Here is a 255,241-nt window from a genome sequence, read left to right as displayed (position 1 = left end):
GCTAGTCTGCCAATTTTGAACTGTCTGGCCAGAAAAGTTGATTCCCAAGGGGGTTTGGGAAGGGCAGAAAGGCACTAGAAGAACAGTAAAAGCTTAACCTGTAACAAAGGGGTAGCTTCACAGTGTTCCTTTTTCCAGAAAGCAACCCAGCCCACCCCCATGCCCCCTCTATGACACTTACCCTCACCCCTAGTTCTCCCTTGATTTCTACCTGTGAAACTTGGCTTGCACACTGCCTGTCAGAACAGCTTCCAGCACAGCAGCACCCCAACTCTGTCAGGGGCGGTTGCCCCAAGTAACCTGCCAGGCCTGTCTTCATTAGAGACTCAGCCTTCTTACTGAAGTAAGTTCCACGTAAGACCCTTTTAGCTGCCAGCTTACGAGAAGCCTTCTTAGAGTGTTGATTATGGTTCTAAAAATTCTAAGCCGCACTGCAGCAATGTAGACCCTGTAGGTTTGAGTCTCACATTTTGTTCTTTTAAAAAGTACTAGCTAAATCATGAAGGGGATATTTAATAATGTGAAACTGTAATTTTAATAGATTTGACTTTTAAGTACCTTCTAAAAATCCACTTATGCCTTGTAGTATGTACATACTGTTGTTTGTTGTTTAGTCGCTAAATCATGTCTGACTCCTTTGCAACCCCATGGACTGTAGCCCACCAGGCACCTCTGTCCATGGGATTTCCCAGGCAAGAATACTGGAGTGGATTTCCATTTCCTTCTCCAAGGGATCTTTCTGGCCAGGGATTGAACCCACGTCTCCTGCATTGGCAGGTGGATTCTTTACCTACTGAGCCACCAGGAAAGCATGTACATGTTCCATACACCACATATATGTATACATGTATGTCTAAAGTTTCCAAAGAAGCATCATATGTTTTATTTAAACATATTGGGTCAAATTACCTTTATTCTTTTTATATTATCCCCAAAAGATTGTACTGCAAAATTTTTCTATGTCTTTAGCATGTGTTTATGCCGTGAGTCAAGCTGTCGTGATAAAGAGAAGCCTATGGAGTTACGTAATTAAGAACTTCCCCCAAGGGGACCACTTCCTCCATATAAAATAGAAAAGTCACATTGAAATCTTAGTAGGGCCCTTTCCTGGTCAAACATTTAGAAAGCGTTGCCCAACAATATGTTTCAAGGAAGAAAACATCAACAAAGGTAGCCTCAGCTGATTTATTCATTTGTTGAAAGAAACATTTTCAGTTGGTTATGATCGTACCAAGCCCTTTGCCAGGCATTGCAGGTGCCAAGAAAAGAAGAAGAAGAAAGCTTGGTCTGTGCCCTGTACGAGATCACAGTTCAGTGAGGGCAACAGCCACAGAGCCAGTGAGCACAGTGGGCAAGGTGTGGACCGAGGGGTTGGGCCCTGAAGAATGACCAAGAAGTGTATCCAAATGGATATGTGCACTGAGCAGTTGAAAATAGGATTGTGAAGTCTTCAATTCTGTATAGGGTGTCCGTGAGGCTGGGGGACGGCCTTGCCCAGAGAGCCCATGCAGCAGAGACGTGTCCAGGCAGAAGGCAGTGCCCCAGAAAGGAGACTGGCTCATTCTGTTTCTATTTTCCTCCTTTCTTTTCATCCCACTTTGGAAATGCACCCTGATTTTGCATATTTAATAACTCCATGAGGGGACTTCCCTGGTGATCCCAGAGCTAAGCTTCTGTGCTTCCAATGCAGGAGGCCCGGGTTCAATCCTGGTAGTGGAACTAGAATCCCACAGGCCGCAACTAAGAGTTCTCATGCCACAACTAAAAAAAAAAAAAGGATCCCTTGTGCCACAGCTAAGACCTGGTGCAACCAAGTAAATAAAAAATTAAAAGCTCCCATGAAGACCTGCTGTAGCCCCAAGAGCAAAAATAAAGGTACTTTCTATTTTTGAGCCTGGCCAAAGTCAAAGTAGGATGAGAAACTGATGGTGAGGGATACTACCTCCCCAACTTGATAATTCATGGATGGAAGGCAGAAAGGATTAGGTATTTATGCCTTAAGCAAAAACAATACGGCCACTCACCATATACTCATATCTAGGCTTCTACAGGAGACCAAAAAATTAGTTTCCATTAAAATACTGAGTCTTTTTGAGTTTACAGCATTCATTCATCCAGCTGACATGTATTCGGCCTCTTGTTTTCAAGGAACTCCAGCATCAGCACCTCTGGGAAATGCTTTCTGAGCCCCCATCACCCTTCTCTTGGTCCTGTAACTGCTTCTCCTTACAGTGTTGTGGTCATCAACTGTTCCTAACTCCCTGGTTAGACTCTGGGCCTTCCAAGTACAAGGACTATGCCTTGTTCAAGGAGCCAGGGTTGTTGAGTAGCACCTAAAGCTTTATGTTATCAGGGAACTATGCAAATAGGATGGGAAGAAAGACCTCATGCACAAGTGCCACCCCCATGCACAAATCCCTGCCAAAATGGAGATGTCCTGTGTATTTGTATAAAGACCTGTTGAAAGCGAATCCAGACTTTGAAATTTCACACACTAGTAAAATTTTGAAGATGTGTTTTGTTAATTTATGCACTTAGAAAACAAACAATTGCAGGAACAGTCTTTTTATAATAGGGCATTTCAACCCTCAACAGAATAGGGAAAGAGGGACTCATAAGATGAAAAATACAGTTTTTTAAAAGGACTTGATTGTGCTTTATGGAAAGTCACTGTGTTGTCTTTATTTCACTCGTGCTAGCGCTGATTCAGTCTGCCTGACCCGGGCTGTAAGGAGAGGAGTCAAGGGAGAGACAGACCACGGACCTGGATGGGAAGAACGGGTATTAGAGTGCCAGATGTTCCCTTGGGCTTCCCTTGTAGCTCAGTCAGTAAAGAATCTGCCTGCAGTGCAGGAGAACTGGGTTCGATTCCTGGGTTGGGAAGATCCCCTGGAGAAGGAAATGGCAACCCACTCCAGTACTCTTGCCTGGAGAATCCCACGGACAGAGGAGCCTGGCAGGCTACAGTCCATGGCGTCGCAAGAGTCGGACACAACTTAGTGACTATACCGTCATCAGTTGTTCCCAAGCTAATTACTGATCCCACGCAATTCCAATCAAGATCCCTACAAGAAGAAAGTGTGGACCCAAACAAAATGATCCTAGGGTTTACTTTATAAAATAGACAAGAAAGCACAGCTAAGAAATAAAAGCATGCATAGAAACTTTCCTTACTAGATAATAAAATATTTTGAAATATTTAAAACTGTGATGATGGTAATTAAACTAGGTAAATAGAATGGAACAGACAGATCCAGATTATGTTATGGTGTTAAAAAAAAAAACAAAAAACCAGTAACCCCCAAATTTCATTGACTCAAGCTTCCTCACCTCTCTGCATGTCCACCACTGGTCAGCAGGGGGACTCTGCTCACCGCAGTTTCTCGAGCCCCAGAGACTGATCAGCCACCGTAGCAAATAAATGACGGGGGAAGGAGGGCTCAGACAAGCACCGCCCAGTGCCCCTGGAGTGATGGAGATGTTCCATATCCACACCACAGCTGCAGGGGTTGTCAGACCCTTGAAATGCAAACACTGAGACTGAGGAACTGGCTTTTAAATTGTAATTTAAATAGATCTGGCGACTAGTGGCTACCGGATTGGACAGCCTAGCATCTGGAGCATCTCACATCAGCAATTAAAGACCTGAGGCCAGACATGCAGTCACTTCTGCTCACAGTCACTGCCGGAACTTATCACACAGCTCCACAAATCTCAAAGGTCAGGAAGAACTGTCCTCTTCCATCCAGGAGGAGGAGAGCTGGAAATGTTGACAAGAACACTGACTCCCACAATACATGTGCATGCTAAGTCTCTTCAGCCCTGTCTGACTCCTTGCGACCCTGTGGACGGTAGCCCACCAGGCTCCTCTGATCATGGGATTCTCCAGGCAAGGGTACTGGAGTGGGTTGCTGTGCCCTTCTCCAGGGAATCTTCCTGACCCAGGGATCAAACCCACATCTCTTAAGTAGCCTGCATTGGCAGGCGGGTTCTTTACCACTAGCGCCACCTGGGAAACCTGTTTCCCACAAAAGGCGAGGATTTTGTACACCTAGAAGCAATGGAAAAAATCCTTAAGATTACGCTGTTACTACCTAACCCATGAAATATCCTCTTGTCTCCCTTCTCAAAAAAAAAAAAACCCCAAATTTAAAGGCCAAGAAAACAGGGGAATTATTTTCATTATAAAGAGTTCAGGGACTTCCCTGGTGGTTCAGTGGTTAAGACTTCCATTGCACGGGGTGCAGGTTCGATTCCTGGGTGCATTAAGATCCCACATGCCTCAGTGATCAAAAAACCGAAGCATAAAACAAGGAGTATTGTAACAAAACTCAGTAAAAACACTAAAATGGTCCACATCAAAATGGTCTTTAAAAAGCATTCCTAAAAACCAATTTTAAGAAAAGACCCCAGCTGGAGGGTAGTGCAGGGGGGCGACACGGAATGGGCAAAGGACAAAATGACGTGAACAGCCAGCCCACAGAAATGAAATGCTGTACCAATAGCTAACTGCTGTATGACGGGAAAGGTCATCACGCTCAGAAGTAAACAAAAACTGCAAACTTGAAACGGGGAAATACCATCTTCATCTATCAAATTAGCAAAGGTGTATTTAGTACATCTTTAGTACAGTGCTGGTTAGAGTGTGGTGTGATGGACTCACTCCTGCACTTGATCTCATCTTTCTGTGTCATTAGCTTTAAACATGTCCACACCATTTGCCCCAGTAATATTATATGTAGGGGTTTAGTCTAGGTAATACGTGATCGGAGAACTAAGACTTTCATCAAGGTGCTGTTTATAATACCAAAACACCTGGAGGCAACACATGGATGAGTTTTTGGCTAAATCATCTACATTCATCCAGCACTTCCTGGAAACTTACAGGGCATCCTTATGCACCGTTTAAAAATGGATTTAAAGAATAATATTTAAATTTGGGAGGAAACTTTCAATAGAATCAAGAGTTTAAAGGCTGTATATGAGGGTAAATCCCCAATCATGTAAAATATCAATGTATTTTACACATAGGAAACTACTGTTATAAATAAGAAAAAGATGAAATAACTATGGTTAGTTTTTATTTCTCTGTATTTTACTGCCTTTTACATTGAGTATTATTACTTTAAAAAGTCAAGTTGTTTTTAAGAGGTGTAGATAATGCTGACTTTCAGTTCTACTGAAAAGGTATTTGTAATAGTGTAATTTATTTAGGTATTAAATTAACAACTGCCATCCTTTCAATGCTTTTTACCTTAGTGTTTTTCCTTGTATCAAAAAGGTAGCTTTTTACCTAATTTAGATTCCAGGGAGCTGTGTTTGTTTTTTCCTCCAAGGGGCATATTTGCCTACCTGAATCAGAGCAGTTCAGGGATGTACCTGCCGACTTCATGGACTCCAAGAGAGCACGCCAGCCCCCACCACCCCTTCACTGTGACTTTATTATTTCTGCTCACAGCTTACAATCTTTCAAAGTTAACAAGGCTGATTAGAAACGGTCCTGGACCTTGGGCTATTAAGGAGCCTATAACTGCATAGCTGTGTGCATCACGTCGTGAGGGTTGTGCACTGACCACAGTGCTGTTACCTCCCTCAGGTGCTTGCTCCCCATCCCTGTTCTCCCCCCGACCCCCACTGCTCTGACAGCACTGGCCCATGGTACCACCACCCCCAACAATGCACCTGAATTAGAAACCTGGGAATTATCCTCAGTTCCTCCCCACTCACCACCCACCCCCACCACCACCACCACATTGGATAGTCATCACACTGTACTGATTGTGCGTTCTGAAATCCCTTCACCATCCTCATCACCTCCCTGACTGTTCAGGGGCCCAGCTTGTTGGCCTGTTTACAAGAGTCCCCTAGCCTGACCCAGTGGCCCCAGTGTATCACACTCTACCCCATCACAGGTGCAGCCAGGCCATACTTAAAGTCCTCCTCCTCACCACCAACACACAAAGTCCTAGGTCCTCGCCAGGATTCATATGGCCTATTTGACCCCTACCTGTCTTTTCAGGCCCATCTCCTGTGCCAGCCCAGTCTAGCTCCAGCCGTTCCCAGCTCCTCAGCTGGGAGAACAAGCACTGAGATGATGGACTGTTAGACGTGTAACCTAGATATTGCCAGGCCCCTCCTTCTGCTCTTGTTTTCAACCCGAACCCACTCTGACACATAGCCTGGCACCATCTACCCACTGAAGCATCCATTTGCTCTAAACTTTACTGAGGGCTTTACAAGGAGGTACAGAGGAGATTTTCAACCCACAGCAAGAACCTCACAACCCTTCTAGAGATGTATTGTGTGTGTGTGTGTGTGTGTGTGTGTGTGTGCGCGCACACGCGATCAGTTGTGTCTATTCTTTGTGACCTCATGGACTGTAGCCCCTCAAGCTCCTCTGTCCATGGAATTTTCTGGGCAAGAAGACTGGAGTGGGTTGCCATTTCCTTCACCCAGGGATCAAACATGTGCCTCCTACATCGGCAGGCAGATTCTTTACCACCGAGACACCTGGGAAGCCCAGGGCACCTTGAAGGCCCATCACTGTCTCGTGGGAGGGACTTAGTTATTGGCCTCTGCGCATGCATTCCCAGTCACAGTGGCTTCTCTCATGATAATTCAGATTTGTTCAGCTTTTCCTCAACACAAATCCTGAGAATGAGATGTTTTGTCCCCCTGAATCTCACAATACTCTTGGGGCAGGGGGTGCCATGCAGACACCAGTTCCTCCCAGGGAAGCCTAACTCGTCTTCCAAGAGAACCTACCCCCACTCAAAAGGCATCTCCAGCAAGACTTTGCTGGGCCATTATCCCTGCTCCCTCAGGAACTTACATCTGTCCTGGGGGGCAGTGCACTGAGGGTTGTTGGCTGCTCATTATTAATCTCACCCCCATCCCCCTGGGGGGCCAGGAATCTGTGTGACAATTATGTCCCTGGTGCCTCGCCCCTCTGTCTCTTATGGAGTCTTCATATCCAGGTGGCATTAGTTAATAACTCCTGTCTAGACATTATGTGCCAGAAAAATTTTTTTCACTACCATTTACATCCAGGATAGCCCTTAGAAGAGGCCTAGTATTTCCTAGGAATTCCCCAGAACTCACAAGGAAATGAGCTCTGTGAAGTCCGAGAAGTTTTCCATTTTGTTCACTGATGTATCCCCAGAGCCTAGAACAGAGCTTGACATACAGTAGATGCTCAATACCTATTTGTCAAGAGAAGGCGTCTAGGAAAGAAATGCTGCTTCTAAGGAGTATTCTTAAATTTTAAAACCTCTCTGGAACAGCAGGGGGCGCCAGAGAACTGGGTCTGTCCTGGGGGAGGCGGCTAGGCAGAGTCCCGGAGCCCTCTCTTTCTGTGACTTTGCTTCCTTAGGCTGGGGCCCTGCCGGGGTCCCTTCTAAACACTGCACCTCAGCTTGTTCCAAGAAGCCTGGGAGGGCTTCACCCCTAAGGTGACCAAGCCATACACCTAGTGCATCATCTTTGTTGGAGGGAGTCCCAGGAAGAAGACCTTGGCTTCTGCACTCCAACTCTTTGCCACCCCACGGACTGTAGCCGGCCGGGCTCCTCTGTCCATTGGATTATCCCAGCAAGAATACTGGAGTGGGTTGCCATTTCCTCCTCTAAGACATCTTTCTGACCCAGGGATCAAACCTGTCCTCTTGTGTCCTCTACAATGGCAGGCGGACTCTTTACCACTGAGCCACCTGGGAAGCCCTCTGCATGGCTAAATCTCAATGACCCTGGCTTGTCCAGCCCCCACCCCAGCCCCCAGCCCCTATTCCCTCCCAGCTGTGAATTCAGCGGGACTAGATGCCAGGATTTTTGTTTTCTTTTGTTTTTAAGCTTTTTAGGTGGAGATGGCAGAATTGGTAGTTGCAGCTCTAGCCCAGAGATTCTACTCCAGGACCTTCTGCCCCAAAGCTTCTGTGCAGAAAGAAACATGATGGGAATTAGGAGGCTTCTTAGGCCGCGGTCCTAATTCTGCCACCAAAAGGCTTTGTGACCTTGGAGGAGCGGGGGTTGGGAGAAAGGTGTCTCCCATCTTGACAGTCTTCTGCTTTCTGAATGTCAGGCCTTCTGTGGAAACCAGGATCCCTCCTCCTATATCAGTCAGGGTGGGGCCACTACCTTTCAGTAACAAATGGCCGATACCCCACCTAATCTCCCCAATCTCCCCTCCATTCCATACAGACTGTAACTGAGGACTCTGGCATTTCTTTTCAGCAGAAGGGCCCATGGAGAAGGCTGGGCAGGTACTGATCTGAGGGCACTTCCAGCAGGTGAGATTAAAGGACTTCTGGTAGGTGAGACCAAGACAGGAGGCCACTTCCTAAGCCATGAGCCACTTCCAGGATCCGTTTCTGAGGCAGATGTGGAGCCTAGTTGGGTAGAATAAGTACAGTTTCGTTATTCTTCTTAGAATCCTGGAAGGAATGTTAGCAACCGAATGGACCCACTCGCTTCTGAGTGTCAGAGAAGCTTGTGGGTAGGCACCCCGAGTGAGTGACACCCCAGCCGGGACACCCCTCCAGACAAGGAAGGACAGACGGGTCTTGAGATGCCCTGCTCACCCCAGACTCACCGAAGTCCTGCCAGGATCCTCAGCACCAACCACCACCACCACCCCACCCCCGCAGGGCTACTGCTTCTGGTTCTGGGGACCCAGGCATTAGAAGAAGGTATTAGACGCAGGTATTAGAAGACAAGTGAAGAAGGCCCATGTGTTCACACCCCTTGTTCCCCTCCAGAGCGATAATTATTCATGGTTTAAAAAAAAAAAAAACCCGCAGGTTGTGAGCAGGAAGAAACTGTGAATCCTGCCCCATTTCCACATAACATGAACAATGAATTCAAGGCCTAGAGATGAAAATCAGAAATGCTTTCCCGTTCATATTAGTTCCCAACCTCTCCATGCCAACACGTATCATAATCATATGGGCCAGGTACATGCCAGGCACTGTGCCAGCCACGTTACATTCATTTTCTCACGTGAGGCCCTCTGTATGTAGGAACTGCTATCCCCACTTTACAGATATGCACACCGAGGCTCAGAGAAGTTAACTCGTCTAGACTCAAAGGGCTAAATGAGCAGCAGAAATTGGTGCCTGGCACCACTGTTTTGGATTCCAAAGCCTGGCTCTTATCCATCTATAATAACCTCCCCATGATATTTATAACATACATACTAGTTTCCTGTGGCTGCTATAACTACCACCAACTTGGAAACTTACAACAACAGAAATTCATTCCCGCATAGTTCTGGAGGCCAGAAGCCCAAGATCAAAGAGGCTCCAGGAGAGGTTCACATCCTTACCTCTTCCAGATTCCAGTGGCTGCTGGCATTCTTGGCTTGTGGCCGCATCCCTCCGATTTCTTCCTCCTGTGGCCACATCACCTTCTCTTCTGTTTGTGTTAAGTCTGCTTCTGCCTCCCTCTTAAAAGGATACTGTGATTGCACTTAGAACCCATCCAGCTAACCCAGGAGACTCTCCACATCTCCAGAGCTTTAACTTCATGACACCTGCAAGAATCTTTCCCAATAAGGTCATTTACAGGTCTCAGTGATTAGCACATGGGTATCTTTTGAGAAACTGTGTTTCTGTTTACCACACCATATGTGCCCATTCTTTCCCTAATTTATTCCTTCACAGACCTTAATTGTCTGTATTGGACATTGTGCTAGGAGCCAGGAGCTAGAAAATCAAGAGAGAAATGACCTAGTCCCTGCCTTCATGGACCTTGTGGCCACTGTGTCAACTTTCATACCTACTTGCCAGATGTTCTTGTGATAAATAACAGGAGTAAGAGATCAGGACAAGTCACAATACCTGGCACTACGGCACTACTACCTGCACCATTCTTCTGATATTTCCGTGTATTAGATCACTTGACCCTCACAGTCTTATCCCTACCTCCCTGCACAGAATGCTATAGCAGCCCAGGGGAAAGTGAGCCAAGGTAGCGGTGGGGGTGTGATCAGGGAAGGCTTCCTGCAAGAGGTGCCATTTCCATGGAATCTGGAAGTATGAGAGTTGGCCAGAGGAAGTGGGATGGGGAGAGGATAGGATTGAGGTGTCCCAGAAAGAGGGAGGCAGAGGGAGCTTAGATGCTCTTGGCTATGGGAAGGAGAAATAGGAGTCAGGGAGGGCTCCCCTGAGGAAGGGACTTTTGAATTTTGTGTGACCTTGTTTTTGGGGAGAAGAGCCATAAATCTGGTGTGGGCTTTGAGCTTGGGTCACCTGGGATTTGTTCATGCTCAGGTCTGAGGCCCCTCCTATGCCAGCTGAGATCTTTCAGCTTCCCTGTTCTCCTCTTTTGGGGAATTTGATGCAGGGAGAGCTCTGAGAGCCATTTCTACAGCTTCCAAAACGGGGTAACCCAGCCCTGCCCACTTCCCTTCTGTCCTGAACCTCTTGGGAGGGAGAATCAGAGAAGCCATATGGCAGCCCCTGAGCAGGGTATATTCACATTTGAGCAGGAAGACCACAGAGGGGGAAAGTGAGGTCCAGGAAGAGAAGTCACACAGCTCATGCGCAGAACTGGGCCTCACTCTAGCCTCCCTGACTAGGTTCCTACACTGCTCTTGGCTCCTGCAGATGATAGGGTAGGTCCCCATCTCCTCTGGGCAGGGGCTTCCTCCTTGCCTGGAGATGAGGAACAAGAAGTGACTAAGATACATCCTGCCCTGGAGAATTTCCCAGCATGCCTATGGGGGAGATGGTCAGCCCACCAGAGAATTACAGAACTAAGTCAGCATCTGGAGGAAGGGACCAGAGATCAGAGTAACAGGCAAAATGGAGTGCTACCAGGGAAGGCTTCCTAAAGGAGGAAACCTCTGAACTGAGCTGGAAAACAAGTTGGGGTGGGTTCAGCCAAGACCTGCATTTGGGCTGGGTGCAACTAGTGCTACAAGGGCCCGGCATGCTGAGCAACAAGGAGGAGGAGAGGAGAGCCAGGCCAGGTTCTGCAGAGCCGGGGGCAAGACTGGGAGCCCGAGGAGCAGGGGCTGGGAGCTAAGCAGGACTGGGAGGAGGCTAAGGTACAGCCCTGGAGGCTGCCATCAGCCCCAGGGCCAAGACTGTCCCGGGTTCTCAGCTTGAGGGTCCAGGGTGCAATAAAGGGGTGAGCATGGGAGCCTAAGGGAAGGGAGGGAACCTCCCCAAGATGCTGGGCGGCCACGGGCAGGCCTGGTGGGCAGTCCTTGCTCTTCCTTCCTCCTGACTGCTCTGTCTTCCCTTATCCGCTCCTGTCCCAGGGTCCCCGCTCCCGCTCTCCCGGCCCTTGCCCAGACCGGAGCTGGCCCTGAGTTCTGCTGGGGAGGCCCGTGCGGACCTAAGCCTGGAAACTGTTCTTTAAGGGGCAGCACAGAGGAGGGGAAGAGTAGAAGGTCTAGCTCCATTCCGCTCCAGACTGGCTAGGAATCCTGACCTGGCCCCCTGCAGGCTTGAGTGGCCTAGGCCAAGTAGTTCAACCTCTCTGAGTCTCAGCTTCCTCTGCGGTGAGTGGAACAAGTCCAGCGCGCTAATATAGGGACCCCCAGGACATACTGAGCGCTCGGCCCCGCCCGCGCCCACGAAGGGCGCGGTGAGCGGGGCGGGGTTGGCTTCTGCTGGGGGGCGGAGGTGGGGGAGAGGCGGCTGGACCCCAGCGCGGGTGGTCCGGGGGCGGCTCGAGCTTCCTCGCAGACTCCTCCAAGCAGAGGCGGGGCCTTGGGGCCGCCCTGGGTTTCCGGGCGCGGGTCGCACACCCACCCTCCCGCTCTCTAGGGGACGGGACGAGCTCGGAGCCGCCCAGAGACCCCGAGCCTGTGGGGGGCGGCGGCGGGGCCGCGCGGGCGGCCGCCCTCTGAGGCGCGCGGCTCCTTTTGTCTGCAGCCTCCCGCTCCCCCGCCCGCCCCGAGCCGCGGGGCTGCGGCGCCGCTGCTGACACGGCTCGGCCGCCGCCGCCACCGGGCGGAGGCTGCGCGTCGCAGCGCCGGGCGGAGGGCGCGCGGCGATGGCGGCGGCGGCGGCGGCGGCCGCGGCGCGGGGCGGGCGGGCGCGGGGCTCGGGCTAGCTGCAGGGCCGGCCCGGATGGCGGGCGGCGCGGGCTGGGCGGGCGCCCCCGCGGCTCTGCTGCGCTCGGTGCGCCGCCTGCGCGAGGTGTTCGAGGTGTGCGGCCGCGACCCCGACGGCTTCCTGCGCGTGGAGCGCGTCGCGGCGCTCGGACTGCGCTTTGGCCAAGGCGAGGAGGTAAGGGCCCCGCGGTGGGGGCGCCCGCGCCCCAGCACCCCCATCCCAGGCTTCCTCGCCCTTTCACCTGCCCGCTCCCAGTCCCCGGCGGCGGCGGCGGCTGCAGCCCGGAGGGATCCCGCCGGACCTGAGGACTTCGAGCCCCGGGGCTTCCCCGCCCTGTCGGACCCTCGCTTTCCACCATTCGCGCCGGTGCTGCGAGTGTCACGCATCACGCCCCGGGGGAGGGGGGGCTTCTCTGCCCACCTTGCTTACCCCGGGCCCTGAGGGTCCCTCTAACCATTCTGCAGCCTACTCGGTGTATGGGGCGAGGGGAACCGTCAGATCCTAGCTCCGGGACCCCCTCCCCTGCCTACCCTGCGGAGACCGAGATGCAGAGGTCCGTGTGCAGGAATCCCAGGACGGGGGCCGGGGGTGGGGGCGGGATGGGGTAGGGGGGAGGCAAGCGCCCCACTGGGCCTGGCCGAGGGGAGCAGAGGACAACTAGGGGCGCTCTACCGCCTCGCCTCCTTGACTGCACCCAGCCGGCCTGGAACCTAGCGGGAGGGGTCTGCCTTCGGCCTTCCTGGATTCTCAGCCTAGCGCCTGGTGACCACCCCCGCTCCCCGCACCCTGCGGGCTCCGAGGGGCAGGCCTGGCTGGCAGCTGGCTGTGGCGGCTGCGACAAGCCTGCCACAGCCAAGCTGGGGGACAGCAGCTGAGCAGTGTCTGCAACGGCGGCGGGGCGGGGGGGGGGCGCGCGGATTTGGGGGAAAGGAGGAACAGTGTTAGCAGGGCTGCAATCCGAGGGTGGGTGCTGCCATTTGGGTGGGCAGAGACCAGTGTCCTCTCATGCCATGGAGGAGAGGTGGCCATGTGTGTGTGGCGGGGGGGTGTGCAAGGCACCCGCCTGGCAGGAGAGCATCCCACACACCTGCTACTGCCCACTCTGAAATGGTCAGGGCATGAAGCCTTCAGTAGTGACTTTCCGAGGCCACCTGAGGCCTCCCGCTCTACATCGGCACTCCCTGGCCTTCTGTTCCGGGAACAGCTGGGGCCTAGCATTCCAGAACATGGGAGGAACCGGGCCTGGCTGGGTTGGATCCATGCCTCCCTGTCACCTGGCAAAGGGAAAGATGATAGATAATCGTCTCTTTGTGGCCGCTGGGCTGGGCCGGGGCCTGGAGTCCCTGGGAGCAGTAGGTGGAAGAGGATGAGGCAGGTGTCAAGTCTGAGAACTCAGGTACCGCGTGTGGGAGAGGCCCCCTGCTGTCCGCCCTTGGGAGCCCAGGCTCTCCCTCTGCCAGAATCTGCTCAGGGCGCTTCCCTGCGTACCCCTGGATCCTTCTTCCCAAAGGCTGGTGTGACCCCCCATCCTCTGAGGCAGGCTGAGCAGACCCCAAGCGTGGGGGGAAGAAGCTGCTGGCCCTGGCTGCAACTGGAGTCCCAGAGCTGTGGTCTCAGTGGTGGGAAGAGCTTCCCAGCAGGCTCTGGCAGGAGGCCACGTGGGTTCTGGGTGAGCCCCTCACCAGCCCCCCTTCTCCTGGAGCTGAACAGCGCCTCTTCTTTGCGCTTCTGCCTCTTAACACTCAGGAGCCACACCTGCTTGTCACTTTGTCATCGTGGTTCTGCACAGGGACTCGTGGATCTCGCTTCTATGTGGCCGTCTTTAAATATTTGAAAGCAGCACTCCTGTCCCCTTCCCCCTCTCCCCCAGGCCAAGTACCCCCTATTCTTGAAGCCCCAGGCCATTTCCATAGGACCTGGCAGGGGCCAAACCTCTGGCTTCCAGCCCTGAAGCCACCGTCAACAGTGACACTTTTCCTAGTAATAACATGGAGGGGCTGGACCAGGAGACCCCCGGGACTGTTCCAGCCCCAACGCATCACACGTAGCAGGTGGCTTGGGGCAAGGCTGTCTTTTGAGTGGTGCCCTCAAGTTAAGTTTCTGGCCACTGAAATCCCTTCTTTCTTAGCAACCCGTGCCAAGCCAGGATGCCCCTTCATCCTGGAGGAGGATCAGTGATTTTCTTTTAAATGTATTTGTTTATTTAGGGTCTTGGTTGTGCTGGGTCTTAGTTGTGGCATGCAGGATCTTTGATTTTCCTTGTGGCACGGAAGTTCTTTATTTGTGGCATGTGGGATCTGGTTCCCTGAGCAGGGATCGAACCTGTATCTCCTGCATTGGGAACGCGGAGCCCTGATTTTTCTTTTAAAAACATAATTTTCTATCATTACAGAATCAGTTTATATGCACTGTGGGAATAGAAATATGGACAAGCAAAAACCAAAGTGCCATGTCCCCATCCCCCAGGTAGCCCCACTCTGACACCTCGCTCACATCCTTCCAGAGCTGTTTCTATGCTTATATGTAAATTTTCTCCATAAAATGAGGTCATGCTGTGCATACTGTCTTGTAACCTGATTTTTTCCCAGTAAATGATCAGCACTTTTCTGCTCCAATAAATTCTCATCTTAATTATTATGCGTACCTTATTCAAATTTCCCTATTTGGCCCCAAAAGGCCAATCTGTGCTGTTTTGTTCAAACCACTTTCCTCACCAGACCCATGCACTGCATCCAGTTGTTCTGACCTCTTGGTCTTTCTTACTTTAATGCAGTTCTTTTTTTTTTTTTTAATTTGAATAATCCTGACTTGTTGAAGAGATCAGGCCTGTTGTCTGTGTCAGTAATTTCTTGGATCTAAACCTGTAACTTGGACCTTGTTCCTGTTGAATTTCATCTTGTTCATTTCATCCTGTTGTAACAGACAATAGAGAGAATTTATTGAGTAGGCCAAAAAGTTCATTCGGCTTTTTCCACGCGATGTTACAGAAGAACCCGAATGAACTTTTTGCCTACCCAATACAATCCTACATTTGTCACTCAGATGCTGTGCTTCCTGCTGGTTGGAGAAGTGGGTGCTTTATGTCTCAATCTCCCAGGCTGGTTGTAAACCCAGGCAGGACCACGGACAGAGCCTTGTAGGGGTGGTTCTGCTCACGTGGTGTTAAGAACTGAGATCCACAGAATTACATTTTTCAGCCCTGCTCTCTGCACACCAAATTCACACGTGCACACCTGTTTTGCACTACAAAAATAGGAATGTCATTTCCCCTTCAAAATGCTATGTTTTCTGACAGTTTCTATCTCATTTGTTTAAAAATCACATAGAAACCTTGATTTCCCAAATCCCCAGGGCCGAAGAGTGGATTACTGTTGTTCATTAGAGATGGAGTTCAGTAAATTTATCAGAGCTGATTATCCATATTTTATCAGCTACACCCAGAAATACCAGGGACACCAGAATCAAATGCTTTGCAAAAGTATGCTAAGTTGCAGGGTATAAAGTAGGTAGCCATGAGGTCATATTGGTATCAATAAGTGATTTAATAAATGAATAAATAAATACTAGGAGAGTCTCCTGTGCAGAAATTAAAATAATGTATGTAGATAATTCTCCATCAATGAGGTGGAGCATAATCCCCCACCCTTGTAAGTGTCACATATGCATAATGACACCCTCTAAAGAGCACAGTGTGGAAAGAGGGGAAAAGGCCAACTCTTCAGTGGAGAATCCCGACACACACTGCCTCAGCTGGGTCACCAAGGTCAACATCAGCCATGATAAGTCATGTAGATATTAGTAGTATGTATACTTCATACAATGTGATGGGAGAGGAAATTCGCCCCTGCAATCTCCCTCCCAAACCCCTCACCCTGGTCTAGTCATGAGAAAACATCACACAAACCTCAATGGAGAGACATTATTCTACATAGCACCTGCTTAGTCCTGCTCACATTTGTCTAGTTCATCAAAACCAAAGGAAGTCTGAGAAACTGTCCTAGCCAAGCAGAGTCTAAGGAGACATGACAACTGAATATAATGTGGTGTCCTGGATGGGGCCCTGGAACAAGAAGTTTGAGTAAAAACTTTAGTTAATAATGATGTTATATATAATATCAGGTTGGCCTCTGATATTCCCCTAATGTATTGTCTTGGGACTCATAGTAGAAAAGAGAAGAAATTTTGATGAAAACATGAGTCATATGTGAGATATATAACTTGACATTTCTCAGAATGTAAGGATGGGGGCGGGGGAGGGGGCACCCAACACTGTCCCAGCCCAGGAAGTCTGTACTAAGTAGGAGTGGGACCTCTATGATGAGGATGAGAAATGATGGCCCAGTGCCCTGAACTCCTGTTGATTTCTCATATCTTGCTTTTGTTTCTAACCTCCCTAGGCCTTTGTTTTCTCATCCATAAAATGGGAGTGATAACAGGCCCCACTCCATAGCATTATCATGGGGCTTGAACACGTTAATACACGTAAAGCGTTCAGTGTCTGCATGGAATAGGCCCGCTGTCAGAATTGCTGCTATTCTTATTTTTTTGTAGACACTTGCTGGCATCTTTGAGAGGCTGTTCTAGGCTGAAAGGCTCTTGGGGGATTGAGGTCCAGATCTATGAACAGTCCAGATCCTTGTCCAGCTCTGAGCTTCCGGCTCTGAGCTGCACCTGTAAACGGAGGTATCTCAGGTCACGTCCAGGTGCCCCCCCATATAACTTGGTGCAGGCAGGAACACCCATGTTCATGGGTCCACTGGTGTGGGGTTGGGAGGGGGCTTCTACCCAGCTCTGGTGGGAGTATGCATGTGTTGGGGGCTGGGGAGTGTTGAGGGCAGGTGCTCCTTTGCCTCCTGCTGCAGCGGCCCCCAGTGGTCATCCCCACCCCAGGGCCCGGAGCAGTCCCACCAGGTTGAGCACAGAAGGGGAGGCTGACAGCTGGCTGGGGTTGATAGTTAGAGGTGGATGAACCCGATCTGGAGTGGAATGGAAGGCAAAATGCCCGTTGGCCTGGAAACAGTGAATGTCATGCCTGGGGGAACCGCTGTCCTCAACATGATTGGGTGAATGCTCTGAAATTTTTGTAGGGTAGTCTTAATGGAAATACCTTTCACATTTGCTGGTTGTCAATACATGTGTCCAGGATTTAAAAAAATTTTTTCTTTTCATTAATATCTTGCATACCTATTATATGCCAGAACTCCTCCAGGCACCAGGACTCAGGAGTGACCTGGAACTTACATGGGGGAGGGGCTGGAAAGGAAACTGGCAAAGGAATGGCAATTACTGTCTGGTGGAGTCGGGTACTAGGAAGAGTCAGAAAGTACTGAGACAAGAAGATTTTTGCCCTTAGAATAACCGTGGACAGCCTCTTCTCTCATAGACGGACATTTAGATGGAGCCTGGAATGAAGTGGGGGTTGTGCCTTGCAGAGATCTGGAGAAGGCTGATCCAGGCAGAGGCAGGAGGGGTCCCGGGGGTTAGAGGCACAGCAAGAGGAGTGAAGGGAGGCGGCAGGGCTGGGCAGGGTGACCTGTGGGGAGGCTGTCCCTCCATCCACGTGAGACTTGCTGGAGGCGTGGAACTAGGGCGAAGCAGCAGAGATGCACTTGCAATTGAATAATAGAGCCCATTGGAAGTGGGTGTGAGAGTAGAGAATTTGGAGAATTCGGAGGTGGCCATTTCATGGATGAGAAAGACTGAGGCAGGAGGCAGGTTGGGCAAGGAGTCAGGAGTTCCAAGCTGGCCTGTGAAACCCGCGATGCACCTGGCATCCCAGTGGGGCTGTGGAGCCGGCCAGGGACAGATCCGAAGAATGCACTTCAGCCCTGCAATGCATTCACGGGGCCACCTATCTACCTGCCCACCTACCCATCAACCCATCCATCTCCTTATCCATTCCTTACCCATCCATCCATTTGTCCCTCTGTCTGTTCACCCACCCACCCACCAGCCTCCCCATCTCTCCGTCCACCACCCAACATTTCCTGAATATCTATGTGCACAAAGCCTAAACCTAGATCCAGGGGTGGCGACTGGCATTTGCCGGGAGTGACAGGCGGCTCCACACAGGGAAGGGCAGCGGGGTGAGAGCACAGGCCGGCTGGTGACCTGGGGGACCTGAGGGAGGGCTCAGGGGCTGGGACTGTGCGACCAGCTCAGATCTGAGTTTGGATGGTGGCAGCAGCCCAGCGCCTGCCCACCACCCCCCACAGCTGGACTTAGCTGTTTTTACAATTTGATTTCTCACTTTCCACAGAGGCCGTTGGGTCTGGCAAGGTCTTTCTGAAAGAAGTGAAAGCCCAGGTTATTTAAAAGGTGCTTATTATGATGGAGAGATCTCAGTTTCCATCTCTGTAAAATGGGAGTCAGAAGTCCTCTTTTGGGCCTGTTTTGAGGAAAGGAGATAATATATAAAGGCCAAACATGGCAACTATTGGCACGGGCTCTTTCACCCACCTGCTCCGTGAGCCGTGTTGGTGCCCCTGCTGCTCTCAGCCACTGGAGGGCATCTCTGGCCCCTTTCTAATGTCTGGTACTTTTCTGGGTTTGGCCTCCTTTGTGCAAGGGCCAGAGTTGCTCCTGCAGCCACTGGTGACCCTGTGGACAGAGTGGGGTGAGGGAAGGATGGGTGCTGATGGCCTCCATATTTCTTATTCCCTTTCATCCCCGCCATAGCCCTGAGGATCTGAGAGGTGGAATAAGTTGTCCAGGGTCCCACAGTTGTTGGTGGAGCTGGGATATGAACCCAGGTCTGTCTGATTCTAAAACTGCCTCCTTAGCTGCCTGCCATGGGGAGTTCCAGGTTCAAGTGCCAGGGGATGGGAAAATGATCAGATCTGAGTTTCACAAATTTGACATCGAATCTTCCAATCCGAGAGCTCCTCAGGCTTTCTAAATCTGGGATGGTCTGGGTTCCAGACGCAGAGCAGTGCCAGGCAGGGTCTATAAGTAGGTTTGTAATCCACAGGGCGGGCGAGCACTGCATGTAGGTGGGACTGCGGGCAATGTGCCACCCAGAAGATGCTAGGGAAGGCGGCAGGGGCCAGCAGGAGCTGAGGTTTCAGAGCAGAGCAGACTGCCTACAGCCTCACCCTGAATTATGCATCACCACCACTTCCTGTGCAAACGGTGATTAAAGAGCCCCGGGAGGCCAGTATTTCTCTGGCTGCTCTGCTTTCCTGCCTGGCGCCCTTCCGAGATCCTCTGCAGTCCCGGGCGGGGGTGTGGCAAGGGCAGGGCCCGGACATCAATCTGGACACCCCACTAGCACCCAGTCCATGTTCCCCAGGCCTGCGCGGGGGCCCTTCCCAGCCATGGAAGGCCTGTGACTCCTCTTGCTCTCCAGCCACTCCACCTCTTCCTGGCGTCTCAGTTCAGAACAGGCTGGCTTTTAGCGTTCTCCCCGTGCCACAGAGAAGTGTTTGGGAGCCCGGCCCTGGCATCAGGCGCACCTGGTTTGAGACCCAGCTTTGCTACTTTCTAGCTGCATCACCCTGAGAGGTTACTTAACCTCTGTGCCTCAGTCTGCTTATCTGTAAAGTGGGATAACGTTACTGTTGTTCAGTTGCTAAGTTGTCTGACTCTTTCCAACCCCATGGATTGTAGCCCACCAGGCTCCTCTGTCCTTGGGATTTCCCCAGGCAGGAATGCTGGAGTAGGCTGCCATTTCCTCCTCCAGGAGATCTTCCCGACCCAGGGATCAAACCCATGTCACTTAGTTCTCCTGTTAATGTGGCTGTTACTGCCGCTAACTCTAGATTTTCTGGATGGGTTGTTTCCATTCTTTTAGAGATCTTTTTGAGAACCTGGTCTGTGTCAAGTTTGATGTTGTCAAACTGAACTTGGGTCCACTTGCCCCCTTGCAGTAAATCTCCTGACACCCAGGCTATGGTGAAAGAAAATGCAACGTTTGTTGAAGGCACCAAGCAAGAAATCAAGGCAGCTACTGCTCAAAAGGCCTCAACTCCCCACTGGCTTTCAGGGGAAGGTTTTTAAAGACCGGGTGAGTGAGGGCGTTGCACGCATGGTGCGTGATCAGCTCATGAACACTCTTCTGATTGGTTGGTGGTGAGGTAATCAGCAGTCAACATCATCGATTTTCTGGTTCCACCTGGTCTGGGGTCTACATGCTTGTGGTCAGCAGGTATTTATCATCTTCCGCTTGGTGGGGGTTTCAGTATCTGCAGAACAGTTCAAGGATATGGCTCAGAATGTTATCTGAAGCCTTTGAGGAGGAACTAAAGGTCCTTGATTTTGCTTAACGGCTAAACTGTTATTGTCTTGTTTGACTTGTTTTCCTTTGTTTCTGCCTTTTCTCACTTCTCTGGTAGATATGATCTTTGGAACTCAAGGAAAACCTCAGAGTCTAAAAGTTTTCTACAGACAAGAGGCAGGTGAGGACATGGGGGATGATTGGTCCTGGGAAGGCCCCATAGGGTCCTGCTCAGTTATGATGCAGAAGGACACACAGGTGGCGAGGTTAGGACTCCTGCCCTGAGGAAGGGAGCTTCTGCGGGGGAGGGAGGCTCTAAGAGAGAAATCTCGGTTACCAGCTGCGAGAAGGGCAGGGCTGGTGGCCTCTTCAGGTGTAGCTGGGGCGTGAAGACAGTAGACACGCTCTGCCTGGAGATGGGAAAGGCTTCCCGGAGGTGATGCTGGGCCTGAGTCTTTTATTTCCTTTCAAAGATTTCTTTATTTATTTATGGCTATTCTGGGTCTTCTCTAGCTGTGACAAGCGGGAGCTGCTCTTCATTGCGGTGTGCGGGCTTCCCATCGCGGCGGCTTCTCTTGTTGCAGACACAGGCTCTAGGTGTGCGGGCTTTAGTAGTTGCAGTTCACAGGCTCTGGAGCGTTGCCTCAGTAACTGTGACGCAAGGGCTCAGTGGTCCCTTGGCGTGTGGGATCTTCCTGGATCTGGGATTGAACCTGTGTCCCCTGCATTGACAGGAGGATTCTTTACTACTGAGCCAGCAGGGAAGCCCCTGGACTTGAGTCTTGAACAGGGTCCCCCAGAGTGGAAGGGAAGGATGGCTGAAGGATAACTTGGCAGGAGAGAGGGTGAGTGAGAGAGGGGAGGGGCTGGCCAGGCAGGTGAGGACCAGGTGGATTTTATCCCGAAGGAGGAAGCAGAGAGTGAGGCGGCTCTGTTGTGTTTCAGACAAGCCCATCTGGAAGTCAGGTGAAAGTCACTCAGTCATGTCTGACTCTTTGCGATGCCATGGACTATACAGTCCATGGAATTGTCCAGGCCAGAATACTGGAGTGGGTAGCCTTTCCATTCTCCAGGGGATCTTCCCAACCCAAGGATCGAACCCAGGTCTCCCGTGTTGCAGGCGGATTCTTTACCAGCTGAGCTGCCAGGGAAGCCTGGAAGTCAGGTGGGGCGGGGGAAAAGAGACCGAGTTGGGAGACCTCTGTCCCCGTTCAGGGACAAGGAGAGGGGCATTTGGGCTGATGGAGCGAAGGGGAAGGTCAGAGGGCAGCTGCTGGGCCGTTTGTAGGCCCTCACAGCACAGAGCTGGGACGAACGGGACAGCGCACCCTTTCATGAGTAAGAGTCCTGTGTGACCGCACCTAGGTGAGTGGGTGAGGGGGTCTGAGCTCAAGTGCAGGTACTACCGGTTGGAGGATGCTCACACACATGAGCAGCTCCTGGGGCTCATAGCCCTGCCTTTACTCTCAAGAATTCCCACAAGGGCAGCTGCTGTTTATTTTAAAGACAGAAAAGTTCCAAATATTGTTGTCGATTTATAAACAACTCTAGAGGACAAGGAAGTTAGCGCTAAACTGTGTTTCTAGATCTCAGGATCCACATCCTGTCCTTAGCGGTCACCCACGTGCATTTGTGACCCACGTGTGTGAGCCGTTCTGGCTCATACAATATCCACCTGATGATATTTGCTGTGTCTGAGTCCCAGACAGAGCCACGTCACCTCTCTGCTTAAACCTGGGCCAGGATTGAGCATCCCTGGTCACTACTAATATCCCCACTGTGTTCCCCCCGGGGGGAACCTGGCTGGCTGGTCAACCCCTCAACCCCTGACACTCCAGCAGCTTTTGCCGGGCCCGGCCCCTGAGCTGATGTGAGCAGGGTGGAGGCCAAAAGGTGCAGTGATCCCAGGGAGTGGAGGTGGAGGTGAAGAGGGAGGGGTCCTGGGCACCCCCGAGCATGCAGGGCGTGCTGGGATGGACCTCCCTCAGTACCACTGTCCCAGCCTGGGTGGGCCCTTCCCAGCAGTTGGCAGCAGTTGGCTGCCAGCCAGAGGATTGGCCTGTGGTATAGACTTCTAAAACCCCAACTCTGAGTGGGCATGACCAAGGGACGCCTGCTCCCTTGTGGATGGAATCGAAAGCCTGTTTCAATTCCAGGCACTTAGTGGATGGAATCGAAAGCCTGTTTGCCCACTCAACTGGCCACAGCCATTTGGACTTCTGGACCTACTTCCTGGGGCCATGGATGGTCTTTATTTCTCTCCGTGTCTGTCCCCTCCCCTTTCCCTTCCCTACCTCCTGATTGGCTGAATATCAGACCCTCTCTGAGGCATGAGGGCCCCAATCAACACTGAGTATTAGTTCAGTTTTGTTTTCCAGCTTAATGAGTGTATAATAGGATTTCAAACTTGTTTAAATTTTCATTTTTTAGTTGCTAATGCGACCTTGCATTTTTTTCCATGTTACTGTTTATTCTTGGTATTTCCTTCTGCATAAACTGTTATGTCCATCTCTTTTGAGCACTTATCAAGAGGAATTTTTGTTTTGATCTTTATATTTTTAAATCAGTTCTTTGTATTTTTAATATCATTTATCTTTTTTCCTTATTCTGTTGTTTTTTCATGTTCATTTCATTCTATTTCCTGTATTTGAATATTTCTGTTTTCAGTTATATCATATCTTCCTTATTTCTAATTATATTTATCACTTTTTAGTTGTTAGGCACTTATTTTCCATCTCTAGCAAGAATACATAAGCTATCTTGTTTATAACCCCCAATTTATGAAAATATTTGACTTTTACTCATTTGGAATTTATCATGAGGCTCATCTAACATTTGGTTCTATTAATAGTTTGAATTTATTTCTAAACTAGAACTGAATTGCATTGTTTCTTTTTTCTATTTCTTTTCCTCTTGCTTTGTTTTGAAAATGTTCAAACACGGTTGAAGGAAGGGTCTGATAAACACTCAGATACTCTTCATCTAGATTCACTTACTTTCTGTCACATTTGCTTTTTCTTTATTTATTTTGTCACTGATAATCTGTCATCTATCTCCTTTCATGTTGCTTTGCAGAAGCATTTTAAATAAGTAAAGACGTCTTGACATTTTCCCCATAAACACTTCGGAATGTAGGGACAAGGACAGTCTCCTGTCTAAACAAGAGCCACCATCACACCTAGGGCTTAATGTTATATCAGATTTCCCCAGTTGTCCTCAAAATGTCGTGCCTAGCTCCCTTTTGTTTTGATTTAGGATCCAGTCAAGGATCGCATACAGCATCTGGTTTGTCCTTTGCCCATTTCATCTCCCTGAAATCAGTACTATCTCTGATTTTCTTTGCTCCTATAACCAGCATTGATGTTTTCTGCCAAATCCAAGGCCAGTTGACCTATAGGCTCTGCCATAGCCTGGATATATCTGATTGTTTCCTTGCACTTCTGGCAAGAAGAGTTGATGGCGTGTGCTCCTCAGAGCAGCACATGAGGGGTCACATGATGTCAGTTTGTCCCATTAACTGGTGATGCTGAGTTTGACCAGTTGGGTAAGGCTGCATCTGCTTGATCTCTTCAGTATAATGGTGCTTTTCTCCTTTATAATTAATAAGTAATTTGTGGGATGATACCTTAGACAGTGTAAATATTTGGTTCTCTCATAACTTTTCACACAGTGGTTTTAGCATTCTTTTTTTAGAGCTTATTTATTTTTTATTTTTGGTTGCACTGGGTCTCTGTTGCTGTCTGGGCTTTCTCTAGTTGCGGACAGCGGGGGGCTCCTCTCTGGGTGACGTCCCAGGGCTTCCCAGTGCTGTGGCTTCTCGTTGCAGAGCACAGGCTCTGGGGCACAGTCATGGCGCTCAGGCTTAGTTGCTCTGTGGCAGGTGGAATCTTTCTGGACCAGGGATTGGACCAGTGTCCCTTGCATTGGCAGGCGGATTCTTGTCCACTGTATCACCAAGGAAGTCTGATTTTAACATTCCTGGATGCTCCTGGCCCACATAAATTACACTGGTAGCTGCAAAATGGTGGTTTTTCTGTCATTCCTTCTAGATATAGAGGTTATTCTATAAAAAAGATCTTTCCTTCACTCCCTTTCCTGGTGTAGCTATGGACTGATGGACGCTTTTCTTTCCCATGTATTATAATCTGTTACCATTGTTATTCTTTTTGATGCTCAAAGATTTTTTTTGTCTTATTTTTAATGCAGCATTGTAAAATTTTGATCATTATTACTTGGTATATTTTTAAATTGAGAAAAGTCAACCATCGTTACCTTTAAAAAAAAAAAAAAGAGCTCTCTGATTCTTCTCCCTTTATGGATTTTTTAAGTATATAAACACATTTTCAAGTTCTTTAATTGGTATTGCATTAAGCTTATTAATTTAGAGAATATCACCATCTTTATTATATGCTTAGTCCTCCCAGTAGTGGCAAAATATTAACATTGAAAATAAATGTCTTAGAATTAGGCTAAATGAGTGTTTAATATTTAATGTGCTTGGTTACTACTGAGAATGAGATAATTTTTTCCAGTGATTTTTTTTTTTTTCACTAGCTGCATGTCACTAGTATATAGGAATGCAGTTGATTTTTGTCAATTTGTCACATATCTCCCCACTGGCCTGAACTCAGTTATTATTTATAGTACTTTTTCTGGTTGATTTCTTGGGATTTTTCTAGGTAAGCAATCATGTCATCTTCCAAAAGTAATGATTTCATTATGTCTTCTTTTCTTGTTTTTATGAGTGTAATGACTTTTCCTTCTGAGATGGGACCCACACCCTTTTCTAAAACTATTTGGTTTTATTATTATCACAGTTATTATTCTTGGTCTTAACTTGCAGCATGTGGGATCTTAGTTCTCAAGCCAGGAATCGAACCCAAGCCCCCTGCAGTGGAAGCGTGGAGTCTTAACCACTGGACCACCAGGGAAGTCCCTAAAACTAGCTGACTGTATATCAACTATATTAACTATATTTCAATAAATTTTTTAAAAGAGGACAATTGTATAATGTAAAAAAAACAAAACTAGTTGGAACCTGCCTGGGCCCTGGAGACATGCCCCGAGGAGGGCTCGGGAGAGGCTGAGTTGTAAGTTAAGAACCCTGGGTGGTCTCACGACAGTGGCCCAGAGGCAGTGCTGTTGCTCCAGGAGCGTGTCTAATGCAGAGGCAAGGGGCTGGCAAGAGGTGGTCAGGTGTCTAGGCTGGGGACCAGCAGAGGACGCCACCCTCCAAAGGCAGGGAAACGCGACAGAAGCAGCGCACCAGTGGGATGGACAGATTGAAACTTGCTGGGCACAGATGACCACAGAGCTGGTGCTGGGAGCCAGACATGGCTGGTGGGCTGAGGAAGGTGTCCCTTGTCCTCTGCTCTGATCTTGAACTAGTTGGTGGAGCCACTCGGTATAAGGGTTGGTGGGGGTGGCAGAGGCAGAAACCCAGCATCCTTTTCTTGTTATCCTTTTCAAATGGAGTGACTATTACTCATTACCGTTGAGTATAACATTGGTACCTGGGTTTAGGTTTATCATCTTTAGCACGTTACTGAAGACCAAAGACCACCTTCTCCCTGTCCCATTTTTTTTTTTCCCTTTGGCTGTGGCCACACAGCATGTGGGATCATAGTTCTCTGACCAGGAATTAAAACCTGGACCACGGCAGTGAAAGCACTGAGTCCTAACCACTGAGATGCCAGGGAGCTTTCCATTCTTCTTCCATTAGAATATAATTCAAGACCAGATGGTAAATTGTACCATGTGTCTTCCCAACATCTTTTCAGTGTTTTAGTGATGTTTGCTATTTTCCCAATCAGGGCAAAGAATTACGCCTGGAAGCGGGGGAATCTGTGATGGGCCAGGAATGGGGAGGGGTAGTTCCCCAAAGGCAAGTAAGGCGCACCTGCCAGGTGAGGGTCAACCTGGCATTGGGCCGAGAGAAACCGCAGGTGTGTGGGTCCACCCACCGTGCAGCCTGCCTGGGAGGGTCAGGAGGCTGTGTGGGAGGTGGTGTTGCTTTCTGTGGTTCTCTTGGGAGACAGAATGTGAGAGCTCCTTCAAAATTCCCAGGAGAAGTGACGGTTGTGGCAGAGAGGATGTGGGAGTAGGAACGTCCTAGACGCGGCAGCCCCTTCTGCCCATTTCTGGCCCCTGGGGGTCAGGACTCCAGGAGGGTCAGCCAGCTTCCTTTCCGGAAGATGCTTAGTTCTGGAAGGTCCCTGGGAGATCCCACTGGACATCTCCTCTTCGCAGAGGTGCAGTCACTACTGGGCACTGCACCCCAGGAGCTGCCTGGCAGTGGGGGCTGGACGAGTGGACCAGGGTACCTTCTGTCTCTAGGTACCGCTGTGCATCACCCACCTCCATCACCCATCATTTTGCAGTGGAAATAGCCCATTTAACGTCCTGCACCGAGAGAAACTCTGATGGTGGTGGCGCCCACAGCAGGGGGTTTGAAGAGCCCTGAGTTTGAAGAGCCCTGAGTTTGAAGAATCTTGGTCTTGTAAAGAGAGGGCATCCTGTCAAGCAAGTTTGGAAAATCACCTACTTACCCCTCACAGCAGTTCAGTTAAAAATTCTGACTTGCGCCCAGGATGTCTCCAAGTTGTTAATCTCAGAATCTTTTTTCATGGTACTCCTTGACATACCCTAAGAAATGCCCTCCTGCTGACCTTGGGCACGGATTCAGTCTCTCTGGGTTCTGTTTGCTTCCTTAGCGAAACTGGAACCCTCGCCCCCATCCTGTGCACCTCACGGGGACAGTGATGGGAAGGGGCTGGGCCATGTTAGTCCCTGCTGTCCCCATTGGCCCGAGAGGCAGCTGGACACAGTGACCAGACCATGGCCAAGCCTCTTGGTGTCTCTAGCCCCTACCTGGACCTGGTCGTCAGAAGTGTGGGGTAAACACCCACGAATCCCATGGAAATAGACAGGATCCTGGAAATGGCGCCCTCAGGCTCCAGGCACACGTGCATTTCAGGTCCTGCCAGGGCCGCAGGCTGTGCAGCTCTGCTGAGGTCCTTTGGGTTTTCCTCAAGGGAGAGACCCATGGTAGGCAAGACATCGCCCTTGCCCTGTGGCTACCAGAGGTATCTGCCTGACCCCCACCAGGCAACAGGGAGGGGACTTGATTCACGTGGGGCACTTGAGGCTGATGGGGCATCAGCAGCATACACCTACATGGTATTTTTTTTTTTAATTCATGTATTTTTAATTGAAGGATAAGGGCTTTACCTTATTGTGTTGGTTTCTGCCATACATCACCATGAATCAGCCATAGATGTACATATGCATAGTGTTTATTTTTTGCCAAGTTCTCCAATCCGTAATCTCCATGGGTCCCCACAGGAACAGAATGAGGTGGGGTCTGCCAGCTCCATCTCACAGGCCAGAACCCCAAGGCTTAGCGAGGTCAGGGTTCGTCCAGGGTGAGTGAGCGACACGGCTGCGTTTCTCCTCGCCCTGATTCAGAAATTCCACAGTGAGGCTCTCGGGACTCACGGTCTTTCTCATTTGCCACCTTCTGTTGTGCTGACAGCAACAACACGGAAATTTCTGGCTGAAGCCCCCTGTTTTGTTATTTCAAGTAACTAAACCTGAATTCACTAGAAGATAATGAATGAGGTGTTTCCTGTTAGCCCCATTTTCTGGGTAACAGAGGGCTGACAGGAAGGCATTTCTTTTTGACTTGAATTGTCTGTGCGGGGTTGAGGGGTACAGCCTGGGGCTAAGGTGGGGTGATTGGACCCAGGAGCTGGGCCAGTACTGGAGGGTGGGGGTAGGATGGATGGGAAAGGTATGTGGTGGGGCGGTCGGGGAACCACAGCCTGGGGGGAACACTGGAGTGGCACAGGGTTCTCAGCTCCCCTGGGCCAGCACGCCCCTTTGATGAGCGACCATTTCCATTAAATAAATGGAGTGGACCTAAAACCAACCAAAGCCATAGTGAGGTGCGCCTTTCAGACTATTCTGAGGATCAAAGATACCAACCGAGGGCCTAACGCCAAGGTCAGAGCCAGTGGACGCAACCTACACCCTCCCGGGGCTCTTTGAGCCGATGCCCAACCCTCCCCAAACAGTGTCCCAAACAGTGTCCCGGGACAAGTTCCTCTCCACTTACCCCTTAAAGGGCGAGTTCCCTCCTGCCCCACCGGCCAGGAAACCTTCCCCGGGGCGGGATAGCCTTGGCCTCACCACCCACCTGTGTGAGGATTAGCCCACCTGTTCTCAGGCCCACCCCTGGTCTTCCTCCCAGCTGGCACCCCAGAGTCCCAAGTGGCACACAGACTGGCCTCGCTCTTGGACCCCTCCCTCCCAATCCTGGAAGGATCCTGAGAAGTCACCTAAAACCTCACTTCCTTAGAGGTCACCTGGAACCTCACCAGTCCGAGTGTCCATGGTATCAGCATCTCCCAGGAGCTGGTCAGAGATGTGGACTCGTAAGACTGGCCCCAAGCCTCCCTGATCACAACCTGCATTTAAACAAGACGCAGGTGGGTCATAGGCACCCTGAAGTCCCAGGCCCGGAGAGGGTACTTCCTGCATCTTTTCCATCCCACAAGAGGGCAGGTCTGTGTTTCCATCTCTTCTCCACACACGGCTGGTGCTGGCCCTGCCCATGGCGGGCACAGGCCGACTGAGGGAGGGCACCCATGGGGGGCCTCTGCCCAGACCTGCGAGCCTCTCTGAGTCCTGGTTTCTGAAGCCCTCAAGGCACAGCCTTCCCCTTTGTGCGAGTGGCCACCCCCGTCCCTCATCCCAGACACATTCCCTACATCTGCCACCATGGAGAGGAGTCAGGGCTGCCCTGCCACCCTTGGAGACAGGTCAGTGTCACTAGTTAGAAGTGGAGGGGACTCTCTTCTTGGCGCCCATTGGGCTTGGCAGGGAGACCTGTGGCTGAGTGCCCCAGGATCTGGATTTGTGGTCAGGAAAAGACCCTGGAGAGTCATCCCCAGCCGCTGAAGTCTTCCCAGTGTGCCTCAGGCTCCTCACCCCAAACTCCTCCTTCTTCTCGGGATCCTCCCAGGGACTGTCCCCATCATCCACCCAGAGCCCTGAGACGGGGCCTGCGAGTCTGTGCACCTCCTCCCTGCCCAAATCCAGCAAGTCCGGCCTCTGGCCTTTAAGCTCTTCCCTCTAGACCTCTCTCCCCTTCCCCCACACGGCCCTGGTCTGCAGGTCTCCCATCTCCCTCCAGGCTGCCCTGTGAACTCTGGGCTCCTTCCCAAACCACAAAAATGCTTCGTTGGCCCTCTCCTAAAGGGGAGTCTGATGGGTCCCAGCCCTGTTCCCCTCCCCCACTCATTGTCCGCCTGCCCTCCAGCCACACAGGGCAGCTGATGGTTCCCCAAGTCCTTCAGGCCCATCCTTGGCCCTGGCTGCCTTCTTCCTCCTCCCTGCCTTTGCTCACGCAGTTCCCCCTTCACCATCCCCCATCCAGCTGTGTGTTCAACTCTGCCATCTTTTAGGGTCCAGCATAACCACCACCTCCTCCACGCCCTCTGTTTCCTCTTGGCTCCCACTGCTGAAGATCTAGGTAGTATTATAGCATTATAGGCTTCCCTGTTGGCTCAAATGGTAAAGAATCCACAGGCAGGAGACCTGGGTTCGATCCCTGGGTCAGGAAGATCCCCTGGAGGAGGGCATGGTAACACACTGCAGTATTCTTGCCTGGAGAATCCCATGGACAGAGGAACCTGGCGGGCTACAGTCCATGGAGTCGCAGAGTTGAACACGACTGAGTGACTGAGCACATATGAGCATTATGCTGGATTCACAAGTAGCTCAATGGTTAAGAATCCGCTTGCCAATGCAGAAGATCCAGGTTTGATCCTTGGATCGGGAAGATCCCCTGATGAAGGGCATGGCAACTGACTCCAATATTCTTGCCGGGAGAATCCCATGGACAGAGGAGCCTGATGGGCTACAGTTCATGGGGTCACAAAGAGTCGGACACGACTGAGCATGCATGCACGGTGAATTCTGTTCTTTTCTAACTCCACAATACCGTGAGTAATTTTTTAAAAGAATAAAACAAGCTTTTTGTCCCCCCCTCCAAGTTTAAAAAAAAAAAATCCAATCCATTTTAAAAATTCAACCAAGTAAAGAATGTAGAAAGAAGAGGTGAAAGAACTGCTATCCCAGCAGACAGAGACAACTTGTGTTCACAGCTTCATGACCAGCCTTCGGGCACTGTGTGCCTGGAACATGCTCATTTATCTAGAGTTTGCTCTTTGCCAGGTCCCTTTAAATCCTAACACCTCATGAGGCAGACATTATTGCTCAGAGAGGTTGATTCGGTCACTCTTGGTCACTCAGCTGGTGAATGGAGGAGGTGACCTTCTACTGCCCCTGGGCATATGGCAGTGTTAACAGTCATCTATACACTTGGTTGCTGTTCTCTAGGCTATTTTTATTTTATTTCACTGAGAAATAGAGCAGGACAGCTGTCCTTTTCCTGGGAGCTTCCTGGGAGCTAGTCTGTCTCCGCCCTGGGCAGTCAGGCTGAGGAGCTGAGGAGATGTTTGCTGAGGGACTGGACAGGGGGACAGATGGATACATAGGCCAGTTCACCTCAGAGACCACCCAGCTTCTGTCCCTTTCATTCCTATTCAGACACCAAACAAAGCCCTCTTGGGTGGCCTGAGGGATTCTGATCAGGAGTAGCCAGACTGTGAATGAGGGGCCATGTGGTGCCACTGGGACACGCTGGAGGTCTCATAATGGAAGGCATCTCTAGCCCTGGAGGCGGTGGCCTGGGTACCATGTGACTGGCCCTCCAGGCCACCTGGCCTGAGGTACCCCAACCCCATGGCCTTTCTCTGTTGTGCACAGAGCACCTTTACTCACACACACACCCTCCCACCCCTCCCTTTAACTCCTGCAGCTCCTAGAGGAGAGCGTCCTTCATCTGTCAGCCCCCTACACACACACACACACACACACACACACACACATCCAGCTGTAAGAACCAGAAACCAATGCAAAGTGGCTTAAATGCTGAGAAAATGTATTTTTCATCCTTACACGTGGGCCCGAGGTAGGGCAGCTCCAGGGCTGGCACCTTCCGGGGCTCAGAGGCATCGTCCAGGACCTAACCCCATTCCGTCAGCTCCCCCAGTTAGGCCCAGGGTGGTGTCCCCTCTCAAGGAGGTTAAGAAGTGGGGGGAGCACTTCCTGTGGGTTGTCTTTTCTTCTTCCCCACCATCAAGGAAAACCTCTCCCAGAAGCCTCCTACAGGGGTTTCCTCGTGTCTCATTGGTCAGAAGTGCACAACATGCTTTTGCTTAAACCAATCACTGTCAAGGGGGCTGAGCCCGCCTGACTGGCTTGGTCCAATCAGGACTCACGCCCTGGAGTTGAGGCGCCCCAAGACACCTGGTTCAGAGAGGTGGGCAGCCATCTCAGCCACATCAGGGCTGCCCAAAGGGGCGGGGGTAGAGGAGGGGCACCGTGCAGGTGACCAGCGAGATCTGCTTCAGTCCTTGTCCGCATTTCTTGACTTTATAGAAGACAGGAAGTGAAAGAGTCAGGTTGAATAAGCCCCCGGGGTCACACTCCAGGGTCCCCATGCCATTTATTCACTGGGTCCCTAGTGAAGCTGTGTTAGATGAAGACTTTTGCTACCAGCCCTTTACTCCATCTGTTTCTCTCTCTGATTTTCTTCTCTTTATCTGCCTAACTCCTTACCCCTCCAACCACGGACTTCCTGGGAAAAGCATTACAATCCTACGGACATCAGAGCAGAAGAGCCCCTCAATATTAATGGCATCCGTGGCTTCAATCCATTTTCCAAATGGGGAAACTGAGGCCCAGAGGGGGAGGGGTCTCCCCAAGACCACTCTGTGAGGTCACTAATGGCAGAGTTAGCACGGGACTGAGGGCCAAGAAAGCACAGCAAATCTGAGACTCACAAAAAAGGCCTGGAGCCCACCCTACTGGCTCGTGACCCGTGCAGTCACATGGGGTTTAATGCTCTGCGGTCACTATCTTGAAATTCCAAATAAAAGTTTAAACGAAGGGTCTTACGTTTCCACTTGCACTGGCCCCACAAATTACAAAGCTACGCTGAGCCCCCAGCTCCTGACTCCTCGGGGCACTTCCTACAAGGCGCACTTCCCCACCCACCTGTGGTCCAGTCAGCAAATCTGACTGACTCCGTGGGACAGCCCTTCCCAGGGAGGAGAGCAGGCTCCCAGAGGCTGGGGGTGGTCCCCAGCGGAGCCAGGGGTACAGGACCTGAGAGGACCCCTTGGGAATCCCTCCCTCATCTCCAGCTGGCTTGGCCTGACTTCCCTCCTCTCCGCTCCCTGCAGAGAGTGAACAGAGAGGGCTGGTGGCTGCCCCCACCCCAGCCTCTGTGCCCTTTGTCCTTTGGGGGTGGGGCTGGGGGCTCCAGAATACAGGGCCCCATTGTGTGCCCTGGTGGCGGGCAGCTGGGCTGCCTGGGAAAGTGGATAAACAAGCAGTCCTGAGGGTGTGCCCCTGAGGCCCGCGGGAAGGACAGGATCCCCTGGGGTGGTGGGAATAAGATGGGAGTGACCCAGCCCTGTCTCTCGGGAGGACTGGAAGCAGTGAGATGTGCGAAATGCTCAAAATAACACTCGACACCTAGGCAGTGCTCTTCAGCTGGGGGCTTTGGGACTTGTGACTGTCACTGCCAGGTCTGTGACACTGGGGATAAAGTACCGCCTCCTGGGCGTGGCTTCCAAACCCTTCTCCTTCAGACCCTGTTCCCTCTCTTCCTGGCCTCATCTGTGATGACCCTCGGCTTCCCATATGCCCTCATGGCCTCCCTCAGCCCAGAACTCTCGCCTTGGCTGGTATCCCCTCTCTCCGCTGCTCCCCTGGCTGCCTGCCACACCCTTCCCCACCAGCCCCTCCCAGCAAAATACTGTCCAGCTAGTCCTGGATTCAGGATGCCCTGGGCCATGTTCCTTATCCCAGGTGTCCCTGTCTCTGGAGCTCTCTGCTCCAGCAGCTGCCTCACCGCCTCCGGGGGTCTTCTCCCCAGAAGTACTCAGAAGGCAGACTAGGCTGGCAGTGGGGAGCACGATTCCCAGCAGTGGTCCCCCATCAGAGCTGACAGCACATCCTGGTCCGGCCCAGGGTCCTCCAGGGGCCTGAGCCTCCCCGCTTGACTGCCCACCTGACTTTGCAGCTGCTCTTTTTATGCTCGGGAGTTTCAACTCCACCCGATCTCAAGCCCAGCCCTGGAACTCCCTTCGATGGTGCAGAAAACTTCAGGGGCCAAGCCAAGTGTCCAGCTAGGGTAGCAGGACCTGCCACTGAGATGCCCCCGGTTTCAGGAAGGGAAGCAGCCTGGGAGGATGGAGAACTTGGGGTTTAGGGGTTACCATGGCAAACTGGGGAGGAGAGCAGAGGCCTGTCTAAAAGAGTATGCTCTAGGACTTCGCTGGGGTCCAGTGGCTAAGACTCCTAAAGCAAGGGGTCGGGTTCGATCCCTGGTCAGGGAACTAGATCCCACATGCCACAATTAAAGACTGGCATGCCTCAACAAAGATCAAAGTCTTAGGTGCATGCCATACCTAAAACTCAGCACAGCCAAATAAATAAAAATAAATATTAAAGAGAGAGAGCGGGTATGCTGTAACTCAATGGTGGCCCACTATTGCTGTGGGGAAATGTAAGCCCAGTGTTCCCAAATCTTTAAGAAAAGCCAGATATCCCACTCTGTGTGTGCAGTTTCCTTGATTTAAAAAGACATTTTTAGAGAGACTTCCCTGATGGTCCAGTGGTTAAGATTCTGCACTTCCGGTGCAAGGGGCGCAGGTTCCATCCCTGGTCGCAGAATTAAGATTCTGCATGCTGCAGCAGCTTGGCCACACACACACACACACACAAGTTAGCTTTACAAATAATAAATTTCACTTTTTGTGGGGGAGGAGACATATGATTCCATGAGTTTTCACATTTGCATAGACTCCTATACCCACCACCACAGTCAGGGTACAAAACAGTTCACCCCCCCCAACATTCCCTGGTGCCATCCCTTTGTGTTCAAACTGTCTGCTCCTTCATCCCCTTGACAACCACCGACCTGTTCTCTGTCTTGATAGTTTTGCTTTTTCCACTGCACTGGAATCGCCATTTGTAACCTTTTGAGACTGGTATCTTTTGCACAGTAAATGCGTTTGAGAGTCATCCATCTGTTATTAATTGTTCCTTTTTATTACAGAACAATTTGCTTATCTGTTCACAGAGGATATTTGACATGTTTCCAGGTTTTGGTGATGTGTGCAATGCTGTTAGACACATTCATATAGTTTTTTGTGTGTGAACACAAGTTTTTATTTCTCTAGAATAAGGGTGTTCCGTTCTATTCTGAGTTGGCTGAGAGTTCTTATCGTGAATGGATTTTGAATTTGTCAGTTGCTTTGTCTATATCCATTAAGATGATTGTGTGATTTTTCTTCTTTGATCATCTTTAGATTTCATCAATTGATGTTCAAATATTGAACTAGTCTTGGTGGATAAACTCTACTTGGTTGTGGCCATGTAAACAAATTAATTAACATATAAAAATAAATAAGTATAGATTGCATATTTTGTGGGCTTCACAAATGTATCATGACATATTCCGTCATTAAACAGTGGTCTCTCAGTATCTGGGGATTGGTTCTAGGACCCACATGGATACCACAAAACTTGGATGCTCAAGTCCCTAAGTTGTCCCTCTGTTATCCAAGGTTCCTCAGTATTTGTGTTTCTGCATCCATAGATTCAACTAACCACAGATCATACAGTGTTATATGTACACCAACTGTTTTTTCTGTCATCTCCATGCTGCTTCCAATCCCATCCAATGAATTTTTAATATTTCAGTTACTTTATTTTTCCATCCCAAAATTTCCATTCAGTTCTTTTTCATAGTTTCTATTTTTCTTCTGAGAATTTCTTTATTTTCATTTGTTTCGAGAATGCTCACCCTTCCTTCATGGAATACAGTTATGATAATTGCTTTAAAGACTCTGTCTACTAATGATAACATCTGGGTTACCTTGGAGTTGGTGTTTATTATCTTTTCTCTTGTGCATTGCTGAGCTTTTCCTGTGTCTCTGCATTTCGAGTAATTTTGGACTGTGTCCCGGACATTCTGAATATTATGAGACTCTGGGTCCTGTTAATAATACTCCTGCTGCATGCTTAGTAGCTCAGTTCTGTCCAACTCTTTTGCTCAGTCCTGTCCAACTCTTTCTAGACTGTAGCCTGCCAGGTTCCTCTGCCCATGGGATTGCCCAGGCAAGAATACTGAAGTAGGTTGCCATTTCCTTCTCCAGGGGATATTCCCGATCCAGGGATCAAACCCTCATCTCCTGTGTCTCCTGCATGAGCAGGAGGATTCTTTACCACTGAGCCACCTGGCAAGCCCTAAAAAATACTCTGAAGAGTACTGATTTTTGTTTGTTTGTTTAATCAGAAAATCAACCCAGTTAGGTTGAAGCCTCAGATCCCAACCTGCCCTCTGAGCAGTCAATTCAGTTCTCAAAGACTTTGAAGTGCTGTTTGGCTCCACCTCAAATGTACACTCTCCTGGGGCCAGACTGTTCACTGCAGTTCTGTTCTCAAAGCTTTTGGCATACTCTTTTGGGTTAGTTCCACATATCTGCAGCTCAGGAATGGGCCACCAGGACTTCAAGCACATCTTATTGGATCGTAATCTCAAACTCTGTCTTCTCTGTGATCACTGCCTCCCCAAACCCCAAGCTCCCAGGAGCCCCTTTTCCCTGGTCCTTTGACTGGAAATCTGAGGTCTTGGCCACCCTGTGCTGTTTGACATCTCCCAGGACTGGTCCACCTGCCGGGTGCAGTGGTGAGAGAAAAAAAGAGGACCAAGCAACAGGAATCCCCCCTCCCCATTTTGACCACAGGGACCCTTTTTCCAAGTGTCTCATTCCACAGAGAAAGATTTTCCTCCTCTCTGGGTTTTAGGTGCCTGCCTGGCTGCTCCCACCCACCTCTGAGACTGGGCCTTGCCTCGGGGTAGGGCTGGGGGGAGGGATTAGAAAAAGAAACAAACATGTGGTCTTCCGTGATGGTCCAGTGGTTAAGATTTAGCCTTCCAATGCAGAGGGTGTGAGTTTGATCCCTGGTTGAGGAGCTAAGATCCTACAGGCCTTGCAGCCAAAAAAACCAAAACATAAAACATAAACAATATTGTAAAAAATTCAATAGACTTTAAAAATGATCCACATTAAAAAAAAAAACCGGCATTTGTCCCCCTTTCTCTATTCCAAAAGGGTCCCCTTTCCTGACCTCTCATCAAAAAGAGTTTCTTTGTAAATTAAGAAAAAGAAAAGAAAGAAAACATTTTCTTAAAAAAAAAAACAACATATATATATATAAAAGAGAGTTTCTTTTAGAGGTTTTTCTGTTCACACCTGCTGTGCAGTTCTAGGGTTTGAGCTACCTGAGCCTAGGCTAGAAAATATGTGAGAAAAGATAAATCAGGGGACTCACCACCGTATTCATCTTACTTTGAGTCGTTTGGCTTGTTTTTGGTTTTTATTTTGTTGTTTATGTCTAGTTCTAATTTTTCTCCCAAGTTGTCTGCTGTGATTTACTTTTCAGAGTCCTTGTATAGTTGCTTTATGTATTCTGTCCAGAGTTTTCAGTTATAACCAGTGCAAGAGACAGTGTAGAGCTACTGACTCCATCTTAACCTGAACTAGAAGCCTTTTGGATTTTGGCATTTCATTTTAAATATTTAAATTTGTCTACAAGCTGCATTTAGGATGTTAGTTGGAGACTTGTGCTTTAGCAAGTCAACATTCGAAATACTATTATCTAGTATTTCACATCCTTTATTTAAACATTAAAAAAAAATTTTTTTGACCATGTCACAGGCCTGTGGGATCTCAGTTCCCTAACCAAAGACTGAACCCAGGCCCACAGCGGTGAAAGTGTGGAGTCCTAACCTCTGGACCGCCAGGGAATTCCCTAAATATTCAAATTCTTTTTTTTTTTTTTTATTAGGTTTTTTTTTTCCCATTTATTTTTATTAGTTGGAGGCTAATTACTTTACAATATTGTAGTGGTTTTTGTCATACATTGACATGAATCAGCCATGGATTTACATGTATTCCCCATCCTGATCCCCCCTCCCACCTCCCTCTCCACCCAATCCCTCTGGGTCTTCCCAGTGCACCAGCCCCGAGCACTTGTCTCATGCATCCAACCTGGGCTGGTGATCTGTTTCACCCTAGATAATATACATATTTCGATGCTGTTCTCTCTAAACATCCCACCCTCGCCTTCTCCCACAGAGTCCAGAAGTCTGTTCTGTACATCTGTGTCTCTTTTTCTGTTTTGCATATAGGATTATCGTTACCATCTTTCTAAATTCCATATATATGCGTTAGTATACTGTATTGGTCTTTATCTTTCTGGCTTACTTCACTCTGTATAATGGGCTCCAGTTTCATCCATCTCATTAGAACTGATTCAAATGAATTCTTTTTAATGGCTGAGTAATATTCCATGGTGTATATGTACCACAGCTTCCTTATCCATTCATCTGCTGATGGGCATCTAGGTTGCTTCCATGTCCTGGCTATTATAAACAGTGCTGCGATGAACATTGGGGTGCACGTGTCTCTTTCAGATCTGGTTTCCTCAGTGTGTATGCCCAGAAGTGGGATTGCTGGGTCATATGGCAGTTCTATTTCCAGTTTTTTAAGGAATCTCCACACTGTTCTCCATAGCGGCTGTACTAGTTTGCATTCCCACCAACAGTGTAAGAGGGTTCCCTTTTCTCCACTAAATATTCAAATTCTTAAACAAAGGTTCTCTGGACCCAGTTTTTCTAGGTGAAAAGAGAGTAGAATTGGGAATTCTCTGGTTAAGTCTCGGCACTTTCACTGTCATGGGCTGTGGGTTTGATCCCTGGTCAGGGAACTAAGGCCCCACAAGCTGCATGGCATGGCCAAAACCAGAGACAGGAGAATACAGATTTATCCTTTCTCTGGTCAGAGCAAGCCCCACACTTGTGATAATAATAGTGAGTATCATTATATTAGTAGAAACAATAGTCATTATTGGTCAAGAGCATGAACTCTGGGGCCAGGCAGCCTGTGTTCAAATCCCAACCCTACCTCTTACTATCTGTGTGACCTTGACCCAGAATGAGCTTTCCTGAGCCTCAGTGTCCTCACCTGAACAATGGGAATAATAATAGTATCTTCTTCTGAAGTGGTTGTAAGGCTTCCATGAGTTCATATGTATACAGTGCTCAGAGCTGGCCTGGCATCAGAGAGGAGTTACTAAGCATTTGTTTGATTAATAATTTAATCGCTAACATTTATTAGAACTGCAGACTGAGCCAGCTTATCTCCCTTGTTCAGATAATAGCTTGCCTGAGTCCGTCTGGCTTGCAGATGTCCAAATTGGGGAGGCGTGGGTGGCTGGGCTCGGGCTCAGGGCGATCTGGCTGATGATCAATCAGAGGGCAGCGGCAGTGATGCTCCAAACATCATCTGGCCTGAGATAGAAGAGCTGTGACCCGGGGAGGAATGAGTGGGGGAGAAAATCAGCCTGAAGAGAAAGGCAACAGAAATAGAAGGGGAAGCCTGGTAATTGAGTGGCCCGAAAAAGGAGGATCAATATTTTACTGCCAGGGAAACTGATTGCTCCCCCGGCAGCCAGCCCCGCGGCCCAGCTGTGAGCGCGCCAGCAACAACAGCTGCTCCTGAAGCCCCTGCCAGGCCCCGTGCGGCCACCCCTCCCACCCGGGAGCCTGCCGGGCAGTGCAGCCCAGCCCTGCATACTGTGCGCCCCACACAGGTTGGGAACGGGGGTCCCGGTTCACCACGAAGACCACGTGTGCGTGCTAAGTTGCTTCAGTCTGACTCTGCAACCCCATGGACTGTACCTCAGTGGGTTGCTCTGTCCATGGGATTCTCCTGGCAAGAATACTGGAGTGGGTTGCCATGCCCTCCTCCAGGGATCTTCCCAACCCAGGGATCGAACCCGCATCTCTTAGTCTCCTGCATTGGCAGGTGGGTTCTTTACCCGTAGCGCCACCTGGGAAGCCCAAAGACCGCATGTGAGTGTTTATATACCATACTCACCATGTGACCTTGAGCAAGCCCGTCTCCATCCCTGGACCTTAGCTTCTTCATCTGTAAAATCAAGGGCTGGGTCAGCTGAATCCCCCACCACACACACCCAGGGGTACTGGCAACAGCCTATCTAGTATCCAGTAAAGCTGACACTCTCGGTGATCAAGGTGAGGGGAGTCCAGCCATAGAGGCTAAAGCTCCTTCCATACATAAGCGGCCAGGAGAGCGAAAGAACATTTTGGTGCAGACAGCCTGGCAAGAGCCGCCTCTGGGAAGTACAGGGTCAGTGGGACCTGGGGTCAAGGAGGAGTTACCACTACAGGGACTGTCTAAATTCTTAACCTCTCTAAATGTCAGAGTCTCAGTTTCCTCAACAATAACGGGAGACTATAACAGTAGCTACTGTTAAGGTTGTTGTAAGGATCAGATGAGACTACTGGTGAGCCCTTGGTGAGCTCTGTCTGTTTTTTCAAGGGCTGTACAATTAAAATAAGCCATTTTTTACCGGGCTCCTCAGACAGTAAGAATTTGCCCGCGATGCGGGAGACCCGGGTTCGATCCCTGGGTCAAAAAGATCCCCTGGAGAAGGGACTGATTAAATTTAAAGACAACTTACATTAAAAAAAGAAAATTTAAAAAACCAAACGACTGTACAGCAGGTGGTGTGCCACCTGATTCACACCCGCTGTGTTCTGGGACCTTCCCTCTTTGAAGACCCTGGGGGAGTCCTGGGCCCACAGCTCAGGGGCGTTCCAGGGACTTTGCAGGGACCCTCATCTATCTGCCTGTCATCAAGGATCCTGGCACCTCTGCTCCAGGCTGGCTTTCCCCAGAGGCAGGGAGATGGACAGCCTGCCCCCCTCCCCCAGTGTCCCCCAGCCCCGGGGAGTCAGGGACTCCACCCACCGATTACGGAATCCACAGCCTGCCTCCCCTTACGTGGATCTGAGGTTGAGATCAACCTCCGCATCAGCCACTCAGCACTCGGGGGTGACTCTGACCTTGACCCTCATCAGAGATAATTAAAGCATAGCTCCCGACCATGGAGAGGATTGTAGGGGTGAACACCGGGAGCCCCAGCCCATCCCTGCACGCATAGCCCCCCTACATTGCCACTGATGAGAGGGCAGGAGGGAAGGAGGCGGGTGGGCTCCCCGCCGCCCTGCAGGTGGCACCTGGGCATCGCTATTCTCAGGAGCCACGTCACTGCCTGGCAGTGTCAGAGGCTGCCTGAGTGATGGGGCGGGGCGGGGGGCAGCTGCAGTGCTGAGGTGCCACCGGCCAGGATGGGAGCTGGTGGGAAACCACCTTCCTCCTTCCCTGGGATTCTTCTGGCCTTTCCTGAGGGCCCGCTGGGTGCCAGGTTCAGTGGCGGGGAGGTTACAGAAACAGGACGTAACCTCTGCCCACCCTTCACCCCCAGACTCACACTGGGTGGAGAAGCCTGGTCAGCAAGCTTGGAGATGGAGGAGGGGTGCTTTCCCGTGTAGGGTCTGCCCTTGCCACTCATCTTCCACAGCCCACTGGCACGTCCCCGTAATCGCAGGGGGCTCTGGAGCATTCGTTTTCCAGTCTTTGCAGAAACAGCCTGGAGACGGAAGCTCCACCCAAAGAAACCCGGGTTCTGAGCACTGCGGGAAGGGATTTGCTTTTCCTCACTCATAAGAATAACCACCTCAGAATAAAGTGGTCCCCCCATAGTCTGAGGCGGGCACTGATCCCACTGAGGGGGCAAGGGCTTAGAGAGGACCTCTGGTGTCCCCTTGGCTCAGGTGACAAGCCCTCTCCCCTGGCCAGCCTCACCCCAGCTCTGGGGTGTCCTGGGGGCCTCACGCCTGTCCCTCCTTCCTTCCCACAGGTGGAAAAACTCGTGAAGTATTTGGATCCCAACGACCTGGGGAGAATCAACTTCAAGGACTTTTGCCGAGGGGTGTTCGCCATGAAAGGTGAGATCTTCTGGGGGAGGGGGTCCCAGGGGCTCCCAGGATCCTGTCTGTCTGGGAGGCTGGTGTGGCTTGGGTTTCAGCTCAGATTCCCCCTCGTGGGGGTCCCGGGAGCCCAGACTGTGTTCTGGAAGTGTTGAGTCCCCAGGGGGGGCTGAAGAGACCGGTCCTTGGGCCCCCACAGCTGCACCTGCCAGGGAAGGGCGATGCATGGCTCTGAATCTCTGCCCTGGAGTCCCATGCCTGGAGCCAGGCGACTGGACTGGCCGGACAGTCATCTCTGGCCTTCCTGGTGCCTGTTCCTTGCCCTGGAACGGCTCCCTCTTTGCTGTCCTTTCCTCTCTCTCCCTCCATCTCCTGAGGATGCTCATCTCCCTCAAGGACGATCAGACCCCTGAGGAGTTTCCCAGGACATGAGACTTCCAGTTCTAAAACCAGGACAGTTCTGGGCAAACTGGGATGGAGCTGGTCCCCTCATCTCCTGCCCTCCCTTCTGAGTTCCCTTCATTTGTTCCGTCCCCCCATCCCTTCTCCTAACTCCTCTGAATTCCGTCCTTTCTTCCCTTTGAAACCATTAGTCACTAAGTTGTGTCCCATTCTTTTGCGACCCCATGGACTGTAGCCCACCAGCCTCCTCTGTCCATGGGGTCTCCCATGCAAGAATACTGGAGTGGGTTGCCATTTCCTTCTCCAGGGACTCTTCCCAACCCAGGGATCGAACCCTTGTCTCTTGCACGGCAGGCAGATTCTTTACCACTCAGCCACCAGGGAAACCCTTAATTTACCAGAGCAGCTCACAAAACTCAGAAAAACATTTTACTTACTAGATTACCAATTTATTGCAAAAGAATACAACTCAGGAATAGTCAGATGGGAGGTGGAGCCGGGACTGGGGAAAGGTGTCGGGCAAGCATGCCTTCTGGAGGGCACCACTCTCCCCAAATCTCCACGTGTGCACCAACCTGGAAGCTCTATCACCTGGTCCTTTTGGAGTTTTGTGGAGGCTTCATTATAGTTATGACCAATTAAATCTTTGGACACTGATGATGAATCCAACCTCCAGGCCTTCTCCCCTCCCTGGACTGAAAGTTCAGTCCTCTAATCACCTGGCTGGTTCTCCTGGCGACCAGCCCCCATCCTTGGGTGGATTCACAAGTCACCTCTTTAACATAAAATGATTCCTTTTTCACTCCAACATGTAGGAAATTCCGAGGGTTTTGGGAGCTGTGAGTCAGGAACTGTTTGGTTGAAGTCCAAAATGAAGACCAAATATGTATTTCTTACAAGTCACAGTATTGCACACCTTTTTTTACATATGATTTGGGGGCATTTGCTCGGGGGAGGGAGGCCGCTGTGTGCTGAGTCAGCAGGAGGTAGCGCCTTCCTGAAGGTGGTCCTATCCTCGATGTTCTGGGGTTCGCAGGGCCGTGAAGGGTCCTGCAAACTCCGTGTGTGTTTGGAGTCCCTGGAGCCAGGCAGGCAATATGGCCTTACATCCTCTCCTCCAGGAAGGCCTCCTGGATTCTCTTTGCCCGTGGCTTGCCCTCCACATTTGGGAGTCTGTCTTCTGTGTGTTCCCTATTGAGGTTAGTCCTAATGGAAGAACATCTGGAGGGCAAGAGACTGTCTGGGCTCCCTGCACCCAGGCCTGGCCTGGCTTCTCTCCAAACTGGGTGCCCCATCTCTCTGCCTTTGAATGATCAGTTGGTCTCTTGGAGACTTGGGTTATCTGCCTCCCAGCAGCCCTACCCACCCAAGGCTCATTCATCAGGAGCAAAACTGCTGGGCTGGGCTCAAGCCCTGACCCTCCTCTGTCTGTCTGTCCATCCACAGGGTGTGAGGAGCTGCTGAAGGACGTGCTGTCCGTGGAGAGCGCCGGGACGCTGCCCTGCGCACCCGAGATCCCGGACTGTGTGGAGCAGGTCAGAGGGTGTCTGCGGCGAGGGGAGGGGAAGCCTCCAGCCGCCCACTGGCCCCGCTTGGTCTTCTTGCCTTTGCTTCACGTTTTTGGTGTCAGGGAGACACCAGAGCCCCCTCTGAGGGCCCTTTGGCTTCAAAATCAAGAAACAGATTTTGAAATTGGAGCAACGCGAGCCCCTGCAGAGGGCGGGGGAGCTGGAGCCCCTCACTGGGCACCTTCTCCCCGCTCTGCGCCCCAAGGAGAAGCCGAGTCCCAGGGGGCAAGTGTCAGCTGCTGGTCAGCAGCAGGCGGGGTGACAGTGTCTCTCTTTTCTCTGACACCAGCTGGGTGTCCATATTTTTTTCAGTTGACAGGGCCATAATACCCAGAAGCTGCCCAACAAATGGTGTTAGAGAAGGCCAAGGCTCAAAGGTGGCGGAGACCAGGTGTAGGCCAGGGCCTCCAAGGTAGGGCTTAGGGGGTTGGACCCCACGGTGGTGTGCCTGAAACAGGGGCCCGAAGGGATGAGTGAAGGGAGTGGACTCCAGGAGCCACAGAGGCCAACAGTGCGGGCTCCAGGCCTGCCTTGGGAGGGCCAGTGGATGCGGAGTGAAGATACATTTGAGCAGAGGACCCTAAAAGCAGGACAAACTTGTAGTGTCCTGGAGCTCTGGGGAGTGAGCCCCTCGTCGATTGAACAGGAAGCAAGGCAAGGAAGTGGGCCGTGAAGCCCTTCAAAACTGGGTCCGCGCTCCATTTCGGCCACTGACTAGCCTGCAAACCCAGGCATGTTACCGGCAACCCCTCTGAGCCTCAGTTCCCGCAGTTGTGAAGCAAGGCTCACCATACCTGTCTGGTGATTTCAGTGAGGAAAGTGGCTGCTAATACAAGAGAATCCCCTTCCTCCACGTGCAGTGTCTTGGAGATTCGTTTGAGAAGCAGGCTGAAATCCGCATCTTTCTTTCACCCTTGGATAGTGTTTCAAAATCATGTCAAAATAAGGACCTGCTTGTGAGGAGCTGGAGGTCAGAGGGGAACCCTGGCTGGGCTGCCAGCCGCCCAGGGGCCGGTCCTGTTCCTGCAGCCATGGACTGCTTCCACGGTCTCCACACGAGGCTGTCCACACTGGCAGGTGGAGAAGAGGGGAGAGGTGGGCCTGGAGGAGTTGGCCTCCGAGAGGGTGCTCCTCTTTTTCAAGCAGCATTGTTATTTTGTAGAATCTGGGGGTTACAGAAAAGCTGAGACCAGGTCAATGGAATCTCAGCAACCCTAACACTCCCCACAACACCTCTCTCGAGACTTTAGGTGTAAGCCTGTCCCAGTGAACTCTTTTCTGCCCCTCATGTAGGTCTGACCCGTGCAGGGGGCTCTGGTGGCTGGAGCCCAGCAAGGTGACCGCTGATCACTACATGCGCTGGGCAGCCTGGGGGGCAGCGTCTGTGACTGAGGCTCTGCTCCTCACCACGGGGTCCTGGGTGCTGGGAGGGGAGGGGGACAGTGCAAAGCCAGCCTGCTGGGCCGGTGGGCTCCCACGGGAGGGGCTGAGAAGGCCTGGGGAACGCCATGGACAGAGGAGCCTGGCTACACTCCTGGAGGCCCCGTGATGTGAATGAAGCCCTTCCTGCAGGAGCTTGGGCTCCTGCACCGTCTGGGCAGCTGTGGGGTCCATTCGGCTAAAGGCCAGGAGGGGCGAGGCCACGGCTCCTCAGGTTGGGGGAGCTGAGGCGGCCGACACGGGGCCGCGCCTCATCTTGCAGTCCTGCTCCCTCAGCGCCCTGCTGTGTCCCTCGTGTCCCCTAGGGGTCAGCTCGAGACCGACCAAGCCAGAGCGCGCCTGGATGGTTACTTGGGCTTCCCAGGTGCCACTCGGGGAGGTGGGGTTTGGGACCAAGTGTGGATGATGATGATGACACAGGGCGGTGGGACCACAGAAGCCTGTCCTCCTAGCCTTTACCCGTCCCCCCACTCTCAGGGTGGGGCAGGGACCTCATAAAATAGTGAAATGCTTTATGTTGCTGGTTGGTAAACTGATGCAAACCCTGCATCCTTAGGGCACCCCGCCCCACTCACCCCTCTTCCAGGTCCCTCAAATACCCCCCACCATTGACTGTCACCGCAGAGGCTCTGGGCCTGCTGTCCAGACAGTGTGAGTCCATCTGGGTAGGGGGCTTTTGCATCCCACCAGCCCTTTTTTCTCTCTGCTGGTGGAAAACACTCTCGCGTCCATCTGTGTCGCTGTTTATGGTGAAGGATAATATCTGGCATTTTCCTAATGTTGCCGGTCGTTCACACTGCTACTGTGGAATAGTCCCTCTTTCTCCACTTATTTGAAGCTTCACACCTTTATTGTGAGCTAAATTTCTATATAACGTGGGTCTCTTTCTGAATTCTGGTCTATTTGTATTGGTCTATTTGTCTCCCTATTTGTAAGCCAAAACCACAGTTTCAGTTACTCTTGTTTTATAGCATGATATCTGATAGAGAAAGCCTCCCTCATCATTTAAAAAAAATATTTATTTATTTATTTGGCTGCGCCAGGTCTTAGTTGGAGGATTTGGGACCTTCAATCTCTGTAGTGGCATGTGTGATTTAGTTCCCTGACCCGGGAGTGAACCTGGGTCCCCTACATTGGGAGTGTGGAGTCTTAGCCACTGGACCACCAGGGAAGTCCCGATCACTTTAAAACAAATATTTCTCTATTTTTGGCTGTGCTGAGTCTTCGTTGCCGTGTGCCACTTTTTCTAGTTTCGGCAAGTGTAGGTCTGCTCTCTAGCTGCAGTGCGAGGGCTTCTCATTGTGGCAGCTTCGCTTGTTGCAGAGCATGGGCTCTGGGCACACGGGCTTCTGTCGTTGTGGCGTGTGGGCGCAGCACTTGCGGTTCTCAGACTCCAGAACGCAGGCTAATTAGTTGTGGCTCACGGGCTCAGTGGCCCCTCGGCATGTGGACCTTCCCGGACCAGGGACTGAACCCATGTCTCCTGCATTGCAAGGCGGATTCTTAACCACTGACCACAACGGAAGCCCTCTGTCATTCTCTGTTTAAAATGTTTTTTGGAAAAAAATAAAATAAAATGTGTTTTGTTATTCTTGTATATTTTCTCTTCCAGAATACTTTTTTTTTTCCCAAAATTCATTTTAAATCCCATTAGAGATTTTGTTTGAAATTTGTACATCAGTGGAAGGGAACTGTTATTTTTGGGTTTTTTTCCAATTTTGAATTCTCTCATCCAACAACATAGTATATCTCTTCATTTTTATGTCATTCAGGAAAATGCTACAATTTTCTCAAATAGGCATTGCTCCGTTTCTTCCAAGGGTGACTCTATTTTGGAGTTTCTATTTCTGTTACATGTAGAATCTTTTTGCCATGATATTTTCTAATTGGTTATGGCTAAATGTCTAGCAGACCTCTTGGTTTTGGATGTTAAACTTGTCATAACAACCTTACTAAACTTTTTTACTAGTTCTAATGGTTCATTTACAAACCATTTTCTAGTCTGCCTAATCTATATAACAATGCAGTCATATTCTTTTTTTCTACATAAATTTAAATGGTTACATATTTCATTGCAAGAAGACAATCAAATTTATTTACCAGTTCCTTATTATTGGTTTTATATATATATACTTTTATATATGTATGTATATGAAAGTGTTAGTCTTTCAGTTGTGTCGGATTCTTTGCAATCCCATAAACTGTAGCCCTCCTGGCTTCTCTGTCCATGGAGTTCTCCAGGCAAGAATACTAGTGTGGACTGTCATTCCCTTCTCCAGGGCATCTTCTCTGACCCAGGGATCAAACCCCGGTCTCCTGCGTTGCAGGCAGATTCTTTACCAGCTGAACTACCAGGGAAGCCCTGGGCTTCCTGTTATAATCATTATATAATCTTTCCTGTAGCTAAACTGTTCCCCGTTGTTTTAGAGTAGGACAAAGGTTGCCAAACTACAGTTCCCATGGGCCAAGTCTAGCAGCCTGCTTTTGTAAATAAAGTTTTATTGGAACACGGCCACACCCATCATCTGCTCACTTGTTTGGCTGCTTTCCCACCACAGTGTGGAGCTGAGTGGCTGCTACACGGCCTAAAATATTTACTATCTGCCCTTTACAGAAAAGGTTTACTGAACTTTTTTATATTATTTATTTGTTTATCTTTGGTGGTGCTGGGTCTTCGTTGCTACACAGGCTTTTCTCGAGTTGTGGTGAGCGGGAGCTGCGCTCTAGTTGTGGTTTAAGGGCTTCTCATTGTGGTGGCTTCTCTTGTTGCAGAGCACGGGCTCTAGGACATGTGGGCTTCAGTAGTTGCGGTTCCTGGGCTCTAGAACACAGGCTCAGTAGTGGTGGCACACAGGATTAGTTGCTCTGCGGCATGTGGGATCTTCCCGGACCGGGGATCAAACCTGTGTGTCCTGCAGCAGCAGGCGGAGTCTTTACGACTGAACCATCAGAGGGACCCATTTACCAGTCTTTAAAATAAATTCTGATAGGTGGAAACTCTTTCATCCAAAACATGCAAATCTTAGAATTTCTCATACATCTGTCAAATTCCTTTCCAGAAAAGTTATGTCAATTAATCTTTCTTCAGGATTCTGTCAGATTCCTCCTACTCTTGGATACTGGCTGTTCTGCTTTCTCAGATCTTTCTCATTTGAGAGGCTAAAATTAGGACTGCTCTTTTGAATCATAATATGGTTTAACTTCTTATATTGCCTTTATCGGTCACCAGGAGTTCTTTTGTTCATTAACTGGCAGCCCACATTCTTCACCCTCGCTTCTGTGGATGTATTCATTTCCATTGCTTTAAAAGAACTAGAAATATTAACTTTTGGACATACACCACAAATATTTTTTCAGCTTGTCATTTATTTTTAACTTTGTTTATGACAGCAAGTTTAGAAGATTTTTATAGCCAACTCATTAATCTTTTCCGTTGTGGCTTCCGCCTTTGATGTAATACTTAGAGAGCTTTCCTACCCAAGGTTGTGACACTTTTCCGTTTTATTTTTATTTTATGTGTTTGGTTTTTATATTTAAAGCTTTGATTCACAGAGTGAATGTTGATGTCTATGGTAAGATCGGGATCCAATTTTCCTTTTTAATCTCAGCCCCTCTCCTGCCCACTTCACCTCACAGGTGAGAAGTTCTTTACAGAGTTATACTTAAGGGGTCCCTGGAGGGCAAAACAGACTGGGGTTTGCTGGGAATCAGGTCTTCCGCCTGAGCCCAAACTGGCTCATAATCAGAAGGAGCTTTGGCAAACTCGTCTTTTTTCTTTTTTTAATATTTATTTATTTGACTGTGCCAGGTCTTAGCAGCACGGGGGATCTTTGATCTTAGTTGCCACATGCAGGATCTAGTTCCCCGACCAGGGATCAAACCAAGGCCCCTGGCACTAGGAGCGTGGCGTCTGAGCCACTGAACCATCACGGGAGTCCCCGAGCTTCAGTCTTGCCCGCACAGGTTTTAAATATCTGTCCTGAACTTCTCTGCCAAACTGGGGGTGTGTCCAACCTGAAGGTCCAAGTCCACCATTGCTTAATTTCATCCAGTCTAAAGCAAGCATTTCTAAAACCACTGGCAACAACCATACTTTTCACTTCTAAAAATACTTTTCCTGACAAACAGCGCTCTGATTCAGCGATGCTGATGAAGGTGTGGGTGGTGGCCGTGCTCACACTGGTGAGGGAGAGGGAGGAGGCTGCTTCCGAGCTCACGGAGGGGCCTGGTCTGATCCTCTCCGCTTATACATGGCCCCGGTGTGTGTGTGTTTTCTGTTTCAACACCTTCCTCCTTCCAAAGGAAAGAATAATTTACTTATCACAAGCCCGAGAATTTCTGTAAGAATAAAAAGATCCTTGAGTCATATCTTTGAGAAGAAACTAAATTCTGATTAACCCAAAGGCGGCTGGGACCAAAGAAGAAGCGATGTTGATGACCTTTACTGTTTGTTCCCTGGCCTGTCCTGGACCATCTGTCCCCCGTCTTCTGCCCCGACCATCCCTGCCTTAGAAAGGCTGGGCTAGGCCAGTCTTGTAAGTCCAACTTCCAGGACATCTTGAACTCCATCTTCTGCCTTCACGAATGCATGCTTAGTCACTCAGTCGAATCCGACCCTTTGTGACCCAGTGGACTGTAGCCCTCCAGACTCCTCTGTCCATGGAATTCTCCAGGCAAGAATACTGGAGTGGGTAGCCATTCCCTTCTCCAGGGGATCTTCCCGACCCAAGGATCAAACCTGGGTCTTCTGCATTGCAGGCAGATTCTTTACCATCTGAGCCACCAGGGAAGCCTCCACCTCCTGCCTACTCCAGTCTTAATGCTCAAGTTCACACCTGCTTTTAGAACTTAGATTCACTGAGTTAGAGTTTGAGCAAACTTGAGGGAGTGACTACTTATATCTTGTCTTTTTAAATCTGAGCAGAAGGGGAAAGGTTTGGTTTTACTATCCTGTAGGGTATTAGCCAGGTTCATAACTAAATTGGCCATCTCTCAGCATCCTTTCTTTAAAAAATATGTATATGTATTATATGTATTAAATATACATATATTAAACATTAAAATATTTATGTTTGTATTACATATAAAATATATTTGTTATATATTATAATATATTATATATATATACATTTAATTTCTTTGTTTGGCTGCCTTAGGTCTTAGTTGTGGCACAGGGGATCTTTGATCTTCATTGTGGCATGTGGGATCTTTAGTTGTGGCATGCAAACACTTACTTGCGGCATGTGGGATCTAGTTCCCTGACCAGGGATTGAACCCATGACCCCTGCATTGGGAGCGCAGGCTCTTAGCCACTAGACCATTAGGAAGTCCCCTCAGCATCGTTTCTTTCATTGACTATACATACTTTGATCTCTCCTGTTCTCCTCTGAAGCAGCTATCTCAGCCTGCTGGTTCCCTCACTGATGAGTTAAGTAAATTTTTGACACAGGTAACTGGGAAAACACACATATACACAATGACTTAAGGACAGACGTTAGTTCACGCATACAGTCACATCAGGATGGGCACTAGTTCTCAGAAACAGCACCGTCTAAACAAACAGTTCTTAAGCCAGGCTTCAAGCTGGAGTCATGCATTGCATGCCTGCCCAGTCGTGTCAGACTCTTTGCAACCCCGTGGACTGTAGCCTGCCAGGCTTCTCTGTCCATGGGATTCTCCAGGCAAGAATACTGGAGTGGGTTGCCATTTCTTCTTCCAGGGGATCTCCCCCACCCAGGGATCAGAGTCTCCTGCATTGGCAGGAGGATTCTTTACCACCAGCAACACCTGGGGTCATGCAGAATGCTTTCAAAACATACTAATACCTTGGTCCCTCCTCCCAGAGATTCTAATTCATTTAGTCTGGGGACGGGTCCACTCATCTGTTTTTAAAAGCTCCCCAAGTAATTAGAATGCACACCTGATATTGAAAACCAAGGATCTACAGCAGGAAGTCTCGATGCCGCAGTATATTAGAATTCCCTGGAAGCTTTTATGATTCCAGATGCCCAGCTGTCCCTCAGATCAATGGGCCCAGAACCTCTCAGGGTGGGACCCAGGCGTCAGCACTTTCTAAAGCTCCTCAGGGGATTCCATGAAGCGGTGACCCGTACAGCATCCTGGATTCTCGTCAGCTCACATCAATACTTTCCCTGAGGATGGAATGCAGGGGCTAGGGTGGGGGGGGGGGGCGGGTGTGGGGGGTGGGGAGAAGAGTTTTATACCTTGAAAATGGCCAGTGCCTGGCACAGCGCCTGTGTTCAGATGCCGGCTGCCCTTCTCACGTGCTCCTCCCAGAAGTAACCTCTTGGGAGAGTGGTTTGGGACCGCAGGGCCCTGGTGGGAGGTGTCCGTCCCCTACAGAGCCAGGCTGCCTGGGTGCTCAGGCCCCAGGGAAGGGAACATTCTTGGTGGCCAGTGAGCCATGACGGCTTTCCCTCAGAGAGGCCTGCGAGGACCCACGGGGAGCAGGGCGGGGCTCCACGGGTCAGAGCCGAAACAGGAATCTCATGTAGAGAGAGGGTTTCTCATTGCAAGAGTTCTTCATCTGCGACCCAGTTTTGAAAACCTCTGAGAGCTCAGGGCGCCCCGCAGAAGGTGCGAGAACAGAGGGCAGATCACACTGACAGAGACCCCGCAAACGTGCTTGTCCTCCCACTTTCAGCAAAGCTGTGAGCGAGCAGCACAGTGAGAACCCACAGATCCGGCGCCCTGCATTCACCACTGGTGAGCGTGTTGGCAGTTTTCCTTCTGTGCATCTGTGTGTGTCTCTGGGCACACACTTGGGGTGCCCGGGGGGGCTCGTCTGTTTGAGAGCTAGTCGCTGACATTATGACCACTTCATCCTTAAACGCTTGACCCTCCCTCAGACTCTCCTCCATAACCACAACGCAGTCATCAGCCTTGGGTGATATAGCAATATATTATCTAACGTAAACTCCATGTTTATTTTTTTGCTTGTGATGAAGGCTGCTGCTTCTGTTTTAATTTGTTTGGCTGTGCCGGGTCTTCGTTGCAGCACCCAGGATCTTCAATCTCCATTGCAGCATGTGGGATCTAGTTCCCTGACCAGGGGTCAAACCCAGGCCCCCTGCATTGGGAACGTGGAGTCTAAGCTACTGCACCACCAGGAAAGTTTCTTCCCAATGTATTTATAGCTTTTCTTTTTGAACTCAGATCCAAGTGTTACATTTAGTTGTCGTGTCTGTTTAGACTTGGTTAATCCAGAATAATTTACCAGACTTTTGCTCTCTATGCACCATCACCTCCGAGCCCCCAAAAGCACGTCTCCCCACTGATTTTGCCTTTGGCTCCAGACTCTCGTATGGAAATGCTGGGCACCCTGTGCTAATGTCTAGTGGGTGTTTCACACATGTCTGGCACTAAGCCCTTTGATCCAGATCCATCCTCTCAGCCCTCTAAAACCTTCCCCATCTCAGGACCTGGCACCGCCACCCACCTGATTGCTCAGACCAAGGACTGAGTCGTGGCCACTGTCTCTCCTTCCTTCCATAGCCAAACTGTCCACAGGCCTGCTGGGTTTTACTTCCAGGATATGTCCCGAGGTGACGGCTTCTTTCCGCCTCCATATTACACCCTATCAGAGCATCACACCACCCCCCACCTCGTCCCTGCACTGTCACTCACTTGCCTTTCTCCACGCAGCAGCCAGAGTGTCCTCTCAAACTCTTAAATCAGGTCCTACAACTCCCTCACTGAAGAGGTTCCGATCACTTGTTATCTGAGGGTCAGATTCTAAACCCTGACTTCCCACTGTGACCTAGCAGCTTTCACTTTTGCCTGAACCTCTGACCTGCTCCCCTCCCACCCTCCCCGTGATCCTCACTGTTGCAGCCACACTGGCCTGTTTTCTGTTCCTCAAACCCCGGAAGCCAGTTCCTTTCCTCTGCCTTGCAATTATTTCTACCTCCAACCCTCATCCTCAAGTCTTTGCACAACCATGCTGTGTCCTTCAAGGGTCAGCACAAGTGTCAGCTCTTCAGAGAAGCCTTCCTTGCACACTCATCTCAAGGAACGCGCTCTACACCCCGTCCACTGTCACTGACATAACACCCTGCTTGTCTGCACTGTTTGCCGCGATCTTAACCGTCTGGGTCTTGTCTGTCTCCGCCACGTGGGCGGGGCGCTGTGCCTTCCACGTGGAGCACGGTGCTGTCACGGAGCAGCTGGCAGTACCTGTTGTGCAGATGCATCTCAGCAATGCCAGGTCAGCTCTGCCAGGGAGGGGCGGGCGGGTTTCCTCCCACCTGGGAGCAGTTGAGAGGCGCCCTCTCCAGGCCAAAGGGTGTAAAAACCACACTTCGGTGCGGCGAGGGGAGGTAGAGGGGTCAGGAACGGAAAAGGGGCTGTTTGTTCTGCCCCCGCACCTAGACTCTGAAACGCTAATGTGTACAGGGCTTCCCTGGTGGCTCAGACAGTAAAGAATCTGCCTGCAATGCAGGAGACCCAGGTTCCATCCCTGCGTTGGGAAGATCCCCTGGAGAAGGAAGTGGCAACCCACTCTTTCCCGGAGAATTCCACGAACAGAGGAGCCTGGTGGGCTCCATGGACTTGCAAAGAGTTGGACATGACTGAATGGCCAATACTTTCACTTTCTTTCATTTTCTCTGCCTCTGCACCGGGGCTCTGAACCTCTAATATGCATATGAATCACTCGAGGGGCTTGACAGTGCAGATTCTGATCCACACAGCTCTGGGGTCACCCAACTGTGCGTCTCCTACAAGCTCCACCATGGTGGTGACCTGGTGGGGGACCACACCAACCGTGCTTTTGGTACCTTTTGGGTCCGAACCCCTCCTTCCCCCCGCCTCCCCGTCCCTTCAGGGCCTTGGGAAGATGTGGAAAGAAAGAGCCTGGAGGTGCCCCCATTGCTTCTCTCCCTCCCACCCTCTGCCAGGAAGTGTTGTTTCTAGCAGTCGCCATCACCTCCGCCCGTGCTGAGGCGCGTGGTGTCTGTCTCCACATGTCTGCTACCGTTACAGACAGGACACGCTCTCCCGGGAGCAGCTTAGCCGCCTGCTCCATCACTGCTCTCTTTTCTCTCTGAGCTCCTTTCCTTAAGCAGACTCCTGGGGTCTCTGTGTCTGGGGGAAGTCACTGCCCTGGTGCAGGATGGCACAGCTGAGCAGGCTGAGAATCGGGCGATGGAGGGATTCCCAAGCTTCGGCTCCAACTGGCTTCCCAGGTGGCACAGTGATAAAGAATCTGCCTGCCAATCCAGAAAACGCAGATTCCATCCCTGGGTGGGGAAGATCCCCTGGAAGAGGAAATGGCAACCTGCTCCAGTACTCTTGCCTAGAGAATCCCATGGACAGAGGAGCCTGGTGGACTACAGTCCATGGGGTCGCAAAGGGCCAGACACTGCTGAGCACTCATGCATTTGCACTTGTAGGCACCCTAGGGGCAGGCTTGATCAGCCCCGAAGGCAAAGGGCTAAGTTAACCTTGGGAAGAGCGTGGGCTTTGGGGTCTGAGGGGCCTGGATTTGAATCCTGACCCTGTTACTTACTAGTGGACCACCCTGAGCAAACTACTTAACGTCTCTGAGCCTCAGTTTCCTTTGTTTATGGCTGCACTGGAGGGGTTACTCACTCATTGCAGAGCATGGGCTCTAGGGCCACAGTCTCAATAGCTGTAGCTGGCTGGCTCCAGGCTTGAGTGGGCTTCAGTAGTTGTGGCGCATGGATGTAGTTGCCTAGGGCATGTGGGATCTTCCCAGAGCAGGGATCAAATCCAGGTCCCCTGCACTGACAGATTCTTAACCACTTGACTACCAGAGAAGTCCCACGTCTCACCTTCTTCCTTTGCTAAATTGGTGTCTTCTGCACAGGGTTACTGTAAAAACAAAAAATGAGAATGCATGCAAAGCACTCAGTACAGTGCCTAGAAAATGCTGGAATCTCTGAGCTCACAGTGCCTAGACTGGGAGACTTGAATGCCTTTTGCCCCAGGGTTGCTGTTTGGTGATGCTTGGGTCCCAGACTTCCTTCCACACTAGCATCCCAGAAATTCAGCCCCTGGGGCTTGGGCCCAGCCCAGTGTCAGACCCTTCTCCCAGGGTAGGGAGGGCTCCAGGGCCTGAAAACCACACCTGCTGAGTCCGAGGGAAAAAAACAAACATTTTGTAAGGGATATCAGCTGTTCCCTTTCCTGACCAGGGCAGTAAAAATGACTGAACATAATACAAGACACTGCAGGAAGTCTGACTCTCGAGGGAACTTTCTGTGGGCTCTGTGGGGGTCCCCTGTTGGCTGATGACTCTCCCCCAGGCTTCCCTGATTGTCAGCACGGGACAGAAGGGTAGGAGGGAGACTGCGCAAGTCCCTGCCTCAGAGCCTCGCCCAGCCCCTGCTTCGTTGCTCTTGTTCAGTCTCTAAGTCTTTGCCACCCCGTGAACGACAGCACGACAGGCTTCCCTGTCCTTCGCCATCTCCCAGAACTTGCTCAGACTCATGTCCATTGAGTTGATGATGCCGTCTGACCATCTCACTCTCTGTCGTCCCCTTCTCCTCCTGCCCTCAATCTTTCCCAGCATCAGGATCTTTTCTAATGAGTCGGCTCTTCGCATCAGGTGGCCAAAGTATTGGAGCTTCAGCATCAGTCTTTCCAGATCAGATCTGCTGTGTACATACTCGCTGCATCTGGTTGGATAGAGGGGGCTGCTGTGACCACAGGGCTGGGCAGCTGAGCATCTTCTCAACACTGACACTGTGGCTCCATTCAGAACCCGTTTAGAACGGCTGCCTTTACCACTCCCGGCCTGGGCTTTTTCTGGTGCTGTAACTTGGAATTTTCTTGCTTTCCTCAAGGAAATTTTTATTATTTTATTTTTTATTTATTTATTTATTTTTTACTTTTATTTGCATTTATTTTCTGCGGCATTTATTCCCCGGGCCATAAGTTTTTGTTTCTTCAGTTTCTTCTGGGATATCTTTTTCTCCTGTGCAACCTTCTCTTCTGGTTTAGGAACAATCTGTTCTTTTTCAGTAAGGATCATCTCAATGTGGCAGGGAGAGCTCATGTAGGGGTTGATCCGACCTGCGCCGCATCTTGGGGGCTTTGTTCACTTGGATGTGCTCAATGACCAGAGAATCTACATCTAAGCCCTTAAGTTCAGCATTACTCTCTGCATTTTTGAGCATGTGTAGTAAAAATTCAGCACTCTTTTTGGGCCACCGACCCTGCATCCAGCCCCACTGTTTGGCCTGTGCACACCTACCAACTCCACCATTGTAACGACGGAATGGCACACATTGCTTCTTTAAAGTGACATCCTTCAGATACTTGGTGGCTTTTCGGATATGCATACCCTTTATGGCCTGGGCAGTCTCACGAGTGTTCTTAAAGTGAACACGAAGATTTGAACCTCTTGATTTGCATGATTTTGTGGGGTTTTCTGGGTCGAGTGAATAGCGCACCATTTTTAAGGGTCAGCTCAGGCCGCTTACAGGAAAAGCCTCAAGGAAATTTTTAATCTGGGCTGAACAGACCCCTGAGATGAGTGAGGGGTTTGGCACCCAGGCAGAGGCTTGTCAGGACCTTTATCTGCTGCAGTGAACATCAGCTGTGGCCTGGAAGGAATCATACTTCCCTCCACCGAGAGTTCAGTCCTGAATTTATAGGCAGAAGCTCAGCCCAGAAGAGTGATATGAGAGAACATTTTCCTGAGGACACACTAACCCTCATTCCTTTAGACTTTCCGCTCCTGGTATCCAGTTCCACGTCAGAAAGCGCTGTTTCATCTTACCTTCTTGCAGAAACCTCTTCACAGACGTGCATTTTTGTTTTTATTCCCTTGGCTCAGTGGAAGGCAATGCTGAGCAGCTTATTTCTTCAACCTCCTTAAAATTGCTGCTGGAAACTTTATCCAGTTTGCCATTTTGCACGATTTGATCTTGTGTGTGTGTGTGTGTGTGTGTGTATGTATTTTAGGATTTTTGCACCAGAGAAAAAGTCTCTCCTGATGAACTGATTTCCTTCTTACATCAGATTATGAGAATCATGCTGTAACTACAGACTTGCTTTCCCTTTTTTTTGTCTTGGTCATTAGAAAACTTACAGCCAATGGTGAATCAGCTTTTCATTTACTTATTTACCTGCTTTTTCTGTAGGGCTTATTTTTATCTTTTTAAAGCCCAACTGTGAGTGTCTTTTATTGTAAATAATTTCACAGATGTCGACCACAACAAAAAAATAAGAAGTACCCCCCCCCAAAAAAAAAATGAGTTCGGATTCAGTAAGAAGAGACTAATTGAAAGGATTATTTCAAGGGAGGGGGAAAAGAAACTCTCAATGTTGAGGAAGCTCTGCAAGCGTCTCAGGAAAGAGTTAGGCAAGAGGAGATTTCTTTACAGGAGGAATAAACAGAGGAAGAACCTCTGCGGGGTAGGGGCCACAGGGCAGCTTGGCCCTCAGGGTGGATCTGAAGCCAGCCTCTGCTTGGAGAACTGTTGAGAAGGGCCTGCCTGCTGACTCAGCAAGGGTGGCCGGAGTTCACAGTTCACAGCTCCCCTTTGATGTTGAAGGGATGCTTCATCAGAGTCTGGCTAACAAGCATTTTGTTCTGTTGGTCGTGTGGACCAGCAGTTCAAGAATGGAGATTTGGAGGGTGGGCCCCATTGGTTCCTGCTTCCCTCCGTCTAGACTGTGCGCTCCCGGGGCGGGAGTCCAGCCTCCCTGATCGCCCTGCGCTGCCCAGTCCTGGGCCTGAGCGAGTTCCTCGGTTAGTGTTCACTGACTGGCTGAATGAGGGCCTTCCTGGAGTCGGGAGCTCACCTCTCTGGAAGGTGCAGGAACAAGCAGACTGCACCCACCCGCTCCCTGAGGGACCCCAGCCCTGGGCCGTGGCCCCTGCCCCCTTTCCTGAGGGGTCCCTAGCTCCCCCACCCCCTCCCCCTTCTCTAGAAGGTGCCTGACTCCAGGCCAGCACTGCCGATTCCCACCCACCCCCTCTCCTGGGGGCAAGGAGGAGGAGAGGGTGGGGAGGTGGGGGAAGGACACAGACCCAGAGGGAGCAGCAAGGCTGCAGCCTAGGAGTGGGAGCCGGGCCGGGCAGGGCCCCCTTCTGCCTGCTGGCGGGCCGGACCTCCCCCCGCCCCGCTGCCAGGATGCCTCCTCTCTCAACTTGTCCTGTCTGTGCCGGGATGCCCTGTCTTTTCTCTCTCCCCTCCTTCTCTCTCTGGTCTCTCTCCAGCCCATCTCTCTCTGGCCCTCTGATCTCTCCTATCACTTGGAGTTGGCCCCAGATCTTGGCAGGAACCAGATACAAGGGCAGGGCTGGGGCAGGAGGGATGGAATGTCAAACCTGCAAAGGCTGTTTTCTTATCTAATCTCTCATCACTACCCCCTCCTGTCTACTCAGACCAACCCTGCCAAGGAGGTACCATTACACCCATTTTACTGGTGAGGAAGCTGAGGCACAGATGACAATTAAGTAGCTTGCCCACGGTCTCAGGACTGCAGTGTGCAGAGCCAGGACTTGAATCTGCACCTGTTTGGCCCCCGGTCCCGCAGATAGCCAGCTCTGCGTCCACTTTTCCTGAGGCTTCTCGAGTTTCCCAGGCCTCTCCTCACTTCCCTGACCCTGGTCTGGGAGAAAGGACCAGAGAGGTTTTCTTAGGACCAAAGGTAACTTGTTTGAAATATCTCCATTGCTGAAGGACAATCTTTACTCAAAAAAAAAAAAGAGAAAGAAATGAAGTTTGGGGGATGAGGGTTAGGCTGGGCTGGGGAGAGGAGGCAGAAGAATTCCCCCAGCCACTCCTACTTCGTTGGGCGCTCTGAAGTGACCTCTGACCTGCACATCAGTAATATCAGTAGCGTTGGTGCTCAGTCGTGTCTGACTCTTTTGCAACCCATGGACTGTAGCCTGCCAGTCTCCTCTGTCCATGGAATTTTCCAAGTAAGAATACTGGAGTGCATTGCCATGACCTCCTCCAAGGGATCCTCCCGACCTAGGGATCAAATCTGCATCTTTTGTGTCTCCTGCTTTGGCAGGCGGGTTCTTTACCACTAGTACCACCCACACATAGAGGATCCTAGAGCCTTTTGGTTGGTGAAGGCAGCAGGTCATGCCGAACCTACCCGTGCGAGGCTGTGCTGAGACTGTTAAAAGGTGCTTCTCAGAAAGGAGCTCCTCGGGACTTCCCTGGTGGTCCAGTGGTTAAGAATCCACCTTCCAATGCAGGGGACATGGGTTCGATTCCTGGTGAGAGAACCAAGATCCCGTATGCTGCAGGGCCACAACTACTGAACCTGCACCCTCTGGAGCCCAAGAGCCACAACAAGAGAAGCCTGCGTGCTGCCACAAAGACCCAGCGTGGCTGTCCCCCACTCCAAAAAAAAAGAAAGAAAAGAGCTCCTCTGCGTGGGGGTCTGGGAAACACGTCAAGAAAAAATGAGCTGCCTTCTCGGCTGCAGGGAGCCTTCAGAATGCTCCCGTGCACCTCTAGGGCCAGAGGTGGAGGCCGATGCCAGTCTTCTTTGCTCTGGGAACCCTTTGTGCATCAGCATCTTTGTTACAGAAATGTGGAACTGACGGGCCCTGTGGGTACCCCGGAGTGTGGTTTGAGATGTGTTTGGGGCGTGGCTGCCACTGCTTCCCCAGAGGAAGCAGAATGTGGCCTTATGATAACAGTGTGGGGTTTGGTCAGCAACTGTTTACTCGGGGACCACAAGGCTGGTGGCAGCATACACCATCATGTGTGAGTCTGGACCCTCTGTCTACTAGGAGGGTCACTGTGCTACATAACTTCGAAGGGGACTGAATGGCGCCTCTGGGAGTTGTGCAGTGCACAACCTGTGCAACTGAACATGGTAGTCCTGGTCCTGGGCCTCATCATGGTTGTCTGACTGTTGCAACAACCTGTCTGTTGACTTCCTGGCTGCAGCTGGCCTCCTCTGGTGTCTCCTGCCCCCTGTCCCTTGTGTCACCTCTTGAGTCCTATCCTTCTTCAAGTCTCTTCTCCCCTCAGCCAGCTGCCAGAATCTACACGTGCCCTCCAGCTGTGCAGGGCCCCACGAGAGGAGTCCTGCTTCTGAGATCGATGGGCTGTATCATCTTGGGCAAATCACTTAATGGCTCTGGGACCAGCATCTCCATTTGTAAATCAAGGATAAGATGTTTGGGTTATAGTTTTCTTTATCACTAGATTCTGAGCTTCGGGATGCCAAAGGCTATCTGTCACTCATCTCTGTTCTAGTGTCTGGCACCTCCTAGGTCCTGGTAAATGTGTGGTCATTCCAATCAAAACCTTTTTGCAGCCTCCCTGCTTGTGTTTGATTGACTGACCCTGGATTTCTTGAACACTGTCTGCCCTCCTGACTCCCAGGCTTTGCCGCTGCTGTTCTCTCCCCTAGGATTCCCTTCTGCTCTGTCAGCTGCCCTAAGCATTTAGGGGATAGCTCAGCTGCCACCCCAGAACCTTTCCCAGGCCTCTCTCCCCACCCCCACTGGAAGCAGCCTCTCCCTCTCCCACACCAACCCCTCCCCCATGGCCCTGACACCTCTGTCTGACTGTGGGGTCCTTCTGTCCCACCAGGCTCCTCTGTTGTTCTAGGCAGAGGAGGGGTTGGCACTTCACTGCACCCTCTGGAGGTTCCCAGAGCCTGCTTGGTGCCAGGCACAGGGTGGGGCTCAGGATGGAAGGACCCAGAGTGGCCCAGAAGCTGGTGATGGCCACAGTGCTCTTGCCATCTTTCCAGTCTCTCCCAGGCCTCTCAGGTGCCCCTGATGGAGGGAGGAAATTCTGGGCAAGATGGGTGGCCCAGCTGCCTCCCAGCACAGGCTCAGGTTGAGCTGGGCCGGATCAGTGTGCTGATATCGACGTGGGGTGTGGCGTGGGGCACTTCAAGTTCGGGTTTGGAGTCTGCTGAGAAAGTGATCTTTGGGTCTAGTGCAGAAGTAAGCACGTTGGAGACTCATATTTGGTGTCTTGGCTCACCAAGCCTGTGTTGTTGTCGTTGCTTAAAAAGAAAAAACACAACATTTAAAATGCTTACCACAAGGACCCGGCCTTGTGGTAAGTAAGCAGTGTCTGCTGTCTGTGGAAGGAGGCGCACAGCTTTGCCTTGAGAGCATGGACTTTGGGGTCAGAAAGACCTGGGTCTGAATCCCAGCTTGTCCCATTCCTAGTGAGACTTTGGGTACATCCTGTCATGTCTCCGAACCTCAGTTTCCTTGTCTGTGAAATGGGCACAGCCTGGTACACTCTTCCTCAGACTTGTGAAGATTCAGGGAGATGGAGTCGGAGCCGGAGGCGTTGGTTAGGATGTCGTGGAGCCTGACAGCGAGCGGAGCCCTGGAAACACGGGTAGCTATAAATATTACGACTTCACTTCTGTTGTCTGGCAAAGAACCAGGAAGTTCTTGGACCGCTTTATTTTTTTCTCGCTTTCCATGACTAGCAGGTGGCTTTCTCTCCAGGACTATTTTTTCATGGAAACAAAATTGTGTATTTTTTCGTCTCACTTCACAGGAGCGATCACACATGACTAGTAGAGAACAACTCTCCGCTGTAAACGCTGGGTGGCGTGCTGAGCCCTCACGGTCCACAGCCCCCCCGCCCGCCACCAAGAGCCCCGCACCCATGGTCCCCTACCCACACCCCCCCACAGACCCTCACTGCCCACAGACCTCCACCCACTGCAGCCAGGGTGACGCGGCCCCCTCACCCACCTCACACCCCCACCATCCCCAGCCTCCCGACTCCCCACCCCCAGCTCCCCATCCCCACCTGTCTGATAAGTACCTTAAGGCCATTTGCCACAGAGGAGCAGGTGTGCGGGTGAAGCAGAAAGCCCCCTCCCCACACACAAGCCTTGACTCAGATCAAATGCCATCCACACCTCCATCCTCCCCAAAGACCGCTCAGCCGACCCCTAAGATGCACAGATAAGAACCATCACTAGGAAACCTGGCAACGCCACGAGCCTAACAGCCAATCAGAAATCAATGGGGGACCTCACTGGTGACCCAGTGGTTAAGACTCTGCACTTCAAATGCAGGGGATGCAGGTTCGATTCCTGGTCAGGGAACCGAGATCCCACATGCAGCAAGAAAAGAAAGAAATGGGTGTTGGACTCCTCAGTTTGACATGGTGCTTTCCTTCAGGACCGTCAAAGAGGGTGACAAGGCTTGTCTGGGGAACCCTGTCCTCCCCTCAGGAGCACGCTGTGGGGACCGCTGTCGCCCAGACTCCAGGTCCTTCCTGTTCAGAGCGTGGTCCGGGGAGGGCGCACAGGAGCCTGACTGAGGACTCTGCAGGCTCTGAGGCTGAACCCGGACCGCTGGGTCAGAATCTGCGTTTTAGCAAGACTCCAGGTGGCTCATTCACATGCTCCCCAAAGCCTGAGATGTGCGCCTGGAGGTCCCTGCAACTGAGCTTGGAATCACCCGGGGAATTTAAGCTGTGCTGATGCCTGGGTCCCACTCCCAGGTCTGGATTTCACTGGCTTGATGTTTGGCCTGTTGCAGAGAGTTGTTTTTTTTTTTTAATTTAACTTATCTCTGTATTTATTTATTTTCGGCTACACTGGGTCTTCATTGCTTTGCACAGGCTTCCTTTAGCTGTGGCAAGCAGTGGCTGCTCTTGGTTGCGGTGCGCAGGCTCCTCATCGCGGTTGTTTCTCTTGCTGCAGATCACAGGCTCTAGGCGCGCGGGCTTCATTCATTGTAGCACGTGGGCTCAGAAGTTGCAGCAGGCAGACTTGGGCTTCGTTGCTCCACGGCATGTGGGATGTGGGGTCTTCCCAGATCAGAGATTGAACCCATGTCCCCTGCATTGGCAGGGGGATTCTTATCCACTGTACCACCTGGGAAGTCCTGGATGTGAAGAGTTTGTAATGCTCTTCATTACAAAGATTTAATGTGCAGAGAAGTTTGGGAAATCATGGTTCTCAGTCTTATCGATGGATCCCTAAGCTGTGTTATTGCTTGTGTTTGTCAGTAGGACTTGGTGAGGAAGGGCGTAAGCCCGGGTGGCCCTGGCCGGTGCGTGGGTGGGTGCACAGCAGACAGGGTCTGGGGTATCAGCTTGGAAATATGCAGGGAAGCAGTGAAGGCCTTGGACCCGCCCCAAGGAGGCCCAGGGGAGCAGGGCACCGTCCTAGGGTCCCAGAGCTGACTGGTTGCAAAGCCTGACCCAACACTTCCTTCCCTGGCATTTAGAGGTGCTACCTCCACCCCTCGGTCCTCTAAACAAAGCCTCGGCTGGGTACTGATCAGTAAGCCCACCCCTGCTCTGATCTTGCTTTGTTGGCTGTTGGCTCAGGACTCCAGCCAATCAACCCTGAATCCAAGAAAGTTAAATCCACCAAAGCTAGACATGTTAACCTAGGGTTCCCCAGTCTGCGGGATCTAGTAATGCCTGATGGTCTGAGGTGGAGCCGATGTGATAATAATAGAAGCAAAGAGCACAATAAATATAATGCGCTTGAATCATCCTGAAACCATCCTTCCTCCACCGCCCCCGTCCGTGGAAAAATTGTCTTCCACGAAACCAGTCGCTGGTGCCAGAGAGGTTGGGGCCCGCTGGGTTAACACACTGGGACCTCGTCCTCTTGTGTGATGAACACACGCTGGGAGGCCGCTCAGCTTCATGGAGAGCAGCGGACTCCAGGCGGGCAGGGTCTGAGCCCCAGCCCTGCCACCCATCAGCTGTGCTGCTCACACTCACCCGGCAGCGTCTCGGGCCTCAGTTTCCTCATCTGTAACCTGGGCACAATTACCTGCTGGCTCCAGGAGTGCTCGGGTTGAGTGGGATGAAGGGGAGAGAGCCGCAGGCCGGGCCTAGCAGTGTGGGCACCAGAGAGCGTTGGGGTGGCTGAGGGCTCAGCGTCACTTGGCGTGGCCCCGGGGGTTTCGGGAACACCAGTCTCTGTCCCCAGCAGCACACCCTGAACCTCTGGGGCCCAGGCCCGAAGGCACATACCTTTCTTCTCCTCTGCCAGACACACGGGCTCAATTGCCGTCCCCTACATGTGTGTGTGGTGGCTCTGGGGAGACCTGTGCTCCCCGCGTGGGGGACTCCCCAGCCTTGCGGGGCTCATCAAGCAGAAGTTGGCCACGCTTGGTGCCACGCTTCCCACTGCATGGGCCCACTCACGACCGAGCAGCTGTCACTGTCACGGTTATTTTTATCCCTCCCTCTGGGAGCCCAGAATCAAAAGGAAACGTTAGCTCTGCAGCCTTGTTACCAAGAGCAGAGGAGCGGGGTGGGGTGGGCGGGTTTAGATCTTCTCAGCCAGGGCCACACAGGCTCAGAGTCACAGCATCTCAGAGGGCAGGGCTCCCGGAGGCTGTCTTGTACGATGCTGTGTCTTAGAGATGGGGAGACAGACCATCTGCAGCCCTGGACTTCCCCAGCTGCGAGTGGGGCTGGGCTGGATCCTAGTTCTCCTGGCTCTGGGTCGGGAGGTCATTCCCCTGCCTCCTATGATGGCTGCAGCCACAGAGGAATCAGGGTAGTGCTCTGGAGACCTCACCCCCTAGCCGGTGTTTCGGTGGGAAATGCAGAGTCTTGGGCCCCAGTGCCTGACTCAGGAGCTGGGGCGGACCTAGGGATCTGCATCCTTAGCAAGCTCGTCTGATCAAGGTTTGGAATCACTGGGTCCCCCTTGGTCCCAAAGCCCCAGACCTGAGCTCTGGGCCTCCCCGCTCCTCTCGGGCATCAAAATCCAAACCCCGAATCACAGAAGGCACCACCTCCGTGGTACAGCTGCCAAGAGTGTGTCCCAGGGGAAGGGGACAGAGGCAGGGTCCTGTCACGGATAAATACATGCACCCTGGATCCAGGCAGCCTGGGAGCGAATCCCACATCTGCCACTTCTAGTTGTGGGTCCTTTTATTCATTTATTGTTTTAGGTCTTTATTGAATTTGTTACAGTATTGCTTCTGTTGTTAATATTCTGGTTTTGTGGCAGAGAAACATATGGGAATCTTAGCTCCCTGACCAGGGGCTGAACCTGCACCCCCTGCATTGGAAGGTGAAGTCTTAACCACTAGACCACCAGGGAAGCCCCGGGTTGTGGGTCCTCAACACGTCTCTTCATCCACTGGTGCCTCTGTTTCCTCACCTGTAGGTTGAGGAAATGAAGCTTCCCTCCTGAGGTGTTGTGAGGATTCGATGAGTTAGTACAAATAAAGTGCTTAGGCTGGTATCTAGCACATAGTAAAGTCCATAGAAACGTCACTGTTTATGCCTGTTTTACAGGCTCGGTAAATTATGCTGAGAGAGGTTAAGAGACTGTCCTAAGGTCACATAGCCATTATGCAGCAGAGTTGGTTGGGGCTTCAATGCTTGTCCTACACAATAGCTGCCTGGGTGTCCACAGCCTCCCCAGCCCTGCCAGCCACCTGCAGTTCTGGTGGTGGGTTACAGATTGGCCAAGGAAAACACCCCCATCCCTGCCCTTCCAACCCCTCATCGCACACCTCGGGTTAGGCTTGGTTATCAGTTCTTTTAGCCCCAGACGGAGCCACCTTTGCCCGTGAATTCCCTCACTGGGACAGAAGCTGCTGCCACCCTCGATCTTGAAACCTCAATTTTTGTTATGGCAATACTCACTTATACTCAATTGAAAGCTTACTTTCAATTTCTGATACAAACTGCACTTCAAACCTCTGCATTTTGGTCTAAGAGCATGCTTTCAAGCATCAGCTCTTCTGGTCCTGGTGCCACTTTCTTGTCTGGGAAGGAAAGCAGAGTTAAGAACTTCCCTGGTGGTCCAGTGGTTAAGACTCCACGCTTCCAATGCAGGGGGCGTGGGTTTGATCCCTGGTCAGGGAACTAAGATCCCACATGCCACATAGTGCAGCCAAACGGAAAGTAAAGTCCAGATGTCCTTAAACCGAATCTCTGCCTCGAGCCTTCTGGCGTTTGGAAAGGACTTCACAGCGCCCCTCTAGCCCACCGCCCACCACCCTGTAGTCTTTCTCTGCCTTCATTCTCATTTGAGTGGTTCCGCTGGAATTGGGAAGTTTGGTCTAGCATCTGGCTGGTGCCCACCTTCAGAAATGGCCCCAAAGTACCTCTCTGGTTGTCCCGAGACCTCAGGAACAGAGAGGGGCCATTCAAGCCTGCCGAGGGCCTGGCAGGCGCCTTGCCCGCTCTTTCCGCCGCCCACCCCTCTCCCTCTTGGTGGCTCCATTACGGCTTATTTGCTCTTCTTTCATCTCCGCTGGGATAGAATCTGCCCTGAGCGGTCAGGGCCCGGCCAGCTCTCAGGGCCCATTCTAATGAAGGTAACTGAATGCCTGGGCGGCTGAAACCGGCCCTTTGCAAAGCAGCCAGGGGAGGGCTGCCCTCAAGGGCAGAGTGTGCCAGCTCTTGTTTGCCTCAGCCTGGCATTCGAGACGGGCTGGGCCCTGCCGCGCGGGTGGAGGGGCCCAGGAAGGGGAAGGGGCTGGAGAGCAGGTTTATTTGGGGTGAACTGCGCTGGCTCATGGCAGTTTGCTGTCAGTGCTTCCAGAAGTTGGAAAGGCAACCAGTGGATTTGGGTCACAAGGGGGTGGATGAAGGAGACAGTTGGATTAACCAGGATTCTGCTGCCAAATGCAGGGGCCCAGGGCTCTGAACTTGGGACCCTTCTGATCAGAGCTTCTCCTTCCCTCCTTTCCTTCCTCCTTCCCTTCCTCCCTCTGCTCAGATCCCATAGGTGCCAAGGTGCCCTTGGGCAGACACGTGTCACTACTGTCCAGGGCTTCGTTTCTTAGATTCAAGAGGTCTGCAGAAGAGTGGAAGGGCTTGGGAGGCAGGCCTGCATCCAGATCCTGGCTCTGAATGCCCTTGGGCAGGTTACATAATGGTTTTGAGCCTCAGTTTTCTCATCTCTGAAATGGGAAAAGTAGTGACTCTGCTCTGAAGCATCCAGATTTTGTGGGACCTGAAGCTCTTAGAATGTATGGAGTCATCCTTCAGGATCTTGATATAGCTTCCTTGTGCAAATTTTACAGAGCACGTGACCGCCTGAACACACTGGCAGGGCCCCTCCCGAGCACATGAGGATCTTAGACATTTAACTTTATTAGCTTCGTGGGTACACATCTACCTGGCAGGGCTGTGAAGGGTCAAGTGAGCTAATGTGTATAGAGCTCCTACAGTGCCTGGCACAGGGTGAGGCCCTCTTACCGGCTCTCAGGGTTGTCGTGAGCATTAGGTGTGTGCAGTGTTAATGCCTGCAGCCCCACCCTTGGTGCTGAAGATGTGCTCATTAGTTCATCTAATAGTGCTCTCGATGGGCTGGGCGCTGTGTTGAGGTCTGGAGTCAAAACACTCTCAGTCTGGGATGGGCAACCAAGACATCAGTTAATCCTGTGCATGAGTGTGTGTTCAGTCTCTTCAGTCGTGTTCGACTCTTTACGACCCCGTGGACTATAGCCCGCCAGGCTCCTCTGTCCGTGGGATTCTCCAGACAAGAATACTGGAGTGGGTTGCCATGCCCTCCTCCGGGGGATCTTCCCGACCCAGGGATGGAACCTGTGTCTCTTATGCCTCCTACATCAGCAGGCAGGTTCTTTACCCACTACTGCTGCCTGGGAAGCCCCAGTTAATCACACAAATAGGCGATTCCGAATGGGATGGTGATGATATGAGAAGTGGAAGGTGTGTCAGGTGATCTCTGAGTGAGTGAAAGTCGCTCAGTCGTGTCCGACTCTTTGCAACCTCATGGACTATACAGTTCATGGAATTCTCTAGGCCAGAATACTGGAGTGGGTAGCCTTTCCCTTCTTCAGGGCATCTTCCCAACCCAGGGATCGAACCCAGGTCTCCCACATTGCAAGTGGATTCTTTACCAGCTGAGCCACAAGGATGATCTCTAGGGGAGAGAAAAATGAAATCATGTGACTTGGAATGTAAAGAAAGTTCTCTCGTGAGATATGAAAAGAAGAAAAGAATTCTTATTACTCCAATTTATGCACGTCCATCTGGAAGGCAGGCTGACACAGTGACCAAGGTCCAACTAGAAGGTAAACAAAGGTTATCTTGTTCCATCTCCTCATCAACTCTGAGGCCAGAGAATGGAGCTCAAGTAGGAGAAGTCTTCCTTAGCTGATACATATGTACTCAGTGGCAGAGCTGGGATTCAAACCTCTACCATCCCAGCTCTTTCAGCTACACCACGTGGTTGACATAGATGCACAGATGCCCTTGTAGGCTCATGTGACCTCATGACCTTCTCAGAGGTCAGACTACTGCTACCACCAAAGCAGCTGTGACCTCCCTGGGATATCAGACTCCAAGAGCATTCAGTCTCCCAGACTGGGAAAGCCTTCCTGACATTCTCATGCATCTGCATCATTAGTACAACTCTCCAGACCCAGTTCCCATGGCCAGCCCTGTCCTGGCTTTCTGGTCTACCCACTTGGTGCATCTGTTCCTGCAGGGGTCATTGATGCTCTGTTACTTGTTACCTTGGAGGCCTGGAGGTGCTCACAGTGTGAGGCACAAGATGCACTCAAACCGTTAAGACAAAGCTCACAGTTCAAAAAACAAGTAGGGGAGGAGGAGCCCAAGTATTGGGTTCAGAAAACCATAGTAGAGGAATAAGCTTCTCCCTAGGATTGACAGGCATAGCAGAAGCGGGGAATGGATGAAACATAGCTCTCAGGACCCACTGGAAGGAAGTAGGTAGTCCGGAGTGGGGTAGGATGGGGACTAGCACTCCTTAAGCACCTACAGTGAGCCACCCACTCTGTTTAGCTGCTCAACACCTTTTTGTTGACTTATTTGGCTGTGCCGGGTCTTAGTTGAGGCATGCGAGATCTTCCGTCTTGCATCTTCGTTGCAGTATGCAGGATCTTTAGTTGAGGCATGTGAACTCTTTAGTTGCAGCATGTGGGATCTGGTTCCCTGACCAAGGATTGGACCTGGGCCCCCTACACTGGGAGCATGGAGTCTTAACCACTGGATCACCAGGGAAGTCCCTTCCTGGCCTCTTCTGGAGACAACACTGAAGGACCGTCCAGCTCCAGAGCACCTGCAGGGTCAGGTGAGGCCTCGTTACAACTGCCTTATACTCCCCTCTCCCTCTGCTCCATCCTGCTTCCCTCGTGCCCTCTCCGGGTCGACCCCTAACTCGCCCCTCAGTAAACTTCCTCCACGGACAGTCGGGACCTCGGGGGAGAGGTCCAAGCTGGACGTAAACCTCTGGGAGCCCCAGGAAAAGGAGAAGTCAGTCCTGGAGAGGAAACCAGGAAGGCAGGCATACAAGAAGCCAGGCTGAGAAGGTGAAGGAGTGTGTCCCACGGGGTCAAATGCTGCGGTGAGGTGAGGACCCACGTGTCTCTGGTTTATTCATTTCTGCCCTGCGGAGCTTCGGGAGGGATTTTCAAAGCCAGGGCATAATCTCGTATGGAGAGAAAGACATTTCGAAGGGGACACTGATGACACAAGGAGTGTCTGGGGCTGCGGGTGGTTGCAGGGACAAAGAACCTTCAAGGGAGGGGGTCCGGGATCCAAGGAGAAGGGTCCCTCTGTGAACCAGGCATTGCAGCAGATCGAAGGCAAGCGGGACCTGCACAGGTGGGTGTGCAGACTCGCGGAGGGATCAGGAGTAGGGTCTCTTCTGGTTGCTTCTATGAGGCGATCATCAGCTGCAGGTGAGCAAGGGGGAGGCAGTGCTGCATGGTAAGGAGGAGACCCGACTTGGCCTCAGGGCTCCCAGCTGCCAGTGGCGAAGATGTGATCCAAACCCAGCCCCAAACTAACTTGAAACCCTGGCCTCTGGGCTTCCTGAGCTGGAGAAAGTGCAAGGAATGACATTCCAAGCAGAGGGAGCCACAGAGGTATCGATCACCTGTTCAACAGGTGATAGAGGTGGTAACCCTACAGACAGGTGTGGCACTATCACTGTGCTAAGTACCCTGAGTGGTCGGATGCGTTCGCCACCGTGCCGCTGGTCCACACCTCCAAGTGTTCTTCGCGAGTTATTTCACTTAACACCCACCTCCCTCCCCGTCCCTCGGTCACCCTATAGCACAGACACAGTCGATCCTCATATCTTAGATTCCATGGTTGCAGATTTGCTTACTTGCTAAAATTTATTTGTAATCCCCAAAATCCCCGCAGCATTTTCGTGCTCATCGGCAGACATGCTCGGAGATGACAATTTGAGTTGCCCAACTGAGGTCTTCACTTTCATCTCATTCTGCAAACAAGTGTCCCTTCAACAGTGTTTTTCATGCCATATTGTTGCGTTTTTGTTCTTTTTTTTTTTTTTTTTTTTGCGGAGGGGGGCAGCTTTTGCTGTTTAAAAATGACCCTCACATGTAGGACTGAAGTGCTCCTCATGTTCCTGAGTGTGGGAAGGCTGTGATATGCCTCATGGAGAAAATGCGTGGTGCGTAAGCTTTGTTCAAGCATGAATTATAGATGGTACTAGTGGAAATAGCTCGCCTGCCAGTGCAGGAGACTTAAGAGATGAGGGTTCGATCCCTGGGTCGGGAAGATCCCCTGGAGGAGGGCACGGCAACTCACCCTGATATTCTTGTCTGGAGAATCCTTATGGAGAGAGGAGCCTGGCGGGCTACAGTCCATGGGTCACAAAGAGTCGGACACGACTGAAGTGAACTTAGCACTCTGAGTCAACACCATCCATCAAATAAGGTGTCTTTAAACACGTGGAAAACCAGGTCAGGGATTGATTGGTTATCGAAAATGTGATCAGAGGCTGGCAGGAATCGACTTGAACACCAGCTATCGGCTTGAAGCCGAGCTGGGGCTTGAACCTGGCTGGCCAGCCAGAATGTGGCCCTGTGGTCGAGTGAGAGGGCAGGGGGCCGGGCCTCGAAGAAAGGTTTCTTTTTCTGGGCGCCCGGGAGCATTCCCTCTCTCCCTCCCCTGCGAAGGCCTCCTCTGGGCCGCCCCTCCCGCGTCTGTACCTGGACACGGCAGCCCCTTCGGCCCGCCCTCCCAGGCTGCGGTTTTCCCCTAAGTGGGAGGAACACTGGCTCAGTGTCCCGGGGCCAGGGCCTTTGGTTTCCCGTTGCTGAGCCCAGCCCTGGAAGAGAAGCCACAAACGAGGTGTGTGTGTCTGAGAGGGAGGCCGGCTTCCAGCTCCAGATGAGCCTGTTTGTTCAGGGACAGCCGGGCCCAGCCTGGGTGGATCCAAGTGCGCCTTTGGCCCTGGCCTTGCCCCACCCTGCCAAACCTTCCTGCCCGCCGCCCGCCGTCTCCTAGCCCCGCACCCAGCCTCTCATCCTGCAGAACCCGCAGCCCTACTTTTGGCATTCACGGGCCGGCTTGTTTGTTGTGGGTTTGGGGTGTTTTCTCATCTCCAGATAATCGAGGAGACAATTGTGGGGGACTGTGTTCTCCAAGTGGAATTACAAGCCCTTGAGGATATGTCCTTCTGCCCTGAAAAAAAAGATGTAAGGTGACATTCGTCCACTCCCAGGCTTGTCTCAAAGGCCCGTTCCTCTCAGGAGCGGCTGAATTCCTGAGATGAATGGCCCCAGAGCATCCCTGGGGCATGTCTGAATTGCTGCTGAGAGCAGGGGTGCAAGGAGGACTCACAGAGCTGTGAGGAGGGAGTCAGGCCCGTGGTGAGGGCGTGCTCAGAGGGCCTGGGGCCCCACCTTGTTGGAGAGCAGCTGTTCTGGGCAGGCTGCCTCCGGAATGACTCTGGGGAGGGTTGGGGTGGATGACCCAGGAGAGAGGGCTTCTCGGATGCTAAGCTGTGGGGCTCAGAAAGGAGCCCAGGCTTGGGGTGAAAAGAGCCGGCACGGGACCCCATCGTATACAGAAACTGCAGCTCAAGGACACAGCAGTCCAGGCAGTGTTTGGACCCCAGCATCTCAAGTGGAGGACCTCTCTGGGGATTCACACACCCAGCTCACACGAGTGTGCACACGTGCTAATGCCTGAGTGCTAACCCCCTGCCTTGGCGCACAGCCCTGGGTGTCCAGCTCTGGCACCAGTGAGCCCTGGACTCTGCATCCTGTTCTTATATTTCCCAGTGGCTGGCCTGTGGTCTCTGCTCAGTGAATGTTTGAATAACTAGTGACTGGATGAATAAATTATCTTGGTTCCACTATGATTGCTTTGAGGAGGTGATGTTACAAATCTGAGCCTCCTTTTGTTTTGGTGCACAGTCTCTGGGGTCAGCTCCCTGGGTTTGAATTCTGACTCTCCATTTATAGGCTTTATGTCTTTGAGTAACCTCGTTAAGCCTCAGTTTCCCCATCTGTAGAATGGGGATAATACCTACCCCACCGGATTGTTGTGAAAGTTAAATGAGTGAATATCAGGTGAAGCACTTAGAACAGAGCCTGGTGCATAGGAAATACTTTGTAGCTGTTTGCTATTCTTATCTTTAAAATGAAGACACTAACATCATGTTATTGTGTGTGTTTGTGTGTCTGAGTGTGAGCGTGCCAGGAGCCTGCTGCATTGTTTTCCCAAGTATGTTCCTTACAACACCGAGTCCTTTTGTTGTTAGTTCAGTGAGAAGGGGTTCTGTCCAAAGCTGGACAGCCTTAAGAAACCCCCAGGCTCTCTCCCCTGACATGCTCTGTGACATCTCCAAGGAGGAGCCAAGAGTTTTGCCTGCTGAGTGAACCACAAAGCCCTTTTTATGCTTTCAGAGTGCGATGGGGACTCTGCAAAATACATTTTTGAAAGCAACAAATATTTCCTCCCTCTCTCTCTCCCTGGAGCCCTGGCCGCATCCTTCTCTCATCCAGTAGCACCCAGGGAAAAATCAGGGCTCGTCTCCTTGGGCTTGTCTCTGGGGCAGGAGGCAGCAGCCGAGTTCCCACCAGAAGGGTGGCCAGCTTTCCACTCTCATGTGGTCAGCCAGGCAGGGAGGATAATATCCCACCTTCAAGGGCAAGACGCTCCCCAGGACGTATCACGAGGTGCATGGGGACACATCACAGAGGCCAGGTAAGAGCTGCAACTGATTAAAGTAATGCTGAGTTGGACAGTGGATGCCGCCCCAAGAATGATGGAGAAGGGCAGGAGACCTGACTTGCTCAGTCTTTTATCATCTTTATTAACTAGTTTCTGCTGATTTCAGGCCATTCAGTTGCTGCCAATAAACTGCTTTTGCAGTAAGAGAGGCAGCTGGGAGTCCTGGGCTGAGTGTGCATCTTGGTTCTGTCACCCTGGCTATAGCACTAACCCTTTTAAGCCTCAGCTTCCTCATCTGTAATCTAGGTGCAGTACATCATTCACACAAGATGATTGGAGTAAAATGAATGAGAAGAAATGAGTGGCATACAGTGGATCTCCAATAGTTAGCTATTGTTGTTCAGTCGCTCAGTCATATCCAACTCTTGGCGACCCCACGGACTGCAGCACGCCAGGCTTCCCTGTCCATCGCCAACTCCTGGAGCTTACTCAAACTCATGTCCATTGAGTTGGTGATGCCACCCAACCATCTCATCCTCTGTTGTCCCCTTCTCCTCCTGCCCTCAATCTTTCCCAGTCTTTTCCAAGGAGTCAGTTCTTTGCATCAGGTGGCCAAAATATTGGACCTTCAGCTTCAGGATCAGTCCTTCCAATGAATATTCAGGGTTCATTTCCTTTAGGATTGACTGGTTTGATCTCCTTGCCATCCAGGGGACTCTCAAGAGTCTTTTCCAGCACCACAGTTCAAAAACATCAGTTCTTCAGCACTCAGCCTTCTTTATCGTCCAACTCTCACATCTGTATGTGACTACTAGCTGCTATTAATAATAAGCTGCAGGGGAAGTGGTCTCTCTCTGGTTGCAGAGCCCCTGGCCAAGGCACTCACTAGGGCAGAGGGTGTCTCTTCAGAGCTGAGAGCTGACACGATCTAGGAGGAGGGCAACTGAATTTGAAAAAGGTCTTTCTCATTTCCTTGTTTCTCTCCTTTCAAATTCCATCTCAGGAACTTCAGAAGAGATGCCAGGCCCCACCTAAAGAGATAGCTTAAGGGAAAGACGTAAGCAGTGCACCCTGTGAGGGGCCAAAGGCAGGAGGACTTTGCGGAATGTCCGGGGAAAGCTGTTTTTTACCCAGACGGCAGGATAAAGTCCGGGACAGCGGGCGGGGGCCCAGCTGCTCCCTGAAGCAAAAGTCAGTGTCTAAATCCAGCGTGAAAATAGTCCCCTACCCCCCAGAGTCTCTGTCCTGCTTTGGTTTCCTTTATTTCCTTCATAGTACATGTCACATACATCATCCGTTCATTGATTTTTGTCTGACTCTCCTCACCTGAAAGCAGGGGCCACAGGAACTGAGACCGTTGATCACAGCTGTGTCTCCAGCACGAGGAAAAGTGTCTGGCACATAGAAGATGTGTGAGTGAATGACGGAATGAATGAATGAGCTAACGACGCCTGCACCTGGGCTTCAACCCCCGCTGTAGTCACAAGCCTTTGGCAAAATAGTTCCCAAACTTTGCTACACTGCAGTCCCCTGGGGCATCTTTAAAAACAGCTGCCGCCTGGCTCCTACCCAAGCCACTGTGATTCAGTTACCATCAGATATAACCTGGGCATTGACTTTTTTTTTTAATTAAAAAAGTTTTTTGGCTGCGCTGGGTCTTTGTTGCTATGTTTGGGCTTTCTCTAGTTGCTGCAAGTGGGGCTACTCTCATTGGGGTGCACAGGCTTCTCATTGTAATGTCTTCTCTTGTTGCCAAGCACAGGCTCTAGGGGCACTGATTGCAGCTCGCGGGGTTCATGGTTGCAGCTCGCAGGCTCCAGAGCATGGGCTCTGTAGCCCCAAGGCATGTGGAATCTTTCTGGACCAGAAATCCAACCTGTGTCTCCTGCATTGGCAGGCAGGTTCTTACCCACTGTGGCACCAGGGAAATCGTGGGCATTGACTTTTTTAAGCTCCCAAGTGAGTCCAGTGCGCAGCGCAGTTTTGGAACTGCGGCTTTACTATCCACTCCTAAAAATCAGAAACGTGGGCTGCCAAGTCTGGGAGGAGGGGGGGAGGGTCAGGGGAGGCATTTGAAACAGAAGAGTGGTTTATGCTCCCAAGGGTTTGCAGTCACCTGACTTTACAGAGAATAAAGGACAGGGAAGTTTTCCCCCCTTGCCCTCTCCCAGTCCAAGTCAAAGACCTTGTTCCATTTCCTCCTCACCCGCCACCACCTCCTCTTAGATGATTGGGTGAGTCAGAGGAAAGGCAGGTTCTCTGACCATCTTCCCTGCTTATTGGGTTTGCATGAGTAAGAAAACCCATTGTTTACGTGAGCACAGGTTGACAAAAATAGAGCCCAGCCTTCTGACACTCAGCCCGTGTCCAGAGTCTGTAGGACCTGGTCCCAGCCCATATCAGCCAGATATCACACAGGACAGCAGGCCCCGGGGCAGATTGCTAAGGCATCCAAGCCAAAGGACAGCCACCAGCACTGAGATATTTGCCAGTGGAAGGGGGCTCATGTTTCTGGGGCACACACCTGGTCCAAGACCTGCTCCTAGGCGAGGTAGGGTAGGAAGTGATGTGCTGTCTGGACCGTAGCTCCCAGAACAAGGGGTGGTCTGGGGTACCTCTTCTTCCCTGGGCAGCACAGACCCCTGGAGGCCCTTGCTGGAGCCGTGGGGGAGTGGGAAGGTCTTTCCCTCTGGGTTAAGAGGCCTATGTAATCCCATGATCTCGCCTACTTCCTTAGCACATTTTCTCTTTCTGAAGCCACTGCTGACTTTATCAAAGGTTGAATTTGTCCCCTGGGATGGAAAGCTGAGACTTTGTTGTGTGTGTGTGTGTTTGGCCACACCCTGCAGCATGTGGGATCTTAGTTTCCACAACCCAGGATCGAACCTGTGCCCCCTGCAATGGAAGAACAGAGGCTTGGCCACTGGACCACCAGGGAAGTCCCAGAAAGCTGAGGCTTGTTTAATACTTGGGGTGATGCTCTCTGACTTTGGAACCAAGAGAAGACAAGTGCTTGGGGTGAAGTCTGAGCCAGCAACGTGCAGGGTTTTTTCCACACAGAGAGCAGTAGCTGGTGATAAGGTGTTTGGACAGAAGTAGAGTCCAATGTGTGACCAGGTTTGACCAGTTTGACAGTCCTGGTTGATGACTGATACTCGTCTTGAAGAGCCCTAGACAGAGAGTCAGGAGCCAGGGGCTAATCCCAGCTCTGCTGTGAACTGTGAGAGGAGAAACCATTTCCCACCTTGGGGCTTGTCTCCTTGTTTGGAAATGAGTGGTTTCACTAGACTAGTGATTTGAAACACCTTCTAAGCCATGAAACACCCTGTCCGTGTGAAATTTCATGTGGAAGCCTAAATGGAAAGCAGATAGAAGTGGAGTTATTCCTATTGCTTATGGAGAGCACACCCTCACCCCGCTTTTGCAAGGTCTCCGTAGAACCCTGAGGGTTTCAAGGAGCCCAGCTTGAGAACCACTGGACCTGATGCTCGTCCCCTGCCGAACCCTGGTATTTTCATGCTGTTGTTCTCTGATCATTTGGCTCATGTTGGTTGGCATCAGTTGTTTGACTAATGTTAACACCAGGTAATGTCCAGAGAGCTCTTTTCCTGTTTTTGTTTTCTTTAATAACACTTATGGACTTGTAGAATCTCAGTTCCCCGGCCAGAGATTGAACCCTCACCCCTTGCATTAGAAGGTGGATTCTTTTATTTAAAAAAAAGAAACATAATCATGCTCATGTTTTTATTTTGTTTTTTTACATTTATTTATTAATTTATTTTTTTTGTGCTGGGCTTTTCCCTAATTGCAGTGACTTGGGGCTACCTTCTAATTTGAGGGCTTCTCACTGTGGTGGCTTCTCTTGTTGTGGAGCATAGGCTCTAGGAGCACAGACTTCAGTAGTTGTGGTTCTTGGGCTCAATAGTTTTGGCTCCTGGGCTCTAGAGCACAGGCAAAGTGGTCATGGCGCTCGGGCTTAGCTGCTCCATGGCATGTGGGATCTTCCTGGATCAGGGATCCAACCCTGTGTCTCCTGCATTGGCAGGCGGATCCTTTACCACTGAGCCACCAGGGAAGCCCCTGGAAGGCGGATTCTTAACCACTGGACCATGATGATGCCCTACCTGCTTAGCCTGGCCTCTCACATGGCCCCAAACATGTACAAAATGTTGCCTCTTCACACCCTCTGATCCTGAGCCAACTCCTGCACAGTGACAGCAGAAGGGAAGTTAACAGGGGTAGATAGCCATGGTACAGAGAGAACTCACTGATCTCTCCCCTGACCTGGATCACCCAGGTGATCATGTGTTTTCTGCCCCCATCAGCTCCTGGAGGGCCATTAACTCCTGCTTGTCCACATTCCGTCTGCTTCTCTCTGGCTTTGGCATTCAGCGTCATGGGAGTATGCTCCTATCAACAGTGGCAGAATCAGTTGCATGACATAAGAAGAATCCATTAGAGTGAATTGCAGTCTGAAAATTATTCCTGGGTATGTTTCCTGGGAGAGGGCTTCTGTTTTTAATGAGAGTGTTATTTCTCCTGAAGAGACAAGTCAGACCCCTTGGGAGATTCAGCACTGGGGAAGCACTGTGAGGGCATCACCTCCCTGCTGCTTCCCACGTTGGGCCTGTCTGACCCCATCCCTAGGAAAGAGAGGGTCTGGCACTGGCAGTCAGGAGCCCCGTCCCTACTCATCTGATATCTGGACATATTCCCAGCCTTCTCTGAGTCTCTATCTTCTCATCCATAACATGGGGGATGAGTGTTTTATTTTATAGTATTTATTTATTTATTTATTTGGCTGCACCAGGTCTTAGTTGCGACACAGGATCTTCGATCTTTGTTGCAGCATGCGCAATCTTTAACTGTGGCCTGTGAACTCTTAGTGGCAGCATGTGAGATCTATTAATAGTTCCCTGACCAGGGATGGAAGCCTGGCCCCCTGCGTTGGAAGCAGAGTCTTAACCACTGGACCACCAGGGAAGTTCCTATCATTTCATTTAAACCTCACAACTGGAAGAGGAAAGGTCTTGTTCCCAATTTATAGAAGTGGAAACTGAGGCTCTGAGTTATTACATGACTTGCCCATGGTACACTATAGGACTGGCAGGCTTTAACTCAGCTTGTCCAGTGCTGAGTTGTGATAGCATATTGTGACACTCCTCTCTGTCATTCTACTTCTCAGGACAAATACCTGGAGATGCTCCCCACCACACCAGTTTCAGGAAAAATAAAGAGGGATCAGTAGCATCACCCCCTCCACGGAGCTCTGGACCATGTCCATCAGGTTCCCCCTAGTGGGGTAAGGAGGAGCTTGACAGTCTGACTCTCCACTAATCTTGACTTTGAGAAAGCCAAGATCATCTTGGGTTTCTGCTTCTCTTCCCCTGTTCTGGGTGACCCTGTCATGTGACCTGCCTTCTGGAACTAATAGTCCTTAAGAGGCAACAAGAGACTTGGAAGAGGAGAAACTGAGACAGAACCCCAGGATTCAGCGCCACCCTAAAACCTCACCTGAGGGAGCCAAGCTAAGGTCTCAGGGTGGAGCTGAAAAGGCAGAGCCGGCCCAGGGTGCATGGACTCAGTCAGGCAGCACACCTTTGATGAATGCCTAAAATCAAGTGTACCCACTGGGTCAGCGTGCAAAACAACCCATGAAGTAGACAGTGCCAGTCCCATTTTACAGATGAACACACTGAGTCTGAGATGTCATAGAACTTGTCCTAAGACTTGCAACTGGCCAAAAGGATTCAAACCGAGTTCTGTCTGATTCCAAAGCCACTGCTCTTTCTGGTACACCACAATGCTCCTGAGTGTTAGGACTGTGGGGGTGGACACGAAACCAGAGTGAGAAACAGTCTGTGGCCTCCACATGTAGATCTGAGAACTGCAGCGCATAAGCAGGGAGGAGAGGGCCAGTTGTGACAGAGTTTCCATCTACACTGCCCCAGCCTCCTCCCACATGCAACCCTGGCCAGAAGGCTCCCCACCCTCTGGCTAATGCTGTCCGTTTTGGAGGGTCCCCAGCAGGTCTGAGAGCCCCAGTGGAATGCTTTGCCTCAAGAGACAGGCCCTGGTAAACAGAAAGGCAGCTGGAAGTTTGTTTACAAGGGAGATATTGGGGAGAGAGGAAGCTGAGAGCAAAGAGCCAAAGATAAGGGGGCTGAAAAAGCTGTGTGTGTGTGTGTGTGTATTGATGTTGGACCAAAGGGCGCTACCCATACCAAAGTGCCACCTTGTTGGTCAGTGAGAACTCAGGGATGGCCAAGATAGCTTCACATGGGCTTGAACCAGACAGTTAGGAGGGTAAGTCTGCTCTGCACCCTCCCCGGTTACACAGTGCAACGTCAAGTCAAAGGGAAGCCACGCTTGCAAAATTTGCTGGTTTACAGTTTGCCGTCTTTTAATCCGCAGCATAATGAAGAGTTATGAGGGAGCACATTTTTTACTTATGTTATACTTACTAGGATCCAACAGATGAGGTGCTTTCCTTGTTTTTTTTTAGTTCTTGTGCCGCTTGCTTGGTTCTTTGTATTCCCATACTGGTTAAAAAGACAACTTTGACTTTACATCAAAAGGTCGGGAAAGTTGTGGGTGGGATTCAGAATGAGAATCAATTTAGGAGTCACAAAGACCCTAATGCTGGAAGGGATTGGGGGCAGGAGGAGAAGGGGACGACAGAGGATGAGATGGCTGGATGGCATCACGACTCGATGGACGTGAGTTTGAGTAAACTCTGGGAGTTGGTGATGGACAGGGAGGCCTGGCGTGCTGCGATTCATGGGGTCGCAAAGAGTCGGACACGACTGAGCGACTGAAGTGACCTGAACTGAGACTCAGGCGGGTGGCAGTGGGCGGCGACGGCGGGTGTGGGGTCTTGTCGGCGGGTCTCCGTTCGCGTCCGCAAACGTGAACCAGGAAGCAATGACGGCAAACTGAGAGTATCCTGGAGCGGGCAGCGGCGGTCACAGCGCCCGCCTGAGAGGCGCGTGAATTTACAAACTCCGGAATCCCAGGGCCCCGGCCGCCGAAACGCCGGCGGCAGTAACCTGGCGGCGCGGGCTCGGGAGGGCCCAGGCGAGCTCCACCTCCGGAGGCGCCCGCTGGGGCCCGGGGAAGGGGGCGTGGCCCGGGCCCGCCTCGCGGCCGCGCGGCCAATAACCGGCGTCGCCCCCGCCACCTGCCCCTACCTTAGGGGGCGGGGTTACCTGGACCCCGCCCCCCGCGGCTCGGGTTCCCAGGCCGCGCTTCCTTCTCCCCTCGCCCCGCCCCCGGCGCGAGGCCCCGCCCCCTTCGAACCCGGAGCCCGGGCGCCTCGTGATGTCACGGCAGCTTTGATACAAAGAACCCTTCGGCCCACGCGGGTCTCCCGGCAACGGGCGCGGGTGGGGGCGGGGCCGGCGCCGTCAACTGGTGCCGAACCCGGCAAGCAGTCTCGGCGCGCACCGGGCTGTTCCCTGCGCTCGGCCTGCCGCTTCCCGGTTCGCCCAACCGACCCGCTCCCGGCCGTTTCTCTCCTTTCTGCAGCACACCGACCCGCGCGCGGCCGGACGGGGATGCGCACCCCGCCAGCCACCGGGGGCCAGGTAAGCGGCTGCCGGGGCAGGGGGAGGGCTTGGGGCTCCGACGACGCGCACCTTGCCGGGCCCGTGGGCCCGGGACTGGGGAAGTTGCCGGATCACGGAACTTCGCCCGCAGTCCGGGCGCCGGCCACTTCCCTGGGAGGGTCCCTCTGGTCGGGGAGGTCCGGTTACCTGCGCCCGGGTGCGCTGGGCCGCAGGAGTGTAAGTCGCCACCCCCGACCCTCTCCGGCTCCCTGGTGCGAGGGTGGGCAGCGGTGGCCCCGGGGCGCGAGGAGAGGCGGTCAGTTCCTTCTAGGCGCCGTTTCAGAAGGTGTTTAGAGGCGGATCTAGTGGGCTGGAAAGGAGGTTTGTTTGCCCGGACGCCTCCCTTGGGACATCCCCCGCCCCCGCGTCCCACCTCGGCTCCCAGGGCGCCTGCCCCTCCAGGACCAGTATTACCCTAGCTCCCTGCCCTTGGCCCTACTGAGTCCCAAAGCGGGCCGTCCACAGGCGAAGTTTTCCCTTAGCTCTCGCAGGCTGCACGGACCCTGTTCCCGGGCTTCCCTCATCTTCGAGGGTCTCTGCTAGACAGGAGGGAGGACCAGCCTAGTTTGGGGTTTGGCCCTGCTCCTTCCCAGCCGAGAGGATACGGAGGCCGGACGTGTGCGCGGGCTCCCACCTCCTAGTTCTCAGGGCCCCAAGAACCCGCAGGTCCGCCCCGGTAGTCGTGGCAGTTGTCACAGCCGCTTCTCTCTGAGGTCTGGGCGGAGCAGGCTTGGAGAACCGAGTGAGCTGTAGGAACCCTACGCAGCCCCGGACTTTATTTCTTCCCGTCCTTGCTCACCCTCCAGGGTACCTCTTTCCACATGTCCCCTTCTCCCCTGCTCTCCTACAGATGGCTGGAGGGGACACATCTTTCAGCCCTGAGGGACATGCCAGTGTTCCTTGACTGATTTACAGGCCGCCTCCTCACAGGAGAGTGAGGGAGGTGGGCTTGGATACTCAGCGTGTGGGACTTGGGTGGCAGCCCGCTGGGCTGATTCCTGGTGATCCACCAAACGTCTGTCCTCCCTTCCTGGAGCCTGGTGCTCATCGCGGGGGCTCCCGGGAAGGGACACCCCCGGGTCCTTTCCCTGGTGAAATGTAGTTACAGTGAGGGCTGGGAGGAGGGTCCCAGCTGGTGCACCTCAGAACCCTGCAGTAGGGTTCTCTTATCTCTCTCTGTAACCATCTAGCCCAGCCTTGGTGGAGTCTTAGAGTCACTGATTTTGACTGGCAAGTCACTGGTCTTGCCACCCACTCGCCACCAGCTTACTCCACGACTGTCCCAAGCCTTACCCTGCTCAGCTGACATTCATGAAATGCCGATTTTGTGCCCAAGGGCTATAAACTCTGGACACTTTCCACCCCTCCAGGTGTTTGAAGGCTGTTGGGAGGTGGGGGACTGATAATCTGGGTCCAGTTGCTCCCTGCCCAACCCTGCCCTGCCCCAGCCCTCAGGGAGGAGTTGATCTGGCTTGTCTCCAAGGTCCCTGTGACTTCACCCAGGCGCCTGTGTCCCCTGTGGGATTCTTAAGTAGGAGGCAGTACAACTCGGGCAGATGCCAACTGGGGAACAGCTCTGTAATTTGGAGACCCTGGCTTTGATGGAGACGGTGGGGCAGATGACTAAGGCAGGCATGAGATAAGACTGTGCCTAGAGTATGGACGGGACAAGCTGGACCAGGTGAGCAGGCAGGAGGCGTGGCCTTTGCCCCAAGGAGGACCAGTAAGAGAGACTGCCTGGAGCCTGTCCTTGGAAAGGACTTTCGTTCAGCTGAGGGCAGAAAGAAGAAATCAGAGTGCCTGGAGCAGCCTGCCCTGGGGAGGCACTAGGCTTCAGCAGGAGAACTGCTGGTTGGTGAATATTCTCCTGTCCTCCACCCTCCCTCCCTCCTGGCCTCTCTTCAGAACCTTCAGGCCCCTCCCCAAAGCACACTCGCTGCTTCATGGCCTCCTGGCCCCTTCCCCTCCTGCAGGGACCAGCTAGCCCCACACCCAGGGCTTTCTCTTCAGCTGCTCACCTGGAGCCCTCTCAGCTCTCACCTGCCAGCACCTTCCTCATTCCTCACCACGGTGGCTAGAAACTTATTTTCCTAGGGCTCCAATCCCTCCTCTGAGGTGGCTCTTGTGCCAAGGGATGTTTCACAGCTGATCCTGCTTTAAGGGGCTTCACAGTTTGACTTTTTATTTATTTTTAAAATAATTTTATTTATTTATTGGCTGCGCTGGGTCCTTGTTGCCGCACGGGCTTTTCCCTAGCTGCACAGAGCAGGGGCTACTCTCTAGTTGCGGTGCGCGGGCTTCTCCATGCGGTGGCTTCCGTTGTTGCGGAGCATGGGCTCTAGAGCACAGGTTAAGTGGTTGGGGTGCACAGGCTTTGTGGCTCCGTGGCATGTGGGATCTTCCTGGACCAGGGATCGAACCGACATCTCCTGCATTGGCAGATTCTTTACCACTGAGTCACCAGGGAAGCCCTCACTTTGCCTTTTATATTTTAGGTGTAGATAGAGAAGAGGCACGCAGGGGGAGCAGGTGGAGAGAGGTTCCAAATAAAATAGCAAATGAGCAGTTCTGGGAGGTAGGCACCTCAGGGACCCAGGACCTTAGACAGGGGGCAGGGGGACAGCCTGGGCAGAGGGAGCCCACCTCCCTCTGCCCCCCAGCACAAGGCTTATTGCCTTTGGATGAGAAAGCATCTCTGGCATTGTCTGCTGCCTGACCTTGGCAGTGGGCACAGTGCCTTGGCTCTGCAGGATCCCTGGGGGTGGACGTTTTCCTCTGTGACTTGACCCAGCAACTGGGTGTTGATGGCATCAAGTCACTGGCCTCTTCAATGGGGAGGACCATTCAGGGCTTCTACTGCCTGGTCCCGCAGCTGGATAACCTGCCCACCGCCAGCTGAGCACACGACAGGCTTGTTGATTGGGCAGGCCCACCTGGCATCTGTCTGGACATTGTGTGAACATGTCCCCGGGCTGTGGTACACGGTCTCCTCCTCTAGGTGGTTTCCAGGGCACAGATCCTTCCCCATACCTATTCCCCCAGCTTGCACCAAGCACATTGCTGGGCCCAGGCAATTCCTTCATTCAGCAACATTTGAGCATCTAATTCGTGTTAGATTCTGTGCTGGACACAGCAGTGAACCCAGCCGACAGCAGTCCCTGCCTTCAGGGAGCTCACTGTGACAGCAGAGGACAGGCAAACAGGGAAAACCTGCAGCGTGAGAGGTGCCGGGAGAGAAAGCAGGGTCCTGGGGAGTGCGGGGAGAGGTGTTTTTAAACAGAGTGGGCAGGGAAGTCCTCCAGGAGAAGCTGGCCTCTGACCACAGAGGCCCGGAAGTAGGCCCACGGCTGATGAGGTGCACCCACGGACTTGAAGGGAGGCCGCCAAGATCAAAGAGAGAGAGAGAGACTGGGGCAGGTGTGCTGTGCCAGGGGCCAGCCGGGGTGCCAGGAGGAGAGCAGCCGTGCAGCTGAGAACGCCGCGGGCACAGATGCGTTTCAGGGCTCGGTCCTCACCGGGCCCCTGCTGTCAAGGGGTGTGGACGTGAAGGCGTTCCTGGGGAGAGGTGTGGGGCTGCGTGGCCATCTCTGGGTCCGATGAGCCTGTCCGAGTAAATATGGAAACTGTTCTTGTCAGGCTGTTGTTTCCATTCCTCAAGTCGATACCAGCAAAACCCACCTGGATGGTGTCCATAAACGCTGTCGAAGCTGGTGGATCACGGTCGGGACTGTCCCCCTCGCCCCCGTCCCCAAGGGCTACTGCTGCCATGGGTGCGGCAGGCACAGCCCTCAAGACCTGCGGAGAGCTGGCAGCCCTCGCTCAACCTCACTCTGGCTGCCCCCCGCACCCAGGGCTCAGCTTCCTCGTCTCCTCCTCCGGCTCCCTGATTTCCCTTAGCGCCCTCTTCACTCCCGCTACCCATGGCCAGGTGGCAGCTCACCTGTGTGCCCCGGTCTCCTTGGGAGCCCAGCAGAGGCCCTCACGCACCTGGGCAGCAGCCTCGGGCTCATCTCTGTATAGCTGAGGGCCCTGATGGTGAATGTGTGTGTGAAGTGGAAGGAGAAGCTGGGTATCCAGAAACCAGTGCGTCCTCCAAGGGGCACGTGGAGGTCTGGGGGAGGCGGGGTCCCAGTGACCTTGACACAGCTCCTTCTGGCAGACAGTACAAGTAATACTGACTTTTCTAACCCCTCTTCTTGACTTCCTTCAAGAAATGGGAAGTTGCCCGACTGTTGGACGTATTTTTAATTGATTCAACCTGCTTCGTCTTTCCAGACAAGTGGGTTCTTCCCCAGCAATGTAAACATGATTCAAATGAAAACAAAGCTCTGTAGCAGTTATTATTAATATCTGCAGCTCTGCTCATGGGTGCTTTTCTCTTTTAAGGGATTGAAAAGAGGAAGGCCTAATCAAAACGGGAGTGTGGGAGAGTGGGTGGGAGCTCGCTCACCCTTGAGTCATCTTTTATCACCCCCACCCTCCTGCGCTCTGCAGGCCTAATTTCCATAGAAAGGGACCACGTGCATTTCATGTAGCCAGTGCTGTCTGCGGTGGACCAGGGATCAGAGAGCAGAGAGGGGTCTTCTGTCAGCACCAGACTTCAGTCTACCCCTTAGGATAGGAGAGACATAGGAGCAAGTTTCTTCTTCTTGCTCACCCGTTTTCCTGGGAGAAATACCTGCCTCAAAACACAAGTGCTCAGCACCCAAAGCCTGTTTTCTTAAAGCAGGAAAAAAAGTGTTACAGCCAGAAAACACCTGCATCTAGATCCCTGGCTCTGCTGCGTGAAGTTCTTTGGGCAGGCTACCTCAACTTCCTGGGCTTCCCTGGTGGCTCAGTTGGTATAGAATCCCCCTGCCAGTGCAGGAGACCCAGGTTCAATCCCTGGGTTGGAAAGATCCCCTGGAGAAGGAAATGGCAACCCACTCCAGTATTCTTGCCTGGGAAATCCCCTGGACAGAGGAACCTGGCAGGCTACAGTCCATGGGGTCGCAAAGAGTCAGAGACGACCTAGTGACTACACCACCAACCGCTATCTTGACTTCCCGAGCCTCAGTTTTCCCACCTGTAGAATGGGTGTGATAATACTATCCACCTCATAGGGTAGTAATGCAGATAACATGAGCTCCTGTGACCTGCAGTACCCAGAGTGGGTTCTGAATCTTGCTCAGTTGGCGCCTGGTGGATGATTAGGTAACTAGGGCCAGCATAGTGTGGTCCCTGAGAGCCTGGGCTCCGGAGTTGGGCTCTCTGGGTTCAAGTCCTGGCTCTTCCAGCTGCTGTTTGTGGAATCCTAGGGAACTTACTTAACTTGTCTGTGCCTCAGTTTCCTTGTCTGTGAAAAGAGAATGATGCTACTACCTCCCTCGCAAGGTGGTTATGTGGATCAGATATGTAAATGTATGGAAAGCATTTAAAACAGTGCTTGGCATAAGAGCAAACTTATTTTTAGTTCTTTCAGACTTCTGCTGGTTTGATTCTTATGACTGATAGCCATAGCACCTAACCAAACTGCTTTCTATTTTTACTTTTTGGCTACATCTTGTGGCATATGGGATCTTTGTTCCCTGACCAGAGAGTGAACCCTCACCCCTTGCATTGGAAGCACGGAGTCTTAACCAATGGGCCACCTGGGAAGTCCCTAACAGAACTTCTCGCAGGGAGGCTGTCAGCCCCGAAACAGGAAGGTGGTGGGAAAAACTACACTACCGGAGGACGGTTATGGGAGGAGCAAGATTGCACGTCCTTAGCTTCTGTGCTTTTTTTTTTTTTAATATAGTTTCACTTTTTGTCGCTAACTTAGATTTTTTTTAATGTATTTATATAGGGCTGTACTGGATCTTCATTGCTGTGTGGGCTTTTCTCTAGTTGCAGAGAGTGGGGGCTCCTCTCTAGTTGGGTACGCTGGCTTCTCAGTACACTGGCTTCCCTCGTGGCGGAACATGGGCTTTCGAGCCTGCAGCCTTCAGTAGTTGTGGTGCAGTGGCATGTGAAGTCTTCCCAGACCAGGGATCAAACCCGTGTCCCCTACATTGACTGGCGGATGCTTAACCACTGGACCACCAGGGAAGTCCTTCTGTGCTTTTAAATAAACCAACGTGGCCTTTGCAGACTCTGGGGTTGGATGAAGTGACTGCCACCTGCCCAGAGGCAGTCTGTGAATGAGATGCAGAGCGTGTTCCCAGGTGCCAGCCATTTCCTCCGGGGCTTGGTGTGGGGCTGGGCCTGGCGCTTCCTCCCAGAGGCTGCCTGCTTTGCAGGGCCATGGCCTCTCTACCCAGGAGAGGGGGTCTGCGCCTCTGCCCTTCACCTCCAGCCGGGGCCTGCCTGTCCCTCCACCTATGCTCAGCTGGAAAAGCCAGCTTAGACCTGGGCTGCCCGCCTGCCGCTGCCGTGCAGTCCCCGCCTTATTGAAGCACTATGGCTCTGGCTGGTTGCAGGCCCCAGGAGACCGGGAGAGCAGCCAGTGGAAAGGTGTGGGCTGTGCAGCCACCTGGCCACATCGAGTGATTGCCCTCAGGAATTTTCCAAGGAGCAGACCTGCCTGTCTCTCCAGCTTGGTTACTCGGAGGTCTGCAGCACCCCTGAGGCGAAGCTGGCCAGACCGGCTGGCCAGGTGGGTGGTGGTCAGGACAAGCTCTGGCTGACAGTGTTGAGTAACCTTGAATTGGTGGCCTGGAAAAATGAGGGTCCTCGTTGACAAGACAGGTCTGGCCAGCACATTGTTGTGTGATTATCTGCACGAGTTATTAGCAGAGAAGGAGCTCACAGTACGGGGGTGTGTGTGTGTGTGTGTGTACGTGCGTACATACGTGTATGCACACATGCATGCCTAGAGCTGTCACCTACCCTTCTCTGAGCATACACACAGCCAAGGAACTGGCTGAGTCCCTTTCCCCACTAATACTCACACTGTATTTTATAGATCCTAAGACATACTTTTTTTTCTCACATTTTAGCATCTCAAATTGCTGTGTGTCATACATTTGTTGGTGTGTTATAATTTGACAGTGCCATCTCTTAGCATACTTGAAATAATGGTGCATCTTGAAATCGAAGGCATCTTGAATTTAATGAAACCCACAAAGTAAGTAACCTGTAGAGGTCTTATTAGTGCCCAGTTTCTTGAAGGAAGGAAGTAGAACCACGTTATAGTGGTGGGAGAATTTATGACATGACATCCTGATGTGGTTCAAGGGAATGAGCTTGGAAACCGGGCAGACCTGGACTCAGTTTCCAGCTTTTTAGCTCAGAAGCTGTGTGATCTTGGGGAAGTAGAGCAACCTCTCTGAGCCCTGGGTTCTTCCTCTACCAATTGTGGGTCATGGCTCCACAGCCATCAGGATTGTACGCTGTGGCTGACAGTGTGGCTTTCGCTGTTCCTCTCTTGCTGGGTACTGACCATCTAAGGTCACACTCTTCCTTCCGCCTGAGTTGAAAGGGAACATGAAGGCAGCAAGTGGGTCCTTGGCCTTCCGAAGATAACAGATGGAGCTGGCCTTCATTCCCTGGCTTCTTTTTTTTTTTTTAAAAGAGACGGGGTCTCGCTATGTTGTCCAGGCTGGAGTACAGTGGCTATTCACAGGCGCGATCCCACTACTGATCAGCACAGGAGTTTTGACCTGCTCCGTTTCCGACCTGGGCCGGTTCACCCCTCCTTAGGCAACCTGGTGGTCCCCCGCTCCCGGGAGGTCACCATATTGATGCCGAACTTAGTGCGGACACCCGATCGGCATAGCGCACTGCAGCCCAGAACTCCTGAGCTCAAGCGATCCTCCAGCCTCAGCCTCCCGAGTAGCTGGGACTACAGGCGCGCGCCACCGCGCCCGGCCATTCCCTGGCTTCTTGACTCAGTGTATAATCCTTGAACACATCTTTTCCTTCCTCCCCTCCTCCTCCTCCCACTTTGCCGGAGTTTTCATTTTCACATGTGTTTCCCTTTAGCAATTTTCTTGCAAATCTCTCTCCTCTCCCTTTCTGTAAAATCTTCCCACATGTAGCCTCTTTGAAAAGCTCCCTGTGCTGGGAGAGGGGAGGAGGCTACGCCCCGTTTCCAGGATGGCACAGGCCCCTGGAGCCTCAAGACAGTAGTCAGTGGTCTAGTGTGCTGTGGTCCCTGCAACCCTCAGCTCAAGTCCAGCTTCTGATGCCACCAGCCCGGCTAATTCCTGTTCCCATGGCCTGCAGAGCTCAGCCTGAGAGGCTGCTCCAATGCTAAGTGATGGACCCTGCCATCACCAAGAGTATTTAATATTCCTATACCTTCCTTGCTGTATTGAAAGCAGACCTTGTTCAAATCCTAGTCCCGAGGGCTCTGTGACCTTGTCAAATTGCTTAACCTCTCTGAGCCCCGGTTTTCTCATCTGAACCATGGCTGATGCACAGAAACATCCAGCATGTGCTAGTTGCCTGATGTCTTCTTTCCTGGTCTTCCTCAAATGTTTAAGACCACTTGTGTTTCTTGAACTGGGTGCCAAGGGCTCAGGGAGTGCCCGCCGACAGCGTCACTCCAAGTAAGTGCCCTGAAACAGCTGGAGGAGTCCAGGGCAGGGAGTAGGGCGGTGAAGGCACGGGGACCCGCCTGTGTAAGCGGGATGTGATGGGTGGGCTGGCTGGGCTGCAGGGGAGGGAATGGGGTAACCAGTCAGTACTCGGCACAATACTTGGGGGTGAAATTAACAAGGTGGGGGCTGCTCACTAAGGGAGGAGCAGTTCTGAGGGAGCAGCAAGTCGAGATTGAGATGTCTACCTGAAAGTGGGCCACGCTGAGCTGAGGAGCTCAGATGCTGGCTGGAGGGAGACTGTCAGAGCGGGCTGTGGTCTTTTTTTTTTTTTTTTAATATCTATTTGGCTACACTGAGTCTTAGTTGCAGCACTCCAGATCTTTGATCTTAGTTGTAGCATGCGAGCTCTCGGTATGTGCGACATCCAGTTCCCCAACCAGGGATCAAACCTGGGACCCCTGCATTGGGAGCACAGTCTTAGCCGGAAGTCCCCCGGCTGTCATCTTAGACCTTGTTTTCATCAGTGGTCTCTTCTCTGCCTCTCTTGAGATCCTGATGAAGCCAGTAGCCTGACTTCCTCCATTTTGCATACAGTGTCGGGGGTTCGCAGCCCTACCCTTGATGAGATCTGAGGGTGGACCTCGGTTATTTGCATGTACCAAGGGGTGTAATGCTTTTAACCAGACCTAAGAGGCATGGAGATGCAGGTAGGGTAGAACCCTGCTCAAAAGGAGCCCATATCAGCTGGCGCAGCGGCTCCTCGGGGGCCCCCGGGAGGCAATGCTCCTGGCTTAGTTTGGGGGGGAACCAGTGGGTTAGCTGTGCTAAGGCTGGGAAAGAAAAAACTGCCTGCTCAGTAATGCTTTTCTCCTTAAAATGGTACATAAGGGGCAGGGGAGGTGAATTAGAGGACCCAGCCTGGCATGTGCCTCTTTACCCGGTGCCCCAGGGAGGGTTGTGGGTGGAGGCAGGGCTCACTGTGGGGAGGGCGCCCCGAGATGGCTGGAGGGCTCAGGGACCCCAGTTCAGGGCTGAGGGTGAGGGGGGACGTGGAGAGAAGGGGGAGGGGCTGGCCTCCCAAATGCGGTGACTTTCTAACTGGGGGCTTGTTTAGGGACAGGCATGTGTGGCCCGGGAGGAGTTGTGTTTCAGGCAAGAAGGAACAGCATGTGCCAGGATGTGGGGGGTGAAGCTGGACAGGAGCTTGGGGTATGAGGGCTGGCAGTGTCCTGTCCTGGGGCCGTGGGCGCTGGTCTGAGGAGTTGGGACCTGGTTGTTCAGCAGCCAGTGGGGAGCCCACAGGCTCTGTGAGGGGGACTTGAGGGACTTCTGTGTCCTGGACTCCCTGGGCGCCTCTCACCTCTGCTCCCCAAGCTCAGTGGTCGGACCTAGTGCTCTCCCCTGTCCCCACTGCGGGGGGAGGCCTGGGAAGGGAGCTGGCTCAGTCCACCCTGGCCAGCCGTGCGCTGGTGGCCCTGGCACTGGGCTGCACCCCTGGAACCTGAAGCTTGGGTAGCTGGACCTGGCGGAGGCCGTAGGACAAAAAGGAACCGCTGGACTGAGCCTGCCGGGAGCTCAGTCCTGCTGGGGACTCTGGGCTGATGGAAGGTGCTGGAAGGTTATAAAAGCAGGGGGCCTCTGCGGTGTGGGGAGGGAAGAAGTCATCCTGTCATTGGCCAGCTGATCCCACTGTCTGCCCCAGGTGCTCGGTCACTAAGTCGTGTCTGACTCTCTGTGACCCCATGGACCGTAGGCTCCTCCGTCCATGGGATTTCCCAGGCAAGAATATTGGAGACGGTTGCCATTTCCTCCCCTGTCTGCTCCAGGAGGATGAATCAAAAGGAGCCTTGGCTGTCGGCTGTGGGTGAACCCTGGCACCTGCTTGGACTTTCAAGGCCCAGGGGTTTCTGTGGCAGAGAGGGAATGGGGTAGGGCTGGGTAGGTACCCTGCCTGGCTTTAGGCTGTCAGCCCTGCTTAGGTTGGATGGCATCACTGACTCAAAGACCATGAGTTTGAGCAAATTCCGGGAGACAGTGAAGGACAGGGGAGCTGGGCATGCTGTAGTCCATGGCATCACCTAGAGTTGGACACAACTGGACAACTGAACAACAGCAACTGCTTAGGTGTGTTCCCCCAGAAGGTCGTGTCATTACTTTGTCTGAGGGCGCCCTGCCGAAGGGAGTGCCGCTGGGCCCACCTGGTGGGCTTGGGGGTGGAGAGCTGGCCCCTGGTATCCCTTCCCCAGCATTCACTTTAAACTCCTCTTATCAGACGGGAACACAGGGAGCCCCCAAGACAAGCCCCTCAGACTGCTGTGGTGTGAGTAATTAAGCCCTCCCTTCAAACAGCCACATCTTTAAAAGCTATAATTTGTAGCCCAAAATAGCTGCCTGCTTTGAGAGCCAGGAGAGCCCTTGATGCACACCCCCACACACACACCCCCCAACGTGCACCCTGAGAGTTCACTTGACGTTTGGCCCTCCACCTCGCCCATGATTTTCTCGAGGAGAGCCGTAGAGACAACAGCTGGTGGGAACTGGGGCTTCCCGGTGGGCACTTGGGGAAACTTTTTTGAGAATTTAGAGGGGCCCATGGAAGTTAGGGTTCTTGATTCAGGTTCCCATGGCTGCTCCTGTCTGTGTGATGACAAAGCGGCCTAGAGGGAAGAATCACAGCATCACTTGAGGGCAAAGTGTGGATTAAGTTCTCTGGCATCCTTATCTGTAAGGAGGAGACAGTATTTACTTGCAGGGATTTTAGGGGAAGGAAATGAGACCCACCCCCACAAAGCATGCAGCAGACACGGGCCAGGCAGCCAGAGCTGCCTTGTCTTACCTTCCCGGCTTTGCTTCCTCTCTGGTGTGGTTCCACCTGGCTTCTCGCAGTCACTTCTTGCCTATGGATTCGGGGAGGTGGATGCCAGGGACTCAGCCAACAGGAAACACCTCCCCTGACCTGCAGCCTCTCCAGGCTAACATGCCTGGAATTCTTGGGGCTGGCCGCTGGGTTTGGTTTCCAGATGTGGAAGCAATTTAAGTTCTGTTTTCATAATCCCCAACAGTTTGCCTCCAAAGTCCACGTTCTCTCTTGAAAATCAAGACCTTTGGCTTGACTTCAGGGGCAGTAGGGAGGTTGGATAGCCTGTTTGAATTCTTTTTGTTCAGGAGGTGGATTCACTAGGGTGCTCAGATCTGGGACCCTGGGCTTTGCTGGGACAATTTAAACCCCATCAAGAGCTTGGTCCCTGCGGGAGCAACAGCTGACCCTTGACTTCCCTTGTGGGTTCTCCTTAGAGGTGGGTCTCTTAGCCAAACTCAGCTGTAGTATCTGCCTGGCCTCTTGGTCACTGATGATCATTGACCTTAGACACCCAACCCTGGCGGGGAGTGGAGCCTCTGGTTCTGGCCATGGCAGGAGCAGGCTGGCACCACAGCCGAGCGGGGTGCCCACGTGTCCCAGGAGTGGCAAAGCGCCCTCCTTCCCAAACTGACCACAACAGAGGGAAGAAGTCTGCCCTGGATTTCAAGCAGCCAGAAATACTGCCTGGCGTGGAGAAACTGGTAATATCCTGCTCAATTACTGGGCACTGCTGGCCACAGAGGTGGCCTGGCCCAGGGTTAGAGGCTCTGTGGGTTCCAGGGCTAACTGCTGATCTCTTGTCAACCAGTCACTATTTAGAGGAAATAACTTTTACATTTATGTACTATGTACAGTTTTATAGGCACACAAAAATTGCTTTCGCAAATTTTAAATGCCTGTGGTTGAACTGCATACACACTTCTTTAAAATTAAACTATAATTCCTATGCTATTGAGAGAACACAGGAAATGGAAATAATTTATTTAAGATCCATATATAAATAGTATTACAAAACATCATCCTGATAATTGTAGATTCACCAGGCTTTCAGTATCCATAAAATAGTTTATTATCATTTTTAAAATATTTATTTGGCTACACTGGGTCCTAGTTGCGGCACTCGGGATCTTCGATCTTCATTGTGGCATGCCATATCTTTAGTTGCAGCGTGTGGCATTTAGTTCCCTGATCAGAACCTGAGCTCCTTGCGTTGGGAGCTCGAAGTCTAAGCCACTGGACCCCCAGGGAAGTCCCAGTACAGTCTCTTTAGAAGCAGCAGAACCTCAACATGGTCATGGAAGAGAAGCCAAGAATTTCTCTAAGGAGAGACCCCTCCCAACCCCCCAAAAAAATCCCAAGTTTCTTGATGAGATTCTGGAGACCCAATAGTTAGTTCTCTACAGAGGTTGCATTGAATTGACCTTGAAGGAATTTGCTCTTATTACCTGGATGAGAAGGTGGGTGGAGAACGTGGACCTCGCTGAGGGGTCTCCTCACAGGCTTCCTGGAGGAGGAGGAAGGTGTGCTAGCTTGCTTGGGCCACAGTGACAGTACCGCACTTGCGCATCTGAAGTGTCTTTTTTCACGGTGCTGCTGGATTGCAGGGTCCAAGATCCAGGTGTCCACGGGGTTGGTTTCTTCTGAGGCCTCTCTTGGCTGTGTTCTCCCTGTGTCTTCACGTGTGTGTGTGTATGTATGTGTACGTGCTTCCTAATCTCCTTATAAGGACACTGGTCATATTAGATTAGGGCCACCCTTATGACCTCATTTTTCATTTTATTACCGCTTTAAGGACCCTGTCTCCAAATACAGTTACATTCTAAAAGACTGTTGGTTAGGGGGGTTGGGCAGACAGAATTCTGCCCAGAACAGAAAGTTTCTCTGAACGGTCCTCCAAGGGTGGAGGAGGTGAGCACAGCCTCCATCCAGAGAGAGCCTGAGAGTGGGCAGCTCTGCCTTCAGGTAAAGGCCCACCATCGATGAGGGGCCCTTCCTTCTTGTAGCCTGAGCCACCCTCGCTTCTGCATTTGGTCATTCGTAACCCAGACTGCTCGCCCTCAGCTCTTGTCCTCGAGGACTGGTTTTACCTGAGGAGGTTGTGCTGCTCCTCCAAGCTCCCTCTTTCTGCCAACCCTACCTTTTGTTGCTGTCGAGTCACTAAGTCGTGTCCTACTCTGTTGCGACCCGTGGACTGTAACCCGCCAGGCTCCTCTGTCCATGGGATTCTCCAAGCAAGAATACTGGAGTGGGTTACCGTTCTCTTCTCCAGGGATCGAACCCGGGTCTACCTGCATTACAGGCCAATTCTTTACCGTCTGAACCACCAGGGAGACTTCAGAATGAAGCAAGGCATTATCAAAACGAAGGGTATTTCTCCTTCGTAACTAGATACAATTAACATATCTAGTGAAATCCAAGCATCATTCCCTAATATCACCCAGCTTCTATTGATGGTTCATATTCCAGCTTCCTGTTTGTCCCCAAAAGAGCCTTTACATCTTGGTGGTGTTGCTTGCTTGCTTGTTCAAACCAGGATCTAATCAAAGGTAATGTTCAATGTTTATGTCTCTCGGTTAATCAAAAACAGTAGTTCTCCCAGTATGGCCTAACAAGAGATCCAGCATCTCCTGACAAGTGGTGAGAAATGCACTTAAAAAAAATCTCTTTCATCCTATCAAAATGCACATTTTTAGACCTCACCCCAGACCGACTGAATCTGAAACTGATTCGATTTGAGTTTCAACCATCCACCCCGCCCTCCACATGACTCTGGTGCACATGAAGTTCGAGAACCACTGGTCTAGAAAAATCCCCCTCCCTCTTCTTATGACATTCTTTCTTGGAAAAGACCAGGCCAGTTGTCTTGTAGAAGATGCCACACTCTGACTATCTCCCTGTGGTGATGTGTAACTTTTTCCTCTGTTGGCTGCTTTCCCGTTTAGCAGAGGTTAGGTTTTAAGTCTTGATTAGAATTAAGTGTTTTGTAAAGACTGTATGGTAGGTGATGCTGTGTCCTTCATACTGTAACACTTCGGGAGGCCAGTGTGTGGTTTTTCCTGATTAGTGGTGCTAGGTTTGATCACTGCATTAAAAGGACGGTAGCCTGTTTTCTCCATAGTAGCAGTACTAGGGGTGCAGTGGGGATTTCAGTAATCTGTAGGGGGATTCTTTGATATTGTGCAGGTGTCCAGATCTTCATCAACCTTTGGCCTAATGGTTTTATTCTACAGCTGTTGGGTGTAATGTTCTGTTTGTGTCAGGTCAAACTTGTGTTCACATCTTCTGTCTCCCTTGTAATTCTCTTGTTTGCGTGCTCTATCATTTACTGAGAGAGGAGTTAAAATCTCCAGCTTGTTGTTCTAAGTTTTGCTTTGTGGCATTGTTTGTTTTGTCAAGCCCCACAACTTGTGGGGTCTTAATTCTCCGACCAGGGATGGACCCCTGGGCCCGGCAGTGAAAGCTCCGAGTCCTAACCGCTGGACCACCAGAGAATTCCAGTGGGCCTTGCGTATTTTGAAACAATGTTTTTGGATGCATAAATGCTTAGGAGTGTTACATCTTGTTAAATTGATTTGTATTGTTTTTTAATGTCCTCTATCTCTTGCCTTAAAGTGTATTTTGGTATTAATGTAGCCCCTTCAACTTTTGGTTGGTGTTCGGGTGGTATATCTTTTTTCTACCCATCTGTGTCCTTACATTTAAACTGTGTCTCATAAATGCCATGCAGTTGTTTTTTAATCTGATCTGACAATATTTGTCTTTTTAAAAAACTTTATTTTTGGCTGTGGTGGATCTTCATTGCTGCTTGGGCTTTTCTCTAGTTGGGGAGAGCGGGGGCTACTCTCCAGTTGCAGTGTGTGGGCTTCTCCTTGCAGTGACCTCTCGTTGCAGAGCACAGGCTTAGTAAATGGGGCACACGGCCTTAGTTGCTCTGAGACGTGTGAGATCTTCCCGGACCAGGGATCGAACCCATGTCTCCTACATTGGCAGGCGGATTCTTCACTACTGAGCCATCAGGGAAGCCCCAATATTTGTCTTTGAATAGGATAGTTTGTTCCATGTTATTTAATAAATTACTGATATGGTGGAACTCTTTATATTTGGTTCTCTTTTCCTCCCATTTTCCTGAATCCTTTCAGGATGACTTACGTGTCTCCCTATTCCATTTTTTTTCTCCGTTAGATTTTTAGCAGCAACTTTTTCTTTCTTTTTTAACATACATTTTGACATGCTCAAATGTGTTCTTGGAACAAAGTGGGGACAGAGGGCTCAGAGTGTCTCCTGGGCAGGGAGATGGTGAGGGGCGTTTCCAGGGGGTCCCAGGGTCTGACACCTTGCCCAAAGAGCCAGATCTCACTGATCTCACTGGCTCACTGGCCCTTCCTACAGCCCAGACTCGAGCGCCACTTATGCCCATGGATTGTCCCTCCACGGACACCCAGAGCCCAGGTGCCAGCTGATTGATTCAGTGAGCACTGCACTCCGCCGTGAGCATGGGCAGCCTCCTCTCCTTGTCAGCAGCCTCCTGGGAAGTTGTCCTGATCCTAGGGGTGGAGGGTGAACTTGGACCCGGGGGAGCTGGTTAGCAGATCTGAATGGACACAGACTGGTCTCCAGCTCTCAGGCCAGCTCAGCGAGGTCCCGCGGCCTTTGGGGCAGACAGGACACATGGGTCAGCTGGACAAAACACGCCTGGCCAGTGCCTAGGTGGTCACTGCCGGGATCTGCCTCAGACCCCCCTGCCCACCACTAACCCTCAATGCCTGCGGTCCCTCTGCTCTGCCCTTCAGGGAATTCACCCACCTCTCGTCCTAGTTTGGCTGCCAGAGGGACCATTGGGCATCCTTCACTTCTAAAGTTTTCCTGGGAGCTGTGTCATGCCCCCAGCCCCTTCCGGTACACTCGGGGGACCCTGCTTTGTCAGCAGTGTGTGTTAGAGGGAGGGTGAAGAGATCGGGCCGAGACACAGCTCGAGAGTTGAAATCAAAACACTGAGTAAAAGGCAGTGTGGGCTTCCACATCGCTTCCATCATGGTGGTGTGTGCAATTGTGGACCACCTCATCTGACCACCTTGGCTTTATGTAAGTGCGAGGTCTTGAGAAACATGCACATGGCTTTCTCTTCTGTTCGTTACCAGTCTGAGACTCCACCGCTGATGGGGGCCAGATCCAGGACTGAGCCAAGTCTGCCTGAGAGCCTCAGTCCCCACATCTGCAAAATGGTCTGGTTTGATACCTCCCTCCAGAGGGTGATGTGAGAAGCAAACTTTCTTCGTGTTCTTCACTTGAGACTAATCATAAGCTCCCGAGGAAACCCAGTTATCCCTGTGGTCCTGCTCCCAGGAGGTGCGGATCCACTTTATGGTGGAAGTAGTCTGGCAGGTGGGGCCTCCCATGTAGCTTAGTGGTAAAGAATCTGCCTGCTATGCAGGAGACGCAGGTTTGATCCTTGGGTCGGGAAGATCCCCTGGAGAAGGAAATGGCAAGCCACTCCAGTATTCTTGCTCGGAAAATCCCATGGTGGGCTACAGTCCATGGGGTTACAAAGAATTGGACACAACTTAGTGACTAAAGAACAAGTGTGGCTGGTGGGGGCGTCTACTCTGAGATCTGCTCCCAGAGGCTCCTGGGTGGGAGGCCAGTTGAGGGTGGTCTTGAGCTGCCGGTGGCACTCTCCCTAAAGTGAGGGTTCAGGAGGGGACCCGGGAGCCCCTGGCTGGGAGGAGACAGCTTGAAAGCTGCTTTGGCTGCCCCACTGCCCCCTCCCTGGGAGGGGGGTTAACTAGAGGGGACTCTGCTCTGTCCCTGGGGCTGGAAACATGGAGTCTATCTGCCTGCCTGATGTAGCCACCCCATCAGAGCGCAAAGCTTGAGCTCCAGAGCCTTGATCTCACAGTATGAGATCAGTCCCCAGGGCTGGCTGAGATGGTTGATAACCTGTGATAGTTCGGTGACCGGGAGCTCCCACTTTTGTCTTTGGCTCTGATGGGGACGAGTTGAGGCCTTGTATCTGAGTCAGGGTTGTTTTTGTTCAGAAGGCAGGGCTAAGGCACCAGCCTCTCTGTGTGGACACTTTAAATCCCCCTTATTCCCACCCTCGCCCCTTGGATGGCGCCCGGGCAAGCCCCTACTAAACCAGAATCTCCCATCAGCCCCTGATGAGCGCCGACTGCCTGCAGAGCCAGGCCTGGCTTCAGGGCAGGAGTTGTGGCCACAAACAGGGGTCGGGGACCACCTGCATCGCTGCTAATGGTGGCTGCCAGCATCTCTGCATGATGAGAGCGGCTGAGCCACAGTGGCGAGTAGGGGACCCCCGCCCAGGCGACCTCATCCCTTCCCCGTGCACCTGGGGCGTTGACACCAACAAGTTAACTCCTTAACCTGAATTTTCTGCCACCTGCAGGAAAGACCCAGAGAGACCCTGACCCAGCCTGTCATGGTTCCTGGGGGGTTGGCCAGCTGAGAGGGTGAGGAGGGATTCGGTCCCCTGCCTGGCCCCCCAAGCCCGCTTCAGCCTCGCCCAGACAGCAGGCTGGCCTCTCCCCCACACTGGGCTTGGTTTGTGTCCATCTCTCCCCCCCATACCCTCCCTGCAGGGGTTCCACGTGTGCCCACTGGTGCCTGGCAGCAGGGGAAGCTGGGATGTGCCCACCCAAGCTATTTTTACCCGGCCCTGTCCCCACAGAGCTGTTTTCTGGCTCTGTTACTGCCAGGGGAGCAGAGCCATTGCCAGGGCTGGGGGTGGACAGCCGGAGCTGCGAGCCTCGCAGACTCCCTTGCCCAGGCAGCATCTCATCCTGACACTTATCAAAGGGTGTGATTAGTGTGCGGAGAGATCTTCCAAGACAGTGGGCAGAAGATGACCTCGTGGGAGAAAAGAGGCACCTATTTGGGGAGCAGTCTTTGTACTTGGAAAGTCTGGCTCCCAGAAGCTGGACCCAACCTGCATTCACCCCGTGTGCTGTTGGAGTCAGAGGGAAGGTTTGTGGGGACTGGAGTGGGGCCACTAGGCCTGCAGGCACCCCGACTGCCTTCTCTCAATACAGTGAAGACAATAATAGATTTTTTGAACACTCTCTGCTTAGAATGGGCCTCTCTGGTGGGTCAGATGGTATAGAATCAGCCTACAAACCAGGAGACCCAGGTTCGATCACTGAGTTGGGAAGATCCCCTGGAGAAGGGAATGGCAACCTGCTCTAATATTCTTGCCTGGAGAATCCCATGGGCAGAGGAGCCTGGTGGGCTGCGGTCCATAGAGTTGCAAAGAGTCAGATGTGACTGAGCAACTAACACTATAGTTTCACCTCGGGTTAAAATAGGTACCAACTCATTTAATCAGTCCTAAGTGTTAACCCCATTCCATGGATGGGGAGCCGGGATTTGAACTGGTCGGTCTGCCTTCAGAGTTTGCTCCTAACACCACTCTGCCCCTCTGCTTTGCTGTATTTCTGGCCCCTGTGCGGTGCAAGGCTTTGTTCTAGATTCTTCACGGCAGTCTCGCCAGGCAGGTGTTTGCACCCCTGTCTATAGATGAAGCTCAAAGAGTGAGCAGCTGGGTCACAGCCACCAGCAGCCACGCTGGGGTCGGCACTCAGGGCTCCCATGCTGGGCTCTTCCCAGCGATCCATCTGCACCTCGGTTTGGGTGCACTTGTCAATCACCCACGCTGTGCGCTCTGTGATGCTGATTGTGGGGGTTCAGGTGTAGAAGTCCTCATGTTTATCCCCTTAGGGTCTTCCCCCTTCCTGGGAAATGTGGAAGTAGGGTCACCTGGAGTCTTTTAGCTGCCAGGAAAATTGGCTGGGATGCTAAGTTGCTTCAGTTGTATCCGACTCTTTACGACCCTATGGACAGTAGCCCACCAGGCCCCTCTCTCCGTGGAATTCTCAAGGCAAGAATACTGGAGTGGGTTGCCATTTCCTTCTCCAGAGGATCTTCCCAAGCCAGGAAGGAAACCCAAGTCTCCTGCATTGACAGGCGGATTTTTTACCACTGAGTCACCTGGGAAGCCCCTTGGGCTGGGATGGGGAGGGCCAAAGAAAGTCATCCATCTGGGCCCCACCACACCCCCTCAGAGCATGGACAGTGGGGCGGTGTTGGCGTCTCCAAGGCTTGGAAGAGCCCCACTGATCCTGATGCTTGGCCTTGTCATCAGCCATTGAATTCAGCTCACGCCAGCTTCCTACAAAGGAAGAGGTGATGTGGGGCCTGCTGGTGGGTGAAGGCTGCTCCTGAGATTGGGGTGGCGGGGCGCCATGGGCAGACTGTGTGCCTCTGGGTTCCCACTTCCAGCTGAGGCCAGCGGCATCCCGCCCCAGCGCAGGACGAGGGCGGGGGGAGCAGACGCTGGTGCTGCAGACCTTCCCTGCCAGAGCAGCTGGCTGGGACCTGTTTGCTCAGCCTTGGGCTCAGAACTCTCCAGAAACCCCAGTCCCTTGAGGATGGCGTACCTCCTGGCCTCTGGTCTGTCCTGGATCTCACTGGCTGACTAGCCAGGGACCCATGGGCTGTAGGGACAGCTCAGCTCCTGCAACACACAGACCCTAAGAAGGGGCAGAAATTGTGTTGAGTGGCTCATGTAATTGACTGAAAGCTGTACTAAGTGAAAAACAGAATTGCTGTGAGCATGTCAGTTGTTCACCCTCATGATCACTTGTCTAACCGGGTGCCACGGCCCCTCAGCATCAGGAGAGCATCAGACCACACATTGTTAGCCTGGAAAAAGAGCAACGTTCAGACTTCAGAGTCCTTGTGTCTACTGAGCGAATGTCACTTTCACACCATTGTAAAGTCAAAAAACAATAGGTCGCAGCCTTGTCTAACTCAATGAAACTATGAGCCATGTCGTGTAGGGCCACCCAAGATGGACGGGTCATGGTGGAGAGTTCTGACAAAATGTGGTCCACTGGAGAAGGGAATGGCAAACCACTTCAGTATTCTTGACTTAAGAACCCCATGAACAGTATGAAAAGGCAAAAAGATAGGACACTGAAAGATGAACTCCCCAGGTCGTTAGGTGCCCAATATGCTACTGGAAATCAGTGGAGAAATAACTCCAGAAAGAATGCAAAGACGGAGCCAAAGCAAAAAAAAGACAACAACAAAAAAAAAACCCATAGGTCAAGCCATCATAAGTCAGGGACTGTCTGCCCTGGAAATGGTTTTGAAGTTACAATTAAAATTTCCACTTGCCTTGAGCAACAGTTGTGGGTTGAACCAAGAGGTGTTGCCGTAGGGAGAGCAGCCATTTTCTAAAAGAAAAGGCTGGTGTGTTGAGAGGGTGTGCACGTGGGTGTGTAGTGGGGATGCGGGGTTGAGGGTCTGGGATGTGGCGTGTCCGGAGCCGGGCTCCAGGTCTCAGCGGGGGCGTCTGTGGCCCCGGAGGTTCCAGCCCCTCCCGCTCCATCTCCCGTGTGTGTCGATGAATGAGAGGAATCAACCCCCTTCTCTCCCCGGAGCTCTCCCAGGGCTGTTGTGAGACAAACGGTGTGTGTGTGTGAGACAAGACGCTTTGTCAAGGGTGAAGGGCCCAGCAGCTGTGGACCCTGCTCAATCAGAGTAAAACTATGGCCAGGAGGTGGGGGTCGAGTTGGGGAGGGGCCCCTGTGGGGGGTCTGACCCTTCTCCTGCCCCCCCCTGCCCTCCTGTGGCTGAGACAGCCCACTCCAGGCCACTCTCTCCCCCCTGGGCAGGGCCTTGGGCCAGGTGCCAGGAGTGTGGGTATGTCTCCGTGGGACCTCAGGTGAGCAGGGGCCGTTCGTCCCCACCTGCATCCCATGAGTTGGGTGTCAGGACAGAGTGCCTGGCTGAAACTCAGCCTCCAGCGAGGCAAACATGAGTTGGCCCTAGACCAAGCCAGATGCTTGCACACAGATGCTGATCTCCATGAGGCTGCCTGCCTGCCTTCTGGGAGCCGGCTGGGTGGCAGCCTCCTGGGGACCCCTGCTGACATGGTTCTAGGGGGAAGGCATGGGCGTGGGTGACTCACAGTCTGACCCCAGCACTGCCACTGATGCCCACATGGCCCCAGGCCAGACAGCGGTGGAAGGAGACCCGGCCTTCGGGGCCATGAAGACGGAGAGAAACGCCCACTTGCAGAGTGGCCAGGCCCCGCTCACGAGCCGCAGAGCAGGGGCTGTGCTGCCAAGTCTGGGAGGGTGAAAACCCGCGGGTGGGTGAACAGAGCTCACACCTTACTCCTCCGTGAGCCCAGCTCTCCCCGGAGGACCCTCGCCAGGTGACCTTGCACCAACCCAGAGATGCCCTGCTGGGGGGGCGGTAGGGGGTGGCATGTGGAAGTTGCAGCATTAGGCGGAGCCCCCGGGCTTCACAGTAGTAACATGCCCCTGGCCTGTGTGACTCGTCATGGTCACTGTGGGGTCTGCAAATCCAGGAAGCGTGGGTTGCATCAGTGATAGATGGAACCAAGTGAGCGGTGGTCAGAGGCAGGTGGGGGTCCTTTGCCCGCCAGCCAGGGAACTTCGGACAGGTTACTCTCTGAGCCTTGACTTCCTCGTTAGTAAAATGGGGATAGGAATCTGTGTCTCAAAGGGTCGTAAAGCCCAAATGAGATTATACATTAACTCTCAACTCAGTCTCCAGAATTGAGGGGTGGTCTGTGAATGTTGGATTTTCTTTTCCTACGGGGACACAGCTTTGGGCTTGCAGACAAGAGCTTGCTTAGGACATAAGATCTGTTAGGTTGGGAGCCCTGTGGGGTTGGATTATGACATAGAGTCAGACACAGCTTAGCGACTAAACAACAACAAAGGTGGAAAGAGCCACGTGAACAACAGGGGTGAGTTTAATTACACAGCCCCTCGGCCTCCACAGTCAGGGGTGGCTGGCTGCCTGATGCTGGCTATATTGGTCCATCTGGTGCTCAGCCCGAGTCACGGCACAGGCAGGAGCCAGGCTCATTAATCACCATCTATTCTTAGCCCTGGCACGTCTTGGTGGGGACAGACCCCCAGGAGGGCTGCCTACTCACCAGCGGGCACAGCCATGCTGCTCGCTCACCACCTTCCTTGGATGTTTCTGATCCTGTTCTTGTCTGAGATGCCCCGAGGCTTTTCACAGCCCGGTTACAATTACCCTTCCTGTTGTCCTGGGGCTGGAGGAAGCACCTCTCACCCGGGTTCTGCCAACCCTAGCTGAGAAGCAGGCCGAAGAACCTGGGGGGTAGTTGACATCTCGGCTGGGAGCAGGTGGAGGCATCCTTAGGGGCAAAGGATCCTTTGGGGTTCCTACATCCTTAGGGGCAAAACAGCCTTGAAAAACGACTTGCAGAAAGCTGCCTCTCAGACTAGGGTAAATGCTGAATAAAACCAGGCCTCTTCTCAGACGGTGAAAGGTTTGGGCAGATCTTTATGGTGTGCTGGCATTGTGCCGGGTAGTGTGTGAGGACTGTGGGGACCGGCCCAAAGCTCAGGCTGGAATTCTTGCTCCCCAGTGTGGCTGCGGTTGGATGGCATCACTGATTCAATGGACGCGCCCTTGGGTAAACTCCGGGAGATAGTGAGGGCCAGAGGCCTGGCGTGCTGCAGTCCATGGGGTCCCGAAGCGTCGGACACAACTTAGCGACTGAATGGCAACAGCAGTAAGGTGGCCGTGGCAGGGCCAGGACAGACCTGTTGCCACGCGTTATCCATCTAGGGCCTGCTGGGACACAGGGATTCCGTTGCCATGCTTACACAGAGGCCAGAGCTAGAGTTCAGAGACAATATCTGACATGCCCAGAATCAAGGTGTTCGGGTGCGGGGAGGGGGCAGCCCTCATGCTCTGCTGATGTCCCTGTAGCATGCTGTATCACACTCTGCTAGGTCATTGTCACTGGGGCTGTGCCCTTATAATCTCCAGGAAGCCTTCTCCGAGTCACTTGGCTTCCTGTCCAGACTTTGGGATGGAGACCCTGCCGAGCGGCCCAGGTGCCCTGGACGATGCAGCTGGCCTGGCTGTGGCCCTTCTCCACGGACGGCGGTCCCAGAGGTTCCCACCCCTCACTGGGCTTGCTTAAGAGCCCCCGACACAAATCACGTGCCAGGGTCTCCTACCCGAGGTCTTGGGGTCTCTGGCTCCCTGGCACCACCTGCCAGTCCCCTCCTGGCGTCCGTGTGGTCTGAGCAGCAGTGCTGAGCCCCAGGAGCCAGGCTCACTCACGCTGTCCCCTTCTGTCTTCCCCAGGGCTGCGAGGTGCCAGACCCCACCTTTGCTGATGGCGAGCTCCTGCCCACAGAGCCAGACTTCTTTCCCGAGGATGAGGACGAGGCCATGACGCTGGCCCCGCCCGAGGGCCCCCAGGAGTCAGACATGGAGGGCCCAGTGGAGAGCACTCAGAGCCTGGAGGGGCCGGTCGGAATTCCCGCTGAGAAGGATGCGGGTCTAGGAGGCCTGTTCCTGCCAGAGGACAAGTAAGTTAAAACTGCCTGGAGCTTCAGGCATCAGGATAAGGTGATGAGCATGGCCCGCCCAGAGATTTGGAGAAGGAAGCAAGGGCTTCCAGTATCCACTGACCAAACAAAATTGTCGGCTCTTTGGAGACTCCCAGGGACGGGGGAGCCTGGTGGGCTGCCGTCTATGGGGTCACACAGAGTCAGACACGACTGAAGCGACTTAGCAGCAGCAGCAGTGTTCGTATCTTTGAAGGAAAAGGCAATTTCATGTTTCAGCCTAATGTATTTCCTCAGTTCAGGTGTTCTCAAACCGCAGCGGCTCTGGAAATCACAGTCTTCAAGGGAGGAGGTGCCTTTGGAGTTCATCTGTGTTGCGTCCTGGGAACGGTCCATCCTCTGTGCCTGTGACCACAGCCCATGGAAAGCGGGTCATGGGGACCACAGACCCTTTGGCCTATTGGCTAATCATTTGCTACCTGATCATTCTCGTTGTTTTCTGGGAGCAGTCACCAGGAGGCAGCCAGCAGTGGGTGCCAAGAGTTTTAGTAAAATTTATACAAGAACAAAGTGAGGAATATGACGAATGCAACCCCAGGCGCTAAGGAACCTAAGGGCAGATAAATAAGTAAATAAATAAAATAGGGCGGGGGTATCAAAAGACTTGATCTTTGTCACTCTGTCATTAATACTGTGATGCCTGGATCACTGTTTCCCACTTTTGAGTGCGGAGTCTTAGAGGGTGGAGTGATTCTAGTTAATGAGCAACTGCTGCCCAGTGACTCAAGGGAAGGTATATTTTGGTGACGCGTTAGTTGCACTTCTTTGTTCTTAGGTTGTGGAGCAGGTGCAGCCAGCCCCTGATGCTGCCCCAGGCCATCCTGGGTCACCCGTGAGAGACCCAGGGCTTCTGACCCGTGATCTGTGGCGTCAGGGTTCTTTGGACAAGAAGTCCTCTCTATAAACATAGGAGACGCATCCTGCCTAGTAGCTCATTGTTGTTTATTTTAAAACCTCATTCATTGTTGGAACATAAGCACTTACACACAGCTTGAAAAAGGGAGGAAAAGTGAGAATGAAGGGCAGATAACTGACTTGATTCATGGTCCCACCCTCCGCACCCCAAGCCCTGTTGCCATTTAAATATTTTCATTTCCTGCTTTTCCTTCTTCTGTGTAGACCCATTGCATGCTTAGACTTATGCCTAAAATTTTACATCTTTTGTTTCATTCTTAGTTTTAATTTGTGTGTGTGCGCTCAGTTGCTCAGTCATGTCTCTTTCCCGCCTCATGGACTGTAACCATGCCAGGCTCCTCTGTCCATGGAATTTTCCAGGCAGGAATACTGGAGCGGGTTGCAGGTGGCTTCTTTACCACTTCGTGCCACCTGGGAAAACTTAAAAAAAAAAAAATTTTTTTTTAAGTTTAGCTTTTAGTTTCCGTTTTTAAAATTTTTTTAAATTAAAAAAGGCTTTGAGTTTTAATTTTTTTCACATTATTGCTAATTTTTTTTTTTTTACAAACCTTTCCACAACAGTTTGAGAGTCCACAGTTTCTGTGATCATTTCATTTACTGATACAGGCTGTCACTTAATAGCTATTTCAGTGTCGCTTCAATAAGCCTTGGAGTTGTAAGCAGTGTCTTGCTGCTCTGTGGAAACATCGATTTGGACATCTCTGGAGCAGAAACCCTTTCTGTGAGGAGATGTTGCCCTTAGGATACGATCCCCAGAGTGTGCTTAACCAGGGCAGGAAGTACAGGCTTCATCAGGGTCCTGGTGTCCTGCCACCCACGGACCCCCAAGGTCTGGCCTGTTTGTCCCCCACGGGCTGCGGCGCGCCCTGGTTCGCAGCTGGCCCCTGTCCTACACGCAGGTCCCTGGGCCACCCTCCGTCCATGACCACGTCAGACCTCTCCACGCACTCCACCACCTCGCTCATCAGCAACGAGGAGCAGTTTGAGGACTACGGGGAGGCGGATGACGTGGACTGTGCCCCCAGCAGCCCCTGCCCGGACGACGAGACCAGGACCAACGTCTACTCGGACCTGGGGTCCTCAGTGTCCTCCAGGTGGCCCCTCGGTCTACAGCGGCCTTTGGGATCCAGGGAAAGTGGCAGAAGCAATCCTGCCTCATCCCGGGGGGGAGGTTCGGCAGGCAGAGTCGTGAACTAACCGGGCTCTGCTCCTGTAGATGGGCGGGAACTGCCTTTGAATCCTGATTGGGGCTGGGGGTTGGGGGTCTGGAATTCCTCCTTCCTTCTACCTTGGGGAAGAAACCAAATTAACCAGCCTGAAGGGCCACAGACGCCAAGTGGCATGTTGATACCTTCCCACGCAGCTGAGTCATTGCTTACTCTGACGTTAACTGTCAGTTTCCTTCTCTGTGAAATGGGTACAGCTCTTTGGCTTCCTGTCTTTGAGAGCACTGGAGGAGGGAGTTCTGTTGTTCTAGTTCCACTCCTCACCCCCCAAACACACACATACACAAGGCTCGCAGGTTTCAGAGAATCTAGTGGTAATCTTGGTGGGATGGGGCAGGGTACCAAACTGGACAGCGATTCCAAAGGTGAACCTCTTTTCTTCTTATGACCCAGCGCGGGGCAGACGCCTCGAAAGATGCGGCATGCATACAACAGCGAACTGCTGGATGTCTACTGCTCTCAGTGCTGCAAGAAAATCAACCTGCTTAACGACCTGGAAGCCCGGCTGAAAAACCTGAAGGCCAATAGGTGAGGCCCCAGAGACCTGTGTAGGGGCGGGTGGATGGGGTGGGGACCCAGGGAAGAAGCATCGGGGCAGGGGCCCCCACAGTCCCCTGGTCGGTGATCGGGGGTCCAGCTCTCTCCTGGCCAGTGATCGGGGGCCCCCACTCTCTCCTGGTCAGTGACTGGGGGCCCCATTCTCTCCTGGCCAGTGATCAGGGGCAGTTTCTGAGGGCCAAGCTGATGCGTAAATTCCCTTCAGTGGGCAGAAAAAAGCCTCGCCTGCGTTTGCGTGTCCTATAGCCAGGGCAGAGGAAGCAGTGGGCTGGAGGCCTCTCTGTTCAATGACCTTTTCTCTCTCCCTGTCTCTCTGTGTAGCCCCAATCGAAAGATCTCCAGCACAGCCTTCGGACGGTAAGGCCCCCTGGAAGGTCTGGCCTGTTTGCCCCCCAAGGGTGTGTATGTGTGTGTTAGTCACTCAGTCGTGTCTGACTCTTGTGACCCCGTGGACTGTAGCCCATCAGACTCCTCTGTCCATGGGATTCTCCAGGCAAGAATATTGGAATGGGTTGCCACACCCTCCTCCAGGGTATCTTCCCTGCCCAGGAGTTGAACCCGTGTCTCCTGCATTTCAGACAGATTCTTTACCATCTGAGCAGGGTAGCTCGGGTTGAATGCTGTCCTCTTGCGCTACACTCCTGCTGCCAGGGTGGCCAACTCTGTGCCAGGAACCCAGACGCAGCTAGTGCCCTGCGTGTGGCTGGACGCACAGAAGGGACGAGGCGTCCCAGGGCAATGCAGCAGCGGAAGACCCTCTTCCAGGAAAGAAGGGTGGGCTCCTCCCCGGCCTATCTGGTGCCCCTCCTGGCAGGGCTCAGCCTCTCCAAACCCGCAGCTGCCCCTGCCTCTGGCAGGCACCCCAAAGATGCCCAGAGAGACACAGTCCGCCCCACGCTGCCATGTGCTTCTCTGTGCTCTGGAGCAGGTGGCTCTACCAGCAGAGGCCCTGGGCTTCCTGCGGGCAGAGATGGGGCGTGAGGGTCTCCCCTGGAGCTGGTCCCTCTGCTCCTGGGCCCACCGGGTCCCACACCGGCTCTCCTACGGACTCGCCCAGGTCCACACCCGGGGCCCTGGGAGCTGCAGAGAGGGTCCAGGCACTGGGGTGGGGCAGCCTCTTGGCTGAGACCCTGGCTGCTGCTTGGCATGGAGTGGGAGTCAGGGCTGCTGGGGAGCGGCAGGGGTTTTTGCCTCAGGTAAGGGTCACCTAGACAGCAGTGGCCCCTTTCCAATCCCACCCACTGACCCATGGTCCTGGGTGGGTCTCCTTCCCCCTACCCACGCCTGGGTCCCCAGTGACATAGCAGGAGCCAGCTTGGTTGAGGGGGCTGCGTGGTCTCAGGGGGCCCAGGCCCTCTGCCCAGATTGTGGTGCCCGGCTGCCTCATTGGGGTGGTTTCCCAGGTGGAAGGGGCTCGGGGTGGGGGAGGGTGCCTCCACTGGCTGGGGTCCCACGTCACCTCTTAGCTGGACCCCCGGTGAGCACAGGCAGCAGGAAGAAAGTCTGTGATGGACTAACCACATCTGCCGGGGCTCAGGAGGGCCATCGCAGCCTGTCTGCTGTCCTCTGGGCAGAGTGATCTCTTAAGGTCAGGGGTCAGGCCACTCTGCTCCCCTGACTGAGGGAGGGCGGCCTCCTCAGAGGGGGTTCCCGGTACTCTCCCAGCGGTCTGGGGTGCTCCCCCAGCGCATAGGCTGAGTCTGAACCCCAGTCTCCCCAAAGCCCCTGCAGCCAGACAGGCCTCCCCCTCCCCGCCGGGCAGCTCACGCATAGACATGCATGCCCCCCCACCCCCAGGCAACTGATGCACAGACATGCATCCCCCCCACCCCCCACCCCCAGGCAACTGATGCACAGACATGCATCCCCCCCACCCCAGGCAACTGATGCACAGACTTGCATCCCCCCCACCCCCCACCCTCAGGCAACTCATGCACAGACATGCATCCCCCCCAACCCCCACCCCCAGGCAACTGATGCACAGACATGCATCCCCCCACCCCCAGGCAGCTTATGCACAGACATGCATCCCCCCCACCCCCCACCCCCAGGCAGCTGATGCACAGACATGCATCCCCCCACCCCCAGGCAGCCGATGCACAGACATGCATCCCCCCCACCCCCACCCCCAGGCAGCCGATGCACAGACATGCATCCCCCCCACCCCCACCCCCAGGCAGCCGATGCACAGACATGCATCCCCCCCACCCCCACCCCCAGGCAGCTCATGCACAGCAGCAACTTCAGCAGCAGCAACGGCAGCACCGAGGACCTGTTCCGGGACAGCATCGACTCCTGTGACAACGACATCACAGAGAAGGTGTGCCAGGGTGGCCGTGGGCAGACGGGACTCACCACACGTGCCCCCTGGGATGAGGTTGGGGTGCTCCGAGCTACTGCCTGGGGATGTGGGAGACCCGGGAGTTGGGGGCAGGCAGCCCCGATCACCTGGACACATCCGCCCCAGCCCAACATGACTCCTCTTCACACACCATCCGTGGGGGCCCTGGCCTCAGTCCCACCATCGTTAGGTTCTCTGTCCCGTGGACTCAAAGGTTTTCTCCACCACCCCACTATGGTAGGTGAGCTTCCTGGAAAAAAAGGTGACAGAGCTGGAGAATGACAGCCTGACCAACGGGGACCTGAAGAGCAAGCTGAAGCAGGAAAACACACAGCTGGTGCACAGGTCAGGCCCGGCCTTGGCTGCGACGGCCCCAGGGGAAGTCGGGGCGAGGGTGACCTGCAGTCCTTCCAGCTCGGAGGGCCTGTGATATGTCAGCGCCTTGCTGTGGGCCCTGCCCGTGTTGGGCGCCCAGGAGGGCAGGTCTTTGGGGGACAGGGAGACAGGCAGAGCTTGACCTCGGCCCTCCAGGTCGGCAGCCCCAGCTCAGGTCAAAGGTGGAAGTTGGGACCCATTTCCTGTCTCTGTCCTGAATGAGAGCCTGGCTCCATTCTGGGGGACGAGCTTTACAGAGGGAGAGGCTGGTGGGAGTCAGGGGCTGCCACCTGTGGGAGGGGTCCAGGCATTGCTGCGCCCTCCGCCTGACAGAGGCCCACTGAACAAGACTTGATGAGATGGTGCGTGTAGAGTGTAATCCTTCTGAAACTTGGTAAACTGATCCCCACCCAGGGTCTGGTCCTCAACCTTGAAGGGCTCAAAGATGGGTCCTCTTGTGCAGCCCGGAGGGTCAGCCTCACGGAGGGTCATGTCCCAAAGTGGTACACCATCTAGGCCACCCGTCACAGGGTTAGAAGGTCCACAGTGGTGCCAGGCCTTCCCCGGCTCTGGCATGCTCTCCACCAGCCAGTACGTGCCCATGTTTGCAGTCAAGGTGCCCGGTGAGCTGAACTGTTGATCAGAGACATCCCGGGCCGGAAGGGAGGGAGCGAAAAGAGGAGGCGAGGCCTGAGGGCTGTTTGATCCTGCTGCGGTGAGGCCGGCCGTCTCCGTGCCACCCTGGGAGACCCGCTTCTCCCCTCTGGACCCCTCAGTGGCGTGTGTGGCTGGCCCGCTTCTCCTTAGCTGCCACAGGGTCCCCCGTTCATCCCTCAGTAGAGCTGCCTGTCCACAGTCAGGGTGTCGGTGACGTGGGGTCCGGGGCTCCCCTTGGTCGCAGCCTAGGTTGAGGGGAGGAGGGTGAGGCCACGAGAGCTGGCCCTGCACTGGGGCCCACGCGCCTCTCTGCAGGGTGCACGAGCTGGAGGAGATGGTGAAGGATCAGGAGACCACGGCCGAGCAGGCCCTGGAGGAGGAGGCGCGGCGCCACCGCGAGGCCTACAGCAAGCTGGAGCGCGAGCGCGGCACGGAGATCGAGCTGCTCACCACCAGGTGGGCCCCTCTGATGACCCCTCGCACCCGGTCTCTCCCCTGTGGGCAGACGCAGTCCCATTATTTAGGCCCCCGGGGAGGCCTCCGATCCTAACTGTTCTTTTGATACCTGAACGCCTGGGCGTGTTCTCTAGGAAACAGGTAAAAGAATGTTCAAAGTAACATTTTTCGTTGTAGGTCCAACTGGAAGTGATGCTTTATCTATCAATTAGAGACTAGGTTAAGGAAATACACACACACAGAGGTCTTGGGCTGGGTCTGCTGTCCAGGCTTGGAGCGCCCCCTGCTGTCGGGTCCTCCCCGCCCCTGAACCCTAGGGCACCCTGACCCAGGGACCCAGGGACAGAGGCTGCACAGGGCCAACCCTGGGCCTCGGCCACAGCTGTTTGCAGTGGAGGCAGGCAGGGGAGGACGACCCGGGGCCGTGGCTTGGTCACTCAGTAGCTCCGTGACATTGGACGTTCTCTGTCTCTTCCTGGGCCTCAGTATCCATCCATCAGCCTCCCCGTAGAGTGAGTGGGAAGGCAGACGGGCTGCGGCACAGCTGAACACTGCACTTAGGTGAGGGCTCTGAGGATGTCCGAGGCCCTCCCCCGACCCAGGCCAGGGGCCCCCCCAAGGCCCCTGACACAAAGGATGGCTGCCTCCCCTTCTCCTCAAGCCCCCTGCTGCCCCAGGCTCTGAGCTGAGCCTTGGCGAGTCTGCCCGGCCCAGCTTGGGGTAGAGGGTGCGGTGGGAGGTGGTCTCTCACCTTGCACCTCATGGGCACAGTCAAGCAGGCCCAAAGGGAACCGGGCGGGCGAGACCTCCTTGCAGTCAGACACCCCACTGCCACCAATTTCCCTTAATTGTCCATTCATGTTCTAGAAGCTGTTGTTTCGCACCTGTTTCTTAATGAGCCTGGTCCCTCATTCAGCATTACATCCTCTGCCTGCTCCTGACAGCTGGCTGATGGGCTGGCTGAGAGGCGGCTGGGATGCAGGTGGAAGAAGACGGTGGGTGTGCGGGCCAGGGCCAAGGCCAGAGCCCAGAAAGCCGGCCCTCCTGAGAGCCGGCCCGGAGCCCTGCCCTCTACCTGACTCCAGGGGGCGCTGTTCCCTCAGATGCTGTGTGCGTCACGTGAGGCGGCCTCCTTAGAGGCAGGTGCGGGGCAGGTCTGAGTTCCCCTCAAGCCCTGGAGAGGGAGTCTTTTCTCCTGGGGAGCCCAGAGGACAGTTGGGGCCAAGAAGCCCTCCGTCCAAGGAGGACATGACAGCGGGAAGGAGAGGGAATGCCCTACTGGAAATGGCCCAGCACCATCCCAGGGCCACTGGCTGAGGACCCAACTCACCTGCCCCTCTTCTCGGGTCACATAAAACTGACCTGGACAGTCCATTGTGAACATTAACACAGAGGGTTAGATGGTCAGAACCACTGCCCGTGGTCAGAGAACACGCGAAGGGAAGAGCCCCAGGGGAGGACGAAAACCAAGCATGGTGCATTCGTTGCCTTCGAACTGTGGATCCTCACAGGAGGGCCCTGCCATGGACCCCACAGGAAGACTCTCCATTTAGCAGAAAAATACCATGGCTGCGTCTGCCCCCGCGGGGTGTTTCAGGCCCTAAGCATGTATGTACAAAGAACCTCATGCCCTTATTCATTCACAAGTGAGTTTTTCCTTTTATTCGAAGATGATAATTCAGGATCTTTATCATTTTGCCTTGAATGACAGGGAGCTCAAAGCCATACTACCATTTGAACAATTATTCATGTTCTCTCTCTTTCTTTCATTTTCTGATATCTTCCCTCCTCCAGGGAGCAGAGAATTGCTGCAGACTGTCAGGTTGTCAGATAATCTCCATTTCTGACATTCTTCTCCCTCTCCTGTCCCCAGGGTGCAGCAATTAGAGGAAGAAAACACCGAGCTTAGAACGACGGTGACTCGGCTCAAGTCACAGACAGAGAAGCTGGATGAGGTGAGCGTTAGGTTCAGGCATTGCTCAGACTTGGATCTTGAGCTGAATCCACAGAGAGGCCGTGTTGGCCATCACTGGCCTTTTAGTTTCTAGTTTCTGAAATTCTCATTGCCCTAGCCAAAAAAAAGGGGGGGGCGGGAACAAATACAAATAGTTTGTCTTTGCATATTTCTGATTTTCCACATGTTGCACAGTGAATACATTTCTTTATATTATGGGGGAAAATGAGGAGAAAGAGGCCAGCCTCGATTTGGACTCTTACCTTCTATTCAAGTCCATCTGGCGTCATGGAAGGACTGTGGAGACCTGAGGCTTTTCTTGCTGCAGCGCTAGAATTAGGGGATGTAGCTGTTTCTTTAATTCATGCCTCCGAGGGCTCTGTCCAGGGGGCTGGTCTGATTGTCCATTTGTCAAGTTGCCTGCCCCAGGCCCCCAGGGAAGCCCGCCCCCCAGAGTACAGCGGGTCCCCTGGGAACTCTCCCCCTGCCCCGGCCTCCCCGGCTGCAGGAGCGGCAGCGCATGTCCGACCGGCTGGAGGACACGAGCCTGCGGCTCAAGGATGAGATGGACCTGTACAAGCGCATGATGGACAAGTTGCGGCACAACCGCCTGGAGTTCCAGAAGGAGCGGGAGGCGACGCAGGAGGTGGGTCGGCGGGCTCCAGGGCGCCCCACCCCACCACCCCACCACCCCCCACCTCATCCATGCTCCTGCCAACCGGCCTCTTTCCCCCGCAGCTCATCGAGGACTTGCGGAAGGAGCTGGAGCACCTGCAGATGTACAAGCTGGACTGCGAGCGGCCGGGCAGGGGCCGCAGCTCGTCCTCCAGCCTCGGCGAGTTCAACGCCAGAGCCCGAGAGGTCGAGTTGGAGCATGAGGTCAAGCGGCTCAAGCAGGTAGGCCCCGGGAGCCCCCGTCCCAGGGAATGAGGTGTCCAGGTCCCCTTGGGGTGTGTCTCCTTTGCAGGCCCGAGCGCTGGAGCGCCTCCTTCCCCCGTGTAACTGCCTGCTTCTCCCGACACCTCGATCATCAAGAGTCCATTTCAGAGGGTTCCTGGACACTCTCCTGTGACTGGGGAGCCCTTGGGGGTGGGGGAAGCGGGATCAGGAGGGGCGGTGACCCAGCAGGGGCCTGAGGGTGCTCAGAGACCCTGCAGAATAAATTACCCCCGTGGGGCAGCTCCCCGAGGTTCATGTCCCACGACAGTCCTAAACCCCAGCCCTTCTCAGCCACAAGGGGGCGCCCGGGGTCCCAGATGTGAGCCGTTAGGAGCCTTGAGGCAAAAGCTACAGCGGGGGCTGGTCACCTGGGTCCGGGCAGGATGGTACTGCTCTGGCTGCACGCAGGAGCCAAGAGGCCTCTGGAAAGAACTCCCCAGAGCAGGACTTCTGAGCCCGACTGCAGGAGGAGCCAAGGAGATCAGCTGACCTGCCACCCCAGGGCCCAGAGCATCACTTTCCCTGTCCAAGGGCCAGTGTTGGAGGAGCCACTGAGTGGGCAGTGTCTTCCGGGGCCCTTCTTCCGGCTGACCCACCCCCAGGGAAGAAGGGGTGGTCTGGAGCCATGTTTCTCTCTGGAAACCTGGCTCTCTGAGCAGGGCTATAACTCCTCCTCAGAACCCCAAGACCCCTCAGGACCCAGCCCTTCTCGCCCTGGCATCCGGCAGAGGCCTGGTCATCCATGGGTGTCCTGAACTGGCCGGTGACACATACTCGGGGGGAAGGAGGTGGGTTGTGGGGGAGGTCAGGAGGCCACGGATGCAGAGAAGCGGGTCCCGGTGGGAGTCAGACTTGCCTGTGTCCCCCTCTGCAGGAGAATCACAAGCTCCGAGATCAGAATGACGACTTGAATGGACAGATCCTGAGCCTCAGCCTCTACGAAGCCAAGAACCTCTTTGCCACCCAGACCAAAGCCCAGTCCCTGGCAGCGGAAATAGACACAGCCTCTCGCGATGAGGTAAGGTGCCCACACGCTCTCGTCGTGGAGTGTGGCCCCTTGCCGGTGAGTCCTGCCCCGGGGCAGGAAAAGCAGGCCAGGGCCTGGCCCCCTGTGAGTCCCCATCTGCAGTGACCCCAAGTGATGTGGCAGAGCAGTGACAGGGGAAGCCTGCAGGCAGAGTTAAACCTGCTCCAATTTCCTGTACGTGGTGGGAGGAGAGTGGGGTTTGGAGCAGGGCGGAGTTTGAGTTCGCTAGGTCGCGTGCCGGAATGGCCTGTTGATGTCATCGGTGTGTGATCCAGGAGAGGCCAGATGTCCCCTGGACCCAAGCCAGCAGGAGAAGGATACTAGTATTTTGGGGGGCACCTGCTTGCAGTATGTCTTCATTTAATCTTCTGAGAACGCGAAGGTTTTCTGAACTTTCATGTCACAGATCGGGAGACCAGGATCACCCAAGATCACCCAGCTTACGGAGAGAGAGGAACCCAGGTCCCTAGCACCAAAGCTCACTCTTTCTGCCCCACTGGGGTATGGTTATGAGAGATCAGGCCTCCGAGATACCCAGGTTAGATTTCAACAAGAGTCACCAAACCCCTTTACCCCGTGCTGGGGGCACACAGCCAGGAGCTGGCCCCTGGCCTTGAGGAGTGCCCACGTGAGCCTGGCAGCAGCCTCTAGCCTGCTGGCAGAGGTGCAGCCCATGGACATGGCAGGAGTCGACCTGAGAAGGACAGCGGCAGGGCTGGGGGTGGCAAGAGGAAACAGCGGGCAGTCTTAGGGTCTTGGGACATTAGGTGTCACTCCTGATTATACATGCCTCTGGCCAAGCATTCTCTGCCTTTAGCAAAACTATCGCACACGTTTGGGCACCCCCCCAACGGGCCAGTGATACAGGCCTCTCTGGGGGTGTGGCCTGCACCTCTGCACCTTTCCCCCTGCCCGGGTGTGACACCAGAGACTGGTGCCCAGGCTCCAAGGCTGGTTTTGTTGGGACACTGGCTCTGCCACACCCCGGCCCCCTGCCCGCCCTCTGACCTTGCTTTCTCGTTCCCTCCAGCTCATGGAAGCCCTCAAGGAGCAGGAGGAGATCAACTTCCGGCTGAGGCAGTACATGGACAAGATCATCCTTGCCATCCTGGACCACAATCCCTCCATCCTCGAGATCAAACACTGAGACGAGGGTTGCTGGCTGCAGAGCAGCCGCAGGACCCCCGGACCCCAGGATTCAGGGGCAGAACCCCGCCCCAGGATGCAGCCCGGGCCGGGCCTCCCACGCACACTGTAAATGTGTCTCTGGCCACCGCTGTGTAACGTGTACTGGTGTGGATGTGGGGAGGCCGTGCGCACAGCACAGCGTGAGCCTGGGCAGCCGTGGCGCCGTCTGCGCCATCAGCCGTCCTTGTGTTTTGCGGTCCCTTTGCGAGGGGCAGAGGGTCGTGGAGGTGGGCGGGGGCGAGGTCAGCCGTCAGGAGTTACTGTAATGACGAGAGCTAGAAGCAGCTTGCGTTTCAGATACTGGACAAAATGATTCTACCTCTGGGGACAAGGATTGAAAAGCATTCTAGTGCGACAGGCCCTTTGACCCCCATCCCTGTTTCCCCCTGGGAGCCGGGGCAAAGTGACACCCTTTTCCAGGAGCTTGAACGCCTCATCAACCTCTTCGGCCACCTTTCAGGCCCAGGTGCTTGAGTTCGGAGAGAAGGAAGGAGGTGGTGGGGGGCGACATGTCGGGGGTCCTCAGGAGCCCCTCCTGCAGCCAGCAGCCCCCCGTGAGGCTCGCGCACAGTGTATCCAAAGGATTCAGGCTTGCAGAGGAGCTGGAGGTGCGGGGGTTGGGGATGGGGGGCAGCCGTCATCCTGGGGGATCTTGGCATTTTGAGAGTTCTCCGTCAACCTGCCCATTCCTGCTTACCTACCTCTCCTTTTCTGTCTTGGTTTTGTCTTTTAAGACCATGAAAAATAAGCGGCATTCACTTGGGTGTACATGAAGGACTAAAAGAAAAGGGAAGGGGGTGGGGACAGTCTAGGGCACGTGCTGGCGTTGGGCAACCAAAGACACGGTCTCATTCCTGTCGGCCTCCTTCCCAGGGGCTGCCTTGTAGGAGAGGAGCGTGGATGGACCCTCTCAACAGCCCCCAGGGACTGGGAGTGGGCCTTGCTCACCTGTCCCTGGCCACAGCCTTAGGTTTGGGTTTTCAGAATCCATGCTCTTGGTTTGGCTCTGCCGGACAGTGAGGCCCTTCTGTCCCAGCCTCTAGAAACACGCCTGTACTCATGTCTTAGCCAAGAGAACAAATGCTATGCTGGTGTGAGAGACAGTTGGGGAAGTTGCAGGGAAACCTTAGTCTTCCATGCTGGTGGTGGTGTTTGGTGGTTTAGTCGCTCGGTTGTGTCCAACTCCTTGCAGCCCCGTGGACTGTAACTCACCAGGCTCCTCTGTCCATGGGATTCTCCATGAATCCAACCTACTGGAGTGGGTTGCTATTTCCTCCTCCAGGGCATCTTCCTGACCCAGGGATCAAATCCACGCCTCCTGTCTCGGCAGGCAGATTCTTTTACCACTGAGCCACCTGGGAAGCCCAGTTACAGATTTTAAGGGAAGAAAAAGAAGGTCAAAAGACATAGCTATGACCAGGCCATGGCTGTAACTGAACCACAACAGAAACAATAAATCAGTACAGACTCCCAGTTCCGTTTCAAAGGTAAAGAAGGATCAGCCTGGTGACACAGTGGAAATTCACCCTCTGGATCTTTCACGTGATCTTTTGTTCTAGGCGGCTGGGAGCAGATATGGTACTCTTCTTTTGAGTTTTCCAGTTTGTCTCAATTTTGTGTGGCTTCTGAACCATTTCCTTAATCCAAATACAGATAAATGCGCATAGTCTTATTTCCAACATACCCCCCCCCCCCCCCGCCACCCCGCGCGCGCCACACCCCTGCCATTTGTTTCCTTCAGCACTTGTCGTGTGAAAGAGAAGGCTTGGGCACGCTGGGGACACATGTGTGCAGAGGAGAGAGGGCTGGGAGGGTGAGCGGGGACCTGGGGACTGAGGTGTGTTCCCACTGACAGAGCAGGGCTGCAGCCAGGACTGGTCTTCATCCGGTTCCAGTCACTCGCGTTGTATTTTGCGACTTCTGTTTGAGCATGTGCATGGATCTGATCCAGGACTTTGGGGCCACCCGCACCAGGAAGATGAGGACAGGGGGTCAGTCTCCTGGGAGTCTCTCAACCCCTCAGGACACTGGTCTCCTTGGGGCCCCCAGGGGTCTAAGCAGAAGCGGCAGTGGAAGGAAGGCATGGGGAGTGGGTCTCTTGAGAGTTTTTGCTAAGAGGAAGGAACGGCATGAATCTAGACCGGAAAGCTGATGACTCACGCTGCGGCTTGGGTCTGGGTTTTATATGGGAAGGCATCCTGCAGAGAGGCCAGCCGGATCCGGGTCCTGGTCCATGGGCAGGGTGGGGGGGGGGCTTGCCCTGGGGGAGGAGCGTTTTATGGGTGACAGTGTACATGCTCTTTAGCCTCACTGATGTGGAATTCCAGGGAAGGCCACAGAGGCCTGAGTTTATAACAGAGTCAGAATGTGGCAAGGAGTCTCCGCCCAGGGGAAAGCGGGTGGAGAAAGCTGTGAGCCTGAAGGGGGTGCCACGGGAGCTGACTCCCCCCAGGAAGCGCTGGTTGGAATATCGCCTCTGGACCTGGTCTGAGAACCTGGCTGACTTTAAAATTGAGACTGAGTTCTATTTAACACACACCCCAAGTTAAATCCAGCCTTCTTCAGCCATAATACATCCAATAGGCTTGTTCAGATCCTGTAGCTTTTTAGCCTGAAGGGAGCGATGCCACAGGGGTTCCAGGCCACAGCCCCTGTGCAGGTTCTAGAACGGGGTCCCGGGGGACAGACCCTTCTCCCCATGTGTTATCCCCTTTGCTTCCTGGTTGAAGGTTCTGCTTTTACCTCTCGGTGGTGGGGCTGCTGGAGAATATACAGGATGCCCCATGAAATGTGAATTTCAGGCAAAACAAATAACTTTCAGTAGGTGTTCCGTACAAATACTTGGGATATATTTAAAACGATAGACGTTTTAAAAATTCTGGTAACTGGGCCCTATCCCCAGAGGTTCTGATTCTGTTGTTGTGGGGTGCAGCCCAGGCATCATTGGAGTTTAAGAATTCCCCAGGTGATTATAATTCAACTGGGTGCCCCGGGTGGGTTTCATTTTTGCTAAGCCTGGCAACGCTACCAAGTAGGGGTTAGCAATGACTTGTCTGCAGGTTTTAGAGGTTGTTTCGGGATATGGGGAGGGGGTTCTACTGCAGTTTCATGTTTGACATGACCCTGGGCGGTTCTCACATTTAATCAGAACCCCAACAAAATTCGTTGAACCAGCAAGTCAATGTCTAAAAACAAATTAACTTTGAATTGCCAGAGTCAGATAAGTTATTTTAAATTTGCCGATTCTTTGAGAATTGTCAAAGAGAAATTATCCTTTATCTGTAAACTCCTAATCTGTTTCTGACCCATTAAAAACAGAGTTTGACAACCTCCCAAAGTACCCAGACCTGAAATAGTAATAGTGGTTCTCAACTTGGGCTGTGCATTGGAATCACTAGGGAGATTTTTTTCAATGCTGCTGCCTGGGCCTCCAGAAACCTGGATTCAGTTGGTGTGGGTATGGCCCAGGCACCTAACTGTTCAGAGAGCTCCCTGGGTGATGGTAGTGTGCAGCCGAGGTTGGGACTCCTAGGAGGCGGTTAGCCAGAGGCAGGGAAAACCTCTGTCAGGCTTGTTAACCTAGGTGCTAGGTAACATTGAATTCCCCTGCTGAGACGTTGGTGGCTTTTCCTTTAATGATGTCAGATGATGAGACGTTAGCAGACCCCCTCACACCCAGGAGGGGAGGCCAGATGCCTTCAGGAGTGGGTAGATCCAGCTGTTCTCAGGAGCCTGGAAAGTGAGAGTCACTCAGTCATATCCGATTCTTTGGGACCCCATGGACTATATAGTCCATGGAATTCTCCCTTTCTCCAGGGGAATCTTCCCAACCCAGAGATTGAACCCAGATCTCCCACATTGCAGGCGATTCTTTACCAGCTGAGCCACCAGCCTAGGGGTTAGCAAACCTGAGTGGGCAGGTGGGTCTCTGCCTGCTGCTCATGGAGTCGGTGGGTGGCAGGTGTTGGGATGTATCAGTCTCAGGCCCAGTGATTAAAGTGAGAGTAGAACAGAGTGGAGGTGGGTGCGAGTGCTGAAAGCAGCCTCAGAAATAGCAGCTACCCACACACAGCTGAGCCCAAGGGGATTCCCGCTTTCTGATCTGTTTTCAGAACGGGTGGATAAAGGTCACCCCAGCCCCTACCCCATTCCTCACCACACCAGCATCCCTCCCTAGCCCTGGAGGCTCCAGGCTCTAGTCTGCTGAATTCCTGGCCCAGCCAGGTCCTAGGGGTCAGGAAAGCAGGCTCTTTTGTTCCAATGAGGGACTTAGTAACAGGCAAAGGCCTGCAGGGGCCAGTGGGGCCTGGTGGACCAGGCAGAAAGTAAGCCCTCTTTTTGTGCTCCGTAGGTGTGTGGGTTTAATGTGTTAGCAAATTTATACCTAAAAGCTAATTATAGATGTGATCAGAACAGGGGATGTGTTGGGATGGTTACGGTGCCCAGGCAATCACTTTGTTCGCCTGGCAGATCTACAGCGACTCTCTTATGGACTGGGGTGGGTTGTAGACTGAGGAGGGGGCAGTGCAGAACTTCAGAACTTTCCTCTTTTGGATCTAGGGCAGCCCCTCTCCTGTGATGCTTCAGGCTGGTGAGGGGCCACCTGGGTGACTTTGAGCAAGTCCCTTCCCTCTGCTGACCTTAAGGATCTCCAAGCCCTGCCAGCCCATTCTGAGCGGGCCCACGAACGGGCAGGGAGCATGAGAGGCCGGAGCCCTGGGCCTGCCTGCCTGTCTGCCCGCCCTTCTGCCACATTCCTCTTTCTTGGGGAAACAGGCTGCCTTCTAGAAAGGTCTGTTTCTAAAAGCATAGACCCTGCGAAGCTAGATGTCACGTGACGTTGGTGCTCTGACCTCGTAGGTTTCTCTCTTCATTTTCGTTGTGACTGTAAAGGAGGGTCGTCTGCCCGGTGCCACCAGCAGTGGGTGGCTGAGATGGGCACCCCGGGGCCACCCCATCTGGGGGGTCTAGGCGCTGCAGCCTCGGGGGACGGGCTTCCTCCGGGCCCACGGCTTTGCTGTGCTGCACAGGCTGTTTTGTCTGCATGATTTGGGATCGTCGTCTTCGTGCCTTCTCCCCCCGTCACCCTGTACAGGAGTTCCCACATTTCCACTGCCCCCTTTTCTATGTCCTCTCGGTTACCCTGGCCCTGCCCGAGCCCTGCAAAGTGTACAAAGCAGCCCCTCTGTGTCCACGCGCCTCCGCCCCACGAGGCTGGCCCCCCGCACGCCGTCCCCAGGCCCTCCACCCGCTCAGCCACGCAGACTCGCTAACCTGAGACAGATGTTTCATTCCGGTCTCTAGCTTGGGGGGCCCATGGGCCCACTCAGCGCCTCATCCAGCCCGCCGCTCTTTAGGAACCCTGCACTCTAGAAAAGGCTCACTTTGTGCAAAGCAGCTTCTCCCACCAACCCCTTGACGAGTGGGTGTCAGTTCTTGTAGCCGGCAGAGCGCACCTTTCTCACTGGGGCATCGGGTCTGCAGCCACTCTGTGGGCCCCTGGGAGGATGCACCCGGGCCCCCCAGAAGAAGCTCCAGCTGCATGGCTCCCAGGGCTGGACGCCGGGCCTGGGTTCAGGGCCACCGCCATCTGCTGTCTGAACAGCTTCAGACCCCAAGCGGGCAGAAGGAAGAAGCTTCAGGCTGTGTCCCCCACCTGCCGTTAACAACCACCGAGCTCTTCCTCATCCGCCCAAGGTGCTCAGACCCGGGTGCCGTTAAATCCCCGGTGGTGTCAGGACCTCGTGTCACTGAGGCTCCCTGCTCCTTCTGCTTTCTCCGCTGGGTCTCCAGAGCCGAGAGGGATGAGCTGCACGCGGAGGCTCATCCAGGGGTTTGTCAGGTGCCTCCCTCGCATCGCGGGATTTCACCCGAGTCTTCTGCCCCTGGAGCCTCCATCCAGAAGCAGGCTTAGCTCTGGGGCTGGGGCGAGACCTCCACGTCCAGGCCCCAGCGTGAGGGGAGGGGGTTGAGGCTCCAAGGCTGAGTCCTAGGGTCCCAAGCCCTCTGCCTCCTGCCTGCTTCTGGGCCAAAAAGGAGCAGGCTTGCAGAGGCAGGCTCCCTGGGGAACTCTCGTGTACAGACCAAGATGTAAATAAACACTTTGCTTTTCTTGCCTGACTTGATGGTGTCTCCTTGCTGGAGGAGGGAGGGTGGAAGAAGGGAGGCCTGGTCTCGGAACTCCTGGGGCCAGTCTCATAGGAAGAGTGGGCCTCACCCAGGGTACCAGGTAACAGTCTCCAGGTCAGGGGCTCACCCCGCAGACCCTCCTGTGAGCCTGCTGTCCCTGGGAGAGGAGATGTGGATCCCATCATCATCCCTGGTGATGTTTGAAAGCTGTCCTCTGGGCAGCCATGTTCACTTTCTCAGCCGGGGCCTCCTAGGGTTTCAGCTTGCTCTGATCACGAGCTGGATCCTGGTGCCAGCTCCCTCTGTGTCCCCTCCTGTGCCGCCCTGGGTCCCAGGCCCACGTCCTCCACTTGAGCCTGGTTTCACACCAGGCCGCCAGCCTGAGTCCTGCCAAGCCCTGGAGGGCACTCCAGGTGAGGGGCCCAGACCCCCAGAGTCCTGCCCTCCTTGCCTGCTCCTGGTTATGCGATTCCAAGTGTTGAAGGGGCTCACAGGTCCAGCCTCTGGAGGTAAGTTGTTGGCCCAGACCCCCCACCTCCGCACACAGACCCTGGTGCCTTGGGTCTGCCCGGGTGGGTGGACGGTGCCCCTTCAATGGATTCACACGGCCTCCTGGGCTCATGGCAAAGTCATCTTCCAGCGCTGGGAGTCATGTGTTCTAGACCTTTACTCCCAACCTGCCTTTTCCTTCCTAACTAGGGTTGCCAGACTCTGCAAGTCAAAATGCAGAACACCCAGTTAAATCTGAATTTGAGATAATTTTTCAGTATAAGTATGTCCCAAGCCATACTGTTATTCGTTTATCTGAAATTCAAATGTAACTGGGCCTCCTGTATTTTTTTTTTTTTTTAGCTTTTGTGTAGCAGAGTTTTATTAAAGTCTAAAAAGGGACAGAGAAAGTTTCTGACATAGACATCGCGAGGGGGATGAAGAGTGCCCCACTCGCTGGTCTTAATCAAAGCTTTAAATGCTTTTACCAGACCCACTCCCTCAACATACCTTTTAAATGAACAAGATTAGAACTAACAATAGAAAGGTCTTACCATGCCCATTTGGGAGAATCTTTTTGCCATTAACCTAGAAGTTTTATTATCAGTGCTGTATAGTTGGAGAAGTCCTGAGACTACAGGAAAAATAAAACTGAAATCCAGAGGCAGGAGACTTAAGCCCCAAACCTGAGAACACCAGAAAACTCCTGACTACATGGAACTTTAAGTAATAAGTGACCGTCCAAAAGCCTCCATACCTACACTGAAACCAACCACCACCCAAGAGCCAATAAGTTTTAGAGCAAGACATACCACGCAAATTCTCCAGCAACGCAGGAACATAGCTCTGAACGTCAACATACAGGCTGCCCAAGGTCACACCTAACACATAGACCCATCTCAAAACTCATTACTGGGCACTCCATTGCTCTCCAAAGAGAAGAAATCAAGTTCCACGCACCAGAACACCGACGCAAGCTTCCCTAACCAGGAAACCTTGACAAGCCAATCGTCTAACCCCACCCACTGGGTGAAACCTCCACAATAAAAAGGAACTACAGACCTCCAGAATACAGAAAGCCCAGTCCAGACACAGCAATCTAAACAAGATGAAAAGGCAGAGAAATACCCAACAGGTAAAGGAACATGAAAAAGGGCCTCCTGTATTTTATCTGGCAACTCTATTCCCAGCTCCTTTCAGGAGCCCTCTGCTGCCAGCCAGGTGTCCCCAATTCCCGAGCACTGGACCCACACCCCAGTTTCAGAAACAGCTTCCTTCTTAGTGAACCATTACTTTTTTTTTGAGACTGGTTCTGCCCTCTACCTCAGCCATCCAGAAGCAACTGCTGGCCTTTACAGAATCTGTAACCCCCTTGCACCCTGGGGTGTGTGTTGAGATCTGAAGCCCTGAAAAGCAGAGGAAAGCACAGTGACGTCTTGGGATTCAGGGTAGGGACAGGGGGTGTTCCTGAGAACCCCAGTATTAAACTTCCAACCTGCTGATGTTTCACAAGAATTAGGCCATTAAGCATTTGCTGAGCACCAACTCTGTTCATGGAAAAATTCTTGCACTTGAAATCAGACCCCCGCTCTCTGACTTCCATGTGACTAAGCAAGTTATCTGAGTTTCGGTTGCCTCATCTGTAAAACAAGGGAAGTTAACAGTTCCTACCCGAGGAGTTAAGTCACCAGATGGGACCTGGCATGTGCTTGCAGAATCAGAATCTGGATTTGGGAGGCAAAACTCCTCTTCCCCCAAAGGCTCCTAATCAGAATGTCTCCTCTATAAAATTAGTTTTCCAGGGTGGCTGTAAAAATAGACAAGAAATCAGTGGAGGGGTTTAAAACAACAGAAATTAATTTTCTCACAGTTCCAGAGGCCAGAAGTCTGAGGTCAAGGTATCAGCAAGATTAGTTACTACTAGAGGCTCCACTGTGTATTCAGTTGCTCAGTCATGTCCAATCTTTGTGACTCTATGGACTGTAGCCCGCCAGGCTCTTCTGTCCATGGGATTTCCCAGGCAAGAATACTGGAGTGGTTGCCAAGTTCTCCACCATGAGATCTTCATGACCCAGAGACTGACCCCACGTCTCTTGCACCTCCTTCATTGGCAGGTGGGTTCTTTAGCAATGTGCCACCTCTTGAGGCTCCAGCTGAGGGTCTACTCCATGCCTCTCCTGGCTGATGGTTACCGGCAGTCCCTGGTGCTCCTTGTGGCTACATCACTCAAAGCTCCCTTTGTTGTCACATGACCATCCTCCTCCATGTATCCACGTTTTGTTGCTTTTTTAAAATTATTTATTTGGTTGCGCCGAGTCTTGGTTGTGGCATGCAGGATCTTTAGTTGCAACACATGGGATCTTGTTCCCTGACCAAGGATTGAATCCTATCAACTCGCCATGCCCTCAAATTTAGGGCCTCTTAGAGACCTCTGGGCCCAGGATAAAGTCTCCTGAAGGGTCAAAAATACCTGGATACCAAAATCACTCAACCAACAGACTTAATCTGCCAGCACCAGCTCTGTGACAAGTTTTGTGCCAGGCCCTGGGGATTTGGTACCGAAAAGACAGCAAAGACTCTTCCTTGGAGGAAGGAGAGACATAGGTGACTTGGGTGATGAGAGTTTCCAAGGAAAAGTCGAGGCAGGGATGGGAGCTGGGGGCAGGGGGATTGAGGCCAGTGGGCATCAGGGACAATTTCCCTGAGGACAGGGCATTTCAGCAGAGCCCTGAAGGATGGTAGGATCTGGGAATCACACGTGGAGGAGGCTTGTAGAAAGCTTGGCCCTTTCAGGGCACTGTGGCTGGGCGGTGAGTGGAGAGGTGGGGCTAGGGAAATGGGACAGCTGAGGCCATTCAGAGTGTGCTGGGTCAAGGGTGGGTCTCATCATCCATTAAGCAAGTGTTTCATCAGCCACCAGCACCCTACAGACAAGCGGTAGGGCAAGGAAGACAGATCCGCCCCCCACGCTCACGGCAGAGCAGCTTCTAGAAAAGGAGGTTATCAAACCGGGTTGCATATTTGAATCACCTGGAGGAACTTGAAGCCTCGTGGATATGGGGACCCAGCCCAGTGACTTGAATTCACCTGGTAAGGGGTGGGGCTGGACACGGGTTTTTCCAAAGCCCCCCAGGGGATTCCAGCGTGTTTAGGGCTGAGAGTCATTGCATCATCATTCTGGAAATCATCTGATGAATCAGGGGGAAACCTCAGGAGGAAAAGATGGAGATGGCCAGGTGAAGGAGGTTGGGAAGGACACCGAGAACATATGCAAATAACCAGCAGGGCAGAGGTCAGAGGTCAGGGGGCAGGGCTGTGCATGGCCACCACGAAGAAGCCTCTTTAGCTGGGGGCCGCCTGGACAGAGCTGAGTTCCAGAGAGCGGCAGGGGGACTAGGTTGCTGAGAGAGGAAAGGAGACGTAGGCAGCACGGACTCAGGTAAGACCTGATTTATTTTGTTCTGGTTTTGTGTGTGGGTGTGTGCTGTGTGAGATGGGGAGTTTGCATCACCAGGTTTGGGTGGTCGCTGGGGCAAGGGAGTAAGGCTTCTAATGGTCGTGCTGGGAGGGTCCACTCAGCCAGCTCATCTCCAGAAAATGACTAAACCACGCCCAGGGTGGAAAAGGCTCTGACCCGGGACCCTCAGGAGAGGAGGCATAGCACCCCCAACGATGGAGTCCCCAGACCTGTGGTCAGCCGGGGGCCCAGGGGAGGGGTGAATCGGGGTCAGTCTGTCTGTTTGGCGGCTCTTGGACCTTTGAGCCGTGGAGAAGTGGGATTCGGCCACAGTTGTCCCCTGTGGTCTGCCCCCACTTCATCCCCGTGCCTAACGCCGTGTTTAGCCCACAAGAGCCGACGATAAGGAGGTGGTTCTTTTGTGTGGCTGAGTCTTCTTAGGGCTCAGCAGTGTCCTGAGTGCTTGGCGTGGCGAGTGGGGATGGGGGTCCCGTAGGAGGCACACGGGTGAAACTTGTGCAGCCCCTTTGCCCTGATGAAGGGCAGGGGCAGAGGCCCAGGAGGAGTGGTGGGTCTGCCGTGGGTCAGCCTGGTTGGCAGGGCTACAGCTTAATGTGGGCTGAGGGGTCAATAGTGCCCCGAACCCGCTGGGGTAAGGTTGTGGGCTCTATGAGCCCAGGAAGCCTGGAGCCAGCTTCAAGCCAGTCCTTCTGGAACTTACCAGGGGACTGAGTTGGGGATGCAGGAAGCTCCCCCTCACTCTTCTGCTGTCCCTGGTGTAGCCCTTTCTCTCCAAAGTCTGACTTTGATACTGGGTTCTGATTTGGGTTTTATGATACTTGTGAGGCCTCTGGGTTAAAAATAATAATAATATAGGAGCTCCTGGAAGGCCCAAACCCAGAGGGCAAAAGCGCTGAAGTTTGAGCCCATTTTCTATACCCTTTGGCAGCACTCAGCCCTGGGGAGCTTGTGAGACCCTCATCCCCTGTTTCTAGCCCCACTATTCTCCTCTGGCTTCACTCAGCCTTCCCAGCTTATCCAGTCCAGCAGGCCACGCCCCCAGACCACAAGCTGGACTCTCCTGGTCTCTAGCAGTGGCAGGCCAGACACCCAGGGCTGCTGTCTACCTTTGTGGTGGTGCTGGGAGCGGGAGGAATGTTGTTAAGGTCCACGCTGGAGGCTGTCATGGCCAGAAGGAGGCTAGGAGAGGAAACAATCCAGCTTGTTCCCCTAGAGAGCCTGCAGATGTTCCCATTTTTTTTTGAGGTGGGTGTGGGCACAAAGGAGACCCACTTGGTACCTCTCTGCCTACCTCTACGTTTTGAGGTAGTTGGTCACACAGCAACAGAAGTAGGAAACAGCGAGTCTTGGGAACTTCCCTAGCAGTCCCGTGGCTACGACTGTGAGCTGCCAGTGTAGGCATTCGATCCCTGGTCAGGGAACTAAGATCCTACATGTTGCATGATGTGGCCAAAGTAAATACAAAAAGGCTTAAAGGAATAAAAGTTTTTAATAAATAAAGAAATTAAAATGCTGGAGCATTTTCAGCTCAACCAGGCTTCTTTTCAGATCAATCTTTCCCCCAAAGATATCCACCCAAACAGGAGCCATCTTCGGGAACGACTTGGTCCATCGGGGCTCTGACCTCAACTGGGAAGGTGTCTTAGGGTCCAGGAGCACCCCCCCCCGTCAGAGAACCCTGACTGTCCATCACCTCAGGATCATGTTCAAGAAAAGGAAAAGTCCCAAGGGCTATAGCTGCTTAACGCTGGGCTCGCTAAGGCTCCTACCTTGTTTGAGGGCTTCTGATGTTCATTTATTCCATGATTCACCTGTGAGCCCCCCCACACCCCTTTAAATTACAAACACCTGCAAACATTTTGTTATGCGGGGCGAGCCTACCAATGAGTGGTAGAGTCAGGAGAAGGTGAATGTCCAAACACTGAGAAGGGAAAGAAAGAAAAAAAAAAAAACCCCAAGTATGAAAAGCAGTCTTGATTTAACTATCTACACATGTGGTTGTACACACTCCAGAAAGTTTTCAAGCAGTGTTAAAATTTTTTTCTCCTGCTAACGGCAGACTTAATTTAGAGCTTTCGTGCCGGTAAAGGGACAGTGAATCTGAGCATAGGAAACGTGTCAGGAAAAGGGTCAAGCTACCTCAAAACCTAGAGGTAGGCAGAGAGGTATGAAGTGGGTCTCCTTTGTGCCCATACCCACCTCAAAAAAATGGTCACAGAACAACAGATACATGAAATGCCAGGTCTCGGGGACTTCCCTGGCAGTCCTTTGGCTATGAATAATGAAAAAGGTGGTTCAATTCTTAATTAACGAGGGGCTGTGGCTAATAGTTAACGAACGCTCCCATTTTGTGGATGAGGCAATTGAGAGTAAAGAACTTCTAAGGAGACACTGGGTATGATCCCTACCAGGTTCATCCAGCATCACAAAGGTTTCGATTACCCCATGCAAATAACCACCAGCTCACACACCTAGAACCAGGAAGTGTGTTAGTTGTATGTAACCTCCTATGTCTAGGAACTAGTATGGCTATGTAACAAACTCCCCTCAAAATGTAAGAGAACAATTTATTACTTTTCCCCGTTTTGTGGGTAGGCTAGCAATTCCTCTGCAGACTGTGCCTGGATTCACTCATGCAACTGCCCTCAGTTTGAAGGGTCAGCTGGGCATGGTCTTAGGTGGCCACACTGACATGTCCATCAGGTGATGCTGGCTTTCTGGCTGGGAGGTGCCTCATGGCCTCTCTTTGAATAGCTGGACTGCCTTCCTTACACGGCGGTCTCGGGACAGGCTTCTAAGATAGTGAAGGCAGAAATTGTCAGGTCTCTGGAGACCTAAGCTTTAGAACTTGCACACCATCACTTTCGCCACATTCTGTTGGTCAAGGCAGGACAGATGGGCGGCCTAAGGATGCGGTAATAGACCCTACCTTCGGGTATGAAAAGCAGCAAAGAATTTGTGCTTGTTTTTTAATCTCCTCTGTTGTTCAGTCGCTAAATTGCAACCCCAACCTCTTTGCAACCCCATGGACTGCAGCACTCCAGGCTCCTCTGTCCTCCACTGTCTCCTGGAGTTTGCTCAAATTCATGTTCATGGCATGGTGATGCTATCTATCTCTTCCTCTGCCACCCCCTTCTCCTTTTGCCTTCAATCTTTCCCAGCATCAAGGTCTTTTCTAATGAGTCGTCTCTTCGCTCAGGTGGCCAAAGTACTGGAACTTCAGCATCAGTCCTTTTAATGAATATTCAGGGTTGAATTTCCTTTGGGATTGACTGGTTTGATATCCTTGCAGTCCAAGGGACTCTAAAGAGTCTTCTCCAACACCACAATTTAGTCTACTACATCTCTTTACTTAAAGTTATAACTCTCCCGCCTACCTCCAGAACTTCCTATCTTCCTTCTTTGCTTTATTCTTCTCCCTAGTACTTATCACCATTGGATGTTTTGTTTATTTAAGAATAGAAGCTCCACGGACTTCCCTGGTGGTCCACTGGTTAATAATTAAGAATCTGCCTGCCAAGGCAAGCAACATAGATTCGATTCCCGGCCCGGGAAGATCCCATGGGGCAACGAAGCCCATACACCACAAGTATTGAGCCACTGCTCTAGAGCCCTCAAGCTGACTCAGAAAGCAGTGAAGACCCAGAGCAGTCAAAAATAAATAAATATTTTAAAAAAGAAGCTCCATGAGGGAGGTCAGGGATCTGCGATGCTTAGCTTACTGCTATAGCCCCAGCATTTAGAACAGAGTCTGGCACCTAGTAGGTGCTCAGTGAGGATTTGTTGAATGACTGGATGATTTTATGACTGCATTACACGGAAACAGGTATGACCTGATGGTCAGCTAGGAGCTGGTGTTCTGGAACCAGCTCTCACCTTGCAGTCAAGCTTCAGAGCATCTTTCCCAAGGTCAAAGCTCTCTATTAAAAATGGTACACATGCGTTTAGGAAACAGAAGTTAGGCCATGTTCTTATGTCTGCTCATTGCTGGAAGAATGACAAAGTTGGGCTCCTGGGCCTACCCAGCTGAGAAGTAGACCTTGACAGGCCCACAGGGACCCCTCCAAGGAGCAGCCCCAGGGCAGCCCAGGGTTGGCCCTGACTCATAGCAGGGGAGTCAGAACAAAGGATCAAGAATTAACTACTTTTTAGAGTGGTTTTTATCAATGTATGGCAAAAAACCACTACAATATTGTAAAGTAATTAGCCTCCAACTAATAAAAATAATTGGGGGAAAAAAAAAAGGAAAAAAAAATTTCCCTCGTAGCACCACATCCCACCCCCCACCCCAAAAAAGTGGTTTTTTAAAAGGTATTTTTAAAATAGGCTAGTTTTTAGAGCAGTTTTAGATCCACAGCAAAATTGAGTGGAAAGCGCAAAGTTACTATATTACCCTTCCCAGCCTCCCCTGATGCACAACTTCTCCTAACATCCTGCCCCAGGGTTGTACACCTGTTATGAGCCATGAAATGATCCACACTTTTAAGGACGTAGGATGTGCTCATCTTACAATGGTGAGAAAAATGAGGACACCATGAAATACACTAATGTGAATATGAGCCTGTCTCTCCTAACTGCATCACATATATAGTGCATTTCATCAAATTTGATTTTAAAAAACTTATGTGCCACTAAAAATTGCTAATTGTAAGATTCCATTAGTTGTAATCAGTTGTTGACAAATGGTGCTGGGAAAATTGCATATCCATAGGCAAAGTAATGAGGTTGTGTGCTTACCTTAACCATATGCAAAAATTAAGCCAGAATGGACTAAGGACCTAAGTTGATATAACTTAGGTTATATAAGACCTGCGTTGATATAACTCTAGGAGAAAAAGGGGGAAAGCTTCAGGACATTTGATTTGGCAATGATTCCTTGATGTCACCAAAAAAGGGCAAAAACAGACAAATGGGACTACAGCACATGGAAAACTTCAGTAAAGTAAAGGAAACAAGAGTGAAAAAACAGCCTAAGGAATGAGAGAGAATATTAGCAAACCATGTATGTGATAGGAGGTTAACATCCAAGATATATAAAGAACTACAACTGAGAAAGCAAAAAACCCCGTAAACCCAATAACCTGTTTTAAAAGTTTGCAAAGAGCTTGAACATTTCTCCAAAGAAGATAAACAAATGGCCAACAAGTCTATGAAACTATGCTCACCATCACTAATCAGGGAAACACAAATCTAACCACAATGAAATTGTACAAGCTCACGCTTATTAGGATGGTCACTAAAAAAAACAAAACAAGCATGGGCACAGATATGGAGACATCTGAACCCTTGTGCAGAGTTGGTGGGACTGTAAAATTGCACAGTCACTACAGACAACTGTTTGGAGGTGCCTCAAAAAATTAAAAATAGTTACCATGTGGTCCAGCATTCCCACTTCTGGGTATATATTTTAAATACAGGATCCTTTTTTTTTTTTTTTGAAGTTTTTAAACTTTTATACACAAAGAGCTAGTATTGTTTCTGCATTAGGTAGATGTGCTGGATGATCCATTTAAGGAAGTTCAGTTAGTCCAACTTAATGAAGCCGATGTTCTTCACATACTGGCGGAAACACTGGACATTATAAAGGCCATATTTCTGGATCAGACCTGGGAAGAGCGAGAACCATGACCGAATTTTCTCAATGGCTCCAGTAGAGCTACTGGTGACCCATGTTGCTTTCTTGGCTGCAATGAGGCAAAAGGGAACACAGGATCTTAACATATTTGCATACACCACCCCACTTCGCTGCAACATTATTTACAACAGCCAAGAGGTAGGAGTAAACTAAAGGTCCAAAGACAGATGAATGGATAAACTTACAATGGAATACTGAACCTTGAAGGAAATTGTCATATGCAGATAAATATGGATGAACCTAGAACACCTTATTTATGCTCAAAGAAATCAGTCACAAAAAGACACTGTATGATCCCACTTCTATGAGGTACCCTGAGCAGCTCAGTTCTTAGAGAGCACCATGGTAGTTGCCAGGGGCTGGGGGAGAAGAAACGGGGGAATTGCAGCTCAATGGGTATAGAGTTTCCATTTTGCAAGATGAAAATGTTCCAGAGATGTCACATAGCCTGTAGTTAACACAATTGTACACTTTAAAATGTTTGTAATTTTTATAGCTTTTCTCTGACCCCCATGGACTGTAGCCTGTCAGGCTCCTCTGTCCATGGCATTCTCCAGGCCAGAATACTGGAATGGGTAGCCATTCCCTTCTCCAGAGGATCTTCCCAACCCAGGGATCGAACCCAGGTCTCCCACACTGCGGACAGATTCTTCACCAGCTGAGCCACCAGGGGAAACCCATAACTTTTCTGTTTCCCCAAATCTCCACAAACTATATTTACTGTACTTTTTTAAAAGTTCAACAAATAAAAATGACTCTGACGGTGGAGGTGGCAGGGTCATGAACAGTGGATAGATCTGGCTTATGTCCCCTTCTCTGACACTGGTGTGCAGGAGCGCTGGGCACTGTGGAGGCTGGCAGTTGACCACACACTGCTTGGACAAGAAGGTGCCTCTTCCCCATCCACCCCACTCACCTCTTCTGCAACAGACCCTATGGCCACAGGCCAAATAAGGACAGAGGGACATAGTTTCTTTTCTTTATTTTTAAAAATAATTTTTTTTCCATTTTTATTTATCACACCACTTAGCTTATGGGATCTTATTTCCTCACCCAAGGATAGAACCCATGCCCCCTGCGGTGGAAGCACCTAGTCTTAACCACTGGACCACCAGGGAAGCCCCTTTACTTTTTTTTTTCCTTTATCATTTACTTTGCGGGAGTTTGCAGGATCTTAGTTCCCTAACTAGGGATGGAATCCCTGCCCAACTGCAGTGAAAGCCTGGAATCCTAACCATTAGGCCGCCATGAAATTCCCTTCCTTCCTTTTTTAAAGAAAATACAAAACCTACAGTATCATAATAAACACTCTTATCTCCATCCTCAGCGGGTTTTTTTTTTTTTTGCCCCTTTCACACAATAGAAACAAAACATTAAAGTCCCCTTTGGTTCCTTAACTCCAGTCTCCCCGCCTCTATTTTTCTAATGATTTTACTCTTTACTTGGTTTTACTTGGTATTACTTTTTACTTGGTATTTACTTGGTACCCTTTGCATTAGTAAACGGTACGTCTTGTTCTACATCTGAAAATCACACGTCCTTTTGTGCTGTTTCTATGCTGATTCCTCTGAATCTGGATCATTCCTTTCAAGAGTGACCTGCTGTTCCGTGGAGCGAACAGGCTATCAGACACCTCCATTCAGGTCACTCTAGCACTGTCCCCAGGAACATCCCTGGGGCATCTCCACGTGCGCCTACTTCTGCCCTCCCGGGCAAGGCCACCGGGTCTACACAAATGTTTACTCGGGAATCTCCAGCAGGACGCCCGGGCCGGGGTGGGGGGCGAGAGCAACCGAAGAAGGTTTTGCTAGTGACCGGCCCCGCGGGGTCAGGGAGGCTCGCTCACGTCCCTTCGTCCCTGCAGCCCGGCCCCCATCCCTCGCGGCTCCCTGAATCTTTCTCCGGGAACTAGTCTCGTCCGTGCCTACACCGCCCTTCTAGCCCACTCGGTTCCCGGTGCACTCGGTCTGAGCTCCCGAGCGCTGCCCCCAGTATCTTGCTGATGGGGTGGAAATGACCCGGCCAAGGTCACACGGCGGCGCGCGGAGCCGGCTGAGACGCCAGCGCGGACGCCCTGCGCTGGCTCGCCGGCCACCGCCGCCGTCCCCGCTTCGGCTCCGTAGCAGGCGTCGGTCTCGGTTTCTCTCCGCCCGCCGCCGCCGCCCCTTTCGAATCCCCCCGCTGGCCTCTCCGCAGGCGCCGCGCCCCTGCGGGCGCCGAAGGCAGGAAGGAGCCGGGCTGGCTGGCGCTGCGGGTTCGCAACCTACCGCGGGCAGAACAGGGGACGAGCGGCGCCTGGCCTCGGTCCTGAGCGCGCCCCGGCAGCTCGCAGAGCCGGGTCCGGGCCCGCGGATCTGGAGGGCCGGGCGGCGGGGCCGGGGGCGGAGCTGGGGGCGAGGCGCCGCCCCTCCCGCGCCTGCGCCGCCTCCCCTCCACTGAGAGCTTCCACTGCTTTCTTGGCTGTCAGGCGCGGTGGCCAAGTGGTAAGGCGTCGGTCTCGTAAACCGAAGATCGCGGGTTCGAACCCCGTCCGTGCCTGTCCTTTGAGGGTTTGGGTTTGGTTGTGGGAGCTTTAGCGTCCCACGTGTGCTACCCACTTCCTCCGTGACGTGGCGTTTTTTTTTTGTTGTTTTTTTTTTATTACTTTTCATGTCTGTCTTGGCGTCCTCGAGTTCCACCCTTCCCCCTCCTTCCCTAGGCTCCGCGGTCACCAGCGCAGGCCGGGCCAGTTCGCGCGGCTCGCGGGCTCGCGGGCCCCAGCTGTGGCGCCTTCTCTCCCCAGAGCCCCACCACCCCACCGCAATGCGCAGGGCGAGGCTGGCCTGAGATTCCTGTGTTACCCGTGGGGACAACAAGGCCCGCTCTAGGCATTGGTGTCGCTGCCATAGGTGGGGTGGGGTGGGGTGGGGGGATAGGTCCTGTCTCGCTGGTTTTGCGCGTCCTGAGGGTGGGAGAACTTTCCAGAACTGGCGTTTGCGTTTATGGAGCAGTGTTTTCTGGTTTGGGCTTGAAAGATGAATTCACACGGTGCTCGCTGTCTCTCTCCTTGTCCACGAAGCCAACCAAATCGTTCAGCTGGAGAGCGCCTTTTCCTTTCCCAGCCCTTGGGAAACTGGCGCCTGCCTGTGTGATCCTTTGAATCTGGCCTGTAGCGTAGCCAGTGATGACACTCCCCAAGTCATTTCTAGGATCAGTAATCCAGTTAATCTGACATTAGTGCCTCTCACTCCTGATGTGGTCCTTCTTCAGTTGTGACCCTCAGAACTGAAAATGTAGGGTTAGCCAAAAAGTTCATCCTAGTTTTTTCTATAACATCTTATGGAAAAACTCAAACTTTTTTGGCCAACCCAATTCTACTCCAGGTGTAGTCTTATTAAGGAAACTTCACCTCCCTCATTCTGTATCTCATACTTCTGTTGATATGACCACAGAACACAACTTTCTGCTGGTCCCACTGCACAGTTGACCGCATGGAGCATCAGGTGGATTGGATGTCAGCAGAGTCTCTTTGGGGCAGTGTCTAGGGCTCAGGCAGCATAGAAATAAATATATTGATCTTTTCCTCTATGATTCCAATAAGTGGAAGAGTTGTGCTTGGCGCTTTTTTTTAAACAAGTTTTTTTTTTTTTTTTTAAAGCTTATTTATTTATTGGCTGCCCTATGTCTTTGTTGCTGTGTGCAGGCTTTCTCCAGTTGTAGCAAGCATGGGCTACTCTCTAGTTGCAGTGCACAGGCTTCTCATTGCAATGGCCTCTCTTGTTGTGAAGCATGGGCTCCAGACGTGCAGGTTAGTAGTTGCAGCACATGGGCTCAGTAGTTGTGGCTCACAGGCCTAGTTGCCCCGAGGCAGGTGGGATCTTCCCCGACCAGGGATGTCTCGTGCATTGCAAGGTGGATTCTTAACCAGTGGACCACAGGGAAGCCCCCACGCTTGGTTTTCGAATGGAATGCTGAGTGTCGTCATGGAATTTTGACTAAGTGCAAATTGATTTTCCAGACATTCAGACTCCAGTCATTATGAGATACAAAGGGGAAAGGTCCTGGATTCCTGGTTACAGCCTTGAATACTGTCCCTCAGCTTGGATTCCTGATGAGAAGGAACTCGGAGGCTGGACATTGGGTTTCCTGCTGTTGCTGGAGCAGAGAATTCCACCCCAACAGAGCGGGGTGGAGGGGTGGATGAGTCAAGCCAAAGTCAATAAAAGAGGGTCAAGGTACAGAAGAGGTCAACATACAGATGTTGGGGGAAACATGGGGGAACCCAGAGGTAACAAGCTAGAGGCAGGGGTCAAGTACATATCCCAAGTCAATGTTGGTGAGAGGAGGTGGAAGTGAAGGCAGGTCCAATACAAGCACCATGGTGAGCCAAGAGGCCTGGCAGTTACCTTGCAGGCCCACAGATCCCTACACTCACGTCCATGCTTGAAGGGAGGGCAGAAGCAGAAGGGGACACCTGTATTGAGTTTATTGCCGTGTGTGAAAGTGAAAGTGTTAGTCGCTCATTCCTGTCCGAGTCTTTGCGACTCCATGGCCCGTAGAGGAGTAGCCAGGTTCCTCTGTCCACGGGATTCTCCAGACAAGAATAGTGGAGTGGGTTGCCATTCCCTTCTACAGGGGATCTTCCTGACCCAGGGATCAAATGTTGGCGGCAGATTCTTTACCATCTGAGCCATCAGGGAAGCCTGGTGTTTATTGCTTGACCCCTGTTAAATCACTTACATACCCTGGACTTCAACTTTCTTGGTTGCAAAATTCAAGAGTTGAAAGAGATGTTTTCTAAGTGCCTTGTGAGCCTGGCCCTTGGAGAAGCAAGGTCGGGGGGTGGCGGGGGAGGACGGGGAGAGGCCTCCAGGGGCCCCACCCCACCCTCTCTCTCTCATGGCTGCCAAAGTAGTGAATTTCACAGTAGGGCTTGGACATGGCGCCTTCGTGATGAGACTATACAGCCCTGGCTGCTTCATCCAGAGTAACAGCTTCTCCTCCCTGATGGGCAGGACCAGAGCTACAAATCCCCCCCAACCCCTCCCCCATCAGTTTCTCCTTGCTCAAACCTCCCCACAGTGGCTCCCCCCAAGATCTAGGACAAACACAGGGCCTCTGAGACTGCACTTGAAGAGCCACGTAGGCAGGCACAACCATTTGTGGGCGGCTGAAACCTCCAAGATATTTTTAAAAATATCAGCTACTTTAGGTCAGGCCGATTCTTTCCTGCGAGCGAATATTATTTAACTTAAAAGCAGAATTTGGCAAGTAGATCTATTTTGCCTTGTGCTGTCACTTTTAGTCCAATATTCCAGCCTGGAGATATTTATTTTTAAATCTTCTGTTGTACAATAAAACACAGTTTCAGAAACCACACATATCAAGTGAATGAGTTATAAAAAGACCACCACCCAGGTCAGAGAACTTTATCAGACACTCAGAAAACTCCTTCGTGTGCCCTCCCCCCAGTCACAACCTCCCGACAGCCAGAAGCAACCATGCTCCCTGCTTTTATAGTAATCACTTTCTTGCCTTTTAACTTATCACTTCATTGTGCATCTTTATATCTTTACAACCTGGAATTGAACTTTGCCCATTTGAAAAATTATGTCTTTTCAGCTTTGTTCCCCCCCCCTCCAATCACTAGAATTCGCTTCCTTCCCTTTGATTTCTTTGCAGAGTGTCTGTTGAGGAATCCGGCCCATTTGACCTGGAGAGTTTCCCATAGTCTAGACTTTGCTGACTGCAGACTGTTAGTACAGTTCAAGTTCTTCTGTCCTTGGTATTGCCTGCAAATTAGTGGCTAGATCTAGTCACTGGTTCAGAGTCAAATTCCATCCCTTTGGTGAGACTCGGGTATCACCGCCTCTGAGAAATCTCTGATTCCCCCAGAGAATGAATGACTCACAGCTTATTGTATGGGAGACCTCTGTGTGTTTCACACCATAGCCGGGAGGCCCCTCAGGACTGGGACTGTGTCTCACTGGAGTCTGTGTTTCCAGTACCTGGTACAGAGAAAAGAGCCTTCTTAAAAGAGAGGACCTTGCTTGAAGGGTTGAGGAGGTCTTCCTGGAGGAGGTGACAATGTGGCTGGGCTTTGGAGGTTGAACAGGAATTTGCCAGAGCACCACAAACAATCCTAGCTACTTCTACCCTCACTCAATCATCACTGACACTCGAATATCATGATCTAGGTTGCATCTAAACAGGGAGAGGTGCTTTTCTCCCCCTCAGCCCCCTTATCCCACCACTGACCTTGCACATAAAATGGAATTTCAAATTAAGAAGCAAATATTCTTGTTGATAATTTTATAAGCAAATACTAAAGGTACAATCCCATCCTTTGGGACAGAAGTTGCCATCTTGGAATCACAGACTGACAGGAGTGAAAGCAATCTCCCAAACCTCTCATACAGCCTCAGAGATAGGCAAAGAGAAGGGAAGTGATTTGTTCAAGGTCATTCAGAAAGCACTACCTTCATCACATAAGTTAAGCTTTTTCTGCAGGATGGGCTCAAATCTGCTGGGAAAAGTCATCTTTGACGATAACCTGACATGTACTCAGGAGATGGCCCATCTCTTTGCCAGCCTGTGGGCCAAGCTGGTCCTTCTCTTGTGTACTATTCACCCTTGATCAATAGAAAAAGAACATAGTGAACAAAATCATTAGGCTTGACCCCAATATCAGGCTGCAGAGGCAGGGAAGGGACACAGAAATTCCCTGTCAACAGCTGGATTCCCCAGAAGACAAACTCCTAGATCTTTTTTTTTTTTTAGTGTTGTTTTATAAATATTATTTATGTGTTTATTTGTGGCTGCACTGGGGCTTCATTGCTGTGTGCAAGCTGTCTCTAGTTGCAGAAAGCAGGGGCTCCTCTAGTTGCAGAGAGTGGGCTTCTCATTTGGTGGCTTCCTTGTTGCAGAGCACGGGTTCTAGGCGGCGCTCAGTACTTGCGACCGGCAGGCTCTAGAGTGCGGGCTCAGGAGTTGTGGTGCACAGGCTTAGCTGTTCCGTGGCACGTGGAATCTCCCCAGAGCAGGGATAGAACGCGGATCCTCTGCACTGGCAGGTGGATTCTTATCCACTCGCTCACCAGGGCAGTCCGAGCTCTGTCTGACTGGTGGCAAGAAATTGAAGAGAACACGGCACAACCGTGACTATGCACAATCCTGACATTGGATAGGCTGGATGGTCCAGAGGAGGAAGTTGAGGGAAAAGAACTCGGTACAGAGTGACCTTGGATAAATCATTTCATCTCCCCAAGCCCAGTTTCTGTATCCATAAATCAGAGTTCTCATTCCTGCCCTGCCACATCACAGCGCTTGATGCCCTCCTAGAGAGATGGCGCATATTCATTATTAGCAGAGAATCAGGACTGGAACATGGGGTTAATATTAAATACCTTGCATGGTTTGGGCCTTGGAGGCCACAGTGAATGTGGCCCTCCCGCCCTGGGAGGAATGCAGTCACCCTATGAGAGAAAAATGGGTGAAATCACAGGTGTCAGAGAGTGGCTGGGCCTCTGTGTGTGTCCAGAGGGGGCTCTGGATGGGGCCCTGGTTTGGGGCAGCCAAACCCATCCAGCAATGGCAAAGCAGTTCTTAGGGCAGTATGTGCAGGACTGAAAGGCGTTCAGCACATCTTTGCTGAGAGTGGATTATGTGGACAGGGGTACAGTGGTGGTATTTGAAAGAGGGGAAACGACCTACCCCTGCGGCGCTCACATCCTGAAAGACCGAGGCAAAGATCAGCAAGGGAGACGGAATGTATGCAAATGAGGAAATGAGACGGTGCGTTCGAGGGGAGGAGGGCTATGGAAGGAGAGAAAGGCCGAGTTGGGGATAAGAAGTGATGGAAAGGGGGCTGCGGTTTCAAACAGAGTAGCAGGGAGAGGCCTAGGGAAGAATCTAGAGGGAGGGAAGCCCAAGAATAAGGTCAGTGTCTCCCGATCTGTGGGACTTTTACCCCAAGGCAGGTTGATTCCTCCCAGACATGGGGATGGGTATATAGGGCAAGGTGGCAGAGACATGACGACCCTCTGTGTCACACCCACACTCCCACCCTCATCTGGGGGCTCTGAGGTTAGCTTGCTTAGGAGCCTGACTCCCGTAGGTGCGTGGATGGTGGGGGTGGGGGAAATGGGAGGAGCCGCAGGGCAGACGTGGAGGGAGGGTCAGAGCAGAGGTGTGTGAATGCCCAGAGACTGGGCGCTTCTGAGATACTTTCCTGGAAGATGCTGGTGGGGAATGCAGCAGACCAGGGTGGAGAGGGGCTGCTCTCCGTCTGCACTTACTGGCTGACTGACCCTGGCAAGTAATTTCACCTGTAAAATGTGGGCAATAATAATACCTCTGACCTAGAGTCATTGTGAGAGTGTACGGAGCTCTTAGCACGGGGTCTTGGCACTGAAAATTTTCTCACCAACTAAGAGCTGCAATCATCATCATGGCCTGTTCTCTAAGGCAGGCTTTTTCAAACTGTAGGAGGTGGAAGTAAATTGAATAGCTTGCAAGCAGCTGTTTTTTTTTTTTTTTTAACATGGAACAGAATGGATTAACATCAAGTAATTTGAGTGCATAAGAATGGTTTTATAAAACATTTTATAAACGTATATATATTTCCTCCCATGAGGCATGGCTGACTGTTTGAAAGCCACACTTCTAAAGCAATGCTTCTCTAAAGATGGTCAGAAGGAGCATTTTTCTAATTAGTAATTTGCAAGCAACTGTCATCACTTTTTGGCTTCCCTGGTGGCGCAGATAGTAAAGAATCCGCTAGCAATGCAGGAGACCCAGGTTCGATCCTTGGGTCAGGAAGATCCCCTGGAGAAGGAAATGGCAACCCACTCCAGTATTCTTGCCTGGAGAATTCCACGGACAGAGGAGCCTGGTGGTCTACAGTCCATGGGATCAAAAACAATTGGACCCGACAGAACCACTAACACACTGTTCTCACTTTTGCCAGAGCAGAATACCACTTGTGCGTGCATGCTCACTCAGTCTTATTTGCTAAATACTGGTCTTTGAGTTAGCTCATTTGAACCTCATCATGATAACAATATTCATGAAATTATTTTTCAAAATATCTATTACATTGTTTTTTTTGGAGAAGGCAATGGCAACCCACTCCAGTACTCTTGCCTGGAAAATACACGGACGGAGGAGCATGGTGGGCTGCAGTCCATGGGGTCGCTAAGAGCCGGACACGACTGAGCAACTTCACTTGTACTTTTCACTCTCATGCATTGGAGAAGGAAATGGCAACCCACTCCAGTGTTCTTGCCTGGAGAATCCCAGGGACGGGGGAGCCTGGTGGGCTGCCGTCTATGGGGTCGCACAGAGTCAGACACGACTGAAGCAACTTAGCAGCAGCAGCAGCATTACATTGTTTTTTAACCTAAAACATCTCACATATGAACACCAGGCTTTGGGGACACAGTGGTAAAAGGGAGCATCTCTCTGAAAGCATTTTCTGAACGCTGAGAGCCACCAGAACTGTGAGACACAGATGAGTCCAGCCCTCTCAGGGTCCCGTTCTGTCCTTGGAGGCAGGCCCAGCCCTACTGCCCAGTTTCTGAATTCTTGTGGTTGATCTTCCCACAGTGGGCACCTAAAGAAGCAAAGAACAGGCCCTGTCTGCTTGTGGACTGATTCAGGACCTTTCCTGGGACGTAACCCCCTAGCGGAGGAGGCCAGGGCCCTGCTGTATCTTATCTTTTCTCTTGTGAGCCGTGTCCTGACGCTGCACAAGTTTGCAGAATTTCCTTTCTTGTCCAGCTTTGATTCCATTGATGGGATTAGGCGCCCCCCACGGCCATGTCCTTTGATGTGGTCAGGGGGTAGCAGGGAGATTTCAAGCTCTGGGAGCAAATCTTAATCTTCTGCCGGTTTCTCTGGGATCAGCGCTGGGGTAAACCCATTACATCCCTGCCCTTTCATCCCCCCAGGACACCGGCTCCTCCAGACTCCTCGAGTCTCAGAGATCCAAAGGGTCTGTCAGATTTAGAGAGAGCAATAAAAGAGGAAGAGAAAGCAGAGCACGAACCTCAGACCCCCGCCAGCACCCGCAGCATCACCAGCAATGTCAGGGCATCTTCCTCTTTCTTCCCTTCTAATCCTGGGCTCCCACAAAATGGGGATTACAGAGGCTTGGGGCCAGCGGCCGGCCATGCCCCAGCACTGGGCACCTCTGCCAGGCCTGGCCGCCATCTGCTCTCCATCCTCTCAGATCTGCTTTCCTGGATGCACCTGCTTCTGTACATCTGTCTGTCCTGTGCTGGGATCTCCATGTCGGGGTGTGGGGTGAGCTGGCAAATCGAGCAGATAAACCACTCAGCCCCCACCACAGTGAAGTTTTAAGGCATGATTTGGATTGATGAGGCCAGGAAAGAGAAGACAGGACCATAGCCAATATCTATCCTGGGCCACAAAGCAGGTATGTCTCATTATTTAAACCTGACTCCAAGGCTCTCTCTGAAGAGAGGCAGGGAAGTTCAACCTCAGTCATTTAGGTTTACCCGTCACTCCCTCTGCCATGGGCTTCCCAGGTGGCCCAATGGGAAGATTCTGCTTGCCAATGCAGGAGACTCGAGTTTGATCCTCTGAAGGAGGAAATGACAACCCACCCCAGCGTTCTTGCCTGGGGAAATCCCACGGACAGGGGAACCTGGCAGGCTACAGTCCATGGGGTGGCAAAGAGTTGCACAGGACTGAATGACTGAGCTCTCCCGTCCTCTGCCATGGTCCCTGGAGTCCCGGCCGCCTTGAGGATGGGGATCTTGGTGAAGGCCTAGGGATGCTCCAGACTGGTCTCAGGTGAGGCAGGCGGTTGCTCCCCCACGTCCTGGTGCCCCCAGAGATGAGTGAGGCAGCAAGTCCCCACCAGTGGGGATTCCACTGAACTCCAACCCCTCTCCAGCCTTGGGAAAGTTCTCCCTCAGCCTCGAGGCTTTTCCGTACATCCTTACTCCCTCCCCGCTAAAGACCTCGGGTTTTCCTTTAGGACAGCACAGCAAGGAAGAGAGGTGGTGGTCAGCAGGTCACTGGAAGGGGGCGGGGAAAATTAACGTTTCAAAAATAGTGCTGCAGGGTACAGTGCTTGGCGTCTTACATTTAGTATCTCCTTGATTGGACATGAGTTTGAGTAATCTCCAGGAGTTGGTGATGGACAGGGAGGCCTGGCGTGCTGCGATTCATGGGGTCGCAAAGAGTCGGACACTGAGCCACTGAACTGAACTGATTTGCCCAGGAGAAGGGCCTGGCCGGCCCCGCAGGCTCCTGGTGGGGAGGTTGAGGCGGGCCGGGAACGCGGCCCAGGAGTGGAGTGGCCGGCAGGGGGCTCTCGGCGCCGGCCTTCGAGGGAGGAAGCGCTGGCAGCGGCCTCCGACCGGTCCGAGGAGGAAAAAGGAAAATTACTGGAGCTCGGGGGCGGGAAGCGCTGCGTGCCTGGGAGGAAGGCACTGAGACTGTCGAGTCTGGCAGCCCGCGGCCGGACTCGATCCCCGGAGCGGCGCGGACGGCCAGGGCAAGGGGCGCCGGTGCCTCCCCGACCCCGCCCGGGTGTCCTCCCGCCGGTGCCGCCGGCTGGAGAGGACTCGGCGGCCCGGGGCGGGGGCGGTGGCGCCGAGGGGCGGGCGGAGGGCGGGCCGGGGCGGGGCGCGTCCTCCAGGCTCCGGGAGGCGGTGCGGCGGGCGCTGGCCGCGTCCGCCCGCCTGGAGCCTTGGGGCGCGCAGCCTTCCTGATGTGTCACCAGCACGTGGAGCCAGCTTGGGCCGCGCCGCTAGCGGGAGGAACTCCCCCAACTTTCGAGGGGTCTCGCCGCCCGGCTTCTCTCCCCGCGGCGCCCGGCTCGCGCTCCTTGGGGAAGCGGCGGCGGCGGCCCCCAGGTCCCAGGCGGGTCGAGCGAGGCCCCGGCCCCCGACCCGGCTTGCGCTGGTCCCCGGAACGTCGGGGTGCCGGGCACGACTGGCGGATGCGCCCCCGGACTCCCAGATGCAGCGTGGGGCACGGCCTGTGGTGCGAGCGGCCCGGCCGGCCTTGCGCCCGGCATATCTGAGCGCAGGTAACCCAGGCGGCGCGGCGCTGGGCCTCGCGGGCGCGGCGTGGGATCTTGGCGAAGTTTCTCTGCATGGAACTCTTGCGCTCGGCTGGCGGTGGAGGATGGGGAAAGGCTAGGTCCCCCCGCCTCCTCCGCCCCAGCCCTGTCCCTCGGCCTGCGCCCCGGCGGCCCGGACGCCGCCGTGCGCTGGGCGTCATGTAACCCTTCGAGGGCTGGTCTCGGAGCCAGCTGGTGGAGGTCAGGCGAGCAGGATGCCGCCTTTGGGGGATGCCGCTTGGGGAAAACCCAGAGCCTCAGCCGAGACGAGCGCGTGGAAAGAGGGCGGCCGGATCCAGCCCCAGGAAGCCCGTCGAGGGCGCAGCCCGAATCCGAGACGCGCGGGAGCTGAGAGCTGGGTCTTTGCGGGCGAGATGAAGGTGTCGGTTCAACTGGCCTACAAAGTCCCAGTCCTCGGCCCCCAGGACCGACGGCTCCTCCTCGCCCCTCGCCGTTTTCTCCCCGGCGGACGCGAGCTCGGTGCCCAAGGCGGGGCGGGGACCCGGGCCGGGCCGCACCTCGCGGGTCCACACCGGAGACGGGATGGCGGGGCGCGCTCGCCGCGGGCTCTATGTGGAAGGTTCGAGGGATCCCTGCGCTTGGCAGGAGCGGTGGGAACGCACTCGGAGTTTCGAGTTGGTCCCTGCGGGCGGTTAGTGTCCTCCGGGTGGAGCCGGATCCTGGCCGCGGCCGACTTGGAGGGAAGGGAGAGACGGGCCCCTCTTTCTCCCCGGCCGAGCCTATTCGCCTGCGGGGCCCTGCCCTGCTGGGCTTTCCGGAGCCTCCACCTTGATCTTGAGGGTGGTGAGGACCGCGCGAGGACTAGAGTTGCCCCGGGCCAGGATGTGGAGGTTTAGCCCCTCTCCCCGAGCGGCACTACCATTTCTTTAAAGATGCATTTTTGTAGGTGTGTTCTTAATGGCCAGCCTTTTGTTCCCTGACCTAGGCAACATTGTGCTGACCTCCCCCCACCCCCAGTCCTCTTCAAGTTTTCTGCTCAAATTCCCTTCTTAAACTGTTTATCCTATAACTTTGCTTCTATCTCCTCCGGCAAAAGAAAAACCCCAGTAACCCCTGAAACCTCGCATCTGCCTGGCGTTGGAACTTTCTGTTTATTTTTGTTTGTTTGTATTGTGTTTGGGCTGTCTTGGCAGTGGGGACCTTGGGAAAACATTTGGGAACATGTCGGGAGGTGACCTGAACCGTGCAAAGGGCCAATTGACAAAATAGGGCTCTTTGGGCCCCCTTCTTCCTGGCTTTGGAAAACAGGATAGATTTCTGAAAGCAGGGAGGAGGGAGAAACCCACCCTGCCAGGTCGGCCCACCTCTCTCAAGGATGTGGAAGGTTCTTCCAGAATCTTCTCTGACTTCTGTGGGCCTGTGTAGAGACCTCGCTGGAATCCTGCCACACCTGTGTCCCTGTTCCAGTGGCCATGAAGGGGCCTGAATGGAGGGGACACTTGGGCTGTGGGGCCACCCAGGCAGGGTTGGGCCGGTGCGTGAGCCTGGGAGTGGGCAGAGCCCAGAACTGCTGTTGACCGGCATTTTTTCCGTGTGAGCTTTGTCCTGCCAACTCTAACCCGTGGACCGTGCAAACGCCAGAATTGTGGGAGAAAAGAGTTTCCTTAGGGCCATGCATCTAAACGTGCAGACATACTCAGTTTTGAGGAAAATTGTCTGGGAGGGGACTGGTGGGAACTTCAGCTGGAGTTGTTGTTTGTTGTTTAGTCACTAAGTCATGTCCGACTCTTTAGGACCCCACGGACTGGAGCCCACCAGGCTCCTCTGTCCATGGAATTCTCCAGGCGAGAATGCTGGAGCGGGTTGCCAGTTCCTTCTCTGGGGATCTTCCCGACCAGGGATCAAACCCAGGTCTCCTTCATTGCAGGCGGGTTCTTTACCACTGAGCGACCTGGGAAGCTCTCAGCTGGAGGGTTTTCCCTAATTAAAGAAAAGGGTCTGTTCGGAGTACTGAGTCAGGCTGGGAAAACAGAGTTCTCCCTTTGAACCCATGCCTCTCCCGGCCCTGGGGATCAGTATCTTAAATGAAGTGGAAATCTCTAGAATACTGCGTGGTCGTAAAACACCCGCAGGATTGGTCTGGAGCAATGAGATACAGAAAAGCTTTGCAACCACCCTGGAGGTAACAGGCACGGAGGACGAGGGGCATAAATCCCTGGGAATAAGGGATTGCCCAGGTGGCCGGCATTTTTCTCTTTAAGTCTGTGCCGCATCCTTGTGGGCTGCTCAGAGTTACAGGGATTTTTAGGAATCACCTCGGGCTTCATTTCTTGGGGGGTGAGGGAGTGAGTGATTAGGTTTTTCCTTTTTTTTTTCCCCCTTTGCAAGATGTGATTGAATCAGCTACGCCTATGGTCTGGACTGGCCTGGTCTCCAGCTGCCAAACTATGCTGATTTAGGCCGTTGTATTTAGGAATTGAGAGCTTTTTGATTTCCCGCCCCTTTTGAATTCTCAAAGTTTCCTGGTGCTGATGCCTCCATCCGCCCCACCCCCACCCCAATCCATCCTTCTAAGCTGGATATCTAGAAACTTGGTGGGGGGAGTGGCTTAAACAGGGAACTTGTTTGCCCTGGAGCTGCCTTCAGGAAGCTGCTGAATGCTAGGTGGGAAGCTGGTGGGAGGGGAGGGTTTTAGCCAGACCCCCAGGGAAGACTGTGAAATCCCCCTGCCTACTGGAAGGAAACGTGCATTCCCTTGACTCTTAAGTAAATTGCAACCTGGTGAATAATTAACCTCACCCATTTAGCTTTTTTTTTTTTTTTTTAAAGAAAAATAATATCCAAGCCTGTGAAAAGATGAGAGATCAATTTTTGTCCAGCCAGATTGAATGGACAAAGGAGCGTTGGGAGAGGCCGACCCTCTCACCTCCTTCCCAAAGGGCTAGCTAGCAACTCTGATAGTTGAAAATCGCTCCAGGGTTTCTCCGGTGGCAGTTGTAGAGACAGCCTCCGAGCTGCCTCCCCAGGTCTCGTTCAGTTCCTCTGACCAAAGCCAAGCTGTCTGAAGCCTCAGCAACGGTCAGGATCCCGCCCCCCACCCCACCCCACCCCCTTTCTGTAGCGACAGCTTGGCCTTCATTCCTGCACGGAGTTGATTCTGCTGTCAGGCTGGTTTGTGGCTCTGCACGGGCTGGTAAATATTTGGCCTGTCTCTGTGCTTTCACACAGAAGGACAGCGCTCCCGATCCGGGTCTGTGCACTGATGTCCCAGCTGTCAGAAGCAGGGATCCACTGGGGGTCCATGAAGGCTTTTCTTGAAGCAGCCCGGTGTGAGGGCCACAAAGGTGGATTTGGGGTACAGATAGGCTAGAGTTGGGCTTCCCTGGTGGCTCAGATGGTAAAGAATCCGCGCGCAATGTGGGAGACCTGGGTTCAATCCCTGGGGTGGAAAGATGTCCTGGAGGAGGGCATGGCAACCCGCTCCGGTATTCTTGCTTGGAGAATCCAATGGACAGAGGAGCCTGGGGGGTAGAGTTGGAGTCCTCCTAACTGCCGCTTGCCAGCTGGGTAGCCTTTAACAAGTAACTTCTCTGTGCCCATTTCTTCTGTTGTACACAAGGGTTCTGAGACCTCCCTTGTAACACTGTGGTGAGGCTTATGTGAAAAGTGCAGGCAAAGTGCCTGGCACTTACCAGTAGACCTTTAAGAGTCCCTCTTATTTTGAATAAGCCCGTGGCTTTGGGCAAGTTACTTAACCCACTGGGAACAGCAGCTTTGTAATCCTAAAGCGGGGTGATGTCTGGGACCCCCTTCCCCTGTCGGAGCCTATTGTCCACCAACCACATGCCAGGGCCTGGGCCAGGCTGGGGTGACAACCGTGGGTAAGACGGTCATGGCCCCTCCTGCCCATTCCTGTCAGTACCCCAGTTCTGAGAGCAGATGAGGGGTGTGGTGTGTCTTCTTGTTATAGCTGAGGCTGCAACTCTGAGGGGCAAGACTCCCCCAGGATCTCACAACTGCCTCCTGTGCTGAGGGAGTGGGAAGCTCAGCCTTCTAGGTGCAGTAGAGCCTCCTGGATTGGAGCCAGCCCCCAGTGAGCTATGAACAGGGAGGTGGGTGGGTCTGCTTCCTTAAAGGAGCCCTGGGCGTGCAGAAGTGGCCACCTCGCACATCCACTCTGCCATGCGTCCAGCCTGAAAGGTCCCAAGGAGGCCCCCAGGAAAGACAAATTGCCACAACTGCTCTTGGCCTGCTCACTCACTGACCACCTTGACCTTCTTGACCAACTTGGCCAGCCAGATACACGCTAGTGGGACCAGTCGAACAGGGTGCAGAATCGAGGGGCTGAGGGAGGGGAAGGAAGTACTTTGATATTCCAAAAAGTGCTGCAGAGTAATCAGCATGGGAAGTTAAAAAATAGGATTTCCTTGGACTTCCTTATGCTTTTTTGTGGCCTTGTTGTTGTTTTAGTTGCTTTGTGACCCCACGGACTGTAGCCCGCCAGGCTCCTCTGTCCATGGGATTTCCCAGACCAAGAGTACTGGAGTGGGTTGCCATTTCCTTCCCCAGGGGATCTTCCCCACTCAGGGATCAAACCTACTTTCTCTTGCATTAGCAGGCAGATTCTTTACCACTGAGCCACCAGGAAAAGCCCTTTTTATGACTTAGTGGTGTTTTTATTCTGCATTTCAAACTGGCGGTTGAGGTAGACCCTAATCCCTCCAGCCCAGGGCAGTGGGCAGGGTTTGCGGGGACACCGGGCAGGTGACTTCTTACCCACTGAGCGCTCCCTCCCCTCTCCCTCCTCCCCTCTGGCAGGCTCTGGGGAATTTTGAAATTGCCCTGGAGCCAGACCCCTTGTGTTGGCTGCCCAGGAGGACTGGGGAAGGAGGTGCTATGTGGAAAGAACCATTGCCTGATTTTAATCTCAGCTCTGCCACTCTGGACCTGAGATCCCCCTTTTTCTGTCAAGTGGGGTCTGCACCGAATACAGCGCATACCCCTTGTAGCCTAAACATCCTAAGGTCTGGAGCCCAGCGGCAGCCTGCCTGGAGGTGCAGAGGAGGGCACGGGCCTGGGACCCTGGGAGGGTTGGGAGCAAAACTGAGATGTGCAACTGGGAGATTTGGATCCGTCTTTGAGGATTTTGTGGTTCATTCTCACGAAACGAGCTTCCTCGCACTGGATTTCTGCCCTGGGGTGTGTGGGGCTCAAGGAGAAACGCTGGCTTCTCCTCCTTGGGTGACTGAGGCTTAAGTTTGGCCCTTCCAACTATGAGGCAGACCTCCTCCCCCAACCCTTCTGAAAACAGGTCAGTTGCAGCGCTGCTTACATGTTGACGGAAACTGGTTTCGCAGGAGGCTGAAGGCAGGCGTTGGGGAAAGGGCGATAGCTTTATAGGCTCTCTTCCCTGGACTAGCTGGGTGACCTTGGACCGGTGACATGCCTTCCTGGGACTGTTTCCCCATCAGTGATGATACATGTCCGTTCTGTAGTCCAATACAGGGGTCACATGAGGAGGCCTGGGTGAAACGCCGGCGGGCTCGTGGTGGGGGACCCAAGCGTGGGGGTGGGGGGGAGTCCCAGTGGCTGTTCTTAAGTGACTCTATAGCTCACCCCAGGATCTATGGGGCCAGTGAAGGAACCTCAGTGAGGTCAGGGAAGTACACCCTGAGCCTGGCAAGCCTCCTTGCCACTTTGCTGTCTGGGGAGAAAACCCTGCAAGAAAAGCCATGTGGGGGTGGGGTGGGGGTTCCCATTTCTTCGCAGAGATAGGCCTGGTATACCCTAAGAGGGGAGGGTGGGGCGCAAAGTCACAGATTCTTCCGGTTGTGAGTTCATTTGATCACTTGTAAGTGAGAGCATATGCGTAAACTCCGGGAGCTGGTGATGGACAGGGAGGCCTGGCTTGCCACAGTCCATGGGGTCGCAAAGAGTCAGACATGACTGAGCAACTGAACTGAAGTGAGAGCATCGGGATACTGTTCTTGAGAATCCTTTCCTAGGGAGCTTGCTGTTGTGAGCTTAAGAACATGGGGGAAAAAAAAAACTGTCTTTGCTCTTGGAACCAAGAGGGCGATTCAACAGCTATTTGGAACCAGGACTTGCGTATAAGCAAAATGTTGGTCTCCAACTTGCCTGGCCAGACCCCTGTGTATCTGGGAAAAGTCAACCAGCCCACTTGCTCCCAGCTGGGCAGTGCGGAGGCTTCCTCCCGCCCTGGGCTGAGCCTCGGTCCATCTAGCCCCCCAGCCCTGCCTCTCCTCCCGTGTCTGGGGATAGCAGGTGGTTGCTTTGTCGCCCAGGTCTGGGTGCATGTGAACCTCGGCCAAATCGCTGAATGTTAAAACATCTGCAAAATATCACATTTCCACAATGGGCCTTTTCTATAGAGCTGGGGATAGAGTGGGCAGTGTCGGGACGCTGGGAAATTACTTAAGCTTTGACAGTGGAAGGAGCAGGGTCTAGGATCCTGACTTTGAACATAAGAGGTGAGGATGGAGCCGCGAGGAGGACACGCCTTAAAACAGAAGCAGGGCCCCAAGAACCAGCTCCCCCTGTTTCCAGAGCTGGTGGGTGGGGGAGGGGGGCTGCGGCCAGCCTGCCTTGGCATCCTCCCTTCCATCGTCCTCTCGGTGGATTTTGTTGTGATGAGACAAGTCCTGACAAATATCCCGTCGCCCTTTGGGCTGGAGAGCTGTAAGGCGTCCTGCCTGGAAACCCAGCCCCATTCACTGGGGAGCCATAATTAGGCAAGAGAACAGTTCACCGGCCCTTGATTCAATAAAGACCCTTTTATGATGTTGGTTTTTCCCAGAAAAATAATACCACTTTGCCCCGTTTATTGCATTTAGATGTGTAATCATATTAGGGCTCAGCAGCCCCGGGGACCGAAGTTACGTAGTTGGGGTTTTCACCAAAGGCTGTTAACCCGGTCTTCAGAGGCAAACAATGACCTTGGGAGGGAGAAAATAAAAAAAAAAAAGACAACGACAGGGAACATTTTTGAAGATTCCTCTCTCCCTTGGCATTTCAAGGACGTTTTCTGCCGTCTGGGTGAGAGGCGACCCAGGGAAGAAAACTAGAAAGTGAAACTAACTCTCCTGGCCAGCGTCCCTGCCGGCCGCGGCCCCGCACGCCCCCTCCCTTGTCGTGGGCCAGATCTGTCAGTCAGATGGGTGGCACGTGCCCGGCAGAGGGCTGGAGGAAATGTCAGCGAGGGTGCCGGTGGCTGGGCAGCAGCAGTCGTGGTGCCCCAGCACGTCCCCACCGAGATGCCGGCAGGGCGGCAGGCGCTGGGGTTTGTGCAGGTGGCCGGCCTGGGCCTCCCCCGGGCCCCGCCCTGCTGGGGCCGCCAGCCCTGACTAAATATAGTCCTGGAGGGCGAGGCGGCCCTCGGTTGGTTGGAAGGGTTTGCTCGGCCCTCCCCCTGATCACCGCCACCTTCCAGATACTTGCCTACCGGGCTCTCACCTGCTGAGAGCGGCCGCCATCCCCTCTGATCTTCTTCCCCCAGGCCTTATGTCAGGCAGGCTAAGAACGCCTGCTCATCACTCCTGGAGTAAAACTCCTCCTAGAAACCTGCCGAGTGCCCGTGGTATTGGTACAGATCACCAGGGGTGTCCAGCACCTCTTTCCCAATTTGCGGTTGGTTTAGAAATCTCAGGCGATGAGGAAATTTCTGGGAGTCATTCGTGGGTGTGCTCTTATTAAGAAATAGGGTAGGACCTTTCATTAAAACCGCGTTGCCTTAAAAAGGGGGATATCCATTTAATTCTAGGACATCTGATGGGAATTGTCGCCAAAATCCTTTTCAGATAGCACCCTTTAATGCAGAAGAACTGCACTATTTATAGATACTAAAATATTCTTTCATTGTCAGGATTTGAGGTGTGTGCAATTTTTTTATTCAATCTTAAACTTTAGATACTTTACATTTTGGGGGAAAAGTGCTATTATTTTATATATGTTTTTTGATTCCACACCCCCCACACAGGAGTATAATTAGAACGTCTGAAACCAGATTACCCAATTAGTAGTATTTAGCCGCTAAGTCATGTCCGACTCTTTGTGACCCTATGGACTACAGCATGCCAGGCTCCTCTGTCCTCCACTATCTCCCGGAGTTTGCTCAAATTCATGTCCAGTAAATTGGTGATGCCAGCCAGCAGTCTCATCTGTATCCAATTAGTACATTTTTCTAATTAACTGTTAGGAATTTGTGATGAGATAAATTATTTTAGATTTCCAATGAAACTTTGGCCACAAGGACGTACATGAGGGGAAAGATCATGGGTTTTCAGTTCTGGCTGCCACCTACTCACCTGCTCCCCACAGAATACCTAATTTGCCTGCTGTTAGGCAGCAACAGTGGCCAGAAAACAGTTTTATTTTCCTTGTCCTGAGTAGAGTTGGAAACATTTCTCACTCATGATGGCTTCTCTCTGCTCCTGACAGTGCAGCAGGCAGATGAAGGTGGGGTTTAAATGCTACTTTTGTACATTTTTCAGCAGTAACGTTGGTAGCTGTCCTTTGGACCCAAAAAAAAAAAAAATTTGTGATGATCTGCATTCATTCACTTTGTGCCTTGTGTGTGCTTCCTGTGCCAGGAGGCTTGGCAAGGAGAGGGGGCAGCCTGCAGGGGTGGGCACCTCCAACCACGACCAAGGAATGGACTCAGTTCCCATTTGGTAACAGTGCCCGGGGCAAGCCCCAAGTCCTTTATCCCAAATTCTAAACTCTGAAAACCAAACGTTGTTTTTATAACGAATTTCATGGGAATTCTTGACCCAAACTGACTTGAGTCTAGATTTCTCCCGGGGAGCATGAATCTTCATGGCTTTCCCTGCAGAGCTGTTCCTTCGTGCAATTTCAGGGGGGCGGGGGGTGCTGCTCTGCTGGTGTGTTGCACAGTATGTGGCCTGTGCACCATGTTATCTTTCTAAGACCTGAAAACTTCTGCAGCACGTCGGGCCAGAAGGTTTGGGGTAAGAAGATGCAGTCCTGGAGTAGGAGCATGCGCCTGACAAAGGCGGCTGGACCCGAGGCCTGCAGAGCCCTCTCCCCCCAGACCTTGAACTCCACGAAGGCTCACCAGGTTTTGCTCACTGTTACATCCTCGCTACCCAGCGGGGCGCCTGGAGCCTCCTAGGTGCGGAGTGAATGCTGGTCAGCAGTAAGCATTGGCCAGCTTTGTTTGGGAAAGCCAAATAGTAAATATTTTAGGCTCTGGGAGCCATGGGGCCTCTGTTGCAACTCTCTTCTCTTCCATTTCCTAGAATCCATGATACAAAGTGCTGAAGACAAAAAAAGATATTCGCTATGCTTATTATTTTAACAGTGGAAGTTTAGAAACAACATAAAGAAAACAGTAAGATACATTATGGTGAATCCTCCCCGTGGGATATTTGTGTGTGCGCGCTCAGTCATGTGTGACTCTTTGCGACTCCATGGACCGTAGCCCGCCAGGCTCCTCTGTCCCCAGGATTTTGTAGGCAAGAATACTAGAGTGGGTTGCCATTTCCTCCTCCAGGGGATCTTCCCGACCCAGGGATCGAACCCACGTCTCCTGTGTCTCCTGCATTGCAGGTGGATTCTTTACCACTTGAGCCTCACCATGTAAATGAATGAGTACCTGTGTTCTGATAAAACAGTGAATGTGGTAGTGGGTCTGGCCTGGGGGTCCACAGTTGGCTGATTCCTGTGAGGAGGATAAACACACCCTAAGCCTAGACGTTTCCCCATCTGTTAGCCCTGCCGTCTACAGGCCTGGTCAGTTTGTTTCCCTGCCCCAGTGCCGTCTGCAGTAAAGAGATGAGGCAGTGCCCACCCCCTGGTGTCTGCCTCTCGCATGCTCTGGAAACATGGCTGAAAGGGAGGCGCCGCGCTCCCTGGACCGGCCTGGTTCAAGGGAGTGGGTGTTCATGTAGATGAATGCATTTGGGCTCCGGTCCAGCCTTGCCAAGGGGCACTTGCACCTCCACCCGCCGATGAGTGTTTCGGGGGTTGAGCTAACCTCAGGGTACAGGGGCCATCAGCATCGGGCCAGGCAGGGCTGGCGCTCGTGGGGCGTGGGGGGGATCTGAGGGGGTGAGAGTGAGTGTTTAGGAGGTGTTCTCAGCCAGAGAATTTCTGGCAGAGAGATGAGTGAACGTAAACCCAGGAGCTCAGGTCTCCTGACTGTGTTCATCCCAGCCCCAGAGTGGCCAGCAAGGGTGGATGCGCCAGCGAGTCCAAGAAGGCTTTCCATCGCAGTGGAGGCCCAAATCCAGCCAAGACCTCTGACTCTCACCCCTACGGCAGGCTGACCTGGGGGCAGGGGGCTGGGTGGCTGGAAGGAGGGCAGCACCTTACAGAGCCCACGCCCCTAAGCTGAGCGCCCCTGTGCCCAGCTCCTCCAGGCCCACCCCGCTCAGCCACCCCTGCCATGGGCCCTGGCTGTGCCCAGCAGCTCCTTCCAGGACATTCTGCCACCTCTGCTCCACCACCTCCTTCCCTAGTCCAGGTGGGACTTTCTCAAGCTGCAAACAAGGGCTTGGCCTTTTCTTTTCCTTCCATCACGGTTTTGTGATTTGCTGGCAATTTTGGGGTGGAGCCCCCGTGCTCGGCAGCTCCCTCAGAAGCCTTGATGACTTTTCAGCCCCCAGCAGAAGGGTGCAGCGCCCCCCGCCCCCAATCAGCAGCGAGAGTTCAACTCAGTGGGAGGGCTGAGGGGAACCAGGCTGGGGGCTGGTGTGTTTGGTGATGTCAGAGCCAAGCCCAGGGAGGTCCCCGTCACACACTAGCACGGTGTGGGGGGTCCTCTGGCCACTATCCAGGGCACCCCCATCCCCCAAACCTCACCTTGTTACTGAGCACCTGGGCCAGGCACTGCCTGTACCGTGGTGGTAAGAGGGCCCAGAGTGGTGCTTCTCAGACTTGCGTGACCCTGTGAACCACACCAGGAGACTGTTAGCAGCGCAGACTCCAGGGCCCCTGGGTGGACCTCTGGGACCCCAGAGTCACCATTGTTAATAAGTGCAAGGAATTGTCATGTGGGTGGTTCCAGGTCGGTGCTGGGAGGGGCGGGGGTGGGGGAATAGGCAAAGCCATGTGATGAGTGTGGAGTCGGGGAGCACCGAGAAGATGGGGCTCTAACTGGGGGGGTGGGGGGGCTGGGGTCAGGAAAGGTGAGCTGAACCTTGAAGCACAAAGCAGGCATGGTAGTGATTGCTGACTCTGGAAATCTCGATGCTGGGCACAGCTCTAAGCCTTTATAGGCACTGACTCATTTAATCCTTCTAGCAACACCATGAAATACGTAGTTACACTGATTTTTTTTGTTAAGTATTTATTTGGCTGCACCAAGTCTTAGGTGCGGCATGTGAGACCTTTTGTTGCAGTGCACAGGATCTAGTTCCCTGACCAGGGATCGAACCCAGGCCCCCTGCATTAGGAGCACAGAGTCTTAGCCACCAAACCACCAGGGCGGTCTCTCATTACCCTGATCTTGGAGCACAGAAGGGTTTAGAAGCTTGGCTGAGGTTCTTGGTTGCTAAGCGGCCAGCTGACCCTTTTCGTCCTCCTCATCTGTTCTTCTGCACCGGAGCCGTAGCACCCAGACCGCAGGGCCCCCTCAGGCCAAGGCTGTGCAGACCGAAGGCAGGGGCTTCTTTGGATGTGGTCATGTTGCTGAGTGATGCAGGTTTGGATCCTAGAGTGTAGAGACGGTTTGGCTTTAAAAAAAAAAAAATTTTCATTTAAAATTTATCTTTGGTGGTGCTGGGTCTTCACTGCCACGCGGGCTCTTCTCTAGTTGCAGCAGGCGGGGGCTGCTCCAGTGCCGGTGCTTGGGTTTCTCATCATGGAGGCTTCTCTTGACATGGAGCTTGGGCTCTGGGGGGCAGCGGTTCAAAGTAGCAGTGCGTGGGGTCATCAGTTGCGGTTCCTGGGCTTTAGAGCGTAGGCTCGATGGTTGGGACACATGGGCTTAGTTGCTCTGCAGCATGTGGGATCTTCTTGGATCAGGGATTGAACCTGTGTCCTCTGCATCGGCAGGCGGATTCTTTTTCACTGAGCCACCAGCGAAGCCCGACAGTTTGGCTTTTGCTGGTGGAGTATATGCATGATGATCTTGGTTAGGGCTGAAAGTTGTAGTGAGGTAACAGCTGCTATAATGTAGCTTTGAGAGGCAGCTGGGATTTGGCACAGGTGTTCTCCGTCTGAACAAGGCCGGACCCTGGGGTGTGGGAAGACGGTGCAGCATTAGAGCTGACGGAGCACCAAGGCCTGTGCCCCAACACCCCATCTCCACCTGCCCCTCCTAGAGGGAGGAATTCTGCACTGCCTGAGTCCTCGGAGACTCCCAGGGAGCCTGGCCCAGCTCTTGGGGTCTGAGGGCAAGGGGGAAGCTGCTTGGATAGGGGAAGACATTGTGTTGGGGGCCAGCCCAAACCTTTGTATGCTTTCCTTCCTTCCGTCCTCACATCACCCTGCAAAAGAGGCCATTCGTTCTATTTACCCATGTGCAAGCCGAGGCACACAGAATCTAAGCAACTTAGACGCCATCCCACAGCAAGTAAGCTGGTAGTGGAGCCTGGTCTGTTCCCTGTGGGACGTACTTTACAGCAGGGTCCGCCCTGTTCTGAAAAGCCACGTGTCCTGCTGCACCCACGGGGGGGCCGGTGACTGGGGGCCCCTGAGGAGTGGGTGCAGTGCCCGGCTGGGTAGGGCAGGCTCCCAGCGGCCAGCTGAGCCCAGCCCTGGGTGGGATGGCCTAGCTTCAGGTGATGGGTTACCGGTGACCGGTGGCATTCTGAGGATGCCAAAGGTCTGGGGTCTATGGGAGTGGCCAGCTGGAGTCTTCCTAGTCTGGGGCCCTAATGCTGGGAGCTGAGCCTCTGCAGCTCTGACAGAGGCCAGATGACCTATCCCTCGGGACCCCCTCATCCACTTGGGGTTCTGCCAGGATTCTAGCCTGTGGCTCCTTGTGGACAGAAGATGCTGGGTTCCAAGTTGGCTCTGGGTAGACCAAGGGCTGGTCTCTCCTGGGACTGCCTGGGGCGTGGGGCAGTGAAGCCAGCTGCTGTCCAGGCTGAGAATTGTGCCACCATGGAGACCCTGCAGCCACCCCACCTGCCACAGAGCTTCCTGTGGGCTGGAGGGGTGGGCCAGTGTCGGGGAGGGGGTCACCGTTTCTACCTTGGTTCACCTGGGTCAGCTGGCTAACTCCTTCCTCACCTGGAGAGTGCTCGAGGACAGCAAGAAAAATGAGGGACTTTCAGGGGCAGCTGTGTTTTCTGACTCAGTCATAATGCCCCTAAAAATCCTTATTGTTCTTGCAGTGTGCATCGGGCAGCGGCCCCAGCCCAGCCCTTGCCCACCTGGCCCCCCTGGGATGGGGAGAACTACCTGGGGTTCAGCTGGCGTGTCCTCCCGCGTCGTCCTGAAATGAGACTGTAGGGGGATTTGCTGATGATTTAATGTTTTGTTGGTTGGTGCATTGATTGGCATGTAATTTTATAACATCTTTTTGGGTGGAGGATGGGGTAGGCTGGGCATCGGGACACTCACGCACAGATGGGAGCCCAGGAGAATGCAAGGTCTCCCTGGTTTGTGCGCAGTGAAGGGTCCCCAGAACCCAGCTGCACATTACAACCTGAGGGAAGGGGGGCTTCAAGGGCAGGTGTACCCAGGGCTAAGTCATGTCCTACTCTTGATGACCCCGTGGACAGTAGCCTGCCCGATTCCTCTGTCCATGGAGCTTTCCAGGCAGGAATACTGGAGCGGGTTGCCATTTCCTCCTCCAGGGGATCTTCTCGACCCAGGGATTGAACCTGTGTCTCCCACATTGGCAGGCAGATTCTTTACCACTGAGCCACCTGGGAAGCCCCATTTAGGGGCACTGTTTTAAAACAGGAGGAGCTTCAGCATGCACCCTGAGACCACTGAGCTGGCCGTTTTGCAAATCTGCCTGCAGTGGACCAAGGTCTTCCCTGCAGCTGTTGACCCTAGAGCCTGCTTTCTCTTGGGCAGGTGGTCTCTACCCCATCTCACTTCCTGGGTTTCCACCTTGCCCAGCAGGTGCCTCAACGAGTTATTTTGGATGTTTTGGGTAGAACTGGGGTTCCTGGGGGATGGTCAAGCAGAAATACAAGTTGGTGACATGTCTTCCTGAACACAAGAACACCATTCAACAAGGATGTCACTAAATGCCACAGCTACACAATTGTCCACTCTTGCTGAGGCTGGGGAGGTGGCCAGGCAGTAAGCAGGGCTGAACCTGCTCCCAAGGTACCCCCCGGGGGGTCTCACTGGTCTCCCAGGTCAGCAGAGGAAGTTCATCCTTAAGGTATTGCTCAGGCTCCCTCCCCAGGTGCTGACTGGCAAGCTCCTGTCACCTGAGAAGATGGCCGTGTGTGGGACCCTGACCGCCAGGACCCGCCTTCCTCCTGGCCAGCCCCAGCCGTCCCCTCCTCCTCCTCGGGACCTGTGATCCCAGCTGTGTCTCCACCCCAGCCCCAGAGACAGTTTTTAAGGAGCTTCAACATTCTTCTGTCCAGGGGAAGGGATGGCTGGCTCCAAGGTAAAGGTTAACATGGGCGGGGGGCGGGGGGCGGGGATGGTGGTGATGTTTATTACTTCTTTTCTAGAGGTGGGCGAGGCTTTCATGAAATGCAGTTCTCACATCGTAGGTGGACATAGGGCCACAGAACACATCCCATCCTCCCTCATAGCTAAGCATTTGCTAATGTCCACTCAGCTGTCCCTCCCTTCTATCCCCATGAACCTCCTGCTCCAGAGTGTTTTTCTGGTTCTTTATCCCAAAACATCTGGAAAAAAAAAATCAATTTTTAAAAAAGACAATACATAAGAAGCAAAACATTACTGGTTTTCCCTCAATCATATAAGAACTGCTTTCCAAGTGTAGAACATTTCAAAAATGCAGAAGGATGAAAGAGGCTTATAGGTGCCCATACCTAGAGATCCTGTTGGCTAGAGAGTCTTCCAGGATTTTTTTTCCTCTTTGCATGTACGAGCATGCGTGCAAAGTTGCTTCAGTAGTGACTCTGACTCTTTGTGACCTTATGGACTGTAGCCCACCAAGCCCCACTTGTCTATGGGATTCTCCGGGCAAGAATACTGGAGTGGGTTGCCATTTCCCCTTCCAGGGGATCTTCTTGACCCAGGCATTGAACTCACGTCTCTAAGGTCTCCTGCGTTGGCAGGTGGGTTCTTTACCACTAGCCCCACCTGTGCATCCTTCACCCAGTTAGCAGGAGTGGGGCTTCCGAAAGGAGGAGGGCTTGTAACTCATTTGCGTGATGGCCTTGGGCCCATCAGGAGGCAGAAAGTCTCTGATTTTCTTTCTGCCAAGTGGACTGGGGACGGAAGTTCGCCTCCAGCCAGGAAGTTCGTTGGAGGATACTGGGGCAGCACGGGGTTTCTCTCTCTAAACAGAGACTGGGGAGGGTGCTAGAAACGTGAGCTCTGGGACTTTTCCTGGCCCATCCAGTGGTGAGGACTGTGTGCTTCCTCTAAGGGGGCACAGGTTTGATCCCTGGTTAGGGAATTAAGATCCTGCAAGCCAGAGCCAAACAACAACAACAAGCAAAAATGTGGGCTGTGTCCCAGTTGAGTTCTAAGTAAAGCTGCTGCACCGCTTCCCGACTGGTCACCCAGAAGAATCACTTAACGTTTAAAAAATGTCAGCGCCACCTCCCATGCCAAGACCAGTTGGATCTGAATTGCTGGGTGTTGGGAGGGACCCAGGCCCTGGGATCTTTGTTTTCCTTCTGTTCCTCAGGTGATTCTATTAAGTGGCCAGGGAACTCCTAGCCAGCTCCACACTCACAAGTTAGTGATTTCCTCCAGCCCTTCCTTCAGGACCTGATGGAGGAGACTGGGCCATTTGCCGCTGACAGCCTTTCACTTCCAGGATGTTCTCTGCTGCTCACTGTCACTTTTGATCCTCACTTTACAGACGGAGGACGGAGGCTCAGGAGACTCCCCAGAGGACACATAGCAAGGATGCGGCCAAGCTGGGGTATAGACCTGCAGTTTCTAACTCCAAGGCCAGTGCTCTTTCTAGAATTGCTATTTATAGTAAGCATATGTCGTTAGAACCAGATGTGGTCATCACAACCTCCTGAGGTGGGTGGGTAAATGCCACTGTCTCACGGAGGAGGTGTCTGCCCCCCGGGGAGGCTGGGTGGTCAGCCCCTAATTCCCCAAATGCCGAGTGTGTACGTGGCCAGCTTAGATCCACAGTCTGCCCCCATCAGCCTGCATGCTGCCGAGGATCCCAGTTCTGAGCAGGGCAGGGTTTAACCCTGTTTGCAGAACTCATAAAAGGCATGGCCCAGGTCTCACAGCTGAGGGGTGGCGGAGGCCCACTGGCCCCTGCTCCTTGCTGGCAGGCTGACACCCAGCCTGTGTGGGGCTTGCTCATCGGGGCCTTGCTCTGAGCTGGCAGCCCTCAGGGTCAGGACGCTTGCTGGGGGCGCCTCCCTGCCCCTCCCTTGTTCCTGCAGAGCTGGACTCCCGGAGCCTGGCCTGAGAGCCGCCTGGGCAAGCTGCCAGTGCAGGGAAGTAGCAGGCAGGCGCACTGTCAGCTCCAGGAAGTGTCTCTGTTCCTGGGCCGGTCCGCAGGACCGAAGGGCCTGGACATAACAGCAGAGATGGGAGCTGGGGGCTAAGCACGCCCCCCACAAGGCCCAGCAGCTCTGGGCCTGGCCCCCAGGCTTGCCCTGGTGGGTAGGACCCGGGCCTGGGCCACGCCTTCCCTTGCTGGGCCTGGGCTGTCTCCTCCGTCTGGCTCCCGCTCTGCTCCCCACCAGCTCTGCTGCCAAGTACATGCTCTTGGCGGCAACGACATCCATTTAACCTGCTTCCCAGAAGACAGCATGGTTACGCTGGCCGGCTCAGCCAGCAGCATGGTGGGAGAAGGGGAGGGGGACCCCTCAGCTTGGTCTTCTCTTGCCCATATTTCTTAGGGATCTGGGTGGGGGGTGACCCTAAGCAACCTTGCTTACTTGGGTCAGAAGTAACCTCAGCTTAACTGGAAGCCTCAAGCAGCCACGCTGAAGACAGAACTTTGAGCTCCTGGAGTTGGTGGGTGTTTGTATGAGGGGCAATCATTTAGCCTGAGGCTTGGGTAAAGCTGGCTTCCCTAGTAGCTCAGTTGGTAAAGAATCCGCCTGCGTTGCAGGAGACCCGGGTGCGATCCCTGGGTTGGAAAGATCCCCTGGAGAAGGGAAGAGAAGAGAAGGGAACGGCTACCCAGTCCAGTGTTCTGACCTGGAGGTATCCGTGTGGACAGCATGTTCATTTCACGCCAGCCATGCTGCTCAGGAAGCAAGTGTAGGTCTTCAGGCATTGCATAGTCTCTTCTGTTTGTGATCTCTACAAAGATGACCTTTCCTGCAGTCTCCTCTCTGGCCTTCCTGCCCTTGGCCAGACCCTGTTAGGATGGTGGTTCTGGACTAAGTAGCTGCCCTCCTTGTCCCTTTGCTCCTCTCGTCTGGCCCTTGAGGCCCAGGGAGGCATCCTCCCCCTCACTGGGGTTCATCCTACAGGTCCGGATGCCGTCAGCTTCATGGCCTCCCTCTGGGCCAGAGCTCCTCCCTCCCCACCAGCCTCCTTGGGGTGCAGATGGACGGCCCAGCACAGTCAGGAATAGCCCTCTGTTTGCCTTGGCTGGTGGGGAAGAGATTACTGCTCACTTTCTGTTTTGACTCTTATATTTAGCTAACACACACAGCCTGTGAGATGGCAGAAAAGCAGCCTTGGGTCTTGAATGAGTCTGGGGCCCATCCCTGACGGCCTGGCCCCTGGGGAGTGGAGGTGTCTGGAGGTAGGAATGGGTGATAACACTGCCTTCTGGGTACCTGGAGAGAGGTGAGAACCATCAGTTGGTTTTCCTGACCCAAGGTCCTCTGCCCTTTCATGTTTTCCTCTGGGGGTTACTCCTCCCCACCCCTGAGGTTTGCATGGGGCCAGCCCCATCCCCTGGCTTTAGAGGCTGGCATGTGTCCCAGCTGGACACTGAGATGCCCCACTTGGGATTTCTGCAGCAGCCACAGGGAAAGAGGCATTCACTTTTCATGGGAGTTGCCAAGTTGATGGAACTTCTGGTAACCACTCCTGTTCTCCACTTGAGGACGAAGCCAACAAAGAGGAAAGAGTCAAGAGGTGGAAAAAGTATGCTGTCCAGATATCAGTAAGCCCCTGGACCCAGCCATGCCTGAAACTAACCACATCTCTGGACTAATCTAATTATATGAGCCAATGAATGCATTTCATTTTTTCTAAAACTATCCTGAGTTGGGTTTCTGTCATAGGGTCCTAAGAAAGCTATATTTTTCTTTGATCTCATTTTAAAAAAATCAACTTTAAGCTATACTTTACATGCACCCATTTTAAATGTCCAATTCATGAGTTTTTTCAAATGTGTACACCCTTGTAACTACTATTGCAATCGAGTTGTAGAACATTTCAAGTTCCTTATTCCCCTTTATGGTCAGCCCTCCTGACCCCAAACAACCACTGACCTGCCTTTGTCCTAGAGATTCATTCAATCTTCTCTTGGTTCAGGTCCCTGGAGGTTGAGGAGAGCATTTCCTCGATGCCCATATTATGCATCAACCTGGGTCATTTCTCCTGAGACCCAGAGTCACTCCTGGTCCAACTGTGCTGAAGCTGGATGCACCTCTGGGCCCCGCAGTTTTGTGGTTCAATACAGCCTTCCCTTCCTTTGAGCCAGCTCACCACAGAAGAGAGTTCTGCCTGAAAAAGCTCAACCACCGCACCCTTCAGTGAAGCTCCGCCCAAGAACCTCCAGGCAAAACCAACTAATGGTCAGTCCAGCTCACCTCCTGGGAGCCAGACACTACTAAGTGCTTTACAGGCATTTTCGCAAGTCTTCTCAGCAACCCGCGGGGAGGTACTGTTATCCCCACTTTACTGGGATGTGGGTGTACTGCATACCTGGGTACCTCTGGAGCCCCTCTGTCCACCAGATTCCTGGCTTCTTGTCCCACAGCTGAAGCTGACCCCTCCCAGACCACAGGCCAGGGTAAGGGGGCTGGATCCCGAATGGCCAAAGAGGCTGGAGAAGTCGCACCATACACGTGGAGGGAGGGAGTTCTCGGGATGCACTTTGAGTGGTAGCGTCAGCACCTTCGGCAGGAAAGAACTCTCTGCAGGAGGCCCTGTTGTCAGTAACCTAGCACACCTTTCAGATCTTTAGATCACACAATACCTTGCCTAACCTGCTGGTTCTTCCCACAGATCAAAGAAGTAGAAAAGAAGAATAAGTAATTACCAGGTGACCAGATCTCTTCCCCAGCTTCCCCTTCGGTAATCTCACGAACAAATGGTGGGAACAAGATAGCACTAACATGAAAGATCACAAGAAGTCGACAAGCCGGCACACAGCTGGCGATCATGACACCTCTGACCCCCTCCATCAGTGATTATCTGAGCTGACTTCCCTTTTTCCCCTTAGAAACTTCCACGGCAGACTCTTCAGAGGTGGTTTTGGCGGAACACCCAAGTGCACCATCTCCCCAGACTGCCGGCATCCTGATTAAAAGGAACTTTCTATCGACAACTGCTTCTTGGGTGTTGATTTGCAAGCAGCTGGACTGAGTTTGGAAACAGCAGATGAGACGGGAGGATAAATTCCTTCATCCTCCCTCCCTTGGACCATTTGAGGCACATTTTTCCAGATGGGGTTTGTTGTACAGTGGTTACACATCACCTTGCTTTGCTTCCTGTTCTTCCCGACCTCCTTTCTCTTATCCCTCCCTCTAGCTGCCCTGGAATTCCACTTCCAAGTTAATGTATCAGCCCTTAATCCCTTGCCAGAGGGCCCACTTTCTAGGGAACTCTGCAGTCTGACTCCTGTGTCTGCACTGCACGGCCTCGGTGAATGCTGAACAAGAGGACAGATACACGACGGGTCTTGGCCATGCGGTTGGGGACTGAAGAGGAAATATGAATGGTGTCAAATTCACCATCAGAGATGCCAGCGATAAAGGTGTCCCCTTCATCTCTCCCTGGGTCTAATCAGTCAAATCCTGACTCCATGCTGTAGGTCAGAGACTGTGGCCTCCCCCGCTAACCTCTGTCCAATACAAAACAGTCCATGCTCCTTATCCATCACTCGCTGGGTATGTGATGCTGGCAAGGTACTCAGCCTCTCTGAGCTGCCTTCCCCATCTGTACAAGGGGGATAAGAATGGTCTCACCCCCTGAAGTGTGGAGATGCCTGATGGACACTAGGTTTGTGCCTAAAGCAGAGTGAGGGGAGGGCATTGTGGAGACCATGTGTCCAACAGAGGTCCTGCTTTCTTTTGAGAAGCACCCCTCCTTCTGTCCCTACTGGGTAAATAGGGCTGTCCCACCCCTACTGCCAGATCCAGGCCAATCCACACATCTCAGTATTGACCACAGGATTGGATCAGGTTTGGGCATGAGACCCAAGTCAGACCAGTCCCCTCAAGTTTCTGGAATAAGGAAAGAGCTGTTTGCTCTCTGCTGAGATCCTTAGCCTGGAGGTACCCGAGGCCATTTTTTACTGTTTGGACATGTGAGAATGACGTCAGTGCAGTGACATCAGAAGATAACAAAGACGAGATGGAGCAGTACACAGACTCTGGTGATGGCCTTGGAGCTCCCGATCCACCATGCCAGCAGCTAAGGAACCCCTGGTATTTTTAAAAATTAATACATATGCAAAATTTTTCCATTTCAGTTGCCTAAGCCAGTTCAAGTTGCATTTCTGCTACTTAAAACTGAAATGGTCTTGGGTCTTACCTTGTGGGCCAGTGGTGAATAATACACCTGCCAACTTAGGGGACATGGGTTTGATCCTTGGTCTGGAAAGATCCCACATGCCACAGGGTAACTAAGCCCACCCTCTAGAGCCCGTGCTCCTCAACAAAAGAATCCACTGCAACAAGGAGCTTGTTTGCATGCAACAAGGAAGAGCCTGCAACTAGAAAAAGCCTGAGGCCAGCAACAAAGAGCTCCTGCACCTCATTAGAGACCCAGGGCAGCCAAAAATAATTTTAAAAAACAAATGGTCTTGACTATACGTTCTTTATAAATGATCACTGCCATTATTGCAGTTAATATTATTATAAACACATTCCTAGGAAGATGCAGGCTTGGGGACACACAGGCCAGGTTCCCCCAGGGGTCACTGCTGCTCTCCACACATTATACTAACCCTGGATATGAGCTCCCCAAGGGCGGGGGATTCATGTGCTGCTCATGCATCCCAGGTGCCTGCTGCCTGCACAAGGTAGGTGATTAACAGACACCCACTGAATGAGCAAACGGAGTTGGCCCACTGCCCCCTAGCCCCCAGGCCTGGCTTCACATTTTGCCCTCTGTCCTTGGCTGACATCTGAACCCACTGGGGTGTGTTCTGCAGGAGTCTGTCTTGGCAAACATCCGTTTTCACAGTGTCCTTCCTAGGGCCTCACTCATCCCTTCATCTGCTCATATACTCAGTTTCCAAAAGCCTTCTTTATTAGAAATGTCCATTATGGATCACAGTTTTCACAAAAATCAAAGTGAATCAAACACTTAAATGCAAAACTGGAAACCATAAAACTCTTAGAAGAAAACAGGGGAAAAGCTTGACATGGGTCTTGGCAGTGATTTTTTTAGATATGACACCTAAAACACAAGCATCAAAACCAAGTGGGACTATATCGGACTAAAACGCTTCTATACAACAAAAGAAATAATAAAATGAAAAGACAACCTATGAAATAGGAAAAAATATTTGCAAACCATATATCTGAAAGGGGTTAATATTCGAAATATATCAAGAACTACAAGTCCATAGCAAAGTAATAATGATGATGCTATAATTAACACAGGACCTGAATAAACAAAGAAGTGGCCAACAGGTACATGAAAAGATGCTCAACATCACTAATGAGGGGAATGAAAAAACCACAGTGAGACATCACCTCACACCTGTTACAATGACAGTCATCCAAAGACTGATAAGTGGAGAATGCACTGTCAGTGGGAATGTAAATTGGTGTAGCCAGTATGGAAAACAGCATGGGATTCCTCAAAAAATTAAAGATAGAACTACTATATGTGGAACTATCATATGATCCAGCAATTCCACTACTGGGAATATATCTAAAGCAAATGAAAATACTATGTCAAAGGGATATCTACCCCCATGTTCATAGCAGTATTATTTGCAACAGCCAAGACATGCCAACAATTGACAGATGAATGGATAAAGACACTGGTATGCCCACGCACAATTATATACATGCATGCAATGGAATATTAGTCATAAAAAGAAGGAAATACTGCCATTTGTGACAACATGAGTAGACCTTGAGGGCAATACGCCAGGTAAAATCGGTCAGACAAATACTATAATCACATATATATGTGTGTGTGCAACCTAAAACAAACAGAAGGCCAAATGCATAGAAAAAAAAGATTTGTTATCTGTGCAAGGGTTGGGTGCTGTGGGGAGGGGGAAATGGAGGCGGTCAGTTAAAAGTACAAACTTTCAGTTATAAGACAAATATCTAAGGATACAACATGACGGTTATAGCTAACACCACTGTATGGTATTTTTGAAAGTTAGGAAATGGGCTTCCCAGGTAGCGCAGTGGTAAAGAACCCACCTGTCAATGCGGGAGACGCAAGAGACGTGGATTCAATCCCTGGGTTGGGAAAATCCCGTGGAGTAGGAAATAGCAATCCACTCCAGTATTTTTGTTTTGATAGGTAAGAAGTGGATTTATTCAGAGAGAAACACACTGCACAGACGGAGTGTGGGCCATCACAGAAGGTGCCACTCCAGTATTCTTGCCTAGGAAATCCCATAGAGGAGCCTGGTGGGCTACAGTCCACACGGTCACAGAGTTGGGCACGACTGAGCACATGAGAGAGATCCTTAACACAATATTGTAAATCAGCTGTACTTGTTTTTTTTTAAAAAGTAGATCATAAGAGTCACAGGGAAGAAAAGTTTCATCTTTTTATTTTACCTACATAAAATGACAGGGAATTCCCTGGTGATCCAGTGGTTAGGACGCTATGGTTCCACTGCAGAGGGCATGGGTTTGATCCCTGGTCAGCGTCTCGCGTGTCACGGGAACCAGGGAGAGATGCAAAGTGAAAAATGCTTTGCCTGCCTTCAGGGAGCTTCCGTTCTAAGGCAGATGTATGTTGACAATTTTGGTACAATTAGGTTATTTTATGCATTTGCATAATTTTCTGGTATTCTTTTACAGGTCAGATAATGAAATTAAAGAGTGCATTTGGGTTTTAAGCTAAGTTGGGACTAACCTGTTTAGCCACCTTCAAAGAAGGTGGACAGGGGGGCCAAGTCCCTGCTGAAAGGACACGCAGCAGACTGGGAGCAGGTCTAGAACTCACACCCAGGTCTGTTGCATCACGTGTGGCCCTGGTGTGGAGGCAGGGTGGTGGAGCAGAGAGGGTTTGGGTCTGAGAACGGTGATCTGGACTTGAATCTAGGACCTGCCGTTCATAAGCAGTGGGACCTTGGGCAACAATGCCCCACCATCTCCTCTGCCGGTCCACACCCCACCTTGGTAAAGTTTTTCACATTGTTCCTGTTATTGACATTCACATCCTCTCCTGCTCCACAATCAAGTCTTTATTGCTTTCTCCACAGGTCGACTCAAAAGAGTAAAAGCCTTGAAATAGCATTTATGTGACTATAATTGTTAAAAATCGTTTATTGTAAACACCTCCTTTTAACTGAAGCTGGTTGGACTGAGGCTTGTGTTTGGTCGTTTTGTTGAACTGGATGAGATGTATCCCCACACCTCTGGGACAGAGCTCCCCCTGGGCCCGTTTCTTGGGCCTGTGACCCAAGCAGTCACCCAGCACCTGTGTTCAGAAGGGCCCTGTGCTTGGTTTGATGCATTGCTGTTGCTATCTTGAAATTCTAAGTACTTTTGAACACAAGGTCCCATAATTATGTGGCCAGTCCTAAGCTCACAACCTTGATGCTAGAGGCCCAAGTGATCTGAGAAACTCCTTTGTTGAGCACCTTCCCTTGGGAGGAAAGCAGGGACCTTAGGCAGGTCCTGAAGTAGCCAGGAAAATTTAAAGTGATACGCTGTGGACCTGAGGGATGGCTTGTGAACGTGCCCCACATGGCGATGTCGGGCTGCCCTATTTCAAGTTCCCTCTTAAACAGCGGCTGAAAGGTTGGTGAGCCGTGGGCTGCACGAAGGAGGTAGGATTGTCCTCATGAGGGCATCAGGGCTGAATGGTCTGTCCAAGGTCCCACAGCTTATAAATGGCAGGTCCTAGGTTCGAGACCAGATCACCAGTTCTCAGACCCAAACTCTCTCTGCTCCACCACCCTGCCCCAGACCAGGGCCGCACGTGACGTAACAGACCAGGGTGTGAGTTCTGGACCTGCTCCCAGCCTGTGTCCTTTCAGCAGGGACTTGCACCCTCTGAACACTCAGCCCAGAGTCTGAGGGAGTGGATAAACTTTAAAAGTCCCTTTCAAACAATTACTATGTAACTAATTAAGAGAAAAGAATTTCTTCTATAGACAGATTTCAGCTAATGAAAGCAGAAGGAATGAATATAATACTGTTTGGCAGCCCCTTAACAAACTGAATGGCAGCTAGCAGTTAAAAGAAAAATCAGATACCATGGACCTCCTGATAAAAGATCTCAACACCACCTTGCCAATCTCAACACAGTTTTGTCAAAAAACAAACAAATTAGATCTGCTTCTAATAACCAGTAGGACAAAGGGTAGAAGAACACTGTCCAACTACACCACAGGGCAGCAATCAGCAAAGTCCAGATGGAGTGAAATGCAACAAGATAAGCAACTAGTTTCTTCCAACAAATGAAACAAAAGACTAGGCCCAAAGAAACTCAAAGACATACTAACCAATATACCTTATTTGGATTGAAATGTAAATAAACTATAAAAAGATAATTATGTCACAACTGGAAATGTGAATATTGGCTCTTTGATAACATTAGGAAGTGCTAGTCGCCCAGTCATGTCCCACTCTTTGGAACCTCATGGACTGTAGCCCGCCAGGCTCCTCTGTCCATGGAATTCTCCAGACATGTATACTGGAGTGGGTTGCCATTCCCTTCTCCAGGGGATCTTCCTGACGCAGAGATTGAACCTGGTTCTCTTGCATTGCAGGCAGATTCTTTACCATCTGAGCCACCAGGGAAACCCTAACAATAATATTAGGAATTGTTAATTTGGGGGGGCATGATCCTGGTGCTATGATTATGGTTTAGTTTATTTGTAAGGAAGGGTCCTTTCAGAGATACACACTGACATATTTATGGATGAATGGATGTCATGCCTGGGATCCGCTTCAAAGTCATATAGAAAGAGAGATGTGGATGGGGAGGTGGGTCTGGATGAGGCAAGATGAGTCATTGGTTGATGATTGTCACAGCTGAGTGACAGAGATATGGGGGTTGTTATATTTTTATTGTCTCCGGCTTTGTGTATAGTTTTCAGTTTTTAAAAAGTTTCTCCAGCCTATGCAAGAGGCCAGCGGTGGCCAGGGCTGAGGGTGGGAGACCAGGGGAAAGATGGCCAAGGCCTGCTTCTCGGAGCAGGGCTGGGGGCTGACTAAGGGGACACCAGGTCCTACCTCTCCCTGCCCACCTCCCATGGCCAGGCTGAGCCCTGGAATGTTGCAATCACTCGTGCCCAGGTTCAGACTTAAAGGGTAGCTTTCTTGGTGTTTAGATGAGCTCATGGAGTTGGGACACTGTAATTGCAGAACCCTGGTCCCTGCCCACAACCCACCTCTGTCCTCCCCAGGGGACACCAGTTTTGTATTCCAGGCACATCCTGGGCCACGTCAGGCCATCTGGCAGGAGAGGGCACGCGTGCACGCCCTGTCTCTCAGTGTCTGCATCTCTGCGACTCTATGAACTGCGACCCACCAGGCTCCTCTGTCCATGGGATTTTCCAGGCAAGAATACTGGAGTGGGTTGCCATTTCTGGTCTCAGGGGATCTTCCCAGCCCAGGGATCCAACCCACCTCTCCTGCGTCTCTTGCATTGGCATGTGGATTTTTCACCACTGAGCCACCTGGGAAGCCAGCAGCTGGTGGGAGCTGGGGGTTATTCCCACATGTACTTCCTCCAACATCCCTGGTGGTGGTAGTGTGGCCAGGCCAGGACCTGAGGACCTGGAGAGTCAGAGGCCCATTCTCAGGCCCACCGCCCAGAAATGCTCCCCCAGGAAGTTGATGCCGACCACATTATTGCGTAATTGGCTGCATGACCTTGATAAAACACTTTCCCTTCCTGGGCCTTGGGTTCGCCATTCAAAAAGGAGACTGCTGTGTTTCTCGGTGGGCTGCTATTGACCTTCAGGATGGACAGTTCTCCCTAGTTTGCATTCCCGGCCCCGGCCATTAAATGCCCACAGCAGTCCCTGTTACTGTGGCAACCAGAAAACGCCCCACACATTTCCAACCACTCCTGGGTTGCAAGCTGCTATAGGTCTCTAAGACATCACCAAGCCCACAGTTCTGTGTTTCTGGAGAATTCAGGACAAACTGAGGAAGGAAGGGGCGGAAACTGTTAATGAGGCTTGTGGTCTCAGAGAGAGACGATATTCGGGTGGGTCTTGAAATACAACTAAGAGTCTGCAAACCGAGCAAGTGATAGCAGACGGTATGGGGGGAGCTGAGAACATTCTAGGTGACAGGATCAGCCCAGGCACAGCACAGAGGGATGCAAGCATGGAGTGTTTGGAGGACAGGGGTTCCCTGTGACCCCTGGAAAACCATGCAGTGGAGATGGGATGTCATCTTGGGGGCAACAGGGAGCCAGCAAGGATTTTCAATGGGGGCGGGAGCAGGTTTTTCCACCCTGGTCCCTCTGGATGAAGAAACCACTGGATGCCTTTGTATGAATCAGGAGACTGTCATTCTTCCTAGGAATTCATGGGTCAACACTGCAAAGGGTACAATTCCCCGAAATTTCTCGCCCCTGTGGCACCCTGGTGGGAGAGAGATTTGGAGGTGACAGTGGGGGAGGGGCTGCTCACATTCTCAAATCATCGAAGAGGCCTGAGCGGGCAGCAAGAGTCAAAGTGTGCGGGTGAGTGTGTAAATGTGTGTGCAAGTCTGCCGGGGAGTGTGTGATGAGTGTGAGCGGGTGAACAGTGCTCATCTAACAAGCATACGGCGGGCACACAGCGGTGAGCAAGCACCGACCTGGCCCTTGTCCTCACAGAGCGTGCAATCTAGTGGATCTAGGGGAGGAGAGAGAAATAGACAAGAAAGCAGAACCACATTCCAGAAATCAGATTGGGACCCGGCAGCCTCCGCCCTGCCCTGGCCACAGGACGGACCCGGGACCCCAGGGCAGCCGATCAGAACCTCCTTCTGACTCTTGGGCAGAGTGACACACAGCCCCCGCCGCCTCCCGCCCCTCATTCCTGCTCCCAGTCTGGCCACCTAGCCCTCCGGGGCCGGCTTGTTTCTTACCCCTGCCCAGGCCCGTTTTCCAGCCTTCCCACCGATTTCTGGTGCTCGTGTGGGTGGCTGTCTATCTCTGCATGGATTTAGTTTTGGCTCTGAGATGAGCAAAGCCAGAACAAGGGCGCTGTGAGCACAGACGAGGCTCTCTGGGATCCCCCCTTCCCGTGACCCTCACGGAAGGGGACACGGAGGCCTCCTGGGGCCGGCACCCCTCCCTGGCACACATGTCGTGCACACCCACACCCTCAGCACACTCACCCCCCTGAGCCAGCCAGCGTGCCGGCCTCACAGGGAGGAAATGCCAGCCGCGTTTCTCTAAGCCTGTCTCGGCCTCCCCAGGGACTCTGCCGCCCAGCGCTTCCTCTGAGGCCGAGGCAGCGGGGTGGGCCTGGGCCGCCCCGGGCGGGCCTCCAGTGGGGGCCTGTGACTCAGGGCTCAGTCAGGCGGAGGCAGGATGTCGGCCCATTCACTGGGCCACGAGGAATCTCACTCTTCTATTTATAGGCCACACAACTGCTGGCCCAGCCTGGTGGGAGGAAGTGGCCGTGGCTGGCGAGTCAGGGGAATGGGGCAGCGGTGCTGGAACCCGGATGAAGCCAGGCCTCACCGGCCGCCTCCACCCGCCTCGGGGGGTGGTGGTTTCCAGACTGGGAGTCAACTGGACTAGCTCTTCCACTCTGAAATGGTCAAGGTGGGGGTGGGCCAGGAGATGAGCCCTGGGACCCCATGACCTATGAACTGAGGTATAGGAGGTGGTAAACACAGGGTGGCTTGGCCTCTCGTGAGCCTGGAAGGGTGGGCAGAGACCAGGTGAAGGGAATACCCAGAGGCCAGGCGTTCTGAAGTTTGGACCCCAGAAACTCATCCTATTCTTCCCATGTTGGGAGTCTCAACTCACTTCATCGGTCAAAGGCCCCCCTGTCCCTAGCGACCACCTGGCCACGTGGCCAGGATGGCTCCTGTTCTTAGGAAGCTATGATTTGATACCTGCTATGAGCTGAACCCTGTCACATACACTGTTACGTTCAATCTCACAAAGGCTTTAACATAGGTATCAATAAGCCCATTTAACAGAAGTAAAAATTGAGGTTCAGGATGGTTAAGGTACTTGTCTGGCTTTGAACATGTGCACAAGTGTGTATTAACTGTACAAAATGTGCAAAAGGGGGACTGTGGAGCCCTGTCTGAGGGTGCCATGACGAGTGAAGGAGCTGACGCTGGCTGTTCTGTGTTGTCATCTCTTTATGACGCACCGTCCACGAGGTTTATTTACTTTGTCCTCAGTTGAGCTTGGGCTTCCTGGGTGGCTCAAATAGTAAAGAATCTGCCTGCAGTGCAGGAGACCCAAATTCAATGCCTGGGTCAGGAAGATCCCCTGGAGGAGGAAATGGCATCCCACTCCAGTATCCTTGCCTGGAGAATCCCATGGACAGAGGAGCTTGGCGGGCTACAGTCCATGAGGTCACAAGGAATCACAGGGACTAACACTTTCACTTTCACATCTGAGCTTGCATCTCTGATCACATCCTTTTGGTGGGGGTCAATTTCCAGAACAGGAGACCCTTCCAACTGAGCTTACGGGGGTCACTTCAGAGGAAACCAGCCGAGGGCCGCAGTGGATGCGGCAAAGGTGCCCTCGCCCTCAGAGAATGTCCGAGGAGCCCTCACGCCTCCGTTGTACCCCCAGGGCCTCCATCCTCAGTTCCCTCTTGAGCCCTGGATCTGGCCACTCTCTGCGGCCGCTGTGACTGCTGTCCTCAGTGACCCCGTGCACGCTGTGTCCTGGGGATGCCCGAAGCAGCTGTGAGGTCTTTGCTGAAGGGCTCAGGCCCTCATCTCAAAGCCAGGCAGGATGGGAGGGAGGACTGAGGGAGGGGCTGGGTAGAGAATATCAGGGTCAACAGGAGGTGCATTGTTATGGCCGTGACCCGAAGGGGGGGCCTCCCCCCCGGCCTTAAATGTCTCATCTACCTCTCCAAACAAATTCTCACCCTTCCTTTCACCCCACACACATCTGCTCCCAAGGTGATCAGCAACTCTCAGGGCCTTTTCTGCATCTTGCAAACTTTGCACCCTCTGCCAGTCTCTGAAAAAAGCCACTGACCTTTTTCTTTCAAGCAGGATGCCATAAGGGCACATCCGAGGGCAGAGAGGGCTGGTTCTGTGGGGTGCTCTGAACCTGAGGAGGAACTAGGGTGAAGGGAAGAGGGGCCTCCAGGGGTGAAGGTCTCGGGGAAGGAAAGGAGGTAAAGCTTCCAGAATCTGGAAGAAGCTCTGGCTGGTTGAAGGCCTGAAGCTGGAGTCCAGGGTGTGGTGGGGAAGTAGGGGGAGGGTGGATGGATGAGCAGCTCTCTGGGGCCTGGGGTCAGGCTACACTTTCCTCTGAGCACACAACTGAAGCCAGACAAGGGTCCAGGCAGCAGGCCATTTAGGAAGCTCCTCTGGCCTTGGGGGTTGAAGGGGTTGGAGGAGACAGGCGGGTGGCAGGTAGGCCAATGAGACCCCAGCACGGTCTTCCTGGTGAGAGATGAGAATGGATGAACTTGGGAGGGGAAGACGGGAGCTGGGAGGGAGACAGATGATGTGAGGTTGACTGGCTTCGTTGCTCCCCCTCCACATCCCGCCAATACTGGTGAGGGTTGGGGTGACTGGAATGGGGAGGGGGTGACTGGAATGGGGAGGGAAGGAGCCCCTGATGAGCCCGAGACCCCAGCGACAGGGCCAGCTGGACGGGTGCAGAGATGACATCATTTTCGTATACTTAACCCAAGGTAAACAGCGGTGGAAAAACCCAAGCACTCATTATCTAACTTGGTACCCGGCTGCCGGCTCCTTAACAACCGGTTTCCTGGGATTCTGCAGCTCCCTTGCAGAAGAGAGCCAGAACCGGGGGCTTCCCCTCCCTGGGCGCGGGCAGTGTGACTCGGGCCCCTTTGCATGGGGCCTCATCCTTGGACTCATGCCCTACTTGTTCACGGAGCCTGGTTTGCTGAGGGACCAGGCTGCAGGCCAGCCATTCAGACACAGTGGAGATCAAAAGTGAATGTGGTCTGGGGATTTGATCCTAGTGAGCAGCTGGGCTTGAGAGCCCAGGAGTACCGGGAAGTGGGGAGAAGGGCGGGGGAGCTGTTTAGAAGCATTCAAGCAAAAGCTGGATGAATTTGAAGGCACCCTGAGGATCACTCAGTCTGTCCCTTGATGCCACAGACGGGTAAACTGAGGCCCAGAGAAGTCACATGACATATCTAGAGTCATATACCTGGAGAGGGGGGTGGGATTAAAACCCTGGTGTTCTGATATCAGTGATTCTTTCTGATGAATTCACTGAGAAACTGGCCGACTCAAAAATATAAACAGTTCAGGGGCTAAGACTCCACGCACCCAATGCAGGGGGCCTGGGGTCAGGGAACTAGAGCAGCTCATATGCTGCAGCTAAGGCCTGGCACAACCAAATAAAGATTTTATATATATATATGTAAAAAAAGAAAAGAAAAAATAATTAAAATATGTAGCCTAGCCTCCCTCTTCCCCTCAACACCCAGGCACACACACACCTGTGGGTTCTCTGGAGGGTCAAAGAGAGAGAGAGAAATGCCTTCTTGCTGGCTGGGTTCCAAGTGCTTCCCCTTCACCCCCAGAACCCACCCTGCAATCTAAGTCTGGAGCAGGAGGAAAAGCTCCCTCCTTGTGGAAAGAGCCGGCAGTGACCGCAGTGGCCGGGCGGCCTCAGGGGCAACGGCCTTTTGCCATCACTCGTTCCCTACAGCAGTTCTGGGCATGCCTGGCCCTCTCCACCCACCCTTGATGGGAAGCCTCGGTGGGGGAACCTTTCGGAGAGCACAGAGGCCCTGCAAGTCTCTGCAGGCTGCTCACACTTGGGGGCTCCAGGCCTTTCCAAAGGACCACTGCCTATCCCACAAAAGATCTGGTAGATTTTGTTCTTTGCCTTAAACAAGAGCGACCACAAACAGCAGTACCCCTTTCAGAGAATGGATGCATATGTATGTATGGCTGAGTGCCTTTGTCCATCTGAAACTATCACAACATTATTAATTGGCTACACTCCAGTACAAAATAAAAAGCTAAAAAAAAAAAAAAAAAAAGCACCCCTTTCTCTAATGTCAATTGAATGAAACAGACAGTATGCAGGAAAGCAGGAAACCCAGCCCAACAACTTTCAACAGGTCCTTAGACGCCACTGGAGCCCAGTTTTCCCAGTTGTATTGACCCCTAAGTGTCCCTGAGCTTCACGACCCTGTGAGTCTGAATGACTATTTAATACGAATGCTTAACTCCAAGCCCCAAAAATCTACCCCCAGCCATGTGAATCCCTCACATCTTTTTGACAGCCCCCCAAGAAGATGTCCAGCCTGCCTTCTTGGGTTATGTGCTAGGTTTCATCATGACCCCTGAACGATGTCCACGTCCTAATCCAAAGAACCTGGGAATGTGTTACCTTAAATGGCAAAAGAGAATTCATAAATGTGCTAAACGAAGGATCCTAAAATGAGATTATTTTAGATTATCTGGGTGAGCCCTATACAATCACGAGGGTCCTTATAATAGGAAGTGGGAGAGCGCCAGTCCCAGAAGATGATGCAATGACAGAGCAGAGGAGAGAAGGCAGAGGTCAGAGTGATTTGAGGAAGAGGCCGTGACCCAGGCGGGCAACCTCTGGAAGTCAGAAAAGGCAAGCAAATGGATTCTCTCCTGGAAGAAACATGACCCTGCCAATGCCCTAGTTTTAGGACTTCTGATCTCCAGCACTGTAAGAGAATAAATCTGGTTGAAGCTATTAATACTAAGGTTGTGGTATTTTGCTACAGTAGCAACAGGAAAGGAACACTGCTGTAACCAGCTAAGTCCCAGGGACAGATGGCCACTCACATTCATCGCAGGCCATCCTGGCTGTCCTCTGCCTGTTCTACCGGGCCATGGCCGCTTCCTTGGTGACTCCAAGACAGCTGCCTCTGCTGGCTACAGTCTTCCCGTGGGCTTCTCCAAGACACCCCAGATCTGGAGGTCCCTGCCTGTTCACCCAGCAGTAGACGTTGACACCCTCCAAGGAACAGCAGGCGTCTGCTCCTCTCCTGGGTGCTGAGTGGCTCACATGCTCCCTACCCTGAGCACAGACCCCTCACAGGCCGGGCAGCTGCCACATCAAACATGGAACCATCCTCACCAAGACCACGGAGGCTGGTTTCTTTCTTTTCTTTCTTTCTAGCTATCATTTTATTATTTTTCTCTTTATAAGTATAGTTGTTGAAAATGTAATGTTTGCTTGACCTCTGTAATTCTTTTTTTTGTATTTAAACTTTTTATTTTGTATTGAGGAATAGCCTATTAACAATGTTGTGATAGCTTCAGGCGAACAGTGAAGGGACTCAGCCACACATTTATATTCTCCCCCAAACTCCCCTCCCATCTAGGCTGCCATATAACATTGAAGAGGGTCCCCTGTGCTATACAGTAGGTCCTTGTTGATTATCCATTTTAAATACATCCATGTGTACATGTCTATCTCAAACTCCCCAACTATCCCTTCCCCTATTCCTTCCCCAGCAAGCATAAGTTCATTCTCCAAGTCAGTGAGTCTGTTTCTGTTTTTTAAGTTCATTTGTATCATTTCCTTTTAGATTCCACATATAAGGGATGTCATATGATATTCCTCCTTTTCTAACTTACTTCACTCGATATGACAGTCTCTAGGAGATCAGTCCTGGGTGTATCATTGGAGGGACTGATATTGAAGCTGAAACTCCAATACTTTGGCCACCTGATGTGAAGAACTGATTCATCTGAAAAGACCCTGATGCTGGGAAAGGTTGAGGGCAGGAGGAGAAGGGGACGATGGAGGATGAGACGGTTGGATGGCATCACCGACACAATGGATATGGGTTTGGGTGGACTCCGGGAGTTGGTGATGGACAGGGAGGCCTGGCGTGCTGAGGTTCATAGGGTCGCAAAGAGTCGGACATGAATGAGCGACTGAACTGAACTGAACTGAGGTCCATTCATGTTGCTGCAAACAGCATTATTACACTATTTCATTCTTTTTAATGAGAAGCCGGTTTCTAAGTGGGCCTACCTGTGTGAGAGGCTCATCCCTTCTTCATGAATTCTTTTCAGGGACCCTCATATTCCAGCCAGCCCATCATCTCCAGGGTGGCCCACCATACTCAGTATGAATGACTCCAGCTGTATACGTGACTCAAGGCTTATGTGTTTCCTCCAAAGAGGTTGCCCAGCCACCCCCTCCCCACCCACATAATTCAGCTGACCCAAGTAGATACGTGGTGTGGACAGAGGGTGTGGCAGATGCTGAGTTTCACATGCCACAAACCAGCTTGAAAGGCATGACGTAACGAGCTCATGACTGTTTATGAAGTCTCAACACCTCTCTGCTCAAAATCTGGCCAGATCACCTGATATTGATGTCCCCTACCCCACAGGAGACAGGGATTAAGACCATCCCCATGGAAAAGAAATGCAAAAAAGCAAAATGGCTGTCTGAGGAGGCCTTACAAGTAGCTATGAAAAGAAGAAAAGCAAAGGAGAAAAGGAAAGATATTCCCATTTGAATGCAGAGTTCCAAAGAATAGCAAGGAGAGATAAGAAAGCCTTCTTTGCAATCAATGCAAAGAAATAGAGGAAAACATCAGAATGGGAAAGACTAGAGATCTCTTCAAGAAAATTAGAGATACCAAGGGAACATTTCATGCAAAGATGGGCTTGATAAAGGACAGAAATGGTATGGACCTAACAGAAGCAGAAGATATTAACAAGAGGTGGCAAGAATACACAGAAGAACTGTACAAAAAAGATTTTCATGACCCAGATAATCACGATGGTGTGATCACTCACCTAGAGCCAGACATCCTGGAATGTGAAGTCAAGTGGGCCTTAGAAAGCATCACTATGAACAAAGCTAGTGGGAGGTGATGGAATTTGAGTTGAGCTATTTCAAATCCTGAAAGATGATGCTGTGAAAGTGCTGTACTAAATATGCCAGCACATTTGGAAAACTCAGCAGTGGCCACAGGACTGGAAAAGGGCAGTTTTCATTCCAATCCCAAAGAAAGGCAATCCCAAGGAATGCTCAAACTACCACATAATTGCACTCATCTCACACCCTAGTAAAGTAATGCTCAAAATTCTCCAAGCCAGGCTTCAGCAATACGTGAACCGTGAAATTCCAGATGTTCAAGCTGGTTTTAGAAAAGGCAGAGGAATCAGAGATCAAATTGCCAACACCCGCTGGATCATCGAAAAAGCAAGAGAGTTCCAGAAAAACATCTATTTCTGCTTTATTGACTATGCCAAAGCCTTTGACTGTGTGGATCACAATAAACTGTGGAAAATTCTGAAACAGATGGGAATACCAGACCACCTGACCCGCCTCTTGAGAAACCTATATGCAGGTCAGGAAGCAACAGTTGGAACTGAACATGGAACAACAGACTGGTTCCAAATAGGAAAAGGAGTACGTCAAGGCTGTATATTGTCACCCTGCTTATTTAACTTCTATGCAGAGTACATCATGAGAAATGCTGGGTTGGAAGAAGCACAAGCTGGAATCAAGATTGCCAGGAGAAATACCAATAACCTCAGATATGCAGATGACACCACCCTGATGGCAGAAAGTGAGGAAGAACTAAAAAGCCCCTTGATGAAAGTGAAAGAGGAGAGTGAAAAAGTTGGCTTAAAGCTCAACATTCAGAAAACTAAGATCATGGCATCTGGTCCCATCACTTCATGGGAAATAGATGGGGAAACAGTGGAAACAGTGTCAGACTTTATTTTGGGGGGCTCTAAAATCACTGCAGATGGTGACTGCAGCCATGAAATTAAAAGACGCTTACTCCTTGGAAGAAAAGTTATGACCAACCTAGACAGCATATTAAAAAGCAGAGACATTACTTTGCCAACAAAGGTTCGTCTGGTCAAGGCTATGGTTTTTCCAGTGGTCATGTATGGATGTGAGAGTTGGACTGTGAAGAAAGCTGAGCGCCGAAAAATTGATGCTTTTGAACTGTGGCGTTGGAGAAGACTCGAGAGTTCCTTGGACTGCAAGGAGATCCAACCAGTCCATCCTAAAGGAGATCAGTCCTGGGTGTTCATTGGAAGGACTGATGCTAAAGCTGAAACTCCAATACTTTGGCCACCTCATGCAAAGAGTTGGTGATGGACAGGGAGGCCTGGTGTGCTGCGATTCATGGGGTTGCAAAGAGTCGGACACGACTGAGCGACTGAACTGAACTGAAACTTCTGCCCACCCCCAGATCTCTCCCCTACTTACCCCTCACTGGTGGTATTAATAGGCCCCCTCCCTGTGGCCCAGTTTCTTGAGAAACCACACACCAGGGGCAGTTTTGCAGGATCTTGGGGGTATCCTCCTTTGAAAGTAGACTTAGAGCTTCCCTGGTGGCTCTGTGGTAAAGAATCTGCCTGCCAATGAGGAGACATGGGTATGATTCCTGGTGCTGAAGAAGGAATTCATAAGGCCTGGACTCCATCTCAGGCCTATCCATGCTGATCACGCTCGGCCACCTCTCCAATGGACTGAACTCTGTGTTTAGTGTCTATGGAAACGACGACAGAAGGATAAGACCCCCTCCGGACAGGGGAATCTTGAAGATCGTATCCAGGTTACTCATCGCCTAAGAGAACACATACAGTAATCACCCCTTCCTCCACACAGGCCATAAATTTTTTTGTACCTGTCGGAGTGTAACCTCGTGCTTATTGATTATTGGCTAATTGTTTAACTGTCTGAGCACATGACACATGAGTGATGGGGTTATTGGGATTGTATTTACTCTTCCTTAGTTTATGTAAGTCTCAAGGAATTTGGGGTGGTGGGTTCAGACACATACACATGGGGTATAAAAGATTTTCACAAGTGCTGGTTGGGGTCCTTGGCTAAGAGGAGACTCTGCCTTGGGCCTGCTGGCGTAATAAGCTGCACTCTGCTATCTGCATTGTCCTTCTGAGCGAGTTTGTTTCCCGGAACGCGTGGCTTCAACAGTACAAGAAGATCCCACATGCTGCAGAGTGACTAAGCCCACATGTGTGTGCTAAGTCACTCCAATCGTGTCTGACTCTTTGTGACCTTATGGACCATAGCCCACCAGGCTCCTCTGTCCATAGGATTCTCCTGGCAAGAATATTGGAGTAGGTTGCTGCACCCTCCTCCAGGGGATCTTCCCGACCCAGGGATCTAACCTGCATCTCTCTCTTAAGTTTCCTGCATTGGCAGGCAGGCTCTTTGCCACTAGTACCACCTACGAAGCCCAACTAAGCCCGTACACCACAACTATTAAGCCTGTGCTCTAGAGCCTGGGAGTTTCGACTGCTGAGCCCACATGCTGAAACTACTGAAGCCCAGGCGCCCTGGAACCCGTGCTTCATAGCAAGGGAGACCACCGCAACAACTTAACTTTCATCTAAGTGTGCAAGTCACATGTGTTCTCTGAAGAGAAAAAATTAGGAAAAAAATAGCAAGAAAGAGGAAAGGAAGGAAAGGAACAAAAGAGGCAAGAAACTTAAGTGTCCACTGATGGACAAACAGATAAAGAAGTTAGTTGTATGTATGTACAATGGAATATTACTCAGCCTTAAAAAGGAAACCCTGCAAATTGTGACAACATGGATGGACTTTGAGGGCATCCATTTCGGTTCAGTTCAGTTGCTCAGTTGCGTCTGACTTTTTTGCGACCCCATGGACTGCAGAACGCCAGGCTTCCCCGTCCATCACCAACTCCCAGAGCTTGCTCAAACTCATGTCCGTTGAGTCAGTGATGCCATCCAACCATATCACCCTCTGTCCTCCCCTTCTTCTCCTGCCTTCAATCTTTCCCAGTAACAGGGTCTTTTCAGATGAGTCAGTTCTTCACATCATGTAGCCAAAGTATTGGAGTTTCAACTTCAGCATCAGTCCTTCCAATGAATATTCAGCACTGATTTCCTTTAGGGCTGACTGGTTTGATCTCCTTGCAGTCCAAAGGACTCTCAAGAGTCTTCTCGAACATCACAGTTCAAACACGCTGGCTAGGAGATCAGAAAAGCAGGATGTGACGAGGTCAGAGGTCATTATCCCAAATGAAATAAGTCAGACAGAAGAAGACACTTTATGATCCCATTTATATTTGGAATCTAAAAAACCAAGCAAACTACCCCAAACTCAAAGAAAAAGAGATTGGATTTGTGGTTACCAGAGGTGGAGCTTGCTCCTTGGAAGAAAAGCTATGACAAACCTAGACGGTGTATTAAAAAGCAGAGACATCACTTTGCCGACAAAGGTTGCTATAGTCAAAGCTATGGTTTTTCCAGGAATCATGTACAGATGTGAGAGTTGGACCATAAAGAAGGTTGAGCACTGAAGAATTGACGTTTTTGAACTATGGTGACAGAGAAGACTCTTGAGAGTCCTTTGGACTGCAAGATCAAACCACTCAATCCTAAAGGAAATCAACCCTGAATATCCATTGGAAGGACTGATGCTGAAGCTCCAATACTTTGGCCACCTGATGCAGAGACAACTCTTTTTTTTTTTTTTCTTTTTAAAGCTTAGTATTAAATATTAAATATCTTTCCCCACTTTTAATTTTACATTGCTCTGCCAAGAAAAAAATTAAAACTCAAGTTATCTGGAGCCTGGACACACTTCCATGATTAGCCGGGCTGTGTAAAAGTTGGTGGCTTTGTTCTTCCTGCCGTGTGAGCAGGCCCAGGCCCTAGAAAGATGGGACCAGGTTATAATTGTTTTTGAAAAGTGTGCTACAAAAACGGATGGCCTGGTATAAGCCAGGTCACATGTCAGGACAGGGGTGAGGGAGGGGCAGTTTCTTCCAGAAACGGAATTTCTGAAGAGTCCCAGTCCATCGCTTTTCCCCAGAATGGAGCGAGGAGGGATCAGAGCTCACCGTGAGCTTCCCAGCCCCATCACTGGGAGGGGACAGCAGGTACCAGGCCGAGGGGGCGGCCGGGGGCAGGGTGGCCGCGCCTGCCCTCCCCCACCTTCCTCAGTGAGGGAATGGAGAGTTTATTGCCCAGTGAGTGTGAAGTGGGCTGAAGCTTGGTCGCTACTGAATTCTCTAAGAGGTTTCTTCTAGAAACAGACAACTCAGACTCTTCCTCTCACTTCAGCAACCGAAGTTATTTTAAAAGCACTTGGGAAGTTCCTCCTGTGCCCTTGGGGGCGGGTCAGAGGAGGGAGTCGTCAGTACAGCCCCCTTCCAGGCCGTATCGGAACTCCTGAAGGTTGGAGACCCCGTAGAAGTGGACGAAGGCGGCCGCCACCACCAGGACATGGAAGATCTGATGAGACTGGAACCAGATGTCAAATTTTCCAGGGAAGAAGCGCTCAGGAATGCGTGCGGCATAGAGGCCGGCTCCGGTGATGTACATCACAGCCATGAGGAAGAACCAGCCCATCTGGCCCACTGTGGTGGCCTTGACGAAGCCCTCCGCGATTGTGAAGTGCATGGTAGGCACGACGCCGCTCAGGCCAAGCCCCAGAAACACCCCTGCTCGTGTCTGCCGGTGCTTAGGCGTGGCAAACCGGTCCCACTGCGCCACGATGATGCGGAGATGCCCAGGACGCAGACAATGGAGAGGTAGATGAGCCGCGGCTGTGGGGAGCAGTAGAAGGAGTAGTAGAGCCAGGGCACGAAGCTCCCCATGATCAGGAGGGCGATCCCTGAATAGTCCAGCTTGGAGAAAGTCCGGGAGACTTTCTCTGAATGACAATAGACGGTGTGAAAGAGCCAGGAGAAGCTGAGGCAGAGCACCGCTCCCAGGAAGAACATCCCGAACACCACCTTCTCCTGAAGGGGGGCCATGAAGTACATGTTCGGTCTCAGCATGGTCAGGATTCCCAGAAAGAGAAACAGCACAATACCGAGCAGGTGGGTCCAGATGTTGCCCGTCTCCGTGTGGATGCGGAAGATGCTCCTGAAGCAGGCATGGAAGGAGGGCATGGGCGGCCGGTGGCCATGCAGCAGGTAGTCGTTATCCTTCAGCCAGTCCGGGAGCACGTCGTACGGGATGACCCTCCAGCGGCCCTCCCAGACCTTGTACACGAACTCCTCCATCTTCTCCATGGCGTGGTGAGCCTGCAGGGGCAGCGTGAGCACTCGCACCTCCTCCTCCTCCTCCTGCGGCCCCGGGCAGGCCTGTTCCTCCTCGGCTTTGGTTGGGCTGGTGACCGCCTGCTTGCCCTTCTCCTCTAGCAGGGGCCCCAGCTCAGCCAGCTCCACTGTGTCAGCCGCCCTGTTGCTGGCGGGAGCCCCGTTGCCCTGGGCCACCGCGGGTCCCTTGTGAGACGACATCAGGATGGTACCTCGGGGCCCTCCGGCTTCAGCCTGGGGAGAGGGTGGGGTCTCTCAGCCCCAGGGGCCAGAGAGCTCCCTGTGATGGGGACAGGCGGGAGGAGGGCTGTGCTGGGGACCGCGGCGCCGGCGCTACATCCCGCGTCGCTGGAGGCGGCCTGCGGCCGAGCGGCCCGGATCTTCTGCGCCCTCCCCGGGCCGGGAGAGACAACTGTTTAGAAAAGACCTTGATGCTGGGAAAGATTGAAGGCAAAAGGAGAAGGAGGCAGCAGAGGATGAGATGGTTGGATGGCATCACTGACTCAATTGGACATGAGTTTGAACCAATTCCAGGAGATAGTGAAGGACAGGGGAGCCTGGCACGTTGCAGTCCATGGAGTTGCAGAGAAGGACACAACTTAGCAACTAAACAGCAGCAGCTGATATAGATATCAGATCACTTATCATTACTGGAATATTACTTCTTTATTTTAACACAACCACAATCACACATGCTACTCAGCACAGGCTTTTTTCTCATGCAGCAAATGTAGGATGGACTGCTTTCGGTTTCAACAGATCTACGTCTGCACCACTATTTTTCACAAATATATGGCATTTGCCTCTGTGAATGTGCTATATTGTCATTAAGTCTGGTGTTGGACAATTATGTTATTTCTAGTTTTTCAAAAATGTAAACAATGTTGCCTTGCAAATACTTCTTGGCCCACTTACTCCGCTATTTGGGGAGCCTAACTTCCTAGAGGTGAAATTGCTGGGCCAGAGAGTGTGTACATATTCAAAGCTTTTGGTGCATTTTTGTGCTCTGTTCTTAACTCCAGACCCATTTCTTTTATGCTCTGGATTTATCACCCACTTTACAAGGACAAGTAAATTTAGGTAGAGATTCTGCTATTTGTAATTCTCCAGACTATGTCTTTCCATTAATATGTATGGTTGGAAAAAAAAAAAAAGACTATAGTTTCCATTTTTAAAGCACCAAGCATATCCAAGCATATTCTCACCCTGATATTCCAGTGTGCCTGGCTCTTCCTAGTAATACTGGGAATTGGATTAAATGCTGTTTTTCCCTTCTAGAGTGAAAAGTTTCTAGGTCAAGCCCAAAACACGGTCATTTACTAAACCTTAGTTTTATTGTTGCTAGTGTTGTTTAGTAGCTAAGTTGTATCTGACTCTGAGACCCTAGAGACTATAGCCTGCCAGGCTCTTCTGTCCATGGGATTTTCCAGGCAAGAAGACTGGAGTGGATTGCAATTTCCTTCTCCAGGAGATCTTCCTGACCCAGGAACCAAACCCATGTCTCCTGCATTGACACATGCATTCTTTATCACTGAGCCACCCGGGAAGCCTGAACTTCAGTTTACTCATCTGTAAATTGGAGCTATTAATAGTACTTTGCAGGATTTCCTGGAGGTGAAAAGAACCCAGCTCAGTGTCTGACACACAGGGAAATCTCAGCACTTTTGTGCTGTCCCATCCCTCGGGGACGGGTGGAGGGTGATGGGGTCTCCTGGCCCACATGTTGGCTCTGATCCCAGCAAGGCCTGCCCACATTCCCAGCCACCAAGGCTAATTGTCTCTCTCAAGAACAGCCCCCAGATTTGCCCCACCTTAAAAAGCCCTTGAGCTCTCAGAAGGACAACCATATAAGAGAACAGAACATTAGAGAAAATTGCTTGTCTAAAATAGACAAATAATTTTCATTTCATTCTTACTTCTGTGTTCTACTTTCTCTCTCTCCTTACTGTTCCTTTTTCTACAGAAGCCAGGCATGAGGGTGATATTATTCCTATAAATTCTTCAGATGGATTACATAATAATCTAGACTGCAGACTTAAAAAAAGAAAGGCAACCGCCTGGTAAATGGACAGGTCTTTGCGACTGTTTAGAGAGCCAAAGCCCAGGCCACTCCTTGCCTCCTGACACTCAGGAGCTGACTGGAACTCTTGGGGTTCCCAAAGAGAGTCACAGCTGCACATGCTCAGAGATGCATAGCCCAACTTCCCGGGTGATCAGAATCACCTGGGATGCTTATAAAAATGCAGATTCCTGGGCCCCATGCCATATCTGAATCAGATTCTCCTGGAGGGAGACCTGCATACTTACAAATACACAGTATACCTTTAACAAGTGGCCACAGGCACTTCCTAACATCAGGAAAATATGACCAGCACTGTTACAGATGGAGAAAACTTGAGTAATTTTCAAACTTGGCTGCAAACTAGAGTCTCCTGAGGACCTTTAAAAGCCCCCAATGCTCGGTTAAATCAGAATCGTAATCACCTTGAATCATGTGCAGGAGTCATTGGGAAGACCTCTGACAATGTGCACGTGGGCCGAGTCCAGGGTTCTAACACTGGCTTTGCCACTAACCCATTGAGTAGCATCTCTAGTCCTGAGGTTCACAGATGTACAATGAGGGACATGGACCAGCCCACAGAGAAAACACTTTCTGTCATGTGTATCAGTCTGATTGATTGGAGGTGGCTGCTTGGGCTGCAATATTGAGAAGGATTCAAGGGTTGAGACTGAGCTAAATAGAAAACAGTAGATCAATTAGTGATGTCTGCCACGGGTGTAGATTAGAGGGTGATGGCTTGTGTGTCAAGAGTTTGCTATCTCTGGACTAAATCACCTATAAGGTTCCCTCTGAGCCTAAGTGACATAATAATAATGACAATGGCACCAGATTTATTGTGAAGAATAATTGAGATAATCTATGCAAATACTTGTAGCCTATAAAGTGGTATACAGATGTTAGTTATTATGATAATAGCTATTATTTTAGTTTTAGGATGCTATTTCTTTGACACTTTTTAAGGCAGAGTCATGAGCAGCCAATGGCCTGTCTGGGTGGCAGTGAGATGTCTGGGTCAAAATGCACTATTGGATTGGGAATCACATGGGATTATAGGAATGGACAAATTTGGAAAACTCAGCAGTGGCCACAGGACTGGAAAAGGTCAGTTTTCATTCCAATCCCAAAGAAAGGCAGTGCCAAAGAATGTTCAAACTACCACACAATTGCACTCATCTCACACGCTAGCAAAGTAATGCTCAAAATTCTCCAAGCCAGGCTTCAACAGTTTGTGAACCGTGAACTTCCAGATGTTGCAGGTGGATTTAGAAAAGGCAGAGGAATCAGAGATCAAATTGCCAACATCTGCTGGATCATCGAAAAAGCAAGAGAATTCCAGAAAAACATCTACTTCTGCTTTATTGACTACACCAAAGCCCTTGACGATGTGGATCACAACAAACTGTGGAAAATTCTGAAAGAGATGGGAATACCTGCCTCCTGAGAAATCTGTATGCAGGTCAAAAAGCAATGGTTAGAACCAGACACGGAACAATGAACTGGTTCCAAATTGGGAAAGGAGTACCTCAAGGCTATATACTGTCATCCTGCTTATTTAACTTATGTGTTTGCATATAAATATGCATCATGCAAAATGCCAGGCTGGATAAAGCACAAGCTGGAATGAAGATAGCTGGGAGAAGTATTAATAACCTCAGATATGCAGATGATACCATCCTTATGGGCAGAAAGCGAAGGGGAACTAAAGAGCCTCTTGATGAAAGTGAAAGAGAAGAGTGAAAAAGCTGGCTTAAAACTCAACATTCAAAAAACTAAGATCATGGCACCTTGTCCCATCACTTCATGGCAAATAGATGGGGAAACAATGGAAACAGTGACAGGCTTTATTTTCTTGGGCTCCAAAATCACTGCAGATGATGACGGCAGCCAAGAAATTAAAAGATGCTTGCTCCTTAGAAGAAAAGCTATGACAAACCTAGACAGCATATTAAAAAGCAAGAGACATTACTTTACCGACAGAAGTCCATCTAGTCAAGGCTATGGTTTTTCCAGCAGTCATGTATGGATGTGAGAGTTGGACCATAAAGAAGGCTGAGTGACAACGAATTGATGCTTTTGAACTGTGGTGTTGGAGAAGACTCTTGAGAGTCCCTTGGACTGCAAGGAGATCCAACCAGTCCATCCTAAAGGAGATCAGCCTGAATATTCATTGGAAGGCCTGATGCTGAAGTTGACGCTCCAGTAGTTTGGCTATCTGATGTGAAGAATTGACTCATTGGAAAAGACCCTGATCCTGGGAAAGACTGAAGGCAGGAGGAGAAGGGGATGACAGAGAAAGAGATGGTTGGATGGCATCACTGACTTGGTGGATATGAGTTTGAGAAAGCTCTGGGAGTTGGTGATGGACAGGGGAAGCTTGGTGCTGCAGTCCATGGGGTCGCAAAGAGTCGGACACAACTGAGCAGCTGAACTGAAACTGATAGGAATGGATGATTGAAATCACTCAGGGTTTCAAAGCTAACAGACTCCCCCCCTGCCAACCTAACTGAAGAATGAAATGGTAGAGGGAAGGCAATAAATTGGGTTCTGGATTACAGAGAACACCTCTGGCCCCATAAGAACCTATTGAACTTACAGTCTTTCTACTCACAGGCAGGATTATAACTAAGGACACCCTCCACCCCATCTATCGATCCATCCATCCATTCACCCCCGGTACACCCATAGGCCCATCTTTCTACTTATCCCTCCACTCATCCTCCTGTGCACCCACTCCAATATCTATCTGCATATATTAAGCATTTCCTATGTACCAGGCATATGCTAGGTTCTGGGATACAGGTGGGGCTGCTACAACTCCAGGGAGCAGTGTGCAAGTAGATATTCGCATACGTATCACACAGATATTTGCAGAGATCCATGGGACACAGAGGTGAACGAGACAGGCGTGGTCTTTGATGGCATAAATCTTTCCTTCTAGAAAGAGGACCAAAAATAAACAAGCAAACAAAATGAATGAACAAGACTGTTTCACATAGTAATAAGTTCTCAGAAGAAACCAAAACAGTGACAAGACAGACAGTGACAAGTGAGGGACAGGGTGGGCACTGAATTTGGATAGGGCGACCAGGAAAGGTGATATCTGAACAAAGGCCTGAATGATAAGAACCAGCTTGCCATGAAAGCTTAAGTTGTGAGTCTGTCAGGCAGAGGGAATAGCATGTGCAAAGGTCTTGAGGTGGGAACAATTCTAGGAACCAAAATAATACCAGTGTGACTAGGGCTTGCTGCGTGAAGGAGTGAGTGATAAGAGATGAATGCATTTAGGGGTTCAGCAGCTGGGTGAATGGTTCACGCACTTACTGGGATGGAGAAGACTGGGGGAGAGCTAGATGGTGGGAGGTGAATCAAGTGATTTTCTTTTGGTCATGTTACCCTTGAGGTGCATATTAGACATTTAAGTGGAGATATGGCATAGCTAAAGGGATTTAGTAGTTTGGAACTCAGAGGTCAGGGTAGAGGTACGAGAGTGAGAACAGCAGTGGACACAGATTGCTTATCCAATACCCTTTCTCATGATAACTACCTAATTTATGCTCTGCTGTCCACATCTCCCCTGTGCTTGGGGGAGTAACTCCATCCATGCACTAGGAGTGGAATACAATGCTCAAGTCTAAGCAGTAATGGGCCCCATCCTCTGGCCATGTAACTGGTCTGGAGTGGACACTGGATCCTATTTGAGCCAATGAAACTAAAGAAGGCAAGTGTTGAGGTTTTCTGGCCTTCTCGAGAATATTCTGGAAGAAACCTCCTCTCTCTCCCTGAACATGAATAATCTCAAAGTCACTGGCCACCATTTTGCCGGCTGGGTGGGGGTGGGGAAGTTTGCAGGATGACAGATTGACACAATGGAAGGCAGAGCAGAAGACACGAGAGACAAAAAGGTAAAGGTCTGACACTTAGTCTCTGAAGCCGACTCTGCATCCAAGTTTTGTGAGACAAGAAATCCACCCAAGGATCTAAACCAGACTGGGCTATGACCTCTGTTTCTTGCAGTTCAACACAACCCAGTGGATATAACAGACATGGTGCTAGATGCCATCTTCTTGGAAGAGAGTGTAGATGAACCAGGGGGTGAGTGGACCCAGAGGAAGGCTAGTGAAAGTTTCCCAGATAAAGGGGGCTGTGACTGCTGAAGGCAGCAGTCCCAGAAGTTTTCCTGTTATTAGTCTGGATCTTCTACTGAAGAGGAAGTGAAAGCCCTGGGAAAAACCCAGTGCCGGAGTAGCTAGAGATGAACAACCTCTGCCATTAGCCGGCTCTGTGAGTTCTGACAACTCATTTAACCTCTCTGAGCCTCAGTTCCTCTGTGAAAAGGAGGTAACAACACCCACAATGAAGGATGGTGTGAGGGTTACTGATGTGAAGAATGTACTGGGCTCTGCGTGTGAAGCTTTCTGTAGCTCCCTTTATTCTTGTCCTTGGTGGCATGGTCCTCTCCATGAATTCTGAGGGACGCTGAGTCATTTTATTATAAAATTTAAAAAATGTAAGTGGCTCCCTGAAATGACTCTGTCTCCAGAGAAGCAGTTGATCGTCAGGAACATTTGTTCCCCCTTTGCATGCATGTATCACATTTGAGCATGAAAATAGATGCTCTAATTAGCAGAGAGAGAAGCCTGAGCTCCAGAATGGTGGCTGCTCAGTGATGACTCACATGGGACGGGAAGGAAAGGCTGCTTCTAACAGGGGTCACCCTGGAGGGATGACACCCCCCATCCTGAGAGGCCCCAAAGGTGGGAAACACACAGCTCTTCTGGAACTGGAACGTAGCTACTGGAGACTGAGCCAGTCACAGGAGGCCAGGATGCTGGGTATGGAGGGGTTAACCTCCCTAAACTTTCTCCCCAAAGGGTAGAGAATAAGGTCGTCCCAGCCTGCTGCCATACATCTCATCCACTGGGGAAACATCGCTTGGTTGGGGCCAAGTTCCAGCTCTGCTACTTAATAGCTCCATGACCTGGGCATGTTATTTAATGGTCCTGTACTGTTCTTTCATTTATAAAACATAAGATTGGGAGAGTAATTCTTCTGAGTGTGCTTATATATTGCTGGCAGGAATGCAAAACAGTAGACCTACTATAGGAGGGAATTTGGCAGTATCTAGTAAAATTACATATGCATTTATCCTTTGACCCAGCAATCCCACTTCTAGGAATCTGTCCAAAAACCACAATGGCAAAATAGAAAAGATATATGCACAAAGCTACTTGTTGCAGTATGGTTTGTGGTAGCAAAAGGCTGGAAACAATCCAAATGCCCATCAGCTGGGGACTGGTTGAGTAAACTATGGTCCATCCATGCAATGGAGTTTCAAGCAGCAGCTAAAATGGTGAGGGCCATTTAGATATACTGCTTTGGGGTGATCTCCCAGCTACAATGTTAAGTGAAAACAAGTCAGGTGGAGAATACATGAAAAGATGCTCAGCATCATTAGTTATTAGAGAAATGTAAACCCAAACTACAATGGGGTATCAGCTCACACTGGTAAGAAAGGCCACCATTGAACAGTCTACAAATAACAAATACTGGGGGCCGTGTGGAGAAAACAAAACCCTCCTACACTGTTGGTGGGAATGTAAATTGGTAAGGCCACTGTGGAAAACAGTATGGAGGTTCCTCAAAAAACTAAAAATAGTTACCATAAGATCTATCAATCCCACTTCTGGGCATATACCCAGAAAAGATGAACATTCTAATTTGAAAAGATAATGCACCCCAGTGTTCATAGAAGCACTATTTACAACAGCCAAGACATGGAAGCAACCTAAACATCCACTGATGGATGATAAAGAAGATGTGGTGTACACACACACACACACACACACACAGGAATGTAACTACTGGATGTATGTAATTACATACATACATATACATACATACAATGGAATATTACTCGGCCATGAAAAAGAATGAAATAATGCCATTTGCAGCAACATGGGTGCAACTAGAGATGATCATACTAAGTGAATGAAGTCAGAGAATGACAGATATCTTATGCTATCACTTAGATGTGGAATCTAGAAAATTGATACAAATGAACTTATTTACAAAATAGAAATAGACTCACCAACAGAAAACAAATTTATGGTTACCGAAGCAGAAAATGGGATGGAGGGGGGGAGGAGCCAAGATGGCAGAGGAGTAGGACGGGGAGACCACTTTCTCTCCTACAAATTCATCAAAAGAATAACCCAATGCAGAGCAAACTTCACAAAACAACTTCTGATCGCTAGCTGAGGTCATCAGGCGCCCAGAAAAGCAGACCATTGTCTTCGAAAGGAGGTAGGACAAAATATAAAAGATAAAAAGTGAGACAAAAGAGCTAAGGACGGAGACCCGTCCCGGGAAGGGAGTCTTAGGCGGCCTTGCTGGGGCTAGGGTCCGGGCCTGAGTGCCCTGAGGACAATCGGAGGGAGCTTCTGTGAGGTGCCAACTTGAACTGTGGGAGACCAAAAGAGAGAGAGAAAATTAACCGGCCGGAACACACTGCCGGCCGTTCGCAGAACAAAGGGACGGGGAAAGTCCCGAGAAGAGCTCGCAGGCTGCGGACCGGCCCAGCCCCGCCGGAGGCAGGAGGCAGGGGGGAGGGGAAGGTCGCGGCGAGACACAGGGCGCAGGCACCCAACCGGCGCGGGCGGGGACTGGGGCTGGGGACGCGGAGGGCAGAAGGCGCACGCACCCGACTGGCGCCAGCGGAAACTGAGACTGGGTCCGCGGAAGGGAGTGAGTGCGCCACACCTGGGGAGAGTGCGCCCACCAAGCCCCTGGCTGCCTGGACCGCTCTGACGGGGAAGGCACAGAGAGCAGGCGCAGCTTTTCCTTCCGCGCTTTTGTGTAACACCCGAGGGCTGGAACCTCGCGCAGCGCGGGGCGCGCTCCATATAGAACAGCCGGGAGCCTGAGCAGCGCAGACGCAGAAAGCAGCGTCAGCCCCTTCCGGCAGCGCCAGCCCGCCCCCGCAGGGCCAGCTCCTCCCCGCAGCGCCAGCCCATCCCCGCAGCGTCAGCCCCTCCCAGCAGCGCAACGGAACTAGCTACCTGAATAAGAGTCCGCCTCCGCCCGCCTGTGTCAGGGCGGAAATGAGGCTCTGAAGAGACCGGCAAACAGAAGCCAAATAAACAAAGGGAACCGCTTCAGAAGGGACTGGTGCAACAGATTAAAATCCCTGCAGAAAACACCGACTTCACCGGAAGGGCCCTGTAGATATCGAGAAGTGCAAGCTGGAACGAGGAGCTATCTGAAACTGAGCCGAACCCACACTGACCGCAACAGCTCCAGAGAAATTCCTAGACATATTTTTACTTTTTTTTTATTTTTTTATTTTTTCTAAGTAAGGAAAAAAAAAAATTTTTTTTCTTTTTATATTTTTCTTTTTTATTTTTTCTCTTTTAGTTTCCTTTAAAATTCCCTATTACTCCCCCATTACTCCTTAACTTTCATTTTCATAGATTTTTACGATTTTTTTAATTAGGGGAAAAAAAAAATTTTTTTTTTCTTTTTTTTCTTTTTTTTTCTTTTTTTTTCTCCTTCTTTTTCCTTTCCTTTTTCTTTTCTATTTTCTATTTTTCTTTTTCTCTTATTTCTTTTAAAGTCCTCTAGTACTCCTCTACTACTCTTCATTTTCATCTTCACTACACTATAACCTTACAAAAAAAAAAAGAGAAGCCCTATCTTTAAACCGAAGATTATTCTCTCCCAATCTTGACTCTCTGTTTTCTACCTCAGAACACCTCTATTTCCTCTTTTCCCCTTCTCTTCCCCATCCAATTCTGTGAATCCTTGTAGGGGTCTGAGATACGAGAACACTCTGGGAACAGACAGCTGCGTAGATCTGTCTCTCTCCTCTTGAGTCCCCCTTTTTCTCCTCCTACTCATCTCTATCTCCCTCCTCCCTTTTCTCCTGTTCATGTAACTCTGTGAACCTCTCTGGGTGTCCCTAACGGGGGAGAATCTTTTCGCCATTAACCTAGAAGTTTAATTATCAGAGCTGTATAGTTGGAGAAGTCCTGAGACTACAGGAAGAATAAAACTGAAATCCAGAGGCAGGAAACTTAAGCCCAAAACCTGAGAACACCAGAAAACTCCTGACTACATGGAACTTTAAGTAATAAGTGACCGTCCAAAAGCCTCCATACCTACACTGAAACCAACCACCACCCAAGAGCCAATAAGTTTTAGAGCAAGACATACCACGCAAATTCTCCAGCAACACAGGAACATAGCCCTGAATGTCAACATACAGGCTGCCCAAGGTCACACCTAACACATAGACCCAACTCAAAACTCATTACTGGGCACTCCATTGCTCTCCAAAGAGAAGAAATCAAGTTCCACGCACCAGTACACTGACGCAAGCTTCCCTAACCAGGAAACCTTGACAAGCCAAACGTCCAACCCCACCCACTGGGTAAATCCTCCACAATAAAAAGGAACCACAGACCACCAGAATACAGAAAGTCCACTCCAGACACAGCAATCTAAACAAGATGAAAAGGCAGAGAAATACCCAACAGGTAAAGGAACATGAAAAATGCCCACCAAGTCAAACAAAAGAGGAGGAGATAGGGAATCTACCTGAAAAAGAATTTAGAATAATGATAATAAAAATGATCCAAAATCTTGAAAACAAAATGGAGTTACAGATAAATAGCCTGGAAACAAAGATTGAAAAGATACAAGAACTGTTTAATAAAGACCTAGAAGAAATAAAAAAGAGTCAATTAAAAATGAATAATGCAATGAATGAGATCAAAAACACTTTGGAGGGAACCAAGAGTAGAATAACGGAGGCAGAAGATAGGATAAGTGAGATAGAAGATAAAATGGTGGAAATAAATGAAGCAGAGAAGAAAAAAGAAAAAAGGATCAAAAGAAATGAGGACAACCTCAGGGACCTCTGGGACAATGTGAAACGCCCCAACATTCGAATCATAGGAGTTCCAGAAGAAGAAGACAAAAAGAAAGGCCATGAGAAAATACTCGAGGAGATAATAGCTGAAAACTTCCCTAAAATGGGGAAGGAAATAGCCAACCAAGTCCAAGAAACCCAGAGAGTTCCAAACAGGATAAACCCAAGGCGAAACACCCCAAGACACATATTAATCAAACTAACAAAGATCAAACACAAAGAACAAATATTAAAAGCAGCAAGGGAAAAACAACAAATAACACACAAAGGGATTCCCATAAGGATAACAGCTGATCTATCAATAGAAACCCTCCAGGCCAGAAGGGAATGGCAGGACGTCCTGAAAGTAATGAAAGAGAATAACCTACAACCTAGATTACTGTATCCAGCAAGGATCTCATTCAGATATGAAGGAGAACTCAAAAGCTTTACAGATAAGCAAAAGCTGAGAGAATTCAGCACCACCAAACCAGCTCTTCAACAAATGCTAAAGGATCTTCTCTAGACAGGAAATGCAGAAAGGTTGTATAAACGTGAACCCAAAACAACAAAGTAAATGGCAACGGGACCACACCTATCAATAATTACCTTAAATGTAAATGGGTTGAATGCCCCAACCAAAAGACAAAGATTGGCTGAATGGATACAAAAACAAGACCCCTATATATGCTGTCTACAAGAGACCCACCTCAAAACAAGAGACACATACAGACTGAAAGTGAAGGGCTGGAAAAAAATATTTCATGCAAACAGAGACCAAAAGAAAGCAGGAGTCGCAATACTCATATCAGATAAAATAGACTTTCAAATAAAAGCTGTGAAAAGAGACAAAGAAGGACACTACATAATGATCAAAGGATCAATCCAAGAAGAAGATATAACAATTATAAATATATATGCACCCAACATAGGAGCACCGCAATATGTACAGCAAACACTAACGAGTATGAAAGAGGAAATTAATAGTAACACAATAATAGTGGGAGACTTTAATACCCCACTCACAACTATGGATAGATCAACTACACAGAAAATTAACAAGGAAACACAAACTTTAAATGACACAATGGACCAGCTAGACCTAATTGATATCTATAGGACATTTCACCCCAAAACAATCAACTTCACCTTTTTCTCAAGTGCACACAGAACCTTCTCCAGAATAGATCACATCCTGGGCCATAAATCTAGTCTTGGAAAATTCAAAAAAATTGAAATCATTCCAGTCATCTTTTCTGACCACAGTGCAGTAAGATTAGATCTCAATTACAGGGAAAAAATTGTTAAAAATTCAAACACATGGAGGCTAAATAACACACTTCTGAATAACCAACAAATCATAGAAGAAATCAAAAAAGAAATCAAAATATGTATAGAAATGAATGAAAATGAAAACACAACAACCCAAAACCTATGGGACACTGTAAAAGCAGTGCTAAGGGGAAAGTTCATAGCATTACAGGCTTACATCAAGAAACAAGAAAAAAGCCAAATAAATAACCTAACTCTACACCTAAAGCAATTAGAGAAGGAAGAAATGAAGAACCCCAGGGTTAGCAGAAGGAAAGAAATCTTAAAAATCAGGGCAGAAATAAATGCAAAAGAAACTAAAGAGACCATAGCAACAATCAACAAAGCTAAAAGCTGGTTTTTTGAAAAAATAAACAAAATTGACAAACCATTAGCAAGACTCATTAAGAAACAAAGAGAGAAGAACCAAATTAACAAAATTAGAAATGAAAATGGAGAGATCACAACAGACAACACTGAAATACAAAGGATCATAAGAGACTACTACCAGCAGCTCTATGCCAATAAAATGGACAACTTGGATGAAATGGACAAATTCTTAGAAAAGTATAACTTTCCAAAACTGAACCAGGAAGAAATAGAAGATCTTAACAGACCCATCACAGGCAAGGAAATCGAAAGTGTAATCAAAAATCTTCCAGCAAACAAAAGCCCAGGACCAGATGGCTTCACAGCTGAATTCTACCAAAAATTTAGAGAAGAGCTAACACCTACCTTACTCAAACTCTTCCAGAAAATTGCAGAAGAAGGTAAACTTCCAAACTCATTCTATGAGGCCACCATCACCCTAATTCCAAAACCAGACAAAGATGCCACAAAAAAAGAAAACTACAGGCCAATATCACTGATGAACATAGATGCAAAAATCCTTAACAAAATTCTAGCAAACAGAATCCAACAACATATTAAAAAAATCATACACCACGACCAAGTGGGCTTTATCCCAGGAATGCAAGGATTCTTCAATATCTGCAAATCAATGTAATACACCACATTAACAAATTGAAAGATAAAAACCATATGATTATCTCAATAGATGCAGAGAAAGCCTTTGACAAAATTCAACACTCATTTATGATTAAAACTCTCCAAAAAGCAGGAATAGAAGGAACATACCTCAACATAATAAAAGCCATATATGACAAACCCACAGCAAGCATCACCCTCAATGGTGAAAAATTGAAAGCATTCCCCCTGAAATCAGGAACAAGACAAGAGTGCCCACTGTCACCACTACTGTTCAACATAGTGTTGGAAGTTTTGGCCACAGCAATCAGAGCAGAAAAAGAAGTAAAAGGAATCCAGATAGGAAAAGAAGAAGTGAAACTCTCACTGTTTGCAGATGACATGATCCTCTACATAGAAAACCCTAAAGACTCTACCAGAAAATTACTAGAACTAATCAATGAATATAGTAAAGTTGCAGGATATAAAATTAACACACAGAAATCCCTTGCATTCCTATATACTAACAATGAAAAAACAGAAAGAGAAATTAAGGAAACAATACCATTCACCATTGCAACAAAAAGAATAAAATACTTAGGAGTATATCTACCTAAAGAAACAAAAGACCTATACATAGAAAACTATAAAACACTGATGAAAGAAATCAAAGAGGACACAAACAGATGGAGAAACATACCGTGTTCATGGATTGGAAGAATCAATATTGTCAAAATGGCTATTCTACCCAAAGCAATCTATAGATTCAATGCAATCCCCATCAAGCTACCAACGGTATTTTTCACAGAACTAGACCAAAGAATTTCACAATTTGTATGGAAATACAAAAAACCTCGAATAGCCAAAGTAATCTTGAGAAAGAAGAATGGAACTGGAGGACTGACTTCAGACTCTACTACAAAGCCACAGTCATCAAGACAGTGTGGTACTGGCACAAAGACAGAAATATAGACCAATGGAACAGAATAGAAAGCCCAGAGATAAATCCACGAACCTATGGACACCTTATCTTTGACAAAGGAGGCAAGGATATACAATGGAAAAAAGACAACCTCTTTAACAAGTGGTGCTGGGAAAACTGGTCAACCACTTGTAAAAGAATGAAACTAGAACACTTTCTAACACCATACACAAAAATAAACTCAAAATGGATTAAAGATCTAAATGTAAGACCAGAAACTATAAAACTCCTAGAGGAGAACATAGGCAAAACACTCTCCGACATAAATCACAGCAAGATCCTCTATGACCCACCTCCCAGAATATTGGAAATAAAAGCAAAACTAAACAAATGGGACCTAATGAAACTTAAAAGCTTTTGCACTACAAAGGAAACTATAAGTAAGGTGAAAAGACAGCCCTCAGATTGGGAGAAAATAATAGCAACTGAAGAAACAGACAAAGGATTAATCTCAAAAATATACAAGCAACTCCTGAAGCTCAATTCCAGAAAAATAAATGACCCAATCAAAAAATGGGCCAAAGAACTAAACAGACATTTCTCCAAAGAAGACATACAGATGGCTAACAAACACACGAAAAGGTGCTCAACATCACTCATTATTAGAGAAATGCAAATCAAAACCACAATGAGGTACCATTACATGCCAGTCAGGATGGCTGCTATCCAAAAGACTACAAGCAATAAATGCTGGAGAGGGTGTGGAGAAAAGGGAACCCTCTTACACTGTTGGTGGGAATGCAAACTAGTACAGCCACTATGGAAAACAGTGTGGAGATTCCTTAAAAAACTGGAAATAGAATTGCCATATGACCCAGCAATCCCACTTTTGGGCATACACACTGAGGAAACCAGATCTGAAAGAGACACGTGCACCCCAATGTTCATCGCAGCACTGTTTATAATAGCCAGGACATGGAAGCAACCTAGATGCCCATCAGCAGATGAATGGATAAGGAAGCTGTGGTACATATACACCATGGGATATTACTCAGCTGTCAAAAAGAATTCATTTGAATCAGTCCTAATGAGATGGATGAAACTGGAGCCCCTTATACAGAGTGAAGTAAGCCAGAAAGATAAAGAACATTACAGCATACTAACACATATATATGGAATTTAGAAAGGTGATAACGATAACCCTATATGCAAAACAGAAAAAGAGACACAGAAATACAGAACAGACTTTTGAACTCTGTGGGAGAATGTGAGGGTGGGATGTTTCAAAAGAACAGCATGTATACTATCTATGGTGAAACAGATCACCAGCCCAGGTGGGATGCATGAGACAAGTGCTCGGGCCTGGTGCACTGGGAAGACCCAGAGGAGTCGGGTGGAGAGGGAGGTGGGAGGGGGGATCGGGATGGGGAATAAGTGTAAATCTATGGCTGATTCATATCAATGTATGAAAAAACCCACTGAAATGTAAAGTAATTAGCCTCCAACTAATAAAAAAATTAAAAAAAGAAAAAAAAAAAAAAGAAAATGGGATGGAGAGGGAGGGATAAATCAGGAGTTTGGGATTAGCAGGTACACAGTACCATATATAAAATAGATAAACAACAATGACCTACTGTATAATACAGGAAACTATATCCAATATCTTATAATAACCTATAATGGAAAAGAATCTGAAAAATTATATCTATATATGCAGAGTACATCATGAGAAACGCTGGGCTGGAAGAAGCACAAGCTGGAATCAAGATTGCCGGGAGAAATATCAATAACCTCAGATATGCAGATGACACCACCCTTATGGCAGAGAGTGAAGAGGAACTGAAAAGCCTCTTGATGAAAGTGAAAGAGGAGAGTGAAAAAGTTGGCTTAAAGCTCAATATTCAGAAAACTAAGATCATGGCATCTGGTCCCATCACTTCATGGCAAATAGATGGGGATACAGTGGAAACAGTGTCAGACTTTATTTTGGGGGGTTCCAAAATCACTGCGGATGGTGACTGCAACCATGAAATTAAAAGACGCTTACTCCTTGGAAGAAAAGTTATGACCAACCTAGACAGCATATTAAAAAGCAGAGACATTACTTTGCAAACAAAGGTCCGTCTGGTCAAGGCTATGGTTTTTCCAGTGGTCATGTATGGATGTGAGAGTTGGACTGTGAAGAAAGCTGAGTGCCGAAAAATTGATGCTTTTGAACTGTGGTGTTGGAGAAGACTCTTGAGAGTCCCTTGGACTGCAAGGAGATCCAACCAGTCCATCCTAAAGGAGATCAGTCCTGGGTGTTCATTGGACAGACTGATGCTGAAGCTGAAACTCCAATACTTTGGCCACCTCATGCGAAGAGTTGACTCTGGAAAAGACCCTGATGCTGGGAGGGATTGGGGGCAGGAGGAGAAGGGGATGACAGAGGATGAGATGGCTGGATGGCATCACTGACTCGATGGGCATGAGTTTGAGTAAACTCCGGGAGTTGGTGATAGACAGGGAGGCCTGGCGTGCTGCAATTCATGGAGTCACAAAGAGTCAGACATGACTGAGCACCTGAACTGAACTGACTGACTGATGCATATTTATATGTTTCTGAAACTGAATCACTTTGCTGTACACTTGAAAATAACACAACAGTGTGAAACAACTATACTTCAATAAAAAGTATTAAAAAGTTAATGGGGGAGATTCTAAATTGGAAACACACAAACAGACTGAGTTAATGGTATATAAAGTGTGATTTGAATATAGGAGTCAGGAACATTCAGTGCTTTTGTCTGTTTCATAAGGGATGCTTCTGACAAGTTACTAACAGACAAGCTGTTAGGAATAAAGGCTTCCCTTCCTTTCCCCAAAAGAAAAAAAAAAAAAGGAAAGGTAGAGAAAAGTATGTTTAGTATACAGCCATTTATTCAAGAAAGGAGGGAGAGAGCATGTATACATGTGTAAACACACACAGAGAACATTTTTAATTGGGATAGTAACCAATTTTTTAAAATTATTACCTATAGAGAGCTATGACAAACTTAGCATATTAAAAAGCACAGACATCACTTTGCTGACAAAGGTCCGTAGAGCCAAAGTTATGGTTTTTCTAGTAGTCATGCATGGATGTGAGAGTTAGAACATGAAGAAGGCTGAGTGCTGAAGAAGTGATGCTTTTGAATTGTGGTGCTAGGGAAGACTCTTGAGAGTCCCTTGGACTGCAAGGAGATCAGGAGATCAACCCTGAATATTCACTGAAAGGACTGATGCTGAAGCTGAAGCTCTAATACTTTGGCCACCTGATGCAAAGAGCCAACTCACTGGAAAAGACCCTGATGCTGGGAAAGATTGAAGGCAGGAGGAGAAGGGGGCAACAGAGGATGAGATGGTTGGATGGCATCACCGACTCAATGGACATGAGTTTGAGCAAACTCTGGAAGACAGTGGAGGACAGAGGAGTTTAGAATGCTGCGGTCGATGGGGCTGCTAAGAGTCTGACATGACTTAGTGACTGAACAACAACAGTAACTTATGAAGGGAGGTGGAAAAGGAAAGAGTCTAGATTTCTCTGAAAGTGCATCATATACCATTCCACTTTTGTAGATGTTTGAAATCTTCCATAATACAATATATGTATTTTAAAATACTTCTTCCTTTGACTTCACACTAACCCATGGACCCCACAGCGTGGCATAGAGCCACCTCAACCTAAGGCTTTACCCTGGACTTTCATGTGAGGGGCAGAAGCCTTTTCTTGGTTAAGTGACTGGATGTTCGGCATCTTTGTTCCACAGCTTAACCTCCCCTAACTGCTACACAATCCTGCCATTTATCTTCCAGGGTTTGGCTTAGCCTTTCCTTCTTGACTTGAAAGGTCTGGATTCATCTCAGAGAGCAGCAGTCCTTCTTTCACAATAGGTTCTCCAGGAGATGGAAACCATGAATCTGGATCCCACCTCCTCCTTGGCTCCATCCCCAGGCCCACAAAGGAGTTGGAGACATATTTGCAGCTCTCTATTTTTTTCTGTTCACTTGTTCTATAAGCTAGGGACTCTTGCTTTGGCACAGTGGGTTCTGATTCTTTATCTTTAAAACACAGAGTTCTTTCATTTAAATCTTACAGTGACACTAGCTTTTTAAGCAGATAAAAGTAAGCTCTCATTAAAATAGAGAAGAATTCAGATCCCTACGGTCTCAGCTCCCTCTGCAGCAGGGCCTACCACTTGTCCACATCATCATCCTTTCCCTTCTTTCCCCTCTGTTAATAGAAGCCCTATTTTGAGCTGGGCATACTGCTGCCTGGAAAAGAAGAGACTCTTTTCAAAGCTTCCTTTGCAGCTATGTACAGTCAGGTGACTACTACATCCTGGCCAGTAAGAAATAAATGAAAATGTTGTATATGATTTCTGACCTCATTAAAATGAAGGAAGAATTTCCTCTCTCCACCCCTACCTCCATTCCACTACCTAAAACTCAGATGCAATAGCTGGAGCTCTAGCAGCCATCTTGGATTATGAAGACAAGGGCCACATCCTAGGGATCATAGAGCAGAGAACTGGAGGGAGCCTACATCCCTGATAACCTGTGATATCACCACACCAGCTCTGAGCTAGCTACTTCTGAACTTTGTAAAAGAAGTAAACATTTGAGAGAATAAACTTCTATCTTATTTAAGCCCCTGTTATTTTATGATTTAAAAATAAACAGTTTAATCCTAATCAATATGTTTTCACACACATACACCCTCCCTCCACCTCAACAGCGATCTAAAGTACCCCTGCAGGGCTCCAGACTACTGTGGGGCACCACTCTGGCCACAGAAAAACAAGATAGTCTTTGTGAAGTACACTGGCTCATAAAGCTTCTGCCTAGAACTGAAACATGTCATTTCAGCTCACATTTCATTGACCAAAGCAAGTCATGCAACCAAATCTGATGGCAATGGGGTGGAGATGTATAGTGCTCTGAGAGAGGGGCAGGAAAATTTTGGAAATAATAAAAATCCACCTTATATGAAAAAAATAAGACCTAGAGAAGTAAAATGGCTCACCTGAGGTTGTACAGGCAGGGTTAGATCCCAGATGGGGCTGATTCCAGCTCTAACGCTTTTCCATTCAACTTCACTGTCTCTCAAAAGGATCATGTGATTTGGGAACTTACAATGGCTCCCAAGGACACAGTGCTTGGCAAAGTCAGGCTCATATTCCAGGTCCCTATGTCCATGACTTCTCCCTTTCTTTCACTCTTCTTGGGGACAGCATTTATAACTTGGCTTGTCATCCCATTTCTCTCCTCTTCTTCCCCACTTTGGGGGTCCAAAGTATCAAAATTTGTGATCACATGCAACATTGCCTTAACTTTGGGAAGGGTCATAAAACATGTGGAGGAATGTGTGAAACAATTTACACACAAGCTTGGACATTTCCAGGGGTAAAGAGAGCCAGTTAAAGAAACCAACACGTCCATCCTAGGAAACTTTGAACGAACTCAAGATATTTTAAGGATACAAGCAAAAGTTGGGAGGACAGGAATATTCCCAGCTGATAGGCAGGATAGAACTGGAGAGATTCTATGTGCATTTTTCTCCTGTAGTGTGAGGTGTTTCTACTCATTGATCTTCCAAGCCACTGATTTGATTTTTCGCAGTAACCAATCTACCTAGTTTTCCTCATGTGATTTCTATCAGTTCAAGAAGAGCTACTTGTTTGACTAAGAGAAAATGAGAAAAAAAAGGGGGCGGGGGAGAAAAGAAATAGTAAAATGTAAAATGAAGAACAGGTGTAAAATAAGATTGGTAGGAGTACAGTCAAGAGTAACAGTTATGATACCAAGAGACAAAGACAGCCCACAATAAATTTATAAAATAAAATATATGGACAAGAGGACACAACGTAAAATGGTGGGGATTTCCTTGGGGGTCCAGGGGTTAAGAATCCTGCTTGCAGTGCAGGGCATGTGGGTTTGATCCCTGCTCAGGGAACTAAGATCCCACATGCTGCAGAGCAGCTAAGCCCATGCACTGCAACTTCTGGGCCCAGATGCTCTGGAGCACTCAACACAACTATGTACACTCAATATAACCGTGCACACACGATGTAACAAGGCTCCCACGTGTCACAACTAAGACTCGACCTGTGTGTGCATCTGTCGCTAAGTCCTGTCCGAATCTTTTGTGATCCCCATGGACTGTAGCCCACCAGGCTCCTCTGTCCATGGGATTCTCCAGGCAAGAATACTGGAGTGGGTTGCCATCTCCTTCTCCAGGAGGTCTTCCCGACCCAGGGGTTGGATTCCTGTCTGCTGCTTGGCAGGCAGATTCTTTACCACTGAGCCACCTCCTGACCTGATGCAGTCAGATAAATTATATATATATATATATTTTTTCCATTTATTTTTATTAGTTGGAGGCTAATTACTTTACAATATTGTAGTGGTTTTTGCCATACATTGACATGAATCAGCCATGGATTTACATGTGTTTAAATAATATTTTTAAAAACAAAAAATAAACCCCAGTTGGATTAAAATTTTAAGTAAAAATTAAATTAGCAGAAAATTTAAACACTATAATTTTAATAAGACAGGAACTCTTAATGTTATAAAGAAAAGTAAAGATTATATTTCACTATGCAAAATTAAATTTTGCACGTGTTAAAAAATCATAAACAAAGTCAATGGCACTTGGGGGAAACTATTTTTGCAATACATATGGCAGATAAGTATTAAATCCATAACATCTCAAGCGCTCCAAAAATTGATTAAGAAATATATTCTGGTAGAAATAGGTGGTGGATGTAAGTAAGTAGGCAATTCCTAGAAGCTCAAATGTCTAATAAGTATATTTTTTAAAATGATGTTCATGCTCTCCAGAATTCAAAGAAATGGACATGAAAATAACAGAGAGAGATACCATCAGATTGGCAAAACAAACAGAAAAACAAACCCGACCCCCCCAAATGTTTAATCTTGGTAAAGATGAGGGGAGCTGAGCCACTCATACATCTGCTGGTGGAAATGTCAATTGCTGGAGCCTTTTTGGAAGATGATCTAGTAATATCTAGTAAAATTTAAAAAAAAACCCTGCACATTTCACATAGCACACATTCATGTATATGGTATCTCTGAAAGGGAGATTCCCACGTGACTCAATGGTAAAGAATCCGCCTGGAAGGCAGGAGACAGCAGGTGGGAGTTCCACCCCTGGGTTGGGAAGATAAGCTGAAGGAGGAAATGGCAACCCACTCCAGTATTTTTGCCTACAGAATCCTCTAGACAGAAGAGCCTGTCCATGGGGGCTACAGTCCACGGGGTTGAAAAGTGTCAGACACGATTGGGCAAACGTATTAAGCATGCACATCTTGTTTCTTTCAGCATATCTCTGAAAGAAAACCTGAGAAACTGGCAGCAGAGGTTTTGGAAAACAGGAATGGGTGGGTGATTTCTATATCATGATAGTCTTTTGTACATTTTGAACTTTATATTGATATATACCTTTTAGTCAACAAATTAAAAAAATCTTTTGTAATATTTTTTATTTTAGAGCTTTGTTTTTTTTTTAAATAGATGTTTATAGCTATAATTTTTCCTCTAAGAACTTTCACTGCATTCTCTACATTTTGGCAGGCTGTGTTTTCAGAAACAATGTTAAGTAGCACTTTGATTTCTCTTCCCCTTGGTAAACCATTGGGATCATGTGATGGTGGGGAGATGGGGGTGAGGGGGGACCAGGACAACAGTCTGCCCCCTCGGCTGCTCTCAGACCCCAAGTGAAAAATATACAGTCAGCACCTTGTTGAGCGGACTGCGATTCCAAAAATGTAAAGTCACGTGTATTGGGTTGGCTAAAGAGTTCATTCAGGTTTTCCATAATATCTTATGGGTTCTGGAAAACCCCAAAAGAACTTTTTGGCCAACTCGATATTTCTTCCACTGTTTCCTTGATGTAAGCCAATCCCTTTTCCAGAGGTCAACCAAAGAAACCGGGATCCATCCCCATAACGGAGGATGTTGTGCTGTGTAAGAGACAATCTGTCCAGGGGAGCCAGACCCCCCTCTATGCATGGCTTTCAGCGCACACCCTGGCTACAAAGCCCCAAGGATACGACTGCCCTGAATCCGGCTGGTCCCAGCTTGTTTGCCCTCCCCAGCACCACTTGTGCGCTTACACTGCTCCATCCTTTCTCCCCAATATCATTCATCACTTTCTAACACTTAATTTACTTATATTTTATGTTTATTGTATATTACCTGCCCCCTCACCCCCCACCACTTCCCTACCTACCCCCACAAAACTCCAGGGGAACTGAGAATTCCACCTGTTTTGTCCATTGATATATCCAAAGTACCTAGAACAGAACCTGGCACCTGGTGGAAACTTTACAGATATTTGTTAAATGACTGTGTCTCAGACTAGGCAAAAGCTTTCTAAGCTTGATGTCAAAGAAAAAAACCCACAAAGAAACAGACTTACAGGCTTCTCTATATAAAGGTATAAAATTGCTGAGACACAGTCAAAGCAAACAACTGAAGTATCTAACAATGGGATATCAATAAGATAAATATTATATATATACAATGGATATATTAATAAATAAATATTACACATCTACACAGTTGCAAAGAGTCAGACATGACTGGAGCTACTGAACAACATACAGTGGAACACCTCCAGCCATTTAGAGTGGTGATGTACATCAACATAGACGGTCATGATGAAGGCTATGTGAGATACCATTAACTGAGAAGAACCAGTTCCAAAGAGCTCACCAGGTGTTTGTTTACAAAGGTATAGAAAAACCTCCTATACAAAGGTTTGTATACAAAAAAAAAAATAAAACCTTTGTCTACAAAGGTATAGAAAAAACTTGGGGACTTCTTCTCCAAGGGTAACCACTCAATAGAAAAGTCATTAAAACAGTAATTTTAGTAGCACATTGATTACCATTTATTTTGCCCTGAGGAGTTCATGAGATAGTACAGAGGTGTTGCCCAACAACCCAGAAAACTCTTCAAATTCTGTTTCATAATTACTGCTTTTTTGCATTCTAATTGTCTTAAAAGGCGTTTCTATACTAGATGATAAATTCCTGGAAAGCAAGGACAAAAAGTATGTATCTGTACTCTTCACTCTCAACCCGCATATTATAAGTACTAAATACATATTTTTAACTCTAAGGAAAACACAAACAAAGCAAAAATGAAAAGGAATTATAAAAAAGCGTCTGGAAAGATAAAAAGATGAGCTTGTCTCCAGATGTTTTATATGTGGTTGAATGTGGTTTCTCTTGCTTTTCTGTATTTTATCACTCTTCTATAATAAACATGTACAAATTGAAATGAGTAAGTTATTTCGGGGTTTCCCCGGTGACTCAGTGGTAAAGAATCCGCCTGCCAATGCAGGAGACATGGGTTCGATCCCTGATCTGGAAAGATCCCACAGGCTGAGAAGCAACTGGGCCTGTGCACCACGACTATCAAGCCTATGCTCCAGAGCCCAGGAGCCACAACTGCGGAGCTCATGTGCTGCAACTACTGAAGCCCAAGCAACCTAGAGACCATGACCTGTAACAAGAGAAGCCCCCATTGTAAGCCTGCATGCCACAGCCTGAGAGTTGCTCCCGGTCGCTGTAACTAGAAAAAAGCCCGCTCAGCAAAGAACCAGCACAGCCAAAACCAAAATAAACTTATTTTCATAGTTATTTTTGACTAAAAATCAACAAATTGAAATGAAAAGGCAAATATCACACTAGGAAAATTAAATTCAACATAGGTGATTCACAAAGGATCCATGCCTTTAATATATATAGTTTTTTAAAATCAGTAAGAAAGCCTTCCTCTCCTTTTCCATCTCTGCCCCAACTTCCTGAACAATTTGATACTAAAGTCATTAGGCGAGCAGAACAAGGCAGGCATCCCTATTAGTCACGGGGGTGGATGGATGCACACACATGTAGAATGATAAACAACGAATTCAGGATGGCAGTCTCCCCTGGAGAGGGCAGGAGGGTGGAAACGAGGGAAGTGACATCAGGGAAGGCTCTTAAGGATCTTCAAGTGTATCTGTGAGGTTGTTCTTTTTTAAAATCTGAAGCAAATCTGGTAAAATGTAAAAAAACTTGGCAGAACAGGAAAGTGGACAAGGGGTGCTTGTTATTCTGACGCTAGAACTACTCCATTAAAAAATACTAGGAGGGAGGGAGGGAGGAGGCAAGGGGGAGGAAGGAAGCGGGCAAGGGAGGATGAATGAATGATACTGCTTCCTCCCTTGGTTTCAGGGAGGTTAAGTGCTCTCCCCAAGGTCACACAGCCTGTGACGACATGTCCCCGTGGCCTCTCTGCCAGCCAGTGTTGAGTCCACTGTGCAGTTCAACCAGCCCCACCGGAAAGCAGCTCCACCTGGTTTGCTTGGGCGCAGTCTGGAAGTTTGATCAGGTTCAAGGACTTGCACCTAAGAATGTCTACAGACTGTTCACACCTGGGCTTCTGGGGCAGTCAGATGCCCAGGGAGGATCTAGCATCTGAAGGATATCAAAAAGCATCCTCCCAGGTCAGGGCAGTGGAACAGGGGCTTGGAGGGGCATGGAGGCAGGTCCTTCCTCCCTCCCCGCCACTCCCCTCCTCTGCACACCCTCCTGATCACCTGAAACGCTGACCAAAGAAACAGCAGACTGTGATTCTCCAAGGCCCACCGTGGGGAGGGGTCAGCCCAGAAGGAGTTCTGATCTTTTCTATTGTTCTTTAGGATGTGGGCTATTTCTGGGGTGGATGGACCACCGGGACATTCATCTGCCCCAGCGAGCGTCCAGCAGAACTGTGAGCTGCCGCTTTAAGCGAAACAAGGTCCAGAGACCCACTTTGCTCCTTTCCTCCTTCTCCCAAAGCTACACACAGAATGGCCTGCCCCTCCCAGCCAGTCATCCGAGGGTCTTCCCAAGGCCATTGATAACTCATCCCATTTGCCTGGGGATTGCTGCTCTGGGCCTGTGTTTGTCCAGGAGCCTGGTGACATCCTAAAGAGGTTGGGACGATCATAGCCCCATTTTACCCAGAGGCTTAGGACAGGCAGAGTCTGGTATGACCAGATTCAGTTCTAGGGCCTTAACCTTCCTGAGCCTCAAGGTTCACATCTGCAAAATGGGCAGAAATGCCAGACGTCCATCAAAGGGGCTGCTGGCCCTGAGGGCAGGCAGTGTCCTCATTGTGAAGGACTACTCTGTGTATTATGGGATATTTAACATCCCTGGCCCCAGCCCCCTGTGTGCCCCCACTCACTGGGACAACCCAGATGCCCCAGGCATTTCTAAGTGTCCTCTCAGCCAGCACTTCAGTTGGGAGACTCTAAACTCCTTGAAGGCAAGGACCATGTCACTGTGTCACCAGAGCCCAGTGCCCAGAGGGGCTTGATTTGACTTTGCTCCTGCCATGAAATTTCGGCTTCCCAGGTGGCACTAGAGGTAAAGAACCTGCCTGCAATGCAGGAGACCTAATGAGACAAAGCTCTGTCCCTGGGTCAGGAAGATCCCCTGGAGAAGGAAATGGCAACCCACTCCAGTCTTCTTGACTGGAGAACCCCATGGACAGAGGAGCCTGGTGGGCTACAGTCCATGAGGCCGACTCTTTGCGACTTTCAGTTTTAATTAAAAGAAAATGTGAAAAAAAAAAAAAAAGAAAATGTGATTAGGACAGACACCTAGCCCAGCATCCATGGTCCTCGCCCAAGCTTTTGCCTGGTTGTGGACAAGGAGGCAGGCTGGACACAACAGCAGCCTGGCAGGGAGGTGGGGACAGTCTGCCACCACCTTGTAAGTCCCAGAGTGCAGCTCAGTGGGACTTTGGCCGACAGAGGCCTGCAGTGGGGTGAGGTGTCAGGAAGGGGGTTCCAGGACCCGGAGTGACACTGCCAAGCTTTCAGGGCAGAGTGACATGATACTTGCAGTCAGACTGGCCTCACCCCATCCCAAATGGCTTGCCTTCCCCGAGGCCCAGCCTACATGCTCCAGGCTCCTTGGCTCCTCTGTCCAGAGCACCGATGGTCATATACCCCGTCCCTTTACGGGCAGGCCAGCTCCTGGGAACACACTTAGCACAAGCCCCTGGGGGCAGGACACCTTCCTCCTCGGAGCCTTCTTCCTCATCTGAATATAGGCATCTGGCACTCTCACGGAAGTCACACAGTGCATCCAGAGAACACGGGATCCTGCCACTCTGTTCACATCCCAACCCTTCCCAAGCAGCAGCTGGGGCATCAGATAACCCTGACGGCAAGTCCTGGTTTTGGAATTTACTAGCCAGCATTATGATGGGTCATTTCACGTCTTTGAGCATCGGCTTAATGATCAAATAAACAGAGTAACTATTGGTGACTTTCTTACCTCCCAGGAGCTGCTGTGACAATTAAATGAGCTAATGGCTAGAAATATTTTTGCAAACTTCCAAGCCAGCGCACCCTCCCCTCTATCTGCACCCCACCCGTCTGGCCTAGAACTCTAACGTGATGGTCCAAGGGGTGAGCAATGCCTTCCAGTCCATTCCTAGTCCTTTCTGTGGAGACAGCTCACTGGCTCTCAGGGACTCTCAAGGACTTTGGAATCACATTTTATACAACAATCTGATTTCCTTTAACTAGAGGGTTGTTTTTTTCTTGACTATACAAAAATTTACTATTTTTTTCTCTTTCACTTTGTCATCGTTGGCATTTTTCTCCCTTTTTTGGTGTGTGTTTTCTGTTCTAAGGATAGAAGACCCCTTAGCACGGCAAGACTATCTTGGACCCTTCACCTTCCCTCATCTCACCCTCCCCACGCCCAGCGAAGATTGTGGGAAGCAGACCACTGTGCAAACGGATTGCCTTGGTCTGTGGAGCAGACCCCTGGCTGGAGACCACAGGGCTGATGAAAGCAAATGCCATTGGTAAGAGACGGTCTATGCCTCTGTAACCAGGAAAGAGGATTGTTTTCAATTCACTTACTAGGAACAAATCTTTCAGCTACTTGGGTAACACACCTTGGAGAGCACAAAACAGCCTTAGGGAACTGATGGCCCAGTGGTCCTACGTCCCATGATCCCACATCCTGGAGACTGCCAGTCTCTGAGCCCTTTTTTGCCCAGAAGCTGGGGCTGGGCTCTCCCCCCGGATAAAAGCTGCTCCCTGCAGGCATCATTTAAAACCAGAGATGTCAGTGCTTCCCTCTTTTAAAAAGAGAGCCTGCAGCCAAAAGCTGGACAGCTTTAACCGATGCAGCTTCACCCTACTGTGCTTCCTGACAGCTCATTCTCCCCAAGACCCTGAACCCCGAAGGCCATCCTGAAGCCTCTTCCTCCAGGAAACCTGTCTGGCTTGCATCCCAGTGATCCTCAGTCACAAGTAAGCACTTTGTCCCTTGAAACCCCAGGCATGAGACCTTGCTCTGTTTCTGCATCTTTCTACACTTTCACATATACATCTGGATGCCTTTCTCATCCATCCCATCTTCTTATAACGGTGAGGGCAGGGATAACCCTGCTTCCTGGCATGGCCCCAGTGCAGAGCTGTCCCTGGGGCAGATGCTCAAACAAGCCAAGTTTCAGCTCCCTTCACCTTGGCTTGACCTCCACCTTCCAGCTAGGCCAGGGCGGAAGATTCCTTTAAGAATAAGATGCAAGAGACTTCCCTGGTGGTCCAGTGGCTAAGACTCCGCACTCCCAATGCAGAGGGGCCTGGGTTCGATTCCTGGTTGGGGAATTAGATCCCACATGCCACAACTAAGACCAAGCACATGTGTGCTAAGTTGCTTCAGCTTTGTCTGACGCCTTGGGACACTGTTGACTGCAGCCCACCAGGCTCCTCTGTCCATGGGGATTCTCCAGGCAAGAATACTGGAGTGGATTGCCATGCACTCCTCCAGGGGATCTTCCCACAGCCAAATTAAAGGAAAAAAAAAAAAAAGAAGATACAAATCTCACCTTCATTTACTTCACTTACTGATGCACCTCCAGCACCTAGTACAGTGCTTGGCACTTAAACATCCAAACTTTTCCTGGATTAATGTGTAGCAGGACTGAACACATACTCACACTATACTCAGATTTAGCAAGAAAACATAACTTTCTCTATAACTGATGTACCTTTCCTATGAGCCTCCTAGGGAGCCAGGCCAGCTCAGACTTAGCAATGAAAGAGATTCCATCCTACAGATGCAAACGTTGAATAAAGAGCCACTAGCTTGATGTTCTGAGGGTCTCCATGCCTATTTACACATTTCTTATCCCAAACAGTAACTGAAAGAGGTTCTATTAGGGCTCCTTATCCCCTCTGCCCCAGAGCAGTGACCTTGGAGCCCACCTGCTCACAGAGGAAGTGAAGATGGGGTCCTCCATGCGAGATGCCTCTTGTGCCAGAGGAATGGAGGAAAACTACTGCCCTCCACGGTGCCTGGCTCACAGGCTCACTGCCTTGCTAGTTAGTTGTTTAGTCGCTCAGTCGTGTCCGACTCTTGTGACCCCATAGATTATAGCCCACCAGGCTTCTCTGTCCATGGGATTTCCCAGGCAAGGATACTGGAGTGGGTTGCCATTTCCTTCTGCAGGGGATCTTCCTGACCCAGGCACTGAACTTGGGTCTCCTGCACTGCAGGTGGATTCTTCACCGTCTGAGCCGCCAGGGAAGCCCAACCTCATCTGAGGACAAAGTAAATAAACCACGTGGATGGTGCGTCATAAAGAGATGACAACACGGAGCAGCCAGCATCAGCTCCTTCCTTCACTTCTCACGGCACCCAAAGAAACACAAAATGCAGGAAGCAAGCCCACTGATGTATGAATGGATAAAGAAGATGTGATGTATATTGGGTTGGCCAGAAAGTTCGCTCAGGTTTTCCCGTACCATCTTATGTGGTATGAACCATTGTGTGGAATATTACTCAACTGTAAGAAAGGAATGAAATATTTCCACTTGCAGCAACATGGATGGATATAGAGATTACTATACCAAGTGAAGAAAGCCAGACAAATATCACACGATACTGCTTATATGTGGAATCTGAAAAAGATGATACAAATGGACTTATTTACAAAGCAGAAATAGACTTACAGACGTAGAAAACATACTTATGGATACCAAAGGGGAAGGGGGGAGGGATAAATTAGGAGTTTGGGGTTAAAATACACACACTACTATATATAAAATAGATAACCAACAAGGATCTACTGTATAGCACCAGGGAACTATACTCAATATCTTGTAATAACCTACAATAGTTCAGTACAGTTCAGTTGCTCAGTCATGTCCGATTCTTTGCATGCCATACGCTTTCTGCCTACAATAGAAGGGAATGTAAATAAAGTGTGTGTGTGTGTGTGTATATATGTGTATATATATATATATGTAAAACTGAATCACTTTGCTATATACCTGAAACTAACACAACACTGTAAATCAATTATATTTCAATAAAAATTTTAGAAAGATTTATAGGGGTGGAAACCATATAGAAAAAACTGTATATAATCATATTTATAAGTATAAAATATAGATATATACCATAATTTTATAGTCATTATTTATACCACAATTTTATAGTTATTATTCACAGGTTCTGTACTTCCAAATTCGCCCACTTGATAAAACTTGTCAATAACCCTCAAATCAATACTCATGATGCTATCTTTCATATACAGAAAAGAGAAGAGGCAACACATTCAAGCCCCCCACCATGCCCCCAGCTGAGGGTGAACGAGGTGACACTCTGCCTTCTTGTCTCCAGGCTCATACTACAGGCAAGAGTCCTTTTCACGGTCTACTTAGTGACATACTCTCTGCATTTTTGTGCTTTTTTGGGTGATTTCACAGCTTAAAATGGCTCCCAAGGGTAGGACTGAAGTGCTGGTAGTAGTTCTAAGAGCAAGAAGGCTGTGCTGGGTCTTACAGAGAACATATGTGTTAGATCAGCTTCACTCGGGCATCAGTTATAGGGCCATGACCCATGGTTCAACATGAGTAATCAACAGTATGTTTTAAATAAGGCATCTTTAAACAGAAACGTGCGGACTTCCCTTGGGGTCCAGTGGTTAAGACTCTGCCTGCCAATGCAGGGGACACGGGTTTGATCCCTAGTACAGGAAGATCCCACATGCCATGGAGCAACTAAGCCCGTAAGCTGCAGCTATGAAGCCCACCCTCTCTAGAGCCTGTGCTCCACAACAAGAGAAGCCCTGCAGGGAGAAACCCAAGAACTGCAACTAGAGAGTAGCCCCTGCTCACTGCAACGAGAGAAAGCCCATACACAGCAAAGAAGACCCAGCACAGCCATAAATAAATACTTTTTAAAAAATCAGAAACATGCATAAAACAAGATTTTTTTTTAGAAAACAAGATTATGTATTAATCAGTTAGCAAAATGTCACCAGAGGTGCGCAGGCAATGAATTCTGTATTTACCCCAGAAGCAAATGGTTAAGCACTTGTTTATACATATACATATATTTTGGCAGCACTGTGAGGCATGTGCAATCTTAGTTCCCCAGGATCGAACCAGTGACCCCTGTAGTGGAATGATAGACTATGTCCTAACCATTGGACTGCCAGGGAATTCCCCAGCATTTGTTACTTCAGTATCAGTAGCAACTTACAGAGCATAGCTACCATGAATGATGGAAAAAAAAAAAATATATATATATATGGATATTCTACATCTAAAAAACATTTGTTACAATTTTTGGCCACCCAGCAACTGAACCTCCTTCTGTAATTCAGGGAATGTTGCCTCCTGCACCCCAGAGGTGTTGGCAGGGCATGGAGCCCACCTCCTACTCTAGACCAGGATGTAGGATGCAACCCAGGTACTGCCGACTGGACCCACTGGCCCAGAGTCCAGTGCCAGGGGCCAATGCAAGCAGGGTTGACAGTACCAGCCTCAGTGCCCATGGTGTCCCACGCTGGTTCCAAGGTGCCATAGCCTGGAGCCTGGCTGATAGCCTGGAACCTGGGTCCCCAATTCTCTGGTCATCCTGGAGATGATCCAATATCCTTTAAATAAAGGCCTTTTCTGTTTAAATTAGCCAGAGCTGGTTTCTATTGTTTGCAACCAAGAGCCATCTATGTGTATGTGCACATGCACAAATGTATGTATTGATATGAATCTGTTGTGTGTCTGCTTATTTACAAGGGAATAGGCATCAAGGAAGGTTGGTGAAAGAGGCTTGTGGAGGAGGAGACCCCTGGGCTGGGTCTGAAGGGTCGCTGAGGGTTTGCCAGGGGAACAGGAAGGAAAGAGGGGTCGGGCAGTGAAGGCACAGAGGCTGGAAGAGCAGGACATCTGGGACATCACAAGACACTGGGTGAAGCCGGTGAACGAGGCGACTGGGCGAGGAGAAGGTGGAAGTGGGGCCATGCCGAGAGCCGAGAGCCGAGAGCAGATGCTGCAGGAGAGGTCGGGCTGAGGCTCTCGGCCCCTCCCCTCCGCCCCCCAGGCCGCCTGTCCCACACTCTCATCCACACCAGTGCAGCCTGCTTTCACCTCCCTGGACCAACCTCACACACACAGCCAAGCCAAACAGATTCACTCCCAAAGGCAGAGGAAGCCAGGTCACTTGCCAGCTGGCTGGGGGGAAGAGGGGTTTGTTATAATGAGTTCTGGACGTGCCCTGAAAAACAGCAGGGCCATGTTCCTCCAGGGAAACTAAAGGAGAACGTGACCGACTCAAAGGCTGCATTAGACAGCTGAGGTGTCATAACAAAATACCACAGACTGAGTAGCTCAAACAAAAGATATTCATTTTCTCACTGTCCTGGAGGCTGGAAGCCCAAGATTAAGGAGCCCACATGGTCGGGTTCTACTGAGGGCTCTCTTCCTGGCTTGTAGACGACTGCCTTCTCACTGTATTCTCACACAGTGGAGGGAGGCAGAAAGAGAAATCTCTTTCTCTTCCTCTTTTTATAAGGCCAGGGTCCTACTGGATTAGGGTCCCACCCTTATGATCTTATTTAACCTTAATTACCTTCTAAAGACCCTGTCTCTAGGTACATAGTAAGTCCCCTACATATGAGCCAGTCCAGTTTGTTCATAAGTTCAACAAAGTTAGCCTAAGTACCCCACTAACACAATTCGTTATATAGTACTGTACTGTAATAGGTTTATAATACTTCCCTGATAGCTCAGACAGTAAAGAATCTGCCTGCAATGTGGAAGACTCAGGTTTGATCCCTGGGTTGGGAAGATCCCGTGGAGAAGGGAATGGCAATCCACTCTAATATTCCTGCCTAGAGAATTCCATGGACAAAGGAGATGCATCACTTTTCACATAAATAATACAGAAAAACAAACACATACACAAAAGTTTTTTAAATCTAATTTTATAGTACCGTACCTTGCAAAGTACAGTAGTACCAGCTATGTCACCACTGCTTTTACACTTGCTTCTGGGTATCCTGGGCTTGAAATAAAGATACTGTACTCCTGTACCCTATACAGTACTGTAAAGTACATGAAACCACATGACAATGTACACCAGACACGTGAACTAACTTATGTGCCTGCACATGTGAACGCACATTTGCCTCTTTAAAGGTTCACAACTTGAAGGTTTGTATGTAGGGGACTTACTGTAGTCAAACTGCCAGGGGGTGGGGTGGGGTTAACGGCTTCCACATATGAAGGGAGACACAATTTGGACCATGGCACTGACCTTCAGTGAGCTTCCTTCAGGGAGATAGAGGCCTTGCTGGAAGTTCAGAGATCGGGGTCTCACCCCAACCTGCTCTTAACGGAAGTGTGGCTTTGGGTGAGTCATATGCCCTCCCCAGCATCATTCAGAAAATGATAAATTCAGGTGAAGCCTCAACATTCCTTCTCTCACTCAGATTCTAGGGGCTGTCCTGGGCTCTTTACTTGGGGTTTTGGGTGGGGAGACTCTCTCCCAGTCCCACAAGTCTCCCCCCAGCCCCCCCGAGGAAAGGCAGGATCAGGAAGAGCTGGGCTGTTTTCTCTCCAGCTCTTCTAATGAATGTGCTTGGCGCTGGGACTGTCTGTTGCCATGGTGATCGCTTCCTGTGGTGCTGGGCCTGGGAGACCCTTGACAGGGACTGCAGCATCTTGGGGGTGGGGGGGCTATTGGGAACAGAGGGTAGAGAGGCATGTCAGTGAATTCCAGCTCAGGACGAGGCCCAGAATCATCAGATTTTCTAGCAGCACTGGCTGAACGTGAAACTTAGGGAGACACAAAAGGATCTTGCAGTTCCTCAAACCCCACCGATTCTACTGCTTTCTCTTCACAACCACAAGTAAGGGATGGTTTCTCTTCTGCTAGAGTTGACTCTTCTAGCCTGGAAGGCTCTCAGGAACCAACCTGAGAAGGAGGGGTGAGTGATAAGCAGTGTGGTGAAGAATCTCGGTACTCAACATGTGGTCCTGAGCACCAGCATCCGCTGCATCCTGCATCCCCCTGGATGCTCACCAGGAGGCAGGATCTTGGGACCCATGTCAGACCCACAGAATCAGAATCTGCATCTCAGCAAACTCCCCAGGGATTTACATGCACATTAAAATTTCAGAAACTCTGGTACAGTAGGAAGAATGCTGGCCCAGAAGCCAGCAGACCTGGTCCCAGGGCCAGCTTTGCCCTCTGTTCTGTGACTCTGGCAAGACATTTTTGGTTCTCTGGGATTCAACTCCTGTAAAATGGAGAGGTGACAAGACTCTTTCTCTAAGATGACATTATCCTCCACTGAGAGGCTTTGTTGGGGACAAGTTAGTGCATCCTGGAGGCCTCATCTAGCTCCAGAATCCAGTGATCCCAACCGTGTTGCCCTAGCCAACCTGTGGGAATCGGAACCATTAAGGGGGACAAAGGTGATTGATGGTCTTTTGGATGTATCTTCCCTTTTCTCCTTTGCCTTTCACTTCGCTTCTTTTCTCAGCTTTTGGAAACTGAGAAAGAACAGACAAATGTTCGAGGGACCTCTGTGTGATGAAACTGGGAAGTCAACAAATCTAGTCAAAGGGAAACAGGACCTGATTTTTCAGGGAGGGAGGAGGCTGTCCCTTCAGACCAGGCTCCATTCACAGCTCATATCCCAGTGTTGTCAGCTCAGCACAGTGCCTCTTAAGCTCCAGTGTGCATCAGAATCACTTGAAAGGCTGGTTAAAACACTGATTGCCAGGTTCCATGGAGTTTCTGACTCAGCTAGGGCCAAAAATGTGCATTTCTAATCCAAGAGATAAGGATACTGGCAATCAACCCCCATCCTTGGGTGTATCCCAAAGTCATCTAGTTAATATAACAAGACAGCATCATTGCTCTTATCATTTAGGAAATTCCAAGTGTTCTAGAAGCTCTGTGCCAGAAGCAAGAGGAAGACCAAATATATATTTCTTATCATAAATCACAGTATCACAGAAGGAAAATGAGGCAGATGTTAGCACATGAGGCTGGGCTGATGTCCTTACTCAGAGGTCAGTAAAGGAGAGCACAGGGGTGAGCAGGTTTCTTTCTGGAGGGACAGGGGGCAGGGCAACGGGCAGAGGACAGCAGTCCAGGCATGGGAACTGATGGCAGATGCTGTGACGCTACTAGGAGCTGGCAGCCAGACTAAGCAGGTGCTGAGATTCCTGAGCCATAAATCTCCCTGACCAGGCTGAGAATGAAGGTAAGAAGTCCTGAGGAGTCAGGCAGCCCGTGACTCCAAGTCTCTGGGAAACAGGAGCAATGGGCAGGGTGGGAACCCAGAAAGGATAAAGCCCAGTTGTGCTAAGCATAGACCAGGATGATGTCACCCATAGGCTCCGTCACTGGGGAAAGTCACAAGATAGCTCTCTTGTCCAGGAATGGGCTTTCCCCTTGTGGTCTCCCCAAGGGTAGAAGCCCGTGAATTCTAGTAACAGCTGAAAACTGGAATTTCTCACCGGCAAAGGCCAAAAAACCTGTGTTGTGCCAAATTCGGGGGGGAGAGGGAGGGGTCATTTCTCGGTGCCTGGAGCCCAGATGGAGCTCCACACAGTGGGCAGCTTTCTAATCAGTCCTTTTTGTTCACAGATGGAAGTGGGCCCACAAACATTTGAGAGCCAAAAGGACCCTTAACAGACTACCTTGTTGACTTCTCATTTTAAAGAAAGTGTCCTTAGATGTGGATAGTGCCTCTCCGTCTGCAATGCACACTCCAGGAAATGTTCCTCCCCTTCTCTACCCTGTGCTGAAAGGGCAGCCTTAATTAGCCAAGTTTAGACCAAGTGACTCATCAATCCTTTCCAGCCATATCTGACTGGAGAAGAGTTACTCACCTAATCCAAGGGGAGCCAATCTGTTGGCTGGTCAATGACCAATCAGATTCAGTCCTTCTCAAAAATTTGAGAGTCACTGTGAGACTGGAGTGCCATGTTGGTCCATTTTTGAGCAGAGAGAGAGAGAGACAGGGAAAAAGAAAAAAGAGAGGGAGAGAAAGAGAAAAGAAAGAAGGAAAGAAAAGGGGGGAAAACTCAACATTTCCGACAGGATGTTTCACAGGTCCCCCAAAGCCATTATGTCAAGAACCAACTAGAGATTAGCCCCTGCTTGCCACAACTAGAGAAAGCCCACACACAGCAAGGAAGACCCAGCACAGTAGAAAAAAAAAAAAAAAATTTTTAAATAAATCTTAAAATACTGCAATGTAGGGATCTCTGCTTATGATACTGAAAAATATATGTGTATAGCAATGTATGAGATTCCAGATGAACATGTAAAATAATGGGGTTAAATGCCTGATACAGTTATTGCTCTTTAAAATGACTTAAACAACTATTCACCAAGAGGATTCTTGTATCATGTTTCAAAACATAAATACCTTTAAACTAGATTGCCTGAACATTACTTCCAAGGTTTAACCTAAACCTCAGTAAGTTAAATAGTTTTGCTCTTTACCAACTCACACCAATAATATAGATAGAAAAATCAAGCTGGAAACCAGAGAAGAGAAAAATAAAATTACAAGAGCTGTTCAATGGCTTTCCTCTCTTCCACGGCCCACTTGGCCTCTTCAATACCACCATGAAAGCCAAAGTTTAAATTGTGCAGACCCCCAGCTGCCGCAGCACCAAGAGACAAAAATTACTGAGACATAGGCCTACCCTGAAGCATCTCCTTGGCGGTTACTAGGGTCACTTCTACTCATAGTCGCATGGAAAAATAAGGGTGAGCTGCCTACAATCCAATCCGAGGCGGGGGGAAAGAGATTTGCTACAACGACTATATGAACGAGAACTACATATCATTTTCATCTATTGAAAGTAACAAAAACTTTAAAAAGCTATAATGCTTAATATAGTGGTGCTGAGGTGGTGAGATGCCATGCTCATATGTTGCTGATGGAGGATAAATTGTACAGGACTGGGAGGCGGGGAGCAATTATGTTGTATCTACTGAGAGCCTATAAAAATACTGAGCTCCCACACTTTAGGATTTATACTAAGGAAAACATGAAATCCAGAGAAGTTTATGAACACAAAGATATTCGTGGCAGTGTTCTTTAGAATGGTTTTCCTGTATCTCCAGGTTTTCAGGGCTTCTTTTTTTGTTGTTGCTTTTTGACAGGAAAGTAGGACTTATTGGTGGACGTGATTAAGGAGGGGACAATGCCAAGGCTCTCATGAGCGCAGGGCCTACCGTTTGCCCAGCCAGCCATGACTAAAGAGGTATTTGATCCCACAGCCATCTGGGATGAGCTGCTTTTCTGACACCATGTTTTCAAATGTATCCGCATTGAACTTAGCAAATCTCCACTTCTTGGAGATGTGGATCTTCTGGCCGCCAGGGAACTTGAACTTGGCCCTGCAGAGGGCCTCCATCACATGCTCCTTGTTCTGCAGCTTGGTGTGGATAGATACTATGATTGGCCAACGTGGGCCCTGGCCGTTGTGCCCTGGGGCTTTCCAAAGGCACCACACATACCTGTCTGGAGCTTAGACTGAGGACAGCATGCCCAGTCATGAATGTCCACTGGAAAGAGTTGTCTTCAAGATCCCTTAGGGCAACCTGTGCAGACAGCTGGCTGCATACACTACCAGGGAGGCTGCTGTTTGCAGCCCCTGCACAGTGGGACCCCACAGGGAAAAGAACACAGTCGGCTTAATTGGCTGCAAAAGGGCTTCTTTTTCTGTTTATGTGTTTCATACACCAATGGCCTATGACTGTCAGGCTCATCACTGGCTGTGCCCCTGCACCTCATTCTAGCAGGATATGGGCCCAGTTTCGGCCGAGGCTGTATTTCTGCTGCAGAGTAGACCTTCCTGGGCACATCTGATAAACCAATAGGACACGCTTGCCCATGACTCTCCCCAAAGAGACGCTGTATCCAACAGGGAAAAGGCAGCAGGCCCACTCAAGTCTGCACGGGGACTGAAACTCAGGGGTCAGAGGTCAGAGGGGAGGGGTGAGTTCAAGTCCTGCGTGAATCCCAGGCAAAGACGAGGCTGTTTCACCGGAACCTTTGAATGACGCTGGTACTAAATGCTCCTCCACTCTGAGGACTGTATCTCACAGCGCTCCACAAAGTACGACATGAGGCCTTTGCCTCACTTCCCCATAGGGCTTAGCATGCTTCTGCCCTGGCAGGTGGCTTGGCAGTGGGTCCCAGGCTCCTCCACTGCCAGCCTGGAGGCCTCAAGTGTCTGATGTCGACATTGACGAGCTCCTAGAGGGCTTCTGTTCGGACTCCCAGAAAGAAAGAAGAGACTGGAGGCCCTTCAGGTATGCATGAAAGCTGACAGTCACCTGGGGAAAAAACATTAGCAAAACATTCCATCTCTAGGAGTTTTACTATCTCCAAAATATTTTTATGACCCTCTTTTCATTTGGCTCTTCCAGCAAGGAGTTCTTCCTTTCAGTTAAGGAAACTGAGGCCCGGAGGCCACCTTCTTTGCTGAAGACCATCCTTGTGGCCATCCACACAGTCCAGCATCTCTGCTTTATTTTGGCATACCACAGGGGACTTTGGGCTCCCCAGGTGGCTGAGTTGTAAAGAATTCACCTACCTATACAGGAGACACAGGTTGAATTCTTAGGTCAGGAAGATCCCCTGGAGGAGGAAATGGCAACCCACTCCAGTATTCTTGTCTGGGAAATCCCATGGACAGAGAAGCCTGGTGGGTCTCAGGGTCACAAGGAGTCAGGCACAGCTGAGCATGCATGCATGCAAGGGACTTTATCCTGGATCCAGCCTTAGGGGAGAGGTTCAGAAAGATGTTGCAACCTTCAGCCTAGGTCTGATTCAGGGAGAGAAAGAAACTCTTTTTGAGCCTTTACTAAGTATATGATGTTTTTAAAATCTCATAATAGTCTTCTAAGGTAACAGACACTTAGAGAGCACTTACTACAGCTCAGACACTGCCCAGAGTACCTTATACATTTTAAGTCTTCTGACCCTTCACCATCCCTAGGAGGTGGTTACAGCAAGTACGATCACCATGATGAGGAAACTAGGCCCAGAAAGGTCAAGTAAATTGCCCACATGGCTCACAAGAGGTGGAGCCAAGATTTAAACCTGGCATTGGTTCCCTGAGGCCAAGATTAATCCAGATTTATAGATGAGGAAATTGAAGCTCAGAAGCTCATTTGATATGTCCCAGTTGGGAAATAGCAGGGTCAAGAGTCAAACTCAGAACTTCTTGCTTCTCGTTCACAGTGCTTCACAGGTCCGCTTTCAGTGGACCAATGAGCAAGGCAGCTTGCTTTCTCTTCTCTGTTACCACCAGTGCTTTCTCTTCTCCCTCCTTGCCTCTGCACCACCCATCAGCCTATGCACAACAGTCTTTGAAAACAAAATACATACCTATAGACTTGTAATCAACCGCACAAACCTATAGCCAAACACTTACATAATCAAACTACCAAAACAAACAAACAAACAAAAAAACACAAAGGAAAAATTTTGAAAACAAAGAATAACATATTTCATGTTGTTTTTGTTCAGTCACTAAGTCATGTCTGACTCTACAAACCCATGAACTATAGCACACCAGGCTTCCCTGTCCTTCACTATCTCCCAGAGTTGGCTCAAACTCATGTCCATTCAGTCGGTGATGCCATCCAACCATTTCATCCTCTGTCGCTGCCTTCTCCTCTCACCCTCAATCTTTTCGAGCATCAGGGTCTTTTTCAGTGAGTTGGCTCTTTGCATCAGGTGGCCAAAGTATTAGAGCTTCAGCATCAGTCCTTCCCATGAATATTCAGGACTGATTTCCTTTAGGATGGACTGGCTTGATCTCCTTACTATCCAAGGGACTCTCAAGAGTCTTATTCTAGCACCACAGTTCGAAAGCATCAGTTCTTCAGTGCTCCCCCTTCTTTAACATACTTCATACTGAGGAGCAATGTTTTGTGTGTGTGTGTGTGTGTATAAAACTGACTTTTCATCAGAAATAATGGAGGCCAGGAAACAGTGGAACAATATCTTTAAAGCACAGAGGAAAAATTCTGTCAACTCAGAATTTTATATCCAGTGAAAATATCTTTCAAAAATGAAAGTGAAACAAAGACATTTTCAGATACATGAAAAACAAGGGAATTCCTCACCAGGAGACTCATCCGAAAGAAATGCTAAAAGAAGTTCTTCAGATATGTGTTCATGCTCAATTGTGTCTGACTCTTTGTGACTCCATAGACTGTAGCCTCCAGGGTCCTCTGTCCATGGGATTTCCCAGGCAAGAATACTGGAGTGGGTTGCCATTTCCTCCTCTCGGGGATCTCCCCCACCCAGAGATTGAATCCATGTCTCTTGTGTCTCTTGCCTCGGCAGGAGGACTCTTTACCACTGTGCCACGTGGGAAGCCTAAGTTCTTCAGAAGGAAGAAAGAGCAAAGCAAGGAACAAAGAACAAAAGAACAGGCAAACTTGGGTAAATATAAAAACTATTTCCCTTTTCTTTTATAAAGTTTTTTTTTTTCTCCTGCTTGTTTGTTTTTTGGGGACTGTGCCATTTGATTGTGGGATCTTAGTTCCCAACCAGGGGTTGAACCCGGGTCCTTGGCAGTGAAAGCACAGAGTCCTAACCACTGGGCCACCAGGGAATTCCCCATTTCCCTTTTCTTAAGACGCATGTGACTGTGTAAAGCAACAGTGTAACAGCAAATTGTGGGTTTGCAGTGTACACAGACATGATATATAGGACAACTGGGGTGGGGTCATGGTTAATGGGCCCATAGAGTTGCAAGGTTTTTATATTTCATGAGAGTACAAGTAGTCTGTCAGGAAGTGGTAGCGTAAAGGATGACTAATGCCCAGATCCCATCCTCTTTCTTCTACATCAGACAAGAAAAGTAAGTGGGTAGGAAGAGAAAACTAGACCGGGGAGAGAGTGGCTGCTTCAAGCAACTTCGGGGGGGAAACAGCTGCTGAACCCAGAGGATTCCCAGGCCTCAAAGTCTAGACCAGTGAATGACAGGACCCCATGTGCCTGGGCAGGGATGGGGCCCCAGGGAGGGGGTCTGTCAGCCCCTGTGTCTGAGCAGATGCACGTGGGATAAGGTGTCCTCCAGAGAGAATAAGGTAGGTTCCTGCAGCCACAGTGAATCCCACCCCTGACCAGGGGCTGGCTAACTCTCCACAGGCGGCACCTCGCCAGCTATCCAGGCTTGCTGAGCCTCTGCAGAAGACCTAGACAAAGATTTGGGGGAGCTGGGGTGGGGTACGGGTGTTCCTCCAGCACCCTGGAGTCAGCCTCGTAGACTGTAGGAAGCCTGTTCCCTGCTCCCTTCATACAATATACTGAGGTGGAGCCCAAAGTCCAAACTTCAGGCTCATCACCCCAGAACCAGCCCCGCCACGCCAGCTCAGCAGCACCCACAGAGCTGGGTGCCCCCCCCCCCCCCCCCCCCCCCCCCCCCCCCCCCCCAGTATCTAAGCTCCAGCTTCCAGGGGCCCCTCCAAGCTCCTAGACTCTGGTACCCCAGCCTCTTCCCAGGAGGTGAAAGCTGCTTTCTATAGTTCTTTTCTTCAGGTTTCTTTTTCTGCTTAATATAATACTTATATTAAATTTCCTCTGAAGAAATTCTGCCATGATTTCTGTCTTCCTGCCAGACTCCTGCTGATATGGAAAGAAACAAACGTGCTCCTCCCAGAAGCCTGACATGGCCCACAGGAGACAGCGTGGACCAGAGGGAAAGGCTTGGCTTTGGGCTCTGATGGTCCCAAGTTCAAATCCCAGCTCTGCTTTCATTCCCCAAGTGACTCCAGGCAAGCCTCAGCTTCTGGAACTTTCTCTGAGCCTGAGTTTCCTCACTTGAAAATAGGGTTGATAGCACAAGCCTGATCTATCATTCTGTCTGGGTATAAGAGACAAAAATCACGATTTGAACTAAATTAAGCTAATGGGTGAAACTATGGTGGAAAGTTTCTAGAAAATAATCATCAAGTGCAAAGGGTGAGAAGGCAGGGATAGAGCCTGCTCACATCCGACTGGAAACAGGAACTCAGATGCATTCAGGCTTTCTCTCTGCCTCTGAGACTGCTCCTCAGTTTGTGGAGCTGATCCTTCACCACAGACCCAGGTTCCCATGTGATAGAGGAAAATGGCCTCCAAGTAGCCTTCAGACTCTCACCCTTACAGCTCTGCCCACAGAAGAAAGGGCTCTTCCTGACTGAACCCAGCTCGGTAGTTTCCAGGGAAGGGCTCCAACTGGCCAGGATGGGTCACTGTGGCCTTGAAGCAGGGTCATATAAGGGATGACATCTGTCGGTCAGCTATGTCATATCCAGGTCTTACATATCCAGGTCAGCCATTTCTGGGATGACTATCCCCATTTTACAGACGAACAAACAGAGGCTCAGAGAGGAAGGAGCCTAACCACAGTCATGTGGCTTTCATCTAAGTGCCAATGCTGCATATTAGGTCACTAAAAGCATTTTATTAGAAGCTTTGCAAGTTTCACAGAAAGCAACTGACTGGGAGTGAATGAGGTTGTTCACAAGGTGAAGGAGCCCACATTGGCTTCATGCCCACAACAACCCTGGGCATGGGGCAGGGGTAGGCAAATAAACTGGGAGAGCCCAGCTTCCTCCAGGGGAGTGGGTGGTGGTATTGGCCCCACTTGAAAAAGAGAAGAAAATGAAGGTTCAGAGAGGTTCGGTATCCAACTCCAGGTTCCACAGCTCAGAAGCAGGGCTGGGGTTCTAACCCGAGCCTCGTGGCTTCTCTGTATTACCCATCACAGCATCGGTGTACCTAGGCCCCTTGGGAAACGTCATCTTAGTGGATGGACTCGGGGCTGAATGACCTGCTTTGGCTTCGTGTGCTCTGGTCTCAGATGCTGGCAGAATACAGGTCCTTGTGGGATTGTGACATTTGAAAAAATGTGGGGAAAGGGTGCAGAGAAACGAAAAATGATGATTAAGGGACAAAAAGGGTCGTCTGGGGAAAGATAAAGACAGCTGGGACTGTGTTGCTAGGAGAGGACGCCCAGAGAGACCGTGGCTGAGGTCCAAGCTCACTGGCAAAGGTCGGTACTATTGGCCGTAGGGCTCCCTAAGCCACCCCTCAGCAAGCCTGCTGCAGTCTGGCCAGGCCTCCCACTCACCGGACACAGTCCTGTTTCATGCTCAGGGTGATGCGACCTCTGAATGAAGAGGGCCGAGCCCTCCAAGCAGCCATTGTTAGGAGCAGTTACCCCCAGCCACCCGCCCACAGGTAGGCCAAGAAGTCACAATGCTTAGGAGATTCCGAGGAGCTGAAAGCCCTCACCTGTCCCACCCCTCAACAGTCTGAGGTTGCTTCCTGATTCATTCCTTTGGCAAAAACACAGAAGCCTGGCCTGAGAATACAAGTACACAAGGTCGTAATCAGCCAGCAGTAAGCATCCTGGCTCCAGGTTGGGCTTTGCTCCAGGTTTTTTGAGGGACCCTTTCAGTCACTTTCTCTTTCTAGGGCCCAATTTTCTCACAGGTCAAGGGAGCAGACCAGCTCCATGATTGTGAGAATAAAAAGTGGAAATGAAGACTCACTTTAACACCCAGGTGACAAGGCTGCCAACAGAGGGTGGGAGCTCAAGAGAAAAGAATAATAAGAGACAATGCCAGAATTCATAGAGCAGGTAAAGCCCACTGGTCCAGAAAAGGTGCCCCTTGGAGAGAGTCTGGACACCTCATCTCTGCAGGGTCAAGTCCAGACCCTCCTCTTGACCTCATGACCTGACTCTGGCTTTTCTCCAGCCCTCTTCTCTGACTGACCCTTCAACCACACTAAATTACTTACAGTTTCCAAAATATGTCACTATTTCCTGTCTCCATGACTTTGCAAAAACTGTTTTCTTGACCAAAAAAACCTTTCCCACCCCTATCCAAACCTTGTCCTCCTGGGAAACTCCTAGGCATCCCTCAAAACCCACTCCAGTCACCTCCTCTGTAAAGTCCTCCTGTTCCTTAGCAGTGGACCCTCCTTGCCCCATTCACCAGGGTTGATTGCCCCCTTTTCTTGGTTTACTGTTGTACTCAACACTTTTTCTCAGCCCTCATCTGTGGATCTGCTGCATCTGAATCACCACAGGAGTGATTTCAAAATATTCAAGCCCAGGCCCCACTCCATGAGAACTTGACTCAGGGAGTCTGGGGTGGGGCCAGGTATCAGAAACTTAAGTTGAAGCCCCAGGTGCCTGTCATGCTCAACCAGGTGTGGGGATCACTGGGGTGTGTCCCTTGAAAGCAAGTGTTTTCCTATATACTAGGGCCCGGTTCAGAGGAGCGCTCAGTGAGTGAGAAAAGAAGGAAGGAAAGAAATAAGGAAATGAAGCGGAAGGAGGAAGGAAGGGGGAGCAAGGAGGGAGGAAAAATGGTGAGCAGTGAGAGGAATAGAAAGATAAAGATGAACATGGGACTTCCCTGGTGGTCCAGTGGTTAAGAATCCACCTGCCAATGTAGGGGACATGGGCTCCATACCTGGTCCGGGAAGATCCCACATGCCATGGAGCAACTAAGCCCATATACCTCAATTACTGAGCCCCCATGCTGCAACTACTGAAGCCTGTGTGCCTAGAGCCTGTGCTCGGCAAGAAAAGAAGCCACTGTAATGAGAAGCCTGAGCACCACAATAAAGAGTAGCCCCCACTTGCCACAACTAGAGAAAGCCCACACAGCAACGAAGACCCAGTGCAGCCATAAATAAATTAAAAAAAAAAAAAAAAGCTGAGCATGATTCAGGGGATGGGCCGGAAGGGGCAGGAAGCAGGGGAACTCAGAGGCAATGCTCCTGGACCACTTCTATATCACACTTTGCTGAATGTTGGCACAGATACAGATTCTGGAGTCAAACCTGCCCGTGTGTGAGTCTTGGTTCCTGCACTCACCAGTGGTGTGTGCCTTAACAACTCACTCAGCCTGTCTGTCTGCTCTGCCTACTGGTGGTAAGAGCTGCATCTGCCTCACTGATGATCTGAGGACCCAGGGACCTCTCAGGGTCAGCACTTTTCAAGCACTGTTGTGTATGCGAACCATCTAGGGATCTTGTGAAACTGCAGATTCTGACTCAGTATGTCTGTAGTTTAAATGACCTTCCAAGCGGCGCTGGCACTGCTGCTCTGGGGACCAACTCTGAGTAGCAAGGACCTAGATCAGAAGTCAGATCATTCTTGTGCTGTTATGTGGCAGCCTGGATGGGAGGGGAGTTGGGGGGGAATGGATACATGTGTATGTATGGCTGAGTCCCTTTGCTGTCCACCTGAATCTATCACAACACTGTTAATCTCTCATGTCCAACTCTTTGCAACCCAGTGGACTATGCTGTCCATGGAATTCTCCAGACCAGAAATCTGGAGTGGGTAGCTGTTCCCTTCTCCATGGGATCTTCCCAACTCAGGGATAGAACCCAGGTTTCCCGCATTGCAGGAAGATTCTTTACCAGCTGAGCCACAGGGCTGCCCAAGAATACTGGAGTGGGTAGCCTATCTCTTCTCCAGTGGCTCTTCCTGTCTCCTGCATTGCAGGTGGATTCCTTACCAGCTCAGCTACAAGGGAAGCCCTGTTAATCTCCACTCCGATGTAAAATAAAAAGTTAAAAAAAAAAAAAAAGAAGTCTGATCAGTTCCCTTTCAGGGCACCAACTCGTTCCTATGCAACAGGATGGGAATGAGGCCTGGGGGCCCCCTCCACTGAGCACTGGGTGTGTACTCCAGGCTCCATGCTAAGTTGAGCCACACCCCACCTCACTGAGCAAAGGGAGGCCCCTGTGTTTTCAGAACCTCAGCAACAGCGATCATATATTACCTGCACCACACTGTATGAGTTTCCTGTGGCTGCTGTGACAAAGTGCCACAAACTCAGTGCATTCAATGACACAAATCATCTTTCAGTTCTGGAGATCAGAAGTGTGAAATGAACCTCAGGGGGCTCAAGTCAAGGATTTGGCGAGCTGGTTGCTTCTAGAAGTTCCAGGGGAGAATCGGTTCCTTGACTCATCCAGCTTCTAGATGCTGCTGGAAGGCAGCAGTGGTCACATGGCTCCAATCTTTGCCTGTTGTCACATCACTGCCTGTGCTCTCTGACCTCTTGTCTTCTTATTGATATAAGGATCCCTCAGTGTTGACATGAACCCACCCAGATAAGCCAGGGTAATCTCCCCATGCCAAGATCCTTAACTTTATCATACCTGCAAAGTCCGTTTAACCATGGAAGGTAACATACTCACAGTTCTGGGGGTTGGGAGGTGGACATCTTTAGGGGCTGCTATTCTGCCTGAGTCAGACCCTGATAGTAGCTCCCAGACTGCTCATCACCACCAGGGAACAAACTGGTTTTCATGGCCCCTGCAAAGTCCAGGCTCTGAGCTGCCAGCAGTGGACAGTGAGAGTGACTCCTCCCACTGGCCACTCATTGGCGTGACCTGCAACGTCCCATGCACCAACCTTCTGAGTGTTAGAGGCTGAAGGAGCAGGACAAAGGTCATGGTGTCCCCTCGAGCCCCAATCACGTGCTCGCCATAAAACGCAGTGCTTGTAAGGGCTAGGCCAGAGGTGACCTCTCGGTGCCAAAGGAGAGCACTGGATGAGGGCCAGACAGAAGTGGGCAGGGCCCTGGCCAAGGAGGCAGGATGGGTAGTCTTCGAAAAGGAGAAGACAGCTGAAAAAGTCCAGCCCTACTTTTCCCTAAAACTGTTATTCCCTTGTTCCCACGGACCTGGCCACGTGAGTGCAAGCTGAGCCGGACTCCCTGGATGGTTGCATGCTCTGAGCCCATTCATGGGTCTTTACAGTGAAGAGAGTGACGGGTTCCCATTTCTGCCACGTGTCCAGGTCAGAGGGTGAACCTACACCCTCTTGGCCACCCCAGTGGCCTGTCCACCATCTCTCTCCACGGGCCTGCAGGGAGGGGACTAACCACCTGGATTTTCCAGGGACTGAGGGCTTCCCTGGGAGAGCGAGGACAAGTCAGCCACCCTATGTAGGGCAGCTACACAAACCCCAGCAGCGGGCTTGGCTGCCATCTGCCCTCCAGCCCCAGCCGTGCTGGCAGGCTCCTGACCCTGTCAGCTGGCGGGGTTCATAGCTGTTAAGAAAGACTATCCGTGTGAAGCAATGTCTGTGGGTGACAGGTGGACCTCAGGGGCCCTCTCCTTTGGGGCTGCTGAGTCATACAGGCTCAAGGTCTGGGAAATTCAGGAGCTTGATTTTTCTCAAGTCACTAGAGGGTAGAGGTGGGGCTCAGGCTGGGAGGAAGGGGATGAGGAACAAGACCCCAGGGTTAAGTCTCCACTGCCCATTCAGAAGCTACAGTGATCCCTTTCCAGGGTCGAGGCCATGCTGCTGGGAGGGTGTGTGGTGTGGGAGGACACGGGAGGCTGGGGTCAGACAGACCCTGGCTTCTCTGCTTCCCAACAGAGTGCCTCTGAGCCAGCCCCCTAGCATCTCTGAGCTTTGGTTTTCTCCCCAGTGGAAAGGGGTTAATGAGACATAGTGCAGAGTTAGATGAGCCATAAACAACCAACATGAACCTGCCTAATATCCCAGAGGGGGCTCCTGTCCTGAGGCCCGGATCAAGGTCAATAGGAAAGCAAATTAGCAATCAGAGGCTGCCTGGTGAGCCTTGAACTGAAACAAAGGGAGCAGACAAACCCAGAGCCCTGGACTCAAGGCCCTTCCCTCCACTGGACATACTTCTCCCCCATCCCCTGGCACTCCTATCCTTCCAGCATGACCTCATGCTGGCTGCGTTACAGATGAATCAGATTCTGGTTCCATCATATGACAGGCGGACACTCTGCTAGGTTTTCAAAGGTTTTTTAAATCTAAGTGATCTCATTTGGCCATTCCAGCAACCATTGGGGGGTGGGGGTAGATGATACTCTCCCTACTTTACAGATGTGGAAACTGAGGCTTGGGGAGGTTGAGGAAGTCATATGGATTCAGGCCAACGTCTCCAGACTCACAATTCCATGTTTTCCCCACTGAAGCAGAGCCTGTGAGGTCAGTCACATGAACGGGGTATCCCCCTGAAGAAAATATAACTCAGCCACTGCTCTAGCAGACAGCATCTGGAAGCTTCGCCATCTTCTGGGTAACTTCACTTGACTATAGAAGATTCTTTTCTTAAGACTATGGTCCTCCTTCTTATTCCTGGCTCAGCTACCGAGAGATAACGTCCTCGTTCTTGTGCCTAGCTGGCCCTCCCACAATCCCTCACCCCAGACACTGCGAGCCAACTCCCCTCCACTGCTAAAAATGGAAGTGACAACTCCAACTTCCTTTTATGAGAGAAAAGGAAATTTATCAGACTTGAGCAGAAAAGGATACATCCTGATAGGAGTGTGACGCGTGTCAACTACAGTCATGGGGATGTGCCCAGTCGTGTGACTGGCTTTGCTGGCCTAAATCACATAGCCCACTTCTGCTATGGCAGGACTGCCACCCACCCCAGAAAAAAAAAAAGCCCTGGCATCCTTGGGAATCCAGCCAGAGAAGGGGTCAGGGGCTAGGGCTCTAGAACTTGTCCCCTGATAGAAGGCTCAGAAATTTGCTTACTGACTTGTAAAGTGGGAGATTTTGAAGCCCAGAATTGACCGGAACTTTGACCTATGAAGGAATTGTCAAAGCCTTTATCACTGGATGTGGCTGCGAATTTGACCAGCCTCAGAGGTGGGGAAGGAAGCGGAGGAAGGCAAGGGTACAGTGCAAAGCAGGGGAGAAGGAAATCTAAGCCTCAGAGAGGTACAGCCAGTGATGGTCACTACTGCACTCCTGCTGGTCAGGAAGCCCTGGAAACTGCCTACCCTGCTCATCAATAAAGGAAACATTACAGACTGTAACAGCCTCACCTTCCCAAAGTCTCTGCACTATTTTTTTTTAATGAGGACAGTATAGAGTTTCCTCAAAAAATTAAAAATTGAACTATAATACTCAATTTTTAAAAAATATTCAGTAATCCTACCCCTGGGTATTTATCCGAAGAAAGCAAAGACACTAATTCGAAAAGATATTGCATCTCTGTGGTCTCTGCAGCATTATTTGCAATAGCCACGATACAGAAACAACCTACATGTCTATCAGTGGATGCATGGACAAAGAAAATGTGATACACACACACCCACACACACAACAGATAATTATTTAGCTATAAAAAAGAAGGAAAAGCTTGTCATTTGGGACACCATGGATGGACCTTAAAGGCATTATGCTAAGAAAAATAAGTCAGACAGAGAAAGGCAAATATCATATGATCTCATTTATATGTGAAATCTAAAATAAACTGAACTCATAGATGCAGAGAATGGACTGGTGGTTGCCAAAGATAAGGGAGTGGGGGTAGGCAGAATAGATGAAGGGAGTCAAAAGGTACAAACTTCCAGTTATAAGACAAATAAATTATGGGAATATAATGTACAGCATGATGACTCTAATAATACTACATTACATTATTTAAAAGTTGCTATGAGAATAAATCCTAGCCATTCTCATCACCATACACACACAAAAAATGTAATTATGTATGGTGACAGATGTTTGACTAGACTTATTATGGTAATCATTTCCCAATATATACAAATATTGAATCACTATGTTGTATACCTAAAACTAATAAAATGTTAGATGTCAATTACACATACACACACAAAAAAGGAACATGGATAGAAAGATAAATACATTGGTGGGACTGATCTCTAAAACTAATTTAAAAAAAACAGATTGCAGGGACTTCCCTGCTAGTCCAGTGGCTAAGAGTCCACACTCCCAATGCAGGGAGCCCGGATTTGATCCCTGGTCAGGGAACTAGATCCCGCATGCCGCAATGAAGACTGAAGGTCCTGGTTGCCACAACTAAGACCCGGCATAGCCAAATAAATACATAAATAATAGGGGGAAAAAACAGATTGCAAAACAATGCATAGTATATCATTTATATTTAACAAATTAGACAAAGCAGTTATATATGTGTATTCATGTATATAAAGTCACTAAAAAAGGATTTGGGAAGGTAAACACCAAACTGATAACAGAATCCCCATTATCTCTGGAGAGGAAGGTCAAGAGGGAATTTATCTGTACTATTTGTATTTGTATTTGTATATTAAGCAATTAAAATAAATGACTTTTAATAAAACAAATGTTTAAAAAAAGAAAGCAAATGTGGGCTCCAGCTGGCTAAGATGTAAAACAGAGACGGGGTTGAGTGTCCATGGAGGCTGGGGGAGGAGCCTCAGGATGGAGCCTGAGGAGCTGGCTGCTTCATTCTGTCCCAGGTACTCAAGCTGCAGCCGCCCGGGGCGCCGAGAATTTGCCCGCTCACTGGTCTAGTGGCAAGGGCACCCCACCGAGGCGAGCATAAAGTGAGAGCAAGTTCCCCTCCACTAACACCCTCACCTGGACCCTACCTGATTCCAGTACATAAAGAGCTGGTGTCTACATCTTCACCCACACCTGGGGGCAATGACATCTTTGGGGGCAAACTGAGGCACTTTGAGTTCCTTCAAGCTGTGAATTCCTGTGTCAGAGGAGGCAGAGCATGGCTTGTCCACCCTCTGCTGGAGCCAGCTCAGTCTCTGCCTGTTATGGGTTGGCCAAAATGTTCATTCGGGTTTTTCTGGACCATCTTACAGAAAAACCCAAATGAACTTTGTGGCTAACCCAGTAGTACTATATACCCCAGGTGCAGAATGAAGGATGGAGGCCATGGGAGAAGAGACCGGATGGGGTGGTACAAAGCAGTCCTTCTACACTGCAGCCTCGCATTTCTAGTACAGCAAGAGAGAAGTGCTCAAGAGAAAGGGGCAGCCACGCCTTGACCCAGTTAAGGAGGGGAACTGCACAACAGCGGGGAGGGGGCGCTGGGCAGAGGCTGTGACTGCAAGGTCCTCAAGTGCTGGACTGGAAGCAAGGAGCCACGGCCTGGATTTCAACTCCCAGGGGAGAGCAGGGCCCTCTGTCCCCTCTCATGGCTGGGGGTGGGGTAGGAGGGCCAAGTTTTTACTGAGCTTTTAATTAAAGGGTAGTTAAGTTACAACGCTGTGTTAATTTCAGGTGTAGAGCAAAGTGATTCAGTTATATACGTGCGTGTGTGTGTGTGTGTGTGTGTATACACATATAGACAGATCTGTTCTTTTCCAGATTCCTTTCCATTGTAGATTATTACAAGCTATTGAATACAGTTTCCTGTGCTACACAGTAGGTCCTATTGTTTATCTGTTTTATATTTAGTAGTATATATATATATTATTCCCAAACTCCCAATTTATCCCTTCATCTTCAATCCCCAGTTTTGCTCCTCCAGGTCTTCCAACAGTTTTACAGCCAAATTTCCCAATTAAATCTTCTACTTGACACACCTAGCATACGTTTTAATGACTAGACGTCCACTCTTACATCAGACTGAACAACACACACGCAAATAACAGAAGAAATATACAAGGCAACAGTCTATGCTGGGAGGGGGTTAATAGTGTCTAACTGATTTAAGAATCTTCTATTGTTTGGGAGGAAAGCAAAGGTTTAGATTAACTTTTGACCTTGATAGGTTAAGAATGCATGCTGTACCTTCCAGTATATTCATTAAAATAGTGGAAAAAGAGGTTTTTTAAACAGTGGAATTAAGTTTTTTATAGATATAATTATTTCAAAAGAAGGCAAGAAAGGAAGGGAACAAACCAATATGGAACAGGCAGGACAAATAGCAAAAATAAGGTGGTAAATTTAAACCCAAATATATATATATATACATATTATATTAATTATATAAATACTCCAGTTAAAGATAAAAGATTATCAACATGCTTTAAAAAGAAAAATCCAGACTTTCTTGGTGGTCCAGTGGTTAAGACCATACTTCCACTGCAGCAGACATGCATTCAGTCTCTGGTTAGGAAGTGCCACATGCTTCTGGGTGTGGCCAATAAATAAATGCGTAAAGTAAAAACAAAAATCCAACTATGTGCTATTTACGAAAGACAGAAGAATACATTAAGGGTTAATGCAAAAAAGGAAAAGATAAACCATATAAACACTACCCTAAGAAAGTTTATGTGCCTGTGTGCTAAGTCACTAAGTTGTATCCAACTCTTTGAGACTCCCTGGACTGTAGCCTGCCAGGCTCCTCTGCCCATGGAATTTTCCAGGCAAGAATACTGGAGTGGGTTGCCATTCCTTCTCCAGGGTATCCTCCCAACCTAGGGACTGAACCCACATCTCCTGCGTCTCCTGCATTGGCAGATAGATTCTTCGTCACTGAGCCACCTGGAAAGCCCAAGAAAGCTTATGTTTATTGCACTCATTATTATAGTCACTTTACTACTATCAGACAAAACAAACATTAAGTTAGGTTAAGGAGGGTCACTTCATAATGGCAAAAAGGCTCAATTCACCTAGAAAATGTGTTACAAATTTTATGCAAAAAAGAGAAGTAAAAGAATTGGAAAGGAAAAATAAAACTGTCATAATTTGCAAATATAAATTTTGCACACAGGAAGTACAAAGGGATCTACAGAAGAATTATTAAAATTAGTAAGTCTGACAATATTGTTAGATATAAAAATCAGTATATGTGAAGTCATTCATGGTTTTATTATACCAGAAACCAAAAGTATAAAAAATGTTTTTAAAATATACTATTTACAAGAGCAAAGAAATATTAATTTTGGAGAAGAAAATTATCAAAAGATACGCAGTCTCTTTGTGGTATAATTGTAAACCTGTATTGAGATTTTTAAAAGGCTTCAATAAGAACAAAAATATCCCATGTTTGTTTGATCCATACCTTGTATCATATATAAAAGTTAACTCAAAACAAATCATAGACCTAAATGTAAATCCTAAAACAACAAAAAGAATACATAGGAGAAAATCTTTGCAACCTTGGGTTAGGCAAAGATTTCTTACATGTAAGAACAAAAGTACAACTCATAAAAGAGCAATTTGATGAATTGGACTTCATTAAAATGAAAACCTCTGTTCTTCAAAAGATACTGTTTAAGAGAATGAAATGACAAAAACCGCAGACTGAGGGGGAAAATCTTTGCAAAGGAATTATATCCAGAATATAAGAAATTCTTGAAACTCAATAATAAGAAAACAACCCAGTTAAAAATGAGCAAAGGATGTGAACAGACACTTCACCAAAGAAGATATACAGATGGAAAATAAGCACATAAAAAGCAGTTCAGCGCTGTGGAAAGGAAGATGGGAAGGGCTGGGGAGGAGGGATCACCAATACAAATGCAGAAACCTCCGGGGCTGATGGATTCGTTCATCATCTTGTTTGTAGTGCTGGTTTCATGGGTGTGCACAGATGTCAAAACTTATCACATCTCACACTTTAAATATGTATAGTTTATTGCTTGTCAGTCTTACTTCGGTAAAGCTATATTTTAAGAGACTTCAATAAAAGCAGAAATGCACCATGTTTGTGGGCTGACAAACTCAACAGTCTCCCTAGTTTGATTTACAGATTCATTGCAATCCCATTAAAAATCCCAGCTGCTTGTTTTCTCTTGTGGAATTTGATGAGCTAATTCTAAACTTTATATGGAAATGCGAAGGACTAAGAACCATCAAGACATCCTTCAAATGTTTCCCACAATGTGGGAGAATTTGGTTAATGAATTATAAAGATTATTATAAATCTGTAGTAATTAAGACGGGGTGGTGTTGGCTCAGGGACAGAACAATAGACCAATGAAATAGAAGAGAGAGCCCAGAAATAGGCTTGTGCTTACATGGAGACTTGAGATGGTTTGCAGAATATGAGCAGAAGAGCGGACTTTGCAATAAATGGTGCTGGGACAGCTGAGCATTCTTCAGTGGGGAATGGGGGTGAAAACTGGACCCCCTACCTCACACCATATAAAAAAATAAATTCCAGATAGGGTCAAAGCCTAAATATTAGAGACAACAAGTTTAGAAAAATGATTTGGGATAATAGCTTCAAGATGACAGGGTAGAAAAGACATTCTTAAACACATGCACAAAAATCACAAGTCATAAAAGAAAACATTAGTAATCTCAGCTATATTAAAAGGAATAACTCCTGTTCTTGAGAGAGCAAAAAAGACCACTCAGAGTGAGAGAAGATATATTTTGCAAGTCATCGAACTGATCCAAAAAAGTAAATCAAAACAATATAAATAACAGTGGTTGCCAGGGGCTGGGAGGGAGCAGAGAATGGGGAATTATTGTTCAACAGGTGTAGAGTCTCAGGTTCATAAGATGAAAGAGTTATGGGGATGGATGGTAGTGGTGGCTACACAACAATACCACTGAATCATAAGCTTAAAAATGGCTAAGATGGTAAATTTTACATCACATGTATTTTAACACAATGAAAAGGAAAAATTAACTGCCATAAAAACACTGTACATATAACAGACAACCCAACAGAAAATTGTCAAAAATTTTTCTAGACATTTCATAAAAGAGGAAATACAAATGGCTAATAAACATGTGAAAAGGTGCTCAATCTCATTAATAATCAGGAAAATGCACATCGAAACCACAGAGAGATATTACTATGTATATATCACATTGACAATCAAAATCTGATACTACCAAGTGTTTGGGGAGGATGCGCAGCTACAGGAACTCTCTTATAAGACATGTAAGTTGGTGTAACCACTTTGGTGAACAATTTGGCATTTTCTGGTAAAGCAGAATACAAGCATACCTAGAGAAACTCATGTATCTCTTCACCAAGTGTCATGAAAAATGAAAGTTCACAGCAGGTTTCTTGTTAATCAGATAAGTTAAACCTCCATATCAATGAATTATGATACATTCATAAATGGAGTACTATACAGAAATGAAAATGAGCAAACTACAGCTATGTATGTGACAACATGAAGCTTACAAATATGCTGAGCAAACAATGAATGCAAAAGAATACATTTAGCTTAATTCAATTTCTTTTAAAAATCTTACATATGTCAAACATTCAAAATATATTGATATTATTTAGGGATGAATGCATGGGTGTTAAAATCAAATGAAAAGGGACTTCCCTGGTGGTCCAGTGGCTAAGACCCATGCTCCCAATGCAGGGGGCTCAAGTTTGATCCCTAGTCAGGGAACTAGATTCCACACGCAGGAACTAAAGATTCCAAGTGCCACAATCCCTGGTGCTCAGCTGGTAAAGAATCTGCCTGTAATGCAGGAGACCTGGGTTTGATCCCTGGGTAACGAAGATTCCCTGGAGAAGGAAAGGGCAACCACTCCAGTATTCTTGCCTGGGAAATGCCATGCACAGAGGAGCCTGGTGGACTACAGTCCATGGGGCCACAAAAGTTGGACATGACTTAGCGACTAAGCCATCACAGCCAAATAAATAAATATAAAATGAAAAGTAAGAGAAGTCAGAATGGTAGTTATTTCTGGGAGGAAGGAGTGGGTTGTTAATGGAAAAGGTACACACAGGGGCTTCTTGGAATGCTGTCAAAATTCTAGGTGTTCAAGTCCAATGAGCCTCTTCCCTAATCATGGAATTAAAGTCCTCCCTCTTCATCTGATTGGTCCAACCTAACTCATGTGCCCAGCACTGACCAATAGCTGTGGTTAGAGGAATTGATTGGCTTATTCTGGAGTTCTGAAATTATCCCTGTTGAGAGAGATGAGATTTCTTAAATTTAGATCAATCAGTTCCATCCCTAAAGTTGGAATGGGATCCGCTTTCCTTTAAGGCGTGACATGAACCACCTGGGATAGAAATGACAACTGAATAAAATTGTGATTCTTTTAAGAAGCATAAGAAACAAATACTGTGAAGGAACCCAACTGTGTACTGTACCCATAACTGGTGCTGCAGTGGTTAGACATTCATAGTTGCCATTCCTGATGTTACCAGCACTGGACTCCAGACCCCTCTATTATCACCACTACGTGAGAAGTCTCTAACTCTCCCTGGGAGGACAAGGGGTCTTTTTGTCACTCCTTCAGAATTCAAGGACCCAGGCAAGAGCACAGAGTTGCATCTAGGTCACTGGCCTTCCCTATGTGCCAGGGAGTGGAGGAGAAGACCATCTTCTACTTTTGCTTCTCTTAGTAAGAGAGGGCCTGCCTCCTATCAATTCTGAAAGTCCTCTAAAATAGGACAGCGACAACCTCTTATGCTAGTTAGCTAGTGGGAGAGCAGAAAGATACCCTTTGATCCACAAACCATGTTCAGATCCATTCTCCCCTTTGCCCCTGCCAACACCCTTGTATAGTAGATGGGGCTGTTACTATTTCCATTGACAGGAGAGGAAACTGAGTCTCAATAAATATATCTGTCTTGCCCAAGTTCACATAGCTAGTGAGTGGTAGAATTGGGACTGAACCATTTCTTTGACTTTGAGGCATGAAGTTCTCTCCCCATAGCCTCAGGCTGCCTCCTATCAGTGAGTTTCTGATCATTAATAATGGAGCAGGTTTGACTGGGAAAGGAAATGGCTTCTCAGAAAATGGTGCAGAGATGGGAGGCAGGGCAAATCCTACCCAGGACATTGCTGGGAATCTCAATTCTCTGGAGTTCAGTTGCACTGAGGTTAGGGTTGGCTATTTTGGTCTGCAGTTGGCTAATCTTCAAATCTCAACTCATCCATGGCCACCAGCCACACCCCTACCCATCACTCCAGCAAATTCCAGAAAAACATCTACTTCTGCTTTCCTGACTACACCAAAGCCTATGACTGTGTAGACCACAACAAACTGTGGAAAATTCTTCATGATATGGGAATACCAGACCACCTGACCTGCCTCCTGAGAAATCTGTATGTAGGTCAAGCAGCAACAGTTAAAACCGAACATGGAACAACGGACTGGTTCCAAATTGGGAAAGGAGTACATCAAGGCTGTATATTGTCACCCTGCATATTTAACTTATATGCAGAGTACATCACGTGAAATGCTGGACTGAATGAAGCACAAGCTAGAATCAACATTTCCGGGAGAAATATCAATAACCTCAGATACACAGATGACATCACCCTTATGGCAGAAATTGAAGAGGAACTAAAGAGCCTCTTGATGAAAGTGAAACAGGAGAGTGAAAAGGTTGACTTAAAACTCAACATTCAAAAAACCAAGATCATAGCATCCGATCCCATCACTTCATGGCAAATAGATGGGGAAACAATGGAAACAGTGACAGACTTTATTTTCTTGGGCTCCAAAATCACTGCAGATGGTGACGGCAGCCATGAAATTAAAAGACGCTGTCTCCTTGGAAGAAAAGCTATGACAAACCTAGACAGCATATTAAAAAGCGGAGACATAGACACGACTGAGGAACTGAGCACCCCAGACATAGCGGCTCCCCCAACACCAAGCAAAGCCTGGCAGCTGGACAGCCTAATGAGATGCCGCAGGAAGGGGCGAGTGTGCTGTCCATCGACCAGCTGAGTCCACCAAATGCAGAAAGGTGGAGCAGAAACAGTTCTTCCGTGCGTCCACACTCGGACAGAAGAAGGGGCAGTCCTTCTTGGGACCCTCTGGATGAGGAGGGGCCGGGGCCAGACGGGCCAGGGAGGGGCCTGGGGGTGGGTAGCCTCGGAGCACCTCTGTGGTGGGGGCTGGGCAGGTGTTGGGGACCGCCCTTGCTGGGGGTTGGGGGACCCCGGCATGGCAGCGCGGCCGCCCCATGCGGAGGATGGTGGATGGCCCTGTGCTGTCAAAACCTGAGTTGGTGTCATGTATGGGTTTGACTCTGAACACTGAGACGCCTCATTTTAAATGCAGGTGTTAGGGAGTGAGAGACCAAGCCTTCTGCCATGGGAGCACCCAGCTCAAGTCATATAAAGATCAGGGCAAAGCTTAGGATGAAAACAGAGGAATGGAGGTCACAAGGACCAAAACTTAATGAAATAAAAACAATATTAAATATTTTTTAAAAAATAAAATAAAAAGCGGAGACATTACTTTGCTGACAAAGGCCCATCTAGTCAAAGCTATGGTTTTTCCAGTAGTCATGTGTGGATGTGAAAGTTGGACCATAAAGAAAGCTAAGCACCTAAGAACTGATGCTTATGAACTGTGGTATTGGAGAGATTCTTGAGAATCCCTTGGACTGCAAGGAGATCCAACCAGTCTATCCTAAAGGAAATCAGTCCTGAATATTCACTGGAAGGACTGATGTTGAGAAGCTGAAACTCCAATACTTTGGCCACCTGATGTGAAAAACTGACTCACTGGAAAAGACCCTGATTCTGGGAAAGACTGAAGGCAGGAGGAGAAGGGGACAACAGAGGATGAGATGGCATCACCGGCTCTATGGACATGAGTCTGAGCAAGCTCTGGGAGTTGGTGATGGACAGGGAAGCCTGGCGTGCTGCAGTTCATGGGGTCGCAAAGAGTGGGACATGACTAAGTGACTGAACTGAACTGAACCCATCACTCAGCAGCCATGCCAAGACTGGAAAGGATGACACTTCAGAGACTTGAATGAGGGCTCCCTTGGAGCATCAGAATCAAAGACTCTTTCTTTAACCTAACTTCCTACCCAATGCAGAAATCCTTTTGTACCAGAAACCCATGACTGGGTACCTCTGGGGGCAGGGAGCCTACCTCCTCTGCCAGCTGCTCAATCTAATGTCAGGCTAGACTGACACTTAGAACCTTTGATTCCAATTGAGTCCAAAGTTCTGTGTACTACCCAGTCCCTCGTATAGTTCCTACTTTCTGCAACAGCATAGGATGAGTGTCTCCATGGCACCCCATCAGGGACAATAAGGGGAGGAAATGAAGAAGAAACAAGATGGGAAAGGAGAGATACAGGGTAAAGACAAGGCAGAGAAAAAAAAGGGATAATTTCTTCCCCATGCTAAACATCCCAAGTCCTGCAACCTTGACCACCGTTAAGTGAGAGTTGCTCCTCCTACCAGAATCAACCTTACATGACAAGAAGAGCCCCTGATGTGGGCTTGCCTATGACAAATGCACACAGAATAAAGATATTTAACAAATAAAGCTATGGTTTTCCCAGTAGCCAGGTACGGATGTGAGAGTTGGATCGTAAAGAAGGCTGAGAGCTGAAGAATTGATGCTTTCGAAATGTGGTGTTGGAAAAGACTCTTGAGAGTCCCTTGAACTGCAAGGAGATCAAACCAGTCAATCCTAAAGGTAATCAGTCCTGAATATTCATTGGAAGAACTGATGCTGAAGCTCTAATACTTGGGCCACCTGATGCGAACTACTGACTCATTAGAAAAGACTGATGCTGGGAAAGATTGAGCACAAAAAAAGTGGGAAACAGAGGATGAAATGGTTACATGGCATTACCAACTCAATGGACATGAGTTTGAACAAACTCTGGGAGACAGTGAAGGACAGGGCAGCCTGGCATGCTGCAGTCTATGGGGTCACAAAGAGTCAGGGGTAACACACTACATTAAATATGTAAGGTCTTACCTACATGGGTTTGATTACAGAAACTAATATTCTCTAAATTAAAAAAAAATCTGCTTTCTATTGATTTTTAATTTTGTCCATTATATTTTGAACTTATATGTCAATTGTATTGTTATGAAGATGTATTTGAATGAGTGGAGGCTGGATATTTCATATGACAGTTTGTTAATTCATAGTTAAGTTAGCTCTTCATGTTATATATGAGCAGTTTTGATTTGTAACTTTAGATTCTTTGGATTATTGATTGATAACTTTTAACTATTTTGATGCATGGCACATAAACATTAACTAGCACTTTTACCCTGGCCCCACCAATGTTAGAAACCGACCTGCCGCCAGGAGAGGGTCAGCCACGTGCTTGTCAGAACGGGAGATAGTAACAGACTTTGGAAACCACCTTCCCAGGCTCAAATCCCAGTTCTGCCGCTCAAGTGGTGGGAAACGTGAGTCCCATCCTTTAACTTCTCCTCATTTTAGTTTCCTCAGCTACACAGTAGGAATAAAAAATAGCACCTACCAAATAAGGTTGTTGTGAGGATTCAGTGGGGTTCAGACCCTACAGAGAATCAGCTTATCACAGTTCTGGTCACAGATGCAAAACGTTTACCTGATGCTTTGTGTGATGACAAATACATGGTCCAGATGTAAAAAGGATAAAGAAGCAAGCTCAAGACATGTACATTATTCCAACTTTAGTATATAAAGGGGAGATATTTACACAGAAAACATATTTATAGTCTCTTATATAAGCCTTATATAAGTCCAGAGAATATTTAAGAAACTAATGACAATCGTTACAGAGGAGACTGAGGGGGGAAGGGGGAAGAGTGGAAGATTCTTCACTGTTTACTTGTTTGTGTGGGGTTTTTTAATTTTATTTTTGGCCGCACCTCACGGCATCTTATCTCCCCAGCCTGAGATCGAACCTGATTCCCTTGCACTGGAAGCACAGCCCAACCACTGGACCATCAGGGAAGTCTCTTGTGTGTTTTATTTTTATATTTGAACCCTGTGAGTGCAACTCTTATTTCTATTCATTTAATATTTAAAACGTGTTGTTCAGAACTGAATGCAACGTTGTGACAGATCAGGGCAGAGCCTTCTCTGCCTTCCCTTGCCCCAGAAGCACCCTGGAGACTGCGCTGGCTTGGTTTTGCCTCTGAATCACACATTTCATTCCACCTGGGTTTATGGTCAACAAACTCAGGTCCTTGGTCTGGCCCCAGATCGCAGCCCCCTGCCCTGGCTGGGCCCCCCGCCCCCATCAGGAAGCCCAGCACGGGCCTCACAGTCCTGCCTGGCCCTGACACACCTCCACACCCACAGGTTCACCTGTCTGAACCTCACGCTACCACCTGCAGGCCCGCGATTCCAGCTCTGCAGACCTCCCTTCCCCTTCTCTACCTGAGTCCCCAGCTCAGGCCGGGTGCTGAATCTCGGCCCACTTGGCACCTCTGAGTTCTGGCCTTGGGCAACCACTCTGTCCTTGGAACCTTCCCCAGGCCCACCCTGGCCCACTTGGACCACTTGGGGACACATATTGGACGAAGAAAATAATTTTTTTCAGTACAGTTCCTTTTAGAAACCTGCATTTTAAAATTTGGGAAAAATAGTTTTTGACACTCATCTTTTTTTTTTTTTTTTTTTAAGTGCTGTATTTAAAATGAATAACCAACAAGGACCTACTATATAGCACAGGGAACTCTCCTCAATGTTATGCAGCAGCCTGGAGGAGAGGGGAATTTGGGGGAGAATGGATACATGTATATGTATAGCTGAGTCTCCATGCCCTTCATCTGAAACTATCACATTGTTCATCAGCTATGCTCCAAAACAAAATAAAAGTTTAAAAAAGAGAGACACACTTTCAATTCTTTTCACAGCTTATGACAGAAATAACCAGCAGAGGAAACCCTTGCACGCACATTGGAAGCTAGGATATGTCATCCGCACACCAGAAATGATGAAGACTTTACGCTAAATACAGAGCATGTAGGAATAAGTCAGAGAAGGACCTTTGGAACCGGCTCCTGAGCTACCTTGCCTGGGAGAGGCCTGGTTTCAGAAAATCTACAGTTCTCCAAAAGGGGGAAGAATCATCAGATTGAATCCTTGGGAAGCAGGGTGTAAAACCACAGGACTGAGCCAAGAATTGGGTCCCTGCTCACCCTTCCCCGCCCCGACCTTCTCACCCCAGCCCCCAGCATCAGGAGACAGCACAATGCGAACCTCAGAGAACCATCTTCAAGCATCATTACGTGGCAGTGGTCCTACCAGCGCCCATAAATATTTTTCTATTGACTTTTGTTTTAGTCTTTAACAGTATCCTATGAACAATTTCAATAAACAGTGCAGGGCAAAGGAAGAGAAGCTTCAGAGAGCAGAATAAATCTTCAACATGTTAACAAACTCCTAGCCAACTCTGCCGTGGACTGAGAAGGAACCCAGGGACACTGAGAGAGGTGTGGGCACAGACCAGGCACGGATGTGGCCTCCTGGGCTCCGCCAGCATCTCCTGCGGCACGGCCAAGTGGAGACAGAAGGAAGGTTCCAGAAGGAGGAGAAAGAGGCCAGCTGGAAATGGGGATGGGTGGAGAGAGGAGGTCCAGCCAATCACAGAGTTGTGAGGCACCCCAGAGCCCCTCCCTGTTCCTCCCCGCTGTGATGCGGGCTTGGGCGCTCAGGCTGTGGAACCCAACTGCCTAGGTTCGAATCCTGGTCCCGCCACTTACTAGCTGTGCCCCCTCTGGCCTCAGTTTCTTCATCTGTAACTCTAGGGTAAAAACAGTACCTGCCACCCAAGACCGGTGTCAGCATTAAGTGAGACAGTTGACACAGAGTCACTTGGCACAGGAGATGATGTGCTTGATAAATCGCATCTGACATGATGTAACAGGCAGGGAGGTGGGGGGCTCTAAAAAGGCCCAGGATGTCCCACAAGCCAGTGTCTCTCGGATTCAAAATGTCTTTCATTTACTTTTTCCCCAGTTCCCCCAGGGATGAGCAAGTTCTGGGAAATGGTGCTGCCAAATATTAATTTGTTTACAGCTCTCACTGTGGGCCATGGCCGATGAATACCTGGACCGGGCCAGTTAACCCTGCTCCCAGGAGGCAGGCGCATTCAGGAAACCAGACCATAGATGGGCTGGCGACTGGTGAATGGGAGCTGGGGAAGGCGCTCGAGTGGCAGGGTCCAGATGGAAGGAGCACAGCTCTGGGGCAGAGCCTGGTTCCCAACCACCCCTTGTGTGGACACTGGCACATCATTTAACCTCACAGGGGGCCTTGACTTTTCTCTTTTATGCAATGGACATGATGGTACTGTTGCCAGGATTTATGCCCAAAGCAAATTCGATAGCAAAGGTGAAGAGCCTGATACGAGCAGGTCCGCCCCCCGCCTTGAGGAACTGAGGGAATGGTGTCCCCCAATGAATTCAGAAGATCCAGGGGGGTCTCTGGCTCACAGGACTCTCCAGCAAGTCACTATTCTGTCAGGATCCAATTGGATCATGTGCTTTAAAGCAGCAATTCCAAACCTGTTTGGCACCACCAACCAGTTTCATGGAAGACAATTTTTCCACAGCCCGAGGTTGCAGGGGATGGTTTCAGGATGATTCAAGCACATGACATTTATTGTGCATTTCATTTCTATTATTATTACATCAATTCTATCTCAGATCGTCAGTCATTAGATCCCAGAGATTGGGGACGCCTGCTTGAAAGTGTTTTTGTGCACGCTAAGTTGCTTCAGTCACATCTCTTTGCGACCCCGTGGACTATAGCCCAGAAATTAAGGCTCCTCTGTCCATGGGGATTCTCCAGGCAAGAATACTGGAGTGGGTTGCTGTGCCCTCCTCCAGGGAATCTTCCCAACCCAGGGATCAAACCTGTCTCTTATGTCTCCTGCATTGGTAGGCGGGTTCTTTACCACTAGCACCACCTGGGAAGTCCAAAGTGCTTTAAGAATGACAATAATTTGCTTAGTTTCTAATACATGCTTTTATGTACGAGGCCTCACTGACACCTCTGTGGCTCAGAAAGGTAAAGTGATTGTCCCAGGGTCACACAGCAAGAAAATGGCAAAGCAGATCAGATGCTAGTTTTGCAGCTCTGAGTCCCCAGCGTTTTCTGTGTCCAGCCTGATGGGCAGGCCCATCCCACACCATCCCCAGGCCCTGCAGGGCATGGACAGTGCAGCCTGGGTCTGCTTCCCAGTTCCTGCCCTGCTGGTGAGACGGCCCAGGGACTATCTGCTGCCACCACCCCAGTGTCCGCCATGGGGCTGGACTCAGCCCCAATCCATCAAACTCTGCAAGTGTCAACTGGGTTAATATCTAGAAGTACTAAGCATAGCACTTTGCCCCTGCCGGTCCCCAGGGGCAGTGAGCAGGCTATCGTCAGACTCAGAGCTCTTGCGGGCAAGGATTGTGTTTTCTCTGTGTACACTCTGTTGGCTGCAGACCGAGGAAAGCACACACAGGACTCCACGAAGAGCAGGCCCTGGGACTGTGGCCCAGAAAGAAGACGGCTGCATGGAAGAGACGGGGCAGAAATGGCCAGCGAAGTCGGAGGAGAACCAAGGGAGTATTGTAGGCCAGACACTAAGGGAGAAGAGTTTTTCAGGAAGGAGTAGGCCACAGTGCCAAACGCTGCAGGGAGGCCTAGAGCGTTGGAAGGAAGCAGTCTTCGGATTTTGCAATCGGGAAGCAAAGGAGGCCATGGCAAGAGCAGTGTCCACGGGGTACCAGATGGCAGGGGTCTGAGTGGCTGAGGGAGAAGAGACAGGGATCAAGGAGCTCTCTCCAGCGCGACAGGAACAGCCCACACTCGCCCACTGTTTATTTTTGTTCATTATTTCGGTAACTCTTCTCAACAATCCTGTAAGATGTGCCGTTATCCCTATCTTACACATTATAAGATCAGAGAGGTTAAGTGGTTTCCTCAAAGTCACACGGCAATGAAGATGGGGATCCAGGAGCCAAGGATAGTTCTCTTCAATCTTGTAAGCAGAGTCAGAATTGACATGCGGGAGAGGGTAAGGATACAGGAGAGGAGGCAGAAGCAGTGGGGACTCAGGGTCCAGGCCATGGGGCCAAGGACCTCCCTTTCAGGTTTCTGCCCCTACGAGGCACTTAGTCTGAACCAAGACTTATTTTGAGGGCTCATAGCTTTACAGACCGATGGAACTCCTCTGCACCCCAGTTCTATAGGAAGCTCTTTTGGCAGTTGCACCAATGAAGAAGCTTCTGGAGTAGTGTGGAGCCCAGAATGCATTAACGATTAAAATGAACACACACATACATACCCCCCTTTACATGAGTGTAGCACTCAAACTTGCATTTAGCTCAAACGGTCCTGCAAGCAGTCCCAGGTAGACACACGTGGAATCATTGCCGCTCGGCAGAGGCGGAAACTGAAGCTCGGGGATTTTCGTCAGGCGCCGAGGCACCAGAGTGCGAAACTCCTCTGCTGAGAGGAGGTTTTAATCTCATCCTGGCTGATCAACTCTGCCAAGAGCCCAAGGAGAATGAGATCAGAGGGGAAAGTCCAGGATGAGTCATTTGCTCTACATTCACGTATTGACCACCTACTATGAGCAGACCCTGTTCCAGAAGGAGATTCAGAGACAAAAGGACAACCATCCCGGCCTCCAAGCTGAGGGGACAGATAAAGACACAAACAGCGATTTCTTCTCCTGCAAGTGCTGGGGAAGCCCAGGGTCCTTGCAGCAAGGGCATGGGAGGAGAGGAGGCTCTTGTGGAGGGAGGAAGACTGTGACCTCTCTGGGGTGGGGGTAGCTGTCCTTCACCCCTGAATGTGTACCTTCCTCACCCTGGTGCTCTCAGAAGACAGGCCATCCAGACACACCCACAGCACTTCTGGGCGTCCTGACATCCCAGGCAGTCCGGTCAGCAGACTCTGGGCTGTCCCCACTTCTCCCTGGCAACCTCAGTGACAAACCCTGGCCAGACACTGCTGATGGGCTGAGCTTCAGGGGAGAACCTGGACCCAGCACGAGTCGGGTTCAAGACAGTCCCGTCCCTGCCACCAACTCTATGTGACCTAGGGCCACTCAACTCACAGCCTAAACCTGGATTTTTCTCATTTCTCCAACACCATTGGGCTGACTCCAGGGAGCTGCTGGGAGAAGAAAGGGGATCGTGTTCACAGAAGTGCTTTTTAAGCTGAAAATCTCTTTACAGAGAGCGGGGGCTTTTCTAAGGCTTCTCCTGAATTCCTCCAATTGAGGTTCAAGATCAGCAGTGCCTCTCTTCCAAAAGCAGCGGACGAGTTAAGTCTTAAGCTCTCCAGCCCAGGGGGAGCAGAGGCAGAGTAAAGGGCAAGTCCGGAGGCCTCTTTTGGAAATGACAGGATCCATTTAGCAATCAATTAGCGCAGTCCCCAGGCTCCGGGCCTGCACGCTCGCTCGGCAGAAAGAATGCACTGCACCGTGCTGATTAGAAACAGATGCGCTGGCAAAGAGACCTGGCCGAGCGGGGCCGGAATTCCTGGGCACCCAGCTCCTGGCTGGGAGACGGGGTTCGTTATTACATTCTGGGCACCGACGTGGGGAGAGAGGCCAAGGAAACCAAGCTCAGAGAGCAGCCTGCCCGGAGAATGTGTACCTTTTGAGGGGATTCGGAGGCGGGAGAGGGAAGAATGTTGACTCTGTCAGAAATAATCTGGGATAAAATTAGTTCAGCCAAATACAGAACATGACATTTGACCCACAGAAGCTGATGCCAAACACGACACGGCTGACACGTGAGGAAATGAGTGACCTGGGTGCTGAGCAAGTTGCCGGGAGCCCGACAAATAACCTGCTGCCATCCAGCTCATTGATTGAGTGTTCACTGTATAGAAGGCCCTGCACCAAGCCCTTTATACCCTCTCTCATTCATCTATCACAGTGACTCTGACTTTATGTCCATTTTGCAGATGAGAAAACTGAGATACAAAGAGGTTCGGTAACTTAATCCAAGATCACACAGATAATTAGTAGATCCAGGACCTGAACTCACTTGGGAGGTCCCCTCTCCTAACCATGATGGTAATTATTTCTCTCCTTCCAACTTTTTCCTTCTCCTTTGACAGATGGAAGGGGACTTTAAGCGCCTCTTCTCCAGTTTCCTGGCATTGCAGGAAAGCTCACCGCAGTGTCCCTGACCATGGGCAGCAGCCTCCGTCAGCCTTCCCAGCAAGGCTGGGCTCACCACCTCCCAAGGCTGCTGGCGCTAAGCTTGGACAATTCCCAAAGCCAGCCACTCTTACTTCTATTAAGCCTGAAGCCAGGTGGGTCCCTGCAAGCCTGCGGCTTCCCCCAGTCATACTGCTTCTGCCCTCTTCATCCCCTCCGACAGCGTCTAATTCCTTTTCCCTGGGACATCTCAGGGCACGATCGTGACCTCGTCCTTATTTTTCTAAGCAGCACAGTCTCTGTTTGACAGCTGCTCCCTGCGGTCAGCTGTGCAACTCCCCCACTGTCACCAACACCCTCCCTGGACACCCGCCAGCACCGATGTCCCTGGTGGGTCCAGATGTGAACGTGGGGTCAACCAGCTCTCCCACTTCTCTCCAGCACAACATGAAACACTCTTTAAAGTATTATTTTAATACAGTTCGTTTACCATTATAAGAGTGATACAGTTTCACAGTAGGAAATACACACATGCCGTGAGCAGAGCAAACTAGCTTCCCCAGAGAGAGAGAAATCACCCGTTATTCTACTTCCAGTCTTCTTTGCTTCATTCGTATCTGGCTTTGTTTATTCTGAATCTATAAATCTGTGACCTGTGTGTTTTCACTTACCATTATAGCACAATCACTTAGCTGTGTTTTTGGAAAGTCTCTGAAAATGCTGTTCGTAATGGTCACATCAAAGTCAATGACGTGGACAGACCTACTTTGGAACAGTGCTATGAATCCCCATCTCCAATTCTTTCTGACTACAGAACCTCAGTTTTGTTCGAGGTCTCCACAAGATGTCACCTACATACTAGCGGATAGGGCCCTTGATTCTAAACTCTTGGCACTAATGTCAAGCCCCTTGCCCCTATGTTTGCATGATCAAGCAACTTTGTTATCAGGCCTGAGCCAAGGGCAGAGATGGAAACCGAAGCTCGGGGATTTTTGTCAGGCGCCCCTAATACACAGACCAGTATTCTAGCACCTAAACCCTTTTAAGTACCTTATTTGATTTTGTAACCTCAAGATGTCATAGCTGGAGAGGCCTTTAATAATCATCCTCTCAATTTTTCAGATCATAAAACTGAGTGCAGAGAGGGCCAGTGAGTTGCCCCAGGTCACACAGGGGTGATGCTGGTCCAAGAACTGAGGGCTTTGGACTTTCAGCTTGGGGTGGGGGGGGTCTCTCCACAACCACCCTCATAGACTTTCAGCTTGGGGTGGGGGGGGGGGGGTCTCTCCACAACCACCCTCATACTGCCCAGGGTAACTGAAGCACTCAGCCAGCCAGGGAGGGCTCATGTTAGTGCAAAGTTTGGTTTTCTTTGACACTAAGAATAAATCAAGAGCATCATTTTTAGCTAAGGCAACTGGCCTCTTACCAAAAGTTCAAATTTCACCACAAAAAAAAGCAGTGGAGGGAGGGGAGGTTGGGGAGAGGAGAATAGAAATCAACAACGGCACGAGGGCCAGAGATGAAGCAATGGAAGCACACAGCGGCAGAGGGGGCTGGCCACCCTCACCAGCTTCCTCCTCTTGCACAGTCTCAGCCACTATTACCCAGAAGTCCTCCAGGATCATCAGACTTGCACCTCTTAGACAAACATATTGATGTCTTGAACCCTGGAGAAGGGAATGGGAGGACCATATTCTGCAATAAAATAAAATCCAAAGGGCAGGACCAGAGGACTTCTTCTGTCTTCTGATAACTACAGGAATGGGTAATTTATGGAAAATACAGGTATGTGAATGAATGGTATCAGCTAGAAATCACCTCAGCCAGCACTGAACTGCCAGAGACTTCAGTCATTTCATCTCTCTGGTCTCAGATCCTCATTTGTAAAACGTACCCTCCCAATTCATTCCACAAACGCTTCCTGAGTGCCTTCGTGTGCCAGGCTCTGTGCTGGGCACTGAGGGAGGGGCAAAGGCTTAAGGACCCCGGTTACCAGGGGACACAAGTAAAGACCAAAAGAATACTTATTTACTATCTTTTCCCCAGGCAATTTGATAGGCAAAAGGGCCACAACAATTAACACAACCAAATAGTAACCCTTATAATTTTGGAAATATTGTTTGCTAAATAACCTGAAGATCCTCCCACTAATAAACTCTTAGAAACTGTGGAAAAAGTATAACAGGAGTCCTTTGAAAAACAGAGCCAAGTTCTCAAGGAAGAAAACACCCAGGAGCCCGAAATTGAAAGGGGACTAAATATCAAAGGAATAAACTTTTGAGTTAATGCCGTAGCTGTGTGGGAGGAACCCTACCCTAGTAGTCTAGAAACCCCCAGCCTGATAAGGTAACATGGTAACATTAGTCTCAGGACAGTGATACCCCTTGGATTCCTGACAGTAACAAACATGAAACGGCTCAGGAGAACACACCCTCAACCAAGGCTGCACATGATTCTCACAGATAGAATGCTGCAGTAGACGAGCTCATAATCCAAAATTACAAGATGAGTGAGCAAGACTCAGACAAAATAAGCAACAGGGTCTGATCCCCACTCTACGTAGCCATGGCACCACCAAGACTTTTAACCGTTAGAACAAACAACACACAGTCTACAAACTAAGTATATCTTGAATAATTAACAACGTAAAGGAAGGAATTTTAGAAAGAGAAAGGTATTTGTGGAATGAATTGGGAGAATAAGTTTTACAGATGAGGACTCAAACCAGAGACATAAAATCATTTAAGTCTCTGCTAGTTTAGTGCTGGTTAAGGTGATTTCCAACTGATATCATTTGTTTACATATCTGTGTTTTCCATAAATTATCTATTCTTGTAGTTATAAGAAGACAGAAAAAGAAGTCCTCTGGTCCTGCCCTTTGGATCTTACAGACATATTTGCATCAAACAAACATATTTGTAAAATATCTAACTTGAACTGCCAGAGAAATACAGAAAGTCACTGAAATTAAAAACCCAATGGATGAATTAAATAGCAAATTAAATGCAGCTGAAGAGATGACTGGTGCACTAGAAGGTACTTCTGTTAATAATTTACCTTGTTTCTTATGCAACAGAACATTTTTGCACAGAATTATGTTGTTATAGGTTGCAATGTCATTTTAAGACTCTTTGTTCAAAGGATAAACAAAGAGAAATTGATTGCTTTAAACACAGATGTAATGAACTTTTTAACATTAACTGTCAAACACATCCCTATCATACTTTTGAACAGACTAGCTTCTGGTACTAGGCATTTCCAACCTTGTTTCTCCTTCAGTATCCACACACTTCTAATCAGTTCAGTTCAGTTCAGTTCACTCAGTTGTGTCTGACTCTTTGCGACCCCATGAACCGCAGCACGCTAGGCCTCCCTGTCCATCACCAACTCCGGGAGTTCACCTGGAGTACCCGGAGTTCACGCTTCTAATACTGAACATCATAAGACCGGTCATAGGATGACGTTTGGCCCCTGCACATTATGCCACAATTCTAGGTGAACTGACACAGTGAACAGTGGTATTATTATCCCTGGAAGCCATTCCTAGGCCAGGATGGCTAGTGATCCCTTACTTATGTATGGAAATGACTGCAAACCACATCAATATATACAACTGAGGCAGAATGGTCTGTTCCACCATCCTCACTTCTTGTAAGTCAGAGAATTACTTTTCCCAATATGGCCCCAGGTTAGAGTCTGCCAATGAGAGAAATTTGAACAAGATTGGAAGGTGGAAGAGATAGAAGGTGAAATAACTGAAATATTAGCCTTTTTTTCCCCCAGAAGTTTGTGGTGGTCAGAGATGGCGTCAAAATGTCTCAACAAGCTACCGCTCTGAGGTTGTGTAAAAGTAGTTGCTCACAGCCTTTCCACAAACTCATATTTCACATTCATGGTGGCAAGGTGTGGTAGTTTCTCAGACTGTCCTACAGTCAGGGGCTTCTCCCAGTCTATCCTGCCTCCCTTTTCCCACACTGGGCCAAGGGTATAGATACTATCTTTATTCATAGAAGCTGACAGTTTGGCTAGATGGACAGGGACTTTGAAATAATAAGATGGGATAGTTGGTAACAGAGATACAGAGGTGTGAGAAGATCTCTCCAAATGAGTGTATTTGCATGGGATGGCTCAGCAGAGGAGGGCTCCAACATCAGTGAGGAGGAAAGCCCATTCTGCAGGCATCATTTGGCCTTTTCCCCCAGCACTCATGGAAAAATTGTCATGGTGGGAGTGATGGAGGTGGGGCATGGGCTCAGCAATAGAGATCCCCACTCACCGTGGCTGCTCCACCTATAGCCCCTGTGAGAGTCCACCTTGCTGACCACAAAGATGAACACTGAGCCCTGAATACAACACCACTTTCCACAGGGACCAGCTAAGCCATTTGACAGAGCACTGACGGCATTGAACCAAGTCCATCATAGAGAGTTTCATGGAAACTAACAAGCTGATTTCCAAAATCTGTATGGACGACTATAGGACCATGAAACCTAAGTTACTCTTGAGGAAGAATAAGAAGGAAGGATGTGCCCTACCAGATATCAAGATAAAGCTAACCAAAATAGTGTGGTATCAGTGCAGGAACATACAAATAGTCTGATGAAACAGAAGACAGAGCCCAGAAACACAGAGACATATATGGAAACTGGATTTATAGCAGAACAGATGTTAAAGATTTACAAGGAAAAGGATGGACCATAACAAATGATACTGACACAACTGGTTATCCATACAGAAAAAGATTAATTCCTTCTTCATGTCCCACATAAAAATCAATTCAGGATAGATTAAACACAAATATGAATGATAAAACTATAACAAAAATTAGAACACAATATAGAATAATAATTTTAGGCCCTCAGGATAGAGAAGGAGTTCTTAAGGTATAAAAAAAAAGCACTTACCTTTAAAAACAACAACAAAATAGATAAATTAGGAATTTCTGGGGATTTCCCTGGTGGTCCAGTGGCTAAGACTGCACTCCCAATGCAGGGAACCCAGGTTTGATCCCTGGTCTGGGAACTAGATCCTGCATGTTGTGACTAAAGACCCCGCATGCAGCAAAGAAGATGGAAGATCCTGAGTGTCATAACTAAGACCTGGAGCACCAAATAAATATTAAGAAAAAAAAAAAACTTCTGGTTTTCCAGACACCTTATATAGAATGAGAAAAAACAAGCCACCAACTTGGAGATGAAAATTGCAACACCTATGGATTAATTTCCAGAACGTGTAAAGAATGCTTATACATCAACAAGAATAAGGAAAATAATCCCAAAGAATATAGATGAAAGGCAAAAACAGGAATTCCACTGAAAAGACAATTGTCAAATAAATATGAGAACATGCTCAACAAAATTGAGAGTAAAGAACTGCAGATTACAATCACAATGCCTAAATCAAAAATTTAAACACACACACAGAGAGTGGGGCAGGATGCCCTTGAGCAGAGGCACAGAAGGAGCATATACGGTATTAGGTAATGTTCTGTCAACCTGAATGCTGAGTGCATCATTCTTTGGAATATGTTTTATATACATGTTTATGTATGATACACAATAAAAGCAAACGCACAGAGGGTTAAAGCAAGTGTCGCAGAACTGAGGCTGCAAAAAAAAATAGTCCATTATATGTAATATTGTAATAGAGAAGTACAAATCTGACTTCATATTAGATTTGTTTCTTTTACTTTAGCTTTTGTAGTCTACTGCTTTTGCTGCAAGTTAAGAATGTTGCCTACAGCCTGAAATATACAGGACAGTCCATTCTCAAGGCTGTGACCTTTAAAGGTATAACACTTTTTCATTCAAATAGAGACAAAACATTGCAGAACAGATAATACAATTTGTCTTGTTGAAGGTTTTCAGGAACATTGTATCCAGACATACCTGGACAGCTGCAAGAATAAAGGATTCTGGCATCAAGAAGTTTGAAGCAATCACCCCTCATCTTTTAGTATAGAAGAAGGCTTAATTCTAATCCAAAGAAGATGGTTCTTTGGGACATTAATTCACCATCTTCTCAGTATGGTGGCTTTCCACATAAAGTCTCTATTCTTTGCCCCAACAACTCATCTCTCAATTTATTGACCTGTTATATGGCGAGCAATATGAGCTTGGACTTAGTAACAATATCTAGTG

General features: G+C 50.2%; 3 protein-coding genes, 1 long non-coding RNA gene, 2 other non-coding genes and 1 pseudogene across 10 annotated transcripts; 3 read left to right on the top strand and 4 right to left on the bottom strand.

Annotated features, from left to right (window-relative positions):
• The first annotated feature begins 12,026 nt into the window (after positions 1 to 12,026).
• On the top strand, positions 12,027 to 115,704 carry RAB11FIP4 (RAB11 family interacting protein 4). Of its 4 annotated transcripts, XM_043903115.1 has the most exons (15): positions 12,027 to 12,233; positions 41,212 to 41,299; positions 43,130 to 43,218; positions 103,718 to 103,944; positions 105,798 to 105,992; positions 106,518 to 106,652; positions 107,004 to 107,039; positions 108,903 to 109,002; positions 109,265 to 109,368; positions 110,371 to 110,511; positions 112,385 to 112,466; positions 112,974 to 113,111; positions 113,204 to 113,362; positions 114,279 to 114,422; positions 115,462 to 115,704. In XM_043903115.1, the coding sequence occupies exons 1-15, from the start codon at positions 12,075 to 12,077 to the stop codon at positions 115,576 to 115,578; spliced, it is 1,914 nt and encodes a 637-aa protein (XP_043759050.1). In that variant the 5' UTR covers positions 12,027 to 12,074; the 3' UTR covers positions 115,579 to 115,704. The 4 variants fall into 4 exon arrangements, with proteins under 4 accessions (XP_043759050.1, XP_043759052.1, XP_043759053.1 ...); XM_043903117.1 differs by lacking the exons at positions 12,027 to 12,233; positions 41,212 to 41,299; positions 43,130 to 43,218 and adding an exon at positions 51,281 to 51,417; XM_043903118.1 differs by lacking the exons at positions 12,027 to 12,233; positions 41,212 to 41,299; positions 43,130 to 43,218 and adding an exon at positions 68,576 to 68,700.
• LOC122695664 lies at positions 55,568 to 56,167 on the bottom strand (annotated as a pseudogene). The gene has a single exon (XR_006341458.1). The product of XR_006341458.1 is annotated as a 60S ribosomal protein L17-like (transcript).
• Positions 74,714 to 88,027, bottom strand: LOC122694414. Its single transcript, XR_006341184.1, has 4 exons — positions 87,709 to 88,027; positions 82,595 to 82,599; positions 80,360 to 80,375; positions 74,714 to 74,727 (listed from the first exon to the last, which is right to left on the bottom strand). It is a non-coding gene; the product is annotated as an uncharacterized LOC122694414 (long non-coding RNA).
• Positions 115,705 to 133,816: 18,112 nt separating the features above from the next.
• Positions 133,817 to 133,888, top strand: TRNAT-CGU. The gene has a single exon. It is a non-coding gene; the product is annotated as a tRNA-Thr (tRNA).
• A 5,209-nt stretch (positions 133,889 to 139,097) lies between these two features.
• Positions 139,098 to 166,097, top strand: LOC122693203 (translation initiation factor IF-2-like). Its single transcript, XM_043900765.1, has 5 exons — positions 139,098 to 139,123; positions 141,280 to 141,634; positions 142,814 to 143,393; positions 159,349 to 159,439; positions 161,961 to 166,097. The coding sequence occupies exons 1-5, from the start codon at positions 139,098 to 139,100 to the stop codon at positions 162,028 to 162,030; spliced, it is 1,122 nt and encodes a 373-aa protein (XP_043756700.1). The 3' UTR covers positions 162,031 to 166,097.
• Positions 166,098 to 181,441: 15,344 nt separating this feature from the next.
• On the bottom strand, positions 181,442 to 183,419 carry LOC122694410 (adiponectin receptor protein 1-like). The gene is given in 2 exon segments (XM_043903112.1): positions 181,442 to 182,475; positions 182,478 to 183,419. Coding segments are annotated over 2 exon segments (1,125 nt in total). The 5' UTR covers positions 183,220 to 183,419; the 3' UTR covers positions 181,442 to 182,092.
• Positions 183,420 to 220,132: 36,713 nt separating this feature from the next.
• Positions 220,133 to 220,267, bottom strand: LOC122695868. The gene has a single exon (XR_006341609.1). It is a non-coding gene; the product is annotated as a small nucleolar RNA SNORA70 (small nucleolar RNA).
• Positions 220,268 to 255,241: the final 34,974 nt, after the last annotated feature.

This window comes from Cervus elaphus, chromosome 5 (assembly GCF_910594005.1).
Source record: "Cervus elaphus chromosome 5, mCerEla1.1, whole genome shotgun sequence".
NCBI classification, from domain to species: domain Eukaryota; kingdom Metazoa; phylum Chordata; class Mammalia; order Artiodactyla; family Cervidae; genus Cervus; species Cervus elaphus.
Note: the sequence above shows the minus strand (reverse complement) of the source record. Positions and strands in the feature narration are given on the sequence as shown.

Coding starts and splice junctions, on each gene's coding strand:
- RAB11FIP4 (XM_043903115.1), top strand. CDS start 12,075: ATGGCGGGCGGCGCGGGCTGGGCGGGCGCCCCCGCGGCTCTGCTGCGC. Junction 106,653..107,003: donor AAAAACCTGAAGGCCAATAG/GTGAGGCCCCAG, acceptor CTCTCTGTGTAG/CCCCAATCGAAAGATCTCCA. Junction 107,040..108,902: donor TCCAGCACAGCCTTCGGACG/GTAAGGCCCCCT, acceptor CCCCACCCCCAG/GCAGCTCATGCACAGCAGCA.
- LOC122693203 (XM_043900765.1), top strand. CDS start 139,098: ATGTATGCAAATGAGGAAATGAGACG. Junction 143,394..159,348: donor CCCGGCATATCTGAGCGCAG/GTAACCCAGGCG, acceptor CTCACTTTACAG/ACGGAGGACGGAGGCTCAGG. Junction 159,440..161,960: donor CTGCAGTTTCTAACTCCAAG/GCCAGTGCTCTT, acceptor CTCTTGGTTCAG/GTCCCTGGAGGTTGAGGAGA.